At 40.2% G+C, this 288,358-nt stretch overlaps 2 protein-coding genes across 2 annotated transcripts; both read right to left on the bottom strand.

Annotated features, from left to right (window-relative positions):
• Positions 1-132,225: 132,225 nt before the first annotated feature.
• Positions 132,226-168,760, bottom strand: LOC132386122 (transmembrane protein 179-like). The gene is made up of 4 exons (XM_059958419.1): positions 168,390-168,760; positions 152,298-152,435; positions 152,012-152,090; positions 132,226-133,279 (listed from the first exon to the last, which is right to left on the bottom strand). Exons 1-4 carry the CDS (start codon positions 168,689-168,691, stop codon positions 133,100-133,102), a joined length of 699 nt encoding a protein of 232 aa, XP_059814402.1. The 5' UTR covers positions 168,692-168,760; the 3' UTR covers positions 132,226-133,099.
• A 3,316-nt stretch (positions 168,761-172,076) lies between these two features.
• On the bottom strand, positions 172,077-266,562 carry LOC132404011 (kinesin-like protein KIF28). Its single transcript, XM_059987955.1, has 22 exons — positions 266,509-266,562; positions 263,429-263,620; positions 254,556-254,762; positions 254,421-254,456; positions 251,884-252,105; positions 242,251-242,405; positions 234,623-234,734; positions 232,348-232,415; positions 227,539-227,681; positions 224,864-224,985; positions 224,133-224,223; positions 223,655-223,715; positions 222,563-222,686; positions 221,546-221,693; positions 220,266-220,378; positions 219,057-219,164; positions 205,724-205,869; positions 203,930-204,058; positions 199,300-199,434; positions 190,225-190,391; positions 183,461-183,615; positions 172,077-172,253 (listed from the first exon to the last, which is right to left on the bottom strand). The coding sequence occupies exons 1-22, from the start codon at positions 266,560-266,562 to the stop codon at positions 172,077-172,079; spliced, it is 2,865 nt and encodes a 954-aa protein (XP_059843938.1).
• Positions 266,563-288,358: the final 21,796 nt, after the last annotated feature.

The following is a 288,358-nucleotide window of genomic DNA, read 5'->3' as shown; positions in this document are numbered from 1 at the left end:
AAATTAACAACCCTCTGGCGAAAGAGGGTTTCTGTTTTAAATGGACATCCCACTACCCTGAGGCTGTGCCCTCTTGCCTTAGACTCCCCCACCATGGGAAATATCCTTTCCACATCTATCCTGTCTAGGCCTTTTAACATTTGAAAGGTTTCAGTGAGATCCCCCCTCATCCTTCTAAGTTCCAGTGTGTACAGACCCAGAACCATCCAACGTTTCTCTTATGATAACCCTTTCATTCCCAGAGTTATCCGTGTGAACCACGTCTGAACCCTCTCCAATGCCAGTATATTTTTTCTTAGTTTTTTCAAAACTGTTCACAATACTCAAGGTGAGGCCTCACCAGTGCCTTATAAAGCCTCAGCATCACATCCTTGTTTTTGTATTCTAGACCTCTTGAAATGAATGCTAACATGGTATGTGCCTTCCTCACCACCAACTCAACCGGCAAGTTAACCTTCAGGGTGTTCTGCATGAGGACTCCCAAGTCCCTTTGCATCTCAGATTTTTGGATTTTCTCCCCATTTAGAAAATAGACTGCACATATATTTATTCTACCAAAGTGCATGACCATGCATTTTCCAACATTGTATTTCATTTGCCAATTTCTTGCCCATTCTCTCAATCTGTCTAAGACTTTCTGCAGCATTTTTCTTTCCTCAGCAAGAGCTGCCCCTCCACCATTCTTCACATCATCTGCAAGCTTGTCAACAAAGCCATCTATTCCATCAGTTAGTTGTTGTCACTATATTGAAACCTGGATCAATCAGATCTCTCCAGTTTTTGACCTATTTTTCTGACTTCACATGTACTGTATGTAAGATAATGAAATGAATAATTATAGGAAGGCTTTCTTATTTTGTGGAGAGTAGTGGAACATTAGTTGTATACCAGTCTGGATTCCATAAAGGGAGAATGACCATGGACTCAGTGCTAAATCTCACAGAGGTTTTTACAGAAATCTATAACCTCTCTCTGTCCCTTGCAGTGGTCCCTGCATGCTTCAAAACATCAACCATCATACCATTCCTAAACCAGTCAGCGTTAACTGTGGCAACAGACCATTTGCACTCTCCCCCCATAGCTGCCAAGTAACTGGAGAGATTGGTTATGTCCCACATAGAGTGCCATCCTGCTACTCAGGACCATCAGTACTTTGTCCACAGGGTAAACAGATCAACCCAGGATGCCACCTCCATCGCTCTCCACATCGTACTGGAACACCTGCAGCATAAGGACACCTATGCCCGAATGCTTTCTAATCTACTACAGTTCTGCCTTCAACACCATACTGCCCTACGAGTTGACCATTAAATTACACAGTCTGGCACTCAATACATCAATTTGCAACTGGGTTCTGGACTTTCCACAAATCGCACCCAGACAGTCAGACTAGGCAAGTACACACCAACCTCCCTGACCCAGAACACCAATGCACCGCACGGATGTGTACTGAGCCCACTCCGTTACACTCCTTTCATGACTGTGCCCCGCCACATCACCAACTCCACCATCAAATTTGCAGATGCCGCCACTGCAGTAAGTGGATTAATTACAAATAACATACAGAAAAGAGGTGCAGAATCTGTCTGAATGGTGCAATAACCATAACCTTTCACTCAACATAAAAAAACCAATGAAATGATTATTGATGTCAGGAAGTCAAGAAGTTATGAATGAGCTCCATTACTCATAAACGGTGAAGCAGCGGAGAGGCTCTCCAGCTTTAAGTTCTTGGGAGTGAATATCACAGAGGAGCTCTCTTGGACCAGCAACACCTTTACTTATAGCATGATCAGGTGTGTTAATGTGTGGCTGAGAGACCGGTGTAAGAGGCAGGGCTTCAGGTTCCTGGATCAGTGGGGCCTTTTCTGGGGAGGTACAATCTGTACAAAAAGGGCAGGTTACACCTGAACCCAAAGGGGTCCAATATCCTAGTGGGCACATTTAATAGAGCTGTTAGGGAGGGTTTAAACTAAGCTGGCAGGGGGGATGGAAACCTGAATGATGAGGTTGAGGAAGGGGAAAACAGAAATAAATCAAAGATAATGTGCAACAGAGATTATAGAAAGAACAGGCAGGAGATTAGGCTTAATCACAGCCAGTGGCATGGGTTACAGGGCAATCGAGGCGTGGTGCAGTTAAAACAGAAAGCAACAAATACTGGACTGGAAGTGTTATATTTGAATGCACGCAGCATAAGAAATAAAATGGACAGTCTTGAAATTCCGCTACAGATTGGCAAATAGAACGTTGTGGCATCTCCGAAACTTGGCTAAAGGATGGCTGCCATTGGGGGCTGAACGTCCAAGGATATACAGTGTATTGGAAAGATAGGTTAGTAGGCAGAGGGGGTGGTGTGGCCTGTGTATAAGAAATAATATTAAATCATTAGAAAGGGATGACATAGGATCGGAAGGTGTAAAGTCTTTATGGATTGAGTTAAGAAATGGCAAGGGTAAAAGGACCCTAATGGCAGTTGTATACAGGCCTCCAAACAGCAGCCGGGATGTGGATTACAAATTACAGCAGGAGGTAGAAAAGGCATGTCAGAAAGACAATGTTATGATAATCGTTGAGGACTTTAACATGAAAGTGGATTGGGAAAACCAGGCCAGTACTGGACCTCAAGAGAGAATTTGTAGAATGTCTAAGGGATGGCTTTTCAGAACAGCTTGTTGTTGAACCCACTAGGCTGTGCTGTAAACTACAACTTTACAGCAAGCTCACAAAATTGTGATGGACTCATCCTGCTCTAGTAATCACCTGTTCAGTGTCCCACCGTTCGGATGGAGATATAGAAACACCTCTGCATGACTAAAAACAGCTTTTCCCCAGGGCCATGTAACTGAACAACGTCATCCCCCCACCCACCCAGAGTCCATAGGCTATCCCTCCTTGCAATATGTGGGCATTATTCTTGATACTATTTTCTATTTAATCACTGTATTTTATACCATGGGCAAGTGCAATACCTGAACAGGGCAGCCACAGTAGTCTTTTATTTTAGATTTGTTTGTTTTTAATTCAATTGTAACTTAGATGTCATTCTAAATAACTCAGACATTATTTTCAATTTAGACATTGTGCTTTTATTCATTGGATTGCACTGAACGGAGTAGCAGTACAACCTCATTGTCCTCGGAAATGACAATAAAGCTCGTCTGGAATCTGATACTCGTAAGGCCCAAGTTAATAAGAATCAGTGGTGGCAGTTCATAAAGCTTATGATATTTTATGGACACAATCGTTGCTGCTTAAATTGGAAAAATTGGAAATAGGTGGTAGAATGTTTAATTGAATTCAAGATTTTTTGTGTGATAGAGGTTCAAGATAGGGTGGGAACAACATTCTCTAAGGAGTTTGAGATAGAGAATGGGACCCCACAGGGGAGTGTGTGGAGCCCATTTCTTTTTGTTATTATGATTAATGATATTTTCTTAAGTGTTGGCTCAGACATTTCCAAATCGTTATATGCTGATGATCGTTCAGTGTTGAAGAAAGGCAGGAATATAAATTATGTAGATAGGAAAATGCAGACAGCTATTAATGAAGTAGAGAAATGGATCTGTCAGTGGAGGTTTAAATTTTCTGTTATAAATACTCAAGCTATTTGTTCTTTCTAAAAGGAACATTGCATTCACAATGGAATTCGAGTTATATGATGAAACTTTTAAACAAGTGTCAGTGGTAGAGTTTCTAGGTATGTGGACGGACACAAGGCTAACATGGAAGGTGCATGTGAATGAAGTTCTAGAGATGTGTAAAATAAAATCCCTGAATGTGCACAGGTGCTTAGGTGGGTGTGAATGAGGTGCAAGTAAGAGGTCACTTAAACTGATGTATGTTGTTTTTAATCAGATCGGTCTTTGATTATGAGTCAGCCTCAACAGCAGCTTTAAAGCCTCTAAATAAAGTTCAAGCATTCAGATTACGTAGTGGTGCAGTTAAAGCCCCCAATTTCAGTATTACTGGTAGAAATGGGTGACATATCTTTACATCTACACAGATTACAGTTAACAATGATTTATTGGGTTAACTTAAGAGGACATAACTTTGGTCATCCAACACTAGCAATACTAGAGTGCTGGAGACATTATATTAATAAGGTCAGTTCTGGGTAGATGGGAAATTAATTGGCACAAAATCTTTGGTTGTTTAATGTGGACTATGGTCCCAGTGTACCCGTTTCTGTCACTTCATATTTATTTCCTTTGCCTGTTATTGATGTGGGCCTTCAGGAAAATATCAAGATGATCAGTGATTGCTTATCAGTGGCACAGAAGGTTCAGCAATATATACAAGGCAGATATTGGATTCTTACATATCTGCTCAGATGATTCAAAAGATCCCGTCACAGGTTGTACAGGTATTTCTGTTTATGTTCCAAAGTTTCAGGAGTCTATTAAAATAAGATTATCAGACAAAGTATCAGTATTCACAACTGAGATAGTTGCTATGACTTTAGCCTTGGAATTACACCCTGATTAGGTACTTCTGAGCTCCTGTTCATACTCAGTCCTGACATTTATTAAATCAGGTATTTCAAATTGTAGGCGAAAACATTCTTCTTGAGAATGGACAACATTTGTTGAGGCAGCAGGGTCGAGGCTTGTGTATACATTTCTTATGGGTCCTAGCCCATGTTGGGATTGAAGGAAACAAGGTGGCAGACATTCTATCCAACCAATCACTTCAAATTAAGGATATAAATGTAGAAGTGTCTTTGTTAAGGGAGAGGTGAAAGCCATAATTTAAAAGTCTATTCAATCGCTGTGGCAACAAGGAAAAGAAAGGGTAGCATTGATATAAACAGAGGATGGTGAGAACTGGGAGATGGGTATAAAAGGAGGGAAGAAGCTATGTTTACATATTGGACATACTAAATTGAATAATTCCTTTTCAGAATTAATATGCATGATACAGGCATTTGTAGGGACAACATTTGTGAAGAAATGGTGCAGGATATATAGTTTGAATGCAATTCCTGTGAGGTGCAAAGGGAACATCTAATTGATAAATTGGGATCTTTGGGACAGAGACAGTTCAACATGGAAAGTTTGCTAGGATATCAGTGCCATCATAATAAGTGTGTATTTGATTTTCTGCAAAGTATTAGATTTTTTGATATTATTTGAGTATTTTGGGGGGGGGGGGGTGAATTCAGTGGGTATACTGCCTGACCCTTGGTTCCACCCTCTGACTCAGTAGGTAACAGTAATGCACCTTAGGTTGGTCTGCCAACCACCAGTAAACTTTACACGAAGAAGAGGAAGGTGCAAAGTCAGTTGCAGATTGAATACTGGAATCGTTGTTGAGTCTGAGGGTAGAAGTTGAAGCTGCCCTGATGTCTGTTGGACATTTGGACATTGACTACAACAGTGAACACTCCGGCTCAAAAATAAAACAAGGGGAAACTTTTAAATGTTATGGCCAAGAACTACTTGAGGAAATTCCAGACAACTATCCGAAATACTATATTTAGTCTGACAACACAGTAAAGGGAAAATCTAATCCTAGTGTCACCCTAGTGCTTGTTCGTTAAAATTAATACTTGCTCTGCGTTTCTAATATCACCATTCGGAAGGAAAGAAGAATATTGTAGGCAAAGATTAAAATTTTGAAGGCCTTGTACAGAAATATTTTTCACACATTCAAGCAAAAACATTAAAATGTTGCCACATGGAAAGCCAAAAGTGGCCAGCGTACACATTTTTCAGTAAGGACAGACTCATTCTTAGTTGCTATGGAGGTTAAAATTATTAAATGTGGAAAGACTAGTAAGATTGTAGCAAGACACGTTGACAAATAAAATGTGTCTCTGTGAATCATGACTCAGTGAATTTTACAATCAGATTTGAAGGTTAGTGATTTGAATTTCATACTTTATGTTTCAACACCATATAAATTCCAGTCAGCTTCCATTGTCATGTTAAAAATAAAACAGTGGTATTATTGCATGGGCCTGTGAGGCGGGTAGGACAACTTTTCTTCATTATAGGGATGATGCTTTGGACATTGCCCACATACATCAACGACACTTCAACTGTCAACTAGAGGGATAGCTTTTGATTACTGCTATCATCTTGCGCCAGTCCAAGCCTTGCTTGAAAAGCACTTTGAACATATTGCAGTGGCAACATACTGAAAGCTGGAGTTTACAACTGGGCAGTGATCCAACCAGCTTATATCGTTCTGTCGACTAATTAGTGTGGCCACGTTTAGATAACAAGGAGAATGGATCCCAGCTGCTATGCAGCCTTGGTCTGCTGCAAGCCGCCAGGTTAGTTGCAGAGTTCCTTAACTCGGGAATCCTATCTGCTTTTCTTCTTGCAACTCGAGATAAAATGGTTTGCCAGAATACTGAAACAACGGCAGTTCTTTGCATTCTGTTTTATCGACGATTAATTATTACACGTTATCCGGAAAATACCAATGAAAATCCATGTGGAGGTTTTATGCATTCAGTACTAAAGTTATATTTCCATTTAGCAACATGAGGAAACACATTAATGGACCTAGGTTATTGCTACCTGCAGAATCGTAAACATTTGGATTCACAGAGTCTAGATAAAGCAATCAGTTTTCCGATAAAATTTTATCATGCAAAGCACATGCACAACAGAATTTGTCAGCCTTAACCTTCCGGAATTGCAAGTAAGGAAGAGACGGTTAAAGCAACAATTTTTTTTCTCCATGATTTTATTTTGAGGACTTCTCTGGCCTTCAGTGGTTGATCTGATGGAACGGCACAGTAGCACAACAATTAGCACAACGAGCTGGGCTTGATTCCCAGTGCCGTCTGTAAGAAGTTAGTACATTCTCCCCATAACCGTACGGGTTTATTGATGGTGCATCAACAACACTAAACCAACGACCTGGACTTCATTCCCACTGCCATCTGTAAGAAGTTAGTACATTCTCTCCGTAACTGTATGGGTTTCCAGTTTCCTCTCACTTTCGAAAGACGTACGGGTTAGGAGGATAATTGGTCACGCTTGTAGTTGGGCTGTGAAAGCTCATTGGGCCAGAGGATCTGTGACAATGCTCTAAGTAAAAAAATACTGCAACTTAAAATAGTGAAGAATCATCAACCACATATTCATTTCCTGTTGCCTTGGAATTAAATTGCCCTTTTTTCTTAAAGCAGAACTGCAAACATCGGCTTCTTATTTCAATGATTGGAAATGTTCAAGCATTTTGAACTCCATCGGAATTCAGAGAGGTCAGTACGGACTCTGCAGGACCATATTGTTCAGGTATGTTAAGGTCATTTTCATGATCAGCTTCATGCCACTCAGTCAGTGTTGGTTATCTCAACTCTTTTAAACGACTTTCTGAATTCCAATACCATACTTTACCAAATATTTCCTCTTCAGATATTTATATCATTACCTCAGTTAAATTATAGATATTCTATATAGATTTCTCCTTACAGCACCTCTGGACAATTACATAAGTCCCTGTCGAGTGATTATTGACAACCCTACCAGAAGAAAGCCAACACAAACATAAGAAAATCTGCAGATGCTGGAAATCCAAAGCAACACATTTCAGTCCTGAAGAAGGGTCTCGGCCCAAATTGTGGACTGTTTACTCTCTTCCATAGATGCTGCCTGGCCTGCTGAGTTCCTCCAGCATTTTTGTGTGTGTTGCTACCAGTAGAAAGAATTGTTAATTTTCCCCGATCTAAGGAAACATTCACAACTTGCCTAGTCTTTCCAAGTAACTTCAATGCCTCATCTCAGCTTTGTTGTAAATGCCCTCTACAGAATCTCCTGACAGAACCCGTAAAGTACCTAGCATGAGGTAGAACAACTGATAGGTATGTTTACACTAACGTGGTAGGGCATGAATGCTGTCCAGCCCAACGGCTACAATCCTGATCTGCAGATGTTCTGCATCTCCTTCCCAAGGGTACTGTATAGACCATGACCTTCTGAAGGTTAAGTGAACTGCTTGATGTGGCAGAGGACAGGAGCTGGGCTAAGCTCCCTGGATCCCTTCTGTTTTGGTTGCAAACAACTGGCAGAATACTACTAAGTCCAGCTCTCTAGATGGGTGATTCTTCCCAGCAGGACCAACAACTATTCCCTTAACCAATATGCCAAAGCTGAATAGCTCTCGATTTCAACACATCTCTAGACACAATCAACATCACCTCCACATAAATTATGGAGGCGAGGGGAGGAAAATAATCATTATTACTTTCATTATCAAGAATGCATGCAATAAGAAATAGCTCATTTATCAGCCACAAAATAAGATCAGAAATAAAGATGTCATTCCATAGGTGGGGGGGGTGCTTATTTCTCTGTTGTGTGGACTTTGGATTAATGTCTGGGCACTCCACCCATTGTGCTGTGTGTCAGCGATTAATTTTCAGTGGTGCAGCAGTGAATGAGCATGCCTTTGATTAATGTGTAATTGTCAGTCTTCCACAATGTGAAAGATATGAATGTAGAGGAGATTTTTCAGAGTAAGATGGAGAAAAACAGGCAGTCACAGAATTGTAATCTCCATTGAACAAACACAGTGTGTAATAAGGTATGGGAGGTTGAAAGAAATGTGTGCCTGTTACTTATTAACTAAGAAAAAACAGACAAATTTTAAAATAATTTGTAAAAATTATTAATTTAAATAATTAAAAAACAATTATAAAGCAAATGCTGGTCCTAGAAAAGTAATGAGGAAAGCTATTACTTGTGTAATGACATTGAGAAATAAATGATATATTTATCCTAAAATTTGCCAAGAAGATGTCACTTCACAATTGAGTTGTTCCCAGCCATAACAGCAATCGCCTTCATTTAGGCCACCCAAGGGTTTCATGCTCAACTGTGTTAATCAGAGAATTAGGACATCCATAACATAATGATCTAGGTCACCGCCTACACTGGACCTTGTCACGTAATCTTACAAAATGAAAATGTACATGCTAATTCTGTACAAGCTAATTGGCACAAATTTATCACCTGTCCTTGGGATAGTCATGAATATTATGCATATAAAATGAACAGCGAGGCAGTCAGATAAATAACCTTGGGCTTATGATTGCTTTTGAACAGAGAGAAAAAGTAATTTTCTATTTCAAACAGTATCTAAACTCAGTATTCCAGAAGGTTTGCACTTTAAAAATCTAAACAGCATTGTATTACTAGGACTGTTAGATCACAACTGATAATTAGAACAGCTTCCCTCTCGATCATTGTCAGGGTGGCTGAGCTCATATTCTGCATAAAACACAAATGTGGAAGGAAATGCCTTAAGCAATAGTTCTTGCAATCTGTTCCTTTATTTTTAAAAAACATTCATTATTATTCTTTGTTTATTCATTTTTTTTTCAATTGTGAAGTTCTTGACACAGGAGATTTAGGCAGTGGGTGAAATGGACATCTGTGAAAAATCCTTGTTCCAGTTAGGGCAGTAAGAGTGCTGTTCTTGTGTGTAGCGCCACTGGGCTGGGTAAGAGGAAATTTCCAACATTCACACCACTGATTAGCATCCAACTCCCTCTTCCATCAGGGAGCAACTATGCCAGGACTATCAGAATCAAAAACAGTTACTTTTCCCAAGCAGGAAGGCTAATCAACACTTCCACCCACTAACCCACCCCTCCACACCCCACCACCACTATTTTCTCATTTCCTGTCAGACACTCCTGTGCCCAGCATCACTCTACGTACATACAATAAAACTATATATATATAAGCTATCTCATGTGTTTATTTTTATTGTGTTTTTTTTAATTATTGGTTTTTTTATCTTATTGTGTTTTGTTTTTCTGCATCGGATCCGGAGTAACAATTATTTTACTCTCATTAACATGAAATAATATTAAACCACCTTGAACAACCCCAGCCATTAATAGGTAAGCAATTGAGGACAATATCAGGTGGGTTCTGGGGTCTGCAGCTTTGTTCAGCCTATGGACACTAACTGTCCTGTCCATAGACAGTTGGGCAAATATACCAGACTGCTGAGATCCAAACCCAACAAGGTAGAAAACCTGATGGAAAAAATGGAAATAGAACAAGTAAGCAGAGTACTTTGGTATAAGAGGGCACTGGTGATGCTGATGGCAAAAAAACCCCAAAGAACTACTAAATACCTTAATAATAATACTTTATTAATAATGATTAAAGCTAGCTATCAAAGGCGAGCAATTGCAGAGGCAAAGGCACAGGCGAGAAATGGCCGGGGAAACCGATAAGATTAGTGGTGGAGGTGGAGAAGCAAGGTTGAGGCAAGCGAAGCTGGAGGCGGTGTCAAGGCAGAGTCGTGGTGTCCTCTAGAGCGAGGAAAGTCCTAACGTCTGATAGAATTAAGCGTTGGTCCGAATTGGAAAGGCCAGGTACGGGCCAGATCATGCAGCGGGGTTCAGGCCCCAGGACAGTCCAAGAGTGAGGAATGACCTGATTTTTGGACAATGTAATGTGATTGAAAGAGTCGGGTGTCAGGAATGGAGGCGAGGTAAGGGCTGGTTCTGCTCACTGCTCTGCAACATTTACTCAGATCCACACTGAACTGAGCCTGCAGTCTGCTCTGGCTGCAGCGATGCCAGGCTTCGCGTCTTTCCAAAATTTCAGTCCTGAAGTGATTTGCTTACTTTTATTGTTTGCGCTATTTGTTTTCTGCTCGTTCTCTACACATGTGGTGTTTGACAGTCTTTTTTTAATGGGTCCTTTTGAAGTTTCATTGCTTAGTGGCTGCCTGTAAGGAAGCAAATCTCAAAGTTGTATAACGTATACATATTTTGATAAGAAGCGTACTTTGAACTTGAAAAGATTTGGAACTATGAGAGTGCTAAATTAACGATAGTTAAAAGGTCTTTAGCCCATGGTCTTCAGAGGCATTGTCATTTGAACAGCCAGGCTTAATAATTGCTGTATGAATTAGTTTGTCTGATGATGCCATTAGGATATATTTTAGAACAAAGTTGTTAACAATGGGCAGAGGCAGTGTACAGTTTAGTGAAGCAAAGGGCTATTGGATTGAATCCTGGGTCTTTCTATCTCCCTGGAAACTATCAATGTGTATAATTTTACTCAGAATTACATACTGACTTCTTGAAGACTTTAGAGCATCATCACCTGGAAATTACTGCTGCTAATAAGAACAAATAGGTTAAAACCTCTACTGAAACCGATGTCTGAGGAAGTCCAGAAACTGTGAATAGATGCCCATGGGGTATTGCTGGCAGTGGTTCTAAGTCAGCCAATGGGAATACAATACTGAAATCAACACTTCTGAAGCAGGGTAATGAAGTTACTTGATGACTATAGGGAGAGACAGAGTAGTTTCCGTAAACACTGGACTCCACAATAAATAGCAGCAGGTCCCATCCTCTTCAGAGCAATTACAATTACAGATTGATGTTTCACATTAGCACGATGTAACAAGTGAATTCATTGGCTGATAAGATACCAATTTTAAAAAAAGCAAAATGCTCAAGAATTCAAACACAACATCCAGTGGAAATCCAATCCAGCCCACAAAATTGGAAATGAAATTGATCTTTACCTTGAGTAAAAGACAATAGGCATCGTTTTCAAATTGTTTCACATCACACAAGAAATTAGCCAGGCTTTTCCCATCATAACTTTGTCCTTACAAGGCAGAATGATTGATCCCCAAGTCACATATCTGAACCAGCTGCTGCATGGTCTTTTCACTAGATCTTCTCTGCATTAACTACGAGGAGAGGCCATACAAACTTGGATTGTTTCCTTGGGAGTGCTGGAGGCTGAGGGATGACCTGGCAGAAATATATAACAATTAGAGGGGGCATATATAGGGTAAGTAGTCTTTCTTCCCAGGGTAAATATATCAAATACCAGAATGCATAGATTTAGGTTGCAAGGAGGAAAATCAAAAGGAGATTTGCGGCTGGTCTATTTTTACACAGAGTGTGATAGGTGTCTGTACCACACTTTCAGGGGATGTGGTAGAAGCAGATGCAATGGCCTTTAAGAGACGTTCACAGGAACAGGGAAGGAATAGAGGGACAAAGGCTGATGGGATTAATTGGATTGACATCAAAATCAATGGAGATATACTGTTGAGGGCCAGAAGGTCTATTTCTGTACTGTACTATTTTATGTTTTAAATCCCCTTCTAGACCCCAATTCCAACACTCCTTGTTCCTCTAGATCCATGAGCTTGACCCCCCCAGCCTTTAAGTCAAGGACCAAATGGACTTTAGTGCCCTACTGATGCTCCAGAATTTCCACTCCATAGTAGCAGGTTGACTCCTCACCAAATCATATTCAACAGTTCCAAGACATTTTCTGCTGAGGCCAACTTTTAGTCTCTCCTAGTCTTAATTCCAACATGTTTGAGTGAGCAAACGAGAATCTTATCCCATGGAGAACAACTACAGCAGGGGGAAATACTTCTGTTATAGTCAGTTTGGTTACATAATTAATTGTTTGTTGCTAAGCTTTATGCCACACATCATGTTAAAATCATAGGATAATCAACATAAATGATACTCGGTGCAGCTTTGTTTAAATTTCATCAGTTTGTGGTTAATGCTACACATTTTCACTCTTCCTAAAATAACAATAGAAGGAATGTACATTTCTAGATAGGAAGCTCTCAAGGCAAAGCTAACAGCTTCATTGCATCTATGCATTCATTGAAAAAATATTTTCCCCCTACCTTTAGTATCATGTCCTCCTCCACTGCTAGTCCTCCCAATTCACTTATGGAGGTTGTTGACTCTTTAAGGAGATACAGCTGTATTCAATATATGCTCTTTGGAAACACATATTGATAAATAAACATATAAATTGATGAAGATGTATTGTTCTGGAAAATGTTGCAAGATGTATTATCAAAATTCCCTCTTACTCAAATCACTGAAACAGGGATTCCCAACCTGGGGTCCACAGACCCCTCAGTTAATGATAGGGAGGTAGGGATCCATGACATAAAACAGTTGGGAACCTTGACTTAAAAAACTATTGATTATCTTCCATACTTTGGTAAAAAAATAATTAACTAATGCAGAAAGGATAGATGTGGATTACAGAGTTAAATTATAAAATATACAATAAACTTCAAACACAGGCTAAATAAATTAGAGGGATTTTACATGAAACTTAATTAATAGTAAATGCCAAAGAGGTACAGAGAGGAAAGGTCAACGTTGTCAAAATTTCCTAAAGTGGGTGAACTTTTATCTACGTCAGTAGTGAATTCCTAAAGACACTTAACTAGATCGAACAGCACCATAGGGAACATGTTGAAGTCACCATACCCAGTACATATAAACAAAGGGAAATGCCAATTCTCCCACAAGTATTTCATGGTGGGGCATCTGTCAGCATAGCCTTTTTGAAACATTCTGACACAAGTACAAAAGGTTAAAAAGAGGACAATCACTCACATCCTACTAGGAATTGCATTTACCCATATTTAAATTTAAAAGGACTACCTTAGAGGGATTTGTTCTTATATATTTCAGAGGGGATTCTTGAAAAATTAATTGCTTTAAAAATCCAGTGCTTGCTATCCAGACAAATGTTGCAATCATTTTGCATTTAGTAATACCAATAAACAATGAACACATTAATAGAAATACTCGCACGTTAAACTTCCCCTTCTTCAATCTTACCACTATACCATTAAGACCTACCAGTCTGGGTCTCAATTTAACATCCTATCTAAAAGAAATAACCCTGTTTGTGCTTTACCTTCTTGGTACTAAATGGTATGACAACATACATGATGATCATGCGTTCCACATACATCTATGGTGTCACCTCTTACAACTTAATAAAAATACTCCAGGGATTTATTGAAGGCATTAATTTCTCAGTCATTGCAGCAATGACTTTGAAATAAACCTAATTTTATTTAGAATTCAGCTTCCATGCTCATACAAGGGTATTTCTAAATTTAGTGTTTACAACTCAATCCAAGTCTAAAAACAAGGAGGTAAATCTCCCTCAGATCCCTGACTAATTTAGTTCCTTTATTGAACTTATCGTCTAAATACATATGTACCTACCGCTTTTTACCAGTGTTAGGGTTATTCTGGAATTAGCATACATAGCAAAATATTAACTTCAGCAACTAATCCTTAGTCCTGAGTGTGGACTGTAGATTATTAAAGTTAAAGTGCAGCCCTGGACAATCCTTTCCTGGAGCCGTGGACACCAGTTAATTGAAAACCAGGCAACGCTGATTAACATTCATTTTGGGTGTCTGGAGTGTGGTTGCGGAGAAGGAGGTCATCATCCTAGCTTGCCACACCAGACAGTCAGCCACTCTAGTGTTGTCTGGTTGATGTTGAGCAGGTCAGTGTCAGCCAAATCAGGAGAGAGTGGGCAGTTGTGCAGAACGTGTTCAATGTTCTGCACCCTTTCGCCGCACTCACAGGATTCACTAGTCTTTAAACCCCACTTCACCCTATTGTCTTCCGTCCTACAAACTCCTGCTCTCGCTCTGTGGAGAGTGCACCACTTCTGTCGGTCAAGCAGTGGCCCCCGGGGTCTGGCAACATTTCTGTGGGGTCTTGCACTGTATTGTTTGGTGGGGTTCTGGCTTCTGCTTGTTACCAGAGGTCAATCCTGTGTGTTCGAGGGGATGTACCGTGCGGTAGTTCCTCCACTGTAGCAAAGCTTTTCCTTGGTTTTAGGCTTCTTAATCCTTAGGTAAAAGGATAAAGAAGGAAGTGTGAAAATTATATGTAATTCAATGGATACATTGTAACTACAGAATTGTCCTTTGATCTTCAGCATGTAAAATGTCATGTAAAATTGGGTCAAACAGACCTCTTCCTCGAAGTGTCTCACTGTGTTGAATAAAACTCTTCAGTATCCAGTAGCTTCAGTGACTCTCTGCTGACTTTCCTCACGTTAAAACAACCAAGCTTCAGGTTTAGACTAATCTCCTTTTCTTGAAAATATGATCAAACTACTATTATTAGTAAGTCCAAATGTGCTTAGTTCTTATAAATGAACACCTTATAAAGTTAACCTACTATCTGGCTGTTAAGATGAATTAAACAAATATAATTCAATGACCTATTTTTGCAAATGGACAATTAATATTGCTGGGGAATTTTTGTTTTTTTACTGCCAATCGTGAAGAAACTATGGTAGAAAAAAAGGATACTGAAAGAAAAAATAGATTTCACCTCTTTGTGAAAGAAACTATTTGTATTTGTCCAGAATTAGTGGTGAAGCAATCATGTACGTCCCTGACCTCCAAGAAAACTATGATGTACCAGCCACTATTGTGAGAATATTTTTACTAACAGGGTCCTATTCAAAAGGATCTCTGATGATAAGCTCTTATTAAGAAAGCATTCTCAAAATCAGCAGAGAAGGAAGCAAATTGCATTATTTTACAGAAGGGCATATAAAAACTATGGCATATTTTAAAAACTAAAATACATTTAAGATTCTATATGAACTATACTAATTTTAATAAACTCAAAATTTGACATACGTTTTGAAATATCATTCATTTTAAATATGGTATAAAGTGCATAGCATCATAGAAACATACAGCACAAAAATGGGTCTTTGCAGCCCACCTCATCCATGCCAAATGATGTCTATCAACACAAATCCCATTTTCCCATGTTAGGCCAATATCATTCTATCCCTTTCCTATCCAAGTAACTACTCAAACAAACATTTGAACGTTGCAGCTGTATCCTCCTCTACCGCCTCCTCTGCCAGTTCGATCCGAATATTCTCCGCACACTGTGTGAAATACTTACCTTTCAGATCTGCTTTAAATGTCTCCCCTCACACCTTAAAAGTGTGCCCTTTTGTTCAAGACTGCCCTGCCCGGGGAGAAAGATGATGATTTTCTTTCTTGTCTACACCTCTCACAATTTGGTGAAGTTCTGTAAGTAACTCCTCCGCCTTCTGTGTCCCAGTGAAAATACACCCAGCCTATCCATTCTCTCCTTAAAAATACAACCCTCCATCTCAGGCAACATGAAATTAATCTCCTGCATTCTCTCTACTGCTACCATATCCTTCTTGCAGCGTAGACACCCAATATTCACAAAATACTCCAGGGGCATAACAAGTGTCCCTTTCACTATCTTTTCTACCTGTGTTGCCATTTTCAGAAAGCTATGGATTCACACCTCAAGATTTCTTGGAAAAAAAGGTATATCAATACCATTTACTCTAAACGTCCTAACAGAATTTGACCTCCCAAAGTGCATTACTTCACACTTGTCTGGATTAAATTCCATCTGCCTCTGCTGAGACCAACTTTCCAGCTGACCCTTCTCCCATTGTATTCTCAAACAACTTTAATTGTTATTGCCAACTCCACCTCATGTCAATAACATGCTTACTATTCACATCCCTTATACTTCCATTTCGCTCATATTTATTACAAGCAACAAAGTTCCCAGCACCGAGTCCTGAGACGTTTGCATGTACTACAGATTTCCAGTCAGAGAAACATCCGTCCATCACTATCCTCTGCCTCCTATCATCCCGAACAAGCTTCAGATGCCTTGAATCTCAATCTTCTGGATTAGCCTACCGTGCAGCACCTTGTCAAAGGCCAACAGAAAATATTTACCACCCTACCCTCTTTAATTTCCTTGATTACCTCCTCAAAAATCTCAATTATATTCCCGTGAGGGAATTAGGTGTTTACGTGGAATTAGGTGAGGAAAACCAGGATGCAAAATAGATCATTTTAAAACATGTTAGTAAGTTCACATGACTACCCTTTTCCATTGCTGTGATGGAGAAGACTGAAGGCTCTGCAGGCCAGGAAATCACAACAGGATTTCTGCAGTGAACTTCCAAACAAAGGAATCCCAAAGTTTCACACTCTTAGTACCGAGATTGTTACACGGGTTCTGGGAGAATGTGTACTACAACATTTTAGTAGATTTTGTGAATGAATTTTACTTCAAATCTGAATAGTATGCATGATCAAGATGCCTGTGCAACCTTCAAGTGCATCCAGAAAATCAAACTAGCCCTCCATGTATTTGCCTGGCATTAACAGGGAGGCTGCTGAGTGCACACAGTAACATCAATGATAGGCATCTTTGTGTGGGCAATTCACAGCAAACTGGCCCTGCCTAGAGAAGCCGAGGAAGATGGACTTTACTTAATCAGTTAGTGGAGAGCCTGAGGCATTGACCCTCTTGTATTGAATCCTCTCCAAGTAATTTCCCTGCTCAGTGTTTCTAAGACTTTCCTTTAATTAGGATGTCTTTCAGGCCTATGATAACATGTTTAGTTCCCTATGCAACCCTTTCACTCCTAAGTCACATGTCTAATTCCCATTCTGCTTTGCTTTCACTTCCTGGACCCCAGGCATCTTCCCTCTGAAGCTGCCCTTTTCTTCAATGCTTCTTACCCCAATGTTTCTCACTTCCTAATGCTCTGGACTCCAAGCCCACGCACCATACTTCATTCCTGAACCCTACCAAGCCCCATGACCCAACTTCTCCAAGCCAATTGTGTTGCCTTATGATATGCATGCCACCTGCGTATCTCACACGAGACTTCGTTTCTCACAAGGGAAATAAATTTACCTGTCAGGAACCTCACTCAGTACAGGAGTGCCTCTCCTTCCCTTCCACAGTGCTTCTTTAACCTCTCCTTTCGAAATAAGAAATGGATCTGGAATCGGCTACAAGAACCCTTCAATAAGATCGCAGATGATCTGACCTTGACCTCAGCTCCAGTTTCCTGAGCATTCCCTATGGACCTGAAATCAGTGAAATCTATCCATGTGTTCAGTGACTCATTTTCCACAGGTCTCTAGGGGACAGAATTCCAATTATATCAATTCTATTATATTATGTTGCAAGCCTATACTGGTGGCCATCCTGCACTTTTCCTATACTACATCGACAACTAATTCTTGCACCTGTGTTGAACTTGTCAACTTCATCCACTTTGCCTCCAACTTCCACCCTGCCCTCAAATTTACCTGGTCCATTTTCCACACCTCCCTCCCCTTTCTGGATCTCGCTGTCTCTATCTCTGGAGAAAGCTTATCCACTGATGTCTGTTACAAACCCACGGACACTCACAGTCACCTGGGCTATATCTCCTTTCAAGCTGTTACTTGTAAAAACGCCATCCCCTTCTCTCAATTCCACCATCTCTGCCGCATCTGCTCTCAGGATGAGGCTTTTCATTCCAGAACAAAGGAGATGTCCTTTTCCTTCCAAGAAAGGGACTTCCCTTTCTTCACCATCAATGTTTCCCTCAACCGTATCTCTTCCATTTCACGTACATCTGCTCTCACCCCATCCTCCCGCCACCAAGTAGGGATAGGGTTCCCCTTGTCCTCACCTACCACCCCACCAGCCTTTGCATCCAGCACATAATTTTCTGCAATTTCCGCCATCTTCAACAGGATCCCACCACAAAGCACATCTTCCCCTTGCTTCCACTTTCTGCTTTCCACAGGGATCGCTCCCTATGCGACTCCCTTGTCCATTCATCACTCCCCACTGATCTCCCTCCTGGCACTTATCCTTACAAGCAGAACAAGTGCTACACTCGCCCCTACACCTCCTCCGTCCTCCCTCATGACCGCTCAGAGCCCCCAACAGTCCTTCCAGGTGAGGCGACACTTCACCTGTGAGTCTGTGGGGTCATATACTGTGTCTGGTACTCCTGCTTTGGCCTCCTGTATATTGATGAGACCTAACATAGATTGGGAGGTGGCTTCGCCAAGCACCTACAATCCATCCGCTAGAAAAAGCGGGATCTCCTAGTGGCTGCCCATTTTAATTCCATTTCCCAATCCAATATGTCTATCCATGGCCTCCTCTACTGTGGTGATGAGGCCATACTTAGGTTGGAGGAACAACACCTTATATTCTGTCTGGGTAGCCTCTAACCTGATGGCATGAACATTGATTTCTGGAACTTCCACTAATGCCCCCCAACCCCTCCCCCTCTTCACCATCCCCCATCCCCTTTTCCCTCTTTCACCTCATCTTCTCCTCCCCCCTTTTCTTTCTTCCATGGCCTTCTGTCCTCTCCTATCAGACTCCCTCTTCTCCATCCCTGTATCTCTTTCACCAATCAACTTCCCAGCTCTTCACTTCATCCCTTCCCTCTCAGGTTTCACCCATCACCTGGTGCTTCTGTCTCTCCTCCCCACCGCACCCCACCTTTAACTCTTAGCTTTTTTTTCCTCCAGTCCTGTCAAAGGATCTCAGCCTGAAACGCTGAATGCTTACTCTTTTCCATAGATTCTGCCTGGCCTACTGAGTTCCTCCAGAATATTGTGTGTGTTGCTTGGATTTCCAGCATCTACAGATTTTCTCTTGTTTGTGATGGGATCCAATTATACACCATCTCGGCTCCAGGAATATAGGCTCACTCAACTCAGTCTTTCCTAATGACGCAACTCCTTCAAGCCAGGAATTACTATTTTACACTACATTCAAGTCCATCCTTCCTTGAAAAGTAGGCCTGTCGTTTCAGTAACTCCAAGTGTAATATCTGTACAGTTTCAGGCACAAAGAATTTCTGGCTCAGGATTTGTGAAAGGAGCAGGCAGCATGATCTCACTCTCTTAAGATTAATAATGTTTCTATATAAAATAAGAAAATTTCAAGAGTAGAGACTTTCAATCACATTTTCTTATGTCATTAAACTTTATAGTACCTTTTAAGCCATGATGAAATGCGGTCTACGAATGGCAGAGAAAGTTATAGCAGAAGTCAGATCTTTTGTGATAAATTTACTTCAGGCAGACTTTGGTTTGCAGTATTCATTTTGCTGGTTTTCTCTTTGGAATCCTTAATTATTTTGCAAATCATAACAATTCCATTTGCTTTACTTCCTTCTGTGCAATTTGCCCAGTGGGTGAAAATGCTAATCACAGGCAAACCAAATTTTAATGCATCCCTGAATCTAATCATCATAATCCGTGCCTGACGAGGTTCTGTGACCTCAGTCCACTCTGGTGTGGAAACCATTGCCCATACTCATGGCCTTCTCCTCATTCGCCAGACATTGCAAAAAGAAAATGCCACAATGCAGCAGGAATATTACAACACATGCTAGACTGGTGTAGGATGATCAAACAATGAAAATCTAGAGCAGTTTGATCAACATCCAAACATGAGAGGCAGATTAGAAATTCTTCAGAGCACTCTGCTTCAGATCAAGGGTCACAATCAAATATAATAACCTGTTTTCCCTCTACTTTATTTGGGGTTTGAAATTCCCAGTTCTGTATGTCACTATCCTTCCCACAGACCCAAGAATCCCAGGGGAGAGATGGGCCCATTCTGCTAACCATACCTCACAGCAATGTCCTGGTCTTTCAATACAGTGGTTAATATTATTATATAATAATCATAATAATATTAATATTGTATCTGTAAAATAAAGTCATTATAGAAACAAATATGTGAATTACTTGCAGACCTTAATCATTCAGGATACAGGTTAACAACTTATCTATACGTAAGATGATGCTACAGTAGGTATTCATGGAAGTCCTTAGTTCTGTAGACCTAAAGAATTATATGACACTTTAAATAACAGAACCATAGAAGAATGCCAACTACAGTATAAATTGCTTTGTGAATTTCGTATTAATTGACAACATTGCCACCTAGTGGACGTATGGGGGCTACTGCCATGGTGCAAATTCGCTTACAGTCATCAACTTTGATTACTAAAACACACATTTCCTCAATGAAAACCTTTTTACTTATGTATTATCTACCTGACATGCTGTATTACCATACAAATATTAATAAGCTCCTAATTATGCCATAGCTAATGATCATCTCTTAGCTATTCTTAAGCATTTCTATCGGACAGAATCCTTCTTTATCTGTATGTAGAGCAAGCTCTGAGATTCCAATTGTCTAAAGATTAATTACACAAAGTAACATTGTAGACTGAATTCACTTGGAGCCAAAACCAAGTTGAAGAAAATTGTGGTTCTTTCCATTTTTCTGCTCAGCGTTCCTCGGTATACATGCAATTAACTTCCTAAGGTCCACATTAACATTTCTGCAAAGCAATGCAATATTTTTATAAACCACAATATGTGTCCCAAATTATTTTTCACTTCCTGCTAGTACCACTAATAGATTTCTTTTCAATACTGAGTCAATGTGATACTAAATATAGAACTTCAAATTAATCTGTCCCTATTATGTATCATGTCCTTGTTTCTCTGAATACTATTTCTTAACTTCTTCAGGATGGCTAAATTTATATCTGGCTTTGCATATTTGATTTCTTTTGAAACCAAATGTGTCCACAGTATCAGAAATCTTTTCTTAGCTTCCAGTGTTAAATATATACAACTGACAATGTCAGGAATACTTTGACATCCCTGAACATACTGTATTGAAGACACTCTTTAATAATTTGGCATTATCTTAATCAGTTATTTGATCCAGATGTTGAAATGCCACAGCTGCAAGTCGAATACAAGTCAAAATTTCAAAGTCATTGCAATGCATGAGCACATTTAAACTTTAATAGTGTGATGATATTGACTGTAATGGTATCCCTGCAGCGACAGTGTAAAGTTCCTCATATGTAGTTTCATAATATCTAGAAGAGGAATCTCACTGGGAGTCTGGAGCTCATTGCAAGGCATAAGAAATCATGTCCTTTAGCTCCAGCTGCTCTATGTATGTGCAAAAAAAATTGTCCTCGTTATTGCTGAAGTCTGAAATTCCTATTGCACGGCAAATGCCAACATCAGCTGAGAACCAAACTGAAGTTTTTGATCAGAAACAAGAAATACAAAATGCAGATGGCAAGCAAATTAAATGAATATTTTGTAAAAACCTGACTGACAAATCACAGGCAGTCATAAGAAAATAAAATCCCTCTGCAACCAGAGGTTTGTTAGATATTAGACCAAGAATTAGATATCACAGCCAGGATTCGCTGGTGGCATTGAGTGAAACAAAATGCATAAGCTGGCCTTTAAAAGAAGTGCTGAAATGGAGATTATTACATTTTAAAAGGGTTGTGCTAATTCCTTCTGAGATCCTCATGTAATGATAACATTTATTTAAAACATTGAACATTTATCCTGGCGCACCGTGCATATGTAAAATGACAGCAAAGCTAATCCCTGACAATAATGTTCATGCATTGTAATTATCTCTTCTGCGCCTTTCGATGCACAAATCAGTCCAGCTGCTCTGTGAAGCTTACCATCAGGGTTAGTATTCAATTCCCAGGGTCTGTCATACATTTCTGATACTCTGAGACATCAATTCATCTTCCTGTCATTTTGTGCTGTCACCTACGAAGCTATTCTACAATAAGGTTTATCTTAAAAGCACAACATAATCATCATCTTCCTTACCATCGGAAAATATGAATGCTTTATGGTTCACTAATAAATCCACGCAAGCGTTATTGGTTATTTTTTCGATCTGTAGTCTCGTTTCATGGAATATTTATGAATTGGCTTTTGTGATGATAATGATTTTCCTAATTGTGTGTTTCATATTGGTTTGCAAATATGTAGCATGAAATGGTGGTTAAATGTCCCAGTGCAGTGTCTAAATATTTGTTGCTATATTTGTCATTAACGTGCTTCCTAGTTCCTTGTCTCATAGTCAAAATTGTTTTAATGTTTTCATTTCTGAGCTAGAATAAATAGAATACACAGCCAATAATAGATCAATCAAAAATATCTCCTATCTGAAATAAACACTGTAATAGTTTTGCAGCACCAAATCTTGTGATGAGTGGGTTTCCTTTTCATGAGGAGAAATAGTGGGTTTGGTTAATAATCAGCCTCCACGGGCACCATCAAGAGATAACAGTACATGTTTTGATTTCTGTAAGTTTATGTAGATATTAGAAAACAAGACATCATTTATTTAATTAATTAATAGGGATATAGCAGGAAATAGGCCCTTTCAGCCCTTCAAGCTGTGACGCCCAGCAACCACTGATTTAACCCTAGTGTAATCATGGGACAATTTAAAATGACAACTAACTGGTATGTCTTTGGGCCGTGGGAGTAAACCAGGGCCCCCAGAGGAATCCTATGTGGTAACTGGGAGAGTGTACCAACCCCTTACAGAGAGTGGTGAGAACTGAACCCGGGTCACTTGGTACTGTAAAGAATAATGCTAACCACTACACTACCATGCCGCCGTATATCAAATACTAGCTATCCAGGGTGTTCAAAATTCTTAAAAACTCCAAAATAGGGAATTTTAATCAACCATCTTAACATGGAGAAATAAACAATGAGGAAAGAAACAAACTTACTACCTCTTAATCTTTATTTCTTCTTTTGAAGAGACTAAATTTGTCTCAGGACCTGCGTCAGAGTAATTGGAGCAGTGTAGGTGACTGGCCATTACTCAGGCTACATATTTTCTGGAAAACTTCCCTTTACACTGATCAAAACAGAAAGGAATGACCTTATTTCTTCTCTGTTCAAAACAACGGCAACATCCATTTTCTCAAAATTGAAGCTGCCATTTCGTGACACTACAGTTGAGACCTAAACATATAGGTCCCAGCAACCTGGTAACTCGATGTACAGGTCCGTGATTGGAATGAAAACTGAAGGCCTCAAAATCAAACTGTACTCTGTGGTATTGTTGACTCTACCTTGAAGTGTGCTGGGCCATTTTGTGATGCTAATTCTACTGGGAAGGCTTCATCAGTTTCAAATCAATGAAGGATTTTAATCATTTGTTTATTGGGCCAAACCTTGCTAGGAAAATATCTGAGTAAATGATGCGTATTGTCATTAAAGTGTAGATTCACTAGCAAATTCAGTGAGTGAAGAGATAAAGTCTGGCTTAGAAACCATCAGCGCATCAACTCATGTTGCTCTGTTTAAATGGCTTCTCACCCTGAGCTCTCCTGTGAGTCTTCTTTTTAAATTGATGGATTTACAGATGACTAGCACATTGTAGTTGTGGCAGAATGTTAGGATTCATGATTAATAAAATATATTTTAACAGCATGATAATTGCTAATGTAATTCTAACTAGTTTCTCCGGCCCAGAAAAAGAACATTTTAATTTTCTCTTAAACACAAGAGATTTTGCAGATGCTGGAAATCTCGAGGACACACACAAAGTGCTGGAGGAACTCAACAAGTCAGGCAGCTTCCATGGAGAAAAATAAATAGTTGACTTTTGGCCAAGACCCTTCAGTGGGACCAAAATGTCAACTGTTTATCCTCTCCATAGATGCTGCCAAATCTGCCGAGTTCTGTCCACACATTGTGTGTGTTCTCTAGTCTTTTTTTCACTTATTTTAGTCTGCAGTAAGTTGTAGTTAAATAAAAAAACACCTATTTCTTTTACCAACCTCATCCATTTTTTAATCCAGTCAGATTGTGTATAATTGATTTGTCTCCAATTCATTTTCTTTCACTGTTGTTTCTCTTCATTCACAATAAGTCAGTCAAGGAGCTACACTAGATGTAGAGGTCATAGGTCAAGGGAGAAAGGTGAGATATTAAGGGAACCCTAGGGGGAACTTGATCATTCAGAGGTTGATGAGAGTCTGAAACGAGCTACCAGGAGAAGTGGCGGATGCAGGTTCAATTCCGATGTTTAAGAGAAGTGTGGATAGGTGTGTGGATGATAGCAGTATGGAGGGCTATGGTCCAGGTGCAGGTCAGATGGGACAAGGCAGAATAACAATTTGGCATAGACTAGTTGGGCCAAAGGGCCTGTTTCTGTGCCATAGTGTTCCACGACTATGACTATCAAGTCCATCACCTGTTAAGATCACAGATGCTCCACACTCTTCCAAACTAGTTCAGGTCCTGCTGATAAAATATAAATTATATCACAACTAGATGCAATAGATGACCAATACTGCATGTCATAAGACTGAAGATTTGATCCAATTAATTATCTAGTTAACTATCTTAAATAACATCCATAACTCTTCTATTTTAAAAAGACAAGTATTAAAAACAACGCTCAATCATCGATGAAAATGTACTTACATTGCAATTCGAACTACCCTGTGCTCCTAATGAAGGACCTGCTAAATCACTGGTTTGTGGCCAGAAACAGAAGTATTGATCTGCAGACATGAGCTCAAAGCCTAGCAGTCAGGTAATATAGGTATAAACGATCAAACAAACCAGGAATTAGTAAAATAAACACGAGGAAATCTGCAGATGCTGGAAATTCAAACAACAACACACACAAAATGCTAGTGGAACACAGCAGGCCAGGCTGCATCTGTAGGGAGAAGCGCTGTCGACGTTTCGGGCCGAGACCCTTCGTCAGGACTAACCGAAAGGAAAGATAGTAAGAGATTTGAAAGTAATGGGGGGAGGGGGAAATGCCAAATGACAGGAGAAGACCGGAGGGGGTGGGATGAAGCTAAGAGCTGGAAAGGTGATTGGCGAAAGTGATACTGAGCTGGAGAAGGGAAAGGATCATGGGACAGGAGGCCTCAGGAGAAAGAAAGGAGGGGGGGGGGGAAACACCAGGAGGAGATGGAGAACAGGCAAACAACTAAATATGTCAGGGATGGGGTAAGAAGGGGAGGAGGGGCATTAACGGAAGTTAGAAAAGTCAATGTTCATGCCATCAGGTTGGAGACTACCCAGCCAGTATATAAGGTGTTGTTCCTCCAACCTGAGTGTGGCTTCATCTTGACAGTAGAGGAGACCATGGATAGACATATCAGAATGGAAATGGGACATGGAATTAAAATGTGTGGCCACTGGGAGATCCTGCTTTCTCTTGCAGACCAAGTGTAGGTGTTCAGCGAAATGGTCTCCCAGTCTGTGTTGGGTCTCACCAATATATAAAAGGCCACACCGGGAGCACCGGACACAGTATACCACACCAGTCAACTCACAGGTGAAGTGTCGCCTCACCTGGAAGGACTGTCTGGGGGCCCTGAATGGTGGTGAGGGAGTAAGTGTATGGGCAGGTGTAGCACTTGTTCCGTTTACAAGGATAAGTGCCAGGAGGGAAATTGGTGGGAAGGGATGGGGGGGGGGGGGAACGAGTGGACAAGGGAGTCGTGTAGGGAGCGATCCCTGCGAAAAGCAGAAGGGGGGGAGGGAAAAATGTGTTTGGTAGTGGGATCCCGTTGGAGGTGGCGGAAGTTACGGAGAATTATATGTTGGACCAGGAGGCTGGTGGGGTGGTAGGTGAGGACAAGGGGAACCCTATCTCGAGTGGGGTGGCGGGTAGATGGGGTGAGGGCAGATGTGTGGGAAATGGAAGAGATGCGTTTGAGAGCAGAGTTGATGGTGGACAAAGGGAAGCCCCTTTGTTTAAAAAAGTAAGACATCTCTTTCATCCTGGAATGAAAAGCCTCATCTTAAAAGGTTAATTAGCAGTCTTGAAACAAAAGAAAATCTTATCAATGTTATCCATGAAGCTACCGGCTCACATTTCTGATGTCCTTCAAGCACCAACATCTGCCAATCTCATCCAGTTTGGCCTATGTGTGACTTGCAACCCAATGCAGTGAACAACTGTATCAAAATGAGAGTGGGGATAAATGCTGGGGATAAAACCAGTTTCAGTGCAACCTGTGAATAAAATAATCAGAAATGTAATTTCTTAGATTTACAATGATTGCATAGGAACACTAAGAAGCATTCCAATTAGGAAATCAAGAAAAATTAGCCATGGTAGGCAGTGCAAACATCACCAATCTGGAAAGATACAATCAAATTATTTAGTTCAGATCAAAATGCTAATGATTATTACATTTATTCAGTTTCAAAAGCTTTTGACAATCGTAATACCCTTTTAATTCCTGTCTCAATGTTACTCACCGGACGTGGAACGTTTAGTGGTAAGGTGTTGTCCATTTTTATCAGCTGAGTGGGTTTTCTGCCGTCATCCTGGTAGGAGTGTACTATACATTCCACCTCAGGCCAACGTCTGGAGGAGCTGAGCACTGGGATCAGCTTTCATGAAACAGCACACCCTGATTCCTTCCCTATCATTGTGGGGACCTCAACCAGGCTAACTCGAAGAAGTCTCGGAACAACAACCACCAACATATCACCTGTGGAACCAGAGGCGCCAACACACTTGACCACGGTCTTACCATCATCAAGAATGCATACCGTGCCATCCCACGTCGACACTTTGGCAAGTCTGATCACACACCTGGCAGACAGCAGAGACTAAAGACCACAGCACCAGTGGTGAGAATCAGGAGGATATGGTCAAGGAAGGTGGAGGAGTGCTCACAGGACTGCTTTGAGTCAATGGACTGGACAATATTCAGGGTTCATCTTGGAATCTCAATGAAACTGTCACTGACTTCATCAAGGTCTGTGTGGATGAGTGTGTGCCTTCAAGAACATACCAGACATATCCAAACCAGAAGTGTGGACGAACCAGGAGATTAGCAGTCTGCTGAATCAGTGGAGCAAAAAACAGTGATACAGAACTAAATAAGTCCAGATATGACCTTCAGAAGTCTATTTTAAGAGCAAAATAAAAACAATTCCAATTGAAGTTAGAGATGGAATCAAATGCATTTCAACTCTGGCAGGGTTTGCAGGCCATTACTTCTTACAAGTTAAAACCTAACATCATCAATTGCTGTGATGCTTCACTCCCAGATGAGCTCAACACCTTTTATGCAATCAACTTTAGCCTAAGCCAGGATCTGAACCCACTGCAATCTCTCTCTACTCGACCTTGGATACCCAACTCAGACTGCTGTTTATTGATTAGAACTGAGGGTATGGTGGTGTTGTAATCAACAAGCTCCAAAACCTGGGTCTCGACCTCCCTCTGCAACTTCCTCATTGGGAGACGACAGTCAGCGTGAATCAGAAATAACATCTCCTCCTCACTGAAAATCAACACTGGTGCACCTCTAGGATGGGTGCTTAGCCCACTGCTCTACTCTCTGTACACCCACAATTGTGGGGCCAGGCACAGCTCAAATTCGGTCTATAAATTTGCCGATGACACAACTACTGTTGGCAGAATTTTAGTTGGTGATAAGGAGACGTACAAAAGTGGAACCACCGGTTGAGTGGTCTCATTACAACAACCTTGTCAAAGTCAGTAAGACTAAAGAATTAATTGTAGACTTGAGGAAGGGGAAGTCGAGGGAAAACACACCAACCCTCAAAGGTTCAGCAGTGAGCAGTTTCAACTCCCTTGGTCTCAACATCCCGGGCTCAACAGCTTGATGCAATTACAAAGAAGGCACAACAGTGGCTATATTTCCATCAGGAGTTTGAGGAGACTTGGTATGATGCCAAAGACTCTCTTAAATTTCTACGGATGTACCGCAGAAATCATTCTAAATAGTTGCACCACTGTCTGGTATGGAGGGGCAACTGCACAGGATTGGAAAAAGCTGCACGGAGTTGTAAACTCAGCACTGGCATCGAGGACATCTTCAAAACGCGATGCCTCAAAAAGGCGGCATCCGTCATTAAGGGCCCCTATCACCAACAGCGTGCCCTCTTCTCATTGCAACCATCAAGGAGGAAAAGGAACCTGAAGACACAAATTCTCCATTTTAGAAACAACTTTTGCCATCAGATTTCTGAATGGTCATTGAATCCATGCACACTACCTCAATATTTTTGCTTTTTTGCACTATTTATTTAATTTATTTTTTAAAATACACTTCTTATAACTTATAGCTTTTATTATTATGTATTGCTGCCATAAACAATAAATTTTATGACATATGGCAGTGATATTAAACCTGATTGTGATTCTATCATAACATTAAAGAGATTCTGCTGAAACTTTAATAGGATCACTGCATTTTTTTCTGGCAAAATTATTTAGTATGAACTTTAGCTCTCCGTGGCCTGTTTACCATGGAACAGTCAGAAGGCTTTTTTTTGGCAAAGTTGCACTGAATTTCAAGAGGGATAACAGCACAGCACGAGAATTGGGTGCTGATTTATCTGTAAGAGATGGATAGCAGGGCTGGGATGCCGATTGCACTATGAAAACTGCTCTATTTGTCTGTTTTCACAGTTTAAAGACCATGTCATGTCAGCAGTCCCATAGTGAAGATAATCTGCAACCCACAACCCAAAACGACAAAGGGGTCCTGAATTGATCATTATTTTTCCACCTCGCCTGACTAACATGAAAATCACCAACTGTTCATTTCAAAGAAAACACAGCTGCAAATGACACAAATACCATTAGGGAGAATTTTTTTAAAAAAAGATGATCATATTACAAAACTAGACTGCAGTTGCAAGTTGTTAATTTTGCAACTCATGATTGAAGCTTGGGAGAAGAGGCCTTGCTAGCACTTAGCTCTGAATCGCATCATTGTTCAACCACTATTAAACATGACAGTCTAAGACTTGATTAAATGCAATTTGGTGCTATTGGTTTAGAACAAGCATGAGAAAGTAGTCAGGATACAAAGGACTTGACATCAATTATTGAAGCCAATTCAGTATTATGTGAAGGAAATGGAGAAAGTGGAAATCAATAGGATTGTGTTTTGGGTCTGTTCTGTCTAATTCCTCCAGCTGCCAGTGAAAATCCAGACCAAACAGAACTTTAAATAGCGACTTGATCTGTTTTATGCATAGCAATGTCTTAGTTATGGAATTGCCATTTGTATAATGGAGCTGCCATACCATCTCCATGGTCTACAGTACCCTGCAAAAGACTTAAGCACATTTTTAAAATCTGAGCGAAGATGTTTTCAAAAATAATGAAATTAAAATATTCTAAATATCAAAAAATGACTACAGAGCAGTAAACAGTGAAAAACAGCTAATCAAACCAATATTTGGTGAGATCATCCTTTACCTTTCAAACCGCATCAATTCATAAGTATAGTGCTGTGCAGGTTTAGAAGGAAATTGGCTGGTAGTTTGTTCCAAGCGCCTTGGAGAGCTTGCCGCAGTTCTTCTGCAGACCTTGGCTGTCTCACTTGCTTTCTGTCTCTCCAGGTAATCCCAGATAACCTCGATGACGTTGAGATCAGGGCTCTGTGGAGGCCTCACCAACTGAAACCGTATAAAAATCGAGGGTGCTTAAGTCTTTTGCACAGGACTGTATTCCATTGCACACTATTTAACTTGCCCATTTTTGCTGACTTCAAGCCAACTGAAGAACAAAAGCCACAGCAGAGCAAGCTACTACCCAAATGACCTGAATCTATCAGATATGATTGGAATATATGCTGAACTGTTTGTGCTGCCCCTTGTTCATACGCAAAGGACCATTGAGAATGACTGCACAACATCCTTTATGGATTTGCCCTAGCCGAATGGTCTATTGAACTGCTTAATTATGTTTTCCTGAACGGCTGCAAAAGGACACCTGTGGTGTGTTTCTCGGGCCAGCTCTCCGATTTAACCAGGTCAATGGCAAGTTATCTATCATGGCTGTTTAGTGTAAACAAGCTGCGAAAAGAAAACAAAATTAAGCAAAAACGCTGTGGCAACTTAATTGAAAAATACATGATGGACTCATTTAACTAGCAATCAGGTGTGCTTCCATAGAACTATTATAAAGGACTGATTGCTTAGTATAAATAAACTGCAAGAAGAAATAAAGCAAAATTAAACAAAAGATGCTGCAGCAACTTAATTAAAAATACATGATGGACCCAATTAACCAGCAACCAGATGCTGGTCACAGAACTATTATGTATTACTGCTGGACTGATTGTTCCTTGTTTAAATATGCAAAGTGGCCCAATTAGTAGAAAATGCACCACCTGCAGATTTTTCAAATGCTAAATCTATCTATAACCAACATTTTCCAAGGTACAATAGTGCAAGAATAAAAAGTTTAAATTTATTTATCTGGGTATTGCAGTTCTTGAAAATACATCTTAAAGAAACAGAAGCTTAGACATAAATAATCGAACGTATATTGTATTAAAGCCGCACTTTAAATTTGCATCTAATTGAACAAGAATTACATATTGACCAATTTGTATTTAATTAAACAAAATTAGCTATGACAAAACCAATAAAGGTACAAAACATTATGAAGAATGAATTTTTTGCAGATTTGCAGGCTGTGTAAGTTGAGTGTTTATCCTGTTTCTGCACACAGATGAATATAATTCACCAGCAAGGTTACAAATGCTGTATCTGAAGTGCATAATAAATAAAACAGAGATAAAAACCTTCCTTTATATCTGGTTTTATCTGTGTTTTATTTATGCACTAAATTAAAGTTACGCTTGTTTATATCAGGTAATTGAAATTAAATTGCATGCTAACAATTGTAGATGATTTTCTGGTACAGTAAAGCTAAAAATAAATCAGGCAAAACTACCATTACAACTCTCACGAATCTACAAAACTGAACAGCAACTGTGGGATTTTTAAGGATGCAAATTTAAACATGTATATTTTGAAGTTGTTCTTATTGAGCAGGTCCACTAGTTCAGTCTGTGCTGCTTAAAAAATTACTGCCATCCAACTATAAAACACAATGAAAAGCTTCCCTAACTACCTTAGGGCAAAGTTAAGCCTTAATGCCATACCAAACCTGAATTACTGTTTAGCAAAATATCTAACCCATAAAAATTTGGTGTAGGTGTGCTGGAATCTCCTTATACATGTTTTATTGAATCATATAACTTAATATAGTTCTCCTCTTCCTTTAAAAAAGTGTGCATTCTAATCTTGATTTACCACTCTACGCAATACTGAAAAGGTCCATTAACGATAATTTCCTGCCTTGAACTCCTTGACCTGATTGGTTCTTTAGCTAGCATGATGACAACACAACTGCCAGATATGAAGCAATGATTGCCACATAAGCACGTCTTAAAGCTGCTAGCATCATAAAGGGAGGCAGTCCACAACACACAGACTGCTAGGTTATTGTGGCACCTTTTTGTCTGCACACCTTTGCTTTTCTGTTGTCAATATATTCTGCCTGTGTTTCTCCATCATCCATCACCTCTGATACAATCAGCCCTTCATTCTTCAGCATGGCATACCCATGTCCAGTTTCGTTTTTTTCACATTATTATATGTGGACCTCCCACAACCACATAAACTCTTAAAATTATAGCAGAGACATTTTCCAGTTAGTGTTTATTCTCTGGCTCATGAAGGGAGCAGTTATTTGGAAAGCACATATTTTTTTCTGGGAGTCAGCAAATGTTAAACACATTCATTTTGAAAAGTCAGAGTTGCTATTTATTCAGAGTTTCTGTTACTTCGCATTATCTATTAAGTGTGAATTTAATTTTGTGATTTAAATTGTTCTATGAAGAAAATGCCACAACTGAACTGGCAATTGTTAGCAACACACACAAAATGCTGGAGGAACTCAGCAGGCCCGGCTATGGAAAAGAGTAGTCAACGTTTCAGGCCGAGACCCTTCGGCAGGACAGGCAATTGTTATCCATTCTGCACATTTTCAATATTGTCCGTAAGACCATAAGAAATTGGAACAGAATTAGGCCATTCAGCCCATTGAGTTTTAAATTTTCTCCCCATTTAGAAAATAGTCTTTGCTTTTTTTTTCTACCAAAGTGCATAATCAGAGACTTCCCAACACCTTTGGGAAAACCTGTTTGCCACTTCTTTGCCCATTCTCCTAGTCTGTTTAAGACTTTCTGCAGCTTCCCTGCTGCCTCAGCCCTACCTACCCCTCTACCTATCATCATATTGTTCACAAACTTGGACATAAAGCCATCAATTCCATCATCCAAATCATGGTCCCAACACTGCCCCCTGCAGAGCACCAGTAGACACCGACAGCCAACCATTAAAGGCTCCCTTAATTCTCACTCTTTGCCTCCAGCTAATCAGCTAATCCTTTATTCATACAGGTACCTTTCCTGTAATACCATGGGCTTTTATCTTGTTAAGCAGCCTCATGTACTGCACCTTGTCAAAGGCCTTCTGAAAATCCACGTACACGACGTCCACCCATTCTCCTTTGTCTATCCTGTTTCTTATTTCTTCAAAGAATTCCAACAGATTTTCCAGACAGGATTTTCCCATGTTGACTTTTGCCTGTTTTGTCATGGCCCTCCAAGTACCCTAAGACTTCATCCTTAACCATCAACTCCTACACCTTCCCAACCATTGAGGTCTGGCTAACTGGCCTATCATTTCCTTTCTTTTGCCTCTCTCCCTTCTTGAAGAGTGCAGTGGCACTTCCAATTTCTGTCCTTCAAAACTGCAGCAGAATCTAGTGATTTGTGAAAAATCATTACTAATGCCTCCACAATCTTCCCAGCTACCCTCTTTCAGAATCCTGGGGTATAGTCTATCTGGTCCAGGTGACATCCCTCTTCAGACCTTTCAGTTTCACATGCACCTTCTCTCTAAAAGTAGTAATTACACTCACTTCTACCCTGACACTCTTGAACTTCCAGCATACTGCTAGTGTCTTCCACAGTAACATATAACCATATAACAATCACAGCACGGAAACAGGCCACCTCGGCCCTCCTAGTCCGTGCCGAACTCTTAATCTCACCTAGTCCCACCTACTCGCACTCAGCCCATAACCCTCCACTCCTTTCCTGTCCATATACCTATCCAATTTTACCTTAAATGACACAACTGAACTGGCCTCTACTACTTCTACAGGAAGCTCATTCCACACAGCTATCACTCTCTGAGTAAAGAAATACCCCCTCGTGTTTCCCTTAAACTTCTGCCCCCTAACTCTCAAATCATGTCCTCTCGTTTGAATCTCCCCTACTCTCAATGGAAACAGCCTATTCACATCAACTCTATCTATCCCTCTCAAAATTTTAAATACCTCGATCAAATCCCCCCTCAACCTTCTATGCTCCAATGAATAGAGACCTAACTTGTTCAACCTTTCTCTGTAACTTAAGTGCTGAAACCCAGGTAACATCCTAGTAAATCGTCTCTGCACTCTCTCTAATTTATTGATATCTTTCCTATAATTCGGTGACCAGAACTGCACACAATATTCTAAATTTGGCCTTATCAATGCCTTGTACAATTTTAACATTACATCCCAACTTCTGTACTCAATGCTTTGATTTATAAAGGACGGCATTCCAAAAGCTTTCTTCACCACCCTATCTACATGAGACTCCACCTTCAGGGAACTATGCACTGTTATTCCTAGATCTCTCTGTTCCTCTGCATTCCTCAATGCCCTACCATTTACCCTGTATGTTCTATTTGGATTATTCCTGCCAAAATGTAGAACCTCACACTTCTCAGCATTAAACTCCATCTGCCGACATTCAGCCCATTCTTCTAATTGGCATAAATCTCCCTGCAAGCTTTGAAAACCCACCTCATTATCCACAACACCTCCTACCTTAGTATTATTGGCATACTTACTAATCCAATTTACCACCCCATCATCCAGATACTTACTTAGTTTCTCTGCCATTTCTTTGTCCCCTATCATGACCTCTCCAGCATCATTTTCTAGCAGTCCAGTATCTACTCGCCTCTTTTACACTTCATATATCCAAAAAATCTTTTGGCATCCTCTTTAATGTTATTAGCTGTTGATATGAATAGCTTTGATTGTAAATGTTAAATTAAGTTATCTAAATTGCAAAGTGCAAGCAAGAATTGCAGGAATAATTTATTTTTCTTGTGGGAAGTTTTTAACAAATGCCAATGTTGAAGTAATTGAAAAAAATCCACATGTAAAATGGATTTTGTGATGTGTCAAAAATCAACTATACTCTAATAAATCGTCTGAGTAGTGCCCTGAAAAACATTGATTAATCTATGACTGTATTTCACTTTGCTAATAGTGACCTGGTTTAAAAATTTAAAAATGAAGCAGCAGAATTGTGGTGAACTACATATACTTGCCTGGACACGCCCCCCCCCCCGCTGGCCGCTCCTGTGGCTCCTCCCACTGACCCCGGTTTAAAGGCGATTGAGGCCTGAGCCCTGCCCTCAGTCTCCAGGAGGTAGTATGGTGGTCAACTACTGCTTGTTCTTTCTTCCAATCAATAAAAGCCAATATTTTGTCTCACATCTCAGAGATTTATTGATGGTGCATCAAGAATAAAGAAGAAAGTTAATTGATTGTGAGTGCTGGATGTTTAGGAAGTCGAATGAGACGCAAAGCTCACCTTTGTCAGGTCTGTGTTTTCACTGAAGATTGCTCAATATTGTATCCAGGTAGTGATATTACTGAAGAGGCCACCTGAACAAAGGCCAGACTCTGACCTCCTCTGTCACTTTTGCCCGCGTGGTGCCCCTTGACATCATCCTGAACCCACTGGATATAAGGAGTCCATCTCTCCTCCACCAGCAACTGCAAAGCAGGGGCAGATGAACATGGGTCATCTGTTGTTTCTTCTCTGCATCTACCAATAATAATTTTCAGTGATAGTCACCTGCATTTACAGAGGATGTTCCCATTCAGATCTGCAAGCTGCTTTTAAGTACATTGCACAATATAATTGCCCCTTTTTCTTGCAATTGAACAGTACAAGTAGCAGGGTAATGCTGGTAGCCATCTGCATTATTTAAGCAGGGTGCCCAGTGTCACCTCCGCTGCACATGTTTTGGGCAGGTCATCCCATTCTGTGCGTGATTTAATAAAACACGATGAGATGGATGCAAAGGCAACACCAGTGAATCTGCAGATGCTGGAAATAAATAAAAACACAAAATGCTGGCAGAACTCAGCAGGCCAGACAGCATCTATGGGAGGAGGTAGTGACGATGTTTCGGGCCGAAACCCTTCATCAGGAAGGCGACGTTTCGGGCTGAAACCTTTCAATTTCAACCCGAAACATCGTCACTACCTCCTCCCGTAGATGCTGTCTGGCCTGCTGAGTTCTGCCAGCATTTTGTGTTTTTATTTGATATGGATGCAAGTTGTATCCGGAAACAAAGACCATTTATTCCTCTCCTTAGATGCTGCCTGACCTGCTGAGTTCCTCCAGCATTTGTAGGTTTGATACCAAACTTTTCAATAGTTTGCCTAAAATTATCGTAATATTGTTAATCACATCGAGCATCATGTTCGATTAGTTGGAAGACCTTTTCAATTGATTATTTTATGAAGGTGTTGCCTTGTGATAATGAAAATACGACACTGTCACTTTCTTCACTTAAGGTATGACAGTTGGATACTCAGACTCCAGAAGATCTTATCATTAAAGTTGTTCCTTGTTAGTATAATTGCTCGTATACCCATCTGGTGTGTGGGAGACAGGTTCAATTCACCAGCGGGGGAAATGGTTTTGCTTCCATATTAAATGGAATTGCAAGTCGTATTTTGCAGAGCAGACTCAATGGGCTGAATGGTATCATTCTGCTCCTATGTCTTATTGTCTTATATACTTAATTGTCAGCAAACAATTGATAGTAATCATCACAGCAATATTTGATTCTGCACTTTGCGCTCCCTGGAGTACAAATTGAAGTAAATATAAACATTTAAATTATAAATCATAATTAGAAAATAGAAAAGGGAAAGTATGGTAGTGCAAGTCAGGTCCAGATATTTGGAAGGTACGGCCCAGATCCGGGTCAAGATCTATTCAGCAGTCTTATCGCAGTTGGAAAGAAGCTGTTCCCAAATCTGGCCTTATGAATCTTGAAGTTCCTGAATCTTCTCCCGGAGGGAAGAGGGACAAAAAGTGTGTTGGCTGGGTGGGTCGTGTCCTTGATTATCCTGGCAGCACTGCTCCGACAGCGTGCGGTGTAAAGTGAGTCCAAGGATGGAAGATTGGTTTGTGTGATGTGCTGGACTATGTTCACGATCTTCTGCAGCTTCTTCCGGTCTTGGACAGGACAACTTCCGTACCAGGTTGTGAGGCACCCTAGAAGAATGCTTTCTATGGTGCATCTATAAAAATTAGTGAGGTTTATGGGACAGGCCAAATTTCTTCAGCTTTCTCAGGAAGTAAAGGTGCTGGTGGGCTTTCTTGGCAGTGGACTCTGCTTGGTTAGACCAAGTCAGGTCATTTGTGATATTCACCCCGAGGAACTTAAAGCTTTTGACCTGTTCCACCTATGCACCACAGATGTAGACGGGATCGTGCGGTCCGCTACTCCTTCTGAAGTCAACAACCAATTCCTTCGTCTTGCTGATGTTGAGGGATAGGTTATTGGCTTCGCACCATGCCACCAGGTTCTTAATTTCCTCTCTCTACTCAGACTCATCATTACTCAAGATATGGCCTACAATTGTAGTGTCATCAGCAAACTTATATATTGAGTTCAATGGAAACTTGGCTACACAATCATGGGAGTACAGTGAGTACAGCAGGGGGCTGAGTACACAGTCTTGTGGGCACCGGTGCTCAGAGTGATTGTAGAGGAGAGCTTGTCCCCTATTTTTACCGCCTGGATCCTGTCTGTGAGGAAGTTGAAGATCCAGCTGCAGATTCGAGTGCTGAGACCCAGGTTCCAGAGCTGTTGAAGGAATAATGGAAGAACAAGGATTAGTGTCTTGACCCACAGGAAGGTTCATTAAGAATAAGAACAAAGTCCACTCCATTTTGAAAGATTCCAAACAACAGATCAAAAATGTCTTTTTACTGTCTTAAATGGATAAGATTCAGGTTCAAATTCATCTATTTATCACTTGTGATTGAAACATACAGTGAAATGTGTTAACAACAAATACAAACTGGAAGCAGTCCAAAAATGTTGCCACACATTCCAGTGCCAACACTGCATGCCCCCAATGTAACACACACAAAATGCTATCACCTATCACTCTCCCCACCCCCCCCCCCACCTTTTAAATTTACTTCTCAGCTTTTTCTCTCCAGTCCTGCCGAAAGCTTTCGGCCCAAATTGTCAACTGTACTTTTTCCCCATAGATGCTGCCTGGCCTGCTGAGCTCCTCCAGCATTTTGTGTGGTTTGCTTTGATTTCCAGTATCTGCAGATTTTCTCTTGTTTGTGTTCAGCAGTCAACACAAGCAACATGATGACAGCAAACAAAATAAGCCCCTTCCTCCATCCCATTCACTCACAGACCCCAGGACACGCTTCCCATGGGCCTCCAGCCTCCAGGGGACTCAAGGACTTGCAGACATCAGGTTTCTGACTCATTGCGCTCGAGTCTCACAGACCCTGGGCTTCAGTCATCAGGCATCGACTTCCTGACCCACCGACTTCTGGCTTCACCTTTGACCTTTGACATTGACAGAACCCTGAATTCCTAGAGTTCCAGATTCACCAACTCTTCAACTGGAGGGTCACCAGCCATCTTGCCTCCTGCTCATATATAATGAAACAGTGTTACTCCAAGGCCAAGATGCAAAATACACTACCAATGGCCAGAGAAAGCACAAAGCACATACAGCACATAAAATAGCAGGTAAACATACAGTCACACAAAAAACAATATATAGAGCTCAAGTCCCTGAGTGACATGTCCTGTAAATTGGTGGTGTATGGGTGTTATCAGCAAGAACAAGCGGTTCTCAGCAGCCCGCAGATGAACGTGTGCACATTATCCAGCTTGTCATTTCACTAATCAGACACTGGAGGGCAGCACTAACAGGAGGACTAGTCCACAACCCTGCATGGACACCACGCTAGACTGCCTCTGGCTTCTCCTCTCCTAAACTGCTGCCACTGGCAAGCCCTCATGAGGCCTAGTCCTTGCTACAACTGAGGCCACGCAGCTCCCCTGCCATCTGTCTCACAATAAACAAGAGGAACTGATTTGCAGCAATTTACAATATCAATGTCCAACAGGGTCTTGTGAACACCCACAGTTAGACTGCACACTGCCGTCCCGCATTGACTCTGAAGCCTTCCTGTTACAGGCAGTAATATAATCCACACCGAACCCAGTTCCTTCACCAAAGAGCAGCTCACTGATGGAGTAGACCTGCAGTACCTGAAGCGCTTGTCCAGCACTGTCCTACAATCATAAAAATGTTTAAAAAAGACAAAAACATCTTTAGCTGATAATTGAGAGGCTGCTGTTTCCAGACGTGCTGCCATCTTACCGGAAACTCTTCTAAACTCAGCAGCCCAGCCTGTCCAATCTCTCCTCAAAAACCAACCATCCCATTCCAGGGATATCAGTCTCACCCTGAAGCGTGACTGGTTATTCCCCTCTATAAATGCTGTCTGACTTGCCAAGTTTCTCCAGCCTTTTTTCTGTGTGCTTATCAAGATCTACGGCATCGGCAGAATCTCCTGTGCCTCTGTATAGTTGGTCAACCTCCTCTGAATTGGATCAGCATGTAAACGCACTTCCCAAACAGGAAGTGTGTTAACGTATTATGAAAGCATGTGAAACCAGACACGGTTTCACCAGTACCTTGTATGAGTGAACCAAGTCCTCCCATGAAAGTTTTCTAATTAATTACCATGCCTGCCTATTAAGAATCATTTTCTAGATCCCTCTGCATCGTGAAGTTCTACATTTTCTCAATATTTAAATAATATGCTTGAAAATCAAAACTACAGATGCTGGAAATGTGTAATAAAGGCAGAAAAAGCTGGAAAACTCAGCAGCTTAGGCAGCTTCTGAGGGGAAGAGGAAACATCTCTCCTGACCTACTAAAGCATTTCCAGCATTTTTTTGATTCTTGTGCAAAACTGGATATTTTTGCATTTACTCACATCTTACCTGCATTTGTCAGATTGTTGCCTACATTCTTAATCTATCGATAGCCCTTTGTAAGCTCTTCATCTACTTCACACAAACTTACTTTCCTATTTAATTGTTAGATGTAACAATATCTAAGTTTGTAATTGTGACACCGCCAAGCATAGCATGCAAACCTCCATATTGTAACAAAAAAAACAGCTAAAGACGTTTTACTCAAACTCAATACAAAGAGACACGTTACCAAATATATTCGTTGTTCCCTTCTTGACATTCATCTCCATTGATCAGGAAAACGTAATCATTATGCTTAAATTTATTTATTTATTTTTTTAAATACTCCATGGCATTTGCCTCTTGAAAATTTCCACAGCAGAAGGTAATTTCGAATCACAGTTATACTGACAATCTCCAACATTTTGTGTGTGTTGCATCGGAAAACTTTGAATTGCTTCAGTATATATACTGTACCTCAACTATTATTGTAGTCTGATTTATGCTTTCAAATATTCCTCAAGATCGCAGATTATTTTAGTTCCTCTAAACTTATGACGGCTTTGGCCGAGATCAGAGAAATGATGTTATGCGTGAACGTAACAGATTGGTTTTAACAGAGTTTAATTGCATAAACATTTGTCAAAATCGTGTACACTTTGGATTTTTCCCCTCGTTGCTCATGTGAACTGATGGCTCCATTGGATCAGAAGCTCTTGACACACGTTGTCCTTTGAAGTCCTGGGAAGTGAGCACAGGCAGGGCTTCAGCAGAGCGCAAGCAGGAAAGAAGCATTTGCCAAGTAAAAAAAACCGTACACAACAGTAGTCCTTATGAAAAATATATTTTAAAAGCTTCCTTTTGTATTCTATCCTTCTGATATTCCTTAAGATATTCCTGTTTGTTAACATAGATTGTAACAGCACAACACAATCCCTTAAGCCCATAAAGTTTTGCCGACTTTTCAACCGACTCAAAGATCATTCTAACCTTTCACTCCTACATAGCCCTCCCTTTTTCTATCACCCATATACCTATACAAGAGTTCCTTAAATGTCTCTAATATATCTGCATCTACCAATACCCCAGCAGTGCATTGCACATATGCAACACTTATTGTAGAAACCTCTAGCCTCGGACATTCTCTCTATACGCTCCTTAAACTTAAGCCCCCTTGTATTAGTCATCTCTGTCCTGGGAAAAAGGTCTCTGGCTAACTACTGGTTACACCCCTATCGAGCCACTCCTTGTCTTCCTTCGCTCCAAAGAGAAAAGCCCTAGCTCACTTAACCTATCCTCCCTTGTTCTCAAGGTTTCAATCATACTTCTCACTTTGTTGGACTCCAAGGAACCTGTTTCTGTGATGCAATGCTCAATGTCCTAATTTGTTTTAGGAGTCACTGATGTTAAAAGTCTAGTTCTCTCTCAACACCCCTCCCCCAAACTTCAACTTCTTTTCTTTTGTTAGGTTATGGACATTATCACAAAGGTGGGTGACTGGCTTGTCCACCCATGCCATCTGACAAAGCATTCAGTGAAACACAGCCAGTTCGTACTCTTCGGTATTTTTGTAGCCTTTGTTACTGTAATGACATCATCAATATGGTGAAAATATCTTTTCCAAGAAGGTCTCCAGCTTGTGAATTCTCCTTTGAACCTTTTCACTCGCATTACCTTTATGTCTGTGTCACAAGCAGACATGGAATGGACCCAAATGCAGGACACAGGCACTGAAGTACTGGGATAGGACACGATGGGGATGCCATGGCATGCAAGGGGTAGTGCAGGCAGGGCTGGATCCCAGAGCTCACAGGGCAGGAGAATAATTCCTGGGCAGGGCCACCTCCCAGGCAGGAACACAGAAGCCCAGGCAAGACACAGGTCACCTGGGCAGGTGCGGGCACAACCTGTAGGGAGCAATGGGTGGAAAGGGTCAGAGTCCTCAGGGCAGGCCATGTGGATCCCAGGCAGGGCCACCTCCCTGCCAGAGACAGAGGCCTGGGCAAGGCACCAACACCTGGGCAGGTGCAGGGCACAACCCATCTGAGGTGAGGGGTAAGAAGGGGACCAAGTCCCCCCACCAGGCAACAGCAGACACCCTGGCTCCCCCAACAGAGGAAAGGGACAGGAAGGGACAGAACCACCCAAGGGGTAATGGCAACAGCCTGGCTTACCCATCAGAGGTAAGGGAACAGAAGGGAGCTGGGTAAAGGGTAAGCAGCAAGACAGCCAGGATACACCAGTAAATAGGGAGAAGCAAGCAGACAGTGCAGGCAAGGCAAATACAGCAGAACAGCAGGACTGGCACACACAAGAGAAGCAGGAAAACAAGACAAACCTGGACAGAACCAATACAGAGTAGGGCAGAACAGGATTCAGAGCAGCCAACTGTGGTGAACTACATATACCTGTCTGGACACCCCCCCCCCCCCACTGACTGCTCCCATGGCCCCTCCCACAGACCCCTGTATAAAGGCAATTGAGGCCTGAGCCCAGCCCCTCTGTCCCAGGATGTAGTGTGGTGGTCAACCACTGCTTGTTCCTTCTTCCAGTCAATAAAAGCCAATATCTCACCTTTACATCTCAGATAGCATTATTGATGGTGCATCACCAGCAACCTGGACAGAGCAAGACAACCGAGCAAGACAGACAACCAACCAACCAACCAACCAACCAACCAACCAACCAAACCAACCAACCAACCAACCAACCAACCAACCAACCAACCAACCAACCAACCAACCAACCAACCAACCAACCAACCAACCAACCAACCAACCAACCAACCAACCAACCAACCAACCAACCAACCAACCCGGCTCAGTCCCCGAGCCCCTTATAAACACCTGCCCCCTAATAGGCAACAGGTGTACCTCCTTAAGGCAAGATGATCCAATGGCTCCGGGTGAGAGGAGGGCTGGCTGCAAGGCTCGGAGTCTGGAGTCTGCGGACCGGAGCAAGACCTGGAAGGCGGGCTCCGGACTGGACCCTAACAGTCTGCTGGAGTGGTGAGTGCATCAGTAGGATGCCCCAGGTCATATGACCTCTCCAAGGTCATAAATGCAGAAGCTGGAAATCTTGAGCAACGCAAGATGCTGGAGGAACGCAGCAAATCAGGCAGCATCAATGGAGGGAATAAACAGTCAACCTTTCAGGCTGAGACACTTCATCACGACTGGAAAGGGAGGGATCAGAAGCCAGCGTAAGAAGATGGTCCATTATCGTCTCCTGTTAGATCTCTTCTTCAGCCCTTTACCTCTGCTGCCTACCCCTTCCCAACTTCTTATTTCATCCCTTCTGCCCCACCTCCCTTCCTCCTCACCTGGCCTCAACTATCACCTGCAGCTTGGTCTCCTTCCCGTCCCCCGTCTTTTACTCTGGCTTCTGATTTCCTCCAGCACTTTTTGTATATTTCTTCCTTTTGCCTATTTGGAGTACCAGGACACCTACAATTCTCCAGAGTGCACGAACCCCTGACTTACAGTATGACCAGCCCATACGTATGAACAAGCATTTGAGAAACCAACGGAATGGATTTGCCAGCTACTTCTGTGGGTGGCAATTTGATACATGGTCACATTTCCACCTTGTAACCACTCAAGTTACGGGCACAGGAGTGGAACCTGTGGAGGACCTGGAGTGGGAAATCTATGGCTTGGGATTTGAAGGGGGATGGTGGGGAGAGTTGGCCTGGGGGCTAGGACAATTTCAGAGTGTAAACAAATTGCCAGATGACAATCACAGAGGAAAATGAAATTAAATATAATAAAATCACCCTCTCTGTAGGATCACCTGCCTCTTTATGTAAATAGCACAGGCTGGGAGCATCTTTTTAAGCAGGTTACACGTACTTCTGTTGTTAATGTCGTTTTAAGTACTCATTTCGTCTGTATGTTGTATGAAAATGTAAACGTAACATAAATTTAGTCAATGAAATTAACTTGGAAGCTGATTGTCGCTGTCATTCTGTTAGCAATGTTTGATAAATTCATTGAACTAGGAAAGTGGTCTGGTTGCTTTCAGTAAATTAATGTTTGTGTTTTTGCTCGTGTTCACTGAATGAAGGTTAATGCTTGCAGTCCCTGCTGCAACCACTGCTGATCATGTAAGTCAAGTGAGTTTGCCAATTTTGTCAGATGTGTTTAATTTGCTACACTCACAGCTCTCCGTACCGTGTCAACACTGTCATATGAATCATTCCGACAGAGAGATATGCCAACCATGCTTCAGGTACTTTTTTGTGATATTTATTAATCTAAAATTTAAGCCCATAGATGAACAGATTAAGTACTTCCCTGATTTTGTTTCTGTTTCAGCAGATAATGGATAAAAAATCCTTTTGTCCTTTACTTTTCATTTCCATTTCACTATTTGAAATGTGAATGAGAGCCACAATAGCTTTCCTAATAAGGAACTATTTTGTTAGGAATGAAGAAAGGGCAGAAATCTTGAATTTTAATGCCACCTTTAAAGGCATCCTAAAATATCTTAACTGCCAAGGAATTGTCCTAAGTTGTGTTTGGGACTTGACAGCCAATTTGCACATTTTAGACATGCGGGGTGTGGGATATGTATTGTCAAGGACAGGCAATCTACTATCTACTGGTAGAGATTTTAAAAGAGAGAACAGCTTTATTTTGGATTCAGACAGTATGATGGTGGCTGTTTATTTTAAAGAAAAATAATAGATTTAGATTTTTTAAACTTTCTTTAGGATTAACAATTATAAAATCATCAAAAATGTGTGTAAATTTATATATTATATTTTAAGGAAATAATCCATATGAAAATAGTATGATATAAATGCTTACCTCCTGAAAGAGCTGCCAGTTAGTTTCTCACCCTTGCTTTTTACTCAGTCAGGTATTTTACTTTGAAACCTAAATCTGATCTCCTTTATTTAAAACTGCTATTGGATCTGCTTGTAACTTTTTAACAGCCAGGTAACACTTTTAAGAAATTGACAGAGGAAAGGAGGTTAACAGGTTAGTGGATGAAATTAGAGGCCTGAAGTCTTAGTGGGTGGAAGACATGGAGTGGGTTTGGTGGGAGTTCGATTGGACATAGCAGCCAGTGAAAAGCTGTAGGAAAAAGGTTTACAAAGGATTAAAACAAACAAAAATAAATGCAAACAGGGCACTGAGTAGTTCAACCCTGACCTGAACCTAGATGATCAACAAGATGCTGATCGTGATGATCATTAAGAGAATGGAGGACAGCAAGGACTGGCCTTGGATTTAAACATTCGTGGTAGGAAGTGGAATCAGCTAGAAACAGAGAGAGGGATTCTCCCACACAGAATATGATTGTTTTTAAGAAAGATGCAACAGAAAAATGGATCAGGTTGTGCAGGAGGGAACCATTCCATGCTCATGATTGAAATGGAGGTGAGGAACCTTTGGCAGTGGCATCCTGCTGGAAATGGAAGACAAACCCATTGAATGTAAAGACTGCTGGAGTAGACGACAGAAATAAAGGAAGCATTGTGGTCCTGGGATTAACTGAGAAGTAGTGCTCTGGAAAGTAGGGCAGAATCAGCTAAAGATATGCTTAACAGAGGAAAGGAATCTTTGTCTCAATAAAAATTGAGAGAATGATCTGCGAAGTGGAACTATTGGAAAGGATGGGGAACCTGCGGGATAGAAGTGAGGACCTCAAAGGAGGAAGGCTATAGGAAATAATATTCAGATATAGTAGCTATGGGAGTTGAAGAGTTTGAATTAGATATCGCACAGTTTTTCTATGGAAATAGTATAATGTTAGTTGGGTTTGGGAAAGGAGAAATGGGAGGTAAACCAAATGACTATCGGCAGATGTTGAAAGCGAAGTTTACATTTTCAAGACCACGGAGAAAGGACAAGCTGCACTCTCAGATTACTGATGTACAACAGTGTGTAACAGAATATGAGGTGCAACGTGGAGGCTGGTGGCTGGCCCAGAGGTAAGATCGCATTGGATCCAGGGTGAGCTATCCAAATGGATGTGATTGGCTTGATGATAGGAGGTGAATGGTGGTAGTGGGGTTGGGGAGTAATTTTTCAGTGACCAGTGACTAGTGATCATTGATGTGCTGCAAGGATCTGTGCTGGATCCACTGCTGTTTGCATTCTATACTAACAATTTGGAAAGTATGTGGTATGTGTTGTGTATTTAATATTGAGTAATATTGTAACTATATTGGTTGATTAATCATTCTTTGTTTTTACATAATATTATGGATTATATGCAATAGTGTGTGAATGGCATATGTGATTTTGTCATATGTGCCAGTCTCACTGAAGTAAAACTAAACGTACATATTCTCCTGCACTCCTGTGCTTTCCTCTTGAATAGTTTTTGGAGTTACAAAACATAGCAGTGGCAATGAGTAAGTTTTAAAACAAACCTGGGACGACTTGCTGCCTGTTGAGAAGCAGCAAGATGTTAGAGTTTTTAAAAACCACAGCGCGTCTTTTCTTTGAAAGGGAGTTAGAGAGACAGAAGGAGACAGAAAGAGACGTTAGAGTTAAAAAAGAAGAGCAGCAAGTTTTTTTTTCTTTCTTCACAAGGGGAGAAAGATGGTTGAGGTTTTAAAAAAAAGGCAAAAAACAGATGAAATTCATGAGTCCATAAACCCTGAGAACTGAGTGATAATAATAATAAATTTGAAAAAGCAGAAATGACTGGCTACATGGGAAAGATAGATACTTTTGTTTACACGTGACAACTGGGTAATATATACTGAATGAATTAAGCAGTACATTATAGCAAATGAAATAGGCAATGAGAAACAAGTGCCAGATTTGCTGAATGTGATAGGTGGAAGAGCATATAGTTGGCTTAGAAGTTTGACTGATCCAACCAAACCAGCCGAAATGAACTTTGCTGATTCCATGAACATAATGCAGGAACATTTAGATCTGAAGCCATTGTTAATTGAAGAATGTTTTAAATTTCATAAATGGAATCAAAAGGAAGGGGAGTCAATCGCAGCATGCATGGCTGAATGGAAGAAATTATTGTGAATTCAATGATGCACAAACAGATCATTTTGATGTGGAATCTTACAAGAAAACATACAAAAATGGCTCCTAACTGAAACACAGATCACATTTAAAAAAGCTGTTGAAGTCACTGTATCAATGGAAATAGCAGAGGAGACACAAATGATTTGCAGTCAGAAATGAAAGTGAGATTGAACAAAATTGCAACATCTAAACAGAAAGCTGCTTGGCTGAACAAATTGTGTTAAAGTTGTGGCAGATGCTCACATACATCAGAACAATGCAGGTCTGAAGGCCAAACTCGCTGAAAATGCAACAAAGTAGGACATATACAAAGAGCACCAAAATCAGGTTTAATGTCATCAGCGTATGTCATGAAATTTGTTGTCTTTGCAGCAGCAGTATAATGCAAAACATAATCATAGAAAAAACTGTGAATTACAGTAAACATATAAAAAGTATTCACTCCCCTTTATTTCTCCACTCACATGAATTTTCATGTTTTTTTTACATTGAATCACAATGGATTTCATTTGACTTTTCTTGACACTGATCAACAGAAGAAGACTCTCTTGTGTCAAAGTGAAAACTGACAGCTACAAAGTGATCTGAATTAATTACAAGTATAAAACACAAAATAATATTGCATAGGTATTCACCCCTTTCAAGTCAGTATTTAGTAGATGCACCTTTGGCAGCAATTACAGCCTTGAGTCTGTGTGGATAGGTCTCTATTAGCTTTGCACATTTGGACACTGCAATTTTTCCTTGTTCTTCTTTACAAAACTGCTTAAGCTCTGGCAGATTGCATGGGAATCGTTAGTGATCAGACTTTTTCAAGTTTGGTCACAAATTCTCAATTAGATTGAGGTCTGGGCTCTGGCTTGGTCACTCCAGGACATTAACTTTATAGTTTTTAAGCCATTTCTGTGTAGCTTTGGCTTTATGCTAGGGGTCATGTCTTGCTGGAAAACAAGTCTTCTCCCAAGTCTCAGATCCCTTGCAGATTGCATCAGGTTTTCCTTCAGGGTTTCCCTGTATTTTGCTGCATTAGTTTTACCCTCAACCTTCACAATCCTTCCGGGGCCTGTTGCAGTGAAGCATCCCCACAGCATGATACAGCTACCATATGCTTCATGGTAGGGATGGTGTGTTTTGATAATATGCTAAGTTTTGCTTACGCCAAACATTGTGTTTAGTCTGATGGCCAAAAAGCTCAATTTTGATTTCATCAGACCATAGAATGATCTTCCAGCTGATTTCAGAGTTCCACAGAAACTCTAGCCAAGATTTCTTGTGGGTTTTGTTTTCAGCAGCGGCTTTCTCTTTGCCACTCTCCCATAAAGCTGCAACTGAATTACCCCAGCAACAGCTGTTGTATCTGCAGTCTCTCCCATCTCAGCCACTGAAGCTTATAACTCCTCCAAAATTGTCGTAGGTCTCTTGGTGGCCTCCCTCACTAGTTCCTTAGTTACTCAGATTTTGAGGACGGCCTGCTCTAGGCAGATTTTACAGCTGTGCAATGTTCTTTCCACTTCTTGATTATTGATGACTGTATTCCAAGGGATAGTCAGTGACATGCCGGACATCCAGGCATGGTCAAAATGAAAGTGCTGGCTTGAAGCTTTGTCTGGTGGCCTGAGGTAAATCAGCAAATCGAGCAGCTTGCCATGCACTGTTCAGGATGCCAATACATCCAGCAGAAAGGCATCCAGATCTGTCAGAACCACTTCCTGCAGTCCCAGAGTCAACTCCTATAACCATTACAAAGGAGTACCCAGAATGTGAGATTGTTTCACAGCCACAATTCTCTCCTACCAAGCAGAGTGATGCCCCTTGTCAGGAAAGACGTTATCCCACAAGGGTAAGAATTCCTTAAACCAAGCGTCATTACTGTGGTCGCACTATGAGCACATTAAATCTTTAGGCCTGAATTGGACAATTTAAAATTTATTATGATGTGGATGTTTATATAGTGGTTATATTGTATTATTATATACATGCCCAGAGAACAATATGTTACATATTTGAGTTGAGACGCATGCTTAATTAAGTTGGAGTTTATAGCTAAGCAGGAAGTAGTGTTGTATATTTAATATTTCAGTAATATTTGAGTAATATTGTAAACATTTTGTTTGATTAAGCATTCTTGTTGTTTATGTAATTCATTACAGGTTATATGTAAAAGTACATGAATGGCATACGTCATTATGTCACCACATCAAATGTGCGCACCTCACTAAAGGAAAACTAAGCATACACGACTCCCAGGCTCCGATGTTTTACTTTTGAGTAGTTTTTAGAGTTACAAAACGTAACAGCATGGTTAGTAGGCTTGTGGGTGACACCAAAATTGGGAGTATAGTGGACATTAAAGGAGGTTACCTACTATCCAGATCAACTGGGAACTTAGCCAAGGAATGGTAGATGAAATTTAACTTGGACAAGTGTGGTGTTGTATTTTGGGAAATTAAATCAGAGCAGATTGTAGAATGTGGTGTAGAACAGAGGTTTATATGGGTACAAGTGCATTATTCCCTGAAAGAGGTGACACACTTAGGCAGGATAGTAAAGAAGGCATGTGGTCAGGGCAGAGAGTACAGGAGTTGGGATGTCATGTTTTAGTTGAGCACACCGTTATTGAGACTGTATGCAGAGTATTGTGTGAAGTTCTGATTACCTCACTGTCGTTATGATGTCATTAAATTGAAAAGGGCACAGCAAAGAGTCTCCAGGATTTTGCCAAGACTGGGCGGTTTGAATTAGATAGGGAGAGCGGATAGGCTGGGCATAAACGGAAGGATGATCTAATAGAGATTTAGAAAATCATGAGCGCCATAGACAAGGAGAATGGTCACAGTCATTTTTCCTGCTGTAAGAATTCTAAAACTGGAGAGGGAATTTAGAGAAATTTGTACTTTAAAATGGAGGCTCATTCAGTCGCAGTGGCTTCTAAGGGGTCAACCAAAGATATTATTGTCTTTTTAAACATATTTTATACAATCGCAAGACCTTGCTGGACATTAAGAACTTAAAGTACTGTAGGTCTATCTCATCAGTGAGCTACTCTTTGGCAGAGAAACTGAAAGAGTTAGGGTCTCGGCCCAAAACGTCGACTGTACTCTTTTCCACAGATGCTGCCAGGCCTGCTGAGTTCCTCCAGCATTTTGTGTGTGTTGCTTGAATTTCCAGCATCTACAGATCTCTTGTTTCTGAACGAGTTAGACTTGGTGTGGATTGTGCTACTGCCTGCATCAGAGAGGCATTGGAGGAGTCAGTGTGCGAAGGTGGAGTGCAACCTAACAGCGAGTGATCGTCTTAGCTGCATTTCTTGTGATCGCAAATCCCCGTTGGATATCGTTAATGTGGAACGCTGCAAGTCCGATTTCACTGATTCGTCGGTGGACAGCATGGGCAGACATCAGAGGAGCTGCGTGAGTTCAGCAGCAGCGAAGACAAGAACTCAAGCCATGGTGTAGCATGTTTACACCCGCCCAGGACAGTGGCATCAAGATCGGTGTGCTCCACGAGGCGATGCAGTGCAGCGTCCAATGCTGCAGAAGACAAGCTGTATTGTGGTCAGCTGCAGACTGCTGCAACATTCAGGGGCTCTGGGTCGTGGACCATTTTGTTTTGTGTGACCGTATCTACTGATACCTTATATGTGCTGTACGTGCCTTGTCCTGTGCGTGACTGTTCGAACTCTGTTCTGCACCTTGTCCCCAAAGTAATGCTGTTTGTTTAGCTAGATTTATGGACATTCATGTATAGTTGAATGACAATTAAACTTGAACTTAAACCTTACAGGGTATCTGAGGGGCAACCTCTTCACACAAAGGGTGGTGGTTATGAGGAACAAGCTGCAGAAGACTGTGGCATTCTCTGCACCCCAGTTCCCGAGGAGATATTGGATTGTGTAGCAGGAGAGAGTTCAAAAGAAATGAGCGGGGGCAGTCGAGCCATTCTGCATGCCACAGTTCCCAAGGAGAAGCTGGGCTGCGTAGCAGGAGAGGGAGGTCAAAAGAAGCGAGTGGGAGCAATTAGGATATTCTGACTGTCATATTTCCTGAGGAGATGTTGGATTGTGCATAATTAGGCACTTGGCAAAGTCCAATGAAAATAAGTTAAATTTAAGTGGTGTGGCCTGTTTTAGAGTGGAGAATCCAGGATTTGGTGAAGAGAGGTGAAGGCTGTAGGTACATATTTTTTTTCTTTTTATTTTTCTTTCTTTTTGCACAGTTACGGCAGGGAAGATGACGGGAAAGAAAGTGGAATGCTGCTTTTGCAGGATGTGGGAAGGCAGGGAGACCTCCAGAGTCCCTGACAACTACACCTGCAAGAAGTGCATCCTTCCAGACTGTTAAGGAAGGACTGTGTTAAGGAATTGGAGTTGGAACTGGATGAACTCCGGATCATTCAGGAGACAGGGATTGATCAACAGGACAAAGCAGGGAGCAGGCTGTTACACCCAAGGTGCAGGACACAAGTAACTGGGTGACTGTCAGAGGCAGCCAGTGTAGAGTATCACTGTGGCCATTCCCCTCAACAGCACTTTGCATACTGTTTAGGGGGTGGGGATATTGACAGCAGAGGAAAGCCACAGCGGTCAGGCCTCTGGCTCTGTGCTCAGAAGGGAAGGTGTGTAAAGAGGCAAGCTGTAATAAAAGGGGATTCAATGGTTAGGGGAACAGACAGGAAGTCCTGTGAATGAGAATGAGATTCCCGGATGGTATGTTGCCTCCCAGGTGACAGGGTCAGGGATATCTCAGATCGGGTCCACCGCATTCTTATGTGGAAGAGTGCGGAGCCAGAGGTTGTGGTCCATGTTGGTACCGATGACAAGGGTAGGGAGAGTGATGAGCTCCTCCAAAATTAGTTTAGGGAGTTTGGAGTTAAAAGACAGGACCTCCAGGGTTGTGATCACAGGATTGCTACCCATGCCATGTGCTAGTGAGGCCAGAAGTGGGAAGATCATACAGTTTAACACATTGCTAAGGAGATGGTGCAGGAGGAAGGCCTTCAGATTTTTGGATCAATGACCTTTCTTCCAAGGAAGGTGGAATCTGCAGAGAAGGGATGCTCTGCTTCTGAACTGGAGAATGGCTAACATCCCTGGGGGAGAGCTTGCTAATGCTGCACAGGAGAGTTTAAACTAGCGATGCAAGGGGATGGGAAACAGAGCAGATAGTGGAGTTAGTGTGGGAAAGATGTTGTTAAGCCTATTTACAGAGTCAGGAATTGAAAGATTGAACATGGTAGTACTAATGTTCCGAGTTGTGTAAATTTCAGTGCACGGTGTATTATAAGAAAGATGAATGAGTTTAGGGAATGGAAGCACATAGAATTATGACCTAGTAGCTATTCCTGAGACTTGGCTACAGGAAGGGCAGGACTGGCAGGTCAGTCTTGTTTTAGATGTGATAGAGTGGGAGGATTAAAGGAGGAGGAGTGGCATTATTAGTCAGGCAAGATGTTATGGCAGTGTCCAGACAGGACAGTCTGGAGAACTTGTCTACTGAGGTTACATGGGTGGAGCTGAGTAAGATAGAAGGGATGACCACATTAATCTGATTATAATATAGACCACCCAACAGTTCACAAGGTTTAGAGAAGCAACTTTGCAGAGAGATTGCAGACTATTTTAAGAAACATAAGATTGTGAACGTAGGTGATTTCAACTCTCCACATATTGACTGGAACTACCATACTGTAAAAGGCTGGATGGGATAGAGTTTGTGTTCAGGAAAGATTCCTTAATCACTACATAGAGGTCCCATCTAGAGAAGGTGTGATACCAGATCTCCTACACGAGGATGAGGCAGGCCATGTGACAGGAGATTTTGTGGTGGAACACTTTTCATCTAGTGATTATATGCCATTAGAAGGATAGATCTGCTCCTAGGACTGAGATTCTAAAATGGAAAAAGGCCAATTTTGATGGCATCAGAAACGATCTGGCAAGTGTGGATTGGAAGAGATTTTCAGGTAAGTGAGTACTTGGTAATGCGAAGCCATCAAAATCAAAATTTTGAGAGTACAAACTTTATACACTATATTCCTGTCAGAATAAAAGACAAGGATAACAGGATTAGGGAGCCTTGGTTTTCGAGAGATATTGAGGCCTTGATTAAGAGAAAGGAGGTGAATAGCAGGTATAGGCAGGCAAGAACAAGCAGATGAATAATAGAAGTGCATGAGAACACTTAAGGAAATGACGAAGGCTAAAAGAAGGCATGCGTTGCTCCAGCAGACATGATGAAAGAGAATCCCAAGGGGTTCTAAAGATATATGAAGGGCAAAAGGACAGAAAAGGGACAAAGTTGGTCCTCTGGAAAGATCAGTGTGGTCACCTGTGCATGGTTTTGAAAGATGTGGGATATCTTAAATGGATTTTTTGCATCTGTATTTACTCAGAAGACGGGCACAGAATCTATAGAAGTGAGGCAAAGTAGCAGTGAGGTCACGGACCATATACAGATGACAGGGGAAGTGGTATATGCTGTATTAAGGAATGCTAGATTGGATATATGCCCGGGGACTATCAAGTTGTTCTCTCAGACCCTCTGGGAGGGTAGTGGAGCAATTGCAGGAGCCTAGCAGAGATAATTAAAATGTTTTTAGCCATTTAGCCAATCTGAATAGGTAGATGAATGGGAGAGGTATGGAGGGCTCTGGTCCGAGTCCAGGTTGATGGGACTAGGCAGACAAATAGTTGGGCATGGACTAAATGGGCCAAAAGGCTTTTTCTCTTCTGTAGTGCTCTAATTGAGCACTTTATACTGTTCAGCTGTTTTAGTAGACGTTATTCAATTTAGTGGCAGAGGTGAGTAGAACTGCAATGCTTATTAGATATTAAGACAGGTTCATGGATAGTAATTGTCGACAAGAATATGGGCAACATGCAGGCAAATGTGTCTAGTTCACACAGGCACCTTACTCATCATGGATATATTATGCAGGAGGACATTTCCATTCTGTCTAACTCTATGCCTCTTTGACCCTGGATTCTGATTCATATTTCATCCCTTGGAATCCTCTAACCAAAACTTTTTATTGACCTGCAAACTGCACTTCATGCACTTTTCTGTGTCATATTGACATTAAGCCGTATATCCTTCCTCACATTCAATGCTTCTACAGGCATTGAGATCCTCGGTTGATGATTCCACTCATCCTTTAGTTCTATGCCTTAGTGCACACATTTACACAACACTCTTACCGCATTATTTATTCTCCCTACTGACTGCTGCTTTTCCATTTCCAGTACTCCAGTCTCACAGCTGTGTCTAGTCTACCAATGAATAATACCAGGGAAAATGAACTAGTACAAGACAAAATGCAAAATCTACAGAAGTAATTCATGACAGTGACTTGCTTTCTCATTAGATTTTACCATACATTAATATTTAAAACCAAGAATGATTGCACGTTAATCAGGGTACGATGTCATCCTGAGGTACTGTGGGTAGTTAAGTAACTTTCAATGTAGATATGTATAATTTTACAGTTGATAGACTGAAAATTTACTCCTATAATAATACAAGATTTTTGTAGAATAAAAGCACTATTTATAACGTTCCAGAGACATTTCTCCAAAAAATTGTTGAATCATAATTTTTATTTTCTGCAAGCAATATATGCAAAACTAATCACTAATATTATGATTAATAACCAAGTTCTTTATTCACTGTTTTAAATGTGCCAGTTGGTAGATCAGGAGTGCAATTAATTTTAATCGACAGCCTTTTGTGGTCATAATGTCTAATCTAAGTTAAGGATGACTTTAAATTTGTATAGTAATTGAAACAGTTCATGAAGGATGATTATTATGTCTCATTATTCTTAAGCATTTAAGACTGATTAACCACTTTGAGTCAAAGGATTCAAGGCTTTAGAGCTATTCTCTTGTTCAGTCATACAAATTATACCAATCAGTGCAGCACAGTTGGGAAACACGAACAATCAGGGCATTAATCAAACACAAAACGATAAATTGATTTTCACTCTGCTGTTTAAACAGTTGCTATTTTATATTGTATCTGCAAAGCATTAAATTCATCCGAAATAGTGTCAAATTAAAATATATACAATAAGTAATGCTTCTAGTATTAAGTATTTTTCATCGTATATTAATGGAGAAGTTCCAAGTAAAGCTTTTTTAAAAAAAAAATAAACCTTTGCTTCTCTTGAAGGCAGCAACTGACGCTGAAATATTTTTCAATCCATAAGTGCTATTTTTGAAAAAAATAGTTGTGTATTAAGTAGTACTTGGAATCAGGGTTATTATCACTGTCATATGTTGTAAAATTTGTTGTTTTATTATAAATTACATACGTATAAAATAAAGAAATTGTGCAAAAAGAGAAGAAAATAGTGAGGTAGTGTATTCATATGGGTTTGTAGACCATTCATAAATCAAATTGCAGAGGCACAGAAGCTGTCCCTAAACCATTGAGTGTGAGCCTTCAGGTGCCTGTAACTCCTCCCTGATGGTAGTTAAGATAAAAGGGCATGTCCTGGATAGAGGGGTTTCTTAATGACAGATGCCACCTTTTTGAGGCATCACCTTTTGAAGACGTCCTTGATGGTGGGGTGACTTGTGTCCATGATGGAGCTGGCTGAGTTTACAAACCTCTGCACCTCTTCTGTTCCATGACACCTACTTTACGTACCAAGCAAACGGAGATACAACCATTCCAGATGCTCTCCACGGTACCTCTGGAGAAATTTACTAGAGTTTTTGATTACAAACCAAATCTCAAACTCCTAATGAAAAATAGTAGCTGGTGTGCCTTCATAATTGCATCAATATACCGGGCCTCAGTATAGATCTTTGGAGAAGTTGACAACCAGGAAATTGAAGCTCCTCACCCTTTCCACAGCCAATCCCCTCGACGAGAAGTGCTGTGCATTCTACCAATTTTCCACCAGTCAATTCCTTGGTCTTACTGACATCGAGTGCAAAGTTGTTGTTGTGACACTACACCATCAGCTCATCCATATCACTCCTGTAGACCTCTTCATCACCATTCTGACAACAGTTGAATTTATGGATCGTGTTTGAGCTGTGCCTAGCCACACAGTCACAATTGTAGAGAGAGAGAGAGTGAGAGTAGAGCAGCGGTTTAGATATGTGTCCTTGAGGTATGCCTGTGTTAACTGTCAGCGAAGAGGAGTTTGTTAGAAGGATTACCCCTCCATAATGATGACCAGTTAGGCACAGGGAGAATTTCTATTTACTAACAAGTATCTTTATTGGCTCAGCCGAGAAACAAGTGGTTCTACACTACCAAATACCTATATCACACCTACTAGGTTTTTTCTGACCCTCCACGAACAGTCAAAGGAGAGGAAAGGTAATACCCGTGAAAAGGAGTCAGGTATTCCTCACAGTCCCAATGTAAACCCCACATGCTGACACAAGGTCCTCCACATCCACACTTGTTGGTCTCCAGAGAGTTGATGCTGTCTGTGATCCCAAAGTCCTCCATTCTTATTCTTGTCCGTATCACCTGATTGACCTTCGTCAGATTCTTATTGGATGTAGCTCAGGGCTACAAGTAGTATTGCTTTTTGGCCTTTCCTCTAAACTCATGACTTAGGTAATTTGTTTTGTCCTCAACTCAGACCTGTCTAACAGGTCATGTAAATACTAGGCCCAGAAAACCAGATCAAAGGCTGTTCCTTCTGTGAGCCTTATTTTATATAATAAATAGCTTATTTTTGAGAATTATTTCAAGTTTTGTACATCATTAGTAAAAACTCCTTGTGTCTATGTTGAATTGCTCTGATTAAGTTATTCCGGTGCAAGAATCAAGCAGTTCGCAAAATGGCAACTGCAAGGACTGCCTCAGAAAATGGCTGCCTCTGTTCCTGCAGCTGCGAGGCAAGAGCAAAGACTTTTGTTTTGTCTGCTTCCTCCAGCCTTGCCTCATCCCTCTTCACTGATTTGTAGATTATAGTCTTTTCCTGACCAACGGGAGGTTATTTCCGATCCGCACTGACTGTGGTCTCCCGCTGAAGAAGTCAAGGATCCAGTTGCAGAGGGAATTACAGAGGTCTGGTTTTGAAGCATTAATTAGTACTGAGGGGATGATAGTGTTGAATGCTAAACTGTAATCAATAAACAGCAGCCAGACATAGATATTGCTGTTGTCCAGGTGGTTGAAGACCAAATGGAGATCTGGTGAGATTGTATCCACTGTAAACCTGTTGGGTGGTAGGCAGCTGTTCAGGTACTTGCTCAGGCAAGAGTTAATCTCTGAAAGTACTTCATTATTGTAGATGTGTTTTGCTACTGGGCAATAGTTGTTGACACAGCTTCTTACTCTTCTTGGGCTGCAGTATGATTAATGCCCTTTAGAAGCACTGAAAGCATTGATGTTATACTTCCATTATCTTACAATCAGCACACTATCACTTAGAAACGGAATCTGAGAGATGAAAGTAACCATACTTGGTTTTTTTGTTTTTCCTCATTCTCTAACACGTGAGATGCCATTAAGAAACGTGGCTGTGGATATCCCAAAGGTAGTGATAGCAGATGTTCTTACCTGTGTATGTGACTCTATAGACATAAGGAAATGAAGGTTTATCCATGGGGATTACTTAAAGGGGGTCTATATGTCTAAGTGTAGATTTCCAAGAATGATGCTAAAGGCCATCATTTAAAGGGCACTCACAACACAATAAATGGATTACTTTCTCGTTTAAATTTTATAACAGATCAACAATTAAGATCTGAACTATTAGAACTGAAATGTATGTGTTTTAAGATGGAAGAGAAATAAGAATGTTTCTGGGGAAGACTGTCATTTTGTGTATTTCATTTGGATAAATTGAATTTGCATTTGCCTCTTCAATTATGTTGCTCTAATAATACTGTGTAATAATTTTTAAAATGGTAAATATCTGATATCTACCATTAGTGATTAATACATTAGAACACATTTCAGGACTTAAGGAACAGCAAATACTGTATATTTGTCACACTGCTGTTCAATACACACTTTGAAAACAAGCCCATTTACAATAATGCAAAAGAAAAAATGTGATATATAATTAACTTCACCATCCCTCATACTTTTAACAGAACACTTCAATGAAAATCATATTTGCATTAGACGCTATTACAAAATTATTTGCATTGCTGAGAGAGGTGATTGTCAGAGGCAGGAAGAGTGGATGGATAAGACAACTGATTATACTGCTGTTATTATTTCCTGTTTCAGCCTATCAATGTTGGGGGGAATAAGTACACATAAGTATCTCTGATCCAGCAGAAAATCTTCACAAAATTTTCCTAAAATTTGCATTGAGAAGGAACATAATTATTGCCTAACTACTTTTTGTTTGTTCATCATCTGATAGCAAAAATGTAATTGTATTCTTTCATTACACTAGCTTCCTGCAGCTAGGCACTATTCACTGTATTGCCAATTTACATTAAATTGGTTAAAGCAGTATATAAAATGAGAGTTTTCACAATGTGCATTTTCCCCCTCCCAGAAACTCATATTCTACAGAGTTTAGGTGCCTGTGCACTGTCAAAATGATGCAATAACCATTTACTTTAAAAGATTCTCTTTATATCTTTTATTCTGTTCCACACCAATACTCAGCCATAACTCTATAACATTCAGTCAAGAGTGGACAGACAGCAGAAGGTCATGGGATTCTATTGGAAATGTAGCCCTATTGGAAGATGCATGGGTCATTTAGAAAACTGGAGTGATTTCATTAGTATGTTTTGAGGATTGGTTTAAGTCAAAACAGATTTAGAATAAAAGAACCATTGTACTTTTGCAAATTGTGTGGTTGTCATGTGGATGTCACAGGGATCAGTACTGGATTCTCAACTATGCACAAGTTATGTTATTGATTTGCATGAAAAGACAGTGTAAGCTTAACAAATGAGTTGTGAGAAGGACATGGGAAACTGTATTTAACCTTCAAGGCTTAAGCAAACAGGGGGGAAGATGGAATAAGATTCCAGGTTACAGCCACTTAACCTTTGACTTCTTATCCTTTTGCAATCTAGATTTATACACCTGTACATTGAACAAAGGTTTCCTATTACCTGCCCACTCTTTTTCACAATTTTATATATGCCAATCAGGTGCCCTCTTAGCCTCCTTACTTCAAAGGTAACAAACCTAATCTGTCTGGATTTCCTTCACAGCTGAATTGTTCCACTCCAGACAACATCCTGGTGAATTTCCTCTTCACCTTCTCCAGCACAATCACATCCTAGAGTCTAGTGACAAGAAAAGCGCACAGTAATCCAGTGTTAATCCCAATAGATCCGCAACTTACCCACAATTATATTCCACATCTAGTAGTAGTCTCTCGAAGTCGGAGGAAGACGACTGTGTTGCGCAGTCAATGTCTGTGGGTATACATATGATTTCTGAGGCCAAAGTCCGAAGCACAGATATGGTTGCAGATGGGGGAAGGAGCACTGCCTGTTGGGGCAGGAGCGGACGCCTTCCTGTGTCTTTCTTGACTCACCTTGAGTGCTGCATGCGCCAGTTGGCTTGGAAATTGTTTGTTGCCTTGGAGCATAGATTGCGCCACTTGGACCGATCAACAGCAGTGTGTTCGAGATCACGGAGTTTGGCCCATTTAAGGTTTGACTTGAGGTTGTCCTTGAACCTCTTCCTTGGGCACGGTTGCCCTGCTCCAGTTCTCCGGAGAACAACTGACGCGGCATTCTGGACTCATCCATGCGGATCACATGGCCGATCCATCTGAGCTGAGCCTTCAAAACCTTGGCTTCAATGCTTGTGGAATTGGCTCGGTCCAGGACTGTCAGGTTGGAGATACGGTCTTGCCAGTGGATTTGCATGATTGATCGCAGAGCGCGATTGTGGAATTGTTCAAGCTGTTTGACATGTCTGTGATACAGTGTCCGGGTTTCACACCCATACAGAAGTGATGAGACCACAACAGCATTGCAAACCTTTAGTTTAGTGGAGAGGCGAATGTCTTTGTGCTGCAAAACTTTGACCCGGAGCCTTCCGAGTGCCTGGCTTGCTTTCTGGATCCTTGACGTGATTTCTTTATCAAGGGCACCGTTGCTGGAGATGGTACTCCCCACGTATTTGAAGTTGTCAATGTTCCGTAGTCGTGTGTCATCGATGGTGATGCATGGCTGTGGCGGGGCACTGTTAGGTGCAGGCTGCAGCAGGACCTCTGATTTACCGAGGCTGATTGTCAAGCTGAACAGTTTAGATGCGGCGGAGAATCTGCTGACCATTGTTTGTATGTGGCCCTCTTGGTGCGTCATGAGTGCGCAGTCATCTGCAAAGAGCGCTTCTATGAACAGTTTTTGGAGGGTCGTTGTGTGTGCTGCAAGGCGACGTAGGTCAAAGAGTGACCCGTCCAGGCGGTATTTGATATAAATGCCCAGGTTTAGGACTTTGACGGCAGGCATTAGTACTTGAGTGAAGAAAAGGTTGAAAAGTACTGGTGCAAGCATACAGCCCTGTTCAACGCCGTTGGAGATGTCAAATTTCTCGCTAGGTTCGTCAGCTGAGAGAATCCCTCCAGTCATGTTGTCATGGAAGAGGCGTGGGAGGTTGAACATTGGAGGGCAGCCAAGTTTCCCGAGGATGATCCACAAGGCTTCTCTGTTGACAGTATCAAACGCTTTAGTCAGATCAATGAAGACAAAGTTCAAGTTCATGTTCTGCTCCAGGAATTCCTCCTACATTTGTCTAACAGTGAAGATCATACCCACAGTACTGCGTTTAGGCCAAAAGCCGCATTGCGATTCTGGGAGGTTTCCTTCAGATACTGTTGAAATAATTCTATTGAGGATGATGTGAGCCAGGATTTTGCCGGCGATGGAAAGTAGGAAGATGCCCTGGTAGTTCCCACAGTCTGTGCGCGAGCCTTTGTTTTTGTACAGGGCGACTATTGCAGCATCCCGAAGGTCGGGTGGCATTACTTCCTCTTCCCAGATACTGACCAGGATGTCCTGGAATGCTTCGAGTGACTCCTGGTTGAGGGCTTTGAACAGTTCTGCAGGAATGCCATCCTTGGCTGGTGCTTTGCCACAGCTCATCTGTTTGATGGCTGTGCTGACCTCGGTCAGGGAGGGGAGGGGTTGTTGAGGTGCTCATGGACTGGGCTCTGGGGAATCTGGTTGAGTACTGACTGGTCGACAGTGGAGGGGTGTTTCAGGAGCTGACTGAAGTGCTCCTTCCATCTGGTGTTGATGCCCTTTTTGTCCTTGATAAGCGAGGATCCATCTGCAGAAAGCAGAGGAGCTATGCTTGGCTTCGAGGGACCAAAGACAGACCTGATGACATTGAAGAACTGCTTGGTGCTGTTTGTGTCAGCATAGTGCTGAACCTCATCCGCTTTCTTATTCCACCATGTGTCGTGCATTATACGGATTTCCCTTTGAGCGAGTGCCTGATAGGACTTGAATCTGTCCTTTTTGCAGGTGGAGTTCGGGTCATCCTGCCATTCTTCGAATGCCTTGTTCTTCTTGGTGAGTAGGTAATCGATGATGGTGCTATTCTCATTGAACCAATCTTGGTGGGTGCGCTTTCTGTGGCCTAGTGTTGATTTTTCTGTTTCAGTTATAGCATTTTGAAGTGGCTCCATTTCTGGATTGGGTTATCCGTGAGTGGCTGGTTTGTTGATAGTTTCTGTTTAAAAGTATTTTGAAAGTTGCGTAGACACGGAGGGTGCTGAAGTTTGGAGGTGTTAAAGGATGGCCGTACTGCCTTTGGACGCTGTGTACGATGTGTAGCTTGAGGGTGGTGCGGAGGAGTCTGTGGTCCGTCCAACACTCTGCTCCTCGCATGGCTCGTGTGATGACTACGTCTCGGATGTCACGTTGACGGACAATGACATAATCAATCAGAGTTTGGATCTAGGGTGCATCCATGTTGTCGTGAATTTGTTGGCCATTCTGAACACTGTTCGTGATAGTGAGGTCATACTCTTTACATTTGCTGAGAAGCAGAAGGCCATTGCTGTTCATCTTCCCGGCTCCGTGTCTGCCGAGCACTCCACTCCACTGATCATGGTCTTGGCCAACTCGGGCATTAAAATCTCCCAGCAAGATCAGTTTATCACTGGCTGGCACTGAGCGCAGGATTGAGTCAAGGTTGGCGTAAAACTGCTCTATGGTTTCAATAGGGCTGGTCAGGGTGGGGTCATAGGCACTAATAATAGTTGCATGTCGATTTTGGCTGAGGGGCAGACGTAGCTTCATCAACCTTTCGCTGATGCCAACAGGCAGGTCAGGGAGCTGCTTCATCAGGGTACTCCTTATGGCGAAGCCCAATCCGTGGATCCTGTCTTCGTTCTGCGCCCTTCCTCTCCAGAAGAAGTCGTAGCCGCTGGCAAGCTCAGTGATGGATCCCTCATCTGCAACCCTGGTTTCGCTCAGCGCTGCGATGTCAATGTTGTAGCAAGCAAGTTCTTTACCATTGAGAGCTGTCCTCCTTTCAGGTCTTGCAGTGTTTTCCTTATCCATTAAGGTGCGAATGTTCCATGCTCCTAGATGGAGAATCTTTTTCTTTTGATTTTGATTTCGACCGCAATGACTGGGTGATCCATCAGTCACGGTTAACTGGCCAGATCATCTAGGGCAGGCGATGTTTAGGACACCTTTTCTAGGCCCCTCTCTGATTACAGGGTGGGCAACGCTGTCCTGAAAAGAGCTGCCCAGTCACCCCGGATGCTGCTGGACTCCCGTACTGCCCTGGGTTCAGAGGAGAACGACCATCCGTCCAAGGGCCGCCTACGTGCAGGTTTGCAATTGCAACTCAGTGGTCACCTCCTGGCTGCTCTCCCATCGCCGTAGGGCTTTTGAAGACAGAAAGAAGACGAGGATACACAACACAAGGACCTGTGCGTGAAAGATATTATAGTGAAAACGCCTTAGCACGGAGACAGTCTCACTTTCTAGGCCTCGGAGGTCAAGACCCACTGGCACGAAGATCGTTACACATGGTGGCCTCTTCGGCTGCAGGACTTGCCGGACAATAGATTGATGAAGTCCTCTCTATTGGCCGCCTACGGGACTCCGGCTCCGGATTTCTTCTCAGGGTTTACGCCCATAGCCTTTCCTATGGTTGGGTGTGGCCGCAAGGCAGCGAAGGTTCTAAAATCAGAGTTTTTCTTCTCCTAGGTGGGCAGTTGACCAGGACTAACGAGCCCCACCTGCCTGAAGCATCTGGTTTTGAGGCGCCAGAGACCCACCTTTGCCCCTTCTCCCGTTGGTAGGAACAGTTCCGCCACATGAAGGCCGGGAGCTGGACTTGGTTGACAGAGGCTATTTGAGATGCAAGCCATGTGGAAGCACTTTATAGGTAGTGAGAGCTTGTCCTCATTCCACATCTACTAATGAAGTAAAGTATCTTGTTTGCCTTCTGCACCGCCTAATCTACCCATGCTGCCATTTTCAGTGATTTTTGCATTTACACACTGAGGTCCCCCTATATCTCAGCACTCCCAGGGCCCTGTGTTCATTGTCTATGATCTACAATTATTAGTCCTTGGACGTACCTGCAGTTTGTTTAATTAAAAATGTTATGAAGCAGCTTTGATTTTTCTTGTTAGACTGATGGAGGAATCAGGCAAATTCCTCAATTGCCCCTTTTTATCATGTGGGGCATTCTGAATTTATCATTGGTAGATGGCAAGAAATGTATTTTGCTTACGTTAGTACATTTTAAAAGTAAATCCCAGTATTATTCAACTATGATAGCTTCTGTTTAAATTGCAAGTGTTGTAATTTGCCACTAATGTATTTTTTTATTTCATCTTTCCTAGATTTCCAATATTAACATGAAGTAAGCATTTATTATTTGTGCTAACATTCATTGTAATTAAATGGTACTTTGCATTAACTACATAAAAATAGAATTTTCTATTGTGAAATGCTATAATGCAAATTTCCCATTCTAAGTTTGCCATAGGACATAACATTTCCTGTCTCTCCTTTTCCATCTCATACTTGTTTGTGTCTGTGAATAAGAGAAGTTACCTCACATTGGGAATGCTGAAACAAAATCAGAGAAAACTGTAAACACTCAACATACCAGCCAGCTCCTATGACAAGAGAAATAAGGTTCATGTTTCTGGGTGACAATCTTTCATCATGTTGGCAGAGCTGACATTTACTCAGAGACAGGTTCACCCTATATTTTAAGGATGACCCATCTGAACTTCAACTCATTAAATCTATCATCATGCATTTCAAGTAAAATTGAAGAAATTCCTCCGGCAAAAAGTGCTAGCAACTTAAAAAATCTCATCAGCCTAACTAGTTCAACAGCATTAAATCATCTTGGGAAATTAAACATGTTATACATCGTCAGACTCCATGTCCAAATTCAATTACAGCTCCAATTCTTTAAATAAGACTGAAGTTTTCGGGGGAAAAAAACTTTGATGAAGGCATTAAAAATGAATCTGATGGGTAAATTATATCATTCTGAAATATGCCATTTTTGATTTACAAACATAAACTATTTAAACATGCTGTTATTAAATCCACCCCTACTCTTCCTACAACTAACATCCTCCTGGTTTAGTTTAAAAGTCACTTTAGTTTATTGCTGCTTCTCTTATTCACAGCAGGAAGACCTTGAGGGAAAGACTCTTAAAAGTTTACTTAAAAGTTCAATTAAAAGCATGTGGATTATACCTACAAAAATAAATCAAAATCCCTAGTTGAATTTCTATACTGGCCCTGCTTCATATTGAGATAAAATGAGATTTTAGCATTAGCATAATCTTGCATAATTAAAATAATCATGGTAATATACCTACGCTCTTTTCACGGCCTTCTTTGTCTTTGAGTAGGTGAATGGAGCAGCCATTTAAAGACACGAGCACAGGCTTCTTTAGATATGGAGAAATTCCAAACCAAGGCCTAATCTGCAAAGGCCTTCTCCAAAATGGAGATCCTGTTCCGGAAGTGTCTCACAGTGATAAGCCATTTCAAATGTTTTCATGTTTCTTTGTAGATCAGAGGAAGCAGCAGTGTCTCTTTGGGCTAGCACAGGACTTTGAGCTTTCCTTGCCTTGGCATCTCCTGGCTATCTCGTGATGGTGCCTAGATCACCTTCAAGGGAAAGCTTTTGGTGGGACTGGTGGGTCACTGATGCTAAGTGACTGAGGTTTGGAATGAAAATCTCCCAATCCTCACACTGGAATTGGAATTGGTTTATCATTGTCACATACAGTCAGCCCTCCTTATCCACGAGGGATTGGTTCCGGGACCTCTCGCGGATACCAAAATCACAGATGCTCAAGTTTCTTATTCAACCTGTCTCAATGCGGTGGACCTTAGGACCCAGTGGAACCCTGGACCTTATTTAACCTGTCTCAATGCAGTGGACATTAAGACCCAGTGGAACCCTGGACCTTATTTAACCTATCTCAATGCGGTGGACCTTAGGACCCAGTGGAACCCTGGACCTTATTTAACCTGGCTCAATGCGGTGCACCTTAGGACCCAGTGGAACCCTGGACCTTATTTAACCTGTCTCAATGCGGTGGACCTTAGGACCCAGTGGAACCCTGGATCTTATTTAACCTGTCTCAATGCAGTGGACATTAGGACCCAGTGGAACCCTGGACCTTATTTAACCTGTCTCAATGCGGTGGACCTTAGGACCCAGTGGAACCCTGGACCTTATTTAACCTGTCTCAATGCAGTGGACATTAAGACCCAATGGAATCCTGGACCTTATTTAACCCGTCTCAATGCGGTGGACCTTAGGACCCAGTGGAACCCTGGACCTTATTTAACCTGTCTCAATGCAGTGGACATTAGGACCCAGCGGCGAAGCTCTGACTCCACAGTGTTTCTGTTCACGAAGATAATCATGATCACGATTGAAAATGAAGTGGAAATAATAAAGCGATCGGAAAGAGGTGAAACACCATCGGTCATTGGAAAAGCGTTAGGCTGCAGTTGGTCAACGATCAGAACAATTTTAAAGGATAAAGTGAGCAAGGCTCTGCCCCGATGAAAGCTACAATTATTACTAAGCAACGCAGTGGTTTAATTATTGGATTTTGGGGCTTTGGGTTTTTGATCCTCCACATCAACCCGGCACAGATGGACAGCGCACTCGGGAGCGATCTGTCACTGGATCGTCCGGCGCTGAAACATACATTTCTTAAGTGTTTAATATGCATAGAAAGGTAAAATATATACTAAGACAAATGTTTGACTAACTGATGCTAAATAATACTGGATGTACCTGTTCTGACTTACTTAGTAAGAGAACTTCCAGTTTTTTTTCGATCCCGATCCACTATAACCTATGCAGATCCTCCCGTATACTTTAAATCATCTCTAGATTACTTATAATACCTTATACAATGTAAATGCTGTGTAAAATAGTTGTTATACCGCATTGTTTAGGGAATAATGACAAGAAAAAATGTCTGTACGTGCTCGAACAAGTGCTGGAAGAGCACTTCCGGATTTTTCGATTCGTGGTTGGTTGAATTTGCACATGAGGAACTTTGGATAAGGAGGGCCGACTGTATGTGGAGATGTATTGGATAAACTTTATTTTGGATGCTATCCAGACAGATCATTCCAAATACACGTACATTGAAGTTGTGGAAAGGAAAAAGCAATAACAGAATGCAGAATCTAGTGTTCAAGTTACAGAGAAAATATAGTGCGGTAGACAAAACCTGCAATTGCAATGGCAAGGTGGATCGAGACATCAAGAGTTCACATTTATCGGACAAGACGTTTGTTCAGAAGTCTCATAACAGTGGGGTGGAAGCTGTCCTTGAGGCTGGTGGCATGAGTGTCTTCAGCTTGGTGTTTTCTTTTTCAGGCCTCATCTGTGTGATTTGCATCAGAAATTACAATTCAGACCGTGGAGCTCAAACTTTTGTGAAGTGATACATTTAAATGGAGTGAAGCAGAGCATCAACCTAAAACACCAACCATTCCTTTCCTTCCACAAATGCTGCTTAGAGCGTCAGGTCATAAGACATGAACAAGATTAGGCTATTTCATCGTTCAATCATGACTGATTTACTCTCAACCTTATTCTTCTGTCTTCTCCCTGTAACCTTTGTTGCCCTTTATAATCAAGAACCTATCAAACTCCACTTTAAATGTACCCAATGACTTGGCCTCCACAGCCTTCTGTGGTACTGAATTCCACAGATTCACACCCTACGGCTGAAAGAAATTCCTCCTTATCCGTTCCAAAGGGCTGTCTTGTATTTTCAGGCTGTTCCCTCTGGTCCAAGACTCTCCCACTATAGGAAGCATACTCACCATGTCAGTACTATCTAGGCTTTTCAATATTCAATAAGTTTCAATGCAATTCCTCCTTATTCTTGAAAACTGCAGCAAGTACAAGCCTGGAGCCTCTCAAATGTTAACCCTTTCATTCCTGGGATCACACTCGTGAACATCCTCCAGAGCCTCTCCAACACCAGCACACCCTTTAAGGGTTCCAAAGCTGCTCACACTACTCTAGTTGTGGTCTGATCAATACCTTATAAAGTCTCAGCATTGCGTCCTTGCTTTGTTACTCTTAGTTTCTCCAGCTGTTTGTAGTCGCTTGTGTCCCAGCTGGTTTTCTTTGATTACTCACAGCTCATTAGTCCGACAGTTTGGAAAATAAATAAACCAAGACTGCATTTCCTGGAATGTGCTAAATCATTAAGTTTATCTACCACTGCCCAGCAGTAGAATGTGCTTGTCCAGTTACTAAATTAAAGAACGCCTCTTTAGTTGTTTTTCCTTTGAATGTTTCATTCTGACTGCGTCATTATTGATGGAGTACAGAGCCCTTTACTGGCAGTTCTAGCTTGACCCTCAGTGTTTATCTAAAGTGGCACAGTGCCAATCTTTGGCATCTACTTTTCCTATCAGCTGAGAACGGAGCTTAATGACGTCTTGGCTAATGGTATTTTGCAATTGCTGCAGATGAAGGAGGAAGTTGGAACTCCAGTTTAAACTTTCCGATTCTGGCCCAACTTAGCAGGGAAAATTAACTGATACAACTCTATTATGATTAACAGGTAGGACTTGAAAATGCAATGTGATTATGTGAGGACTGCTTTAAACTTTGACATGTTTTTGTTTTGACTGTATCGGATATCAGTTTTAGCAGAATAAGTAATCACACAAACTTTGGACTGCCAGTTGAACTGCAGTTTGTGCGTTGAGATCTTGCAAGAAATGCAGGCATTACGCTATATAGAGGCTATCAGTTTAAGTGCAGCTAACATCTCCAGAGCCAGTGAGTAAGTATCAATAACCTCATCCTGTTGAGGTTTCTTTGCAAGTTGCAGTTTAATTCTAATGTCTGCAACTTGCATTATTTTAACATCTTACAGTGAATGCCTATATATGGATTAGTGTGGTTACAATAACCTGCGTTATTGCTTAATCTAGTAAGAAAAATAACAACTTCACATTTATACATACTTTCTGTTCAGAATTCTTCTTTATTCACACACAGAGCAGCGATATCCCTGAGTGTCTCCAAATTTTGTCTCCAATCCTGAACTTTAACCTTTACAAAACTCTATCTCGTCAATAGATCACGTTCATTCTTTCTGTCACAAAATGCCCACAATATCATCAACTTCTTTCCTTTCTTTGAGAATGGTCTCCAATCTTCAGCTTTACCTTAAATGACTTTATACCTCCCTGTGTGGGCATCATATCCAGTTGTGGGTACTTTTATAATTATATACTTCACTGATACCAGATTACTCAATGCTGGCTTTGGGCATCTGTCTCTTTAGCAGCCATGTCTTGTGCTCCTGAATTTTACTTTTACTCATTGTTCAATCATTGTCAACTGTAATAGAAATATTTTGTTAAATTCTTGCAAATGGTAAATTGGCCAAGATTCACCAACCAACCCCCCTCCAACACACACACACACACACACACACCCCTCCACCCCCCCCCACCCTATATAAATAGTCAATGGATTATTGCTGGACTTATCGAAGTTGAAGTGCTCAAAAAATAATTAGTCTGATGGACTTTCTCACATATTTGATCCCACCTAGCAGAAATTTCAGTTGACCCCACCTTACTCATCTTTATTGGAGCCATGATCCACTAGTAAACACAGAATAGTTTCAACAACGTCTTGAATATTTATCATGTGTATATGGAAATAATTCCGAAATTGGAGGTGCAAAGGAACTTAGGAGTCCTAGTTCTTGATTCCTTTAAGGTTAACTTGGAGCTTGAACTGGCAGTAAACTAGGCCATTGGCATTGCACTAATTTTGATAAGTCTAGTACCAAAAAACAAGGATGCACTGCTGAGGCCTTTTAAAAATTGGTGAGCTGCGTTTGGAAAGTTGTGAACAATTTTCGGCCCCACTTCAAATGGAGAATGAGCTGGTCCTGAAGGAGTTCCTGAGAAGATTCACGAGAATGATCCCTGGAATTAAAAGCTTAATGTATGAAGAGAATTTGATGCCTCAGGCCTGTACACGATGGCGTTCTGAACAATAAGGGTGGTCTCACTGAAGTCTACTGGATAGCAAAAGGCCTGGAGAGAGTGGACACGCTGTGGCGTATGCTTCCATTAGGATGAGAGTGCAGGATCCAAGGGCATCAGAATAAAAGGCTGTTGAGACCAAGCCATTGTAGAATGTAGAACATAGAAAACCTACAGCACAATACAGCCCCTTCTGCCCACAATGCTGTGCCAAACATGTACTTACTTTAGAAATCTATTTTTCTAAGCTCCATGCACCTATCCAGGAGTCTCTTAAAAGACCCTATCGTATCTGCCTCCACCACCATCGCCGGCAGCCCATTCCACGGACTGACCACTCTGTGCGTAAAAAACTTACCTCTGACATCTCCTGTATATCTTCTTCCAAGCACTTTAAAACTGTGCCCTCTTGTGTTAGTCCTTTCAGCCCTGGGAAAAAGCTCCTGACTATCCACACAATCAATGCCTCTATCTCAATGCCTTTATGCATCCTATACACCTTTATCAGGTCACTCCTCATCCTCTACCACTCCAAGGAGAAAAGGCCGAGTTTATACAACGTATTCAACCTAGTGGCTAAAGAAAAACATCCATGATTGATCAACGGAGCAGGTTCAATAGGTGAAATGGCCCAAACCTGCTTGGGTCATTTTGTCCATTTTATAGACAGAATAGGAAAAGGAGATTAAACCTTTACTTTTATGGTCATATACTTTTCTGTCCTCAAAATACGAAATTGGATTATTTCAATATCTGTATAGATTTTCTTTCCCATCTTCCCCTCCAAAAGAATTGCATTATGCTTTTGAGGGCAAGATTGGAGAATATACAGCAAACAAAATTGACAACACGAGTGAATCTGCAGATGCTGGAAATAAATAAAAAACACAAAATGCTGGCAGAACTCAGCAGGCCAGACAGCATCTATGGGAGGAGGAAGTGACGAGGTTTCGGCCCGATACATCGTCACTACCTCCTCCCATAGATGCTGTCTGGCCTGCTGAGTTCTGCCAGCATTTTGTGTTCTTATTTAAACAAAATTGACAACAAGGAAGATGGATGTTATGTTAATATAAGCTCCGAGGAAACCTGGGAAAACCCTCGGCAGCTTTGTAAAAGCGAGGTGACAAAGGAAATATTTTTCCCCGTTCTGAATACAACATTAGTCAATTTCAATCAGGCTGTCAATGGGCAGGCCAAAAAAAAACCTTCAGTTTTAAACTGGGGAGAGTAAAACTTCGACATGGCTTTCTTCTCTGACAACTATCCAGTAGGGCTTGTTGGAAGTGTGCAGTTGTTACTCCTTACAAATCGGCTCGCAGTTTTTGGATGATGATGAATAGGTTGTACACATATTTGTACTTTTGATGTTGAATGCATAAATAATTTTAAGAATTTGCACAAATTTGTGCAAAACTGCAGGTTGCATGAGGAAGTGATGCATACTTCACTAAGAGGGAAAACTGAAGGAGAAGAGCTACTGAATGAATGGGAAAAGGCAAAAGGCTTAAATCAAAATTGAAATGTTTTATTACTGTTGCTTAATTGTGAACCGTCTGTACTGCAGAAACTACACTAAAATTGTTTTAATTCTATTCAGGAGTACTCAATATTTTATAGAGCACAGTCAGTGTTAACTTGATAAAATACCAAAGGTCAAGTGTAGGAAAGAATGTTCTCAGTTTCTAAATAATTTATCAAGCAATATCACATTAAATCCTGCTGGCTTTAACTATGGGAATATTAGAGAAAATCAGGATGCTATGTTTATCCAGGAACGATCTTGAGCTGTATTATTGAAAAGGATTGTGTGTGTGCAAAATGTTGACAAAATGCCAATAAAGTTTATGCAAGACCTGTTGATCAACTGGCCATTGTGATTCCTAACTGGACTTTTTAACAAAGTAGCACTAGCCCCCCAATTCAAAATAGTGTCCAATGAAATATCAGTCCAGGGTTAGATTGAGCACAGTCTGGATGGTGCTCCATTGTTTTGTTCAGATCAATATAAAACATGCTATAGCATTAAAGAGTATAGATTTTTCCTAATGTCCCAATGAACACTTAATACTTGAACAACACTAAGCCAATTACCTTTCTCATTTTCTATAAATAGAATTCGGAATCTATAAAATTACACTTGCGTACAAAGATTGGCTTCATAGCAAAGTTCACAGGAATAATGGCCAGTTAAGGAGGTTACAGGCAGAAGCCGAGGTATTCCATTTTGGCCAGGTGCTAATATTGGCTGAACCGGAGAAGATCCAAGCGGAACCAAAAAATCAAAACAAGTACGTGTTATTGATATTGTTAATAATAGATTCATTTAGTAGTGGAAGAAGCCTGTATTATACGAATCAGTTATTAATAATTCCACCTATGTTGTGCCTCCTCAATAACAAAAAGAATCATAATTTAAAAGTTTATAACCAACTTTACAATCCTCTCCGTTCCAGTGCAAGTGACCTCACTTTGTAACATCAAATAATCAGATCTTCATCACTGGAACTTTAGAGCCAGAACAAACAGCCACATCAGTTTTTCAGTAAATCATAAATCTGAATTTTGCACAGCATTGGTGGTTAAAAATATCCTTTTCATTAGTGCCTTGTTGATGCACCATCAATAACTCTCAGAGACGGGAGGCGAACGATAGGCTTTTATTAGCTGCAAGAGACCACGATTAGCAGAAAGAGACCACCACACAACATCCTGGAGACTGAGGGAGGAGCAATGCTTCCAATGGCCTTTATACAGGGGTCTATGGGAGGAGCCACAGGAGCAGTCAGCAGAGAGGCGTGTCCAGACAGGTATATGTAGTTCACCACACTTGTTACCACTGTTAACTCTTATATTTTCCAAGAGAACAGTAGACCTAAGCACATTTAAGTTCAGTAAAGAGTTTACTATACTATGCAGGGGATCACAGTATCACAAAGCGATATGGTGTGCAAGATATTTGGAACTTGAAACCATGAAGGCTACCGCATAGAAGGAAACCATCTTGCCTGGTGAATGTGTGCTAGCTCTTTGACAGTTGTGTTTTATCCTGTTCCTTGGTTTTGCTTGTAACCCCATTGGTTCATCATAATTTTTAGGTAACATGTTTCATATCTTAAAACACTTTCATAAGTGCTTTAAAGATTGTTCTATTTCTTTTAAATTTATGTTTCCTTGTTAATAATCCACTAGCTAAAGGCAAGAGTTACTCCTCTGTTCAGTTGAAACTGCTCGTCCTCTTGAAAACACATTTTGTGTAACCAATTAGCCTGCTTGATTAAGGAATAGCTCTTTAATCTTTTCAACACTCTCGAGTGATACAGGCCTCTCATACTCTGTACCCTTTCAGAAGTTTAACAATCCTGTTTGCAATATGGTTCCAGAAATTATGCATAACATTCCAAAGGAGATATAAGATATACTTGCAGTAAAGTTCTGATGAATGATTTGTTTTTCCTATGTTCTTTGTCACTCCTTAGAAACTAAAATAAGTCAGGCTTACTTAAGCAAACAATCAGTTTATTGCACTACCTTATTATAAATGACATGATTTTAAACACAGTCTGACGTACGGTATTCAGTAACCTTGTGGGTACACAGTTAAACAGACTCCGAGCTCAGCAAGCATGCACCTACCTTCACCATCACGTAAGTAGTTTTTGGAAGGGTGGTCTGAGTAAATGCTGAACTGTCCTTTTCTACCTTTGCCACATCCAGCTCAGTAACCACCTGGTCTCATATTGTACTTTGGTGAAAGCACAAACTTGTTTCATATTCGTGGGTTTCTGATTCTTCCATCATTATTGTTACTAGTTTTGTAGATTGTTCAGATACAAAGTCCGGGGATAAAGACATGCAATTTTCTGACATTTTCATCTGTGTCATTTCCAGTGCCCTGGTCTCAAACACTTCCCTTTTAGAACTTTTACCTCTTTTATAGAAAAATTAGAATACAGTATAATGAAGTTGAATAGTTGCCTGGATGACAATAACATGCTTCTCAGCCAAGACCAGCTCTTCTGGACAAGTGACCTCGCCCGGTGAGGAAGACCGCACACAAATCAATCTCATTGTGTATAGTTTGGAAACATATTGAAACCGTAGAGTCACAACAACTTTCAGCAATTCAACAAGGAAAGCATAGATTGCTTCCCCAAGCTTCCCCCTGCGGGCCTCAAATTGTAACTTGAAACAGCTTCTGAACACGTAATATTGCAGCTTAATTGAAATGGGCATCAGCCAGACGACAAGATGCTTGTAGACCAATGCAACAAAAGTACATTTGCCCTACAAGGAATGGCTATTCCATGCTGATACCCCAAAAGCTGTACTATCATACCCTCTAGTCAAATCTGCAACACAGTTGGCACAGTAGCCTTCTGAGTAGGTAGTGAATATTTCCCAGGAAGTACTTAAACCTTCAAAAAGTGGTGGATACAGCCTAGTCCATCACAGGAAGAGCCCTCCCCACCATTCAACACATCTCCAAGGAGCGCTGCCACAACAAAGCTGCATCCATCATCAAGGATCCCACCATCCAGGCCATGTTGCCTTTTTGCTGTTACCATCAGGAATGAGCCTTATGTCCCATACCATCAGGTTCAGGAAAGGTTTGTACACTTCGACCATCAGCCTGCTGAACCAGCATGGATAACTTCACTCACCTCAATATTCAATTGATTCCACAATCTATGGATGTACTTACAACTCACATTCTCAATGTCAATTATTTTATTCTTTATTTATTATTTTTATTTTTTTGCATTTACACTGTAAATTCTTGAATTTGCTCAGTCTCTCTTTCGGTAACATGCACATTCCATAACTTTATGTCCTTTTTACTGGGCTCCTTTATGTGACCCTGCGTGTGAGGATCTGAACGGGCCAGGAGATCTGGTCATCATGCCTGTCATGCCAAGGTTCTGCTCAAGCACATTCAGAAAGCCCCTACAGATAACTGTAAAAGCCAGACAGCAGATCAATCATGTCGTCCTGTACATAATGAAGTTACAGGCTTAACGTCATAGTCGCCCTTTAACACCCAATGCTAAATACATTATACATTCTTTCCCTATGCCCTGCCAAGTGCTTCACATCACACTTGTCCTCAGTAAACTCCATCTGCCGTATGTCTGCCCACTTCAATAACCTAATATCCAAAGCCCATCTTTTTAGCCATCTACTCTTTGTCAGCTTTTGCTATTATATGCAATACTTGCTATAGTTTATTCATTATAGATCGTGGTGATTATCAGAATTATTGCTGGGAGCCTTTCCTCATCATTCATGATTGCTTTGATGTGGTTTAGTAATTTCTGGCTGGTGTAACACTATGAATGTTTAATATCTTTGACCCTCTAAAGCATGAGTTTTTAATAGACGTTAACTGCATTCTTTCCTGAGTTTTGTGATGTAGGTATTTAAATAAAGCACACATTAAACATTCTTACAATACAGCAGTTTATAACTCTCCCCACTCTGTGAAATGACAAGCTCTGAATTATCACTATAGCCTACAGTTTAATTTTTTAAAAAGGCATAAACGTGATGAATAGAGAAAGGGGATTATAGTTATGTCTGTATTAGAATGCTGAACCAAAATATAATTGAAGAGGAAAATCACCCTTTTCTCTTTAAATTTTGAAAGCTAGTTCAACTAAAGAGAATTATTAATGTGAATGTACAAATCAATTTTCAGTAGTAAAAATAGTTGCTTTCCCAACTACTTTTTAGATTATTTCTCAGAAGTGGATGGCCTTTTTAAAACATATCATGATAATCACATAACCAAGATACAAAGTGAACAAGCCTACCAATGTTGAGCACACCTTCACTTCTAAATAATTAATCTACCGTACGATAATCTACTCATCATTGTAAAGAGATCAAGTACCCTGTTGCAGTGTTGAACAGGAAACATTAGGCATGGTATTTACTTATTTATCATGCTTTTGCTAGTTGGCTTGACCAATTTGAAACAGATGCTTATAAAATGTATAGTGCAGAAGGAGGCCACTCAGCCCATCAGGTGCATGCCAGTTACAAAAAAAATGATCCAACCTGATTTCATATTTCAGCATTAAGTCTGCAGATCACTGCTCTTCAAGTCTGCATTACACATGTTGAGGCTTTCTCCCTTTACCATTTTTCAGTCGAGAGAGAAAATAGAACAGGAGCTATAGAAGATATCATAATTAGGCAAATAGACACTGGTCTCTGCAGCTCAGACCCTGAGTCCCAAAGGCTGTGTTGTCTGCCTGCTGTTAGAGTTATTAACATACCTTCTGAGATCAACTTGAGGTTGGTGAGGAGGACCCAGTTGTCATGGTCCACATTTGCACAATTGACAGTTAGGACTAGGAAGGGGTTTCTACTAAGAGATTATGAGGAGAGCTTAGAGCAAAATTGAAAAACAGAACTACAAGGGAGATAACTTTTTCATTATTCCCTGAAAGACATGCAAATTGGCAAAGAATAAATAAGGTAAGAGAGATAAAAGGGATGTAAATAAAAAACACAAAATGCTGGCAGAACTCAGCAGGCCAGACAGCATCTATGGGAGGAGGTAATAACGATGTTTCGGGCCGAAACCCTTCATCAGGAATGAAGTAACATGGGATGGTCGAGGGGGCATAAGAAGTGGGGGGAGGGATAAAGTAGAGAGCTGGGAAGTGATAGGCTGGAGGGAAATGGGCTGGGGGAAGGTGGAGAATTATGGGAAATAAAAGAGAAAGAAAGCTGGGGCTGGGGGGAGATTATAGTGAGAGGGGGAAAAAGAGTGAGAAAGAGAACCAGACTAAAATTATAGATAGGGATAAGGTAAGGGGGGACAGGGGTATCAACGGAGGTCAGTGAGTTGGATATTCATGCCGGCAGGAAGGAGGCTACCTAGGTGGGAGATAAGGTATTGCTCCAGTGACCTGCGTGTGGCCTCATCTTGACGGTAGAGGAGGCCATGGACAGACATGTTGGAGTGGGAATGGTCTGTGGAATTGAAGTGTGTGGCCACAGGGAGATCCCGCCACTGCTGGAAGACTGAGCGCCAGTGTTCGGCGAAACGGTCTCCCAGTCTGCAGCGGGTCTCCCCAATGTATAAATGGCCACATCGGGAGCACTGGATACAGTATATCATCCCAGTTGACTCACAGGTGAAGTGTTGCCTCACCTGAAAGGACTGTCTAGGGCCTGGGATGGCGGTGAGGGAAGAAGTGTGGGGGTAGGTGTAGCACTTCTTCCGTTTGCAGGGATGAGTGTCTGGAGGGAGGTCCGTGGGAAGGGATTGGGGGGGATGTATGGACAAGGGAGTCGCGTAGGGAGCGATCCCTGCAGAAAGCCGAGAGTGGTGGGGAGGTTGGTGGTTGGTGGTTGGTGGTTGGATCATGTAGGAGATGGCGGAAGTTACAGAGGATTATGCATTGGATCTGTAGGCTGGTAGGGTGATAGGTGAGGACCAGGGGGACTCTATCCCTGGTGGGCTGACGGGGTGATGGTGCGAAGGCAGAGGTGCGTGAAATACGGGGAACGTGATGGAGGGCAGAGTTGATAGTGGACGAAGGGAAGCCCCTTTCTTTAATAAAGGAAGACATCTCCTTTGTCCTAGAATGAAAGGCCTCATCCTGAGAGCAGATGCAGTGGAGGAATTGAGAGAAAGGGATAGCGTTTTTGCAGGAGACAGGGTGGGAGGAGGAATAGTCTAGGTAGCTGTGAGAGTCTGTAGGTTTGTAGTAGACATCGGTGGATAGGCTGTCTCCAGAGATAGAAACAGAAAGATCTAGAAAGGGGAGGGAGGTGTCTGAAATAGTCCAGGTGAATTTGAGGGTGGGAAGAAAGTTGGAGGCGAAGTCAATGAAGTCAATGAGCTCAGCATGTGTGCAGGAAGCAGCACCGATGCAGTCGTTGATATAACGCAAGAAAAGAGGAGGGCAGATACCAGTGTAAAACCGGTGAGGCCACACGCAGGACAATGGAGCGATACTTTATCTCCTGCCTAGCTAGCCTCCTTCCTGCCAGCATGAACATCCAACTCACTGCCCTCCGTTGATACCCCTGCCCCCCACCCTTACCCCCATCCCTATCTGATATTTTAGTCTGGTTCTCTTTCTCTCTCTTTTCCCCCCTCACTATAATCTCCCCCCAGCCGTACCTTTCTTTCTCTTTTATTTCCCATAATTCTCCACCTTCCCCCAGCCCATTTCCCTCCAGTCTATCACTTCCCAGCTCTCTACTTCATCCCTCCCCCCACTTCTTATCCCCCCTCGACCATCCCATGTTACTTCACTCCTGATGAAGGGTTTCGGCCCAAAACGTCGTCACTACCTCCTCCCATAGATGCTGTCTGGCCTGCTGAGTTCTGCCAGCATTTTGTGTTTTTTATTTATTTCCAGCATCTGCAGATTCACTCGTGCTGCCTTTAAACGGGATGTAAATTGGTTTATTTTTGTCATTATTACTGTTATCAGGGTATCGTGAAAAACTTGTCTTGACTACCAACCATAGTAACCATGATAACAGTGCATTGAGGCAGTACAAGGGAAACCAATAACAAAATGCAGAATAAAGTGTCATAGTTACAGAGAAGGTGCAGCTCGGCTAGACAATAATGTACAAGGCCATAACAAGGTAAATTGTGAGGTCAGGAGTCCATCTTATTGCATTAGTGGTTCACTCAAAAGAACAGTGGAATAGAAGCTGTTCTTCAACCTGTCGGTACATGCTTTCGAGCTTATGTATCCTCAGCTGATGGGAGAGGGATTTGTTACAGAGATAAATTCCTATTCATGGGCACTGGTATGAGACCGAGGGAAGGAGAAAGCTGTTCATTGGAGATAAACTTCATCTGAGTCATCCTAGAATCAGTGTCCTGGTAATTCATACAAATAGTGTTGGACAAACGATACTTGTGGCATAGTATATTGAGGTGAAAATTGGCAAATAAAGTGAATACCCTGGAACAAAAAATAAAGTATATAAAAGTATGTAGCAGAAGGTAAATCCAGGGTTAGTACAATCTGCAAAAAAATAAGTTTAATATTCATTATTTGAACGCAGTTGCAATAAGGTAGACAAGTTGACCCAACAGAGGGCAAAATGTGTGATTGATCTAAAAGCTTTGATGAAGAACTGATGCAGGATAACTGAGACTGGGTCTTCAATATTCTGTGTTTCATACAAAGTTTCAGAAGAAGAAGCCAAAAGGGAAAGGAGACTGGATAGTATTTTAATGAAAGAGAGTATTGAAGCAATGTCGAGTCATGGTGTAGAGGCAGTGGACAGGAAAATATAAACAGTTTAGATTGAAATTATCAACACCGTAGAGAGAAGACTTTAGTAGGAGTAGCCTACAACCCACAAATGTGACCTCTTAATAAAGCAAAGCATAAATGGGGAACTTTTCAAGTCATGTCTGAAGGGATATGCAGTCATGGGCTTTTTCAATCTACTCATTGATTGGACAAACTAAATTGGCAAGGTACTGTAAAAAAGAACTTGTGAAATGCATCATGGGTTGCTTCTAAGAGCAATATGTTGTAGAACCACCTTAGAACAGGTTGAGTAAGATTTGGTCATGTGACCACGATGCTGCTTGAAGGTGAACACCTCAGGAATGAAACCACATTCTAGTGCAAAAGTCACAACATTTTAGCAGACAGGTCCAATAAGTAGGTACGGAGACAAGTGACAAGTTGGCTATTATTGTGAATGGGCTGGAGATTAAGAATATGGAGATGTAGTGGCAGTTCTATGGACATTGTAATGCAGTGGGCTATTAGTTTCCCTTGCCAACAAAACTATAAAATTGCATTGGAAGCAATCCAAAGATATTCACCAAGCTAATTCCATGGATGAGAGGATTCGGTAGAGATCGTAAAGAGCAGCACATTTCTTGGTGTTCACCTGGCGGAGAATCTCACCTGGTCCCTCAACACCAGCTCCATAGCAAAGAAAGCCCAGCAGCGTCTCTACTTTCTGCGAAGGCTGAGGAAAGTCCATCTCCCACCCCTCATCCTCATCACATTCTACAGGGGTTGTATTGAGAGCATCCTGAGCAGCTGCATCACTGCCTGGTTCAGAAATTGCACCCATCTCGGATCGCAAGACCCTGCAGCAGATAGTGAGGTCAGCTGAGAAGATCATCGGGGTCTCTCTTCCTGCCATCACAGACATTTACACTACACGCTGCACCCGCAAAGGAAACAGCATTATGAAGGACTCCATGCACCCCTCATACAATCTCTTCTCCCTCCTGCCCTCTGGGAAAAGGCTCCGAAGCATTCGGGCTCTCACGACCAGACTATGTAACAGTTTCTTCCCCCAAGCTATCAAACTCCTCAATACCCGAAGCCTGGACTGACACCTTACTACCCCATTGTCCTGTTTATTATTTATTGTATTGCCTGCACTGTTTTTGTGCACTTTATGCAGTCCAGTGTAGGTCTGTAGTCTAGTATAGCTTTCTCTGTGTTTTTTTTTAATTACGTAGTTTCAATCTAGTTTTTTGTATTGTGTCATGTAAACCATGGTCTTGAAAAACATTGTCTCATTTTTCTATGCACTATAGCAGCATTTATGGTTGAAATGACAATAAAAGTTGACTTGACTTGATTCCCTTACCAAAAGGAGCTAGAGCCTTTGGATCTGTATTTCTTCCAATTTAGAAGAATGAAGAAGAACTTTCTTCAAACATATAAGATCCTAAGGGAAGTTGACAGAGAGCACAGCCTCAGAATAAAAGGCCACCATTCTAAAATGGAATTGAGGAGGAATTTCTTTAGCCAGAGGGTAGTGAGTCTGCAGAATTCATTGCCACAGATGGCTGTTGATGCAAAATCATTGGGTAGATTTAAAATGGAGTCTGATGGGTTCCTGGTTAATAAGGGTCACAGGGAGATCAGAAGAGAAAGTGGTTGAGAGGGATAAACCAGCCATGATGGACTGGTAGAGTGGAGTCAGTGGGCTGGATGGCCTAATTCTGCTCCTATGTCTTGTGGTCTTATGGACAGTGTAGATGCAGAGACGTTTTCACGTGTAGGAGAGACACAAACTGGGACGTAGCCATAAAGTTAAAGGCCTGTCACTTAAAACAGGTGTGTAGAAATCTAATCTCTCAACTGGTGGTGAATCACTATTCTCTGGACCTGAGTGAGGTGAAGGCCAGATCATTAATATATTTAAAGTGGAGAGAGATAAATATTTTAAAGATTGAGGAACTGTGGATTATGGGCGTAGAAGAACCGTGACCAGTATGATCATATAGAAAGGTAGGATATGTTTGAGGGATCTGGTGATATTCTTCTGCCATTCGGATATTTATCTGCATATTCTTTTACCTTGATGCACCTCTTCAAATGCATTAAATCTCTCTTTTCTGCTCAACTGACTTGACCATCTATATCTTCCTACAACATGACATTTTTCTTTCCCACTCTTAGCTGATATTTGTATTATTGCAAATACCTTTACCATGCCCCCTCCTCCTCCCTAAATTTTAGTTTAAGTCATTGGTATATGTTACAGAAAAAAAGAGATTAAGTGCTTGGCTGTGTGGAACACCATTGCAAAAGCCATCGATACACTAAATCAAGTTTTGCTCCCTGTATGAGCCAATAGTACTTAATTAGTCACTCTCCCTCAAACCTCCTGGGATTTTATCATCCTAACCACTTTGCATGAGGAACATTGACAAAAGTTGCTAAAATCAAAGTGATCTAATTCAAACCCACAGTCTTTATTGATCAGTTCAGAAAATTCAGTCAGGTTGATAACACCATGGTATTTTCTTAGCAAGTATATGCTGATTATCATTGACTAAAACACGCCTTTCTAAATGAAGGTCAGAATGCAATTGAATAATTTTCCCACCACAAAAGTGAAACTGTGATTATTTGGTTTATTCCCCTTTAAACTATGGAACAACAGCACTTCTGCAATCCTCTGTCAAGGCTAACAGTTTCAGGGGTATCGAGGCACTTTTTAAAAAGAAGAAAGAGGTGCGTAGTAGGTGAAGGCAGCTGGGAGTGAATGAGGTGCTTGAGGAATATTAGAAATGCAAGAGAGTACTTAAGAAAGAAATCAAGAGGGCTAAAAGAAGGTATGAGGTTGCTCTGGCAGACAAGGTGAAGGAGAATTCCAAAGGCCTCTACAAACATGTACATTAAGAGCAAAAGGATAGGAAAGGACAAAATTGGTCCACTGGGAGGTCTGAGTGGTCATCTACGCATGGAGCTGGAAAAGATGGGTGAACTTAGAGTTTTTGTAACTGTATTTTCTTGGAAGACAGATATGGAAGGTAAAAATCGAATGTTGAAGGATGTATTTTAGTGCTTGTGAGGTCACTCCAATATTGAACCAGTAGTTTAATTCCTATCTTTCTGAAGGATTAGCAGGTTTTGTCAGTCTTCTTGAATGTCAAGAATTCCCATCAATGTTACAACTGAGATAGACCTGTAACATGTAGCTCATGACATTAGAATATTGCCTCCCTATAGTCCAGTAGCTTCCGAGGCCAAATGCAAATGTAATATTGTTGGGTTCATCTAGCCCAGTGTACCAGGTCGACTTATTAAATATTCATGGATGATTCAAATTCAGGAAACACATGTCAAAATAAAAAAAACAATAAAACTATTAAGTGCAGAAGAAAGTGATGCAAGTAAGGATCAAAAATAAACTGATAAAGAGTCAACTGAAGTATATGAAATTATTTGAGGAATCATCTGCTGGTCATTTATGGAAAGATAATTGTTTATTGCATCTGATGGTTGCTTTATATAGAAGTATTGCATATATTTTGATTTAGATTAGATTTTCCCTGGAAGTTAAGTGATGTAATGTAACACTAATAGTACTGAAGCTATCTCAGTGGTGTTACTGCCGTGTAAAGAGAGTTTTACAGGATCTCAATGCAAAAGATAAAATGTCACAAGGAATCTAGAAATGGTGAGTGCTGATAGCAATCTGAAGTTTAACACATACACTTCAGAAAATTATTCCTTTGGTAAGTCTACTTCTTGGAATTAAGCAGCAGTAATATTTCTAAATCAATGTAAAGATAAATGTATGATCTTGTACCAATGTACATACCAACTTTTAAATTGCAATAATATTGCCATTTCAGTTTATACATTAATTTTCTTAACAATGGTGCACAAATGTATCCATTTAAATGACATTTTTCATTTTAAAATTATGATTGTTTTCTAGGTCAAATCTTGCATTGGTGAGGAATGTATTCCATCATTTGAAAACATCTGACAACAGCTCTACAAACTAATCATAAGAGTGAGGCTTGTTCTATATCCAACAATAACAGGTAATTTAGATTTGAGTGTTACTTGTGACAGTTAAATGAAAGTAAAGAGATGATGTTCTGGGAAATGTCCCAAAGCTATTTTTCTGTAGGATATATTTTAGAGCAAGGTCTCACAATATTAACCTGTGCAAGTCAAAACAAGTTTTTCTGTTTTTGTAAAGACCATGAGTAATGCATTTGGAATTTGCCTGCATCTTTAAGCATGCTGCTTTCTAAAGAACATTAGTAGCCATTGGAGACCACAAGACCATATGCCATAGGAGCAGTATTAGGCCACACACCCCATTGAATCTGCTACACATTCCATCATGGCTAATCCATTATCCCTCTCATTCCCATTCTCCTGCCTCCTCCCCGTTACCTTTGACATCCTGACTAACCAAGAACCTATCAACCCCTGCTTTAAATATGAATCAATCAGCCTCCACTTTAAATATATTCAATGATTTGGCCTCCACAGATTCACCACACTTTGACTGAAGAAATTTCTTCTCATCCCTGATACAACTGGAAACTCCTCTATTTTGAGGCTATGCCCTCTGGTTCGAATCTCACCCACTATAGGAACCATCTTCTCCACACCAATTCTGTCTAGGCCTTTCAATATTCAATAGGTTTCAATGAGATCCTCCTCTCATTCTTCTAAACTCCAGCAAGTGCAGGCCCAGAGCAATCAAATGTTCCTCATATGTTAACCCCTTCACTCCCATGATCATTCTTATGAACCTTCTCTGGGTCCTCTCCAATGCCAGCTGTTCACAACACTCTAAGTGTGGTCTGACTAATGCTTTATACAACCTCAGCATTACATCCTTGCTGTTGTATTCTAGTCCCCTCAAAATGAATGCTAACATTGCAGTTGCCTTCCTCACACTGACTCAACCTCCAAGTTAACCTTCAGGGAATCTTGCACGAAGGCCCCCCCCCCCCGTACCTTTTCACCTCTGATTTTTGAATTTTCTCCAAGTTCACAAAATACTCTATGCTGTTATTCCTTCCAGCAAGGCCTCCCTATTTCCTCAATAGTAACTGTCCTTCCACCAATCTTTGTATCATCTGCAAACTTGGCCACAAAGCCATCATCCAAATCATTGTCATATAATGTTAAAAGTAGCCGTCTCAATACTGACCCTTGCAGAATACCACTTGTCACTGCCTGCCAACCAGAACAGGCCCCTTTACTCTGACACTTTGCTTCCTGCCAATCAGCCAATCCTCTATCCACGCGTGTATCTTTCATGGGCTCTTATCTTTTTAAGCAGCCTCATGTGTGGTACCTTATCGAAGGTCATCTTAGAATCCAACATCCACAGTTTCTCATTTTGTCTATCCTGCCTGAATTCCAACAGATTAATCAAGCAAGATTTCCCCATAAGAAACCATGCTTATTTTAGCTTACTTTATCTAATGCTTCCAAGTGCCCTGAAATCTCATCTTTAATAATGGATTCCAACATCTTCCCAACCAATGAAGTCAGGCTAAATGGCCTATAATTTCCTTTCCTCTGCCTGCCTCCCTTCTTAAAGACTGGAGTGACATTTGCAATTTTCCAATCCTATGAAAACATTACAGAATCTAGTAATCCCTGAAAGATCATTACTAATCCCTCCACAAACTCTTCAGCTATCTCTTTCAGGAGAACTGGAACGTAGTCTATCTGACTTAGCGACCTTCAGACTTTTCCCAGGCACCCTCTCCTTAGTAATAGCAACTACACTCACTTCTGCCCCCTGACACTCTGGAATTCTGGTAGGGTTTTCCACAGTTAAAACTGATGGAGAATACTTCCAATTTCAAAGTTCAAATTCAAAATAAATTTATCATTAGAGTACATACCACAAAACCCCTGAGGTTCTTTTCCTGTGGGTGTGCTTAGCAAATGTATAGAACAGTAACTGTATACAGGATCTGTAAACTGCATACATCAGGAACTGAAAACAAACAGTGCAAAAGCAGGTAATAAATAAATACCAATAAATAACAAACTTGAAATAACAGCATAACAGAGTCCTTAAATGAATGCAGTTATCCTCTTTTGTTCAAGAGCCTGATGGTTGAATGATAGCAACTATTCTTGAACCTGGAGATGTAAGTCCTGAGGCACCAACAGGTACCAACAGGTACCTTCTACCTGTTGGCAGCAGTGAGAAAAGAGCATGGCCTGGGTAGTGAGGAATTTTGATGATTGATGCGGCTTTTCTGCAGCAACATTTCATGTAGATGTGCTCAATGGTTGAGGGCTTTACCGGTGAGGTACTGGCCTGATTCCACTACCTTTTATAGGATTTTCCGCTAAAAGTCATTGGTGTTCCCACACCAGGCCATAATACAGTCTAGTATTTCCTTGTCCCCCATTACTAGCTCTCCAACATCATTTTCCAGCAGTCCAATATCTACTCTTGCCTCTCCTCTACTCTTCATATATCTCAAAAATGTTTGGTGTCCTCTGATATTTTTGGCTAGCCTACCTTCATATTTCATCTTTTCTCTCCTTATGGTTTTTTTAGTAGCCTTCTGTTGGTTTTTAAAAACTCCCCAATCCTCCAATTTCCCATTAAGTTTTGTTATATTATATGCTGTCTTTGATTTCCATTGTCAGTCATGGTTGCCTCATCCTTCCATTATATTATTTCTTTATCTTTAGGATGCATCTATCCTGCACCTTCCAAGTTGCCCCCAGGAACTCCAGCCATTGCTGTTGTGCTATCATCCCTGCTAGTAGTGTTCCTTTCCAATCACTTAGGCCAGTTCATCTCTCATGCCTCTGTAATTCCCTTTACTCCACTATAATAGTGATACATCTGACTTTATCTTCTCCCTCTCAAACAACATTATGATCGCTACCTCCCAGGGGTTCATTGATCAAATCTGGTTCAGTACACAACATCCAATCCAGAATTCCCTTTCTGCTAGTGGGCTCAACCACAAGCTGCTCCCAAAGCCATGTTGTAGGCATTCTACAAACTCCCTCTCCTGAGACTCCACACCAATCAGATTTTCCCAATCTACCTGCATATTGAAATCCCTGATGACTATTGTAGCACTGCCCTTATTACATGCATTTTCTATTAGCCATTGAAGTTCATATCCCACATCCTGGCTACTGTTTGGAGACCTGCATATAACACCTATAGGATTTCTTTACCCTTGCCGTCTCTTAACTCTATCCACAAAGATTCTATACCTTCTGATCCTATGTCACCTCTTGCTAAGGATTATAATTTCATTTATTTTTACCAACAGGCTCACCATACCTCCTCTGCCTACCTCCCTGTCCTTTCAATCTTTCAATACAAGTTGTATCCTTTGTGGGTGGAGTTAAGAAATTACAGGGGTAAAAAAATTATGGGAATCATATATAGGCCTCTAAACAGTCGCCAAGATGTGGGTTTGAAATTGCAAAGGGAGCTAGAAAAGGCGTATAGTAATGGTAATGATACAATTGTAATGAGGGACTTCAATATGCAAGGGGACTGGGAAAATCTGGTTGCATCAGATCACAAGAGAGGGAATTGATTGAATGCCTAAGAGATGCCTTTTTAGAGCAGCTTGTGCTTGAGCCTATCTTAGATTGGGTGTTGTGTAATAACCCAGATATTATTCGGGAGCTTAATGTAAAGGAACCCTGAGGAGGCAGTGTTTATAATATGATTGAATTCACACTGCAGTTTGAGAGGGAGAAGCATAACTCACATGTATCAGTATTGCAGTGGAATAAAGGGAATTCCAGACGCATGAGAGAGGAGCTTGCCCAAGTGGATTGGAGGGGGATACTGACAGGGATGATGGCAGAGCAGAGATGGCTGAAGTTTTTGGGAATAGTTCACAAGATGCAGGATGGCTATCTCCCACAAAGGAAAACGTTCTCAAATGGCAAGGGTAGGCAACTATGGCTGACAAAGAAAGTCAAAGACTGCATAAAAGCCAAGGAAAGGATAGCAAAAAATAGCAAAAAGATAACAAAAGTGAGTGGGAAGTTGGAAGATTGGGAAGCTTTTAGAATCCAACAAAAGGCAACTGAAAAAAACTATAAGAAGGGAAAAGATTAAATGTGAGAGCAGACTAGCCAATAGTATAAAGCAGGATACCAAAAGTTTTTTCAGTTATATAAAGGGTAAAAGGAGGTGAGAGTTGATAATGGAAAATTATGCTGGTGAGATAGTAATGGGGGGACAAAGAAATGGCAAATGAACTTAGTGGGTGCTTTGCATCAGTCTTCACTGCGGAAGACACTAGCAGTGTGCCAGAGGTCCATGAGTGTCAGAAAGTAGGAGTGAATGCCATTGCTATTATGAAGAAGAAAATGCCAGGCAAACTCAAAGGTTTTAAGATGGTTAAGTCACCTGAGCCAGAAAGACTACATCTCAGAATCCTGAGAAAGGTTGAGAAAGGATGCATTGGTCATAATATTTCAAGAATCACTTGATTCTGGCATGGTGCTAGAGGACTGGAAAATTGCAAATGTCACTCCACTCTTTAAGAAAGGAGAGAAACAAAAGAAAGAAAATTATAGGCCAGTTAGCCTAACCTCAGTGGTCAGAACAGTGTGGAAGTCTATTATTAAGGAAGAGGTTTTGAGGTACTTGGAGACTAATGATAAAATAAATCAAAGTCAGCATCATTTCTGTAAAAAGAAATCTTGCTTGACTAATCTGTTAAGAGTTCCTTGAGGAAGTAACAAGCAGGGTGGACAAAGGAGAGACAGTGGATGTCATTTATTTGGATTTTCAGAAGGCATTTGATAAGGTGCCACACATGAGGCTGCTTAACAAGATGAAATCCTATGGCATTACCGGAAAGATACTGGCATGTATAGCGGAATGGCTGACAGTCAGAAGGCAGCGTGTGGGAATAAAAGGGGCCTTTTCTGGTTGGCTGCTGGTGAATAATGGTTTTCCTCAAGGGTCAGGATTGGGACTGTTGCTTTTTACATTGTTTGACAATGATTTGGATAATGGAATTGATGGCTTTATGATGAAGTTTGCGGATGATGCAAAGATAAGTGGAGGGGTAGGTAGCGTTGAGGAAGCAATGTGATGACAGCAGGACTTAGATAAATTTGAAAAATGGGCAAGAAAGTGGCAGATGAAATACAGTATTGGGAAATGCATTTTGGTAAAAGGAACAATAATGCGGATAATTATTTAAATGTGGAGAAGGTTCAAACATCAGAACTGCAGAGGGACTTAGGAATCCTCGTGCAAGACTCTCAGAAGGTTAATTTACAGGTTGAGTCTTTGGTAAAAAAGGTAAATGCAATGTTTCAAAGGTTTCAAAGGCACATTTAATGTCAGAGAAATGTATACAATATACATCCTGAAATTATTTTTCTTCATAAACATCCATGAAAACAGAGGAGTGCCCCAAAGAATGAATGGCAGTTAAATGTTGGAACCCCCAAATCCCCCCCAGCTCCCCCCACTCACACATAAACAGCTGCAGAGCAACAACCACACCCCCCCCACCAGCAAAAAAGCATCGGCACCTCCCACCGAGCACTCAATATGCAGCAAAGCATCAATAAAGACACAGACTTGCAGTACTACTCATTCACCCGGTATTTCAACATAACACAGGCTCTCTCTCTCCCTAATAAGGCAAGACGAGGTGTCCCTGTTTCACAATGTTGGCATTTGGAATAGAATATGATAGCAAGGAGATAATGCTGAACCTTTATAAGACACTAGTCAGGCCCCACTTGAAGGATTGTCAACAGTTTTGGGCCCCATATCTCAGAAAGGATGTGTTGTCATTGGAGAGAGTCCAGAGGAGGCTCATGAGGATGATTCCAGGAATGAAGGGGTTAGCGTTGAAACCTATCAAATGTTGAAAGTACTAGTTATGTTGGATGTGGAGAGAATGTTTCCTATGATGGGGGTATCCAGATCTGGAGGGCACAGCCTCAAAATTGAGGGGCGACCCTTTAGAACAGAGGTAAAGAGGGATGTTTTTAGCCAGAGAGTAGTGAATCTGTGGAATGCTCTGCCACAGACTGCGGTGGAGGCCAAGTCCATGCGTATATATTCAAGGCAGAAGTTGATTGGTTCCTGATTAGTCAAGGCATCAAAGCATATGGCCAGAAGGCAGAAAGAGTGCAGGGGAGATTTAGAAGGACGTTGCCCGGATTGGAGAGCATGCCTAAAGAGAATAGGCTGAGTGATCGTGGCCTTTTCTCCTTGGCGTGATGGAGGATGAGAGGTAACCTGATAGAGGTGTATAAGAGAGGCATTCATCGTGTGGATAGCCAGGGCTGAAATAGCTAACATGAAGGCACATAATGTTAAGGTGCTTGAAAGTAGGTACAGAGGGGATGTCAGTGGTGAGTTTTTCACACACAGAGAGTGGTGGTGTGTGGAATGCACTGCCAGGAATGGTGGTGGAGGTGGGTACAATAGGGTCTTTTAAGAGACTCTTAGGTAGATACATGGAGCTTAGAAAAATAGAGGGCTATGCAGTAGGGAAATTCTAGGCAGTTTCTAGAATGGGTAACATGGTCGGCCAACATTGTAGGCCAAAGGGTCTGTATGTTCTGTAGATTTCTATGTTCTATATACTAAGGTAGGTGTATAGGGTTGGCGGGTTCCAGGATCAGCCATGATGGAATGATGGAGCAGACTTGATGGGCTGAATGGCCTGATTCTGCTCCCATGTCTTATAGTCTTATGAGTGTTAAGCTCCCAACAATGATATTAATTCAGCCAGGACTTACATCCACTGTGTAAAGTAAAACTGTGATAAGAAAAATGTTGGAGGTTCTTTTAGATTATCGTTGATGAAAAGAATAGGAATATTCTGTTGATATACTTCTGTTGCCATGCACTTTTGGTTCCTTCTTTAATTCCTTTGCCATTCTCCCTAGACCCCTTTACTGGCTGCACTTCCTAATCTCTTGGCAATTTACTTGGCGAATTAAACACTTTGCTAAATTTCCCTAATGCATTTCCTCTGAACTTTCTTAACTTTACTCAATATGTAAATACAGCATTACCTTCACCTTAGTTTCAACTCCCACGGCTCTGATTGAACAGACTTGAATATTCACATTGCCCTTTCTCCTATCCTTCTATCACTATGTTCCTGGAAGTACAAAATTGCTCAGTGCCTCGTTTTTTAATTTCTAGGCAACGAGGGGTGGTGTCAGGATGGCCAAGGGTAGAAACACATAGTAACATTATCCATAGCCACAATCAGCTTCCATTAATGTAACTAAGAATCTGGCAGATGGCCAATCCACACCCACTGGCTTAGTCACCTGTCGAAGTACTAACTAAACCAGATCTTACCAGGTTTATCTGATGGTTCTGACTGTTTGAAGAGCCTTAACCTCTGGAGAAGAAAGGAACATGTGAAAGTTCAGGACATGCTACAACAGATAGTTCTGTTCCCATCCAAATACATAAATTAGGAATGGAAGTAGAATGTTAACTGGGTTTCAGCACCTAAATTACAGGGAAAGGTTGAACAAGTTAGGTCTTTATTCTTTGGAGCGTAGAAGATTGAGGGGGGACTTGATAGAGGTATTTAAAATAATGAGGGGGATAGATTGAGTTGACGTGGATAGGCTTTTTTCCATAGACAGTAGGGGAGAGTCAAGCAAGAGGACATGATTTGAGAGTTAAGGGGCAAAAGTTTAAGAATAACACGAGGGGAAATTTCTTTACTCAGAGAGTGGTAGCTGTGTGGAATGAGCTTCCAGTAGAAGTGGTAGAGGCAGGTTCGGTATTGTCATTTAAAGAAAAATTGGATAGGTATATGGACAGGAAAGGAATGGAGGGTTATGGGCTGAGTGCGGGCCAGTGGGACTAGGTGAGTGTAAGCGTCAGCACGGACTAGAAGGCCAAGGTGTTTTTAATTATAAATTTCATTTTAAGCATTTCCAAATATCACACAATTCCAGAGATAGTTTAACAACTATTAGGGTGGTCTGAAGGATTTCATAACAGGACTTAAGGGTGTGGAGAGCAAGTGCATATTTGGGTGTGGCTCACAGCTTCCCGACTGTGGTTTCAGTCTAGTTTTACTCTGCCCAATATATCTAACCTCATCTGCAGATAAGTATTTGTAACCTAATAAAAGAATTGACCTGTTGAAGTAGAAAGCATTTATTCAAAAAGGAACAGAAAAGAAAAATCGTACAGATCAGCTCATTGAACAAATCTAAAAATGGTAGCAGCTACCTTGATCCTTTGCGATTCCCCTATACTGAAATGCTCCAAGGCAAATGACGAATGGAAGGATTAGTAGCTCAGTTTTCACGTATGTGAATCATGAACCTCCTGACACTGACAGTTCAGGAGAAGTAATGCAGACATTTCCCTGCAAAATCCATCACAATGTGGATGCATATAGTAAAGGTTTTCTTGCTTTTATGGATAAAAAACACTGCAAATCTCATAGCAACATTAAGTGGATTGAGCAAATTAGTTCATTAGACTTCATAAGGCCCATGTAAGTAATGAGCTAAGCTAATATTTTCAGTTCTGCAGTTTTTGTTTTATTGTATTAGGAAGTACTTGCCAGTAAATACTCGGCCACTATTGAAAGGAAGGTTTGAGCTCTTGACTTCTGAATGCAAAGTCATCAGCAAAACAGGTAATATTGTTTCCCTTACTGCATATCTGCAAATGTTATTAACTGCAGGATTAATTTAATGTATTACTTGGATTGTAATGAAAAGTTGTTGAATTCTAGCTAGAAAATGCTCTGACTTTGTACTTTTTATGTGTATTTTTGCACGATGTGTTTCTCAATTTAATTTTGCCTTATGTTTATCATGACTATTCATTTGTTTTTAAAATCATTTCATAGTTAAATCATTTTATGCTTTTGTTATTTCTGTGATATATACTTTTTCTTTAAAAATATGAAATACTAACAAGAAATTTAATGTTTTGCAAATTGACTTTTATCCCTGAGCACTAATTCTTTTGAATCTCATTCTCTTTCTTCCCTCCATTGAGTGTGTGGTTGTCTCAAAACATGAACCCATTATATCCCTAATTGTTAATGGTTTCATCTTCTCACCTGCCGCCCTGCCACTTCAAACAAAATCACCCAGTTATGCACAGGCTCTTTCTTTCTTCTATTGATCTGCAAAACCAGCTGTCCCTGTTGACCCATAAATTTAAATCTATTTTCCTCACTTCAAGTTTTCTTTTCATACTTTACTGAGTCTATTCTCAGCTTAACTGCCATCCTTTAATGCCTTCTGGTGCTAAGTTTTCCGTTTCCTGAAACAATCCTTGAAAACTATCTGCTCCAAGACCCGCTTGTATCATCTCTGTTCTAAGTAGTCTTTAGACACCATCCACATCCGCCAGGTTGAACTCACTCTCACCTGGAACAAGTTTGCCATTGACCTCACTCACAAAAATCATGACTGCGATGCCAATGCACAGCTTTCATATGATATTGGAACATCTTTGCTCCAGTCCTGTTCAGCTTCTATTTCTCACTCGTTCGAGCAAATATTATGGCAGGAAGCTACAGCCCAGATAGCTAAAAATACACACAACAATTGTAAAAGACAATTGGAAAATACCAACAGGATTAGACATAGTCAATGCAGATTTCCGGAAAGGAAATTGTGCTTGGCAATTACATTGAGTGTGTTGCTGAAAGAACAGGAAAATGAGAACCACTGACTGTAAGACTATAAGACTGGGGGTTGTCTATGTAGATTTTGCCTTTGTCAAAATTCCTCAGAAAAGGTTAGTGTGTAAAATTAAAGCACGTGGGAATATGGATAATGTATTGGTATGGATTGATAGGAAACCTTGTCACTACCTCCTCTGGCCTGCCAAGTTCTGCCAGCATTTTGTGTTTTTGGATATAAATCTATCCTTTTCAGGGTGACTGGTGGATAAGATAGTGGGGCTCTTTATATGGTTTGAATAAGGGAACTAAATAACATTTCTAAATTGGCTGTTTACACTAAACAGAAGGGATTGTAAATTGTGAGCAAGGTGCAAAGAATGAAGGTGGCTCAGAATGAGCAGGTAGACAAAATACGGGAAATGAGTTAAGTGTGGATAAATGTGATTTTTTTCATTGGTGAAAAACAGAAGCAATGAATTATTTAAATGCCAGTAGATTGAGAAGTGATGTACAAAGAGAACGAGGTGATTCTTGAATATTAGTTATGTGCTATTTGCGAGATTCTGCAGGTTTTGGGATTGACTTCATGGTAAGATAATTTGAGTGAAGGAACAAGAACCTCTTGCTACAAATATATAATTATAATATAACAGTGTTGCCCCAATTCTGCTTACCAGATCTGGAATATCTCACAGTTTAGTGCCTTCCATTTTACCTACGATGGGTGATTTCCCTGACCATTTTGGTAACGGTATACAATCCACCTCAAGCCAGTGTCAGTCAGGCTTTACATGATCTGAGCAATGGGGTCAACATGCATAAAACAGTGCACCCTAATGTCTTCACCATAATTTTGGGGGATTTTAACCAGGCCAGTCTGAAAAAAAAATCTCTAAACAATTACTATCAACAGATCACTTGCAACACCAGAGGAAACAACACACTGGACAATTGCTACATCACCATCAAGAATGCCTACACTGCTATTCCACGCCCTCACTTCGGGATGTCTGATCACCTGGCTGTACTTCTACCCCCTGAGACTGAAGCCTGCAGCACCAGCAGTGAGGACCAAGAAGGTATGGACAAGGGAAGCACAGGAGCACATACAGGACTGTATTCAGGGATTCATTTTTAAATCTGGATGAGTATGCTGCGATTGTTACTGACTTCATTAAAACCTGTGTGGGTGAGCGTATGCTAACAAAGACTTGCTGTACATTCGCAAGCCAAAAGCAGGAACCAGGAAGTACGTCATCTGCTGAAGGCTAGATGTGTGGCATTCAAGTGTGACCACCCAGGTCTGTACCAGAAAAACAGGTATGACTTGCAGGGGGCTATTTCAAGGGCAAAGAAACAATTTCGAATGAGGTTGGCGGCGACATCGGATGCACGGCAACTCTGGCAGGATCTGCAAGACATTACTTCCTACAAAGCGAAATCCAATAGCATGAGTGGCAGCGATGCTTCACTACCAGATGAACTCAACGCCTGCTATGCCCGATTTGAAAGGGAGAACACAACTACAGCTGTGAAGATCCCTGCTGCACCTGATGACCCTGAGATCTCTGTCTCAGAGGCCGATGTTAGACTGTCTTTAAAGAGGGTGAACCCTCGCAAGGTGGAAGGCCCAGAAAACTTGTGCCAACCAACTGGCGGGAGTATTCAAGGATATTTTCAACCTCTTCATGGTTACGGGCGGAACTTCCCACTTACTTCAAAAGGGCAACAATCATACCAGTGCCTAAAACGAATAATGTCAGCTGCATTAATGACTATCACCCAGTAGCACTCACATCTACAGTAATGAAATGCTTTGAGAGGTTGGTCATGACTAGACTGAACTCCTGCTTCTGAAGAGACTGGGACCAATTGCAATTTGCCTATCACCACAATAGGTCAACAGCAGATGCAATCTCAATGGCTCTTCACAAGGCCTTAGGCCACCTGGATGACACAAACACTTATGTCAGGATGCTGTTCATCAACTATAAATGATGGTGTTAATCAGCATTTAACACCATCATTCCCACAATCCTGATTGATATGTTACAGAACCTGGGCCTCTGTATCTCCCTCTGCAATTGGATTATCAACCTCCTAACCAGAAGACCACAATCTGTGCGCTCACAATCTCTCCCTCACTGACGATCAACACTGGTGCACCTCAGGGGTGTGTGCTTAGTCTACTCTCTCTATGTCCATGGCTGTGTTGCTAGGCACAGCTCAAATACCATCTATAAATTTGCTGATGATACAACCATTGTTGGTAGAAATCTCAGATGGAGCTGAGAGGGTGTGAGAGGGAGCAAGATATACCAACTAGTGGAGTGGTGTTGCAGCAACAACCTTGCACTCAATGTTAGTAGGATAAAAGAGCTGATTGTGGACTTCAGCGAGGACAAAATGAAGGAACACATACCAATCCTCAGAAGGATCAGAAGTGGAGAGAGTTCCTGGGTGTCAAGATCTCTGAGGATCTAACCTGGTCCCAACATATCGATGCAGCTATAAAGAAGGCAAGACAGCATCTATAATTCATTAGGAGTTCAAGAGATTTGATATATCAACAAAAATACTCAAGAACTTCTATAGATGTACTAGGGAGAGCATTCTGACAGGCTACATCACTTTCCGGTATTGGAGGGGGGGAGGGGGATTACTGCACAGGACCAAAAGAAGCTGCATAGGGTCATGAATTTGGTGGGCTCCATCTTGGGTACTAGCCTATAAGGTACCCAGACCACCTTCAAGTAACGGTGTCTTAAAAAAACCAGCGTCCATTATTAAGGACCTCCAGCACCCAGGGCATGCCCTTTTCTCACTGTTACCACCAGGTAGGAGGTACAGAAGCCTGAAGGCACACACTCAGCGATTCAGGAACAGCTTCTTTCCCTCTGCCATCTGATTCCTATATGGTCATTGAACCCATGAACACTACCTCACTTTTTTAATATTTCTGTTTTTTCACGATTTTTAATCTATTCAATATACGTATATAAGTAATTGATTTACTTATTTATTTTCTTGTATTTGTTATTTATTTTTCTTCTGTACTATGTATTGCATTGAACTGCTGCTGCTGAGTTAACAAATTTCACGACATGTGCCGGTGATGATAATCTGTTGCTGACTCAGGTACTACTTAGTGAGACAACTTTGAGTATTTAGTGCAGCTTTGGTCACCTGACAAGAGGGAATGCAGCAATGGTTCACAGATTGATTCCTGTGACAGCAGACCTGCCTTGTAGGGAGAGATCATTTCAACCAGGTTCGCTTTCATCAGAATGTAGAAGAGCAAGAAAGCGTCTCCCTGCTCTAAAATGGATCTTACAAAAACTGGCAGGGGATTGACAGACTGAGTGCTGGGGAGATGTACCTGGCCAGGGAGATTTAGAATGAGGGGGTCATCATCTTAGGTTACATGGTAAGAGATTTATGACTGAGATGAAGCCAAATATCTTTACACAGAGGATAGTGAACCTCTACAAGCTGCGATGACTGAGACGAAAGTGGCCAGGTCACATAATATATTTAAGAAAGGAATAGAGTCATAGATTCATAGAAAAGTACATCACAGAAACAGGCCCTATGGCCCATCTAGTCTGTGCCGAACTATTTAATCTGCCTACTCCCATTAACCCGCTCCAGGACCACAGCCCTCCTTACCCTACTAATCCTGTACCTATCCAAAATTGTTAAACGTTGAAGTTGAAGTGGCAGCACTACTTATGCTGGCAGCATGTTCCACATTCTCATAACCCTCTGGGTGAAGAAGTTTCACCCCATGTTCCCCTTAAACTTTTCAGCTTTCACATTTAACCCATGACCTCGGGTTGCAGCTGGTGGCGTAGTGGCATAGGTGCTGGACTTTGGGGCAAGAGATCCCAAAGCTCCCTTGCACGCTCTCTATCCGTGCCTGGGTTGAGTGTCAAGCTAGCAACTCGACCTTAGAAAACAAAACCTGGAGAGGGATGGGCTCTGCCAGGTTTCAGATGCCCAAGGTGAGCAATCACCAAAAAGATCGGTGCAAAAAGCTTGTCACGACGGTGCCCCGACGCCTCCACACACACACACACACTCTGGTTGCAGTCTCACCCAACCTCAGTGGAACAAGCTTGCTTGTGTTTACCCTATCTATATCCCTCATAATTTTGTATACCTCTATCAAACCTCCTCTCAGACTTTTATGTTACAAGGAATAAAGTCAATAGACAATAGACAATAGGTGCAGAAGTAGACCATTCAGCCCTTCAAGCCTGCACCGCCATTTTGAGATCATGGCTGATCAATTACTATCAATGCCTGGTTTCTGCCTTGTCCCCATATCCCTTGATTCCCCTATCCATAAGATACCTATCTAGCTCCTTCTTGAAAACATCCAGAGAATTGGCCTCCACTACCTTCAGAGGCAGTGCATTCCAGACCCCCACAACTCTCTAGGAGAAGATGTTTTTCCCTAACTCTGTCCTAAATGACCTACCCCTTATTCTCAAACCATGCCCTCCGGTACTGGACTCTCCTAGCATCTGGAACATATTTCCTGCCTCTATCTTGTCCAATCCCTTAATAATCTTATGTTTCAATCAGATCCCCTCTCAATCTCCTTAATTCCAGCGTGTACAAGCCCAGTCTCTCTAACCTCTCTGCGTAAGACAGTCCAGACATCCCAGGAATTAACCTCGTGAATCTACGCTGCACTTCCTCTACAGCCAGGATGTCCTTCCTTAACCCTGGAGAACAAAACTGTACACAATACTCCAGGTGTGGTCTCACTAGGTCTCTGTACAAATGCAAGAGGATTTCCTTGTTCTTGTACTCAATTCCCTTTGTAATAAAGGCCAACATTCCATTAGCCTTCTTCTCTGCCTGTTGCACTTGCTCATTCACCTATTGAATAGTCCTAACCTATTCAATCTTAAATTATAACTCAGGTCCTCCAGACCCAACAAAATCCTTTTAAAATTTCTCTGTACTCTTTCAACCTCATTTATATCTTTTCTGTAGGTAGATGACCAAAACCACACACAATACTCCAAATTGGACCTCAACAGTGTCTTATACAACTTCAGCATAACATCTCAACTGCTGCATTTGATACTTTGATTTCTGAAGGCCAATGTGCCAAAAGCTTTCTTTACGACATTATCTAATCTGTGAATTATGGACCTGCATTCCCAGATCTCCTTGTTCTATTGCACTCCTCAGAGCTCTACTGTTCACTGTGTAAGACCAACACTAGCTGGTTCTGCTGAAGTGCAAAACCTCACACTTGTCTGCAATAGTTCAATCTGCCATTTTTTTCTGCCAGTTCAGATCCCACTGCAAGCCATGGTAGCTTTCCTTGTTGTCCATTACACCCCCAATCTTGGTGTCATCCACAAATTTGCTGATCCAGTTAACCACATTATCATCCAGATCATTGATACAGATGACAAACAACAACAGTCACAGCAACAATCCCTGCGGCACTCGACTAGTCATAGGCCTTCAGTCAGAGAGGCAACCATAGACTCTACTACCCCTCTCTGGCGTCTCCTACAAAGCCAGTTTGCTATCTCACCTTGAATGCCGAATGACTGAACCTTCTTGACTAACCTCCCATGTGGGACCTTGTTAAATAGCTCTCTAAAGTCCATGTAGACAATATCCACTGCCTTGTCTTCATCCACTTTCCTGGTAACTTCCTCATAAAACAGTATAAGATCAGTTAGACATGCCCTGTCATGCACAAAGCCATGTTGTCTATCCTTAATCAGGCCATGTCTGAACAAATACTTATATACCTGGTCTCTTAGAATACCTTCCAATGCCTTCCCCACTACTGATGTCAACCTATAATTTCCTACTTTATGTTTAGAGCCTGACTTAAATAGTAAAACAACATTGGCTGTCCTGGTACTTCACCTGTGCTAAGGATGATTTAAACATCTCTGCTGGGGCCCTGGCAATTTCTGCACTTGCATCCCACAGGGTCTGAGGAACATCTTGTCAGGCCCTGAGGATTTATCCACCCTAATTTTCCTCAGTACAGCAAACACCTCCTCCTCTGAAATCTGCACAGTGTCCATGAAGTTGATGCGCTTTGCCTCACTTCTAAAGACTCTACGTCCATCTCTGAGTAAATTCAGATGCAAAAAATTAATGCAAGATCTCCCCCATCTCTTTCGGCTCCACACATGGATTACCATTCTAATCTTCCAGTGGACCAATTTTAACCCTTGCAATTCCCTTGCTCTTAACATATCTGTAGAAGCCCTCAGGATTCTCCATCAGCTTGTCGGCTAGAGCAACGTCATGCCTGAGTCAGTGGTGGAAGCAGATACACTAGTGAAATTTAGGAGACTACTAGCCAGGTACATGGAGGAATATAAGCTGGGGGGGGGTTATATGGGAGGCAGGGTTTAAGGGTCGGCACAACATTGAGGGCCGAAGGGCCTGTACTGTGCTGTATTGTTCTATGTTCTGTGTTCTAACTGGAATATGAGGTGTTTCTTGTCCACCCTGAGAATGGCTTCATCATGGCAGAAGAGGAGGCCATGGATTGACATATCAGAATGGGAGTAGGAACAGGAATTAAAACGGTTGTCCACTGGGAAATTCCACTTTAGGCAGACTGAGCGGAGAAGCTCAAAAAAGTGATCCCCCAATTTATGTTGGTCCTCCCATGCATGTTTGTCTTCTGTTTGCTGACAATATAGTCTATTTGAACCAACACTGTACCTTATTTTCCCAACCTTGTCTAGGTACATTAAGACCGTACCATTCTACTGTTACTCAGGATTTCACTGCTCTTCATTTACAAGATATTTCCAGTGAAGATTTCCCACTAACATTTGAAAGCACTCTGCATGCAAAATGCATAACACAAATGTGTTGCCAACAAAAGTGAGTCACAAACAGGTAGTACAATGTCTTAATGTGTCAGTGTTAATTGCAGAGTGGCTTGTGTCTATTTTGGGATTTGCCAACAGGGGAGATTAAGTATGAAAGACACAGCTGATTGTTGTTTATTTTTATGGTCCATTAAGGAAAATCCAATCAGGCCAAATACTTCTTGATTATCTTTTCTAATAATCGAAGTTGCTTTACCTTTAATTATCTTCTGTCATTTCTTCACAAGAAAGGAATAAAGTATTTGAAATTGGCATAAATTTGGAAATTATAGCAGAATTAGGATATACACTTCTCGAAGTACATATCCAAGAATGTTTTAAATGTGATATAAGTTTCTGCTCTTAAGTTTGTAAGTTACGGAAGTCTGCCACTCGGTGGGTAAAAAAAAAACTTCTCCCTCATCTTCCTCTCTAATCTTTCCATTAAATTATTTTATATCTACTTAAGCTTCCTAGTTTTTATCTTAAGAGAAACAGATCCTTTCTATTTCCCCTGTCTAGTTCTCTTATGGTTCTATACAACTCTCCCCTTCTCTGTTCTAAAAAACTACACTGGAGTGCTCTCTTCAGTTACCTGATGAGGTAACTGTGGCATTTGACCAGGAGCAGATGTCATCAGGTGGTGTCTAACCTTTATAGAGTGTTTTGATCCTTAACCATTGCAATCTCCGGTTGGCAGGTTAGCAGTGGTGGCCAAATCACTGTCCATCTGCTCCTGACTTCCAGCAAGAGGCTCTTTCTGCTTCCTCCCCCATCCCGTGAGCTGCTTGGTTTTTGCTCTTTTCATCAAGCAATCTCCATGCCAACCTTGCCGGGAACCCTCTATCTCCGATGTCCACGGGGAATAGCCACGTCTGCCATCCTTTGTCCCTACTCAGGACTGGTACTTCAGGACCTTCCTCTCGTGAGCCTCCCATGGTACTGTAAGCTCCAGCAGCACGATTTACTTGTCTTTGGTGAACCACAGTACAATGTCTGGTTGAAGTGTGGTTTGCACCACCTCTGGGAACTGCAACTTCCTCCCCACATTGGCCCTCATCTCCCATGATTTGGCATTTTGCAGCAGATTGGATTTTGGCCTCTTTGATATGACTGGTGTGGCCCTCTCATTGATGAAAATGACTGCCTTGTTTGCCTCTCTGCCAGCTGGTCTCGTTTTACACCTCCTGCTCCAGTGCGTCAGCTAGAGACAGCAGGAACTTGTTGCGGCGCCACCTATACTGTCCTTGTGTTAAAGCTGTTTTGCATCCTGACTGTATCTGTGCCAGTGAACCCTGCTGACCACACAGCTTGCAGTTAGGGACTTCTTTCAGCCCCCGTGTGTAGTTGTGATGGTGTAGGGTTAATGTCATACACAGACCGCAGGAGGAAAGGGATGTTGAAGTCTCCAAAAGTCTGTACTTGGGAAGATCCTGTTTTGTCCAGGCGCCCTATGACCCCAACTCCACTTCCTTTGATACCCGCCCTTCGTGCTCATGGCTCCATACTTCTGCCTGGACCATGTCTCACCTTCGCACGCCCCCATCAGTGGAATGGTGCTGAGCTGAGGCCTCGCCATCCCAGGCATGGGTTGCCAATGATGCCTCTCAATTGCAGGGACCTCGCTGCCTGGTCTATGGCCAAGTTGGCGGACACTTCCGACCCAACCTTGTGACTCCTGCTTGGTCTATTAGCTTGTCATCGTAGCCCCTTAGTGTTAACACAACTCTACACTTTACCACCTTGAACTCCTCCACTACTGATGACAACAGGAGCAGTAGCTGGCCTGATCTTACGTAGAGCCCCACTGAAGAGAAACTTGTGGGGGATCCCCAGCCACCTCCGCAGGTGCTTGAAGACTTTCCTCTCAATGCCTTCTACAGCAGTCATGGGGAACTTGTACACCGTGAAAAGCAAGAGCAGCCTTGGTAGAAGACCATGTTGGTAGAGCCATGTTTTAAACTTACCAGGGAGTCTGACTTTGTGAATCTTCTTCAACCACTCTTCATTCTGCTTGATGGTGTTGGTGACGTTGGCGCTGTCCATTATTGTTTCATTAAACCACTTTCCAAGACATTTTGCTGGGTTGTCCTCTATAGATGGAATGACTTCTCCCTGTACTTGAAGACTGAACTGACTATTAATCTTGCCCTTTATGATCACCATGCTTCTGGACTTCTTGACCTTGAAGGCCATCCTAGTCCTGGTAGCTGCCATGTCCAGGTTTCCAATACCCATCTTGTTTGGACGTGGGTTAGAGTGGTTACCGTGATGTCATCCATGAACCCCCATATCACAGGTTGTCGGATGCCGGGCTCCAACACTGGCCCTCTGGTTCCGTCCACTGCTGCTGGTCTGAGAAGGTTCATACCCATGACAAACAAGATGGGGAGATGGTACAGCCCACTGGAACCCTTTTTGGAGGTCTTGCCACCTGGTTGTAAAGTGGGCTGAAGTGAAACGCAGCTGGAATCCTACTCAGTAGCTGATGATCATGTCTTACGTTACTGATGGCATAAGGTAGTGGTCCAGGCAAGCCTGGATGAGGACTTGTGGAATTGATTCATTGGTGTTGACTAGGTCTAACCAGACAACTAGTTGTTAGGTCTCCTTTCTTCTGCCTAGCCTCGCGGATCAATTGGCTGATTATTGTCGTGTTCCAGGCACCCAGAAACACCCGCGATGCCATCTTTCTGGATGGATACAGTGGTTCTCCATCAAGTAAGAGGTCAGCCTTTTCACAGGCGCCAAGAAGAATATCTTGCACTCTACGCTAAGGAGGAAGATTGTCCTAACAGGGTGATTGTAGACGAATCTTCATCCTTGTGAACAAAGCATCCTTCAGCCATTTTCCAGCTTTGTGGGATAGAGTATTTTCCTCATTATCTTCCACAACCTTGTAGGGTATAACACTAGGCTCTGAGGCGGCAGATGAGTTTGCTTGCTCTCTTGATGATATCCTGGGCCTCCTGCCACATGGGCTGTGCCACCTCCGGCTCAGCTGCTGGTATTCTTGATTGGGGGACTTTTGGATTGAATTCTAGTCCCTGATTCCTACAGGGATCACTGTGTGATTCCCACAGAAATTCTTCTGCCTCTTGCTTTGAGCTGGTTAGGGTGCCAAATTTCCATTGGCTGAGAAGAGTCCTGGTCAACTTGAGTAGGTTTTTAACAAACTGTGTTCTCCTCTCTTTCTCCCTCCGTCACTTTCGCAGCTGCTCCATGCTCCTGAGCTTGTGCAGCTGTTCCTGTAGTCTGCTAGTAAGATCTTTGACACATTTTTCATCAGGTGAACTAATTCCGAATTGTTTGTTCAGGTCCTTATCTCGTAACTCAAGTGGCAAATCTCCCTTTTCCTCCTGTTTGGTTGCCATCATGGTTTATGATCCCCTTTCTTCTCCATGGGGCCAAATCACTCTTTAGCAAAGTGAACACAATGACTGTGAGGGAGTTGATTTTCCTGTATACAGGTCCTGTCAATGTAGCTTCCAAGATGCAATCCAGGTTGTCAATGAACTGCTTCGAAGATACTCTGTCTGATGATCTAGGCTATCTGAACCTCTCTTTCCTTGATGAATGGATTAGGGTGTCAGAGGGGGCACTAACTTGGTCTCTTCTTTGGCACTGGGACAGCTCAGATGAGAAGTCTTCAGCTCTGTTGTGTGCTTCCTGGCTGAAGATCTCTTCGCACCTGAGCCGCCCCATGCCAAAGAAGAGCTCTCCATCGTCTCACCAGACGCTGAGTCTGTGCATCGTACTTGAGTCAGCTTTATTCCACAGCTGGATCTGCTTTGGTGTATCTTGAGGACTTTGATGTTTTTGCACATTTTGCCGCAATGACACTTTACAATGAATGCCTCCCTGGTCAGTACTGTTTGCTTGAGCATTCTCGTTATCATATTTCCAGTCCTGGCCATTGCTGTTATGTTCATCCCATTCAATACATGTCCGCCAAATATTCAAGTTCTGGCAACATCCTTGTATCCGCTTTAGGTTAATCACTTCTTTCTTGTAGTGTGCAGGTGAAATATATGTAACAGTTTAATATACATTTCTAATATAACTTGTCTTACACCCTTTGCCCTTCCTCATAAGAATGCCTTCCTAACCACCTTTTTATGTGCCTTACTGCCTTCAGCATTTTTGATGTATGTTCCAGGTATACCACTCACTTATTGTACATACCCTTATATGCTTTTACCATTTTTCTGCTGAAAAGACCAAATCATTTATACCTTACTGGAGTTGAAAGCTCGGCTTCTTGGTCCTACCCCAAGCATAGGTCCAAGTTGTATATTTTTGACAAATTTCCTGCATGTGGCCCCTACATTTCCAAGTCTAGATCATTACATTTTATAGAAATCAGTGAACCAAGAGCTTTGTGGATCTCCACTGGTAAGTCTTCCATTCTTAAAAGCACCCATAAATTACTACATTTGCTTCCTGCTATTGAACCTATTTTGGAGCTTATTAGCAGATCTCCAGGAATTCCATTACTTTTCTCTGCTTGATGCCCTGCCACATAGGAACTTAATAAAAGCCAAGCTAAGCTAACAAACTATATCAAAAACACGAGGAATGGAAACGCAAAGCAACACACGCAAAATGCTGGAGGAGCTCAGCAGTATCTATGGGAAAGAATAAACAGTCAACATTTCAGGCCAAGAGCCTTCATAAGTCGTGATGAAGGGTCTTGACCCTAAAAGTCAACTGTTTGCTCTTTCCCATAGAGACTGCACAGCCTGTTTAGCTCCTCCAGTATTTAGTGTGTATTGCTTTGGCTGTATCAAGCCCTCTGCCCTCACTAACCCATTGTTATCTCAGTTAAAAATTCAACTAACTTAGTCAACAATAACCTTCTCCTGACTAAATCCATCTTGATTACCCTATGTTCTTCTAAACGGTCATTTAACTTTCCTTCAGGGTTAATTTGTTGTTGATATCAAACTAACTGGCCTGTAATTGTTTGTTTATTCCTCGCTCCATCTTTAAGTAAAAGAAAACATTAGCAATCCTTCAAATATCTGGCACCGCTGGTGAGTCAGACCCAGGCTTATTATCACTGATATATGTACCTGTATATCTTGTGGCAGCTCTATAGTGCAAAAAGTATAAGGTACAAGAAAATAAATAATGCAAATGAGGAATAATGAGGTAGTATTCATGGGTCTATAAACCATCCAGAAATCTGATAGTAGAGGAGAAGAAGCAATTAATAAAACTCAGAGTGTGGGTCATTAGGCTCCTGTACCACCACTGCAATAGCCCTAATGTAAAGAGAGTGTGTCCCAGATGATAAAAGTCCTTAATGACAGATGCTGCCTTCCAGAAGCACCCCCTCATGAAGGTGTCCTTGATGGCAGGGCGGGTTGTGCCACGATGGAGATGGCTGAGGCTTCAACTCTCTGCAACCTCTCTCGACCCTGCACATTGGAGTCTCTATACCAGGCTCTGATGCAACCACGCACAACACACACAAAATGCTGGAGGGACTCAACAGGTCAGGCAGCATCTACAGTCGACATTTCGGGCCTCCAACCTGATGGCATGAACATCGATTTCTCAAACTTCCAGTAATGCCCCCAACCCACCCCCTCCTTCTCCATTTCCCATTCCCTTTTCCCTCTCTCACCTCATCTGCTTGCCTGTGTGTCACCTTCCTCTGGTGCTCCTTCTCCCCGTTTTGTATTTTCCATGGCCTTCAGTCTCTTTCACCAATCGACTTCCCAGCTCTTTACTTCATTCCTCCCCTTCCAGGTTTCACCTATCACCTCCCCCACCATTTAAATCTACTTCTCAGCTCTTCTTTCTCCAGTCCTGGCTAAACGTTTTGGCCCGAAACATCGACTGTACTTCTTTCCATAGATACGGCTTGGCCTGCTGAGTTCCTCCAGCATTTTGTGTGTATTGTTCTGATTTCCAGCATCTGCAGATCTTCTCTTGTTTGTGATCCGATGCACCCAGTCAGAATACTCTCCACTGTGCATCCGCAGAAATCTGCTGGAGTCTTCAGCAACATACTAAATCACCTCAATATTCTAAATGAAGTGGAACTGATAGTGTGCTTTCCTTGAGATTGCATCAAAGTGTTAGGCCCAAGATAGAGCCCCTGTGATGTTGATGCCCAGTAACTTGAAGCTACTGAAGTTCCCTCCTTGATTCTTTTGATAGAGAAGAATATATTTCATTGTGATGTTCATTCTCTATTGATTTTGGGGAAGAATATATGAAAATATATTATAATTTGAGAATATCCTGAAATAATTAATTTAACGTTGTTCCTTCTTAAATCAAATCAAACACATATAGAGAAGTAGGGAATTTGTGTATAGATTTTATGGGTTACAGTGTTGAAAATGTTGAAACCAACAGGTGGTTACTCTGAAATGCCCAACGTCCATATTGAGGAAGAGATCCAAGTTGACAAGATATCAAGATTCTGATACTCACAGAACAAAATCTGAAAAAAGAGTTCGCTTTCGAGAATCAGATGAGATAATTTTTCACAGTATGTTTGATTATAATTTAACTATTTCATATGTTATAAAAAGTGAAGCTAAGGGATTATTGTACCATTGAATTGTGAGCTGTATTAAAGACATAAGGTTTGAAAAGGTAAATAGCCTTATTCATCACCAATTTTCTGTATGCCAAGTTGTTCAGGTTTAATAATTCACAGCCTCATAAGATTTATTAGCCTGTTTCAAAATGGATTATTCCTTGGAATCTTTTGTTTCCGATTCAACTTGTATCATAAGTACTTTCTATATTCTTAATATTCAAAGGTATTGATCATGCAACTTTGTATTCTTTGTTAAAATAAGTATAAATGAAAGCAGTATGTGGGGAACATGCAGTAAATCTGACAGAACTTCATCCTACACGTTCACAATTTGTCATTCAAATGTTAGTCAGCCTTCAGATATCCAGAACATTTATCTTTATTTCAAGTTTATTCCAATGTTGTTATTTTAACATAAACAAAATGATGGTGTATTTCCAATCTAAAGTATGATTAAAGGATTAGCGTACTAGTTTTGAAGAATGTATATATCACAGGCATGAGAGAGTAATGTTACTGAATAACAAACAAGGAATATAATATTCTAGTTGACATGGTAGCCACGAGTCAACTGTGAAATGTACTGCATGAATCTCATTATCCTTTTGATTGGGTTTTCCCAAATGATTTTACCTCTGAATACATGTCAGCAGTTTTTCTATATTCATTTTTAAATTTCTCATTTAGTCTTCACCAAGCCTGAAGTGGTTGACATCCACAATTTAGATAATGCAAGGTGAACTTTAAGCTGTTCCCTTTTCTCTTTGCTATTCTCTCTTTATGTTAAAGAGGATATCTTGGACCGATACTCCAATAGTGAAGAAATTATTTCTGGACAAAACTGATGACATTTCAATAAGGCTGTACACTCTTCCATTGAATACGAGAACATGTATCTATAAATTCAACCGCTGCAGTTATTATGCAAACAATAAATCTCACTGAACTCCTAGTGGACACCCATTCAGCAGTTTTCTCACAGAAGTGGCACAGCAATCCTAAAACAACATTTGTGAGCAGATTTGGGCCCCTTATCTAAAATAGGATGTGCTGGTATCGGAGACGGTGTAAAGGAAGTTTACAAGAATGATCCCGGAAATGAGAGGTTAACATATGCATTTGATGTGTCTGGGTGCAGCAGACTTGATGGGTCAAACGGCTTAATTTTGCTCCAGTGTCTTATGGTCTTGTGGTTTGACATCATGGTTAACACCCTAGACCAATTGTATCAGGAGACCGTTCAAGATAAGCAATACTTGATGTAGCATGTGATTTGTGATTTCACCATTTGCCAGTTCTAGAAATTTAACACTTATTATAATAAAAAAAACTTCCTAGCACAACTATTTGCACAAAAAAATAATTCAAGATATATTTATTTATTATTGAAGTACTATGCAGTATACATCAAGTAAATTGGGTAGAAAAATCTCAAGAGAGCTCAATTTATTGAAGTTATTTTTGTTTTAAAAGGCCGTGATATGAAGTGTTAATTTGGGCTTATTTTGTTAAAATTAGCTTGTTTTAAAATAGATATAGTCCTGCCTGATTCTGGTATGCATCTAAAACAAGCTGCTGGAAGAACTCACTGTGTCAGGTAGCCTCTGTGGAATCAAAGAAATAGTAGAAGTTTGGGTCGAGACCGTGTCAGGGCCGTTGTAAAGCACCCCTCCTCATCCTTGATATTTGCTGCTTTTGACATACCATTCTTTCTAAGTTCCTTTTGACATCCAGATGGGTGAAGTGATCCTTGAGAGGTTTCATTCTTAGCTATCAGATTCAGAAATCTATCCTCTGCCTATTTTTCTTCTAATTGGTGTTTTCAGCCACGTCATCTGAAATACTTTAGATTTCAGATTTCATGTGTACAACAATGGCATCATGTCTCTTAGCTTACCACTGCCTTTGATGCCTCAGTTTGCTTTTCCAGCATATAGTATTAGAAAAACAAATTGTCTGTTGTTGAGGAAGTTATAATGTGGTCAACACAGAAGACATTTTAAGATGACTGAACTCGTTCTTCATTGAATACAGGAGAATCTATGTACAACTTTAACCACTGTGGTTATTGAGAACATAACAAATCTTGGAGAAATCCTACCAGGACACGCCCTTTGAGCAGTTTAAAGATGTGCCTCTGCAGTCTTAATACAACATCTAATTAAATATTTCAAAGACCATATTTATAGATATTGGTCCTAATCAATGGTTTAACGTTGATTCAATATCTTTCCCAAGCCGACCAACAATCTTGCTTCTCCCCCCTACCATAAAACAGAAGATGCATAAGCCTGAAGGCTCATATAAGATGGTCTCCTGGTATTATAAGATGGACTCTTAACCTTGTAATCTATCTCATTATGACCTTGCACCTTACTATCTGCATTGCACTTTCTCTACAACTGTAACACTTTATTCTACTGTTTTATTGTTTTACTTTGTACTACCTCAACGCGCTGTTAAAATGACTTGTATGGATGGTATGTAAGTCTTTGACTGTATCTCAGTGTATGTGCCAATAATAAATCCGTTTACTAATTTACCTTAGTTCTTATTAATTTTGATACGATTGCTTAAACCCATATCCTCTTAACCATCAAGGTTCCCTGTTTACACTTCTGGAAAATGTTTCACTTTTGCTGGTCAAACTCTGTTCTTTGCCTTTGTTGCCTCTAAACCTGACTATTCCTGAAATGTCTGCTTGGGCTTCCACATTTCACCCTCAAAAATTTGAGCTTACGCAAACCTTCAACTCTATTATTTATATCAAATTCAATTCCTGCACCACCCTGTGCTCACTGGACAACACTGGCTGCTGGTCTAGCTGTAAATAATGGAAGTTCTTCTGAAGTCCATTGAAATCTTAATGGATACGATTCCTGAGGCAGTCTGTCAATCTCCTAGAAGTGCTCTGCAGCAAACCACAGTTATAGCTCACAAAATAAACTCAGTTTTTAGTGCAATAGAAAAGACATCATAAAGATTAGAAGTGCTCAGAAAGCATTAGCTAAGACAATACAGTATGTTTTAACTTTAATTGCAATCTAGGAGCTGAAATTCATTTTATAACAACCATAATATGATCATTGCAAGCCAGTCTGCTTAGAAGAGTAAAGAAGGCTAAAATGTGTTTTTAAAATACTATTACATTATTTAATGCATAACAAACAGCAAGAGGCCATTTGGCCATCTGATCCATATTGACTCCCAAAGGAACAATCTCTTTAGTTCAATTCATGTTTTTATTTCCCTGTGGCCTTGCAACGTATTCCCTTTCACACCTGTCCATCAATCCCCCTTTGATTCTTCTTGCTGTTAGTGAACACAGAGGTGTAGTTTGCAGTAACCAATTAATTTACCAGCATGTCCTTGAGATGTGGGAAGAAACCAGATTACCCAGCAGAAACTCACACAATCATGGAAAGAATGTGTGAATCCACGTTGACAGTATTAAACCTGGGTCCTGGGAGCTATGACACAACAAAATTAAATGCTGCAGAGCTGAGCCTGTTGTAGCTGCTGAGCGATGGCAGTTCCGCTTTGAAAGAAATCATATCCCCCACCCCTCAGTGAAAGCAGAAGCTATCCTGATACATGATTTCATCCAAAAAGTAGATCATAGAAAATTTGCAGTAAAAACACTGGCTGCTAATAATACATGAACCTCACTGAAACTATTCTTGTAAGGCTAATCAAGCTTATAAGTGTGAAATTAAAAAGATTATTTTTTAATTTTTTAGTCAACCACTTGAAGCAGTACAACGCTTCAGGAATACCACTACTCAATTGAGCTCCCAGATACTGTGCAGTTTAAGCAATTTCTTGGTACAGTGTTTTAGCTACTATTGTTAGTCTGGTGTTTGTGATCTTTCCTGGTATGTCTGAAACTGGGTAAACAAAAGGAACTCAGAGGCATCTTCTCCTTGTCCTCTCATTACTTCAGTGCTTTTAAGGTGACGGAATTGTCTATTTGCACAAAAAATCATGAGAGTTGATAGAAATAAAATTGCACTAGTACAATGACTTTGAGAGTGGCAAAGCATTAGAGTATTGTAAAGAGTGACACAATGAGAAGCTCATTAGCATTTTGTTTAAATATGAAACAACCTCCCAGTATGCAATTCAAATATCTTTCAGAAATATAATATTCTGCTGACTTTAGATTTTTATTTGGCATCCAGTACTCTGTGGGACAGCTTTCCTCCAAGTCAATCTATTTTGTGCTCTCAGGGGCAGTATTACTCCTTCTTTGTCATTTTACTTAGTAGCCTTGGCTTTTTTCTTTCTTTTAAAGGCCCTCTGGTACTGCCACTCCAGATGTGTGAATCTGTCTTTCTTGTGCCTGGTCAATGCTGTCCTTCTCCAATTAATTTTTATCCTTAACTGTGCTCGTGCCTCTACACACATTTTTTTGAAGAAAACTACTTGCATTTATTATGGCCACCAGATGGCCGAGATCTAATATCCAAACCATTATCTCATAGTGCCTGCACTAAATTCTGTGTCATTATATATGCAAAATAAATTGCTAAGCATACATTTTTTTTGTGTTTCCATTAAAGCAACAGCTACCTGCTGTGTGTAGTATTAACTGTGATGATTTCTGTAGGATCTGAACTTTTTTCTGCAAGGCATCTTATGTTAATTTTTATTCATACATTCATGTACTTTCGGCAGACTGTCATTTTATGGGTTCTTGACGCATTGAATGCTATAGTTCAACATTATCAGAGTAGGCCATCATTCTAAAGAAATCTGGTGCTAGTGCTAGTATTCGTTATCCATAGGAAATTCTTCAGGTCACCCTGGGGTCTTGCCAGCAACAGAAGTTGGATTTTTTATTAAGATCTACAGAAGTAGTAATAGATAAAAAAAAACTTAAGTATCCCAGAAATGGTTTCTTGACGTGGGAGCATGTCTTAAAGGTTTAAAATATGAGGTCAGTTTCTTTCCATTTTATGGTCTTCAGTGTATGAGGACTTGTCAAACTCTTGCCATAGTCCCAACCTGGAATCTCAAACTTATTGTCACATTGCTAGGGTGTCATTGCGGAAAAAGAACTAACACTGGGACACAGAGGGAGATCGCTTCAGAATGCCTTTATTGTAGCATGATATCATGGGGAGCACAACCTCTTAAAAGCGGAGTTCGTGAGACTCTGTCTGACAATGGGTCACGCTCTTATTTATATCCCAAGCATATGAGAGAAAAACACAGAAGGAGGATCTTCAATGGCAGTTCTGCTGAGTGACAAAGTTGCAGGATATGTCCCTGAGTGGCTACACATTTACTTCAGTGTTAATTTCTCAAAAGAGTATATCAGACATGTGATGATTCCTTGAACAACAAAATACAAACATAGTTATTTTAATCAGCCTGACTGAAAGGCACATTGTCAGAAGCACAGAGTACATTAGTCACAGTAGACTTTGATTTTACATTTAAAAATCATTAACCTTCCTTGCTCAATACAGTGTCAGCTTTGGATATTTTCTTCCACATAGGGATTAGCTGCACTTCTGATGACACCACATAGTAGTCACTCTTTATATATAACCTAGAATTATCATCAATTTTTCTGTAAATGAGAGCCTCCTCTCAGCCTAAAGTTTATTACTATCCTTATACTGTAATAAGCACGAACAATTGTGGATTGATGAGTGAGCAGGTGTTAATCCTCCACCTTTTAGTTGTGGGTGATAATAGCCAAGTCCAAATTATATCTTCTTCCGGCATGTATATAAATGTGCATTGGAACACCAGCTTCCCCTGTGTAGTACATCGTACTGGCTCAAGTCAGACATTATTCCTAAACTCAACATGGCCCATGCAGCTGCTGTTGATGTTTATTTGGCTCACTGTGTTGTCTCTTGACTCTGTAATGAAATTTTAAACTGGTGTTTAATGGTGTTTACACCTAATGGATGTAAAGATTCCTTGAAAGATGCAGGCTGCCCACTCATTCTCCTGTGTGTTACTGTATCAACTGGTCTCACATCTGTGTGGAGGCATGTATCTCTTCAAAGAAAATATATTAAAAGTCTTGTGCAGAGCCTCAAATATCTCTGCTATAATAACAGGAAAATAAATTAGTAAACCAAATATAAAACAGTGGTATAGTAGCGTGGTGGTTAGCACAACACTTTACAGTACCAGCAGCCCGGGCCCACTTCCCCTTGCTGTCTGTAAGGCAGTTTGAGTGTTCTCCCCGTGACTGAGTGGGATTCCTCTGGGTGCTCCGGTTTCCTCCCTCAGCCCAAAGAAGTACTGGTTGGTAGGTTAAATAGTCATTGTAAGCTGTCCCGTGATTAGGCAAGGGTTAAATTGGGTGTTCCTTGGCAATGCAGCTCGAAGGACTGGAAGAGCCCATTCCACACTATATCTCAATAAATAAATTAGTGGCTGAATATGACACTGACTAGCTAGACGGGAGATGCATCGTTAGTTATTAACTGAAGATGTACGGTTTTTTGCATAACAGGAGATGTAATTTGGAGTCTCTTCAAGCTGCTCCATTGATCAAGTATTACCAATGAAACCTACTTTCTAAAGATGATTCAATTAAGTGTCTGTAAATATGTTAAGGCTGATTGCAATACTGGTCTTCAATCAATGGTGTTGACATTTTTAATTAGAGCATCAGGATAAATAGTAGCGATGTAGTTCCATATACTTAGTGTTATAAATACTGTATAGAATTTCACAGAAAGAATTATTTTGCTCAGATGCAATCAAAGGAAGAAATCATCAGAGATATAAGAATGAACAATATTGATGTTTTCAGTAAGTTTAAAGATTTGAAATAAGAAGCAATTGCATTAAATGGGCTGTTGTGAGTTTGTAATCACTGGTGTAAGATCAGTGTTTAAACTCAGTTTATCTGAATCAGTCATCATGCTCCACATTGCCCATTTACAAACAATTGATTTGTCCTTTGTATGAAGCGTATGAATATGCATTCTGAACATCAATCGCTTTTGTAGCTGTAACTTTCTTTAACCTTAATAATACTTCAATTGTACAAAAGAATTGAATGTTTTTATAACCCCTTTGTGTTTTTTTTTAAACCAGCAACTGAAGGTGATTCCCATTTGCCAGCAGTGTTTTGGAAATTATTGGTCATCATTTTGCTGAGTCTGGTGATCATTTTGCTTCATTATAATGAAAGAGCATCAAATATGTTTGAACAACTTCATTCAAAACTCATCAGTTATTGCCTGGAAATAAAACATACAACTTCCAGCTGGTTGAATCGGAATAGAAGACATTAGAAAATCCACAAATGTCGGTAGTGTCAGACAAACTAATTTCAGTAGAAGAACCTTCAACAGCGAACATGGAAACATCTGCCTTAAGCAAATTCTTAAGTGGAAGAAGATGAAGACTGGAACTGAAAGAAGAAAGAGCTATGAAAGTAATGTCCATCGATGGGAATTTGGTAATCTTTAAAACCACTGCTTTATTTTGTTTTGTTTTCTAATATTTTATAATTTATTCAAATCACAGATTATTTCACACCAACATCTAATGTAACTCCCGTACCAGAATCAAATCCATGTGAGATATATCATAGTTTGAATTGGACTAGTAAGAAATATCGCTTTATTTCATAAGGCTTGAAAATCATTGTTAAAATTAAATGATCTTTCTCAATCTAAATTAATAGCTTATAGCTACAAATCTAAGACTTATTTATTTTGCCCTTTGTTGTATTGGAAGTGTTCTGTGTATTCCAGTACGGAATATTGTACTTTTTAAGTGCCTTAAGGATTCAGATCATCATACAGCCTGAAAGTTCAAAACCAGATTATTGCTGACCATATATTGTATACTGAATGATGCCAGTTGTAGAAAACAAACACAGCATCATCACTGTCAGAAAAGTTATAACATACTGCAGATTCTGAAAAACTGAATTCAAATCAAAAATATTTGAAAATCATAAAACAACATCTAAAGCAAGATGAACAGTCAACATTTTAAGGTGATGTTCTTTTATCAGAATTCAGTCATATTCTGGAGGCAGTGTGAATTTTACTCTCTGGTCCTATTTTAAGCAATCAATGGGCCTAAGTGAACTAGTCAATTTTAGGAGCAGGGGTTGGGATGGAGGTGGGGGGGAGGGGGAATAAATAAAAAGAAAGAAAGGAGAGCGAAAAACATCATAAAACGTCCTTAAATGTGAAAAAGAAGCTGATAGGAATGGGTGGCAATGGGACAAATAACAGCATAAGGCGTGCCCAAGGAAATATATAGTTAATAGTTTTGAGGCAATCTCTCAATCTAATTAAAACTTATTTCTGATGTTTCGGGAATGTGTTCAGCATAGGTGGTGCCAATCATCCTGTTTCCGAATAGCACTGCAGCTGGGGCAGATGTGTGAACTTCAAGAAGGTTGAGATCTTCTCGACTTTTAACTATGCTTCTGGCTATTAATATCACTAGGAATTTTCTTTTTAAACTAGCTGATAACTTTAAAAGATATTACTACATGAAACTCATGGTTTTAGGGGAAAAGTTCCAAATAAATTTATTATCAAAGTACATTAAGGGTACCATATACTACATTGGGATTCAATTCTCTTGCAGACAGAAAAAATGAAATGCAACAAAATTTCAAGAAACAATGCATAAGCAAAGACTAACAACCAATGTGGAAAGCAGTTATTGTCATGATAAAAAACAAACACTTGAACAGAGGAAAAAACCAAAACACAATTAAGCTTAGAGCAGTTTATTATTACTAATGAACATTCAAAATATTGAACAATTGCTAAAAGGAAAATATTTTGCCCTAAATTTCTGCTGGATATTTGAGCTAAACACATAATATAAATATAGCTCTAAATTCTACATACTGATAAGGTAGTTAAAGTTTCAGCTATTGCCTCTATTTAAACAGTTTGAGAGTTTGTAGATAAGATTCATTTTCATATGCAATATTTTCAGGACTTGAGCAACCTTGCTACCAAAAGGTGGGCTGCAAATGAGGAATGAAAGGTATAAAAATAAAAACACTAGAAATAGTTTAATTTGACTATGCAGAAATGCAAAGGCATTTAATATTTTTAATACATTGTAACTTAGAATAAAATGTGGTTCCATTTTTCTGTTTTTAAATTATTAGTTCATGTGCTATCTCAAATCAGCAGACGCATTTAATTACCTTCATTTGGATTATTATGATTATTCAATCTGACAATTATTCATTTAAAAGTATACTGTATTACAGATCTGAAAAGAGCAGTATGCCACAACTCCTATTATTGATTCAATAATGAGCTAATATTACTAGAGACGTTATTACTAATGGACCTGTGTTATTTATTAACCATGATTGTACTTTCTTTGTTATGACTCAAAGTGAAATCTTGGAACTTGTGCCCTCACACAAGCATCTTTAGCTACATTTGGGAGCAGCCATCTTAACCGTCAAATGTCATACATTCTGTGTAGATAGCAGATATATTCCGATGAATTATTTTGGGTCTTGATTAAACTAGAAGCTGGGAAACACAGAGGTGAGAAAAACAGCCAATAGATGAAGGTTACATTTCAGACCAATGACTTCTCATCGTGATTAGTGCAAGCTCTTTGACTGGAAGCATTAGCTGCCCTTTACTCTGCAAACGTGCTGTCTGACCTGCTGGGTGTTTCCAGCGTTCTCTGTGCTAAGTTGGGTTTCCTGCATTCCAGAGTTTTGCGTTCTGTTCATTAAAACACTGCACTTAATGAATCTGGCAAAAGCTGAAACAAATTTCCTCCTTTCCTCATTATTCATTTGAATAACTTGTTGAAACAATGTAACCATAATCGTACAGGAACTCTTGTGCATCTCAGAGCCATAGAACACTACAGCACAGAAAATGGTTCCTTGGCCCATGTAGTCTGTGCTGAACTGTTAGTCTACCTAGTCCCATCGACCCACACATGGACCATAGCCGCTCATACCCCTCCCATTCAAGTACTTATGCACATTTATATTAAATGTTGAAATTAAAACCACATCCATCACTTCCACTGGCAGCTCATTCTACACTCTCATCACCCTCTGAGTGAAGAAGTTCTCCCTCAGGTACCCTTTAAACATTACAGCTTTGACCCTTAACCCATGACATCTCATTCTAGTCTCATCCAACCTTAGTAGAAAAAGCCTGCTTGCATTCACCCGGTCTATACCCCTCATAATTTTGTATACCTTTATCAAAACACTTCTCATTCTCCTATACTCCAGGGAATAAAGTCCTAACCTATTCAACCTTTCCCTATAACTCGGGTCCTGAAGTCCTGGCAACATCTTGTCAATTTTCAGAACCAGAATCAAATCAGGTTTATTATCACTGTCATGTGTCATGCAATTTGTTAACTTAGCAGAAGTAATTCAATGCAATACATAACATAGAAGAAAAAAAATTAAAATAAATAAATTATGGTATATATATATATTGAACAGATTGAGAATTGTGCAAAAAACATAAATTATATATATTAAAAAAGTGAGGTAGTGTTGACGGCTTCAAAGTCCATTTAGGAATCGGATGGCAGAGGGTAAGAAGCTGTTCTTGAATCGCTGAGTGTGTGCCCTCAGGCTTCTGTACCTCCTCCCTGGTGGTAACAGTGCTCTGGGTGCTGGGGGTCCTTAATAATGGATGCTGCCTTTCTGAGACACCACTCCTTAAAGATGTCCTGGGTACTTTGTAGGCTAGTACCCAAGATGGAGCCGACTAAATTTATGACCCTCTGCAGTTTATTTTGGTGCTGTGCGGTAGGCCCCCCACCCCTCCTCATGCCAGACAGTGATGCAGCCTGTCAGAATGCTCTCCATGGTACATCTATAGAAGCTTTTGAGTGTTCTTGTTGACATATCAACTCTCTTCAAGCTCTTAATGAAGTATAGTCACTGTCTTGCCTTCTTTAGAGCTGCATCAAAATGTTAAGACCAGGTTAAGTCCTCAGAGAGTTTGACACCCAGGAAGTTGAAACTGCTCACTCTCTCCACGTCTGATCCCTCTATGAGAGTGGGTATATGTTCCTTTGTCGCACCCTTCCTGAAGCCCACAATCAACTCTTTCGTCTTATCGACATTGAGTGCAAGGTTGTTGCCGCAACACCTCTCCACTCTTCTCCATCTGCGACTCTACCAACAATCTATCATCAGCAAATTTATAGATAACATTTGAGCTATGCCTAGCCACACAATCATGGGTATAGAGAGAGTAGAGCAGTGGGCTAAGCACTGAGGTGCACCAGTGTTGATCATCAATGAGGAGGAGATATTATCACCAATCTGTACAGATTACGGTCTTCTGGTTAGGAAGTCGAGGATTCAATTGAAGAGGGAGGTAAAGAGGCCCAGATTCTGTAACTTATCAATCAAGATTGTGGGAGTGATGGTATTAAATGCTGAGCTTTGGTTGATGAACAGCATCCTGATATAGGTGTTAGTATTTTTCTAGACTGTAGTTAGATGACCAGAACTGCATACAATACTCCAAATAAGGTCTTACCAATGTCTCATACAACATCCCGTAACATCCCAACTCCTGTATGCAAAATGTGATTTATAAAGACCAATGTCCAAAAGCTCTATTTACGATCCTATATACCTGTGTTGACACTTTCAAGGAATTATGGATCTGTATTCCCAGATCCCTCTGTTTTAGAGCACTGTGTAAGTCCTACCTTGGTTTGCCCTCCCAAAGTGCAACACCTCATGCTTATGTGCATTAAATTTCATCTACCATTTTTCAGACCAATTTTCCAGCTAGTCCAGTTTTTAAAGATTTTTTTCCCTGGTTATGCCTTTCTTTCAATAACTGACTGTGATAGCTAGTGTCTATGATCTTCAGTCTACAGCAAAGAAAAATGTACTTGGAGCATCTCTAGTCTTAATTCCATGCATTTTTTGTAACCAACTATATACTCATTATTCAGGATATCTCCCTGACAAGGTCTGCATAGAAAAAATAACCATAACCACTGACCCATGCCTTAATGCTTAATTTCACTGAATGGGACTAAAGTCATATTAGCATCCTATTAATTCAAGGAAAGTAAAGCGTAAGATATTTAACTAAAAGCTTCAGTGAAAACTGATTACTTCCATCTAGTTAGAAGTGCAGCTGATTGAAATTTCAATTTAAAATTTAAAAAAAAACTGAAGTGGTTTATTAGGCACAATTATGACACTGGCTTGAAGTCACTATATGTTCATTATTGTTACTTCGTGTTCATTTTAAAATCATCTGACTATCCTGGAGGAAAAGATGCCTTAATTTAATGTGTGTCCTATTGATACAAAACTAGCATACACGATGCTTCCATATCTCTTGATACCTGTATGTCATTTGTAGTCCACCGTATTTTCAATCTTATAACCATATAACAATTACAGCATGGAAACAGGCCCTTCTAGTCCATGCCGAACACTTACTCTCACCTAGTTCCACTGACCCGCACTCAGCCCATAACCCTCCATCCCTTTCCTGTCCATATACCTATCCAATTTTACTTTAAATGACAATACTGAACCTGCCTCTACCACTTCTACTGGAAGTTCGTTCCACACAGCTACCATCCTCTAAGTAAAGAAATTCCCCCTCGTGTTACCCTTAAACTTTTGCCCTGTAACTTTCAACTCATGTCCTTTTGTTTGAATCTTATCTTGGGTATCATCATAGATAAGCTGAAATTTGCAGAAATAAAAAATGAGATCTGATTTTAACTTTGTTCCAATGTTTAGAAATAATTAGCTATACTTGTTTAAAATATACCTGAATCTTGAAGTCCATAAGTTAAGGGCATCTTGATAAAGGAATGTGTCATCATAAATGAAGCAAATATTATGCTTATGTAACTGATTTTGTGAATTGTTTCCTTATATTGTGTTGAGTTCCAACTTTTGTTTTTACCATGATTAATCCAACTTGTTGTCCACATAGATCATTAAGTTTAGCTTAACTAATTACTTTATTGGTCATATATTGCAAAAATCTTAGCCTGAAAACAATACTAAAATGAACACCAATACAATGCCAAGTTATCAATTTTTATTTGCAGAATTAACATGGGACTATTTCTGAATTCTAGCATTGTGCAAGGTTCACAATTTGTTGTGGCATTTCCTGTGGGTCATTGTTTAAAAAGAAGGGGCCATCTGTCAAAGACAGCAAAGAGGTTAAAAAATTTTTTGAGTGGGTTGTGTACCTTTAGAACACTTTTTTATCCTTTGAGGAAGAATGTCTTTAAATATTTCTAAAGCAAAAGTGCATAATTTCTCACCCCATTGTTTGTTAAGACTTCATCAGAATAGGTGAGGTCACAATCAGATGAAATATAATCTCATTCAAAGCTGGAGCATGTTCAAAGAGCAGAGTGGCCCACCCTGTACAAATGAGTAGCCGTGTTCCTAGACCAAGAAATAATGAGTCAGCAAGAAACATGGGCTTTAAGTGTTTACTACTTGTAAAGCTACTTACACATAAAAATAATGGCAAAGTAACATAATCCAAACAGTCTTACATTTTTTAGAACTGTACTTACAGTATTTCTTAGACATTTCCTTTATGTTCTGAGTCCTAAAAAGTCATTGTTGGTCAACCTGCATTGAAACAGGTAGGAACTGTTTCATCTTTGGTCCAGAATCTGTCACTGGAATGAAATCACATTTTGGCCAAAATGGGCTGCCAACAATGAGCCACCAAACTCACTACTGCCCCTTGTGTTAAGTACGGACATAAACTCTTCCTTGGTCCAAATATGTAAGTATTTCAATAGACGTGGACTACTTAAGGATAGCCAGCATGGTTTTGTACATGCTAAATCATATCTAACCAATCTTACAGAGTTTTTTGAGGAAGTTGTTAGGAATGTAGATAAAGGCAAGGTGGATGTTGTCTACATGGACTTTAAGTAAGGCATTTGACAAGGTCCCGCATGAGAGTAATAGTACAGGGTTTCCTCACGGACCGGTGGCCTGTGACTAGTGGTGTGCCATGGGGATTGGTGCTGGGTCCATGATGTTTGTCATCTATATTGATACATTATAGGTTAACTGGATCAGCAAATTTGTGGATGACACCAAGATTGGTGGTGTAATGGGCAATGATGAAGGCTATCATAGCTTGCAGGGGGATCTGGAAAATTGCCTGAAAAATGACAGATGTAACTTAATGCAGACAAGGGTGAGGTTTGCACTTCAACAGGGCTAACCAGGGTAGGTCTTACACAGTGAATGGCAGGGCAATGAGGAGTGTGGTAGAACAAAGGAATCTGGGAATACAGGTATATAATTTGTTGAAAGTGACATCACAGGTAGATAGGGTCGTAAAGAAAGCTTTTGGCATACTGCATTGGCCTTCATAAATCAATCTTCTGAGAAGATGGGATGTTAAGCTGAATTTGTAGAAGGCATAGCTGAGGCCTAATGTGGAATACTGTGTACAGTAAGGGTCACCTAACTACAGGAAAATGTAAACAAGAATGAAAGCCTGCAGAGAAAATTAACAAGAACGTTAGCGAGTCTGGAGGACCTGAATTATAAGGTTAGGACTATATTCTTTAAAATGTAGAAGACTGAGAGGAGGTTTGATAGAGGTATGCAAAATTATGAGGGGTATAGATAGGGTAAATGCAAGCAGACTTTTTCCACTGACTTCGGGTGGGACTACAACCAGAGGTTACAGGTTAAGGGTGAAAGGTGAGAAATTTAAGGGTAACTTGATGGGAAACATATTTGCTCAGAGAGTCATGAGAGTGTGTAATGAACTGCCTGCACAGGTGGTCCATGCAAGCTCAATTTCAATGTTTAAAAGAAGTTTGGACAGGTACATTGATGGTAGGAGTTTGGAGGGCTATGGTCCCTGTGCAGGTAATTGGGTGTAGGCAGTTGAAATGGTTTCAGCATGGTCTAGATAGGCTGAAGGGCCTGATTCTCTGCTGTATTTCTCTATGACTTTATGGCTCTATAACTCTATGACCAACATGGAGAAATACCAGGAGCCTTGGTGCCAGCACATTGCACCTAAGTCCAGCCAATGGATTGAGTTTCCATCCACTGCCGTTTACCCATAGAGCAGCAACAGAACTGAGTGCAGAGCACAAAAAATGGGCATTTGACTTACACATGCAGATATATACACAAGAGCTGACTGATCTTCATTTTAAACCAAATTAATAAAAGAAGATCATACACGTTACTTCATGGATATGCGATGCCCCCTCCCTTCCTCCACAATTGTCCAAGCAATACCAAAAATACATTACAGGGAGCTAGCACCTGCTAACCCAATCTGTGATGTTTGTTCTCTTTGAAAACTATCTTCAATTTGGAGTGGTAGCCTTTGCACTAATTTATGTTTTGGTAGTCGGAAAGTAATTGCATTGTGAAAATTTCAAAATTTCGAGATTATTTTTGAGCTTTTAAATTAGAAGAAGAGTGATGACTGAAAGGCTGACAGTCAGTAAAATCCAGTCATGCCCATAGGAATGAATTTCAATAGTGCTGTATCTTTACCCATGTAGTTATTCAGCTGTTGATGAGGGAATGGGTTGTAAAAATTCCCCTTGTCATTCCATGTCTTTTGTAAAAACAAATCTCTTCACCAAAATGGCTAGATCTGGAGAGACAATACTGAAAAAATGTAGTCTTGAATATATAAAGATTTGTGTTAGACTATGCTGTAAAACTCTTAAATAAATCCTGAAAGATTTTAAATAAAGTTACAGATATCCTGTTTACTTTCAACAAATCGATAAAAAGAGTACTTAAACATGAAATGTGAGATGTGTCAGTGACTTCATTGTATTAATGGGCACACAGGCAAATTTCAAACAGCCATTAACTCACAGAAACAGAACAAATGCTTCTATTTGCACATAAAGTCTAAGCAAGCTAATCTGTTATGTATGTGCAAAGTTGATATTTTAAACTGAGCTAGGTAACTATCATTTATTTGAATTTGTAAATCCACTATTCCTAGCATGATGAATACTGTAATCATCAATGAATTTACAGAGCAAGTATTATTTAGCAACAGAGAAATCACAAAGGATTACATATCAATGAAAATGAATGTGCCCGACAAACAAAGGTTAGGAATTTGGTAAAGAATCAACCCTGTTAAGATGATGCATTTTATCTGAAGCAGCAGTAAGACAGTCTGCTGGTCCTACATTGGACATTTCATCCACAAAACTGCCTGTGAGACTGAAAGTGGAGTTCAGGCACAAACGTGTACTTGGACAGATGGAGGTCTATGAGTACTATTGCAACTAAGCAAATATTGTTGTTACTATTATCCCAGGCTCCTCATGGATGATTTTAACTAGCAATTTCAAAGTTAAGATGGTTTGTAAATTTTTAAAACAACAAATGAGGATTTTAGCTCGAGTACATTGCATTAATTTTTCATAATTTATTTAGGTTATCTATCCATTGCATAAATTAATTTGAGCTGATCCAATATTACATGCTACTGCTAATATTGTTTCCTAAAACCCAGTTATAAAAAAAAACACACCTGGCATCACAACAGTCTACCAATCATTATGTGAGGGAGTGTTAATACAGGTTATTTCGTAGGTTTTAGTTTTTATTGTGTAACTTTATAACACATGATGTGTGGAGTCATACTGATAGACATTGAGTTCCACACAAGAGTTAACTTTTAATGCCTTGAGCTGTAGAATTAGTATGTATATTTCAGGAGACTTTCATTGCAAGTTGTTCCTTCAAAGATTAGAAATGATTAAACTATCCATCAAACGTAATGTGTACTCTTAAAAATGACCAGATTGCAATAAAACATGTTCAAACCACCCAGCAGTGTGGAAGGATTTATTATGGAAGAATTGTATTTCGTGGGAGCTTATGCTTCTCAGAAGGCCATATTGAGGTTTTTGGGATCTCATTTTTAGTTATTAATCAAATTCTCGCCTGCAAAGAGAAAGAAGAAACCAGAGCAAGTTAATTAATCAATTATTTTTCATTTCCATATTTAAATTTAGATGTTATCGTATGACAAGCGGTGTGATAATTGTATGATTGTTATCTTTTCCAATAAACTGGTAATCTAAACAAGAAATTTTTAGCAGACATATTCTTATTTAACTTACTAGGATATAATGTTTTGCCATCTGGCCAATTATAGAAAAAAAGAACAGTTTCCCTCATTAAGTAGACTATCTTTCTTGAGTTTCTCTCCTTTGCTATTTTTATTACTGTTTTCATCATCTTTGTATCATGCACTCTTCTCATTTGAAAATTGCAGCCCTTAATTGAATTTTATCATGACGTAGCCACTTCAATTGCAGAGGAATGACAATTTGGCATTCATCAATCCCATTCCAGCTGTGCAATTTGCTGTCTCCATTGTTTACCTTCAATACCTTTGTCCTTCTCAACTATCTAAAATTCCCTGCTCCCATTGTAGTACTTTCCTCCACATGTACATACAATAGAATGATAGTGCTGTTCAAGGCAGAGGTTAGCCTTAAGGTGAGCACTATATTCAGTGCCCACTTTATTAGACACACCAGCACACCTGCTTGTAATGCAAATATACAATCAGCCAATCAGGTGGCAGTATTTGAATGCATAAAAGCATGCTGATATGGTCAAGGGGTTCTGTTGTTGTTCAGACCAAACATTAGAACAGGGCAGGGAAGAAATGTGATCTAAGTGACTTTGACCATGGAATGATTGTTGGTGCCAGATGGGGTGGTTTGCATATCTGAGAAATTCCTGATCTCCTGGGGTTTTCATGCACAACAATCTCTGGAGTTTACTTGGAATGGTGGAAAAAACATCTAGTGGGGGGTGTTTTTTGAGCAAAAATGCCTTCTCAATGAGAGAGGTCAGAGGAGAATGACCAGACTGGTTGAAGCTGACAGCAAGACAACAGTAACTCAAATAACTGATACAACAATGGTGTACAAAAAAGCATCTCTGAACGCACAACACGTCGAGCCTTGAAGTGAATGGGCTACAGCAGAGGAACACAAACAAACACACAGTGGCCACTTTGTTAGGGGAAGGAGGTACCTAATAAAGTGGCCACTGAGTGTAAATGACAACCTCATCCTGTCACCTTCACCATTTTGATAACAATTCACAATTCACCAGCAACATAATGAAACCGTGGAATGCTAATTGAAGAAGTCAGTTGTTACTGTACATTCTTGGGATAATAAAGTTATACCCACCCCACCCCACCCCAGACATCTTTGATAAATCATTCATTTCCTATACTCCCTCTGGTGCTCCCCTCCCCCTTTCTTTCTCCCTAGGCCTCCTGTCCCGTGATCCTCTTCCTTCTCCAGCTCTGTATCCCTTTTGCCAATGAACTTGCGCGCTCTTAGCTTCATCCCTCACCCTCCTGTCTTCTCCTATCATTTCGGATCTCCCTGTCCCCCTCCCACTTTCAAATTTCTTACTATCTCTTCTTTCAATTAGTCCTGACAAAGGGTCTCAGCCTGAAACATCGACTGTACTTCTTTCTATAGATGCTGCCTGGCCTGCTGCATTCCACCAGAATTTTGTGTGTGTTGCTTGAATTTCTTATCCTTCATCATTTAATCTGCTTTCCATCACACTTTCAAAATTGGAAAATCATTTTTGTAGTTAATTTCAACCTTTTTGTCATTTGTTTTACAGATGGTTCCCAGATAACATTAGAGATATTTAAAGTAATTGGTAGAATTAGAGGAGATAAGGAAAATATTTTCACCCAGAGAAGTCAGCAGAAACCTATAGTGCTTTTATGATGTGCTTAGTTTGGGTGTACACTTGGATATGGACTAAGTTTTGTGGAAATGTTCCAGGTTTCTATGGAAGTTTGGATTGCTGTTCCTAGTTTACCATTTGGTGTCCTGAGGATCCCCACATGGTGTTGATATGAAACAGTTGCTCAGTTATAAGCCGCAGTCTTGCTACACGTCTCCCATGACTCAGGTCTGATCCTGACATCCATTGCTAAGTGGAGTTTGCACAATCTTCCTGAGAATGTGTGGCTTTCTCACATGCTCTGGATTCCTCCCATTCCTCAAAAAAACATGCTGATAGGTTCAATGGCTTCTGCCGAAGAGTAAGTTGTGTAGCAGGAGAAAGGATATTGGCTATCAGGAAAGTCAATGAGCATGTGAGACTGTGCCATTTACAGGCAACTGTGGATAAATGCTATAGATGGGCTTTCTCTGAGAGCTGGCACAGAATATAATTATAATCAAAATCAGGTTTAATATCACTGACATATATCATGAAATTTGTAGTTTTGCGGCAGCAGTACATTGTACTACATAATAATAGAACTATGAATTACAAAATTACAATAAGACACATATAATAAATATGTAGTGCAACGGGGGGGGGGGGGGGGAAATTACTGAGGAAGTGTCCATGGGTTCATTATCCATTCAGAAATTTCATGGTAGAGCTGAAGAAACTGTAAAGGTGGGCATGAGAAGGGGGTATGTCCTGGGTGTTAAGGGTCCTTAATGATGGATGCTGCCTTTTTAAGACATTGCCTTTTGGAGATGTCCTGGATGTTGTGGAGGCTAGTGCCCATGATGGAGCTGGCTGAGTTTACAACTTTCTCCAGCTTTTTCCGATCCTGTGCAGTGGCCTCTCCAAACCAGATGGTGATGCAACCAGTTAAGACTACTTTCCATTGTACATCTGAGGAAATCTACGAGTTTCTTTGGTGACGTACAAAGTCTCCTCAAACTCCTAATGAAGTATAACTGCTGTCATGCCTTCTTTGCAATTACATCGATATATTCGACCAGGATAGATCCTAAGAGGTGTTGACGTTCAAGAACATGAAACTGCTCACCCCTTCCACTTCCACATCTGATCCCCTGATGAAGGCTGGTAGCTGTTTCCTTGACTTCCTCTTCCTGAAGTCCACAATAAATTCCTTGGGTTTACTGACATTGTGGGCAAGGTTGTTGCTGTGACACCACTCAACCAACTAATCTATCTGGCTCCTGTATGACTCCTCACCATCCAAAATTTCTGCTAACAATAGTTGTGTTGTCGGTGTTATGAATGTACCACAGCTCTGAGGGGCTGAGGGGTGCGGGGAAGCCCCCTCCTTTGTGAGAATCGCCAGATCACTATTGATTTGGCTCAGGAGACCCAGGAAATGAGAGAGAGACGTGCGGAATGTCTTGTCCCCCCCCCCGGCGATATAAAGCTACCGGAAAGGGCCATTGTCTCTTGGAGCCGAACTTGTGTATTACAATGCTGTGCTACATGGAAGCCCTCAGGCAAAGTGGGCTGGTTGAGGGAGGGATTGCATCACCCCCAACCTGATTGACATCTGAGACCCTGTGAGTCAGGATAAAAGAGGGTCTGTGGGAACAGCCCCTCAGACGCACCAGAAGAAACGCTAGCGATCCCATAATAGCGGAAGCCAGTGGGGAGGCCACGTGCGTTCGGTTCCATTTGCCCCAGAACCGGTGCCCTTTACCACGGAAAAACGGCTTTTAGCTAACAACGGGGAAACCAACTCCCAACGACTCGAAGGATTGACATCATAAAAGGACTGGGCAAATTTTAAATCCGTCTTTCTCTCAAACCAAAATGCTGCAGCTTGAACGAACTAACAGTGACTTTTATATTTCCATCGGTAAATACATTATCCCCTAGACAACGATAGAGCTATTTCTTATTGATTATTATTATACCTGCGCTTTTAGATTTAGTATTGATGATGTATATTATCTGTATGTTTGCATTGATATTATTTTGTGTACTTTTATCAATAAATACTGTTAAAAATAGTACCATCAGACTTCAACGGACCTCTCTATCTTTGCTGGTAAGTGACCCAGTTACGGGGTACGTAACATCGGCAAATTTATAGGTGGTGTTTGAGCTGTGACTAGCCATGCTGTCATGTGCGGAGAGAGAGTAGAACAGCGGGTAAGCATGCATCTTTGAGGTGTGTCAGTGTTGATAGTGAGTAGGAGATGTTATTTCCGATCTGCACAGATACTGGTCTCCACTGAGGAATTCAAGGATCCTGTTGCAAAGCCCCAGGTTTTGGAGGTTTTTTAATAGAACTGAGGGTATTATTGTGTTGAATGATGAGCTGCAGTTAATAAACAGCAGACTGACATAAGTATTGCTATTGTCCAGGTGATAAAGGCCAAGTAGAGAGCCAGTGAGATTGCATCCACTATAGACCCTTGGTGATGACAACAGATACAATCCCATTGACTATCACCCAGTGGCACTCATGTTGACTGTGATTAAATGCTTTAGAAGCTGATCATTGCTAGAATCAATTCCTGCCTAAGCAAGGACCCGGACCCACTCTATTTGCCTAACACCAAAATAGGTCCTTGCTTAGGTAGTTGTTTCTAGCCATGACCAACCTCTCAAAGCACTTCATCACCATAGATATGAGTGCTACTGGGCAATAATCGTTGAGGCAGCTCATTCTGCTCTTCTTGGGCACTGTTATGATTGTTGCCCTTTTGAAGCAGGTGGGACTGCAGCAGTGAAAGATTGAAGATGTCCTGTACAGGTTGAATGTTCTACTGTGTCATAAAGAAATATGAGAAGAGATGATTATAATATATGAAATGCTAAATACTAATTGAGTGATATTCCATGACTACAATAAACAGTAATTAATTTCTGGTCCATGACTGTAATTATAAAATAATGATGTGAGCCTGTTCTGGATGACATTCCTTTGAAAGAGATTGTGCAGCGCCACACCAGTGTCAGCAGAGTACTTTGCAACATTGATGTCTTTAAAAATAATATGGGTGTAAGCAAGTATCTATCGCCATAGCTTATTCCTTCAGAATTTCTATATCAGGAAAATGAATTGTTTGGAACTCAGATTTTCTAACCCACAAGTAGTGCCATTATTTAGCCTGACACATCTCAATGGCTGATTTTGAGCCAGGCACTGATTCTTGTCTCATATCCTATGGTGCAATTTCTTAAAGGATTATGAATTGTTCTCTTCTTGAATTTAAGGCAATAATTGATCTTTTGAAAATGATCGGGAACCCTGTTTGTTCTTAGTTGTACAACTTTTGACTAGTTAGTGATTAATGGATCTGTCCTATGTACCTTAAAGACAGTAGTAGATGTCTTAATAAAGTAGATGAGCTTGAGGCTCAGTTGGAAATTGGCAAGTACAATGTTGTGGGAATAACAGAGACATGGCTTCAAGCCGACAGGGCCTGGGAAATGAATATTCAAGGATATACATCTTATCGAAAGGACAGACTGACTGGCAGAGGGGGTGGGGTGGCTCTGTTGGTGAGGAATGATATTCAGTCCCTTGCAAGGGGGGGACATAGAAACAGGGGATGTAGAGTCAGTATGGATAGAACTGAGAAATTCTAAGGGCAGAAAGACCCTAATGGGAGTTATCTACAGGCCCCCAAACAGCAGTCTAGATGTAGGGTGTAAGTTGAATGAAGAGTTAAAATTGGCATGTCGCAAAGGTAATGATACAGTTGTCATGGGGGATTTCAACATGCAGGTAGACTGGGAGAATCAGAATGGTACTGAACCCCAAGAAAGGGAGTTTGTGGAGTGTCTCCGAGATGGATTCTTAGAACAGCTTGTACTGGAGCCTACCAGGGAGAAGGCAATTATAGATTTAGTGTTGTGCAATGAACCAGATTTGATCAGGGACTTCGAAGGTAAAGGAACCATTAGGAGGTAGTGACCATAATATGATATGTTTTAACCTACAATTTGAGAAGGAGAAGGGAAAATCGGATGTGTCAGTATTACAGTTGAACAAAGGGAACTATGGAGCTATGAGGGAGGGGCTGGCCAAAGTTCAATGGAACAATACCCTAGCAGGGAAGACAGTGGAACAACAATGGCAAGGAATAATGCAGAAGGTGCAGGATCAGTTCATTCCAAAGAGGAAGAAAGATCCTAAGGGGAGTAAGGGGCGGCTGTGGCTGATGAGGGAAGTAAAGGGCAGTATAAAAATAAAAGAGAAGAAGTATAACATAGCAAAGGTGAGCTGGAAACTGGAGGACTGGGAAACTTTTAAAGAGCAACGGAAGATAACAAAAAAGGCGATGCGCCAAGAAAAAATGAGGTAAGAAGATAAACTAGCCAAGAATATAAAGGAGGATAGTAAAAGCTTCTTTAGGTATGTGAATAGAAAAATAATAGTTAAGACCAAAATTGGGCCATTGAAGACAGAAACGGGTGAATTTATTATGGGGAACAAGGAAATGGCAAATGAGTTGAACAGGTACTTTGGATCTGTCTTCACTAGGGAAGACACAAACAATCTCCCAGATGTAATAGTGGCCAAAGGAACTAGAGTAAAGGATGAACTGAAGGAAATTTATATTAGGCAAGAAACGGTGTTGGATAGACTGTTGAGTCTGAAGGCTGTTAAGTCCCCGGGACCTGATGGTCTGCATCCCAGGGTACTTAAAGAGGTGGCTCTAGAAATTGTGCATGCATTGGTAATCATTTTCCAATGTTCTATAGATTCAGGAACAATTCCTGCTGATTGGAGGGTGGCTAATGTTGTCCCACTTTTCAAGAGAGAAAACAGGGAATTATAGACCGGTTAGGCTGACGTCAGTGGTGGGAAAGATACTGGAGTCAATTATAAAAGAGGTAATTACGACACATTTGGATAGCAGTAGATGGAGCAGTCCGAGTCAGCATGGATTTATGAAGGGAAAATCATACTTGACTAATCTTCTGGAGTTTTATGAGGATGTAACTATGAAAATGGACAAGGGAGAGCCAGTGGATGTAGTGTACCTGGACTTCCAGAAAGCTTTTGATAAAGTCCCATATAGGAGATTAGTGCGCAAAATTAGGGCACATGGTATTGGGGGCAGAGTACTGACATGGATTGAAAATTAGCTGGCTGACAGGAAACAAAGAGTAGCGATTAACGGGTCCCTTTCGGAATGGCAGGCTGTGCCCAGTGGGGTACCGCGAGGTTCAGTGCTGAGACCGCAGCTGTTTACAATATACATTAATGATTTAGATGAAGGGATTAAAAGTAACATTAGCAAATTTGCCGATGACACAAAGCTGGGTGGCAGTGTGAAATGTCAAGAGGATGTTATGAGAATGCAGGGCCACTTGGACAGGTTGGGTGAGTGGGCAAATGTATGGCAGATGCAGTTTAATGTGGATAAATGTGAGGTTATCCACTTTGGTGGCAAGAACAGAAAGGCAGATTACTATCTAAATGGAGTCAAGTTAGGAAAAGGGGAAGTACAACGAGATCTAGGTGTTCTTGTACATCAGTCAATGAAAGCAAGCATGCAGGTACAGCAGGCAATGAAGAAAGCTAATGGCATGCTGGCCTTTATAACAAGAGGAATTGAGTATAGGAGTAAAGAGGTCCTTCTGCAGCTGTACAGGGCCCTGGTGAGACCCCACCTGGAGTATTGTGTGCAGTTTTGGTCTCCAAATTTGAGGAAGGTCATTCTTGCTATTGAGGGAGTGCAGCGTAGGTTCACAAGGTTAATTCCCGGAATGGCGGGACTGTCATATGTTGAAAGATTGGAGCGACTGGGCTTGTATACACTGGAATTTAGAAGGATGAGAGGGGATCTGATTGAAACATATAAGATTATTAAGGGATTGGACACACTGGAGGAAGGAAGCATGTTCCTGCTGATGGGTGAGTCCAGAACTAGAGGCCACAGTTTAAGAATAAGGGGTAGGCCATTTAGAACAGAAATGCGGAAAAACTTTTTCACCCAGAGAGTGGTGGATATGTGGAATGCTCTGCCCCAGAAGGCAGTGGAGGCCAAGTCTCTGGATGCATTCAAGAGAGAGTTAGATAGAGCTCATATAGATAGCGGGGTCAAGGGATATGGGGAGAGGGCCGAAACAGGGTACTGATTGTGTATGATCAGCCATGAGCACAGTGAATGGTGGTGCTGGCTAGAAGAACTGAATGGCCTACTCCTGCACCTACTGTCTATTGTCTGTAGTAAGTTTCTGACTGGCACCAGCTTATCTTGAAGAGGTAAAAGTGCATTCAATCTTTTTTTATATATAACCTAAAAAGACCTGCATTATTTTAAGCCTTATCCGAATATTCAACCAATGCATCACCCTGGTTTTATTAGGATTTTACATTGAATGGAGAAATTAAAGGATGTGGATATACTGTATGGCCCCTGTAAACACTGCTCTATATAAATCTTTCCATTTAATGACCAGAATGGCTAAAAATAACTCTGATCTGCTGGTTAATATATGTGCACCATTTATGAAAGGTTTTTATGAGATTGCAATAAAATAATTTCATGTTAGATTACATACTTGATATTTTTACCCTTAAGGCTTTGGAGCAATTTTGTAATGCAAAAACATTTTTAAAATCTTGAGTGTGAAGTCCAGTATGTTTCTGGCTAATCTTTTTGTTAATATCTCTTTACTGGATTTCTACTTCTACAGAGAAAACCAAATACTTTATTGTGGTACTTAGATGCATTTATATAATGTCTTAAATATAAAGAAACAACTCATGTCTATACAAATTCAGTCATTCAAAGGTTCAAGGTGCAGAAGGGATGATGGCCACATGGCAAATGGGATAGGTTTTGAGGAACGTGCTAAAATTAAAAAGAAAAAGTAAAGAAATTAAAATAAAAGTTATGCCTCTAATACTATGTCCTCACCTATTAGTTTCTTTTTTAATTCAACCAGTTAGAAGTCGTTTAAATACATTCACTAAAATTGCTCATTATAGATTTGTGATATAGGTGGGTCCAAACTTTCTTTAGGATTCTGTCCTAAATCTGTGACACTCTACCTGATGTGCACTATATCTGTATTCTTATTATTGACTCTGCCACACTTTCTTTGTGCTGAACAAATTCTTAATCTCAAATTTTCTCAGATTATTAAGTCTTTGTTTTTGTTCTCACAAAAGTGGATACTACTGGTATGGATATGAACAAAAAGAGGTATGTAATTCATAATCCCTCACATATAATAGTGACATCTTTCTAGTTGTTGAACATAAGTGTTAAGCTAAGCCTCTCATTGCATGGCAGAGGAGAAATATAGCTTGCATTGATGCATCAAAGCATCTCATTATATTGCAGTTGAGAGTGGTAATCAATTACAATGCCATTATGAGTGCCATCTGGATGTTGATCTGTAGCTGCATGTCTTGCCCTGAAGCCGACAAAGGCCTGAGATTGAATTTTTGTTACGGCACTATCTTGCCGAAGGCCAGGTGACTGACACATCAGCAGTTCACACAATACCTCAAATCGTTATCTCCAAAGTTTGTAGGATTAATATCTGTACGATTCAGAAATTCCCATGGGTGGCTAATATGAACTATAAATAATAGCCTCCCAGAAACAAGTTTATGAATGAGGGTATTTTTATGCAATATTTCAAATGTTAACAACTAATTCTCCGATTACAATGCAGAAGAAATGTGCATGACGCAATTCAGATGCAATAAGCATATTAAGCTTCTGCTTGCTTCTCATTAAAGGATAAAACATTCTCTTCATTCTATTCAACTGTCACCCAGATTGGCTGTCTTTCACAGTTGACTAACAATTTTCAAAGATCAACACTAATTAATCGCTCACCTTGGATACAAATTGGCCTGGAACAATAGGTTCTAATGAAGCCTGTGATTAAGTTCCAGATCACATGTCTGAAAGGAAATTAAGCAAATTTATTTTTCCAGAAAATCTAGAAAATAGTAGAGTGGTATAATATACTGACACTTTGAGGAACCATGTCAGGCAAGCATAGATTACAGGCTTGCCCTTGTGGTCCCCATATGGCAGATATGTCATTTCTTCCGTCCTTTGAAGGTACAAGAAACATAAATGGCGTATGGTCACTCATATCCTGACTGCCGCAGTTAGAGAAGTAGTTTTTAAGGTGCAGCAGAAATCACTGTGTGTGTTTATTGTCAGAGGGGGAGAAAGAAACAAAAGCACAGATGTAAGCAAGTGCATGGATTAATTTAATAATTTTACACATTTTCTGAGCATTGTACACTGTAATCATGGTAAGGAATTAACATTAGTAACAAAAGATTTTTATGAGCAACATATGGCACAATAAAGTCTGTCACTTTATACTACTAACCCTCAAATTGCTGTTTTTCACTTTATTAGCTATAGAGAAGCTGTTGACTTAGGTACAAATTCAGTAGTGTGAGATAGCAGCTGTTCCATAAGAAACAACCATAATCATTTTCTAAGCACTGCAGATGAGCTTTTCAAGTGCAAAGACAATGGATTCTGCTGCTAGAAAGAATATTCAGGTGTATCAATTTGGCTTTAAGCAACTGTGATACAGTGAGTATGTTGAGCCTTGAGGGGAATGGACACAATTTATCAATTTATTCACTTGTTTTCAGAACATTTTATAGCGTTTGTCATGTTATGAAATGCATTGAATGAGCTGAAAGATTTTCCACATGGTTTTAATTCTTTTATATTCATTCTGAAGATTCAGTGTATGCTATATACAGTAGCTTGATACTGTAAAGCAGGATAAATTATTCAGATTAATACCTAGTGTTTTGATGTACAAATATTAACAGTGAGTTACCAATATAGCAGCTGTTACATTTCGTGTTGTGACATTTTAGTAAATCGTCATCTTTAGAGACAAATGTTTATCAGGCACTGAAAGAAGCATCTACTGAAAGACACACTTGTGATTAGCTTACCTACTATTTAGTTGGAAGATAAGGCTAGAGAGTGAGTATCCTGCTTTACAGTAATTTTTCAGCACTTTTACCTTTACAAAAAAACATGCAGCATTATTGTGTTTGAACATGTTGGCCAAATCTCACATTCTGTGGCATGGATTTAAATCAAGGCATTTTTCTCAACTTGCTCTGCTGCTCTCCTGGATGACCTCGCCAGCAGCAACTCCTTCTCGTGCACCAGGCTGTCGAGGAGATCTTCCTGCTTATAGTTGTCATAGACCTTCAGGAATGCAAGAATGGTAACTGCAGTCCACGCAACCCACCCAGCCCACAGGCCAAACTGTAGATGAAATTCAAAGGCATTAGACAAGGCTTAATAAACACCAACTTCAGAGCTTGTGATTCTCTTTACTTCCCAACAGAATAAGCAGGTTGCTTCTTTACACTATTAATAACAACTTATGATTACATGGTTTCTATATATTGTATGGGCTATCGTTATATATCCCACGGCCCACACAATATATGATGTTCTACAAAAAGCAATAGGTTTAAGTTCACATGAGGAAATCTGCAAGTGCTGGAAATTCAAGCAACACACACAAAATGATGGTGGAACACAGCAGGCCAGGCAGGATCTATAAGGAGAAGCACTGTAGACGTTTCAGGCCAAGACCCTTCATCAGGACTAACTGAAAGGAAAGATAGTAAGAGATTTGAAAGTAGTGGTGGGAGGGGGAAATGCAAAATGATAGAAGACCACAGGGGGTGGGATGAAGCTAGGAGCTGGAAAGGTGATTGGCGAAAGTGATACAGAGCTGGAGAAGGGAAAGGATCATGGGACAGGAGGCCTCGGGAGAAAGAAAGGGGGAGGGAGGAAGCACCAAAGGGAGATGGAGAACAGGCAAACAACTAATTATGTCAGGGATGGGGTAAGAAGGGGAGGAGGGGCATTAACGGAAGTTAGAGAAGTCAATGTTCATGCCATCAGGTTGGAGGCTACCCAACCGGTATATAAGGTGTTGTTCCTCCAACCTGAGTGTGGCTTCATCTTGACAGTAGAGGAGGCCATGGATAGACATATCAGAATGGGAATGGGACGTGGAATTAAAATGTGTGGCCACTGGGAGATCCTGCTTTCTCTGGCAGACAGATCATAGGTGTTCAGCGAAACGGTCTCCCAGTCTGTGTTGGGTCTCACCAATATATAAAAGGCCACACTGGGAGCACCGGCACACCAGCCGACTCGCAGGTGAAGTGTCGCCTCACCTGGAAGGACTGTCTGGGGCCCTGAATGGTGGTGAGGGAGGAAGTGTAAGGGCAGGTGTAGCACTTATTCCACTTACAAGGATAAGTGCCAGGAGGGAGATCGGTGGGAAGGGATGGGGGGATGAGTGGACAAGGGAGTCGCGTAGGGAGCAATCCCTGAGGAAAGCAGAAAGACGGGGGGGAGGGAAAGATGTGCTTGGTAGTGGGATCCCATTGGAGGTGGCGGAAGTTACGGAGAATTATACGTTGGACCTGGAGGCTGGTGGGGTGGTAGGGGCTTCCCTTCTTCCACCATTAACTCTGCTCTCAAACGCATCTCTCCCATTTCCCACAAATCTGCCCTCACCCCATCTGCCTGCCACCCCACTTCGGATTGGGTTCCCCTTGTCCTCAGCTATCACCCTACCAGCCTCCAGGAACAACACCTTATATACTGGCTGGGTAGCTTCCAACCTGATGGCATGAACATTGACTTCTCTAACTTCTGGTAAAAACCCTCCTCCCCTTCTTACCCCATCCCTGACATATTTAGTTGTTTGCCTGTTCTCCATCTCCCTTTGGTGCTTCCCTCCCTCCCCCTTTCTTTCTCCCAAGGCCTCCCGTCCCATGATCCTTTCCCTTCTCCAGCTCTGTATCACTTTCGCCAATCACCTTTCCAACTCCTAGCTTCATCCCACCCCCTCCGGTCTTCTCCTATCATTTTGCATTTCCCCCTCCCCCCACTACTTTCAAATCTCTTACTATCTTTCCTTTCAGTTAATCCTGATGAAGGGTCTTGGCCCGAAATGTCGACAGTACCTTCTCCTATAGATGCTGCCTGGCTTGCTGTGTTCAACACACACAAAATGCTGGTGGAACGCAGCAGGCCAGGCAGCATCTATAGGAAGAAGTACAGTTGACGTACAGTTATCAGGAATAATCCAGACGAAGGGTCTCGGCCTGAAACGTTGACTGTACTTCTTCCTATAGATGCTGCCTGGCCTGCTGTGTTCCACCAGTATTTTGTGTGTGTTGCTTGGAGGTTTAAGTTTACATTGTGGCCAATGAATAATCTTAATGAAATCAATATAATACTTAAGCAACTGTGCTATACTTATGCAATATTCAAAACATACACAAAATAACATTTAATGTAAAAAAACTGCAACTTCTAAAACAGGCTTTTAATATAAATCTGCTAGACAATTTTCATCAGCGTGCAAGTGATCTGCCTGCTCTCCTTGTGTAGCTTGTGAGCCAGAAATTATAAAACATTAAATTTTCTGAACAAAGAAAGACTGTTCACTTTTTGAAACCTTATAAATTCTCCACATAAAATAATTTCAGTGACTGAGGGTATTCAGAGCTGAGAACTGGTGTTTTGAACACTAAGGTAATCACAGAATGTAAGGACCAGGTAAGAAAATAGAGGAGGCAAAAGATCGGCAGGATCATTTTAGCTTTGGTGGAATGGGTTGAGAGATTGTTCTGCTCTCTAGAGGCACAGTTTATTTTGAATGAATATCACTTCCTAGAAGTAAGCTGCTTTTTGTGTAATTTCCTGCACGCCTGCATTTTGATTTGATTTGAAGCACACGGTTGGAAGGCATTCATCTCCATCCGTTGTTTGTTTGAACTTGAAATGACAATATCTGTGAGTCTTAAGTATTTGGTGATATTGGTAAACATTTAGAAGTTATATTTTGCAGGAAGCATTATGTTTGTTGTTATTAAGATATCATTGTGCCGTGAGTGTTTTTCTTGCTTACACAGCATAGTTTTGGAGTATTGTGCATGTGTATTACATTCTTAACACCAATTACGAGAATAGTCAGCAGTATTAGTATATTCAGGTGTTTCATGATGCTATAATAAATTTAATATTTATTTTACTTAACCCTCTCCAGTTTCACGAGTGAAAACCCTGAAGGAAAGCTTCCATCTTGGCTGATTTTTGGAAAGGTGTTTAACTTGCCGCATAGCTGTGTAGAGGCACACTGTGAGGGCAGTAGAGTGAGCAGATAACTATTCTCTAAAAGCAGCACCACAGACTGGAAACACGCCCAAACGCCGTGGATGATAATACCGGCTTTAAACCTGAGCAAGGCTGATTGCAAAGATCTGGAAGTGAGGTCAGAATGTGCACCTATCTTGGCTTTGCGACACTCGAACAAATGCTCGGCTAGCATTGCTGCAGCACGAGCCCATGCCAGATCTGGAGCGGGAAGAATGAGAACAGATTACGCTAAGTGCAAAGCTGAGATGTAAATGGAGAAAGCTGACTTAAACAGGGAGAAAGCAGACGTAGGCATGGGGAGAGCCACGTGTAGAAGCTACATTCAGTGCACTTAAGGAAGAGTGTGAAGCCGAGGCTGCCTCTGCAGTGGCAAAGGAGTATGAAGCAGCAGCTGTCTTAGACAGTGGTGAGTCTATAACCAGAATCAGTCAGGCTTTGCCATCACAACAGTCAATGCAGCTCACTGAAGAATATGTCCAAACCCATTTTCACTATAAAAATGACAGTGCTCCAGCTCTATAAGGGGTCCTCACCACTTTCATGTAATCCAGGTATTGACGTTAAAGATCTACTGCAGCAAAGAACCACAATGCCCCTTCTGATGTTCCACCACAGCCAAGACCTCATTCAAGAGTTGCTACTGATGCCAATCCTATTTGCATAAACATGGACAGACTGAACTTCCATCCACTGCAGCACAAACATTTGGCAAACCAGTCTCCACAATGCTGTCATTCAGCTACTGCAGTTGGCATCTGGCTCATCAAGACCTAGTCAAGGCTGGACTAAAAGTGCTCGACAACTAGTCTGCCAGTTACCTGTTCCAGAAGTCAAACTTTCACAAAGCCGTGGAAGGACTAAATCTCAAATCTAGTAAAGAGATAATCCTTCTCTTTAAGTGGTTTGGTGGTGAGTTAAAAACTCAAGAAGAGTTAAATGCAGTGCACATTAATAATCCAGCTAATAGTTTATAAATTCTGTGGCAAAGGCTGGACAAATGTTGTGCCTCTCCGGAGGCCATCAAAAAATCACTCTTCAGCAGACTTGATAACTTACCAAAGCTCTCACACAAAGAACCATGAAAGCTTCTGGAGCTTGCAGATCTGTTGTCGGAACTGCAGCCACAAAAAACAAGGGATATCTACTAGGGCTGTGTTTCTAGGACACAGCAGGAGGAATAAACCCTATAGTGGAGAAACGACTGAGCAATATCCAACTACAGTGACTAAGTGAAGGGTTCAAGTATAAAATGAAGCATTATGCCCCCTATCTGCCATTTTCATTCTTTGCGGAATTTGTCTACAACCATGCAGAAGCACGAAATGACCCCAGTTTTACGCTCTCAACTTCTAGTACCACGTCATTCAAAGAGAGGTCTCCAACAAAAGCAGTGGAACCCAGAACCCCTATCACGGTCAACAAAACTGAAGTAGAGCAGCTGAGCACAGTGGGGAGCCAGCTAAGCAGCCACCAGATACAGCTACTTCCTCATGCATGGAAATATGCGGGAAAGGCTACCAAGGAAAACCCTGCTCTAAAACACGTCTAGTCAACATCTACCTGAAAGGACATCCTGAGCAAAATAATAATGGCATATGTGATATGAAATGATCAGAGTGATGGGTCTTTGACTTATTTAGTACTCAAAGTTCTGTTTCCCTGTCCTGGAACATCAGAAGTTGCTGAAGGAAGGGTCAGTGGATTTGTTACAGGGTCAGTAAGAGTGAAGGTCTGCTTACCCTTGCCAACCCTCACTGAGTGCGACCACGTTCCCAATAACAGGGACGAAATCCCAACTCATGAAGCTGCATGCAGCCACTCACATCTTAAGGCTACACCTAGCAAGATCGATCCTACTTGACGCTTGCGCTGAGATTCTCCTGGTGCTTGGCAGAGACACCATCCATGCGCGCATGGTACATGAACAGCACAATATTCAGCACAGTGTACCTCATGACCAATAACTGGAATTGGGTTCGGTCATAGTGGGTGAAGTCTGCCTTGATAGTGCTCATCAGCCAAATGTTAGCACATTTAAGACTAATGTCCTGGAGAGTGAGTGCCCAAATTATTTCAGACTCTGTGGGAGTAGAATCTGTATGAAGGAGAAGATTGTAGCTAGACAAACCAATAATCCTCATCTACTCAACTCTGCTCAACCAGATTTAGCAAGCTGATCCTCTGTCACTCAGAAGGTGATTAAAAGCTGTCACCTTCCATCAAAGATGAGGTCTTCCTTCAAATTATGAACAAAGAGTTTCGCAAAGACGAGTCAAACAGTTGTGTAGCTCCTTTTCTTTTCTGCTCTCCATGACAATTCCTACCAAACAGAGAGAAAGCAGGCCCTTAGATGACCCATGTCCCTCAGTCACACATTGAGAAGCAAACCAGAAATGAAGGATCAGGTCATTACATGGGGTTCATGGAGAAACTCTTCAGGAATAATCATGGAGCTAGTGCCTCAACCAGATCCCATTAAAGATAGCTGATATTTGCCCAACTTTGATAACCTCAGAAATCTGCACAAATACAAATTGTCTGTGATTCAAGTATGCAGTTCAAAGGCGTATTGTTACGCAATGTGCTCTTGTGGGGTTGGCCTCAATAACAGTCTCTCAGAGTCCTCGTGCTCTTCAGAACTGAGTCTGTCACAGTGGTGGCAGACAACAAACAAGTGTTCCACAGCTTCCTGGGGAGAAAGGAACATCAAGACTATGGTAACTCAGATTCATGTGGTTTTACGACCACCGACTGGACAATGAGATTCTGGAGTACCGCATGGGAGTTCATGTATTTGGTAACTGTCGCTCACCAGCTGTGGCAATCTATGGCCTTTAAGAGGACAGCTATCCAGGAAGAGAAGGAATACAGGACTGAAGCACAGAAGTACAAAGTTTGTACACAGAAAGACACTTCAATGTTGGTGATGTTCTTAAATCATTTTCTAGTGCACAAGAAGCGTAAGACATGTTGTCAGTCTAATCCCAGGCTGCATATGATGGCATCCAACAGTGCTGAGATCATGCAACATCTGAAGATCTAGCCAAAGGTCTGCAGATCTTGATCTTGGACAGAACCTCCCTCCTATGCAATGCAGTCTGGACCTTGGATGGACCTCATTACCAACAGCTTTACTTTCTAGGTCACTGATACCAAAAAAGACTCTTTACGTGTTGTGGTATGCTATTGATAACCAACAGCCTATTTGACCCTCTTAGATTGGCTGCTCCAGTCAGTATCCAGGGACACTTCATGTTAACAAGGCTCACTCCGGACTCCTGTTGATGGGATGTCACACTCACTAAGGAGAAACGTGAGCAGCACCAGCAGTGATGTTCTTCCCTTCAGGATTTTACAACCTTGAAAATTCCAAAAACCCACACAACAATTCCACTATCTAAAAACAATGCCCAAAAGTAAGAGGCCTGCGTCTTCTGTGACGCATCGGGTAAAGCTATTGCTACTGTTGCACATCTGAATGTCCCAGGCGTTGCTGGATATAGTGAAGTTGGATTCATCCTGGGCAAGGCAAAGTTTGTTCCCAAACTAGATCTCAGCATACCAAGGTTTGAAATCAGTGCTGGTGTTGTAGCAGTTGAGAAAACAGAGATGATACCGAAGAGCTGAACACAGAACTAGATAATATCATGTTCTTTACCGACAGCAAGGCTGTGTTTGGTTATATATTTAATAAAACAAGTGGATTCTATCTTTATGCAAAAGCATAATATGATCCAATGCATCAGGCAATCAACTCAGGAACCAATGGAACTACGTTCGTACAGATCTCACTCCAGCTAATCATGCCAGAAGGCGGCAAGCACACCCTCCTCGCTGTTCCCTGGCACTGCACTTCTTGCTGATCTTCACCAGTATCATCATTAAGGCTGGTACATTCAAAATGAGAATGTTTAAAGACTGTGCAGTAAGACTGTTTTCAAGACCAGTCTCTGAGACGATCCAAAGGCTTAGTGAAGTGATGACTTGACTTTTAGTTTCGGTATTTCAGTTTGACGTCCTATGGATGCCAGCTGGAGAGTGTTCTGGCCTCCAGAGGCATAGTTTGTTTTGTATAAACATCACTCCCCATAGGTAAGTTGTTTTTTTTTAATCATTCCCTTGCAGATTAGTTTTGTTTCAATTTGAAGCACATGGTGAGGAGACATTCATCTCTGTCCATTCTTTACTTGCCCATCAAACAGCAGTATCTATGACTCTTATGTTCTTGGTAATATTGATAAACGTTTAATAGATATACTTTAAAGGAAGTATTACATTTCTCATTATCAAGATATTTATTTATTTATTGAGATACAGCACAGAACAGGCCCTTCTGGCCCTTGGAGCCACACTGCCCAGCAATCCCCCAACTTAATCCTAGCCTAATCACAGGTCAATATACAATAACCAATTAACCTAACAACCGGCAGATCTTTGGACTGTGGGAGGAAACTGAAGCACCTGGCAGAAAGCCACATGGTCACGGGGAGAACATACAAACTCCTCACAGGCAGCGGTGGGAATTGAACCTAGGTCACTGATACGGTTTACACAGAATAATTATAGAGTACTGCATAAATGTATTACCATGGTTAACACTGATTGTGCAAATAATTTAAATTATTAGTATATTCTGCCTTGATTCTGTATTGAATTTAATATGTACTTCACTTAACTATCTGTCCTTTCACAAGTAAGATCTCATTAAAAATCCTAAAGAAAGCTTCTGTCTCTGGTGATTTTTGAGAAGGTGCTTAACTCCCTGCATATCTATGTACAGATACACTGCAAGGGCAGTAGAAAGGTTAATCAACTTAACCTTGTTCCCATTTCTACACATTTTTCTCAAAAATATGGAGGCATTTCTGACTTTGTGCAATAACATGATCTGTCAGTGGAAAGGGGGAAAGGGGCTTGTTTAATTAGCCACATAAACACCGTGGCTATCAGAATAGTTCAAAGGCTAGGAATCCTGCAGAGTAACTCACCTCCTGACTCCCCAAAGCCTGTCCACCATCTGCAAGGCTCAGGTCAGGAGTGCAATGAATACTCACCAATCGCCTGGATGAGTGCAACTCCATCAACACTCAAAAAGCTTGACAACGTCCAGTACAAGGCAGCTCACTTGATTAGTACCCCTTCTACAAGCATCCAGTCCCTCCACCATCGATGAACAGTTGCAACAGTGTGTACCATCTATAGGATGCACTGCTACAACACACCAAAGTTCCTAATGCAGCACCTTCCAGACCCAAGATACTACCATCTAGAAAGACAAGTACAGCAGATACCTGGGAACACCACCACTTGGAAATCACCCTCCAAGTAACTCACTATCCTGACTAGGAAACATATCGCTGTTCCTTCACTGTTGTTAGGACAAAATCATGGAATTCCCTCCCTAACAGCACTGTGGGTGTACCTACATCTCAGGGATTGCAGCGGTTCAAGAAGGCAGCTCATCACCACCTTCTCAAGGGCAACTAGGGAATTGCAGTAAATGCTGGCTTAGCTGGCAACACCCACATCCCGTAAATGAATAAATAAAAAACACTTGTTGTTTTGTTTCTTTTGTATTTTTGTTGTTTGTGTTGTTCTGCTGAATACCATGGGCATGGTATGTTGGTGTAATGATGGAATAGCGGAGCACACTCAATGGGATGAATGGCCCAATTCTACTCCTATGTCTTATGGTGCTGGAATGTGTGGCAAAACTTGCAGGCAGCCCCATATGCTTATGTTGTGCTGGACACTAAAGCAAAAGGTGTACTTCACTGTATGTTTCGATGTACATGTCATAAGTAAATTAGTCTGAATCTGATTATTCTCTGGAAATTAAAGCTGGTGTACAACAGACAACTGACATTACCGGCAGTATCACCCAAAGTTAAAAATACTATAATGCAATGTAAATATAATTTTAGTTATTCATTTACCAGGAAATTCCACCAACTGGTCATATTCTTTGATATTTTAATTGGATGTCTGATGGAAATTCAGTTTGCATGGAAAAATAGGATTCCTGCTCCACTTTCAGAAGAATAACTCAAAAAAAGACTGAAGAATTTCCTGACTATAAGTTGCCCAACAAGATAAGTTTACATTTTGCCACAATGAGGCCACTCTCAGAGTGGCGGAACAACACTTCATATTCCGTCAAGCTAGTCTCTAACCCGATAACACAAGCATCAATTTCTCCTTCCAATAATTCTTTTCCCTACCCCTTCCCTCTTCTATTTCTCCACTGGCCTCTTACCTCTTCTCCTCACTTGTCTATCACCTTCCCCTGGTGCCTCTCCTTCCCTTTCTCCCATGGTCCATTTTCTTCTCCTATCAGATTCCTTCTTCTCCAGCCTTTAACGTTCCCATCCACTGCGTTTCACTTATCAACTCCTTTCCCTCCTCCCACCTTTTTATTCTGGCATTTTCCCCCTTTCTTTCCAGTCCTAAAAGGGGTTCGGCCTGAAACATCAACTATTTATTCATTTCCATTGATGCTGCCTGACCTGCATTTTATATGTGTTGCTCTGGATTTCCAGCTTCACAAAATAAATTGTAATTGTGCAAATTTTTTAAATACTTATTAAAACTGTAGGTTTTTAAATGAAGATTTTCTTTCCCAACACACGGTATCAAACTAATTGCTAGCCCAAAACTGCCAGAAACAATTCACAACTTCTACAATATATTTTTAATCACACCTTCTTAAGTATTTGTATCTCATCATTGTAACTATGGAAATCTGAAAGGACATAGAGAGAATTACTTTCATGGACAAAACCAATGTTTTTGAACTTTACATGCGATTTATTAAGATATAAAGAATGACTTTGATTCTGTACAGATGTCATGTACATCTTTGTGAAAGGAAAGTTGAGACGTAACCATCTGTTTGATTTTACTGCTTTACCCACTTTGAGCATAAAATCGAAATGACAGTTGTTTTGTAGTAAAAGCTCATTGTTATTAACCACCTGGCTATTCATGTAAACAGTGACTTATTTTATATTAGACATCAATTAAGGAACAGACATCTTTGCACCCAAGTCTTTTTGTATACCCAGCTGTCTATCACATTAGCTTTCTTTAAATTCCAAACTGATTTCCCATTCATCAACAAAGTATAAAGGAGTGTTAATTGGATTTTTTTGGCCTTAATTAAAAAGTGAGAGGTTACATGCTAGAATTATGAAATTTATTCATGCAAAGACCAACCAATTCTTCTATGGAAAAGCAAGGCAAAAGATGGCATTCTTCACAAACAATGTTGTATTGTGTTAGTCACAATAAGATGAAAAAGGTTACATGTTATACCACCATTTAATGAAAGCAGTACAAAAAAAACTTTTGACATTTCATATCTTTCAGCAATTTCAAGTAATAGTGTCAGGGCAAGCTTCCCAATTTCAGACTTCTATTCAAAATCTATTATTACTATTAGCCATTAGTGAGACTTAGTTGCAGAAGTGGCCGGATTGGCAGCTCAATGTTCCACTGTTTTAGACGTGATAGAGCAGGAGGGATTAGAGGAGCAGAGGTGGCATTACTAGTCAGGGAAAAAAACACAATAGTGCTCAGACAGAGACCAGAGAGCTCGTCTAGTGAGGCTTTATGTGCAGAAGTGAGGAATAAGAAAGGTATGACCATGTTATTGGAATAATATTATAGACCATCCAACAGTCCGTGGGATTTAGAGAATCAAAATTGTAGAGAGATTGCAGACTGATACAATAAACACAAGGCTGTGATAGTAAGTGATTTTAACTTTCCACTTATTGACTGGGACTCCCATATTGTAAAAGGGTTGGATGGGGAAGAGTTTATCAAATGTATCCAGGGAAGTTTCCTTAATTACTACATAGAAGTCCCAACTAGAGAGAGTATGGTACTTGATTTCCAATTAGGGATTGAGACAGGGCAGGTGATAGAAATTTGTGTAGGGGAACACCTGGCACCTAGTGATCATGATGCCATTAGTTTCAAGGTAATTGTGGAAAAGAATTAAGAATGGCCCTCAGGTTGAGATTCTAAATTGGAGAAAGGATCATTTTGATGGTATCAGAAAGGAACAGGCAAGTGTGGAATGGGACAAGTTGTACTTGGTAAATGGGAGGTCTTCAAAAGTGAAACTTTGAGAGTACAAAATTTGTATGTCCCTGCCAGAATGAAAGGCATGGATAACAGGTTTAAGGAACTCTGGTTTTCAAGAGATATTGAGGACCTGGTTAAGAAAAAGAAGGCAGTGCATAGCAGGTAAAGGCAGGGAGGAACAAATAAAGTACTAGAGGAATGTAAGAACTACTTAAGAAGGAAATCTGGAGGGCTAAAAGAAGGCATAAGATTGCTCTAGGTGAAGGAGAATTCTAAGGGCCACTACAGATAGATTAAGAGCAAAAGGATTTCAAGGGACAAAGTTTAAGATCAGAGTAGTAACCCATGCGCGGAGCTGAAAGAGATCAGGATGATCTCAAATGGATTATTTGCATCTGTATTTATTCAGGAGTTGGACACAGAGCCTATAGAATTAACACACCCTGAGCCACAGGAGAAGTGTTGGAGGATTGGAGGATAGCTAATGCTTAAGAAAGGCTCTAAGAATACGTCAGGACATTAGTGGCCAGTGAGCTTGACATCAGTAGTGGGAAAGTTATTGGAAGGAATTCTAAAGGACCGTATATATAAGTACTTGGATAGACTGGGAAATTAAGGGAACATCAACATAGCTTCATGTATGGGAAGTCATGTCTAACCAAATTTATAGTGTTTTTGAAGAAAATTACTGGGAAAGTCAATGAAGGCAAGTCAGTAGATGTTATCTACAAGGAGGTTAGCAAGTCATTTGAGAAGGTCCTGCATGGGAGGTCAGTCAAGAAGGTTCAGTCACTTGGCACTCAAGATGGGGTAGTAAATTGGATTAGACAATCGCTTCATGGGAGAAGCCAGAGTGTATTAGTAGATGGTAGCCTCCCATACTGGAGACGTAACTTGTGGTGTGCTGGAGGGTTTGGTGCTGGTCGCATTGTTGCTTGTCATCTATATTAGAATCTGAAAGATAATGTCGCAAACTGGATCAGCAAATTTGCAAATGAGTGTAGTGGACAGCAAGGAAGATTGTCAAAGCTTATAGCAGGATCCAGCTGGACAAATGGGCTGAAAAATAGCAGATGGAACTTAATGCAGGTAAGTGTGAGGTTTTGCAGTTTGGGAGGACCAACTAGGGTAGGTCTGACATGATAAGCGGTACAGCAATGAGGAGCTTGGTAGCACAGAGAAATCTGGGAATACAGATCCATAATTCCTTGAAAGTGATGCCACAGTTTGATTGGGTCATATAGAAAACTTTTGACCCATTAACCTTCATAAATCAATGTATTGAGTACAGGAGTTGGGATACAGTGAAATTGTGTAAGATGTTGATGAAGCCTAATTTGGAGTATCATGTGCAGATTTAGTCACCTACCTATAGGAAATATATAAATATGATTGAAAGAGTGCAGAGAAAATTTATGAGGATATTGCTGGGACTTGAGGACCTGAATTATAGGGAAAGGTTGAATAGGTTTTGGCTTCATTCCCTAGAACACAGAAGGTTGAGTGGAGATTTGATAGAGGTATAGATAGAGTAAATGCAAGCAGGTTTTTTCCTTTGACGTTGACTTGAGACGACAACTAGAGGTCGTAGGTTAAGGGTGAACACAGAAAAGTTTAAGGGGAATATTAGGGGAGCTTCTGCATTCAGAGGGTGGTGAGAGTTTTGAACAAGCTGCCAGCACAATTGGTGGGTGCAGGTTTGATTTCAACACACAAGAGAAAGGATGGGGGTGGTATAGGGAAGGCTACTGTCCAGGTGCAGGTCAATGAATCTAGGCAGATTAATGGCTATAGATGTGGATATGAGTAATAGAAGATAAATGAGATTAGAATGTCACCTTGAAGGTTGAATAGTATGATAGGGATGAGTATAGTCTGATTCAAAAAACGCTGTTAATTGGGCAGAGGGATGGAGTATGTTACAATGATATGGATCTTATTGTGGGGAATTAAAGATGCCTCAATATTTAAAAGGACAGCTTGTGGTTTGTTCAAGGCTGAAAATACACATACATAAATATTGGAGGTGACAGAAAAAGGCAGCAGAGATTGAGAGCTAGTTCCTGGGAAACTCCATTCCATAGTTTCTGGATATGCCGCCAAATAGATAAAAGCTGGTGAGGCCAAAGGTAGGGTGAAGGAGAGTTCCAGAGGGAACTGTCTGTAACTTTGCTGGAAGTCAATTGGTTAGGAAGGATAGAACATAAAAATAAAAAAGTACCACACAGGAATAGGCCATTCAGCCCATAATGTCTATGCTGAACATGACACCAATTTAAACTAATTACATCTACTTGCGCATGGTCAAATCCTCCATCTCCTGCCTGTTCATATGTCTGTCCAAATGCTTCTTAAATTTTGCTATTCTATTTGCTTCTGCCACTCTCCCACAGCACATAGGGAACTTGCCTCACAAGTCTCCTCTAAACTCCTCCCCCCCACCCCCACCTTTAACTTAGTCCCCAGAATATTTCACATATATGTCCTGGGAAAAATACTCTATCTACCTTATCAACCCCTTGAATGATTTCATTTACTTCTAAAGCCACATGGTAATGTAACAGTTAGCTTAAGGCTAATACAGTGCCTGTGACCTGGGTTCAATTCCTGCCGCTGTCTGTAAGGAGTTTGCAATTTCTCCCCTCGATGGCATGGGTGTTCTTCAGGTGCTGTAGTTTCCTCCCACATTCCAAACACGTATGTATAAGTATGTTAATTGATCACATGGTATAGCTGGGTGGCGTGGGCTCGCGGGCCTATTACATGCTCTAAATTAAAGCAAACAAAAAAATTCTGTCAGGTAACCCCTCAACATCCATCCAAGTTTGTTCAACTTCTCTTTAAATTGATACTCTAATCCAGGCTACTTCCTGGTGAAACTTTTTTGTACACTCCCAACAACTCCAGCTCCATCCTGTAACCTGGTCATCAGAATGATACAAAATACTCCAAGCATAGCCTAATCAAAGTTTTATACAGCTGTTAGACGACTTCTCAATACTCTAGTGATGAAGGAAAAATACATCATATGCCTTCTTAAGCATAATTCTCTGGAGTCACAACAGAGAGCTAAGGGCTTGAACCCCAAGATCCTTCAGTACATTTAACATTCCTGAGGTCCTGCTCCACTTAATCTCCCAAAGAGCAACATCTGCAACTTCTCTGGATTAAACCTCATCAGCCGTTTCTTTGCTCATCTGTCAAACTGATCTATATCCTGCTGTATCTTTTTATAACCTTCCTTACTATTCAAAATTCCACCAATATTTTGTGCCATCTGCAAACTTACTTACCAGACTATGTACAGTTTCATCCAAATAAAGGTCCTAGTACTGGCCCTTGCAAGATACTGCTGGTCACAGACCTCCAGTCAGAGTAAAAGCCCTCCACAAGTATATTCATTCTTTCATGGTCAAGTCTGTTTTGAACCTAATCTTCCAAGTTACCACGGAACTGACTTGGCTTAATTTTCTGGATCATCTTATCTTGAGATACCTAGTTGAATGCATTACTACAGTCTGGTTAGATAATATTCACTCTTCTACTCTCATTATTCATCTTCATTCAACCCAATTTCCCTCGGGATCAATAAAGTAAGTTTGTTCATCACCTCCTCAAAAAACTCAATCGTTTGCAAGATAAACTTGTTTCTTTTACATGTACACAGTTATTACCTCCCCACATTCAGCCATTATCTTTATTATCTTCACATATGATGCATCATTCTTTGCAGCTTCCACTACCTGCAATCAAACTTCACAATCAGACATATCTTCATTCACTTCCCTTTCAGCATTTCAAACAGACTGTTTCCATGTGACTTCCAAACATTTTAATTCCGATTCTCATTCCTGGTCTGGTGGGTTCGTCCATGGCCTCGTCTTGTGCCAAGATGATGCCACCCTCTGGGTGCAGGAGCAACACCTATATTCTGCCTGGGTAACCTCAAACCTGATGGCATGAATATTGATTTCACCGTCTGGGAGAGCAATTCCCCACTCCTCTCCTCCAATCCCCACACTGACCTTTTCTTCTTCTCACCTGCCTATCACTTCCTTCTGGGACCCCTCCTCCTCCCCTTTCCCTATGGTCCACCTTCCTCTCCTATCAGATTCCCCCATCTCCAGCCTTTGACTTTTCCCCACACACCTGGCCTCACCTATTACCTTCCAGCCAGCCATTTTCCTCTCTCCCCACCTTCCTTTTCAGTCCTGAAGAAGGGTCTCAGCCTGAAACGTTGACTGTTTATTCATTTCCCTAGATGCCACCTGTCCTGCTGAGTTCCTCCAGCATTTTGTGTATGTTGCTTTGGATTTTCAGCATCTGCAGAATTTATCATGTTTATGATAACTGCAGCAGCGTGTAATCAACCCAAACAAATGGGGCCTCTGACATGAGACCTTGCCGAGAAAGGTCCTTGAAGAGCATAGCCTCCCTTTAGAAAGTAAGTGGTGCAGAGACAGACAGGATAGGAATATAATGGAAGGATGTGACACACACCCAACAACTACGGGAAAATTGCTTTACTAATTTCAAAGTATATTGGTTGTCCGCTTGTAGTTTTTATTGACTTCTAGTACTTCTATTGTAAATAGCTATCAGCCTTACAAGTAAGGAATTCAAACATATACAGTTTATCAAATATCTGTAACTGATAAGCCAGATCTGTATTAAAAAATATCATTTTTCTGTCCTGGCTTCAGAGCAAGATGGTGACAGGGCCCATGCTGTTCTCCTTGTGCACAAGTAAAATAAAGTATGATTAAGAGATTTACTAGAATGTTACCTGGGTTTCAGCACCTAAGTTACAGAGAGAGGTTGAACAAGTTAGGTCTTTGTTCTTTGGAACGTAGAAGGTTGAAGGGGGACTTGATAGAGGTATTTTAAATTATGAGGGGGATAAATAGAGTTGACGTGGTTAGTTTTTTTCCATTGAGAGTAGAGGAAATTCAAACAAGATGACATGAGTTGAGAGTTAAGGGGCAAAAGTTTAGGGGTAACGGGGAATTTCTTTACTTAGAGAGTGGTAGCTGTGTGGAGCAAGCTTCCAGTAGAAGTGGTAGAGGCAGGTTCGATATTGTCATTTAAAAAGAAATTGGATAGGTATATGGACAGGAAAGGAATGGAGGGTTATGGGCTGAGTGCAGGTCGGTGGGACTAGGTGAGAGTAAGCATTCGGCACAGACTAGAAAGGCCGAGATGGCCTGTTTTTGTGCTGTAATTATTATATGGTTGTAAGAAGTAAATGTGCGAAGTGTATACTTATTCCGAGACCAGTAATTGCTGATGACACTAACGTGCACCAACAAATTCTACCCCAGCTTGCCATGAGGAACAATGGGACCTTACTAAAGCAATCTTTAAATGACAATAAGGCTATAAGTTTTAAAGTGTGTAATAAAAGTAGAAAACACAGGAAGTTAGACAAAATTGGTAGAAATAGGTTTCAGATCAATAACCCCTTGTCCAAATGGAGAATGAGAGAAACTAACTTAGATTAAAGTTGCAGAGAGGGTAGGAAGGGAAGAAGCACAAGGCTAGGTGTTGCATCACCTGAGCTTGCATAATAAAGTACTATTTGAAGGTGAATGGCTGGTAGAGATGGAATGCTAGTCTTGAGATGCATGAAACAGTCTCAGAAATGCTGAAAGGAAAGGGAAACAAAGATGTGTCTGATTGTTGAGTTTCATTGCAGGTAGTGGAAACTGTAAAGTGTGATGCATTATATGTAAAGGCTCATCCCAACAGGGATGAGAGCAATTGTAAGGAAAAGATAGTTTTATCTCAAAAATATGAGATTAAACAAAGAATTTCTGTACCCTACTTTCTCCTTGGAGCATTTGAAGTTTTCTGAGGAACTTCAGTATGAACTTTAGCAAATGCTGATAAGTTCTCCATCACAACAACCTTCTGAAGACATTGACCTTGGAAACTTACAAGCAAACTGCAGACAGGTCCCCTCAACTTGTACAGACAGGAACCAATTTCTTATCTGATCCAGGATCTGAGTTAGAGCTAATTACATTTTAGTGAAAGTTACAATTAAGAGTTAAGAAAGCCGTGTAACATAATTAGCAGTGGTAACCAGTAGGATACTATAGTTAATGGTACTTCATCATGGCTTGTAACATTTCTTATAGTCTTATATGTCTCCATTGTAGGTCATTAGTGTTGCCGCGTGGCCAAGTGGTTAAGGCGTTTGTCTAGTGATCTGAAGGTAGCTAGTTCGAACCTTGGCTGAGGCTGTGTGTGTGTCCTTGAGCAAGGCACTTAACCACACATTGCTTTGCGATGACACTGGTGCCATGCTGTATGGGTCCTAATGCCCTTCCCTTGCACAACATCGGTGGCGTGGAGAGGAGAGACTTGCAGCTTAGGCAACTGCCATTTTCCATATAAAAAAAACTTGCCCAGGCTTGTGCCCTGGAAACTTTCCAAGGTACAAATCCATGGTCTTTCGAGACTAACGGAGGCCTACTACTGAGGTTTAAAAACTTTGACAATTCCTGATGACAGGCTATCTTTTAGGATAGCATAAAAATGCCAGACTCTTCTCTCAATATGGTGGCAATCTCAGTAGTTATTGGATTTTGTCCACCATGTGCCTAGAATTAGATCTTCAGTTTATCTGTAATCTGTTCAATTGTTATTTGGAGTAACAACTTTCTCCATCATTTATGTTTGAAACCTACACCAGAAATTCTATTCAGGTTCCAGCAAAACCTTCTCCACATATTTTCCAAATAATAAATGTAAATACTGTAACTTTGCTGAATTGTTTCTGTTAGCTATGGAGTTTGTTAACGCTTAGCTGGAGAACAGGTCATCTGCAAAAAGCTGTTACAACTGAAGTTAGCAAAACAGAGGAGTTATGCTTTGTGGATTATATAGATGGTATATAGCAGGTACATGAAAACAGACTTATCAGCAGATGGTAGACATTAAATTGTTGCTAAAAAAAATCTCACTCTCCTTAAGGAATACTTCAGATGTTGCTATTTTTTCTTGATCCTAGGTTTAACTAAATGAGAGTGCCAATTCAGAGTAAGGTCACTCAACTAACATCTGTGTTTTGCTGTCACTGATCACAGCTGGAAAGCCAGTATCCCATAGGTCCCAAGTCCTCTGCTTTGTGACATATGTTAACTCTCAGTTCAGGAATAACTCTATTTTAAAATAGCCTTCCTTTTTTTCAGATCCCTCTTCTCTCAGTAACCATAGAAGATAATCTTCCTTTGTACTTGTCTGACTGTGTTTGGGTAGAACCTCTTTAATTGGTTAAAATTGCCAAGACTCAAGAGAGCAGGAGAACACAAAACTCTTTATAAAAGTTTCTTGAAATTGACACTACATCTAATGTATAAAACACTGCAAATAATATAAGGATATTATTAGAAAGAGCAAAGGAATTAAATTATATAGGACTATAAGACATCTGATATATGGCCTACAATGGAATGTCTCCCAGCAACAAACCTGGAGTTCAAGAGCTAACTTTAGGAGCTTACAACTAATTACATTCTGGAATGGGCAGTTATCAAGCTAACTGATCTTTACTGAAATATTTATGTCAGCATAATTTACATTAAAATGTCAAAGAAAGAAATTAGATTACAAACTGTCTGAGTCACTTATTAAAGTTTCAATTTAACTGGATCTAATTTGGTAATTATGCCTTTCACTGTGTCTAAAAATGAAATATTTCCAAAGATTTACCTGGATAATTGAAAATTGGTTGTAGAAAGAAGAATTATCCAAATGCAGTTCCAGATCAATATCCTGCAATTCCTCACAACTGTAGACAAAAACACTGCGGTCATTTACATAGCTCAACCAGTCATGCAAATAGTTACTACTTTGTAGTTAGAAAGATAATTTTGGTACTAAATGTCTTCACTATATCTTATAATGTATCTCTTATAATGTAGGCAAGTACCACTAGTAATTAAATGGTTTTCAGATTAAATTCAAAAAACAGTGGCAATTTCCTATAATTGCATACCTGTTGGGCATTCTTCCATTCTCTGTAATTGCATCACACCACATGTTGAAGCCAACAGTGACAAGAGTGCTTGCCACAAAGATGAGGAAAACCACAAAGGTACTGACCAATAGATTCAGGAATGTTGCAAAGAAAGTGCTGTAACAGTGGTGAAAAACAAGTACATCAGTAACCACTCAGTTAATGAGTTGTCTAATAAGTGCTATTATCAATGGTTCCTCACAATGTCACACCAGAGTTGCATCTAATATGATGGTAGGCTATTGATATAAAGTAACCTCCATTCTGCAATAAAGTATCAATCTCAAAGCAGTGTTTTTGATTTTGAGTACAGGCAGTCCCCGGGTTACGAACGAGTTCCGTTCCTGAGTCCATCTTTAAGTTGGATTTGTATGTAAGTACACCCGGTATTATTTAGCATCAGTTAGTTAAACGTTTGGTTTAGTATATATTTCACCTTAAGAAACATATGTATTCCAATAATTAAACCACTGCGTTGCTTAGTAATAATTGTAGCCTTCATTGGGGCAGAGCCTTTCACATGCTCCATTATTCTCACTTTATCCTTTAAAATTGTTCTGATCATAGACCGACTGTAGCCTAATGCTTTTCTGATGACCGATGGCGTTTCACCTCTTTCCAAACACTTTATTATTTCCACTTTATTTTCAATCGCAATCGCTTCCAGTCAATCGAACAGAAACACTGCGGGTGGCGGGTCCCGAGCTCCGCCGGCTCTGGAAGTCCGCTGGGTCCTAAGGACCACCGCACTGATTTCCCCAGGTCCTAAAGTCCACTGTACTGAGACAGGTTAAATGGGACAAGTGGGGGCTGTGCTGGGTTTGGGTATTTGATCCTCCACAATATTCTGCGTGGGAATTTAAACTGGAAGTGGGAGTGGTTTTTTTACGAGGTCAAGTTACGAGCTCGACATCAACCCGGCACGAATGGTACGGGAGTCACTGGATCGACATCAACCAGGCACAGGAGCGGTCTATCAATGGATCGAACTTGGGAACCTCCGTTTTCGTACCCTGTGCTGATCTCACTGTGCCACCAGCCGAATGGAATGAGGGTGGGGGGGGCAGGGGCAGGGTGAATCTTGCTAAGAAAAATTTAAGCCAAATACAAAGTTATACACCAAACACACTGTCAACAGCAACGACTTAAAATGGACGGCATTCTCCTTCCTCGGTTCGTAAGTACAAGTTGTCCGTAAGTCAGACATTCGTAATTTGGGGACTACATGTACATGGATTGGGGCAAGGTAGTAGAGAAGATACTGCAGATCAGAAAAGTAAACAGTTGTGGGATCAGAAGGAAACAAAAGATGGATTTAAAATCGATGTCAGAAAATTAAGGACAGAAGTTGATGGGGATTTTTGTGACTACAAGACATTGGTAGTGGAGTTCTTGGCCCCTTACTCCACACACCATACACCAATCAGTTAGACGTAATTTAGGGGCCATGGTTGTGAAGTTTGAAGCTGACAGAAAACTTAGAGTGAAGTAGGAAGTAGAGATAGCGCTGCAGGAAGGTATCAATAGTTACAATAGCAAGAATGTGACAAAAGGAATTCATTCTAGAGAAGTGTCATTTGGGAAAGGGAAACAAGACAAGGAATAAGTGCTGAGGTACTGAAAATCACTGGGGAGACACAGAGTGCACATTTGTTAACTTTAGAATGTAACAGGGCAGATAAATGCAGGTCCACCCCAGCTTACGAACTCTCAGCTTACGTACAGCTTGTGCATATGAACAAATGGATGGGAGCCCAGCAATATGCCTGGCTCCTGCAGGGCTATAGGCATCATCTGCAGTCTGGGGATTCAGAACATGGCTGCACTTCTGTTTAGGTCGTGCGACAGAACACTAGAATTACTAGCATAACCTGGGGTCCACCTCCAAAGTGATTAATCAGGCAAATGGCTAATTACCTTTATTGGGCAAGGCCTAGCATGTGCAAAAAGGAACCAGGCTAAAATGCATCCATCTTACACTAAAGTTATCCAAAGTTCAAAATTAGTTTATTATCAAAGTACATATATCACCATATACAACCCTGAGATTCATTTTCATGCAGACACACTCAATATATCCATAGAATAATAACCATTATGGAATCAATCAAAGACCACACCAACTTTGGTGTTCAACCAGTGTAGTAAAAACAATAATCTGTGCAAATACATAAAGAAAGAAATAATAATAAATAATTAAGGACTAAGTATCAAGAACATGAGATGAAGAGTCCTTGAAAGTGAGCCCATTGGTTGTGGGAACATTTTAAGTGAAGTTGAGTGATATTATATCTTTTGGTTCAACAGCCCGATGGTTGAGGGGTAATAACTGTTCCTGAACCTGCTGGTTTGAGTTCTGAGGCTCCTGTACCTTCTTCCTGATGGCAGCAGTGAGAAGAGAGCATGTCCTGAGTGCTGGGGGATCCTAGGTGATGGATGCTGCTTTCCCATGACAGCATTTCACGTAGTTGTGTTCAATGGTGGAGAGGTCTTTATCTTTGATGGACTGAGACATATCCACTACCTTCTGTAGGATTTTCCATTTTCACACCAGGCTGTGATGCAGCCAGTCCATATACTTTCCACTACACAATTACAGAGGTTTATCAAAGTTTTAGATGTCATGTCGCACCTTCACAAATTCCTAAGAAAGTAGATGCACTGCCTTGCTTTCTTTGTAATTGCACTTACTTGTTGAGCCCAGGACAGTCCTCTGAATTAATAATATTTAGAAGTCAGCTGACCCTCCCCACCTCTGATCCTCTGATGAGGACAGGCTCCAGGACCAGAGGTTTCCTTCTCCTGAATCAATAATCAGCTCCCTGGACTTGCTGACATTGAGTAAATAGTTGTTGCTATGGCACCACTCAGCCAGATTTTCAATCTCCCTCTATATGCTGATTAATTGCCATTTGGCTTACAACAGTGCTTCATCAGCAAACTTGACTATGGCATTAGAGCTGTGCTGAGCCACAAAGTAAAGAGAGTAGAGCAGGCGGCTAAGACACAGCCTCGTGGTGCACCTGTGCTGATGGAGGTTTTGAAGATGTTGTTGCCAATCCAAAATGATTAGGGTCTACAAAAAAGGAAATCAAGGATTCAATTGCACAAGGAGGTATTGAGGCTAAGGTCTAGGAACTTATTGACTAGTTTTGAGGGGATAATGGTATTGAAAGCTGAGCTGCATTCAATAAAGAACATCTAGATGTATGCAACTTTGCTGCCCAAATGTGCCAGGGTTGAGTGAGGAGCCAATCACATGGCATCTACTATGGACCTTTACTCCAGCAGGCAAATTGGAGTGGATCTAAAGCACTCTGTCAGGCTGAAGTTGATATGTTTCATCACAAACCTCCCAAAATCCTAAGTCATTGTGGACTTAGGTGCTACTGGACGAGGGCCATTGACACATTCTTGGGGACCTGCTTGAATTCCAGGTTGACAACTGAGTCCACAGTTGGATTAGGTGGTTCTTGGCAGTTCAGAGGGCGGATTGTTTGTAGTTTGCATCCAACTATAGCTGTACTCCTGGGGTACTTATTTCAAGTCAGAGTTAAATAACTGTGTTACTGTTCTGTCACTGCATTACAAGTTCGATATGCCAGCACCAGTGAAGGGCATAAGAGATTTACAGAGATGTTGCCACACCTGGAGAAGTTTATTTAAGAGTACAAAACATTGGTGAGGCCACACTTGGAATACCATGTACAGCTTTGGTTACTCTGTTATTAGGAAAGATATCACTGAATTGAATTGAATTGAATTGACTTAACTTCTTATATCCTTCACATACATAAAGAGTAAAAATCTTTATGTCTCCATCAATATGCAATTTATAGTAATTTGTAATAAATAGTACGTACAACAGAACAGTCGATATAGCTTAGAAATACAACTGCGTCAGCATGAATTAATCAGTCTGATGGATCATTAAGCTGGAAAGAGTGCAAAGAAGATTTCTGAGAATGTTGGCAGAACTAAAGAGCCTGAGTTGGCCAAGCTAGGACTTTATCTTTTGAAGACTACAAGGCCGAGGTGTGACTGTATAGAGATATATGCAGTGTCATAAGAAAGTACTCAGCTCCCACAAATATTTTCACATTTTACTGTGTCATTTTCTAAATTTAAAAAATATTGAATAGGATTTTTGAGTTATTCTACAAAACACTATGCATCATGTCAAATCAAAAGAGAAATTCCAAAATCTGTTGACAATTAACTAAAAATTAAAACCAAAATTGTAATGCTGAAAAGGCATCGATCCCCTTTGTAATTACAACACTAACTTTCCTCACATGTAATACTTTATACTACCTTACCAACTCACTCAATTTGTTAATGTAGAAAATTGGTGGATCATCTATTTTCAATAAATTCATAAGAACAAATACCCCATCCTTCTGTAAGGACTGACAGTATGGTAGATTTTCAGCAGACCTTCCAAAGTGAAGACAAGCGCATTCGAGACAAGTCAGGGAAATGATAATAGAGAAGCACAAATCTGGGGAAAGGTACAAGACTATCTTAAAGGCACTGAACATACCTTGGAGCTCAGTGCAGTTCATTGTGGAAAAAGTGGAGGAAAGGCACTCTACATACCTCAGAGTTCAGAGCAGTACACTGTTTAAAAGTGGAAAAAATATGAAACCACAGGCACACAGCCGAGGTTGGGCTGCCCCTTTAAAATTAGTAGCTGGAGAGGAATGTTAGAAGTGCTTGTTGGAGAGAATACTGAGACACCAACAATCACTCTGAGTGAGCTGCTGAAGTCAGCAGCTGCAACTGGAAATAAAGTTCATAGCTCTACAAACTCTAAGGCCTTGCATAAAAAAGAGTATTTATTGAAAATTGGCAAGGAAGAAGTCCGGACTAAAAAGAAAATAGCCTTGCCCATAAACTATGCAAAGCATCACTTAGAAGATACTGTAAAGATGTGGATGAAGGTCTTATGGTCAGATGAGACTAAAGTGGAACTTTTTGGCCTCAACACTAAGCGGTACGTGTGGCATAAATCTAATACTGTACATCAGCCAGGCAACACCGTCCCTACTGTGAAGTATGGTGGCGGTAGCATCGTGCTATGGGGACCTTCTTCAGTAGCAGGAAATGGAAATCTGATCAGGATTGATGGGAAGTAGAATGGCGTTAAATACAGAGAGACCTTGGATAAAAACCTGCTAGTCTCTGCCAGCAATCTTCAAACGAGGAGGAACTTCATCTTTCAGTAGGATAACGACCCAGAGCACATTGCCAGAGCAATCATGCCGTGGCTTCAAATGGAGAAAATTGATGACATTGAATGGCCCAGACAGACTCCTGACCTTAATCCACTTAAACATCTCTGGCAAGTCTTCAAGGTTGCTGTCCACCACCGCTGCCCAACTAACCTGGCACAACTTGGACCAACTTTACAAGGAGTAATGGGCAAATCTTGCTCCATCACATTGTGCAAAGCTAATAGAGACTTACCAAAAAGACTATTGGCTGTAATAGCTGTGAGAGGTGGTTCAACTAAGTATTGTGCAAAAGAGGATGAATACTTTTGAACTGGTGACATTTCAATTTTTTAATATTTAATTTTTCATGCTTTACAATTTTACTTGATTTTTGGGCTCTACTGTGAAAAAAGGAGTACGTGATTCACAAATAAAAATTCTCAGTTAAGCGATCAACATCCCTGGTTGTAATACTCATTTATGTGAACAAACGGTTGGAGGCTGAATACTTTTACAAGCCCCTATAAAATCATAAGGGGCATTGATAGCCTGAATGCACACAGTTACTTTCCCAAGTAAAAGGAACCTAAAACTAAAGCGCATAGATTTAAGATGGGAAGAGAAAGATTTAAAAGAGACCTATGGGGTAACTTCCTTCTCACAGAGGATATGATGTACAGTATATGGAGCCAATTATCAGAGAATGTGGTTAAGACAGGAAGAGTAACAGCATTTAAAAGACATTTCGCCAAGTAGATGTTTAAGAAAGTTTTGGGGATATGAGACAAATGTAAACAGATTAGACTAGCTTAAATGGATACCTTGGTTAGTAAGACTGAGTTGAGCTGAAAGGCCTTTTTCCTTGTTGTAATAGTCTGATTCTATGAAATATTGGATTTTTCGACGCTGTTTTCTTGACAATAGAAGAGTTTGAGTTGGGATTTCATCAAGATGTATAAAATCAAAGGCCTAGAAGAAGGAATAGAGAGAACCTGCACTCCTCAGCAAAGGCCAAAAATCTAAGGGGCTTTGATATTGAGGATGTTAACATTTTTTTTTACTGAAGAAATGTTGGGTGTATTCACAGCCAGGAATGGTGTTGGAGGCAGAAATATCACAACATTTAAAATCAGAAATTGCATCACAGCTGCAGAAGGGGGAGAATGTATGGAGGGGTTATCTACTGGGTCAGTATGAGTGGAAGTTATAAACAGAAAGGGAGCAATCACCCTATTGAGCTGTCAATAGACCCACCAATCCAGACTCACCAATAGCAAAAGAGGCACTGAGGAACAGATTAGTTTGCAGATTTTGGAAAATAACACAGTTGTTGTCATGGGTGACTTCAACTTCCCCAATACTGACCGGAATGCAAAAGGTTTAAATAGAACAGAATTTGTAAAGTGTGCCCAGATGGATTATCATGCTACATTTTTTTCTTGGTTTCATGGCCACCCAGAAAAGAAGAATTTCAGAATTGTATACTTTGATAATAATAAATGAATTTTATGAACAGATGTAGTCAGGGAAATGTAAAGGATATTTAGGGATCACTTGCATGGGATTTGTTGTATGGAGGCAGGGAAAGGATGGCAGGTTGAGGGAACCATGGTTGACAAGAGAAGTCAAACATCTAAGAGGAGGAAGGACATGGAACATTACAGCATAGTACAAGCCTTTGACTCAGTTGTGCCAAATTTTTAACCCATACCAAGATCAATATAACCCTTCCCTCCTACACAGCTCTCCATATTTCTTTCGAGTATGTGCCTATCAAAGAGACTTTTCAATGTCCCTAATGTATCTGCCTCTACCATAACTCCAGCAGCACGTTCCACGACCTATCATTCCTGTGTAAAAAAACAGCCTCTGACATACTCCCTGTACAGTCATAGAACAGTAGAATGCAGACACAGCCAATTCGGTCCAACCAGTTCATGCAAATCTATTAACCTGCCTAGTCCCATTGACCTGCAATTGGACCATAGCCCTCCATATCGCACCCATCCAGGTACATATCCAAATTTCTTTTAAATATTGAAATTGAACCCACATTCACCACTTCCACTGGCTGCTTAATCCATAATCTCAAAACCCTCTGAGTTAAGAAGTTCCACATGTTCCGGTTAAACAATTCACCTTTCACCCTTAGCTCATAACCCTTCGTTCTGCTCTCACCCAACCTTAGTGGAAAAAGCCACTTACATTTACCCTGTCTTTACCCCTCATAGTTTTATATACCTCTATCAAATCTCCTGTCATCATCCTATGCTCTTGTGAATAAATTCCTAACCTTTTCAACATTTCCCTATCAAGTCCTGGCAACATCCTTGTACATCCTTGCACTCTTTTAATCTTATTGACATCCTTCCTGGAGGTAGGTGATTAAAACTGCACACAATGCTTAACATTAGGCCTCACCAATGTATTATACCACTTCAACATCTCAACTCCTATACTCAAAACTTTGATTTATAAAGGCCATTGTGCCAAATGCTTTCTTTACAACCCTATCTACCTGTAATAGTACTTTAAAGAAATTGTGGATCTGTAATCCCAGATCCCTCTGTTCCTCTGCACTCCTCAGTGTTCAACCATGAACAGTGTAAGTCGTAACCTGATTTGTCCTTCTGAAGTGCAACACCTCACACTTCTCCACATTAAATTCCATCCGCCATTTTCAGCCTATTTTTCCAGCTGGTCTAGATCCCAGTGCAAGCTTTGATGGTCATTCTTGCTGTCTACTACACCCCCAGTCTTGGTATCATCTGCAAATTTGCAGATCCAGTTTATCACACTATCACCCACATCATTGATATAGAAGACAAACAGCAACAAACCCACGACTGATCCCTGTGACACACCACTAGTTACAGACCTCCAGACAGAGGGGCAACCAGCTATTACCACTCTCTGGCTTTTCCCACAAAGCCAATGTCTAATCCAAGTTACTACCTCATCTCGAGTGCCAAGCAAATTAACCACCCTGATCAAACTCCCATTCGGGACCTTGTCAAAGGCCTTGCTAAAGTTCATACAGATAATGTCCTTGCTTCATCAGCTTTTCTGGTAACATCCTGAAAAAATTACAAGATTGGTTAGACACGATTTAACACACACAAAGCCATGCTGACTTTAGTCCATGTCTATCCAAATACTCATATCCAATCCCTTAGCATTTCCCACCACCAATGTCAGGCTCACCAGCCAGTAATTCCCTGTTCTCAGAGCAGGTCTTAAACAACAGAACAACATTTGTTATCCTCCAGTCCTCCCCGCACTTCACCTGTGGCTAAAGGCATTTTAAATATCTCTGCTAGGACCCCTGCAAATTTCTGCACTTGCATCTAAGAGGGTCATAAAGAATACCATTCCAGGCCCTGGGATTTATCCACCTTAATTTGCCTCAAGACAGCTAAATCACCCTCCTCTGTAAAGGGTCCATGACCTCATCATTATTTTGTCTCACTTCTAAAAGAAGTCGTGTTCATCTCCCAATTAAGTACGAATGCAAAACAAATATTTTGAACAACTGCAAAAAAAGCAATGACATCAAATAAGATCCTTGCTCTTGCCTTCAAAAAACCTTAAAGCTTTATCTCAGATTGCATTATACTTTCTTCCCAACACCTTAAAGTTATGTTCCCTTGAATTAGCCACGTTACCCATGGTAGAGTCATTCAGAAAGTCAGGAAGCATTCAATCCATCTAAGCCAGGGTTCGGCAACCCGCGGCTCCGGAGCCGCATGCGAGTCTTTCATCTCTGTGCTGCGGCTCCCTGAGGCTTTGGAAAATAAATGATGAGTATTTAATTAAAATGTATTTTATGTTAGTTCGTTAGTTTTTGAAATGTAATTCTAAATTTGAAGATTATGGTGATCTTGTACAATCTAAATAAAACGTTGTGGTGACCCATTTCCTGGCACATCTGAACCGGCTCACAATTAGCCAGCGTTCCGGCTAAGGGAGATAACCTCGGGGGTTTGTGAGTACGTGTCTTTTGGAGCATCCGCGCCCACGGGGGGGGGGGGGGGGGTGGTTGAGGGAGGCTTAAAAGCAAGGCTGTTTAGTTCGAATAAACTTATCTTTGACTGCAGTTTACCGACTCCGTGTCGTTATTTTAGCACTGCGTGTAGCACACCACTACGTGTTTTTTATCGCTATTAATATACGTCACCACTGCTAATGCCTGACACCCGCCAGTGCACGATTTCTTTTAATTTTTTGATCCAAGGTAGGCTAACTATGGAGTAACCTTCAACTCAACATCTTTTTTTCGGAGTTCAAAATGTTTTTGTTGCATGCAGAAATGTAGTTTTGTTTTCTCTGCAGGAGTTCATCGATTTCATAAATGCAACACATTATAGTTTGTTTATACATAGCATAAAGGCAAAAAAAAACGTTGTATGCAGTGTTACTTCATTTTAAATGTCAAACGGGTTTTGTGGCTCCCAGTGTTTTCTTTTCTGTGGGAAACGGGTCCAGATGGCTCTTTCAGTGGTAAAGGTTGCCGACCCCTGATCTAAGCATAAGTTAGTAAGTTTGTAGATGACACAAAGCTCAGTGGTGTTGTAAATGGTGAGAGGTTGTTGTAGGTTACAATGGGACATTGATTGGATACAGAGCTGAGCTAAGAAGAGGCAGATGGAGATCAATCTGGAGAAGTGTGAAATTATTTACTTTGGAAGTTCAAACTTGAAGGCAGAGTACATCCACAGATCCCTCAGAATTTCCACACAAGTTGAGAGCGTGGTTAAGAACGCATATGATGTGTTGCCCTTCATTAGTCGGAGCACTGAGTTCTAGAATCATGAAGTAATGTTACAGTCAGTAAACACTTGGAGTATTGTGTTCAGTTTTGGTCGCTTCCTGATAGGAAGGATGTAGAATCTTTGGGGGGTGGGGCAGAGGATATTTTCTATGACACTGCTAGATTAAAGAGCATGCTTTATGAGGAAATATTGAGTGAGCTAGGGTTTTTCTCTTTGAAACGAAGAAGGATGAGAGGTGACTTGATAGAGGTGTATAAGAGGCATAGACAATACAATAGACAATAGGTGCTGGAGTAGGCCATTCGGCCCTTCGAGCCAGCACCACCACTCAATGTGATCATGGCTGATCATCCACAATCAGTACCCCGTTCCTGCCTTCTCCCCATATCCCTTGACTCCGCTATCTTTAAGAGTTCTATCTAACTCTTTCTTGAAAGCATCCAGAGAATTGGTCTCTACCGCCTTCTGAGGCAGAGCATTCCATAGATCCACAACTCTCTGGGTGAAAAAGTTTTTCCTCTAATCTGTTCAAAATGGCCTACCCCTTATTCTTAATCTGTGGCCTCTGGTTCTGGACTCCCCCAACATCGGGAACATTTTTCCTGCCTCTAGCGTGTCTAATCCCTTAATAATCTTATATGTCTCAATCAGATCCCCTCTCATCCTTCTAAATTCCAGTGTATACAAGCCCAGTCACTCCAATCTTTCAATGTATGACAGTCCCGCCATCCCGGGAATTAACCTCGTGAACCTATGCTACACTCCCTCAATAGCAAGAACGTCCTTCCTCAAATTTGGAGACCAAAACTGAACACAATACTCCAGGTGTGGTCTCACCAGGGCCTTGCACAACTGCAGAAGGACCTCTTTGCTCCTATACTCAACTCCCCTTGTTATGAAGGCCAACATGCCATTAGATTTCTTCACTGCCTGCTGTACCTGCATGCTTACTTTCAGTGACTGATGAACAAGGACGTCAAGATCTCATTGTACTTCCCCTTTTCCTAACTTGACACCATTCAGATAATAATCTGCCTTCCTGGTCTTGCCACCAAACTGGATAACCTCACATTTATCTACATTAAACTGCATCTGCCATGCATCTGCCCACTCAACCAACCTGTCCAAGTCACCCTGCATTCTGCTAGCATCCTCCTCATATTTCACACTACTACCCAGCTTTGTGTCATCTGCAAATTTGCTAATGTTACTTTTAATCCCTTCATCTAAATCATTAATGTATATTGTAAACAGCTGCGGTTCAAGTACCGAACCTTGTGGTACCCCACTAGTCACAGCCTGACATTCTGAAAAGGACCTGTTAATCCCTACTCTTTGTTTCTTGTCTGCCAACCAATTTTCTAACCATGTGAGTACCCTACCCCCAATACCACGTGCTTTAATTTAGCCCACTAATCTCCTATGTGGGACCTTATCAAAGGCTTTCTGAAAGTCCAGGTACACTACATCCACTGGCTCTTCATTATCCATTTTCATAGTTACATCCTCAAAAAAATTCCATAAGATTAGTCAAGCATGATTTCCCCTTCATAAATCCATGCTGACTTGGACCGATCCTGTTACTGCTATCCAAATGTGCCGTTATTTCATCTTTTATAATTAACTCCAGAATCTTCCCCACCACTGATGTCAGGCTAACTGGTCTATAATTACCTGGTTTCTCTCTCCCTCCTTTCTTAAAAAGTGGGATAACATTAACTATCTTCCAGTCCTCAGGAACTGATCCTGAATCTATGGAACATTTGAAAATGATTACCAATGCTGCCACGATTTCTAGAGCCACCTCCTTATGTACCCTGGGATGCAGACCATCAGGCCTTAGGGATTATCAGCCTTCAGTCCCATCAGTCTACCCAACACCATTTTCTGCCTAATGTGAATTTCCTTCAGTCCCTCCGTTACCCTAGGTCCTCTGGCCACTATTACATCTGGGAGATTGTCTGTGTCCTCCCTATTGAAGGCAGATCCAAAGTACCTGTTCAAATCATCTTCTATTTCCTTGTTCCCCATAATAAATTCACCTGTTTCTTCTTTCAAGGGCCCAACTTTGGCCTTAACTAATTTTTTTCTCTTCATACCTAAAGAAGCTTTTACTATCCTCCTTTATATTCTTGGCTAGCTTACCTTCGTACCTCATCTTTTCTCCCCGTATTGCCTTTTTAGTAATCTTCTGTTGCTCTTTAAAAGTTTCCCAATCCTCTGGCTTCCCACTCATCTTTGCTATGTTATACTTCTTCTCTTTTATTTTTATACTGTCCTTGACTTCACTTGTCAGCCACGGTCTCCCCCTACTCCCCAGAATCTTTCTTCCTCTTTGGAATGAACTGATCCTGCACCTTCTGAATTATTCCCAGAAATACCTGCCATTGTTGTTCCACTGACATCCCTGCGAGGGTATCCTTCCAGTCAACTCTGGCCAGCTCCTCCCTCATGGCTCCATAGTCCGCTTTGTTCAACTGTAATACTGACATTTCAGATTTTCCCTTCTCCCTCTCAAATTGTAGATTAAAATTTATTATGGTCACTACCATAATATGATAATGGATCCTTTACCTTGAGTTCCTTTATCAAATCCGGTTCATTACACAATACTAGATCCAGAATTGCCTTCTCACTGGTAAGCTCCAGTACAAGCTGCTCTAAGAATCCATCTTGGAGGCACTCCTTTCTTGGGGTCCAGTACCAACCTGATTTTCCAAGTCTACCTTCATGTTGAAATCCCCCATTACAACTGTAGTATTACCTTTGCAACATGCTAATTTTAGCTCTTGATTCAACTTGCACCCTATATCCAGGCTACTATTTGGGGGCCTGTAGATATCTCCCATTAGGGTCTTTTTGCCCTTACAATTTTTCAGTTCTATCCATACTGACTCTACATCTCCTGATTCTATGTCACCCGTCGCAAGGGACTGAATTTCATTCCTCACCAGCAGAGCCACCTCACCCCCTCTGCCCACCTGTCTGTCCTTTCAATAGGATGTATACCCTTGAATATTCATTTCCCAGCTCTGGTCCTCTTGCAGCCATGTATCTGTTATTCCTACAACATCATACTTACCAACTTCCAACTGAGCTTCAAGCTCATCCACTTTATTTCTTATACTTCGTGCATTCATATATAATACTTTTAATCCATTACTCTCCTCGCTTCTCACATCGATCCCTATCGCACTTGGCCATACTCTCCAATCCCTTCCTGAGCTTTCTGCCCCATCAATTCTGTTGTCTTTCTTAACTTTTCTAATTCTCTCTTTCCCTTTAACTCCATCCTTATATTTCCAGTTTGTCTCCTCCCCCCCACTTATTAGTTTAAATACACCCACCTAGCAGTGGCAAACCTGCCTGCCAGAATGCTGGTACCCCACCTGTTAAGGTGCAACCTGTCCCTTTTGTACAATTCATCCTTACCCCAAAACAGATCCCAGTGGTCTAAGAATCTAAAACCCTTCTTGCCGCACCAGCTCCTCAGCCACACATTGAGATCCCATATCTCCCTGTTCCTGCCCTCACTAGCACGAGGAACTGGAAGCAAACCGGAGATAACCACCCTGGAGATCCTGCTTTTCAGCCTTCTTCAGAGTTCTCTGAAGTCACGCTGCAGAATTTCTTTCCTCTTCTTCCCGATGTCATTTGTGCCGACATGCACTACCACTTCCGGCTGTTCACCTTCACCCTTGAGGATGCTCTGCAATTGCTCCGTGACGTCCTGGATCCTGACACCAGGGAGGCAACACACCATCCTTAAAACCTGCCTGTTGCCGCAGAAACCCCTTTCTGTACCTCTCACTATGGAGTCCCCTTCTACCACGGCTCTGCCTGACGTCTGTCTCTTCGGCTTTGCTTCAGTACCAATTTTTGACTTGCAGACCTGTCCGCCTCTAAGACTGGCAGTGTCTTCTGTCCCGACAGCTTCCAAGAGGGTGAACCTGGTTTCAAGTGGCACATCCCCCGGGGTCTCCTGTACTTCAAGCATCCATCCCTTCCTCACTGTCGACCCCATTCTCTCCTCCGGTAACCTCAGTGTTACAATCTCGCTGTAGGTCCTGTCCAGTAATCTCTCGTTTTCTCGGATGAACATGAGGTCATCCAGTTGCCTCTCCAGTGCCCCAACACAGTCCTTCAAAAACTGAACCTGGACACACTTATCACAGTTGTAGCAGCCGGAGGCACCAGCAGTATCCCTGACCTCCCACATCAGGCAAGCATCACACTGAATCAGTTTACCTGTCATCTCTTCACCACCTCTCACCCTCTCCAACTGTGGCATAGTCTCCTCCCTCAGCCTCCTCGCCGAAGGCTCTCGAGCCAAAGACTCATACTTTTCTCACAAGGCACTTCCCTCGACAAGGCCACTCCCCGAGTCAAAGCTGCAAATGCTTTCCATGCATAGACAGAGTGGACAGCCTCCACTTTTCTCCCCAAAGCATCAACAGGTAACACAAGGGGGCATAATTTTAAGGTTCATTGGAGAAAAGTAGAGAAGGGATGTCAGAGAGTCTATCCACAGTGAGTGCATGGAACCAGGCAAATACATTAGGGCCATTTCAGAGACGTTTAGGTAGCCACATGGATGGAAGAAAAATGGATGGCTATGTGAGAAGGAATAGTTAGATTGGTACTGGAATAGGTTAAAATGTTGCCACAAATAATGGACTAAAGGGCCTGTGCTGTACTATATAACCTGGATGAGACCTGACTGGTTTTTAACATGCCAGCCTAGGAGCTGTGAAGTGAAGGATAGGATCAATCACACAAGCAAAATGGGCCAAATAGCTGAATGACTGCCTTGCTCTAATTGGGGAGGGCAATACAATTCTGAAATATGAATGTTTACATTTTGATTTTTATATTTTTTTTACTGTTTAAATGCAACCCATTGCATGCTACGTTTCACTGCAGATTCCAGAACTCTGCATGTCTGACTTTACAAAAAAGGTTTAAACTGAAAATTAGAGAAAAGGTCCAAAATTGCCTCAACACTCAACATGCCCAAAGATATATAGGAAGAAACTAGGGATTGGCTTCTTTAGATTTTTTTTTGGTTTGGGATGCAATGGGTATGGTGTGTAGGATGCCAGAGACTCTGTGAACATAAAGGTCAGTGGATAAATGATGGACGGAGTGGTGCTTGAAGGGTTTGACTCAATGATGGATGATGTTCAGTCAGCAGAGATTCACAGAACAGGATTTAGAGGGAAGACTCAATGTTTAATAGAGTTGAGTGGGGATAAAGATCAGCAGGGATGGAATTCAAAGGGAATATAGTTGGGAGGATAATGGAATTCACTGGGGCTGCTCAGAGGGAATGGGTCTATGGGTGTGAGGATCAGCAGGTGATGTGATCCATAGTGACAGGCTTCAATGGTCATGTGATTCAGTGAGGGGTGAGGTTTAATGAATGGATTAATTCAATGAACATGCAATTTATTCAGAATGGAGTTCAGGAGATGTGCATAGAATTTCAACAGCACATGGAGTTCAGTGGGGTTCACAAGATGAGCTGATACAGTGAAATGGAATTAACAAGTAAAGCTGGCTTATTGGCAATGAGTTTCATGGTGTGGTTGCATAAATAAGGTTATGGTGTTCAATAAGCATTGGTTCTACAGGTTGACAGAGTTCAGTGGGAATGAGGTTGCAGGGAAAAGGATACAGTTATTGATGGAATTCAATGCGATAGGTTCAGTGACTGATTGATTCTTTGTGATGTGTTCCGATAGTGAATGGAGGACACCATTAAGTAGATGAGATTTAGTAGGTGTTTTTGTTCAGGGCGATGGGACTCAGTGGGGTGTCGAGAGAGGTAGCTGGTCATAATCTAAGGGCAAGTGGATGTAGTGAGGAATGTTTAACTGGGGTTCCGCGGGAAAGCTGAATCCTGATGAGGTGCGGGATTTGGTGGAACGTGGGGATGTAGTCCATGAAGGTGGGCAACAGCAGCCGAGGATTTCAGTGGGCGCTGTGCTCAAATGGGAATGGGGATTCACAAGCTGGGAATGAGGTTGAACTGGAGGAGAGATTCAGTAAGGATCAGCATCAATTGGGGCTAAGTGACTTACTCGTCGTATCCTTTGCAAAGGTAGAAGAGGAGCCTCCATGCCTGGATGGCGGAGAAGAGGACGGTGAAGAGGCCGATGAAGGTGGTGAACTGACAGGCGGACTCCGGGCCCCATTCCTCCACCACGAAGCGTTGCTTTTCCACCGTCATGTTCTCATTCTGCCACATCCCGCGGGTGAAGAGCAGGCATTTCCCCCCGAAATCGCTGCCGTTCTCCGACAGCGGCACCAGCGCCGTGAAACCAAACAGAAAAGCAAGGAAGTACAGGATGCACTGACAGAATAAAAAATTATTCAGCCCCATTTCTCAGGACGAAGCAGCTTGCAGAGCAGCCGAGCGGCGCCTGCGCGAACCGGTTCTCTGACGTCTGGAGCCGTCCCGTCCCGGAGCATCGCTGGAAGGCAACGGGAGGCGAGCTGAGCGAAGCGGGAGCTTTCCTGTAATGGAGCTGGAGGCACCCTGGGGTGAAGCTGCAGCCACGCTGGAATGTAACCGAGAGCACCCTAAGGTGAAGCTGCGGCATCCCTAGAGTGAACTCAGGAGCAATGATGGAGCCGACCCGGAGAGCTACTATCTTGGAGTGAACCTATGATCGTGATAGCTTGGAGCAGGTTTCCGGAGTGAATTTGAGTGCTCCTGGAGCAAAGAGAATACTAGACTACACAGATTGCAGTCATCCTGGGGAAAGTTCGGACCAGGTTTAAACTAGAGACCATCTCACAGTGATCATGAACCATACATACACACAAGAAATAGAAGTAGGAGCGGGCATTTCAAGTCTGATCTCTTAGCGCAGCCCCATTTTCTGGCCTTAACCACATATTCCCGGTGTGCCTAACATCTAAACATGTATCAACCTTGAATATAGTCAGCCAATGAGCCGCCACAGCCCATATCCAATGATTCAACATCTTCCGGGTGAAGAAATTTCTTCTCAGCTAAACAACCATTTCGTTGTTTTAAGACAGTAATTCCTGGTTCCAGATACCCTAACACAAGGAAAATATCAATCTTGTAAAGCCCTATAAAAATGATGTACTTTTCAAAGACATCATCTCACTTCCTTCTAAGCTCAAGGGAGTGTAGACCTGGTCTGCACATTCTCATACGACAAGTCCTCCAACCCAAGAATCTTCCTGGAGTAGCGAGGACAGACCTGTACCAAATATTCTAGACATAGTCTTACCAGGTCAAAGTATGATTGGAGTAAATCACCTTACTCATCTAGCAATAAAAGCCAACATTCTATGTGCCTTAAAATTTGCTTGCTGAGCCTCAATATTAAGTTTGGTGATTACTATTCAAGGACAGCATATTCAGTAACAGTACATATTCATAAAAATGAAAACACTAACATTGAGAGTGACTGTCCTGTGCATCAAGACAGTTTTTGACTGTGTGACATCAGGTGGTCCTGAATCACCAACCATCCTGCAGAGCACATGTAGCCATCTAGACCATGGCTGCATTCTTCTTAGGGTTATTGTAGAGCCATGCTGAGATGATGCTAATGTGCCTGGGGGTGAGGGGCATATGAGAGACAATTCTAAAACAATTGGGACCAGCCAGAATTGAACCTGGGGCTAAACTAGAATAAATCTGAAACTGTCCTGAACCATTTGCTATTCCAGAGTAAACCATGAGCTAATCATGAGCCATAATCTATACAGATCACCAAACTGTACCAGGAACAAACACAATGCTTTCAAGCAGTGAAAACCCCATTTAAGATCATGTACAGAGAGATTTTGATGTGCTGATTGATTTAAAAAATGTAAACCCACCAGTAAAACCAATCAGGAAACCAAGTGATACATGAGCCTTCAATAGAAAGGGGTTGAGTACAGAAGTTAAGATTATAAAGGCTTTGATGACTTTAATTTAAATCTACATGCAGATATGATCCGACAAATGATCTGTCTTGGAACCTATTCAACTTGGGTTTACTAAATAGGCTAGCAACTAATATCCGTTAAAAACCCTTAGCGCCCCATAGCAATCTGGACTACAACTCATTCAGCCCTGTAAAGACTTCACTGTATCTCCCAATTTCTCCAGCTCTGTCATACCTGAGCTAATGACAGTACCTTCTATTCATTTTACATAATTTTTTTTTTCATTTTTCTTTAACTGTGGTAAGAAAGATGAGGGAGAAAACTGCAAACCACTGACCTGTAGGCCTGATATCTGTAGTTGAGAAAACATTGGAATCTGTTATAAAGGATGTTATCTCAGGACACTTAGAAAATAATTAATATATTTGACCAATTTAGTGAAATAGTTGAGCACATCTCCAGCGGAGAAAATGAGAAAGAACCAACAGAGGTGGTGTATATGGATTTTGATCAGGTTTTTGATAAGATCCCAAAGAGGAGGTTGGTGAACAAGGTGAGAGCACACTGAAGTGGGAGTAATTTACTAGCAAAGAGTTTGCTTATAGATCAAATACAAAAGTAGGATATTAAAAAAAATCTTCTTGGGTTGACAGGCTGTGACCTATGGGATAGGTGTGATGTTTAACAATCTATGTTGACTATTTGGCTGAATTTGGCCAAATATAAAGTTTCCAAATTTACTAAAGTCACAATAGTGATGGGGATGTAAAAAAATACTTCATGAGATTATAGTCAAGCTGAGTGGACAGCAAGAGGCAGATAGTGTACTGTGGAGAAAAAAAAGAATTTATCTATTTCTTTACAGAAAAACAAAAATGTTGAATATTTCTAAAATGGTAACTGGGAAATACTGATACTCAGAGACACCTGGGTGTCTTTGTATGCAGGTCACTGAAAGCTACCATGCAGATGAAACTAACAATTAAGAAGATAAGTGATATATTCTCTTTAAATGCAAGCAGATTTAAATACAAGGCATAAAATGAATTATTAAAATTATTTAAGTTCTTTGTAAGACTATTTCTGGAATATTGTGTACAGTTTTGGTCTCCTTATCTAAAAAGGTGCTTGCTCTAAGGCAATGCAGTGAAGATTTACCAGATTGATTCCTGGAATGGCAGGATATCATAAGGAAAGATCAGGACATTAGGCTTCTGTTCTCTACAAGTTAGTAGAATGAGAATATCTGTATAAAAATATAGGAAATGCCACCATACACGTGGAAATAGGATCACCAAAGCTGAGCTCCAAATCATAATCAAGAACTTAACTGGTACAACCAGATTGACACAATGGCAACAAGAGGATAAGAATGTAATCTATGACAAGAGGCTCCCTCATTTCTTCCCCCATATTCTTGTCAGGAATAATATGGTATGTTAAAGACACATACACATGGAAATTAGCCTAGAATAGAGGAGTCCAATTGAGTGGTGTACCTGACAATTAATATTCTATTTCCACCACCTCTACCATTGGAACATGGTGGATGTCTGGGTACTAGCTACAAGACATATCATCAATGCCATGTCCATAAGTCATTCTGAACTAAATATAGGCAACATTCTTTCATTATATGAATCAGAATCCTGTAATTGCCCATTTCAAAATATTACATAATGGTGTTTCTTGACTAGCAGGGATTGCTAGTATCTGTTGACTTGATCACCAACAAACCAGAAAAAAAAAATCTGTTATTACCAAATACAAATAAGGTAAGAGAGTTTTCAGCTATATTTTAATCACATGATTATTCATTTGTGGTAAGTAGATGAACACAACTTCAGATATAATTATTCAGCTTGGGCCATTGCTGTTGAATCCATCTGAAGTTCTTTCTTTTTTCTGATGATTTTTGCAACGTCATTTTTCAGTTTCCCAACACTGCCTTCCAATTCTTCTCCAAGCATTTGAATCATTTCACTCCGTTCATTCACAAAATACCTCAAGCAGTGAATATGCTCCTCATCCTAAAATAAAATGCACAAGGAATACTGATTAATTGGCAATATTAAAGGTATTTTATCTATTACATAGTGAGATTTAAGTGTTACTCAAAGGAACTAACAAAGTCTCCTTTAATTTAACAAATTATTAAATCGCAGAAAGCAATCAACCAGTGTTCCAGCACTGTTGTATCATTACAGCAGAACTTATCAATATGAAAATGCATACTGTGACAAATAATGGCAGAATAACGTCTTTACAGTCGGAAAGTGCAACATAAAGGCTGAAGTCATGATTAATATAATTTTTAGTGATTTGGGAGTATCTTTTCTCATCATTCCATTCAACTGTACTGTTGAGAAGATCCCTTCAGATACACCCAGACTGTCACTACTAAAGTACAGCACCGTAGAAAGCATTCTTCTAGGGTGCATCACAACCTGGTATGGAAGTTGTCCTGTCCAAGACCGGAAGAAGCTGCAGAAGATTCTGAACACAGCCCAGCACATCACACAAACCAATCTTCCATCCTTGGACTCACTTTACACCACACACTTCTTTCCCACTATGATAAGACTGCTGAACAGATCCTGACCCTGTATTTGGGCCGTACCATTCAAATATCTGGACCTGACTTGCACTACCTTACTTTCCCTTTTCTATTTTCTAATCATGATTTATACCAGTAATTTAAATTTTTATTATATTTACTTCGATTTGTACTTCAGGGAGCGCGAAGTGCAGAAACAAATATCACTGTGATGATTGTACGCTCTAGTATCAATTGTTTGGTGACAATAAAGTATAAAGTATAAACTGTCAAGATTTACTTTGTGTAAACACATGAAATTCTGTAGATGAAGGAAATATTGAACAGCACAGATAAAATGCTGGAAAACTTAATAAATCAAGCAGCATTTAAGGAGGGGAATGAATAATTGATGTTTCGGGCTAATACCCTTCATCAGGACTTGGCCTGAAACATAGATTATTTATTCCACTCCACAGATGCTGCCTGACTTGCTGAGCTCTTTTACTTTGTGTGACTGCTTACTTCAACTTACAATGGAAAAATAACTTATTTTCACAGTGTCTCTGCTCAGGATGGTCGCAACTAGCAGGAACATACATTCGCTGATGATTTTTGCAACGTCACTCTTCAGTTTCCCAATGTTGCCTTCCAATTCTTCTCCAAGTTTTGGAATCATAGAACTCCTTTCATTCACAAAATACTGAGTTCCTCCAGCATTTTGTGTGTGTTGCTTGGATTTCCAGCATCTGCAGATTTTCTCTTGTTTGTAAGAGAATACATTGAGTCTTTTTCCTGCTTCACAATGTAATGTTGTAAGAATAGCTGGTAGTTTTGTCTATCATTCATGCTGCTCTATTATTAGAGGAGACCCCCTATTGTATTTGCTCATCTCTGCAGCACACAAAATTATTGCCAGATAATAAATCAAAATCTTTCCTCTGGTGTTCCAACCTGGGAACATAAAAGCTAATTTAGGATTGTCACTACAGCCAAAGGTGTATCCAGAAAGACCGGAGAATGAACAGAGAACATTTTGATTGTGATGGCTCATTGTCTGCTCACAGGTTTACATAAAGAAAGCTATTCCCTGCATTTTAAAACCTATATGTGGAACATAAACTGGCGAAACCACACCAGACACATAAAAATCTTTCATAAATTAGCATAAGGTCTTCCAGAAATTCAAGGTAAATTTTATTATTAAAGTACAAATATGTCACTATATACAATCCTGGGATTCATTTTCCTGTGGGCAGACTCAGCAAATCCATAGAACAGTACCTATAAGAGGACCAATGAAAGATGAAGCCAGAGTGCAGAGGACCACAAACTGTGCAAATGCAAATATAAATAAATAGCAATAAATAATGAGTTCATGAGGTAATGAGATAAAGAGTCCTTCAAGTGAGATCATTGGTTGTGGGAAACACTCAATGATGGGGCAAGTGAGGATAGCTATCCTCTTTTATTCAAGTGTCTCATGGCTGAGGGGTAGTAACTGTTCCTTTTGCAGCCCACAGAAAGTCAACGATTATTGCTGGTGCCATCTTGTCTTCAGATACAAGATATAAGATTTAAAAAAATAAGGATCATGGAGTTTTACAGCACAGAAACAGAGCCCTTGGCCCACCATGCCTATGCTCATGCATGCCCGTGTATGCTAATCACCCTGGAACTCATGTGATCTAGCCTCCAGACCAGTCTACCATGCTGTATCTCATCAAAGGCCTTGATATATGTCTACTTCATGGCATATCAATCCTTTCAGTTACCTCTTCAAAAACCAAGCCAGGTTTGTGAAATGTCTTTCTACGCACAAGTCATGCTCACTATCTTTAATCTATCCTTCATTTCTAAATGCATATAAATACTATCTCTTAGAACCACTTCCAATAACAATCCCACCACTCAATGTCCTATAGTTCACTGGTTTGTACTTGCAGCCCTCCTTAAATAAAGGCACAACGTTATCGATCCACATAACACACACTAAATGCTGGAGGAATTCAGCAGGCTGGGCAACATATATGGAAAAAGTACAGTTGACATTTCAGTCCTGCCAAAGGGTTTCGGCCCAAAACATAAACTGTATTTTTTTCCATAGATGCTGCCTGGCCTGCGGAGTTCCTCCAGCATTTTGTGTGTGTTGCTCAGACTTCCAGCATCTGCAGATTTTCTCTTGTTTGTGATTAACTATCCACCAGACTTCCAGAACCTTGTCTGTGACTAACAAAGATATAAAAGTCTCCGCCAAGGCCCTAGGATTCTCTAACTGTTGCTCCCCATAACATTCTAGGATATACACAGTCAGGTTCCAAGGATGTATCCACCTTCATGCTTTACAACTCCTCCAACACCTCCAGCACCTCCATCTTTATTGTGTTGCTATGCTCTAGAACATCACTGCTCCTTTCCCTGAACTCATAGCTTCCATGTGCATCTCTATAATAAATATAGAACAGAAGTCTTCACCAGTCATTTCCTGTTATTTCACGTGAAGATTACCACTTATTATTAAATGTCCTAGCTTATTCTTAATACATTACGGAATCTTTTAGGATTCTCCATTATCTTATCCGCCAAGAATATCTCAAGACCTCTGATGGCCCTCCTCTTTTCCTTCTTAATTATACTGTTACTCCCTTTACATCCAAAAGACTTGCTTAATCCCAGCTGCCTCAACCTGACCTTCACCTTCTTTTTCCTGGCCAAGGTTAAAGTGAAGGACAAGACAGGGAAGATCAGGGAATGGACTGAGAGTTGCTGTGAAATGTTAACCTATCCCTTGAGGGAAAATGAACTGGAAAATAATTTCCTGGAAAAAGATGAAATCATTCTGCATTCTTATAACTGTTTTTGAACAGTAAATAATACCACTATTTTATGTGCCAGGACATAAATTTGTTCATTTGATTGATACTATCGCCGAGGAAAATGTTCAAAATTTTCCCATGTTATTCAACTCAAATTTTCATTTGAAGTTAAAAGTGTGGCTTGAAATTAGCTTATCTGTAAGCTTGTAACCTGTTTTCCTTGACAGGTAAAAAATGAATGGGTTTACAATACCTTCAATAGCCAGAACCTTTTATTGGCCTTTCCAAAGTTTGTTTGTTGAAATTAATATCTAGCATCAAATTTTCTAGGCTTACTCATGATAATAAAATTATAGAACTGCATTTCTTAAATAACTAAGTGAAAGTCAAGATGATGGCCAGTTCTTTAGTGTGAACGCCAGGACAGATAATAATGCCAGCAGGATATCTCATCAACAAAATCCTTGCAGTAACAAAGTTATACATTCTTAAACTGAAATGGAATAAAAGAAGACTAAAATGGTTACATGATGAATGAACTCCAGATCTAAGCATAATCCTGTGGATTAGTTATGGCCCAAGTAATTCCGCTGTATCTATTATATTTTGCATGAATACTGAGCAGCAATTTTTCTCTCTTTATTGTTCATCAGTTTTGTGGACTGGCAGGTGCAAGCTCCAAGAAAATCATGTTCTTGAGATGTGAATGCTCATATGAAAGATTAATGATGGTGGGATGCTTACAGCAGATTTAACAAGATATAGTCCATACCTATTGCAGGTTTAACAAGAAGCAGTCTGCAATTGATAGCTAGATGATTTTACATTCAGTTATGTTATAAAGGTGTATGTGAGGATCCAAATTAATTTCAGTTATGCAGCAGCTCTAATGTCTCATGAATGATGAAAGTCCAATGGTGATTTCAAATTCTTTCACTCAAATGCAATAAATTCTTTTAGATTATTATTAAAAAGGTGTTTTCAGAGTTATAGATTCGTAGAACACGGAAACACTCTTGGGCTCACTGAGGCTGTGCTTACCATTAAGCATCCATTTACACTAATCGCCAATCAGAATTTCTACACTCACACTCTCAGTTTTCCAATGAAATTTTCAATTGTTCTTGAAGCAATTTTCTGGGGTAAAATTCCATGAAGTAATGTCAGTAATAGAGCAACATCCAAAAATCACTCCTGTGTGATTTTCAACCAGTCTGGTCTGGAAAGGTGCAGATCCCATGTATTCATGAAACAATCAGCTTTTACTCTTAAAGTTTTCCATGAGACAGGGCAAATTAAATCGGTCAACACTCAAACTGCATTCTTTACCCTCACAGATCTTTGACCTCCTACACCTTCAAATATGGAATCACATTGCTGCCTGGACTGCTATCGTTCAACCTCAGGATCATTCGAGACTGGTGATGCTGATCTCTGCCGCATCGAGTCATAATGTCACAGAGCACTGAACACAAACACAGGCACTTTGGTCCACTCAGTCCATAGAGTTCACAACCCACCAACCAGAAATTTAAAATATGGAATAAAATTCCCTCTCATGGAATCTGCGATCTTTAAAAAAAGTAAATAAGTGTTCTATTTTTTTCACAACTCACATTTGTTGACTCGTATTCAAACGATGTGACTTCGTATTACAGAAAATCACAATGCATTCCATTTTCAAGCAGCGTAACCCACAGGATCACCAGAACATAAATGCAATTTGCTGCTATGCTTGCAACCTGACCTTGACTGTTGCTCTCTGCACAACTATGCTTAAAGAATATATTACATGTTTCAGTTGTAATCTTGCTAGAGCGAAATACTATAGATCTAACTCAAAAAAGTACTGCCAATTCTGTTTCTCTCTCCCACATCCTCTCTGTATATTTACAATATATTTTATGAAGCATATGAATTTGCACATATTGCAATGTATCTATTGAACCATTTTCTTGAACTGATGTGTTTCTCCAGCATTTGTTTTATTTCTCTTGTACTCTGGTCATCTGTAAAATGTCTTGATGCCACTTGCTGTGCTGTGTGATTTGAGATTCTATTTCTCACTTTAACATTTTGACTTGGCTTCCTCACCTCTGCGTTATTCCAGGTCCATTCCTATTATTTTCTTCAAGTATTTCTGTTTCTTCCTTTCTTTGGGTTCCTCTTACTAAACTTCCCCTGAGCCATGTTTTGCTGCATTTATTTGTTATAAATGGAAACCTCCTTTCAAAAAGCTGCATACATCATTGAATACATTTTCCAAGTTTCACTGAGTATTTGAAGTTAGCCACTTTTAGTTGGCCGACAATTATGTAATTAGCATATAATTAGTTAACAACCCTGAACAAAACTACTACATCCTGACATTATATGCTTTATTTGATTAGCCTGGGTAAATCCTTTTATATGTGTAATCATATCCCCATAGGTAAAGCATATTTAATTATTTCCAGCTCTTCAAAGATCAGTTTTGTGAGGATATGTATGGATTGATACAGTACTTTATGAAACAAATTTAAAAATCCCTTCTAAAGCTATTTTTTCTTATTTTTACAGTGGCATTGTTGTAATTCTATTATTTATTTTCCTCTAGCTGACTACTACACCTGCGTTTAGCAGATGTATGAATTTTAATGTCAAGATGTTCAATATGTATAAATTCATACATTTTATAGATATCTCACAGATACATGCTATATTTAACAATAATGTTATAGTTGTTTAATAAAAGCCTACACTGTCTGGGATTCCCATATTATGTTAACAAACGTAGAATACAGAAACATTCAAAGATCCACCTAACTGAGACCCCCTGAATCTGCTTCATTTTCTCTCCGTTATAAGCTCATCTGGTTTGAGGCTGATTATGGTTCCACTTTTCGTATTCAAAAGTATTAGTAGAAAACTTGCCATAAATCCATTCGACAGTGATTTGTCTCCCCTACAGAGAGTACTCCGGCACAGTTAATGCAGAAAATATTAACAGTGCTGTAAAAAGTACACTCCCTTGCTGGTGTTCAGCATTCATTGGGACAAGGCACTCTGCTTCCAATAACCGTTTTATGGAAGCAAATGGGAACCAATCTAATGGAAAAAAAGCTATTTCAGTTTTCCTTTCTGATTAATTGTATTGCAGATTAAGTCAGAATAAAGAAAACGTTTACTGCTCTGTTCTCTAATTTTAATTCTATAGTATGCAGAGCTTGCATTATTGTAAATTATCAATAGTTGTACAAAGTCTGATGGAATTAGCCTTCCTGGCACCAATCCTCCTATAAACGTCCAGTATCCATTTTAGTCAAAGTCATTATACTCAGTTTCAATAATCTACAATATATCCTTGTACCATATAAAAATAGAAAATAGCACGGAAAATGTCTGCACACCTGTCAACACAGAGAATTTAAAAGCACGTTATGACAGTAAGTTCTCATCAGTAAGATTTGTTTTTGTTATATATTTTTCAAGATACAAAGCCAACATTTATTGCCCATCAAACTAATTGCCCTTAAGGGGTTGAGGAACCATCTTCTTGAACTACTGAGCTCCAACTCCGACATAGCAGTTATAATAGAGCTGATTGGCTTGCTGTGCCATTGCAGAGGGCAATTAAGGGTCAATTATATTGCATGGTTTTAGATTCACATATAGGCCAGACTCAGTAAGGATGATAGAATTTCTTTCTCAAGGATATTAATGAATCAGGCAACTTTATACAATAATCTAGTACATTTAAGGTCACTATTATAAATACTACCAACACGTACAAACAGGCTGGAGGAACTCAGCAGGTCGGACAGCATCCATGGAAACGAACAGTCAACGTTTCAGGCTGAGACCCTTCATCAGGACTTATAAATACCAGTTTTTTAAAAGCATTGTAATTGTGTTTAAATTTCACGGCTAGCGTGGCGGACTTGAATTTTGGAGCAACTCACACAAAATACTGGGTATATAATAGGTGGTCAGCAGGTTAGGATACATCTCTAGTGGGGAATCAATTGTTAACAATTTGGGCCAAAACCCTTCCTCGACACTGGAGGGGGGGGGGGGGAAGAAGCCAGAATAAGAAGGCAGGAGAAGGAGAAGTACAAGCTGGTGAAACCAGCTGAGGGGGAAGGTGGGTAGATGATGGAAGGGGGATGGATTAAGAAGCTGTGAGGTGATAGGCAGAAGTGGTAGAGGGCTGAAGACAAAGGAGTCTGATAGGACAGGAGAGTGGACCATGGGAGAAAGGGAAGGAGGAGGGGCATCAGAGGGAGGTTATGGGCAGATGAGAAGAGAAGGGGTAGAGGGGAGAAATTACTGAAATTTAGAGAAATTGATGTTCATTCCATCAGATCGCTACCCAGATGGAATATGAAATGTTGCTCCTCCAACCTGAGAGTGGCCTCATCGTGGCAGCAGTGAAGCCATGGACCGACATGTCAGAATGGGAATAGGAAGTCGAATTGAACTGGGTGGCCACTGCAAAATCTCGCCTTTTGTGGTGCACAGAGTGATGGTGTTGTACTTGCAGTCTCATCTGCAAGGACTATTTGGGGCCCTAAATAGTGATAAGGAAGGAGGTATATGGGCAGGTGAAGCACCAGTCCAGTTTACAGAGATAAGTGCCAGGAGGGAGATCAATGGGGAGGGATGAGTGGACACAGCAGACATGTAGAGCCTTTCTAATCTATCACCTATCACATTATTTAGTGCATTTTTTGTGGTTGAACATGGTCCGTCCACAAGATAAATACTGTAGATCCCTCACCAACATGGGCTTTGATCATAACAGTCATTTAACCAGTGATACAGTACACATTCTAAAATTATGCATTTTTTCATCCAGATTGCATCAACCAGACTGACACAACTAGTGAGAATTCTGCCCAAAAGTAATGGCACATACACGCCTTTTTCATTAAACTCAATTTCACTAATCCCGAAGTACTGCTGATGCTGGAATCTGAAGTTAAAATAATAAATTCTAGCGATACGCAGAAGACCAAGCAACTACTGTGAAATAAAATAAACAGTTTGCTTTCAACTCCTCAATATAAATGTGTTTCAGCAGCTGTAAACCTGAGGTGGGACTACTTCATAGAACATGGAACATGGAACGGTACAGCACAGGAACAGGCCATTCAGCCCACAATGTTGTGCAGAACCAGCTAAAAAGCAAATCAAAAACACCCAAACACTAATTTCTCCTACTTACACCATGTCCATATTCCCTCTATCTTCCTTACATCCATGTGCCTGTCCAAATATCTCTTATAAGCCTCTAATGTATTTGCTTCTACCACCATACCAGACAGTGCATTCCAGGCATCCATGGCTCTTTGAGTAAAAAACTTACCCCTCATATCCCCCTTGAACCTACCCCTTCTCACTTTCAGTACTTGCTTTCTGGTATTTGACATTTCAATCCTGGGGAGCAGATACTTTCTGTGCACTCCGTCTATGCCTTGCATAATCTTATAAAACTGTCAGATCTCCCTTCAGCCTCCGGCGCTTCAGAGAAAACAATCCAAGTTTAACCAATGTCTTGTGATAGCATGTGCCCTCTAAACCAGACAGCATCCTGGTAAACTTCTTCTGCACCCTCTCCAAAGCTTCAACATCCTTCCTGTAGTGAAGCAACCAGAATTGTGTGCAATACTCCAGATGTGGTCTAATCAGAGCTTTAAAAAGTTGCAGCATAATACCCTGATTTTTGAGTTCAGTGCCTCAACTAATAAAAGCAAACATTTCATAAGCCTTCTTAACCACATTATTGACCTTTGTAGCCACTTTCAAGGAGCTAAAAACTTGGATCTCAAGATCTCCCTGCTCAGCAACACTGTTAAGGGTCTTATCCAGAACAGTTTACTGTCTCCTTGCATGTGCCCTACCAAGGTGCAACACCTCTCCTTTCTCTGTGTTAAATTCCATCTGTCATTTCTCAGCCCCTATCTGCAAATGATCTATATTGTGTTGCATTCTTTGACAGCCTTCTATACTATTCAAAACTTCACCAATCTTGGTGTTATCCACAAACTTGCTAACCCACCCACTTACACTTTTATCCAATCATTTAGATACATCACAGACAGCTGAGGTCCCGACACAGTTCCCTGTGGAACTCCACTAATTACAAACCTCCAGCTCGAGCAAAACCTTTCAACCACTACCTTCTGCGCAAGCCAGTTCTGAACTCAAACTGCCAATTTAGCATGTCCCCCATGCATCTTAATCTTCTGGATTAGACTGTCATGAGGGACTTCGTCAAACAAACCTTCAGGCAATATTACAAAACTGCAAATTCAATTTCACCCTTTCTTGTTGCTTTGAATCTGGGCTTTGTGAAGCACTAGCATCCAAGCAGATCTCTTGCATAAAATGGTGAATTGAGTGAAAGTACATTTGATGAAACTCTAATGCAATTTCTACCTTGAAAGATGCATTATAATGTTGAGCAAAACACACAAAAAACTGGAGGAACTCAGCAGGTCAGGCAACAGCTATGGAGAGGAATAAGTAGTTATTGTTTTGGACTGAGACCCATCATCAGGACCTGAGTTCCTCCAGCATTTTGTGCGTGTTCTAGATTTCTAGCATCTGCAGAATCTCCTGTGATTATGATAATACTTTATACTGTATGGTTCCTATTGCAGCAGTTTACTACAAAACTTTCGGAAAATATCCCCAGTCACACTCGCAATGGCAGTCTGATACAAGCAACATACCATGACTGTAAAGCAGGAATACTTCACTGCAAAGAACAGAAAGGGACTCCCAGACATACCGAAAGAGACATTAATTTAATTACATGAGGTAAGTGCCAAAATTGAAGTCCTGTTCTGCCAGAGGTGGAAGGTGGAGGATGGGGGAGGGGTGGAGAGGAAGGAAGGCAATACTCACTAGAACCTCACTCTGGAAGAACCCGGCAGGAGGTAGCTCCAGCTGCCTCTTCCAGAATCGAGGATCCTCAGTCATTTATGGCTCATTAATTGAACCATAAACCATAAACCTTAAACTATTACATATGTTCTCACAAGCAATGGTGGTAGAAAGAGTTTCATATCATTGGCAACAGTTGTAGAGAGCCATTTGAGTAGCACATTCATTCATGTGTTCATGTGCAGTGTCGCAAGTGGGTCTGATATGGGAGATTATTACACATCACCTGTGCTTTCATAGCCAAATAATGCAATTCCACATTGATGTTGTGGATTGGAATGTGTAGAGATTGATTTGTCCAGACTGGGTACAATAATTGGGCAGACTCTTTATGGAAAGTCTCACCCCCTCTGTGAGACTCTCATTGCCCAAGGTAAATGCTTTCCTTCTTGTTTTCTGCTGAGACATTCCCCTCTTCCTTTCCTTCCTAATGTCCTTTAGCTTGCACTCGAAATCTCTCAGGTTTTAGGCTTTAGGTCTGACTGCTGTTTTCCCTCTTGCTCCAGCTGCTCCGTTTCCCTAGATTGTTGGGCTGTGGTACATACAACACCAAAGTCCTGTTTACATTTGATGTCTGCTAACAGATCCAATTTCAAGCCAAGGTGGTCTTAGAAATGGCCTGGTAAGATGGTTTAAGTGCACAGTGTCAGATGTAGTAAGCTTGTAAACAGTTTGGTGCAACTGCAGACATTTGCCAGGTAAAGGGATGGAGTCACTGGCTAAAAACCAATTTTCTGAGAACTCAAAACATTAACAATATAATATTGTGCATCACTTACTGAATGCTAACTACTGGCAAACACCATGTATCACTCTAAAATTCTGTTTTGCAATGATATTTTATTACTGCTGAAAGTTAAACAAGGTCAAAGCCCTTTATCCATTACTTCAGTTCTTTACTGGTGTTTTATTCAATGTCACTGTAAAGCATATATAAAGATAACTCTTCTCTTACTAGTGGCCTGAGTTGTTTCAAGCGGATCAGTCGTCCTCTCACTCCAATCATGCTGAAGTAAAAGGTCTTGAGTGCTTTTGCAAACGCTGCATCCGCACTGGGAAATGGTGACCTTTGACGGGATTGATCATCAGTGAATTTCACTGGAACTCCATCTGCAAACAAACAAATGGAAAGTTGAGAGTTAAAACAATGAAGGTGATATTATCAGAAAAAAATACAGCTCATATTTATCAGTGCTACCAAGCTTTGAAGAAAACGTTCTCATTTTTTGTGTCTTCTTTTGCAGTTTGCTATTTTCACTTCTCAAAGCTTGATTTGCTTCTCGAAGATTTTTTGCTTCTTGTTCCATCATTCTTAGTTGCTTTGATAGATTGAATTTATGTTCTTCTTCATCCTGCATGACCAGATATCAAAATAAATTAAATACAAAAGGTTGCTGGAATTTTTTTCATTCTGTTTATCAGATTAAATTTGCAGAATATATTAAAGCATTGCTAGTTCATATTGCTAAACAAAGGTATCTGTAGTCTGTGTTGTAAAATTACAGCAAGCAAACATGAATTAACTGCAAGCTTGAAACTTTCTAATTCTGGTAATCTTATAAAGAATGGATTTATCATACCAGTGGCGCAGATGTCCATTGATTTCTGTAGCTTAGATCTAACAGCACACTACCATCACTTGACTGTGGGATATTAACAAGCACTGTTTTCCTTGCTTGGCAACCTTCTGAGAGAACATAGTTCGAAATAATGATAATGTTCCACTTCCAGTCAAACATATTCTTTCTCCAATTCTGAGTATTCAGGTAGATCCCCTTTTAACATTTAACACCAATATTGAACACATTTCAAAAAAACATAGAAAATGGAGATATGAAAAATCTGAATCAATATAGAAGACACAGGAATTATTAAGTTGGTCCAGCACTAGTAGAAATGATGAATAATTGTTTCTCTTCCCAAACTTGCTGCCTAACCTGCTGTGTAGGTCTAGCAATTTCTTATTTTGTTATTGAAACTGTATACTGCTTTGAAAATTGAGTTTTGGATATTGTACTTCACTTTGAGATGAAGAAACTGAAGAACATTTTTGTGGCCAAGTAGAATGAAGATAATCGATTTCTAAGGTGAAAGGACAAATTGAATTGAAGGGAATGGTGGAAGAGAAACAATGGCGGAGGACTGACAAGATGGAACAAGAGGACAGAGAGAGGGATAGGAGGAATAGGAGATGTGGTGGAAGAGGAAAACCTGAAAGGTTGGAATTTAAATCTGCTGCAGTCCCTTTCAGGCAGCAAGCTCCAAATACACTCCACTTCTCATGCAAACAAAGCTGCTACAATCATCTCTAATTTTTTTCTACCAATTGGTTTAAACCTATGCTTCTTGGCTAATGGTCAAGTTCCAAGGAAGATGAGTCCTCCTTTTCTACTTTATCAGAGTTCATTATATTGTTATACTCCTCAGCTGGATCTCTTTTATCTCATCTGTAGCAGGGATAATGATGTGGTCTTCTCTGGTCTTTCCCCATCCTGTCCTAGAAGTATCTACATGATCTTCCACAGCAGTCACTTTCTTTCTATATTGATAGAACAGGCTGCAGATGCTGGAAACTGGAGCCACAAATATTCTGCTTGAGGAACTCAGCAAGTTGAGCAGCATTTTTAGGAGAAAATGATCAGTTGACCTTTTGCAGACAAGCCTGTACTCTTTCTGTAATACACTGACCAAAAGTGAATAGAGTTCCTTGGCTGAGGCCCAGTTTGCATTTTATCCAATTCTCTGATAGTTCTGTCCCTGTATTCTTAGCCCTGGTTTATAAACTATTTCATATCTCTTCACATCCACTCTGTCTATTGCTCCTATTGCTGAAATCAAAGCAGCAGGAGAAAGGGAGAGACACCCACCAGTTAGACACTCAGTTAAGAAGATTTTCATTTGCTAAAATAAAGATTCTTTTGTGAGGGAAACAGTACAAAGTGTCCCCTAAGGGCAGTAGAGAAAAACTATAAGACCACAAGATATAGGAACAGAAACAGGCCATTTGGCCCATCGAGTCTGCTCCGCCATTTCATCATGGCTGATGCAGTTTTCTTAGCAGCCTCAATCTCCTATCTTCTCCTCATATTCCTTCGTGACATGATTTTTCAAGAATCTATCAAACTCTGCCTTGAACATACGTAAAGGCCTGGCCTCCATAGGTGCTTATGACAAAGGATTCCACAGATTCACCACTCTGGCTAAAGAAATTACTCCTCATCACCGTTCTAAAAGGACGCTCCTCTATTTTGAGGCTATGTCCTCTGGTCTTAGACTGTCCCACCAGAGGAAGTATCCTCACAACATCCACTCTATCAAGGCCTTTCACCATTTGACAGGTTTCGATTAGTTCACCCTTCATTCTTTGGAATTCTCATGAATAAAGGCCCAAAGCCATCTATTGCTCTTCATATGACAAGGCATTCAACCCTGGAATCATTTTTGTGACCCTTCTTTGAACCCTCTCCAGTTTCAGCACATCCTTTCTAAGATACGGACACCAAGCTGTTATGAACACGCAACCCTATCAGCAGCAATAGAACACACCTGGAATCTGGTTTTTCTGTTAACAATCACTATTTTATTAGTAATTACGTCATATAGTAACTTAAACCAGGAGTTAGCAGTATTATGCATATATAGAGGCATAAGTAAAGTTCCCAAACTCATTCAAGCTGAGGTGGCGAGAGTTACAGTCTTACGATGGTATGTAAGAAAGTTCAGTTCCATCCACAGAATTGTTATTGTTGGTAAGAGAGAGATATTTGTAATCCAAATAAACAGGTGTTGTTGATCTTCCCATTGTCCTTCGTCAGCCAAATATGACAACACTAAGGGTACCGTCTTCAAGTGGTAAAGCTACCAACGCAGGCGAGGGTTAGACACACTGGTAGTTCCCACAGGGTCACCCGTACATGCACTGTGACAGCCACTGATCCAGTTCCATGACATACAAAGTAACCTCAACAGTGATTTGCCACAGGGGTGCCTTCTTCAGTGAAATACCACACCCAGACAAGGGTAAACACACAAGTGGTATTCACAAAGGTTTCCCCCTTACCAGAGAACCCACTCCTGTGGATTAACTATGTGACAATCACACTTTCGTATTCGAATGGAATCAAACTCATCTTTACGGGCTACTTGGAGAGAGTTCAAACAGTGACCTCTTTGTCACTAGGTTTCTTCTGTTTCAAACCTTCCTCTCCTCTCCGCAAACTTCTTCTAGTTGTAGCACATGTGAGAGTAATTTATCAATACTCTAGATCAATCTCAATTCACTCCTTTGGCCTAATGAAATTTTAAACCAGAAACCCCACTCACTGGTGTCTTTCATTGACCGAAACCATCTGGACTCTGACTGTGTGTGTCTGTGTCCTTGTGTATTCAAAACAAGCCGCAGAAAAAAATGTAAACATTCATTGTCCATCAAATAACTCCATCTCTCTCGCCATAGTAACCAAGAAATTTTGTAGTCAGCAGAAATCCAACAGTGTCCAAAAGTCAGTCTCATTCTCTCGGCGTTTTAAAGTGACAGTCCACAGAAAAAAATTAACCCTAGGGGTATATAACAAAGCCTTCTTACAATACTCCAAGTGAGGTCCCACCAGTGCTTTATAAAGTTTCAACAATACATCCTTGCTTTTATATTTTAGTCCTCTTGAAATGAATGCTAACATTGCATTTGCCTTCCTCACCACAGACTCAACTTGCAAATTAACCTTTATAGAATCTTGCACAAGGACTCCCAAGTCCCTTTGAACCTCAGTTTTTTTTGTATTTTCTCTCCATTTAGAAAACAGTCAACCCTTTCATTTCTTCTGCCAAAGTGCATAACCATACATTTCCTGACACAGTAATCTATTTGCCATTTCTTTGCACATTCTCTTAATCTGTCTGTCTTTCTGTTACCTCTCTACTTCCTCAAAACTACCTGACCCTCCACCTATCTTCATGTTGTCTGCGTACTTTACAACAAAACCATCAATTCCATCATCTAATTCATTGACATATAATGTAATAAGAGTCAGTCTCAATGCAGACCCCAGTGAACACCACTATTTATGAGCAACTGGCCAGAAAAGGCTCCCTGTATTTCCATTCTTTGCTCCTGCTAATCAGCCACTGCTTTATCCATGTTAGCATCCTTTCTGTAATCCATGGGCTCATAGCTTGTTGAGCAGCCTCATGTGTGGCACCTTATCAAAGGCCTTCTGAAAATACAAATACACAACATCAACTGATTCTCCTTTGTCTATCCTGCTTGTTACTTCTTCAAGGAATTCCATAGGTTTCACGGGCTTAGAGGAAACAATGGCAGCTAACGGCAACTCCTTTGCTTGTATCGTCAGAAACAGCTCTATTTCCATCTTTAATGTCTCTATTTTTCCCTTTCAGGGTTCTTTTGAAAACCATTGAATATAAGAGGTGGGATTTCATATTATGTTTATACAAAATATTGCTTAGCCCACACTTAGAGCATTGTGTCATGTGTACCACCACATCACAGAGATAAGAGATGAGCAAGCCACAGTTTTTCTTTGAGCTTCAGAGGTGACTTGATAGAAGTGCACACTAAAAGATTATAAGAGGCTTAAATAGAGTGGACAGCTATCACCTTTTTTATAGAGTGGCTTAGGCTAATACCAGGGGACATCTGTTTTAGGGAAGTTTAGGGGAGATAACAGATGTAGGTTATTTTTTTAAACAGAGAGTACTAACTGCCCGACTACATTGCAGGGGATTGTGGTATAGGTTGATGCATTAGGGACATTTTAGAGACTCTTAGATAGGCATGTGGATGAAAGAAACATGGAGGGTTATGGGCTATTTGGGAAGGAAAGGTTGGATTGATCATGAAGTAGGTTGAAAGATCTGCACAACATTGTTAATCAAAAGGCACATACTGTGCTGGATTGTTCTATGTCCACAAGGATGTTGCTTGGAATGGGGTATTGTAGTTAAAAGAAAAAAATAGGATATCCATATAGATATATGGATATAAAAGGCCTAGAGGGATATAGGCCTTTTGTGGACAAAGAGGATTAGCATAGTTAGGCATCAGAGTCAGTAGGAACGCAGTAGGTCATAAAGGCCTACTTCTGTTCTGTACATTAGTAAGTTTCTAAAATATTGCAACCCATTCCAACTACAGATGCTTTTCACTTTTGTATCGAGTCTGAGTTCAGTTCTGTTACCTACTGTTCAGCCACACGCTTTGCCCGCTGATTACTAGAATACCTGCTCTTTAACTGATCCATAATGGTGTGCTCTGGAAAACCCCGTTGTTTGATTTCTTCCAATCTCCTTGAATTAAAACACCCTGTACTTAATAATTTGTCCTAAAAGATACTTTATAAATAGGAGTCTCCGGGTTATGCCAGGATTAAAGCTTGCTATTTAGAAACACAAAATGCAATTTCTTTAGTAGTTACAAATATATACTGTGAAGTTATGATTTTTGCTCTGGAAATTGTGCTTTATCTGAAGAAAGCTCATTACTATTCAATTTACTTATTAAAATAATACAAGTTGACAATAATTTGAATATTGCCAGGATGTAACTGTTACTACCCGTTATCCTAGCATACTCTTGGTACAATTGTCTGACAAAGATGGTAGCAGACTTGTGAGGCTGGTTGCATGGCAACAAATCAAACCCAGCCAGAGAATTGGCAAATATGGTGGATTAGAGAATGCTTGGAGAATTATTAGAGGGAGCAATAAATAAAGATAATATCTGATTCATCTTATTGAAAATGGCACAATTGAATCAGGGTTCATGTAACTTTGGCAGTGGAAGGTTTTTGTTTTATACAGAACAGAATTTCACCAGTAAGTGGAATGTGGCATAACAGTGGAGTTTAGCAATTTAGTGTACAATGGTACTGAGTGGTAGGAGTTGCACCAGACATCTACATATACTAAGTGCTTCACGAAGAACTACATGGTCTTCTGCTGCTGCTTGTAGCCCATCCACTTCAATGTTTCACGTGCTGTGCATCCAGAGAGGTTCTTCTGCACACCACTGTCGGAACACGTGTTTATTTGAGTTACTGTTGCCTTCTGGCCAATGGCCAATCTGGCCATTCTCCTCTGACCTCTTTCACTAACAAGACATTTTTGCCACAGATCTGCAGCTCACTATATTTACTTTGTTTTCTACACCAATCTCTATCAACACTTGAGACTGTTGTGTGTGAAAATCCCAGGTGTTTCTGAGATACCATTTTTGACACCTACAACCATTCCACAGACTAAGTCACTTAGGTCATATTTCTTGTCCACTCTGATGTTTGGACTGAACAACAAGTGAATCTATTGGCCATGTCTGCATGCTTTGATGCATTGAGTTGCTGCCACAGGATTGGCTGATGAGATAATTGCATTAACATGCAGGTGTACAGTAGTACCTAATAAAATAGCAACTGAGTGTAATCTTACAATGGAATTCTTAAAAATCAGTAATGGTGGAGCTACAGATGGTGACAATGGTGGAGGGAAAAAAAAGAGATGAAAGGGTATGGACTAAAATTTAAGGAAATGAAAAACAAGCAGTATGTTTACATCTCAGGCCAGTTTTGAAGAACAGTAAAATGCTAAAGGATATTATTCTCTACAAATATATTATTTTTCTAAACCCTGTTATTGGCTTCCAAACCCTGGTAGATAAAGTAACTTGTATGTGAATATTCACTGGCAGAATTTCATTTCACACACCTTGCAGACCCCACAGCTCCAGGACCACTGCATGTGCCTTCAGATAGTTGAGGAAATCTGGTGTAACATGTTGAATTGTGAAATGCATTGAGTAATCCAGGAGGGGATTAGTATTATTCCAGACAGCAGGGGTATAGAATGTTGTAGGGAGGCCGTACATTATAAATCTGCAACAAAAAAGACACATGTTTTATTGCAATTGGTTTTTGATGAATGACAATACGGAATAATTGAATTCAAAATTTATAGCAAACATTAATAAAGGTAATGCTCTGTGAGTTGGATAGTTTCATAATATTGTTGTGAATTAGTATTTAGTATCTTTCCTCCTTTAATGTAGATTCATGATACAAAGGTTTTGCAGACTCTAAAAGATTAAACATGTTTTTAGGACCCCGGTCAGACCCCACTTGGAGAACCCTGCTCAGTTCTGGTCACCTCACTACAGGAAGGATGTGGAAACTATAGAAAGGGTGCAGAGGAGATTTACAAAGATGTTGCCTGGATTGGGGAGCATGCCTTATAAGAATAGATTGGGTGAACTCAGCCTTTTCTCCTTGGAGCGACGGAGGATGAGAGGTGAAATGATAGAGGTGTATAAGATGATGGGAGGCATTGATCATGTGGATAGACAGGGGCTTTTTCCCAGGGCTGAAATGGCTAACACGAGAGGGCACAGTTTTAGGGCACTTCGAAGTAGGTACAGAGGAGATGTCAGGGATAAGTTTTTTTTATGCAGATTGAGTGCGTGGAATGGGCTGCTGGTGAGGGTAGTGGAGACAGATTTGATAGGGTCTTTTAACAGTCTCCTGGATAGGTACTTGGAACTTAGAAAAATACAGGGCTATGGGTAACTCTAGGTAATTTCTAAAGTAAGCTCAGGTTCGGCACAGCATTGTGGGCTGAAGGGCCTGAATTGTGCTGTAGGTTTTCTATGTTTCTATATTTAGATCTGGAGAAACAGCAAAGCCTGTTTAATAAACACATACATGACCACAGCATTGGCAGTATACTTTGTGTTTATGATTTTAACAATTTACTTAATATTCTTACTATTCTGATCATTGTTTCTGTTTCACAAGTCTACTATAAATGAAGAGATGTTTGTGTTATCATGTTGTGTGAATCTGATTCATATCAATACTTTCCTTTATCACTTTATCTTTGCAATTGAATGCTAGACTATGATCAGTTTAGTGCAGTCTTTTAAGTGCCAACTGTACAGCTAGATAAAGAGCACAGTGGGAATCAAGATTTGAAAATTTCATAATGCTTCAATGCAACACTTCCACAGCAGCAGAGACTAAGATGTGGGTCTCAGCCTGGATATCCCGAAGAGGAAAGTACCACTTGGAGGCATTATGCTTACAGTGAATTAGGGTTTCTTTCATCTTGCTGCTAGAACTGCAGTAGTTTAGACCAGACAGAACTAATAACAGAACATCCTTTAATACGGCAGCCATTCTTAAATCAGACTGCACAGTGTGGCACAATAACATGGCAAAGTCATGCATTGTGCACACAGTTACCAAGGCACATTCACATTCAAATACACTACACCCGTTCTCCGTTTGTGGTGAACTATGTGCCTGTCTGGACACGTCCCCTTCTGACTGCTCCTGTGGCTCCTCCCACGGGCCCCTGTATAAAGGCGATCGAGGTCTGATCCTCTGCCTCATTCTCCAGGATGTAGTATGATGGTCACTCACTGCTGGTTCCTTCTTCAGTCAATAAAAGCCGATATCTCGCCTTACGTCTCAGAGTGAGTTATTGATGGTGCATCACCGTTAAAATGTAATAAATCTACAAATGCCATCAATTATCTACTTTCATTAAACTAACTGTTTACAATTAATTACCAACATTAAAAGATGTACTTCTAAGTTTAACCAAAGACAATTCATTAAATTTCTTAATCCGCTAATCTACAAAACTCTTTGTTACAAACTGTACTTCATCTCTCTGAAGTGTCTACTTCATGCATTAGTGATTTCAGTAAATCACTTCAAGTGGGTCTCATACACATTTGGGCTGGCAGGGTTCTCCATAACTGATACATTAACATAATTATCTCCGTAACTTTGAAAGCAAATTCATAAAAACCTTAAAACAAACAATGATTAACTCTAATTAAAAACTGCACAAATATAATTATACATAGTATCTGGCGCATTACTGAATTTAATTAACTCAGTGTTAATAGTTGTGCTATTGGTTGCCTTTTAGTGCTTCATCATCTTGCCCTGCTCTCATTCCTGTCCTGAACTCTGTCCTTCCTTCTTCTCATCCAATTCCTAAACCCTTTCTCTTTGTAACTTGTTCAGCCTTTGCTTTGAGTCAATCCACTGCTTTCTTTTCCAGGATTTTTATTAGTTTCGACATAGAAGAATACAAAGTACAAGAAAATGTACATAAAAGGTCAAAAAAGATTTTTAAAAACTACCAATTACATTATATTTGTTCATAACAACAATCTCATTATCCTGTATTCATATAAGTTAATCAATAGTTATATTGAAATACACTAATTTATTACAAAAAAGAATCTAACCCTTACCAAGACCGAAGCTGTTTATTAAGGAGAAAAGAAGATAAAATACCTTCTCATATAATAAAAATTAATAATAGCCAACATCTGAATTTAACCAACGAACTGAAGGTTTTGAAAATAATTCAGAAAAGGTCCCCACAATGTTTGAAAGTCTTGACGAGATTCAGAAATTGAACAGCGAATCTTCTCTAAATCTAAACATGACATAATGTTGCATAACCATTGAGCATGATTAGGAAGAAAAACATCTTTCTGTTTAAACAAAAGAGTCCTCCTAGCTATAAGAGAACTAAAGGCCAAAATATGTAAATCAGATGCCTTCAGCTTAATTTCTTGACCTGCAACAATACCGAATAGGGCCATCAGAGGGTTAGGCTTAAAATTGACTTGATAAAGTAAGGAAAAAGTTTGAAAAACTTTCTTCCAATATTTTTCAAGTTTCAGACAAGTCCAAAACATATGAATTCATGAAGCTTGTCCATTATTACATCTGTCACAGTAGGGAAATATACCCGAATAAAAACAAAATAGCTTATCCTTAGTCATATGAGCTCTATGTACTACCTTAAATTGTATGAGTGAATGACAAGCACATAACGATGAAGTGTTAACCAGTTTAAAAAATTCATTCCAAGTTTCCTCAGATATTGATGTCTGTAAATCTTGTTCCCAGAGATTCTTAATTTTGTCTAAAGGAACATTCCTCATCACCAGTAACATACCATAAATATTAGATATTAAACCATTATGAAAAGGTATCAAACTAAAAGTTATGTCTAGTAAATTCTTATCTGAACTTATAGGAAATATACATAAATGAGATCTGAAAAAGTCTCTGATTTGTAAATATCTAAGTAAGTGAGTTTTGGGTAAGCTGTATTTAGCTGACAATTGCTCAAATGAAAAAAGGTTTCCTCCAACAAACAAATCCCAAAAACATTTAATACACAACCTGTCCCATTCTTTAAAAAGTAAATCAATCATGCAGGGTTTAAAAAAATTAGAATAAATGGGACTCGAAAGGGAAAATCTCAATAAACCAAAGTGTTTTCTAAATTGTATCCAGATCCTCAGAGTATGTTTAACTATTAAATTATCAGTCAGTTTACTTACAGATAAAGGATGTGAGGATCCAAGAAGGGAAATAATAGAGTTTATTAACAGAGTTAGCTTCTAAAGAAACCCATACTGGACAATCTATACAATTAATGTAATATAGACAAAACTTAAGATATCATATATTAATTGCCCAGTAATAAAACCTAAAATTAGGTAAGGCTAGACCTCCAGACTTTTTAGATTTTTGAAGATGAACTTCATTTAAATGAGGACATTTATTTTTCCATATATAAGAGGACAATATAGAATCAAGAGAGTCAAAACAGGATTGAGGAATAAAAATGGATAAAGCCTGAAAAAGATATCTACATTTAGGTAGAATATTCATTTTAATAGAATTAGTTCATCCAATCAATGAAATTGAAAGAGGTGACTAATTTAATGACATCCTTTTTACATGACTCAATAAAGTAAGAAAGTTTTCTTTAAATGGGTGTTTGTAATTCTAAGTGACTGTTACACCCAAATAAGTAAATTGATTCCTTGCAACTTTAAAAGGGAGATTGATATTAACTGATACCAAATTATTTAAAGGAAATAATTCACTTTTAGGTAGGTTCAACTTATATCCTGAAAACTGGCTAAAATGGGAGAGTAAAGAAAGTATACAAGGTAATGAGGTCTCAACATTAGAGATAAACAGCAATATATCATCAGTGTAAAGTGAAATTTTGTGAGTAATACCTCTCCTTAAAATACCACAGATATGATTAGATTCTCGAAAAGCAAGAGGTTCTAAAGCTAGATCAAATAGCAAAGGGTTCAACGGACAGCCTTGTCTAGTTCCACGGTGAAGTTTAAATGGTTTGAAATTTTGAAAATTAGTAACAACCCAGGCAGAAGGAGATAGATAAAGTAATTTAATCCATTGAATAAGATCTGGTCCAAAATGAAAATTTTCCAAGGTTTTAAATAAATAATTCCATTCAACCCGATTGAAGGCCTTCTCAGCATCTAAGGATATCACACATATGCTTATCTCCTGGGAGAGAGAGTAAATAACAGTTAATACACAGCGTATATTCAAATAGGAACGTCGGTTTTTTACTAAATCCAGTCAGGTCATCATAAATAATAGAAGGTAGAATATTTTCAATCCTACAAGCCAGGAAGGATTTTAGTATCACCATCGAGTAATGTAATTGGCCTATATGAAGAGTTGGGTCCCTGTTCTTCTTCAGGATAAGCGAAATAGAGGCTTCATAGAAAGATTGAGGCAAGCTACCCAATTTGAAAGAATCCAAAAAGACTAAGTGCAACTGTGGTATAATTAAAAATCCTTATAAAATTTTCCAGAAAATCCATCTGGTCCCGGAGCCTTCCCTGAGTGTAATGAATAGCCTCGGCAATTTCCTCATAAGAAATGGGTTGATCCGTCTGTTTACAATTATCTGCAGAAAGTGCAGGGATATTTAATTGATCTAGAAAATTATTCATTACAGTATTATTTTTAGGGGAATCAGAACTATAAAGTTTAGAATAGAATTCTCTAAATGTGTCATTTATTTCAGAGTGATCAGTTGTCCTATCACCATTAGTTTTGCAAATTTCTTTAATTTGTCATTTAACTACGGAAGTTTTTAATTGGTCGGCCAATACTTTGCCTGATTTATCTCCATGAATGTAAAATTGAGCTTTATTTTTAAGAAGTTGAGTTTCAATTGGATATGTTAACAGAAGATCGTATTTAGTTTTAACTTCAACACATCTTTTATATAAAACAGGATCTGGAGGTATAGAATATTTTTGATCTAATTATTTCAATTGGTTGTCTAATTCAATTCTTTCTTTATTAGCTTTATTCTTAACACTCGCAGCATAAGAAATAATTTGTTGTCTAATATAGGCCTTGAAAGTATCCCATACAATAAGATTAGATGTCTCTTCTTTTTTATTCTCTTCAAAAAACAAAATAATATGCCTCGTTAGAAATTTTAAAAATTCCTTATCAGATAACAAAGTTGAATTAAAATGCCAAATTCTGTTTGTTTGAGGAAGACCAGGGAGATTTAAAGTTAGGAATATAGGAGCATGATTTGAAACAGCATTCTCTTTATATTCACAGGAACAAACTGATGAAATCATTTGACTATTAATAAAAAAAATCAGTCCTGGAATATGTATGATGATGATGGGGAGAAAAACGAGTACCCCCTATCTAAAGGATGTAACAAATGCCAAACATCAACAATACCACATTTCAATAAAAAAAGATTGAATAAACAAAGCTGATTTATTAAGAGAAGCTGGATTAAAAGATGATTGGTCTAAAATTGGGTCTAGCCAGCCATTAAAATCTCCTCCCATCACCAAAGAATAAAGACTCAGATCTGGCAAAAACAAAAAAAAACGCTCAAAGAATCCTAGATCATCTACATTTGTGGCATACACATTGGCAAATACTATTAATTTATTATCTAGTTTTCCTGAAACTATAACAAAGTGCCCATTAGTATCAGACGCAACTTTATGTTGGACAAAGGAAAATGTATTATCTATGAGAATCAAAGCTCCTCTAGATTTGGCCTGGAAAAACGAATGAAAACAAGGTCCGTTCCAACGGCTAAAAAAATGTAGGTTATTACATTTGCCAATGTGAGTTTCATGTAAAAAAATAATAGGGACCTTAAATTTCTTAATATAAGCAAAAATCTTATTACGTTTAACAGGGTGATTTAACCCTTTCATGTTAAAACTGAGTAAGTTAATAGTTTGGTCCATTTTTAGTATTATTTAAAGGAACAGTTAAAATGTAAGTTAAAACCAATCCATAAACCTTGAGAAATGGTAACCAAGCAACAAGCTGGCTAATAAAAATTTGAAAATAGCTTCTGAGGAAAAAAACTCATCCCCCCCCCCCCACCCACCTCCCAAAGAAAGAAAACCAACCAATAGAGAGCCGACATCTAAAACTACAGACAACCTCCCCAAAAAACCTGGTGAACGCTCCAATTAGTTTCAAGGTTATTTATATTCCAACCTAGACTAAGCAATATCCAGACAAGAAATTCAATTCTTGTATATTAAAAATACATTATTAAAAAAATTCAAAAGGAAATTAGTTAAATGTTTACCAAAAGTAATTATTAATAAGTATTATTCATAAAGTAAGTATTATTTATACAGAAAGACATTAACTATTTAATCTTATACCTTCATGAAAAAAACAGGCTAAGCAGTTAGCTTTCAAATTTATAAAAATCTTTATGCTTCAGCATTCAAACAAAACTATTCAAAGGGTCCATCTTTAATGAGATTCTCAGTCAAACTGGGTAGCCAAGGGACATGTTAAAACCCTTGTTAAAAAAATTCCAACAAAGCTTGTTTAAACTTAACACATTCCTGCATAACCTCAGCGGATAGTCTTTGAGAATCTAATATTCCACCCTGTAACGAATCATGCCCCTTCGACAGGATTTGCGAATTAGAAGTTTCTCATTTAATCTTGTGTCTTCATGTAAGGACAAACTAAACAGCTAGCCTTCGGATTTTAAAAACCTTTGTGCTCCAGCAGTCGAGTGAAACCACTCGAAAGAACCGTTTTTTAGTGTGATTCTGAGACGAGCTGGATAGCGAAGGGAGGATTTAAAATCCTTGTTAAAAAACTCGAACATAACTTCTTTGAACTTAGCACGTTCCTGCATAACCTCACGTGAGTAATCTTCAACAATTCTAATCCTGCCGCCTCAAAAATCAATCATGCCTCTTCGACGAGATTCGCGTATTAACAGTTCCTTTGTTTTAAACTCATGAAAACAAATTATTACCAATCTTGGACTACTTCTGTTAGGAAGTCTAAACACGGGAGACCTGTGAACTTGATCAATCATAGGCAAAGGTGCCAACGTTTCTGAAAATAATTCTTGCAGAAATTCTGCAAAGAGTTCCATAGGGTGATTACCTTCGATTAATTCTTGAGACCCAGAACCCATAGGTTGTTCCTTCTGCTTCTATCTTCTATGTTGATAATCTTCTGTCTTAACTTTTCATTGGAGTTCGATTGCTTTTCACAAAGCTTTTGCAGTTCATCCACTTCCATTTCCAGAGACGACAACATTGCTTCATTATACTTTATATGTTTATCATGTTCATTATGAGTTTGCTGAATAGAATCCAATTTACCATCTATTTGTTTAAATTCAGAGCTGAATTTTTGAAACTTCTCAGAGGCTTCTCGTGTATGACTTTGCAACAAATCCATAATAGAATCCAAAGAAGCAGGGGGGTCATCCTTTTCAGTACCTCTGCCACCCCTTAATGTAGCCATAATGAAAAAAAAATCACGCTTAAAAAGCAAGTTTCAAGACAGGTTGGAAATAGTAAGACAATTAGAGTTGGAGCAATGGGAGATTGCTGCTTCTCCATCAGCCACCACCAGGAAATCTGAATCCACTGCTTTCACACTTTCCCAAGCAAAAGAGCAAGCAATCGACATTTCAGAAGAGTCTCAGCCCGAAAAGTTTATTCTTTTCCATAGATGCTGCTTGGCCTGCTGAACTCCTCCAGCATTTTGTGTGTGCTGCTCATTGATGGCCAGTATAGATTTTACCAGGGTTATTCAGCTCCAAACCTTACCTTAACTTTAATCTAAAGTAACCTTAGATAATTTCCAGGTAATCGAGCATAGTCGACATGGCTTGTGAAAGGGAAATCATGCTTGATAAATTTACCAGGGCTCTTTGTAAATGTAACGTGTGGTGGAAGAAGGAGAGATTAGTGGATATACATTACAGAGATTTCTGAGCTGAAAGATGCAGGAGCATCTGATTTCCTAGTGTTTAATCGCAAAAAGGCTAGCACAAAGGTACAGAGAATGTTTAAAAATAATCACAAAATATCACTGTTTATTGTTAGGGAAATTTCCCCTTCCCACCTCACTCACTCTCTGGTCCTGTTCCATCAGCTCAGTCAAGAGACTGCTTGAAAATGAAATAAAACATTATCAAAAATGATGAAATTTTGAAATAATCCAACAAATTTTAGATTTTCAAGTTGAAGTACAGGTAACTATGAACTGAACACAGCTTTATCGATTACTAATGGCAAATAACACAAATAGAAAATTGTAATGGGATAAAGCTAACAAGACATTAGAAATAAAAATGTAATTATGCTCTCTGTGGCATTCATTAATTCAGGTGATTGTAGTCATTCTATTTGCTATTTACTATGTCTATTCATGTACAGATTTTAATCTTTTTTACACAAAACCAGATGGAAACAATGACAGGGTTCCACAAAATCAGGAACACCCCATCAGTTTTATAATTTTATCACTGTTTTAGGAGACCAAGGGAAAACATACAAAGAGGAAACATTTCCAGCTATTAATTGGATTGAAACCTCAGGTGTTTAGCACCCTCGTGCACCCTTTGTGTATGTAGATGAAAACTGGGATTTCTCACCCTACTTGAACTCCTCTGTTGCTGTTTTCTCGGATCCATTTCACTCCTAAACACTGACTAATCTCCACTTGAAAGTCCATGCGTTTTCCCAGCAGATTATCCGGATTCATGACGACAGTTTCCTCTCCCAGTGGACTAAGCAGAAAGTGTACACATCAAATTAGTTGCATTTACCATCGAAAAATCAGTCTCTCCCACGTGCTCGCATTTCAAGTGTCTCCAGCAGAAATGAATGGGGTGACTGCCCTTTTGCTTCCATTACAAATTCGGCTTTAAAATCTTGGTTGTAGGAGAATGGTTACAAAGGCTGCATACTTAAAGAAAGTTCAAGGCAATTTATGTATAATGTATGAATAGATCTTTCCAAGAATAAATGTTAATATTATACCCAAACTAAAAGTGTTCAAAATTGCGGGAGACTAGCCTATAATGAAAGAGTCACAGGATGTATTATTACATTTGTTTTTGACATGGATTAGTTTCTTTCACTCGCTATATTACTCATTGTATTCAGTAAGTCTCTAATTGTGCTGCTGCCCTATTCCTTTGTCAAGACAATGGCTGGGTATATGGGGGCTGCTCAGTGGCATAGTGGTTAACATAATGCTTTACAGTGCAATTCCCATCACTGCCTTTAAGGAGTTTGTACATTCTCCCCATGACCACGTGGGTTTCCTTCAGATGCTCCAGTTTCCTCCCACAGTCCAAAATGTACCAGCTGGTAGGTTTATTGGTCATTGTAAATTGTTCCATGTTTAGGTTATGGTTAAATCGGGGGATTGCTGGGCGGCACGGAAGGGCAGGAAGAGCCTATCCCATGGTGCATCTCAATCAATCAATCAATCAATCAATCAATAAATAAATAAATGAGATCTAAAATGCTAGAAATTATCAGCAGATCAGCCAGCATTAACAGAGAGAGAGAGACACTTAACATTTCAGGTCACTGAACTACCATCAGAATTAAGCAACATGGGTTAATTTTCAGAGATAGGTGCAGAAGAACAAAGTGAGTGTGTATGTCAGATAGAGACGGAAAGAAACCGAGCAACAGAAACGTCGGTGTGCGGGCCAAGAAGAAATGTTGAAAGTCTGTTAATCACACACGATTTGCCTGGAGATGAAAATAGGGAGAAAAGGGGGAAATAAAAAAAAAGGTTTTGGAATTGTGAGGTGCAAACTGCAGATATCAGAAATCTGAAATAAAACTGAGAACGCTGGAGAAAGTGGGAGGGCAGTCTGGATAAATTATGTAAGCCTCTATTCTTTCTGTAGCCTTGCACATAGCCAGCCTGAACACAATATGCTCACATCCTGCTGGTCTCACTAGGTCCTGGTATCATTTATCACGTGTATCCAATAACAAGTAGGCTTTCGTTCATTTTAAACACTAATCTCATTTGAAAGTCAAGATAACAAACACACACTGTCAAAGCATCATTTTATTAGGTTACTAAGGGTGACTCATTATCCTCAATATAGTCTATCAGAGCAAATTTATGGCATATTATTGAATAGAAATATCTAAATTAAATTCTTGAGTCATTTTTGATGAATTATTTCATAGTTTGGTATCAAAAACAATTACTGAAGGTAAGCATGAGAGCACAAGATCAAACAATAAAGTTCAAAAGTAAAATTAATCTTCCAGTTATGACTACAGAGCTTGTGCACAACTGTGAAAACTTTAGTGGCAATGGATTCTCATCAAGTGATTGGTTATTTTACAAGGTGTACAATCTTACAGACTTGGGAAAATGACCAAGTTATCCATCATGCCTGACACAGTTACAGTAATAAACATACTCTATGTATTAATATTAGTCTTAGCTAATACTATTCTCTAACTAATTTTGAAGAGAAAGTCAGATGTTAAGACGATCAGGACCAGGAAAAAAATCAGGCTCTTAAGGTCATTGAGGAAACAAATGAGACTTTGACAAAATTCAGAACTATTGTATGTGGGTTTAGTTCAGATGGTCCAGCTTTTAGAAACCAAATTGGAAGAAAATACTTTAACATAATAAGTTTGTTATATACACAATGCTATTCCTTTTTTTAACACAGTATTAGGTACCAGTGAGTTGGACAGTGATTGCTTTAGCTTTTCTTAACTGTTAAGCAACTGCATGTTGTCTCCATGGAAATAAATCCAAGCTCAAGCTTTTTTATTAATGTGCATACATCATTTGTAACTAGAACAACAGATTCTGGCTATTTAACAGCATGCCAGAAATTCGAGTGTCATGGGACAAAAGTGAGTGTAGCTGCTGTCACTAAGGGGAAAGGTCTGAAAGTAGACAAGTCACCTGGACCAGATGGACTACAATGCAGGGTTATGAAAGAGGTAGCTGGTGGGAATGTAGAGATTTTTGCAGTGATCTTTCAAGAATCACTACTTTCTGGAATGGTTCTGGAGGACTGGAACTTTGCAAATGTCACTCCACTCTTTGAGAAGAGAGGGAGGCAGAAAAAAGAAAATTATAGGTTAATTAGCCTGTCTTCAGTGGTTGGGAAGCAGTTGGTATCCATTATTAAGGATGTGATTTTGGGGTACCTGGAGGCACATGATAAAATAGGCTGAAGTCAGTATGATTTCCTTAAGGGCTAGTCTTGCCTGACTAATCTGTTTGAATTCTGGAGAGTCAGTGGATGTTGTTTACTCAGATTTTCAGAAGGCACTGGACAAGGTGCCACACATGAGGCTACAAAACAAGATAGTGTAAGAGCCCAGGGTATTACAGGAAACGTAATAACTTCAATAGAAGATTGTCTGACTAGCAGAAAGCAAAGAGCGAGAATAAAAGTGACCTATTCTGGTTGGCTGCCAGTAATGGGTCTGCTACGTTTCATGTTATACGTTAATGGTGATGAAACTGATGGCATTGTGGTCAAGTTTGCAGGTGATACTAAGATAGGTGGAGAAGCAAGTCGGGCTGAGGAAGCAGGGAGTCTGCAGAGGAACTTGGGCAGATTAGGAGAATGGATAAAGGGTTCCTCCCACAGTACAAAGACATACTGGGTAGGTGAATTCTTTATTATAAATGGTCATGTGATTAGGTTAGGGTTTATTGGGTAAGTGAGGTTGCTGGGGTGGTGTGACTCAAAGGGCGGGAAGGGCTTATTCCCTGCTGTTTCACAAAATAAATAAATAAATAGATAGATAAATAAAAGCAAGATTTAATGCTGAGGTTTTATAAGGCATCGATCAGACCACATTTGGAGTATTGTGAGCAGCTTTGAGCCCAATATCTAAGCAATGATGTGCAGGCATTGGAGAGGGTCCCAAGGAGAATAACGAGAATGATCTTGGGAATGAAAAGGTTAATGTTTGAGGAGCATTTGATGACTCTGAGCCTGTACTCGCTGGAATTTAGGAGAATGAGGTGGGATTTCATTGAAACCTACCAAATATCAAAAGGCCTGTGTGGAATGGACATGGAAAAGATGCTTCCAATAATGGGAGAATCTATGACCAGAGGGCACTGTCTCAGAATACAAGAATGTCCCTTTAGAACAGATATGAGGAAAAATTTCTTTTAGGTAGACGGTGGTGAATCTGTGGAATTCATTGCCACAAATGGCAGAGGATGATGGGTTCTTGATTAGTTGCAGGAAGAAGGCAAGAGAATGGGTCTGATCAGAAAAACTGAATCAGCCAGGATGGAATGGCAGACTGGATGGGCTGAATGGCCTAAATCTGCTACTATGTCTTATGGTCTAATGAAGGAGGTGAAAAGGAAGGCTTGTGTCTAATAGTCATTGGGGACAGAGAGGCCAATGGCCAATGGCCTACAATGCAACAGCAACATGTATCCATTTGATCCCTGCAGTACAGAATACATTTCAGTCCTGACATTCCAGTGAAAGCTACCACCTCACAATTGAATGTTGTTTTAATATTCTTTATGGATTTTTTTCTACAATAGATCAAGTCTCCATTTTCCTCATGTATCTGTTATTCTGAAATCATCTTAAACACTTGCACCTGTGTCTTAAGGCCCTTCCATTCTTCACAAAACAGAATGATTTTGGAAATACTCAGGCTGTTAGGCACCATCCGTGAAGCTAGAGATAACTAATATTTTGATCAATGAGCATTAAAGGTCATCGAGCCAAAACACAAACTTAGACATATTTCTTTGAGATGGCATTTGATCTGCTCTGCTTTTGCCTGTGTTTTCTGTTTTATTGCAGATCTCCAGCTAGCACTTAGTTATATGTTCATTATTAATCTGTGCTGACAGAGCTGCACATCTTGATTTTAAAAATTCTTTTCCTTATTTGCAAATCTCTATATAGTCCCTTTCTCCCTGCCTCAAGAATTTGCTCCTGCTCCATATCAGTTCAAGAAATCTGGGCTATTTTACTTTTGGTTCGAAATGCTATTGGTGCTTGCTTCTATTGTTTGCATGATTTGTATTTATTGTCTTTCTCTTTCTCTGCTGGCGCTGGGGGCTGGTCTTAGCTTTCTTTCAATAGGGTCCTTTTGGGTTCCTTGCTTTTCGACTGTCTGTAAGCAAACAAATCTCGAGTTGTATAATTTGTCCATTCTTTGATAATAAATGCACTTTGGAGGTTTCATTCATGTTACTAGTGTTAGCATTTGGAAGTAGAGTTTTGAACTTACTCTCCGCTTGGCGTGCAGGGAAGCAGTCTGACCTGTAAAACTGCTTCTTCTTTTCCATGATGATTATTGACATCCACTTGGTCGTCATGGGTTATGCAATATGCCAACGTCTCCAACCACACATGGGCTCTGCAAAATATTTACATTGGCTCATCTTGGTAAAACTGGCACAAGTAGCCATTTTACTGATGGCCTGCTTTTACCTTTTTTATACACAAACACCTGAAGATTAGATACATCATGTTTTTATGCATTTCTGGATCTAATCCCTATGCAACAATAAAAAGTACTTCAAACTCAAGGGTTTGCTATTTGCATGACAGTGTATGCAATTTTTCTTCTAGATCAGGAGTTGCCAACCCAGCATCCATGGATCTCTTGCTTAATGATATTAGTCTATTGCAAAAAAAAAAGATTGGGAACCCCTGTTCTAGATTATCCTCATGTTTGCCTGGCTAATACTGGAAGAAATACACATATGTGGTGTTCTGTGCTCCAGTGACTCATGGTAAAACAAGCCCTCACTGTGTTAGCGAAGGCCAGCTCATCTTAACTTAAAGTGTTCCTGCATGACCAGATAAAGATAAAATTACTGCAAATGCTGGGAACTGAAAACAAAAGAAGAAATCTCAGCAAACACCCAGCTGTGGAAAGAGAAGCAAACTTAACATTTGAGGTCTGAGACAAAGGATTCTGAAGAAGATTTTTCAATCTGAAAAATTAGTTTTCTTCTTTCCACAGATGCTGCTGGGTGTCATCAACACGTTCTGTTAGTGCTTCTGCCCTGCAGATCTCGGTGTGTTGTTGGGAACCCAAGGTGGACTCCTTTTGAGTGAATCACCTCTCTGTATCTTATCTCCCTTCACCACCTCAGTTCCCCAGCAGTAGTAACAATTACCAAACAATCTTCCATTTCTGCCCCCTGCCTGTTCCAACTATAAATCTGCCTCCCAATCAATCACAGGCACAATCCCACCAAACCTAAGAGGCCAAACTTGCACCAAGACTATACAGTTTGGGCTGAGACAGCCCTACTCACTTTGGCATGGTTACCAGCAATCCAAGCTGGCTGATCTGCTGCAGCAAAATCACTGCTGAAGGGCCATGGATCCTTCAGGACACGTGCAGCCGATTTGTGTTTCATGGAAACTACTGGTCAGAGGGAGGTGCTTCAGCAGTGTAGTGATATGTTTTGTAGCAGGCCAGTGCCACCTTGTAAATATCTTTAAAGACAGGAGGTATCTGTCGTTGTATCGGCAGATGTTTCACCTCTCACTCACATTTGCACGTTTCCACGCTGTATGACTCTAAATAAAGGCCACTTAGACAGTGAAGTTTCATATAACTCTGCAACACCGCCATTTATTATTAACAAGAGAAAATCTGCAGGTGCTTACCCGATGCACAAGGGAAACCACTTCCAAGATGATGCAATTACCCAATTTTAAGCTGCTTTATTACTGGCAGTAGTGCTATCAACTACCTAGTCTCTAAGCTTTGTCGACTCCTTTCTAATCTTCCGTGACCCTTTCCTTTTGGGGCAATCTACATTTGAGTTTGTACATGCAAGTTGGTATTGGCCTTCTTACAAACACGGCCTAAGAACAGCACAGATATCCTACATGTATCTTAGAGTTCAGCTTTTTATAAAAAGTCTAACATTATAGTAACATAATAATATAAACTAAAAACACTTCTGGACCAAAATAAAATTTACCTCAAGATGCTACATTGGCAATAATCAATCATAAGTTTAATAAGAACACTCTATTGTAAATACTCTTTGAAACTTACCTCCCAAGATGCAAGGTCTCAACAGGATCCCAAAATGGATCTTGTTCCATCTTGTTGTGTACTGTTCCATTCTCTAGAAAATTCTGGTAAATGTCTTCAATTAGAAGCTTTCGATCAGTGAATTTGTCCTGTGTCCATATGACCACCTTGAATAATAAACAACAGCCATTCCATTTTTCAGTTGCATTCTGTTTTATAGACCTCCCTACACAAAAAAAAATTCCTGGGAAAGTTGTTGGTTTGACCAAGTCTAGCACGTGAACGATGTACAGGTTTAGGAAACCAAGCACTAAACAAATAGGTTCAAATCCAAGCATCAGATCCCCTCCACTGAAGGATATTAATGAATCAGCAGCAATGATGAGATGTCATAGTTTCCAGTGTTAGCCACAAATGAGTGAAGTCATTGATTATATTACCGAAGAATGTGATATTACAATTTCTGGAGATTAAACCAGTATCTAAATCAGTATCTGAACTCACACATATGTAAGCACTACCCAGTAAGAGTGTGAGATCACGTGGCAAAACGCTGACCCAAGCCTCAGAGGAGCATTGTTGCAAGGAGTCACTAATACTTTTTAACCAGCATTTGGAAAAGATATATTGTCCAACATGAACTGGAAAGCAAATTTATGAAGTGGTTAGAAAGAAAGATGGGAAGACCTTTAGGTTAAGTTATTGAGTAGATAAACTATTGGCAGATGGCGTGCTATTCCAGGAATTATGAGTTAATTCATGTAAGTAGAAGCAACAAAAGCAAGACCAAGAATATCCATCAAAGAGGAAAGAATGCAGAATGCTGCATTACAGACAGTTCCCAGTGTCTTTGTACAGTATGCAAACATTTATAGCAGTCGTTAGACAAATTGAATGCTTGTTTCAAGGGCATGAATTACAGAAATATGGGAAATAAACAACACTACCGAAAATATTTAAAGCATAACAGAAAAATTTTAGAAATATTAAGGTTCTGAATATGATAAAATGGTTGTAGACCTGAAATGCTAAAATCTATTTCTCTTCCCACAGAAACTGCTGACCTACTTAAAAACACAAATCGTGGTTAAGAGCATACAGTTTCATGCTTTAGAAGGTGGCTTACTCTGTATATTTGTGTCTCCTTATTGAATGAGGGATACACTTGGACTGAACGCGTGAGGTAAAGGCACCAAGGAACAGTTGCACAATTAGACCCATATTGACTGAAGTTTGGAAAAATTTTAGAGATTTTATTGAAACTGGCAAGGCAATTGTCAAGGTAGACACTAAAAGCATGCTTGGTGAAATCCAATACCTTCAAAGCTGAGACTGATAAATTCTTGAGAACAGGCAGGGAGATTGTGGGACCAGATCAGATTAGCCACTGGATCAAGTCAAGTCAAGTCACTTTTATTGTCATTTCGACCATAACTGCTGGTACAGTGCATAGTAAAAATGAGACAACATTTTTTCAGGACCATGATGTTACATTACAAAAATTAGGCTGAACTACGTAAAAAAACAACACAGTGAAAAAAAACATGCACCAACTACACTAGATTACAGACCTACCCAGGACTGCATAAAGTGCACAAAACAGTACAGGCATTACAATAAATAATAAACAGGACAAAGGGGCAAGGTGACAGTCCAGGCGCTGGGTATTGAGGAGTCTGATAGCTTGGGGGAAGAAACTGTTACATTGTCTGGTCGTGAGAGCCTGAATGCTTTGGTGCCTTTTCCCAGACAGCAGGAGGGAGAAGAGATTGTATGAGGGGTGCATGGGGTCCTTTATAATGCTGTTTGCTTTGCGGATGCAGCGTGTAGTGTAAATGTCCGTGATGGCGGGAAGAGAGACCCCAATGATCTTCTCAGCTGACTTCACTATCTGCTGCAGGGTCTTGCGATCCGAGATGGTGCAATTTCTGAACTGGGCAGTGATGCAGCTGCTCAGGATGTTCTCAATCCAACCCCTATAAAACATGATGAGGATGGGGGGTGGGAGATGGACTTTCCTCGGCCTTCGCAGAAAGTAGAGACCCTGCTGGGCTTTCTTGCTATGGAGCTCATGTTGAGGGACCAGGTGAGATTCTCCGTCAGGTGAACACAAAGAAATTTGGTGCTCTTAACGATCTCTACCGAGGAGCTGTTGATGTTCAGCTGGGAGAGGTTGCTCCATGCCCTCCTAAAGTCAACAACCATCTCTTTTGTTTTGCTCACATTCAGAGACAGGTTGTTGGCTCTGCACCAGCCCATTAGCCGCTGCACCTCCTCTCTGTAAGCTGTCTCATCGTTCTTGCTGATGAGACCCGCCACGGTCATGTCATCAACGAACTTGATGATGTGGTTCGAGCTGTGTGTTGCAGCACAGTTGTGGGTCAGCAGAGTGAACAGCAGTGGGCTGAGCACACAGCCCTGGGGGGCCCCCGTGCTCAGTGTGATGGTGTTGGAGAAGCTGCCTCCGATCCAGACTGACTGAGGTCTCCCAGTCAGGAAGTCTAGGATCCAGTTGCAGAGGGAGGTGTTCAGGCCCAGTAGGCTCAGCTTTCCAATCAGTTTCTGAGGGATGATTGTGTTGAATGCTGAACTGAAGTCTATAAACAGCATCCAAACACATACGAACATATGGCAGAATACGTCCAAGGGGCCGTGTGATTCTTCAGTTACTATATCTTACATCATTATCTACTTCTAGATGGAATAGACAGAATTCTCACTGACCAGATAATGAATTTAATTCACACCAGGAGGACTTCCATAGAGAAGAAACGGCAACATATTGTCTTTGGATGGAATCTCTGCCCATCTTTCCAATCCAAAGTAGTTAATTACTCAACAGCATGTTTAATGTAGGAGCAAGGAGGTGTTAAATAGGCACAATATGGATGATGTTGGCAAAATCACTTCCCTCATTTTTCAGGGCTGCCACTCCTGAGCAGTGCAGCAGCTTGTACCATGTTGCCACGTCCCTCACATCCTGTCATAATATGGATATTTCCCACGTGTCTCCTGTTAAAATTAGGAGAAGACTCGGGTTCTATGATTCGTGACTTTGAGGTCATGTTTTAAATTTAAATTATTTAAGTTTGCATTAATTCGATGGTTTATTTTTAATTCATGTCCTTTCAAACATCTGTTTTTTAAAAATTTACATAATCATTGCACTATTCATAGCTTAGGAAAGACTGCAAATGGTGCCCATCTTTAATTTATCTGAAAATTAGTTGTTAGTCATTCACACTGCTGCCTGCTTGGGGGTGCATTGTATGAGGCTAGAAGCTTGTGAAACACAGACCAAATCTTCTACCAGCAGATCTAAGTATGTTAGATAACCTATTGCACAATACTTCATGAGGGATATAATTTTAGAAAGTAAGTACCTTTGTTTGATAGTACTGAGTTCATTCGTCTGGAAAATATATTAACAGATTAGAAATTAAATTTGTATTAGCATAAGGGTTGCATGAGATGGAAGTGAATTGATTTTATTTTTTACATCCTTCACATACATGATGAGTAAAAATTTTTACATTATGTCTCTGTCTAAATGTGCAATGTGCAATTTATAGCAATTTATAATAAATAGTATGTATAGCAGGACAGCCAGTATAACATAGAAATACAATTGCATCAGCATGAATTAATCATTCTGATGGTCTGGTGGAAGAAGCTGTCCCGGAGCCTGTTGGTCCTGGCTTTTATGTTGTAGTAGTGTCCCAGATGGTAGCAGCTGGAACAGTTTGTGATTGGGATAACTTGGGTCTCCAGTGATCTTTCTGGCCCTTTTTACGCACCTGTCTCTGTAAATGTCCTGAATAGTGGGAAGTTCACACCTACAGATGCACTGGGTTGTCCACACCACTCTCTGCAGAGCCCTGTGATTGAGGGAAGTACAGTTCCCACACCAGGCAGTGATGCAGCCAGTCAGGATGTTCTCAATTGTGCCCCTGTAGAAAGTCCTTAGGATTTGGGGACTCATGTCAAAGTTCTTCAGCCGTCTGAGGTGAAAGAAGAATTGTGCTTTTTTTCACCAGACAGCTGGTATGTACAGACCACATGAGATCCTTGATGATGAAAATAAATAGAGGGTTACCTCAAGCAGAGCGGCCTGTGGAAAGTGGCCAGTGAGTGAGTGGGCCAGTGAAGGAGTGGAGATTTGAGGCTTTGACTCGAGAGGCTTTGGCGAGCAGAGGCTGAGGACGAGCTTCACTCCAAGTGAGGTAAGGCCGGGTAAGTTCCTTTCAAAGGAGAAAGTTTCAAAAGTTGAGTCAAGTATTAGGTAGGTTATGGTAGCTGAGATCGGCCCCGTGGTTTGTTCATCCTGCAGCACGTGGGAAATCAGGGATACTTCCAGTGTCCCTGACGACTATGTGTGCAGGAAGTGTGTCCAACTGCAGCTTCTGGCAGACCGCATTGAGCGTCTGGAACTGTGATTGGATTCATACTGGAGCATCCACGATGCTGAGAAAGTCGTGAATAGCACGTTCAGTGAGTTGGCCAGACCGCAGGTAAAGGCTACACAGGCAGAAAGGGAAGGGGTGGCCATAGACAGCGTAGCAGTAGGCAGGTAGTGCAGGGATCCCCTGAGGTCATCTCCCTCCTAAACAGATGTACTGTTTTGGAGACAGTTGGGGAAGATGTCTCATCAGGGGAAGGCAGCAGCAGCTGAGTTCATTGCACCATGGGTGGCTCTGCGGCACAAGAGGGAAGGAAAAGGAGTGGGAGAGCTATAGTGATAGGGGATTAGATTGTAAGGGGAATAGATAGGCATTTCTGCAGCCACAAACGAGACCCCAGGATGGTATGTTGCCTCCCTGGTGCAAGGGTCAAGGATGTCTCTGAGCGGCTGTAGGACATTCTGGAATGGGAGGGTGAACAGCCAGTGGTCGTGGTGCACATAGGTATCAACGATATAGGTAAAAAACGGGATGAGGTCCTACAAGGGGAATTTAGGGAGTTAGGAGATAAACTAAAAAGTAGGACCACAAAGATAATAATCTCTGGATTACTACCAGTGCCATGTGCTAGGCAGAGTAGAAATAGGAGGATATTTCAAATGAATATGTGGCTTGAAAAATGGTGCAAGAGGGAGGGATTCAAATTTTTGGGGCATTGGAACCAGTTCTGGGGTGAGGTGGGACCGGTATAAACAGGTCGGTCTGCACCTGGGCTGGACTGGAACCAATGTCCTAGGGGGAGCATTTGCTACTGTTGTTCAGGAGACTTTAAACTAATGTGGCAGGGAGATGGGAACAAGTGCAGAGAGACAGAGGGGTGTAAAATGAGGGTAGAAGCAAAAAGTAGTAAGGTGAAAAGTAAAAGTGGCAGGCAGGCAAATCCAGGGCAAAAAGCAAAAAGAGCCACTTTTCAACATAATTGTATAAGAGCTAAGAGTGTTGTAAAAACAAGCCTGAAGGCTTTGTGTGTCAATGCGAGGAGCATTCGTAACAAGGTGGATGAATTGAATGTGCAGATAGTTATAATGAACATGATATAGTTGGGATCACAAAGACATGGCTCCAGGGTGACCAAGGATGGGAGCTCAATATCCAGGGATATTCAATATTCAGGAGGGATAGACAGGAAAGAAAAGGAGGTGGGGTAGCATTGCTGGTTAGAGAGGAGATTAACGCAATAGAAAGGAAGGACATTAGCCTGGAGGATGTGGAATTGATATGGGTAGAGCTGCATAACTAAGGGGCAGAAAACCCTGGTGGGAGTTGTGTACAGGCCACCTAACAGTAGTAGTGAGGTTGGGGATGGAGTTAAACAAGGAATTAGAAATGCGTGCAATAAAGGAACAGTAGTTATAATGGGTGAATTCAATCTACATATAGATTGGGTGAACCAAATTGGTAAGGTTGGTAAGGGTGCTGAGGAAGAGGATTTCTTGGAATGTATGCGGGATGGTTTTCTGAACCAGCATGTCAAAGAACCAACTAGAGAGCAGGCCATTCTAGATTGGGTATTGAGCAATGAGGAAGGGTTAGTTAGCAATCTTGTCGTGTGAAGCCCCTTGGGTAAGAGTGACCAAAATATGGTGGAATTCTTCATTAAGATGGAGAGTGACATAGTTAATTCAGAAACAAAGGTTCTGAACTTAAAGAAGGGTAACTTTGAAGGTATGAGATGTGAGTTAGCTAAGATAGACTGGCAAATGATACTTAAAGGGTTGACGGTGGATATGTAATGGCAAGCATTTAAAGATTGCATGGATGAACTACAACAATTGTTCATCCCAGTTTGGCAAAAGAATAAACCAGGGAAGGTAGTGCACCCATGGCTGACAAGGGAAATTAGGGATAGTATCAAGTCCAAAGAAGAAACATATAAATTAGCAAAAAAAAGTGGCACACCTGAGGACTGGGAGAAATTCAGAGACCAGCAGAGGAGGACAAAGGGCTTAATTAGGAAAGGGAAAAAAGATTATGAGAGAAAGCTGGCAGGGAACATAAAAACTGACTGTAAAAGCTTTTATAGATACGTGAAAAATAAAAGATTGGGCAAGACAAATGTAGGTCCTTTACGGTCAGAAACAGGTGAATTGATCATAGGGAACAAAGACATGGCAGACCAATTGAATAACTACTTTGGTTCTGTCTTCACTAAGGAGGACATAAATAATCTTCCAGAAATAGTAAGGGACCGAGGGTCTAGTAAGATGGAGGAACTGAGGGAAATACATGTTAGTAGGGAAGTGGTGTAAGGTCAATTGAAGGGATTAAAGGCAGATAAATCCCCAGGGCCAGATGGTCTGCATCCCAGAGTGCTTAAGGAAGTAGCCCAAGAAATAGAGGATGCATTAGTGATAATTTTTCAAAACTCCTTAGAGTCTGGATTAGTTCCTGAGGATTGGAGGGAGGCTAATGTAACCCCACTTTTTAAAAAACGGAGGGAGAGAGAAACCGGGGAACTATAGACTGGTTAGTCTGACATCGGTGGTGGGGAAAATGCTAGAGTCGGTTATCAAAGATGTGATAACAGCACATTTGGAAAGAGGTGAAATCATCAGACAAAGTCAGCATGGATTTGTGAAAGGAAAATCATGTCTGACGAATCTTATAGAATTTTTTGAAGATGTAACTAGTAGAGTGGATAAGGGACAGCCAGTGGATGTGGTATATTTAGATTTTCAAAAGGCTTTTGACAAGGTCCCACACAGGAGATTAGTGTGCAAACTTAAAGCACACAGTATTGGGGGTATGGTATTGATGTGGATAGAGAATTGGTTGGCAGACAGGAAGCAAAGAGTGGGAGTAAACGGGACCTTTTCAGAATGGCAGGCAGTGACTAGTGGGGTACCACAAGGCTCAGTGCTGGGACCCCAGTTATTTACAATATATATTAATGATTTAGATGAGGGAATTAAATGCTGCATCTCCAAGTTTGCGGATGACACAAAGCTGGGCGGCAGTGTTAGCTGTGAGGAGGATGCTAAGAGGATGCAGGGTGACTTGGATAGGTTAGGTGAGTGGGCAAATTCATGGCAGATGCAATTTAATGTGGATAAATGTGAGGTTATCCACTTTGTTTGCAAGAACAGGAAACAGATTATTATCCGAATGGTGGCCAATTAGGAAAAGGGGAGATGCAACGAGACCTGGGGGTCATTGTACACCAGTTATTGAAGGTGGGCATGCAGGTACAGCAGGCGGTGAAAAAGGCAAGTGGTATGTTGGCATTCATAGCAAAAGGATTTGAGTACAGGAGCAGGGAGGTTCTACTGCAGTTGTACAAGGCCTTGGTGAGACTGCACCTAGAATATTGTGTGCAGTTTTGGTGCCCTAATTTGAGGAAAGACATTCTTGCCATAGAGGGAGTACAGAGAAGGTTCACCAGATTGATTCCTGGGATAGTAGGACTTTCATATGAAGAAAGACTGGATCAACTAGGCCGGGGGTCGGCAACCCGCAGCCCTGGAGCCGCATGCGACTCCTTCATCTCTGTGCTGCAGCTCCCTGTGGCTTTGGAAAATCAATGGTCAGTATTTAATTAAAATGTATTTTATGTTAGTTTGTTAGTTTTTGAAATGTAATTCTAAATTTGAAGATTATGGTGATCTTGTACAATCTAAATAAAATGTTGTGGCGACCCATTTCCTGGCACATCCGAACCGGCTCACAATTAGCCAGCGATCAGGCTAAGGGAGATAGCCTACGGGGGTTTGTGAGTATGTGTCTTTTGGAGCATCCGCGCCCATGGGGGGTGGGTTGAGGGAGGCTTAAAAGCAAGGCTGTTTAGTTCGAATAAAGTTATCTTTGCAGTTTACTGACTGCGTGTAACACACCACTACAACGTGTTTTTATTGCTGGCTGTCCAGAGGCGAGGTGCTGAAACACTTTGTCGCATGTCTGGAAGAAGTGAAAACTTTCCTGGGCAGCAAAGGGCTCACCTTTCCTGAGCTGGAACAGCCAAAGTAGCTGGAAAAGCTACACTTCATGGTAGACATGACAGCGCACCTGAACACGCTGAACACAGCACTTCAGGGGTAAGGACGTACAGCCCTGCACATGTTGGAGGATGTTTTGGCATTCGAGCGCAAGTTGCCAGTGCTTGCCAGAGATTTACAGAAAGGCACATTGTCTCACTTCCCCAATTTGAGACAGTTCAAACAAGGCCACGATATGATAAATTCGGAGTATTTACATTCTGCAATCATCGCAATGCAAACATCATTTGGGAAATGCTTCTGTGAGTTCAGAGAGGAAAAAAACACATTATCCTTCCCAGTCACTCCCCTAAGCATCGATCCATCCCTACTGAATACGACTGCATTGGCAGGTATGAATCAACCTGATCTTGAGATGGAACTGGCCGACATAGCCGACAAAGACATATGGGTGTCCAAGTTTAGACGCTTGACAGCAGACCTTGAAGATGTTGCCCGACAGAAGGCCGTTCTTGCTCAGAATCACAAATGGAGTGATATAGAAAACCTCCCCAGACCGGACAAACTTGTATTCGAAACATGGAATGCTATCCCTGACATTTATGTAAACATTAAAAAGTATGCGCTTGGAGTCCTGTCGATCTTTGGATCCACATATGTATGTGAGCAGGTGTTCTCCAACATGAACTTTATTAAAAACAAACATCGCGCACGCCTCACAGATGACAGCTTGCGATCCTGTGTAAAGATGAAGGTGATGTCATACAGCCCTAATGTGCAGACACTGTGTGCTGAGGTCCAGGAGCAGAAATCCCATTAACCAAGTATGATAAATATTTTAATTGCCTACTATTTTACGTATATTCATATTTTTTCATTGTTCAGTGAAATAGTCCTTTTATTTTTCAGGTTGACAGCTGGCTGACGTTATTTTTGGTTTGCTGCTGGCGGAAAATTTAAGTTTGGCATTTTTCATAAATACAAGAAGGACTCAAATAGACATTGAGTATTTTACTTAAAAGTAACCTTCAACCCAATGTCTTTTTTTCGGAGTTCAAAATGTTTTTGTTGCATGCAGAAATGTAATTTCGTTTTCTCTGCAGGAGTTCATCGATTTCATAAATGCAACACATCATAGTTTGTTTATACATAGCATAAAGGCAAAAAAAAATGTTGTATGCAGTGTTATTTCATTTTAAATGTCAAACGGGTTTTGTGGCTCCCAGTGTTTTCTTTTCTGTGGGAAACGGGTCCAAATGGCTCTTTCAGTGGTAAAGGTTGCTGACCCCTGAACTAGGCTTATACTCACTGGAATTTAGAAGATTGAGGGGGGATCTTATTGAAACGTATAAAATTCTGAAGGGATTGGACAGGCTAGATGCAGGAAGATTGTTTCCGATGTTGGGGAAGTCCAGAACAAGGGGTCACAGTTTAAGGATAAAGGGGAAGCCTTTTAGGACTGAGATGAGGAAAAACTTCACACAGACAGTGGTGAATCTGTGGAATTCTCTGCCACAGGAAACAGTTGAGGCCGGTTCATTGGCTATATTTAAGAGGAAGTTAGATATGGCCCTTGTGGCTAAAGGGACCAGGGGGTAGGGAGAGAAAGCAGGTACAGGGTTTTGAGTTGGATGATCACCCATGATCATACTGAATGGCAGTACAGGCTCGAAGGGCTGAATGGCCTACTCCTGCACCTATTTTCTATGTTTTCTATGATGTGTATGCCAAGGAATTTAAAGTTGTTCACCCTCTCAACCCCAGATCCATTGGTGTCAATAGGGGTTAGCCTGGCTCCATTCCTCTTGTAGTCCACTGGCTCTTTTGTTTTTTTAGATATTGAGGGAGAGATTGTTTTCCTGACACAACTGTGTCAGGGTGATGACTTCTTCTCTGTAGGCTGCCTTGTTATATTTGAGATAAGGCCAATCAATGTAGTGGTGTCAGCAAATTCAATTAGCAGATTGGAGTTGTGGGTTGCAACACAGTCATGAGTATACAGAGAGTAAAGGAGGGGGGCTTAGGACACAGCCCTGAGGAGAACCTCTGTTGAGGGTCAGAGGAGCAGAGGTGAGGGAGCCCACTCTTATCACCAGCAGGCAATCTGACAGGAAGTCCAGGATCCAGCTACACAAGGCAGGGTGAAGGCCAAGGTCTCTGAGCTTCTTGTCAAGCCTGGAGGGAATTATGTGGTTGAATGCTGAACTGTAGTCCAAGAGCAGCGTTCTCACAAAGTATCCTTCTTCTCCAGATGTGTAAGGACAATTTGTAGAGCTGTGACTATTGCATCATCTGGTGATCGGTTGTGTCGGCATGCAAATTGTAAGGAGTCCAGTGTGGGTGGTAGCACGCTGCAGACATAGTTGTTGACCAGCCTCTTAAAGCATTTACTTATTATTGAGCTGAATGCAACAGGATGCCAGTCGTTCAGACATGTTACCTTGATCTTTCTAGGTACAGGAACAATGGTGGATGTTTTGAAGCGGGAGGGCACTCTACACTAGGAGAGGAAGAGATCAAAAATGTCAGTAAACACACCTGCCAGCTGTGCCATGTACATCCTGAATACCTGCTCTGGGATGCTGTCCAGTCCCACAGTTTTGCAACTGTCCTCCCTTTAGTGTAGAAATAGCAGGGGCTCTGACAGAAATATTTCAAATGTCATTAGAAACGGGGATGGTGCCGGAGGATTGATGTATTGCTCATGTGGTTCTATTGTTTAAAAAGGGTTCTAAGAGTAAACCTAGCAATTATAGGCCTGTCAGTTTGATGTCAGTGGTGGGTAAATTAATGGAAAGTATTCTTAGAGATGGTATATATAATTATCTGGATAGACAGGGTCTGATTAGGAACAGTCAGCATGGATTTATGCATGGAAGGTCATGTTTGACAAATCTTATTGAATTCTTTGAAGAGGTTACGAGGAAAGTTGATGAGGGTAAAGCAGTGGATGTTGTCTATATGGACTTCAGTAAGGCCTTTGACAAGGTTCTGCATGGAAGGTTAATTAGGAAGGTTCAATCATTAGGTATTAATATTGAAGTAGTAAAATGGATTCAACAGTGGCTGGATGGGAGATGCCAGAGAGTAGTGGTGGATAACTATTTGTCAGGTTGGAGGCGGGTGACTAGTGGTATGCCTCAGGGATCTGTACTGGGTCCAGTGTTGTTGGTCATTTATATTAATGATCTGGATGATGGGGTGGTAAATTGGATTAGTAAGTATGCAGATGATACTAAGATAGGTGGTGTTGTGGATAATGAAGTAGGTTTTCAAAGCTTGCAGAGAGATTTAGGCCAGTTAGAAGAGTGGGCTGAATGATGGCAGATGGAGTTTAGTGCTGATAAGTGTGAGGGGACTATATTTTAGTAGGAAAAATCCAAATAGGACATACATGGTAAATAGTAGGGCATTGAAGAATGCAGTAGAACAGAGTGATCTAGGAATAATGGTGCAGAGTTCCCTGAAGGTGGAATCTCATGTGGATAGGGTGGTGAAGAAAGCTTTTGGTATACTGGCCTTTATAAGTCAGAGCATTGAGTATAGGAGTTGGAATGTAATGTTGAAATTGTACAAGGCATTGGTAAGGCCAAATTTGGAGTATTGTGTACAGTTCTGGTCACCGAATTATAGGAAAGATGTCAACAAAATAGAGAGAGTACAAAGAAGATTTACTAGAGTGTTACCTGGGTTTCAGCACCTAAGTTACAGGGAAAGGTTGAACAAGTTAGGTTTTTATTCTTTGGAGCATAGAAGGTTGAGGGGGGACTTGATAAGGGTATTTAAAATTATAAGTGGGATAGATAGAGTTGACGTGAATAGGCTTTTTCCATTGAGAATAGGGGAGATTCAAACAAGAGGACATGAGTTGAGAGTTAGGGGGCAAAAGTTTGAGGGCAACACAAGAGAGAATTTCTTTACCCAGAGGATGGTAGCTGTGTGGAACAAGCTTCCAGTAGAAGTGGTACAGGCAGGTTTGGTATTGTCATTTAAAGTAAAATTGGATAGGCATATGGACAGGAAAGGAATGGAAGGTTATGGGCTGAGTGCAGGTCGGTGGGACTAGGTGAGAGTAAGTGTTCGGCACGGACTAGAAGGGCCGAGATGGCCTGTTTCCGTGCTGTAATTGTTATATGGAAACACCTGTGTACTTCAGGCTCAGAGATGACCAAGGCACTGGTTGCTTCAGCAGCTCTCCTCGGCGGTTCAGCGTTGGCGACATTGAACCGATCATAAAGAAGATTTAGCTCATCTGGGAGAGAGGCAGTGATGTTGGCAGCGCCGTTGTGCTTAGCTTTGATGTCTGCCTTGCTGTGCAGATCTTGCCATAAGCTGCAAATTTTGTTGGTGGAGAGTTGTGTCTGGATCTTGTGCCTGTATTGTCGTTTCACTTCCTTGATGACTTTGCGTAGATCATAGCCGCCTTTCTTAAGTTCCTGTTGGTTACCAGCTACATAAGCTCTGTCTCATGTGATAAGTGCCACTTCCATGGAACTGGATGGTCCAGGGTTTCTGGTTTGGATGGACCCTGACTAATTTTTGGGGGACAACATCCTCGAAGCACTTCCAGATGAAGCTCGTGACCTCATCCGTGAACTGTATGCACAGTAGTTAGCACAATCCTCAACTCAGGTGCTGTCTCTGTGAATTTTGCACACTCCTTACTGGCTGCTCCAATTTTCTCCCGCATTCCAAAGGCATGCTGCCAGGTTAGCTGGCTGCTATAAAATATATCTTGGTGGAGGTAGTGGAAAAAAGAATCAAATTGGAGTAGAAGGCCATGTAAGAAAGAATAAGCTGCAGAGAAACATACAGAAGTTGGCACAGTCCTGGCGGGTTTGTTCTTCTGGGACGTGCTACGACTTAATAAGTCAAACTTCTTTGGAGTTGCAATAAATAAATAAGTGGAAATGAAATCCTGTGTGAACGGCAATAAACTATATTGGCACCAATGTGACTCACCTGCTTGTTTAGTTTGTTTGTCACCTTTATTGTAATTTCTTTTTCTAACTCTTCGCCCTTTGCATCTGTTGATGTCAAATTCTTCACCTGAAGTTCAAAGGTAACAGGCTATGGAAAAACAAATATATGCTATTAATTTATTATTAAAAGCAAACATTTCACGTTTCATGTACAAGATGTCACCCAGCGACCTAAGGATTGTTTGTTGTCTCAAGGATGCAAGCTAAGAAAATCCAGTGTTTCTACGAAAATGTCGCTATAATTAACTGAGATGGCATTGACTAGCTTTCACTCTTCTGGGATTTCCCCTGATGGGAAATAATAGAGTTAGGTTTTGTTTAATTTTTATTTTATTTAAGAATACTAGCAGAGATGTCACCAGGAGATCTCCCCTGCTTTTCTTTGAGTGGTAATATAAGGTAGGTTAAACTAATTTTGCTTCATGAAGTGCAAAATATTTGTCTGGAGATTCATGCCCAGTCAGAATTGCTTAAACTATTATGTACTAGTATTGTAGGAAAATAAAATAAAACCGCAATGTTGGAAGTATTGAATAAAAGCAGAAAAGACTGTACATACTCATCAGACCAGAAAGAATTTGTGTGAAAGCATTTGAGTTCAAAGATCCCTCATTGGAATTGGGAAGGAGAGGTTTTACTTTTCTTTGAAGTTCTGATGAAGGTCTTCGGTCTGATACAATAATTCTGTTTCTCTTTTCACCAATGCTGCCAGAGCTGCTAGAGTTACAGCATTTTCTTCCACATATTACTGTTATATTCTGCCTCCAAGGTCCATTTCATCAAAGCCAGTAGAAACATATAACATGCTGATGGGCCTAAATGCCACATGCAGTGCCAATGATCAGGGATTCATTTCCAGGTACTGATCTGAAAGATGGGCTAGTGGCCATACAATTTTTGCTTGTTTTCTGTTGGAAATGCATCTTAAATTTTCAAGTTTCTGACTCAATAGGTATGGATATTAATACTGAACCAAGTTGATCACCTAAATTGCACAGAATGACAATCACTTGTAGGGGAACAAACATCCCTGTGTCCATTTCATAGTGCAGGTCACATAAGCTATGACAGTAATTTTGTATCTTTACGTTAGGAATCTCTGTTTTGAGGCAGGATTAAAAAGAGAAAGTCAGAACGATGAAGACAGGATGTTTTTATTTGACTTCTTAAAGAAAAAGGGCAAATGTACCTTGTTAAGTTCTTCACTTATTTGGTTCACTTGGGCTACCACAGGCATGATAGCAATGAAATCATGAAAGATATGAGTCAAGTTAGGATTCATAATTTCTTCTTGTTTCCCATCTGCAATTAAAACAAGCATAAGATACAAATTAAATGTCGATGGTAAAAACAATTGTTCAATATCTAGTGAAATATAAAAGGGCAGACACAGGCTCCTTGTGAGATTATACAGAGAGGAACACAGGGGAAAAGAGCAAGGATAAATTTAATTGAATTATTTTTAATTAAATGAATGCATTCATTTAAAAAAAGAATTTTAGTGTTTTACTTTGTTTTTTTCACAGAAGTTAATAATTTTAAAATTTGTTTTAATGATTTTAATAGACAATTTTAAATTGTGTGTTTAAGCTTCTGAATCTCTGGAACATTCACCAGTGCTCAAGGCTCCTGAGTGCTGACAAAAGCTTAAGCTTAGTTGTTCCAGCTGATTCATGGGGAGGGCTTTTTTTGTGCACAAGGGTCTCAATATTCCTCGTATTTGCAGCAAGCTGCTGAAAGTTGAATTGAAAACAGTGATATCCTCTTTATAATTGTTAATGGCAGACTCCAAGGAAAAGGAGAGATCTTTGAGAAGTTGTGGACTGTACCCACTCATAGCTCTCCCCCCCGCCCCCACCTTTTCTTCATCTAGCTCTGACAAGCCTGCTCACCTCCGTGAATATATGTTACAGATGAGAAGTCAAGTGCATGTGCCACGGAGTTTTCCAGACAGCTGATATTAGTCTGCTCCATGATTCATCTGACAAAAGTGAGATGCTGATAGAAAGGGCTGATCAGTAGTGTGAGGGCAATTTTCCCTGGTCGGCAGATTCATGTGTCAGCCATCACTAGTGTTGTCACCTGTGGCCACAGAGCTGTGACGTTGACACTTGTTCTCCTTCAACAATTCAGAGTGGCATCTGCACCAGCACCAGCTTTTTCTCAGAAACCGTAATTTCAGTCTCTTATCTGCAGCTGTCAGAGACTCAATCCATGGATAAGTGGATGCTAATTGATTTTGAGTGAATCTTAAGTCACAAGTAATGAAAACGAGAATGAACCAAGATTGTTGAAAGAAACATGTACAGGCAGATTGTAAATAACAAAATATTGTTTGTTTCTATTTTTCCCCAAAATGAATGAGAGATTTAATCACAAACTTAACTCTGACTCAAAGATTTGGTAAAACATTTCTACAGAAAGGGTGGATATTATATTCATATTCATTATACATATAATGGAACATACCCAATTTCACCTGGCTGAAGCCTTCAGTAGACACCAGTTCAGAAGTAAAAAATTCATAATTGTATTTATGTATTTTATCCCTATCACTTTGTTCATGTGGAAAGCCCACATATAGGAAGAAAGAACTGGATCCAATTATAATTCTGTCCTGCCAAAAGAGCAAAAAAAAATGTTAAGTGTGTGATACAAAAGAAAAAAACATCCAATTTATATGAGTTTAAGTGCAAAACATAATACATTTTTGAAAACTTAAATATCTGAAAACAACTGCATCTCCATCTTTGCTGGCTGTCAAGCACATTTAATCATTTCTTTTACAATACTGAGATCTGCACATGATCATGTAATGTCAATGAAGATTTAAACTATAACTATTAGTGACATTTCTTGATTTCTATTTATAACGATCTTGAGCTTTGAATGCACCAAGCTGCTAACATTTAGAATCCTTCCAGCCACAGTCATTAAAGAAGCTTTCTCGTGTGGTGTTGAAGCATCCAAGTTTATACACCCTATGTATCCAAGTCACCTGGTTAGCTTTTTTTCAAGTCAGAAGCTCGTGAGCTTGGATTCCATGACAGAAGCACTGTCTGAATTTGGTTCTATAGTGAAGTTGTTAAGGTGTCTTGATATTATAGATGTGGAAAAGATATCTCCTCTTGTGGGAGAATCTAGTATCACAGGGTCACTGATTTAAAGTAATGCCAAATTTGAAACACAGATGAGCCAAAAGATTTTCTTGCAGAGGACTGAAAGTCTTTGGAGCTTTCACCAAAACTGAGTCTTTGAATAATCTTAATTTAGATACATTTTTGATAAGAAAAAATGTGAAAGCCATGAAAGGAGAACAGGAATGCCGAGTTGAACTTACGGTCAAATCAACAATATTTTTTACTGAATAATGAAGCACCTCTTCCTGCTTTTAATTCACATGTTTGTGTGTGCAAACATATTACAAATGGGGAAATATATGATGTGCCCCAAAGAAACAGACATACTATATGTTTGAATGCCTACCAGATGTTTCAGCTGATGTTTATTGAAAAGGATTCCTCCATTGACTCTAACCCTAGCCTGGTTTATAGGCTCAATTATCACTTGGTGCTCACAAACTGTTATCACTGCATGCTTGTCCAGAATCCTGAGAAGACAAACACAGTCAATGTTCAGCACACTTTTTTAATAGCTATTTTCAATAACCTTTACCATTTGGTAGATCAGTTACCAGTTTTCCATCCAATTACTTGTCTGTTATCTTTCAAAGGCTTGCACTTTAGCCTTATCTTCAGATAATTCCCCCCTTTCTTCACGGTTAAGTCACCCTTTGCTGTACCTGCACACTCCCATGTATTTTGGTAAAGCAGATTAGCGATCTTGCTCCAAAGCAAGCTTGTGTGGTGAGGTCTCTTTCCAATGAAAATAGGCATAATTTTTTGCACTTTGTAATAATATTATACAGCAAATCTAATAATCAAATTATGAAGAAAAATTGCATTGTAATCTAGGCTTTCTTCTCATCTGCCTGTTTCTCTATCCATCTGTGATGATGATCAAGAGGACCTGCAAGAGCCAGGCAGATGACTCTTTATCCATACAAATGAAATATCCTATAATATCATTAGGATTCTGACTCCAGTCTTGTGTAATGTATATGTAGAAATGTGCTCTGCCCATGTGAACCCTAAAGGGCCTGTTGTTGGCCATGCAGAAATGGCCACATACACTATTTTATATTTCTGGCACTAAAAATGTTCTGCAGGATATGCCTGGCCCAAATTGCTTGACTTAACCTCCAATCACTCAGCTGGAGCTGTCGCTGTTAGCCCAGTTAGACAACATTACTGTATGATGGAATACATATTACACATTCATAAGCATGCAAGCTACCTTGGAGCTTTCATTTGGCATTTGCAACTCATCTGTCAAATGAGACCTACGTGAGAAACTAGTGGCCACCTCGTCACTGAACAGGCTGGCAGTCCATACACTCTGCAAGTAAAAAAATCTAACCATCTGAATCTTCCTATAAACTTCTAAACTGCTCTAAGCCTACCTGTTATAATGGCAATCAAACAGTGGAAGATAATTCAAAATATACTTTTTACTTACCCAGGTCCTCTCAAGACAATGTCATGCTCTGAATTAACAGTGCGTCCTATTGCAGATGTGCCTAAAACATTAAAAGAAATTTCTGGTTTCATCATTCTGTAGTTGTAATTATAGAGCACTTATTCATATTAGGCTCCTGCTCAGTATACAGAAAGAAATCAGCATATTCATTTGTAAAGAGGAGTTTGGTTTTCATCCAGTGACAGCAGAATTCCTTCTAAATACTAAGTACAGTGTCAGGTTAAAATGGATGCAGTTCTATTTTCTTTGCTTTAACTCTTTGAAGCCTGAACCATCACAAATGCTTGAGAATTGTTAAATATCTCAGCAGTCAAATGAAACAGATTTGATCCTTTCAAACCGTAACAAGCTTGTTTTACTGCCGCAGCCACAATATAAGTGCATAAGATTAAAAGACTTGAAGACTGATTGGACCATTAGTTTTAGATAATGGAGTCTTTTTTAAAGCTTCACCTACCGTTATGAATAAAGTGTCGAATCACCCTGGACAATTGGGGATCTTCATTAATGTTCAACAAATATGGAAATGCTGCCATCATCATCTCCTCCTGAAAATAAAATTGGTCATTTACAGTTCTATACTCCAATTTTTGCTGTGTCAAAAAGCAAATTTAATTGCTGTTAAAACAGAGATCCATTTAAATGAGTATTCATTGATCCAAAACAGTTTTAGTTATAGCTTTATGGCCTTTCCACAAAAAGCACAACTCTTTTATCAGAATCAGGTTTAATATCACTGGCATATGTCGTGAAATTTGTTAACTTTACTTCAGCAGCACAATGAAATACTTCATAAATAAATATAGAGAAATAAACTGTCTTACAGCAAGTATATATATTCTACTAAATAATTAAGTTAAAGTAAGTTTTATAAAATAAAATTTATCTTGGTGTTCACTCTAGGAGAGAAGACTTGAAGTTGAAATTCATTTTGCTTTGAAGCTATAGTAAATCTATAGGACTTTTAAATAAGTCAATTCTATATCATTTTTCAGTTTAGAAATCCTTACGAGTGTGTTCTTATCTGTGTTACAAAAATGAAGTACAGTATTGGATGATAACATTGTGTTGGAGATGACAGACCATCACGAGTTTGGAATCCCAGTTGCAACAACGCTATAGAAAACTGACCATGATATTTGATTGTTTTTGTAAAATAGATAGGTTATTAAATATTTGAATTATTACCTTTGTAATAATGCTATATTGCTGTTCCCATTCCTTCCTTGCCTCTTCTAGCTTCTGTTGCCATGATTTCTGTATTCCTTTCACTTGTTGCTCATTTTCTAAAATTCGTTGTTTAAGCATTTCTGGATTGTTGGTAAAGTAACATATATTCTCAATCAATGGGCCAAAACACAAATGCAACTTATGTCAAGTGTTAAAATTAATAAACAATAAGTCATAGTAAGGAACTTGGCCCTTCATGCACTGAGTGCACGCTGACCATAAAGACCACTAGGCCTATTCTAATCTCATCTTTGTTCTCCCCAAATTGCCATCAACTCTCTTTCAGATTCTATCACACTGACCCACTTTCATGCCTTAGGGATGTGAGAAAAAAACGTGAAGAACAAGCAATCTCTGTGCAAATAACACTGGAGAACATAGTTGGAGCCAGAATCAGAATCGGAGTCAAAATCAGATATAATATCACTGACAAATGTTGCTTTCTAGCAGCAGTACAATGCAAGATATAAACATTTCTGAAGTTGCAATAAAAAAAAGAATGTTGTGGAAAGAGGAATAGCAGGCTAACGTTCATGGGCTCATGGGGAAGAAGCTGTTCCTAAAACGAGCTGCGGTAACTGATCTTTTAGCTGTAGCACTGTAGTGTTCCATCCACACATATCTTACAATTTACAACAGATTATGGATCAGAACGCCAAAGGCAGAACCAAGCAATCTCAGAAAACAATCAATCAGGACAAAGCTCTGTATTCCAGTGCATTCTTACCCTTCTCTGTTTACCATTGCTGAGGGAGGGGGTGGCAATGCAAAGAAACTCCAAGACCATTCCCATTTTCAATGATGGCAAAATCAGCTCATGGGAGCTACATGCTAGACATTTGAAAGAATATTTCCATCTCAATCCCCATCATCATAAGGGCTAGAGTTTAGTTCACATCATATATATCAACAAGCACATAAGACCACGAGATATAGCAAAGGCTAAAGGACCAGACAAGATCCCAAATCTGAAGAACTGCATTCCAGAGCCAGCTACATCTCAAGCCTTGCTCTTCTAGTACATTTAAAATACTGTCAGGTACCTGACAATATAGAAAATTGTCCAAGTACATCCTGTTTACAAAGGACAAGATAAATTTAGTCTAGCCAATTATTTCTCTATCAGAAAGAAGGTGTTGGAAGGCATCATCAACAGCACTGTTATGCAACATTTCATTTCCAATACCTAGTTTTGGTTTTACACACACTAGGTGGGTTCAAACCTAATCACAACCTTCATCCAAACATTAATGTCTGAGCAATTTTGGGCCTCATATTTAATGAGAAATACGGTGTCCATGGAAAGTCTCCAGAGGAGGTTCTCAAGAATAATCCCAGAAATAAAAGGCCCCATATGAAGGACATTTCATGTCTCTAAGGCTGTACTCAATGGAATTCAGATGGATGAGGGGTTGGGATCTCATTCTAACACACTGGATAATGAAAGGCCTGGATAGAATGGTACAGAGAGATGTTATTTCTATTAGGATGAGAGTCAAGGATATGAGATTACACTCTAAAATAAAAGAATGTTCCTTTAAAACTGAGACGAGGGGGAATTTCGTCATATAGAAGGTGGTAAGTCAGTGGAATTTGTTGCCATAGAGGAATGAGGGTATATTTAAGACAGAGGTTGAAAAGTGTTTGATTGGAAAAATGGTTAAAACACTTACATGGGTTGAAAAACAAACAACCAGGATTGAATGATGAGAAACTCGATGAGCCAAATGGCCTAACTGTGCTCTGATATTTTATGGTCTTAAAAACACGGGGATAAAAGAGTTGAATATTAAAAATAAAGTGAAATTATTCTCCATTGACAACAATTTGTATTAGTGTAGCATCAGGGTTAAAGTGAAGTCCGCAGACCACATAGAGGGAAACACTTCAGTGGTTGGAGTTATAACTTCTCAAACATTCATTCTCTCCACAACTACCAGATCATGGCCATAGTTCCTCTTTCCTCTGTGGCAACAACGCATGGCATCTGGAAAATACATTGTAGTTATTCTCTTGACACTGCTACCATCAAGCATGAGGACTTCAGGCATAACTAAAAGCACTATCAGCAGGACCCGTTTCAAGTCCTACACTATTCTGAATGCTCGTGGTCTTTAATCAGAGCTGGGTCAATATCCTACAACACTCTACCAAGTAGCATTTTGGAAATTACTTCACCAGAGTGAATGCAACAATTCAAGAAGATGACTCACTGCAAACTCTTCAAAGGCACTTTAGGGGTGGATAATAAATGCTGGCCTTCCCCACAACAACCATCTCCTGGAAGTATAGATGCACTGAAGTATCTTAGCTTGTTTGAAAGCTTAGAAATAAATTAGATTGTTAGTAATAACATGCAATCATTACTCAGGAGTGGTAGAATATTCCCAAATTAAGTCCTGAATGCTGATGGGTTTATATTTGAATTATTGGCAAAATGCGAGTGTAAAACTGAATGAGAAAATGGCAGAATTTTGGTGCAACAAATGAATAAAGTAACAGTGAAATCATTCTTAATGTCAAAGATGTAACAGCAATTACTTGTATTTCTCCTCTCACCCACATATCTACTGATTCCATTTTTAATAAACTAAAATGCTTCCAATCTTCCAGTGACAAAGTAATAAACCAACCTCGCTCATCATTGTAGCTATCACCAGCCTTCTCCAGATCAATAATTCTTGCTTGCAATCTAGTATTATCTGCTTTCAGATCCACAAAAAGTTGTTCAGTTAGGCGTTCATTAATCACTGCTGTGTTCTGGATACTCTTAGCTCTTTAAAGACAGGAAATATGCAAATATTAAGTAAGCCATTTGACATTTTCTTGTATTATTTTAATGTATAACTTTCCATTTTTTCAAAAGGTCAGGTCATTTTGGTGTCCTTTTTTAACAGGTAATATTGTCATCTGGAAGGTGGGTGTAGAAAAGGATTCTGCAGCATTCCACGTACTAATAACTTCGGTGGCTCAATATGGAGTATAACATTTATATGTTAGAAACATAGAAAAACTACAGCATAATACAGGCCCTTCAGCCCCCTGTGCTGTGCCGAACATGTACTTATTTTAGAAATTACCGAGGGTTACCCATAGCCCTCCATTTTTCTTAGCTCCATGTGCCTATCCAGGCACTTAAAAGACCCTATCGTATCCACCTCCACCACCGTCCCCGGCAGCCCATTCCACACACTCACCGCTTACTGTGTTAAAAAAAAACCTACCCCTGACATCTCCTCTGTACCTACTTCCAAGCACCTTAAAACTGTACTCTCTCGTGTTAGCCATTTTAGCCCTGGCAAAAAGCCTCTGACTAACCACACAATCAATGCCTCTCAATGTTGATGATCTTTGTATTTTTAGTAAGTAATAACTTGTATCAAAATAGAGTTAAATATACTTTGTTATTTCCTTTCATAGATCTCTTTCTCATCAACACTTGTAATTGTTGGCCTTCGCAGTTTTATCCACGGATTTCTATAATGGAGTGATTTGCGAGCTAATGGGAAAGTGCCCACATGCAACCTGAGCTTGACGTTTTCAACATCCCATCACAGCATACAAGAATGTTATTCCACTTGAGACCATCAGATTAAAGTGACCATCTTATGTTATGTGAAATTGGCTATGTGAAAAAGACTAAGTGAACAGTATTTTTCAGCTCACATTCCTTGATCTGTGTAGATGAAACGGCTTCATGCTGGGGAAAAGCACAATATGGATCGTTTACTGGGAACCCTCCTCATAATGTTGGAGGTGGGGTCACCTATACAAAAATAATAGTATACAGCATGTGAGTGTGTCTTTAAGACCTACAAGTATTGTGTAGTATGACCTATGACTGTTGTGTGAGGAGCTACAATCTATAAATCATACTTGTTTCATAGCTCTTTCCTTGCTACTTGCCTTTCTGAATAGCAAATCATAAAAAGTCTAAGGATCCTAAAATAACAGGATGAACAATGTAATAATCCCCATAATGGCATCAATCTATTTGCTGAAAATAATAGTAAATACAATTATGTGCAAGAACATAGCTGCTTATAAAACCCGGAATGTGTAGACAAAAAAATTACTAATCACTGTCATTGACACAAGAGATTCTGCAAATGCTGACTATCCTGAGCAACACATACAATATGCTGAAGGAATTCAGCCTGCCAGGCAGTATCTTTGGAACTTAGTAAGTCAGACAGGAACTGTGCAATCATTGTTCAAGCCAACAATTTACTCCAAGAAGCTGATTACATTCTTTCGACTATGCTGCAACATTTGATCTTAAATCTCAATCAAAGGCACTCCTCTAAAATTTGCCCAAACATCTGTAACTGTCCATTGTGCAAAGAGACCAACATTGGATGATATATTTCACACAAAGAAAGGAAAGTACTTTTGCCCTCATGTTTCATTGTGTCTACTAACTCCGACAATCATTTTCTAACTGTGTGAGGAACTTCAGTTCTTCATGTGCTCTAACTCCCAGTACATTCTCCTTCACAGTAAGCTTGAGTACACAACTCTGTTAACGGTATAGATGCTTGGAGGTGCTTTTTCCCCAATGCGTTAGGCTCCACTTGAGTTTAAACCAAACTTTAGCCCATTTTCCTGCAGCACCTTTCCAGTACGGGTGAATATAAAAATTAGGAGGAGAATATTCTGCCCCTAGTAGCTGCTTACACTTTAATAAGAACGTGGATGAACTGCTACTGAATTCCTCATTCCTATCCACTCTCAGCCACGTTTCAATCCCTTGCTTGTTCAATTTGTATCAACGTCAGCCTCAACAACATTACAGACTTTTCTGCCTTGCACTGAGGAGATCCAGACTCTCAACCATAAGAAAGAAAAAGAACACCATTTCACTTCTGGTTTTAATAGTCAATCGCTTAATTATAAACAGTGATCCCTAGAAAAATCTCCACATTTACATTTTCAGGACCCCTCAGGATCTTATGTTTAAAGTCCAATATATTTTTTTAAATTTTTTTTATTGAATTTTCAAATAGGTTACAGAAAGGAAAAAAAAATTATCAACCTTTCCCCCCTCCCCTTAACCGCTCCCCCCAACATATCCCTATAGAAAAAAAAGAGAAGAAAAAAGTAAGGAAGAAAAAAGAAAGAAAGAAAGAATGCCTGGATATCGGAAGATCCCCACATGCTCCATGGAGTTCATAATAGCTTTAATATGTATATTTAATTTCTTTCCCCAGATAACCAATAATTTTATCTTCGGAGCACCTATATATTTAATACTATTTTTTGTAAATAAGGGCACCAAATTTTCAGAAATATTTCATATTTATCTCTTAAATTATAAGTAATTTTTTCAAGTGGAATGCAGCTAAAAATTTCATTCTTCCAACAATCTATACTTAAGTATGAATCCGATTTCCAAGTAACTGCAATAGCCTTTTTGGCTACTGCCAATGCAATTTTTATGAATTCTTTCTGATATTTATTCAATTTGGATTTCGATTTTATCCCTTCAATATCACCTAGTAAAAATAATGTTGGATTATGTGGAAGTTGTATTCCAATAATTTGTTCCAGTAAAACTCTTAAATTTGTCCAAAATGGTTGAATTTTAAAACAAGACCAAGTAGAGTGTAAAAAAGTACCAATTTCTTGATTACATCGAAAACATTGATCAGATAAATTTGAGTTTAATCTATTTATTTTTTGTGGTGTAATATATATTTGATGTAAAAAGTTATATTGTACTAATCTTAGTCGAACATTTATTGTATTTGTCATACTGTCAAGACATAATCTTGACCAACTTGTTTCATCAATTTTAATATTCAAATCAGTTTCCCATTTTTGTCTTGACTTATGAATTCCTTGTTTAATTGCCTGTTTTTGAATCAAATTATACATACCAGAAATAATTTTTTTAATTTTTCCTTTATGAATTAAAGTTTCTATTTCATTAGGTTTCGGCAATATCATCGTTTGACCCAGTTTATCTCTTAAATAAGCCCTTAATTGGAAATAACAGTAAAGAGTGTTATTTGATATTTTATATTTATTCTTTAATTGGTCAAATGACATTAATATACCTCCTTCAAAACAGTCTCCTATATATCTAATCCCTTTGTGAAACCAGTTATATAAAAGTTGATTATCCATTGTAAAAGGGATAAGTATATTTTGAATTAAGTGTCTCCTTGCTAATAAAGATTTCCTTATCTCATCATCAACATTTATCTTATTCCATAAATCAATCAAATGTTTTAGTATAGGATATTCTTTCTTTTCCTGTATCCATTTAGATTCCCATTTATATATAAAATCTTAAATATAAAATGGATTTAAAATGGATTAAAACCTTAAATACTAAACTCAAGGCTGAAGTGGTGATGAATGGCCAAATTTCAACATCATTTCAGTTAACAAGGTCAACTAGACAAGGTTGTCCATTATCACCTGCTTTATTTGTGTTGGCGATAGAACCATTAGCTGAATTAATACAGATATCATGGGTGTCAGAGTTAATCAGGAGGAATATAAGATTAACTTATTTGCTGATGATGTTCTGATTTACCTAACTAACCCATTGCATTCGTTGCGTAAATTATCTTCTAGATTGGAAGAATATGGGAAAATATCAGGGTACAAAATAAATTGGGATAAAAGTGAAATTCTACCCCTTACTAAAGGAGATTATAGCCAATGTCAATTAATAGCTCAATTTAGATGGCCGATAAATGGTATAAAGTATTTAGGTATAAGAGTTGATCATGATATAAAGAATTTATATAAATTAAATTATTTGTCATTATTGAAAAAAATTCAAGAGGATCTTGATAAATGGATGATGTTACCAATAACATTAATAGGTAGAGTCAACGCTGTAAAAATGAATATATTCCCTAGATTACAATATTTATTCCAAGCATTACCAATACAATTACCGCAGAAATTTTTTCAAGAGTTAAATAAATGTGTGAGGAAATTCCTTTGGAAAGGTAAGATGTCAAGAATATCGTTGGAAAAATTGACATGGAAATTTGACCTAGGAGGGTTACAATTACCAAATTTTAAGAATTATTACAAAGCAAATCAACTTAGATTTATTGCATCTCTTTTGATGAAGATAAACCAGCATGGATTAGAATAGAATTAGACAAAATAGGAGAAAATATACCAGAAGATTTTATATGTCCAATATTTTTCAAGTAATCTTCAACCCCACAAAATGCTCTATATTATTTCTAGCTGTGTATATTTCTCGCAGTTTCTTCATCCAGTGGATTGGTATAGATCGTGAAGAGAAAATGTCCTCACACTAACTCACACTGAATCCAATTATGATTAGGACTCAGCAGAACAATTAACCAATGTCTACAATGAAGCTGGGATTTGGAAGGTAATGTGACACAGACACCATTAAATTTGGGTTTCATTGCCACTTTAGATGTAAAATTAACAACCCTCTTTACCTTTCTGCAAACCGTAATGTTGACATTGTTTCATCATAACAGATATCTGTGGGGCTTATTGTAGCAATCTGAAAATAATAATTTAAAAGCAAATGATCAGTATAGCAAAGCAAAGGTTTCAATTAGACAATCTGATTTGAAATATAACAGGGAATGCTTGCAGATATTTTGTAGCAAATAACATGGCCTCTATCTGTGCAATATATGTCAGCTTTGATTGGACCTAGTCCCCACCTGGATTTTCCTTTCAAGGTTCCCACTCACTTGAACTTGCCTGGACTATTTCTGGAAGCAATTGCATGCCAGCGAGCAGCTTCACAGATGGGCAGAGAGTAATGTGCATAGGCCCTGCTCCCATCCTGATAGGAGGCAAAGCTGAGGATGAAGGATTAAAGCCAGGACTATAAATAGAAAAAAAATTACGAGGCCACTGATATTCAGAGACATTTAAAAGCTATTAACATAATGTAAATTTTAAAAATTACATTTCAATACAAAGATAACAGAACTCTAAGAAAGAATCAGTAGTATTGAAGTAAGACAAAACGTCCATCCTTTCCTCTTAATCGCTAGATCAAGAATCCCCAGTGGTTTGAAAGGGTTTTCAAATCTGACACTAGGTCTGACAGGCATGGGACCAACAGCCAGCAGTCGGCACTCACTCTGTCCTAACAGTATAGTATGACAGTTTTCCACAGGACCAAGGCTTTCTTGCCTGGGAGCAGCTAAAGACCAGTGCCTCCCCTCAGGACCACAGGCTTCAGCAGGCAGGATTTGGCCCAGCACGTTTTCAAAGAAGTGTGGTGGGTTTGTCAATCACTTTTCAAGAAAATTGTAAACATTTAAAGGATAGTGAAACAGAAAGCGAGTGCATGACTACCAAGAGGAAAGAGAACCATTAAGACCAGCTATGTGAAATTGTATCCTATTTAAAATCATTGCCCTTGAAATAACACAGTGTATATAAAATGCAGTTGTAATTCCTTTCCTTCTATCGTTAATCCATTGATTTTAGAGAATAATGCCAAACTTGCTATAAAATACATTTGAAATGAAAGCATTACCAGTTCATACCTAATAATCTATATTACAATTTCAAGGCCATAACTTTTTAGAATTAAAATTTCAATTCATCGTCATTGACATGTAGAATGACTGTCCCCTTTCCAGCCTATAATGAATTATGAGACATTTCACTTGCTTATTCATTTACAGAAATATGCTGGAAGCATATAATTTGCACCCATCTTGCACTTTTCAACGTTCCCTTTCTTTCCTATAATTAGTGATTCATCCTGTGGTACAGTTTTCCAGAAGCTACTAATCCTCTGGTATTATCACACGTAGTATTCTTAATAAATAAATCTAAAGAACCAGACCAAATCCTTGGAGTTTTCCTGTTTTCCCTCAGTAATTTTAGTAGCTGAGATGCTGGAAAACACTGTAATGTTTAGATAAATATTAATTGCATCTTCATTCATATTCTCAAATGAGCTTTCATTGTAGAGGCTTGGGGCTTTCCTGCAGAACTTCAGGAGCCGGTTGCCTTAAAGTTATGGGAGACCAACAACCAGAATATAATGTGCATGATTGTTCTTTCCAATTCCGAAGCCGAACATGCTTGCTTTATGTAGACACTAACTTTAGTAATCAAAGCTGGAAACGCAAGTTCTTTTCCAATCCATAATCTAGGGAACAGAGTAGAAATCGAGTGCATCTCAATACTACTGCAACACAGAACTGACAATAGACTTGAACTTGATCTAAGCCCAGTGCATTAACAGTCGGTCAGTTGCTGGTGGGCCTTCAGTGGCTCATTGAAATCGTTTGGTGACCTGCACTGCATCTCTTTCAGATTTTCAAACTTGCAGAATCCAGACGTGATGCAATGTGTCATACTTTACAAATACTTGAGTTCGAGAATGTGACTTTCTCACTTGCTCCACAGATAGATTCTGAATAGACAGAAGATGCATAGAGCACTAGAACATTTTGTAAATGAGATATGCTTGCAAATGGACAGATACTTTAGTCTAACACATTTATGATTAGGTGAGAAGTTGACAGAGGTTTTTCTTTCATGGACAGACAGCAGTAGTTAGGTTGCTGAGATGTATTTGTCACTCAGAGAGGATGAAAATTTGCCTATTTGAGCCAAGTATACTCTTATTCATGCAGTTAAAGATAAATATTCTTTAAATAGCTTGAGTTCATTTCTGCCATTTCTCAGTTGTTAAAAATTAATGGATACTGGTAAATATCATGAAAAACTCACCATAAACATCTTGCTGTTCCCTCCCAGGGCCGAGCTGAGTAATCTGGTAAGCACCGAGTTCCGATAGGGAATGTACTGAACTCTCTTGCCCAGAGCCTTGTCCGATAAGGAACTGTATAACGTTTGCAGTTTTTCATTTTAATGATGGGTACATCCGAATCAGAATCACTTTGTTGCCAGTATGTGAAACATACCAGAATTGATTATGGTTTGGTGCCAATCATAAAACACAGGACAACACCACAACAGGCAACACAACAGTAGTCCAAACAGGCAAAAGTAACCAACAATTAGCAGAAAAGTGACATGTCCAATTATCAAACGTAAATAAATGTGAACATATGAGCAGACTCAATAATTATCAATAGAACAAGAAAAGCAGGAAATGCCATTTGCAGATGTTGTGCAGGGACAGTCAGGATATTATACCTGAGTGAGTTTTGTTGCGAAGCTGGATAGCTACAGGAAAGATGCTCTGCAAAAGATGTTTAGTCCTGGTGATGACGGGGTAATGGACTCCCAGATGGCAATTTGATAAAAAGGTGACTGTGAGGTGGGTGGAGTCAGCAGTAATCTTTTTTCAGATCTTTCCTTCGCTTTAGCAATGAAAAGGTCTTTTAATGTCAGTATCTGGCAATCATTTCTCTTTTTTGCTGGGTGGAGCACTCACTGCAACGGGAAGTTGGAGAGGGAGGAGGTGGCAGGAACCGAACGGTGAGAGAGGTGGTCACAACACTCTCAGTGACAGCTGAATAAAAATTCAGCAGGATTCCCTCTGAGATACTAAGCTGCCTAAGTTGGAGTAGGAGGTACAACCTCAGAATCAGAATCAAGTTTATTATCACTGGCATGTGTGGTAATAAATTACACGATACATATACTGTATTGAATAGGTTAAAAATCGTGCAAAAAAGCAGAAATAATATATATTAAAAAAGTGAGGTAGTGTTCACGGCTTCAATGTCCATTTAGGAATCGGATGGCAGAGGGGAAGAAGCTGTTCCAGAGTTGCTGAGTGTGTGCCTTCAGGCTTCTGTACCTCCTACCTAATGGTAACAGTGAGTAAAGGGTATGTCCTGGGTGCTGGGGGTCCTTAATAATGGACGCTGCCTGTCTGAGACATCGCCCCCTGAAAATGTCCTGAGTTCTTTGTAGGCTAGTGCCCAAAATGGAGCTGACTAAATTTACAACACTCTGCAGCCTCTTTCAGTCCTGTCAGTAGCCCCTCCGTACCAGACAGAGATGCAGCCTGTCAGAATGCTCTCCATAGTACATCTATAGAAGTTTTTGAGTGTATTTGTTGACATACTAAATCTCTTCAAACTCTCAAAGAAGTATAGATGCTGTCTTACCTTCTTTATAACTGCATCGATATATTGGGACCACGTTAGGTCCTCAGAGATCTTGACACCCAGGAACTTGAAGCTGCTTGCTCTCTCCACTCCCTCTATGAGGATTGGTATGTACTCCTTCATCTTACCCTTCCTGAAGTCCACTATCATCTCTTTTGTCTTACTGACATTGAGTGCCAGGTTGTTGCTGTGTCACCACTCCACTAGTTGGCATATCTCACTCCAGTATGTCCTCTCAACACCACCTGAGATTCTACCAACAATGTTTGTATTGTCAGCAAATTTGGTATTTGAGCTACGCCTAGCCACACAGTCATGGGTATGGAGAGAGTAGAGCAGTGGGCTAAGCACACACTCCTGAGGTGAACTAGTTTTGATCATCAGCAAGAAGGAGATACTATCATCAATCCACATAAATTGTGGTCTTCTGGTTAGGAAGTTGAGGATCCAATTGCAGAGGGAGTTACAGAGGCCCAGGTTCGTTAACTTCTCAGTTAAGATTGTGCGAATGATGGAGTTAAATGCTGAGCTATAGTCAATGAACAGCATCCTGACACAAGAGTTTGTGTTGTCCAGGTGATCTAAAGTGGTGTGGTCAGCCATTGAGCTTGCATCTGCCGTTGACCTATTGCGGCGATAGGTAAATTGCAGTGGGTCCAGGTCCTTGCTGAGGCAGGAGTTCAGTCTAGTCATGACCAACCTCTCAAGGCATTTCATCGCTGTTCATGTGAGTGCTACTGGGCAATAGTCATTAAGGCAGCTCACTTATTCTTCTTAGGCACTGGTATAAATAGCAGAGAGGGGTCAAAAATGTCCTTGAATATTCCCGCCAGCTGTTTGGCACAAGTTTTCAGAGCCATACTAGACAATCCTACTGATGACTGTAATGTAGTTATCCCACTTCAATGCCTTAGTAATGGTAGTCCCCAGGCACTTGAATAACTTGACCACAGACACAGCCTGACCATTAATTTCCAAGGGGGGGGTTAGTGGAAAACAAAATTTGTTTCCAGTGTTTTGATAGCATTAGGCTACAAGTTGTTACAAGCACATCATGCTGCAAGACAGTCTACCTCTCTTTGAAAGCAGGTCACATCATTATTAGAGATGAGACCAACTACAGTCGAGTCACACATGAACTTCAGGATGTTTATGGATTTGTCTGTGGAGTCACTTGTATAAAGCAAGGGGGGGGGGGTGAAAGAACGCAACCCTAGAGAGAACCTGTGATTATAAACATTCAATCAGATTGGCAGGAGTCCAGCTATACATACTGCTTCCTTCCTGTCAGGAAGTACATAATCCACTGACAGCGAGCTGGGTTAGATTGCTCTGGAGCAATAGTGTTGAAGGTGGAGCTAACTCCACAAACAAGATCCTCACATAGGTGTTGGGGGAAGTCCTAATGCTGTAGAATGCAATGAAGGCACAAATTAACTGCATCCTCACCTGAGCAATTTCATAGTTCAAAGGTCAAAGTAAGATTATTATCAAAGTACATATATGTCACCATATACAACCCTGAGATTCATTTTCTTGCGGGCATATTCAATAAATTTATAATAAAATAATAAACATAATAGAATCAACTAGTGTGTAAAAGACACAAACTCTGCAAATACAAAATGAAAGAAATAATAATAATAATAACTAAATAAGCAATAAGAACATGATGAAGAGTCCTTGAAAGGGAGTCCATGAGTTGTAAGAACATTTCAGTGATGGGACAAGTGGAGTTATCCCCTTTAGGTTCAAACGCTTGATAGTCGAGGGGTAATAACTGTTCCTCAACCTGGTGATGTGAGTCCTGAGGCCTGGTGTGAGAACCTTCTTCCTGATGGCAGCATTGAGAAGAAAGCATAAGTTGGGTGGTGGGGGTCCCTAACGATGGATGCTGCTTTCTTGCGACAACACTCCATGTAGATGTGCTCAATGGTGGGGAGGTCTTTACCCGTGATGGACTGGGCCGTGTTCATTACTTTTTGTAGGAAGTTCCATTCCAGTGCTCTGGAGTTTCCATACCAGACTGTTATGCAACCACACATCTGTGGAAGTTTATCAGAGTTTTAGATGTCATGCAAATCTTCGCAAACTCCTTGGGAAATAGAGGTGTAGCCATGCCTCCTTTGTAATTTTTTTTTATGTGCTGGGCCCAGGACAGGTCCCCTGAAAGGATAACACTGAAGAATTTAAAGTTGCTGACCCTCTTCATCTTTGATCCTTTGATTTGGCCAATGACAGTGGTATCATTAGCAAACTTGAAAATTGCACTGCAGTCATAAGTGTAAGGCAAGTAGAGCAGGGAGCTAAGCACACAGCCTTGTGGTGCACCTGTGCTGAGATTGTAGAGGAGATGTTGTTGCCAATCTAAACTGATGAGGGTCTGCAAGTGAAGAAATCAAAGATCCAATTGCACAAGGAGATATTGAGTCCAAGGTCTTGAAGCTTATTGATTAGTTTTGAGACAATGATGGTTTCTTTTTTTAAAAAATTTTTTATTAGTTTTTCAAAACATTTTACAAATTAAAAACCCCAAATCCCAATGAGGAACATTAGTGCAAAATTAAGCATACAATAACAATATGTTACAAAAGAAGAGAATTTAGCCAAAAAAAAGCACCTAAATTAAAGACAAGTAAGCTTAGTGTCCTCCCCAAGCCCCACAACACAAGAAAATACAACAGCAACTCCAGACCAACCATAACACAATATAGAGAGTATAAGTCAGGACAGCCAAGCTCCCAGACTGTTAATACACTCAGCAACAGAGGATAATAATGCCTTCTACCAGAAAAAAAAAGGAGCTGAAAGCAAGGGACCGAAGAGAAAAAAAAACCTTAGTCAAGAGGAAGGTTATGAAAGTACTCGATAAAAGGTCCCCAGACCTTATGGAACTTTAGATCCGAATTGAGAACTGAATAATGAATTTTTTCGAGGTCCAAACAGGCCATGATGTCGTTAAGCCATTGAGCATGTGGGTGGGGCAGCATCTCTCCATCTGAGGAGAATCCAGCGTCTAGCCAGGAGAGAGGCAAAGGATAATATTCGGCATTTGGTCGGACCCAGACATAAATCTGTCTCGCCCCAAAAACCGAACAGAGCAATTAAGGGGTTTGGTTCTAGGTGCTGATTCAGAATACACGATAACGTAGTGAAGACATCTTTCCAGAATTTCTCCAAGCTAGGACAGAACCAGTACATATGGATGAGAGAGGCCACGCCCCTCTTGCATTTATCACAGAGCGGACTAACGCTGGGGTAGAATCGAGATAGTTTAGATTTAGACATATGGGCTCTATGAACAATCTTAAACTGTAAAAGGCAGTGGCGAGCACAAAGAAACAATAATGGTTTCAATGAAGAGCATCCTGATATATGGCCCCTTTGCTGTCCACATGTTCCAAGGTTGAATGAGGAGTCAATGAGAGGGCATCTGCTGGGGACCTGTTGTGCTAGTAGGCAAATTGAAGTAGATTCTAGTTGCTTCTCAGTCAGGATTTGACATGTTTCATCACCAAGCTCTCAAAACACTTCATCACTGTAGAAGTAAGTGCTACTGGACAATTGTTGTTGAGGCAGGTTACCATGTTCTTCTTAGGCACCAGTATAAGTGAAGCTTGCTTGAAGCATGTGGGTGCCTCATGCTACTGAAGCAAGAGGGAAAAGATTTCAGTGAACACTTCAACCAGTTGATCAGCACGGGTCTTTAGTACTTGGCCAGGTACACTGTTGGACTGGATGCCCTTTGTGGATTCACACTCCTGGAGGATGCTCGCATGTCGGCGTCAGAGACTGTAACCACTGTAGGATTTTGTAATGGTCCCTCCTTGTTTTGATGGTCTAAGCGAGTATAGAAGGCATTGAGCTTGTCTGGAAGCAATGCCCTGTTATCAGCTATGTCACCTGATTTTACTCTATAATAGGTGATGGCATTCGAACCCTGCCATGACTGTCAAGCAACCTTTGTTGATTCAAGTTTAGTCCAGAATTGCAACTTGCCCAGAGAGATGGCTTTCCAGAGATCGTGCCTTTTGGAACTGCTTGGTCACCAGACTTGAACTCCTTTGTTCTGGCCCTCATCAGGTTGTGTATCTCATGATTTATCCAGGGTTTCTGGTTGGGGAAGGTTGAATGATTTTGTGGGGACACACCCATCTACAACTGTTTTTATAAGGCTCTACAAGCAAACTGTAGCAGGTCAAGGCCAATATTAGATGCTCAACGGTTTTCATTTCTACCAAAGTCAGAGCAACTGACCTACAATCATTTAGTCCAATGATTTTGTCTTTCTTGGGAACTGGAACAATTATAGCAACTTTAAAGCAATGAAGAACCCTACGTAATTGCAGGGAGGTGTTAAATATCATAGTAAAGGCAAGCACAGTGTCTTAGAGTACCAGGTTAGACACCATCAGGGCCTGCAGCGATCCTAGTATCAGCAATCCCAGTATCAAAAGAAGTGAGAATCCAAGACATCCATAGTATCCAAGACATCTTCAAGGAGTGGTGCATCAGAAAAGAGGCTTCCTTCATCAAGGATCACCACCCTTTAATCATTGTCACCATCAGGTAGGAGGTACAGAAGCCTGAAGGTACACAATCAGCCACTGGGGGACAGTTTCTTCCCCTCTGCCATCTGATTTCTGAATGGCTATTGAACCCATGAACACTACCTCATACTTTTTTAAAATTTCTGTTGTTGTAGTACTTACCTTAATTTAACTATTTTATATTAATGTACAGATATATACTGTAACTACTGTGGTTCTTTTTTTTTATAGAACATAGAACCATAGAACATTACAGCACAGAAACAGGCCTTTTGGCCCTTCTTGGCTGTGCTGAACCATTTTTCTGCCTAGTCCCACCGACCTGTACCTGGACCATATCCCTCCAAACCCCTTTCATCCATATATCTGTCCAAGTTTTTCTTAAATGTCAAAAGTGAGCCCGCATTCACCATTTCATCTGGCAGCTCATTCCACACTCCCACCACTCTCTGCGTGAAGAAGCCCCCCATAATGTTCCCTTTCAACTTATCCCCCTTCACCCTTAACCCATGACCTCTGTTTTTTTTCTCCCCTGGACTCAGTGGAAAAAGCCTGCTTGCATTCACTCTATCTATACCCATCATAATTTTATACACCTCTATCAAATCACCCCTCATTCTTCTACGCTCCAGGGAATAAAGTCCTAAGCTATTCAACCTTTCTCTGTAACTCAGTTTCTCAAGTCCCAGCAACATCCTTGTAAACCTTCTCTGCACTCTTTCAACCTTATTAATATCCTTCCTGTAATTAGGTGACCAAAACTGCACATAATACTCCAAATTCGGTCTCACCAATGTCTTATACAACCTCACCATTACATTCCAACTCTTATACTCAATACTTTGATTTATAAAGGCCAATGTACCAAAAGCTCTCTTTACTACCCTATCTACTTGTGACGCCACTTTTAGGGAACTATGTATCTGTACTCCCAGATCCCTCTGTTTCACTGCACTCCTCAGTGTCCTACCATTTACCTTGTATGTTCTACCTTGGTTTGACCTTCCAAAGTGCAATACCGCACAATTGTCCGCATTAAACTCCATCTGCCATTTGTCAGCCCATTCCTCCAACTGGTCCAAATCCCTCTGCAAGCTTTGAAAACGGTCCTCACTGTCCACTACACCTCCAATCTTGGTATCATCAGCTGATCCAATTTGCCACATGTATTGCATTGCACTGCAGCGGGAAGGTCAACAGATTTCACAACATATTCCGGTGATATTAAATCTGATTCTGAATCTGAGATGAGAAAAATGCTGATTGTCCTTATCAAACTGGCAATAAAACTTGTAGATTTGATTGGCCAAGGTTGAGGAGAGAGACACTTGGGAGCACTTCTGTTTGAAATTGGTAAGACCTTGCAGGGAGCTCCAGACTGTCCAGCTGTTGGTGTTGAAGTCTCTGTCTGGCTAATCCTTTCACCACTTTCAGAGCTTTATTAAACTGCTGTTTTGCAGAGCTATATTCCTCTCGTTTCCAGACCTGTAGGCATGATCCTTTGCAGATGTGAGAGTCCTGAACTCCTTGGTGAACCGCGGGCTCACATAAAGAAATCAAGATAAAGACATCAAGACTCACTCACACTGATTTTGTTTACTGTGCACAGTATAAAGAATTGCCAGGGCAGGGATTAGACATAAATATTAAAACTGCAAGCTGGACTCAAGATGCAATATCGGTTTCATTTACTTTTTGAAGAAAGGTCTGGTAGGGTTAAGCTCACCTAATAACATTTCCAAGTGTTGTTAGACTGAGATTGATTGCTCGTGCTTCATTGAATCTGTCAGAAGTGACTCCTGCACTTTGCTGCCTTTCACTGCCAGCCAAATCCACCAGGTCAATTTCCGAATGCTTCATACTATGCTGGTCTGCGAACACCTGCTATGAATATGAAGCAGTTATTTATTTGCCTATCAAGCTGCAACCAGAGTACCTACTGAACTGAATGAAATGCAGCGGCCAAGTTAAGAAATAAGGACATAAAATGTGCAGAAAAATTAAATGCTTGATATAAAACAGGAAAATATGGACATGGTGGTGAGCAACCTTTCGCATTGGTCATCATGTCCTGGAGAGAACATATGGCTCATTTAGCTAAAAACATTTAGACAACTATTTTAATAGACCTGTTGAGATGAGGGGTCTGTTTCCACACTCTACAACTAAGCAATCCCTCAACAAGTGTGAGATGTGAAGAGATTAAGACCATAAATCAAGGCGCAGAATGAGGCATTTGGCCCATTATTGTTGATTTATTATACCTCTGAAACCCACTCACCTACCTTCTCCTCGTAGCCTTTGACACCCTGATAAATCAAGGTTCTATCAAACTCTACCCAGTGACTTGGCCTCCACAGCTGTTTGTGCCAATGATTTCCACAGATTTACCTCCCTCTGACTAAAGACATTTTTCCCCATCTCTGTTCAAAATGGATGTTCCTCTATTCTGAGGTTCTGCCCTCAGGTCCTAGATTCCCCCACCATAGGAAACATCGTCTCCACATCCACTTTATCTAAGCCTATCAATATTGGATAGGTTTCAATGAGTTTTCACACCCCCGGCCCCACACCAGCCCCATTCTTCTAAGCTCCAGTGAGTACAGGCCCAGAGCCACCAAAGACTCCTCATACGTTAACCCTTATAGTCCTGGGATCATTCTCAAGAAGCTCCTCTGGGCTCTCTGCAATGCCAGCATATCTTTCCTTAGATAAGGGGCCCAGACCTGCTCACAATACTGCAAGTGCAGTGCGGCTAATGCATTATAAAGCCTTAGCATTACATACTGGTTTTTGTATTCTAGACTTCTTGAAATGAATGCTAACATTGCATTTGCCTTTCTTACCACAAAAGCAGTTGGCAAGATAACCTTCAGAAAAGCCTGTACATGGACTCCCATGTCCCTTTGCACTTCTGATTTTAGAATTTTCTCACCAAAATAGTCCACACCTTTATTCCTTCTACCAAAGTGCATGACCATACACTTCCCTACACTATATTCTATCTGCCCCTTCTTTGCCCATTCTCCCAATCTAAATCCTTCTCCAGACACCCGGATTCCTCAACACTACCTGCACTTCCACCTTTCTTCGTATCATCCCTAAACTTAGCCACAAAGCCAACAATTCCTTCATTAGCATACTGTATAATGTGAAAAAATGGTCCCAACGTTGACCCCTGCAGAAGATCACTAGTCACAGGCAGCCAACTAGAAAAGTCCACTATTATTCCCACTCTTTGTCAATATCCATGCTAGTATCTTTTCTTTAATAGCTTGGTGTCTTATGTTGTTAAGCAGCCTTATGTGTGGCAACTTGTCAAAGGCGTTTTGAAAATCCAAGTAAACAACATCTACTGACTCTCCACTGTCTATTCTGCTTGTTATTTAGAAACATAGAAAACTTACAGCACAATACAGGTCCTTCGGCCCTCAAAGTTGTGCTGAACACGTCCCTACCTTAGAACTTACTAAGCTTACCTATAGCCCTCTATTTTACTAAGCTCCATGTACCTATCTAAAAGCCTCTTAAAAGACCCTATCGTATCCATAGAATTTCCTCAAAGACTTCCAATAGATTTGTCAGGCACAATTTCCCCTTAAGAACACCCTGCTGACTTCGGCCTATTTTGTCATGTGCCTCTAGGACTGAAACCTCATCAACTTCTGCCTTAAATATACCCTTGGACATGACCTCTCCAGCAGACCGTGACAGAGCATTCCACAAATACACTACTCCCTGACTCAAAAAGTTCCTCCTTACCTCTGTTCTATAAGATCACCCCTCAATTCTGTGGTTGTGCCCTCTAGATCTGGATACCCCCACCACAGGAAACATCCTCTCCACATCCACCCTATCTAGTCCTTTCAACATTCGGTAGGTTTCAGTGAAATCCCCCTGCATTCTGTCCCTTTTGTACAGGTCACGCCTTCCCCAGAAAGCATCCCAAAGGTCCAGAAATCTGAAACCCTCCCCCCTGCACCAATTCTTCAGCTACACATTCATCTGCCAAATCATCCAATTCTTACCCGCACCCACACTGGCAACAACCCAGTGATGACTATCCTGGAGGAAAAGCTTTTCAGCTTTCTACCTACCTCCCAATATTCTCTCTTCAGGCCCATTTACCTTTTCCTTCCTGTGTTGTTGGTGCCTATACATACCATGATTTCCGGCTGTTAACCCTCCCCACTTAGAATACTGGGGTATTCAATCCGAGATGTCCCTGACCCTGGCACCTGGGAGGCAGCATACCGTCTGGGTGTCTCTTTCATGTTCACAAAATCTGCTTCCTAATTAAGGAATCTTCTTTCCCCTCTTCCTCTTTCCCCCCTTCTCTTCTGAGTCACAGAGACAGACTCATGTTGCGATTAGGTCACAGCTGCCTCCCCCTGGTTGGTCGTTCCCCCCTCCAGTGGTATCCAGAATGCATTACTTGTTGTTGAGGGGAAAGGCCACAGATGTACTCTGTACTGGCTGCCCTTCCCTTTCTTGACAGTCACCCAGTTCGACCACCAGTTCAATTTCATTCATTTAGATTATTTTGAAAAATCTTATAAGACCAAATGAATTTGAATAAGCAACAAGCAGTGTGTTCAACTGCAGCATCAAAGCTGTGTTAATGGTACTGTGCCTCTGTTATTCATTGATCCTGGAAAATATATTACTTTTCAATAATACCCCAGCATTGAATGACACGGTTCTAATTGAATGCACATGTGGAATAAATTATGAACAGGAAAAATCCTTGCAGTTGACAGTCAATACCACTAGGTATAAATAATGGAGTCAATAGTGGATAATTCATCTGCTTTGTGGGACTGGACAATAATGTCTTGGCTCTAGACAGGGAAGGCCACTAACCTGATGGACAACCAAGATGAGGTATAACTCAGTACTATTAACTATTGATGTGCTGTGGCAATGCCACTGTTCGTGCCCCATATTTGAGGACAGTGTTGTGGTAAATTGATTTAGGATGCCTTCCATGCAACAAGAGATGCAATCAACTTACATGGTTAAGATTTCTTGCATGTCTGTTGGGTAAACAATCACCATAAAAGCATTCAAAGTGAATTGGATTATTACGGTGTCCGAACACATCACCTACAAAGCCTACCCACACCAACCAGAGCCAGCTAAGCTGACAATGTCTGAGAGGTATTTCACAAGGCAGAGAATGCACTTCACCGGCTTCAGATGTCAGATCCTGAGAGCAACCTGCAAGAATACCCTGGATACCTTATTATGACTCATTGCTGTTCAATTACAAAGATCACAACCAGGAACTCCTTCAAAATATCTCTGATTTTCACATGTTCAGAAGGTGTAAATAATTTCAGTAAGTCTAGTAAGAAGTGTAAATTAAATTAAAATTTCCTTAACATAATACCAAATTATTTTTTTAAATCAAAAATTAAAATCAATAAATTTAAAGTATCCCTTTTCCCTAATTTAACTTGATCTTCAGCCACCATTACATTTCATAGAATAGGCCAATGGTCTCTGTGCCAGCTTACACTGGCAGATAAAGTGAAGGACTTAACTCAGTCCTTCAGTGCTCAGTCCAACAGGAAATAGCCAACAGTCTCCTACAACAAGGCCGGCAAAAATAAAACCATGATCCAATTCAATATTAACCTTTAACTAGACAGATAACAGTCATGGGAAAATACATTCATTATTAATAGATTAGGCCACTTTATTAGGTACAGGAGTGGAACCCAGTGTGATCTTCCATTGCTATAGCCCATCCACTTCAAGTTCACACACAAAATGCTGGAGGAACTCAGCAGGCCAGGCAACATCTATGGAAAGGAGTACAGTCAACGTTTCAGGACGAGACCCTTCAGCGGAACTAAGTTGATAATTTATGACATTCATGAAACTACTGATGCCTCTCTGAAGCTGCTCCCACTGACTGTTCCTGGGATTGAACTTCAATGTTTCCTAGAATGTTCAATTTTCACTCTCAGGCTGTTACTCAGCTTAGGGAGTGTCTGTATTCTCTGAAGCAGCAGTGACAATGGAAAGGTCGAGCACTTTCACCTGCAGGTCACATTTTCTCTGTGATCCAACCATGGCAACCATGAGAGATTAAAGTTAATATAAAGTTATACTTCGGGCAGATGGGACTCATCAATTGTGGTTGGCAGCTCATCTAGAAACATAGAAAACCTACAGCACAATACAGGCCCTTTGGCCCACAATGTGCTGAACATGTCCCTACCTTAGAAATTGCTAGGCTTACCTATAGCCCTCTATTTTTCTAAGCTCCATGTACCTATCCAAAAGTCTCTTAAAAAACCCCATCGTATCCGCCTCCACCACCATCGCAGGCAGTCCATTCCACACACTCACCACTCTCTGCATAAAAAACTTACCCCTGACATCTCCTCTGTACCTACTCCCCAGCAGCTTAAACCTGTGTCCTCTTGTGGCAACCATTTCAGCCCTGGGAAAAAGCCTCTGACTATCCACATGATCAAAGCCTCTCATCATCTTATACACCTCTATCAGGTCACCTGTCATCCTCCGTCGCTCCAAGGAGAAAAGGCCGAGTTCACTCAACCTGTTTTTATAAGGCATGCTCCCCAATCCAGGCAACATCCTTGTAAATCTCCTCTGCATCCTTTCTATGGTTTCTGCATCCTTCCTGTAGTGAGGTGACCAGAACTGAGCACAGTACTCCAAGTGGGGTCTGACCAGGGTCCTTTATAGCTGCAACATTACCTCTCGGCTCCTAAATTCAATTCCACGATTGACGAAGGCCAATACACTGTAGGCCTTCCTAAACATACAGTCAACCTGCACAGCAGCTTTGAGTGTCCTATGGAATTAGACCCAAAGATCCCACTGATCTTCCACACCGCCAAGAGTCTTACCATTAATACTATATTCTGCCATCTTATTTGACCTACCAAAATGATCCACTTCACACTTACCTGGGTTGAACTCCATCTGCCACTTTTCAGCCTAGTTTTGCATCCTATCAATATCTCGCTGCAACCTCTGATGGCCCTCTACACTATCCACAACCCCCCCCAAACTTTGTGTCATCAGCAAATTACTAACCCATCCATCCACTTCCTCATCCAGGTCATTTATAAAAATCACGAAGAGTAAGGGTCCCAGAACAGATCCCTGAGGCACACTGCTGGTCACCGACCTCCATGCAGAATATGACCCATCTACAACCATTCTTTGCCTTCTGTGGGCAAGCCAGTTCTGGATCAACAAAGCAATGTCCCCTTGGATCCCATGCCTCCTTACTTTCTCAATAAGCCTTTCATGAGGTACCTTATCAAATGCCTTGATGAAATCCATATGTACACTACATCCACAGCTCTTCCTTCATCAATGTGTTTAGTCACATTCTCAGAAAATTCAATCAGGCTCATAAGCCATAACTTGCCCTTAACAAAGCCATGCTGACTATTCCTAATCATATTATACCTCTTCAAATGTTCATAAATCCTTCCTCTCAGGATCTTTTCCGTCAACTTACCAACCACTGAATTAAGACTCACTGGTCTATAATTTCCTTGGCCATTTCTACTCTCTTTTTGAATAAGGGAACAACATCCCCAAACCTCCACACCTCCAGAATCTCTCCCGTCCCCATTGATGATGCAAAGATCATCACCAGAGGCTCAGCAATCTCCTTCCTCACCTCCCACAGTAGCCTGGAGTACATCTCATCCAATCCCAGTGACTTATCCAACTTGATGCATTCCAAAAGCTCCAGCACATCCTCTTTCTTAACATCTACATGCACAAGCTTTTCAGTCTGCTGCAAGTCATCACTACAAACACCAAGATCCTTTTCCATAGTGAATACTGAAGTAAAGTATTCATTAAGTACCTCTGCTATTTCCTCCATACATACTTTCCCACTGTCACACTTGATAGGTTCTATTCTTTCATGTCTCATCCTCTTGCTCTTCACATATTTGTAGAATGCCTTGGGGTTTTCCTTAATCCTGCCTGCCAAGGCCTTCTCATGGCCCTTTCTGGCTCTCCTAATTTCCTTCTTAAGCTCCTTCCAAGTAGCCTTATAATCTTCTAGATCTCTAACATTACCTAACTCTCTGAACCTTTCGTAAGCTTTTCTTTTCTTCTTGGCTAGATTTACTACAGCCTTTGTACACCACGGTTCCTGTACCCTACCATAACTTCCCTGTCTCATTAGAATGCTCCATTGCAGAACTCCACATAAATATCCCCTGAACATTTGCCACATTTCTTCCGTACTTTTCCCTGAGAACATGTGTTACCAATGTAAGCTTCCAAGTTCCTGCCTGATAGCCTCATCTAGGAGAAGGGAAACTCTGATCTCAAACCTCCACTGCCTTGCAGCTATACCCACTCATGGGGACAACCTTGGGAGCAAACCCTGAGGGAGAACTCTGGAACTGGAGCCCATAAGGCAATTGTATGTTGAGCTGAACAATGACTGGCAACTCCTGTGACGCTGCTGGTGCCAAACTGTATTGGTCTCTGCTGTTCCTTTGGGTTCCTCAGATGCATGGAGAAGGAGAGCTTGCTACCTGGGCAACAGCTAGCACTTCATATTATACGGCCTAGGCTTGCATATCTAGACAGCTAGGCCACAACATTCTTGATTGACCCTGACCAACGGAGGCCTCAGACTCAGATAAAGTTGTAGCAAGGTAATTATAAAGTTATGCAAAACAACAGTAGTCTCGGGAATTTGGAATATTATAGAACTCAGCAAAGGGGGACAAGAAAATAGATAAAATATTAAAGAGGAGTAAATTGGCAAGAAACATAACAATGGATTGTGACAGCTTTTATATATACATCAAAAGGAAAAGATTATCAAGAAAAATGCAGATCCCATATAGAGAGGGAAGAATTTATGATAAAGAACAGAGAAATGGCAGAGAAATTAATCAACTACTACATATTTGTCTTCACAGAAGATGTAAAATCCTGCCATAAATATCAGAAAACTGCTCTAAATGAGAAGAACAAAGGAAATTGCTTAGAAAAAAACTAAAGAGTGGGTAATGCTAAAATATGGTGAATCCCAAGAAATTGACTGTGTCAATTCCAGAACTTTGAAAGAGATTGTGAAATGCCTTGGATATAAAATTCTGTAATACCTTCTGACTGTAATACTGAAGGTCTACAGATTAGAGGGGGTTGGAAGGATATAGTTCAGGTGCAGGTAGGTGGGACTAGGCAGATGATCAGGTTGGCCTGGACTGAATGAGCTGTGGAGCTTGTTTCTCTGTTGTGGAACTCAATGACTATATAACCACTGAAATAGGCTCAGAGGTCCAAATGCCTCCTATGTCATATGTTGTAACATACTCTAAGTTGAATTCAAAATGAAAGATGAGGAGATTAGTGAGATTTGTGGCAGCATTCGCCATGGGAACCGTTGACTGTGAGGGGAGCCCTGAGGTGATTGTGGTGAAGTGAGGTGAGAAATCGTAAGAAAATAAAAAACAAGATTGTGTGGGATTAATCTTACAGAATTTGCTCTCAGCACTTGAGCAGCTTTAACACCATGTGGACTTAGTGAGAGATGTAAAATTATAAGAAAAAGCAATACGCCATTATTAATATTTGGAATTTGACCAGAAAAGGATTACAAATATTTGGAAGACATTCACAGCATTATTTTTCCATTATTATTGACGGTTACCGAGAGTTATGCAATAAAAATTGTTTCTCCATATTTCATTGTGCAGTCCTTACCACCCCTGATTAAATAATGTGTTATATGCGTTGCTGAATTAATAGATATTGATCATGTTTAAATTAAAGGCACACATATACATCACCAGGGAAATGCTGTTTAATAGAAAATCCAATAAATAATGATGGAATATCTAATAAAGATTTTTATCTTTTGTGAAATGAATATAAAATACTCAGGTGTAGAAATTTATTCTAAGAATATGTCTGCTTAGATGAAAGTATGAAATGGACCTATAGTAGCTTTATGTTACAGTCTGCTTCGATAATTTTGGAACCAAGAACATATAACAACTACCTTCGGACATGGTTAGTGCTACCAACCAAAAGATAAATTTCTACGTTCAACCTTGATAATTCTATGGTTTAATAGTCTACAAATAAAAATAAATAATGACTTGGGTGAAGAACTAGAGGGTCAATTGTATTCTCGAAGGGATTATGCCTTCAGGAAATGGGGTGAAAACGTAGCAGATTGTCCTTCACAGAGATAGAGATTCAGGCCAGGCACATAATGATATAACTGTACAAGTTCAATCATCCTTTTGATGAAAATATTGCTTTTGTTTGACTGACACTACTGCAGATTGAACTGCTCATGTTATCAAAATATTATCAGCATTTGATTAAGTGAATTATCCTTTAGTTAAATGATTTTAAAGAATAGCAACATATAAAAATACAGGATGCATTAAAATGTGGCAGTTTTGTGCCACATTTGTCATATGTTATGGAAACTGAGAATTCTCTTCTCACATTTTAGAAATTTTAATCATTGAGTATATTAGAAATAATGGAGGTAACTTGAAAGCAAAACAAAGCTCATAACTGTGATGGAATTTTACCCATGGTTACCTGTCAATAATGTTAATGTAAATCAGTAACTATACAAAAAAATAAAAACATTATGTATCTGTATAGTAATCACATACCCATTGTGACTTTCAGCTTCAGATTATGAACCTCCTTTTTTCAGCATTCTTTTCATCAGGTTTCAAATTTCATATTCTAAAGTTTGTGCCCAAACTAGCAATTGTACAATAAGAGCTAAACACTTTAAGTAACACTTTTCGCAGACCAAAAATAATCTAAGAATGTCAGCAAATAAATCAAAAATCTTAATAAATGTAATTCCATTTTAACATAATTTACACTTTGTCTGCTAAGTTTCACTAAAATGCAGGGAAATATATTCAAATTAAGTAGGATTCATATTGGTTTCAATACTTTTGTATATTTTCATAGTCATATCTTCTCTGAGTTGACGTTTCTTCTTTTCATTTCCAACTTTGCTTGCTTCCTCATTTGTGCTCAGTTTAATACACAGTAATTAACTCTTTAACTGTAACAGGAATAAATTCCACATGTTATTATCCTAAGTATTTCTTAACCACATAAGGTTCTACCCTTCAAACCTTACTCAGTTAAACAGGATCAAATAATGTCTTTGCTAAACCAGTTCTATAATGCTTAATTACGATGGTTTCACAATTATATATGAAAAGGTAATGCTACTAAAATGTATTTTGCTCACTGCTTCATATTTTTATTGGGAGCATTTCCAAAAGCCTAGATGCCGAAAAGATACCACACTATTAACAAACTTCCTTAATGGTCTTGTACTCAATACCTGCTGAAAGTAGATTCTGATAACCATGTGGGATCTGCTGCTACTAGTGTTCCAATTAGTTGAAGCAACACTTCTGTTCCGGATTCCTTGTTTCAGGAAAGCCTCAAGTTGACCAAAGCTGCTACAAAGTACTGACTTAAGGCTCTCAACGTAAAATCCATTTTTGCCTTCCCGGATCCGCAGACCAACAGGGTTTCGAATCTTTGACAGGAGGTCCTTAACCTTTAAAACCAAAATAAGTGACCACAACAGATAATGCAAGTCTCTGACTGGTAGCTAGCAACCAATGTCTGATCATTTTTTTTTAAATCTAATGCAAATCTATAAGCAAATATATTCATGAATAATAACAATGCTATTTTAAAATACTACAAAACATTTATTTTGCTCACGGCTTCATACCATCTCTCTAATATTACAGTTTATCAAATATCACATGATGTCCATTGGTTCCAACAGACTCAATATTGGAAAGCTTTGGCATAGTCTGTGAGCTCCACTTACGGTATTACAACCAGAAGCCGGAAAAATGGATTCTTATAATCATGTAAGTAAAATAAATAAACTCTTCTCAGGCTTCCAGCCAGGTACAGGTATCATTTATAACCAATGCATCATCCCTAATGAAGATGGCAGAGTTTGTCATCGAAACGTCAGTTATAATCAATATCTGTACCTGGCAGGAGAGCCTGAGAAGAGTTTATTCATCATATATGCCAGGAAAGCACTAGATACTTTTTCAAGTAAGTGAATTTTTTTAAAAACTGCAGACACTGGAAATCTTAAATAAAAACAAAAAATAATGAAATTCTCAGATCCGTTTCTCCCCCCATAGATGCAGTCAACCTGTTGAGTGTTTCCAGCACTTTCTGTTTTTAGTTATGATCACCATGTGGGATCTCCTTCTAATGGGGTTCCAGTTAGTTGTGGGAACACTTATGGACCAGTTTCTGAAACATGTTGCTTGGTAATGGCATAGAAGTGCTCAGATTAAAAGACAGTGACACAAGATAGATAATTTCCTTTGGCAGAGTTGCCAAGAGACAGATGCTGTGGCTGCAAGGTCAAATTAATGGGACAGAATGAAGTGCAGAAGCACTTCTATATGGAGGAAATTTTCCAGGGCTGGTGATTGAGGCAGAAACAATGCTAACATCCTTGATCAGAGACTAATTTGTTCTTGGGAATGGTTGGCAGGATGTGCAACTTACTGCAAGCACTGGCCCATGAAGAAATCAAACCCATTATCAGTGAGATCCCAATTGAATCATTTGAGCCAAATGATGTATTCTCATATTGTAATTATATACTTCTAGTAAGAGATCAGAATGTGCTGGGAATTGCTGCTGATCATCACTTGGCTGCTGTCATTTACTGTTTCTCCTGTAAATCCAACAAGTGTGGGTCGCCTCAGCAAATGTATAGGCACTAAACTTGCTGGACAAGTTACCCTTGCAAATTCCTTGAAACATTGATGGAATAATGCAAAAGCACAGCACTAACTTAAAGAATCTCCCAAAGACTTGAGGCAGAAACAGCAAATCCAATCAACTTCTTCACTACTCTACTGCAAAAAAAAAGATAAATATGTTTTCAAGAGAGAATGCACTGAAGATTCCTCTGAATGGTTCATTGGAGGGTAGGCCTGTCATGTGAGGAGAGATTGTATAGAGCAGGCCAGGCTATTGGTTAGAGTTTAGAAGTTTGAAAGGAGACTTCATCAACACAAACAAAGTTTGTTCAGCAGAAAAGATGCAAAGAAGGTGTTTTATTTGTCAAAGGAGTGTGGATCTTAGAGTCAAAATAAAGAGTAGGACATTCATGACAGAAATGACAAAACGTTTCTGCACACAGAGGACAGTGGACCTAGGGAGTTCTGTGCCCTAGAGGGCAATGGAGGCTGACTCACTTTCTACACTCAAAATGGAGCTTGATAGAATTTCAGATATTAGAGTCAACCACATGAGTGAGAATATGGAGTGACAATTAGGCCAATAATGAGGGCAACTTCCCTCCCTTGAAACAAATAAGTAAACCAGATGGGCTTATAATTAAAATTGCCAAATTTTAAGGACTGAATTTAAATTCCACACTTGACAGAATTCGAAGGTAGGTTATCAGTTAGGATTATTAGTCTGGGTTACTTGTGAGGTAATTTAATTGCAGTATCACCACCGCAACCAATTATTATATAGTAACATAAACCAAACTTCAATTCACAACCAATATAGACTCTTTATCCAAATGCTAATCATACCCTTCCTCCACAGCTGCTGCATAACCTGTTCTTTGAGCAGCTTGGTTTTGCTCCAGATTGCAGCATCTGCAGTCTCTTGTGTCTCCATCTTAGATTTACACCATATCCATCAGTATCTATGCCTTATAATCAACTTCAACATAATGGGTGCACATCCAAAGTTGAACTCTTTTCTTTAGCACTGATATTTACTGTCCACAAAAATTGGAAAACATCACTACATTTAGGTATACAATTACCATTTTGCTACCAGACAATACCATATCTGTACTGTACATACCTGTTCATTGTAGATCTCAAACATGCTAAAATAAACCTACAAAAAACAATTGATATCCAATAAAGTGGCAGGTATAGATGTTAAACCAATTTTAAACAAACTAAGAAATACTATAAAAATGATAGAGCTTCTTACGTAAAACTCTCTGTCATTCTTTTGATGCAACTTAATCTCCTTGAAGAGTTCTTCACAAATCATGGGAACAAGACCCCTGTTTCTTCCAAATCCTGTCATGGAGTGGCTCTTCCCTGATCCGGTCTGTCCATAGGAAAAAAGAGTTGCATTGTACCCCTGCCAGGCCTTCTCCAGCACCGCTCTCCCAAGGTCATTAAAGATTCTTTCCTTTCAATGTATGTCAGAAATGGATTCACAGTAATATAAAAATCACGATATTCAAAATTATTCTGCAAATCGAGATAGATTTTTAATGCTTTAAAATAATACTGCATGTCATTTGTTAATGTTTGCTATTCTTATTTTTTATTTATTTCTAGAGAGTTTCACTTAAGAGGAGCCAAGACTTGAAGCGTGCAGCACGATAACGTAAAAGAGGCAGATACTGGTTCTTTCTGGTGCAGAGGTACATTGTTAGTTAATGGTTGATTGTCTTATTAGCTCATTGATAGCAGCCAATAAAAAGAGCCAAGCAGAGTGGACATTCTGGAGGAGGGAAAGAAGGGATAGGACTAGTGAATTTTGTGTTGGGGTTGGATGGTGGATTTGGAGAAATGGATGGTTCTGAAGGGAGAAATGAAGGGAATGAGGAGATAGTGAGGGGATGGATGAATGAAAACTGAGACAAAGGGAGTAAAAGAATAAGAAATGATAGTGGAAAGAGCTCTGAAAGTGAGGAGATGAACAAGTTTGGAGAGAAGGTGGTGTCATAATAAGGTTTATTGAAAAGGCTCAAGGGTATATGAAGAAAATTAACCTGTTTGTGCTAACAACACTGGCAAATAAGATAGGGGAAATAGTATTTGCAAAAGTCCTTAATGATGGCAACCTATTGGTAAGATGTGCAAATGAGGAACAGCTTGAGAAAGCACTCAAATTAAGAGAGGTAGGAAAATGTAAGGTGGAATACAGAGGGAGGGTGGAAGCATGAAATGGTGGTGGATGTAAAGGAGTGATCATGGGGGTATCAACGAGTATAAAAATGGAGGAGTTAAAGAGGAATATCAAAGGAGGAAAAGTAATGTTCAAAGACTGAAAACAACAAAGGAGGAAGTGAAAAAGGAAAGTGAAACAGTTGTAGTGATCTACTTTCTACTCAGGCAAACCAGCTCACAAAATGGCACATGTGTCGGCAGAGAGGCCAGCCCCAAAATGGTGCTGGGTCTGCTTCTTCACCAGCAAGAGGAGAAAGCCCACACATGGGAAGGGACTTTTGTAATGAACCTCTGACGTCATTTCTGCCTGGAGAGGATGGGAATGGAACTGCGTAAAAGCCAGTGCTACAAAGTTTGAATAACCTAGTCTGGAGTGCAACTTACGGACTGTGTGCTGTTATTTCTAGCTCTGTAAGTAGTACATTGCTACATAGTATTGATTGAATTTGAAGAAGAAAGAGTGCCAGGGAAGGTGTTCCTGGGTTTCATGAATTACCCAGTAAGAGTGTATGTGCCAAAACCATTGAGGTGCTATATTTGTCAAAGGTTTGGACACATAGCTAAAAATTGTAATTGGCAGAGGAGATGTGCTAGATGTGGGGGTGATCATGAGTATAGAAAGTGTGGAACAGGAGTGCAACCAAAATGGTGTAATTGTGGAGCAGCTCATAATGTGGCACATAGTGGGTGTGAGGTTATGAGACATGAGAATAAAATTCAAGAAATAAAAGTGAAAAGAAAGATCACTTATGCAGAAGCTGTAAGAATGTCAAGAAAACAGAATAATGCTCCTATAGAACAGGGAGCAAGCGGGATGCAACAAAGAACAAATGACAGGATTTATGGAGACAAAAAGGCTCTAGTAACATTCACTGCAGAAATGATTAATAGTATGGCTGAGGTAAAGTCAAAAAGTGAAAAAATTCAGCTGGTTGTCAAAGCAGCAGTGAACCACTTAGGGTTAGTAGGATTGACATGGGAAGAAGCGAGGGCGAATCTCACTAATTAGTCAAACCAGGAAGTGTCATGGTTTGGTTAATACTAATTATGTTTATTCTTTTGCAATGGAATGCAAGGAGCTTACTGTCCAATACCCAGGAATTCAAGCAGTTTACTAAAGAAATGGTTGTAAAACTGGATGTAGTGTGTGTTCAGGAGACTTGGTTGAACCCAACCTTAGACTTTGTGGTATATGGATATACAATGATAAGGAAAGATGGCAATCTAGGGGGAGGGTGTTTTGCTATATTAATCAAACAAGGTATACCAAAAGGGAGATGATCAGGAATACATAGTGGTGGAAGTGTGGGAGAGAGGGGAGGAAGTGGTTATAATTAACTACTATAATCCATGTAAAAGGTTGGATTTTGACAGCCTACTAACGATACAAGGACAAAACAGATATAAAGTAGTGTTGTGCAGGTTTCAAAGCTCACAGTACAATATGGGGGGGGGACTTGTTTACAGATTCAAATGGAAAGATAATTGAAGATTTGATGGAGGAAAAGGATTTGGTGTGTACGAATGATGGTAGAGGAACAAGGATAAACATAACAGGAACTCAGTCAATATTAGATACTACGTTAGTGTCTAATACCTTAGCTGGAGTTAGTAACTGGGGAGTTTGAACTGCTTCAACAGTAGGCAGTGATCACTGTCTAGTGTCATGTTCAGTGGGTGAAAGAGTTGAAGTAAGATCAGGTGGTGGAATCCCAAAGTAGGTGTTTGGAAAAGCAGATTGGGGTAAGTTCCAGAAGTTGAGTGAAGCAGCTTTGACAAGGATTGACATTTCTGGAGAGATAGATGAATTAAACAGTCAGGTGACTTCAGCAATTATTATGGCAGCAGAAGGATCTATACCCAGGAGTAAAAATGGGATGAATAGAAAACTGGCACCATGGTGGACAGAGGAATGTTGTCAGTCTGTTTTTTTTTTAAAAAAAGTATTCAGACTAGTTAAAAGAACCCATAATATGCAGCATTTGATTCAATATAAGAAGGCTCAGGCAGTGGTGAGAAGAACTATACGTCAAGCTAAAAGGGCAAGTTGGAGGAGTTTTTGCAACAAAATAGGAAGAACAATGTCTGTGGGAGAGGTAAGGGGAATGATTAAGAGGATGGGAGGAGATAGAAGGGAATGAGAATATCTAGTAATGATATCTGAGGAGGAAACAGCAATCTCCAGGGATAAGACTGAGAACATGGCCAAGTTGTTTGTACAGATACATAGTTCAAAATTTGACTGAAGAATGGAGAAGGAAAAGAATAATGAGTCAGCACCAAGGTGTTTTAAATAGAAGGGAAAAAACTGATAATATAATTGATGAACCATTTATGTTGGCAGAGGTGGTGAGAGCAATAAAGAGATTGAGACCAACCTCCCCAGGGAAAGATCTGATATGCAATGTTATGCTAAAAAATCTAGGAGAAGGAGTGCTCTTGAAGTTGTTGCATCTTTACAACAGAGTGTGGGAGGAGGGAAGATTAGCAAGTGCATGGAAAGAAGCAGTAGTAATTCCAATAAGGAAACCTGGCAGGGATCTGTCAAAACCCACTAGCTACAGGCCAATGTCATTAACATCAAATATATGCAAGATAATGGAAAGGATGACAACAGAAAGGTTATCATATGAGCTTGAGAAGAGGGGAATGCTGGCAAGTTATAAGTGATTTTAGGAAGGAAAGGAATTCGATGGACTCAGTGATAAGGTTAGAGACTGAAATAAGAAAGGCCCAGGCAAATAAAGAGTCAGTAGTTGCAATGTTTTTTGACATAGAAAAGGTCTATGACATGAGGTGTAAGGAAGGATTGTTAATTAATATGCACAAGTTGGGGGTTGGTGGGAGAGTTTTTAATTGGATAAAAGATTTACATAGATTTACATACATAGCCGACCACTCTTATCTTCAAGAGGACCAATCTTATCCTTTACTAACCTTTTGCTCTTAATATACCTTTAGAAGCTCTTTGGATTATCCTTCATCTTGACTGCCAAAGCTACCTCATGTCTTCTTTTAGCACTCCTGATTTCTTTCTTAAGTATTTTTTTGCACTTTTTATACTCCTCAAGTACCTTATTTGCTCAGTTTCCTACTCATGTCATACATCTCTTTCTTCTTTATCAGAGTTCCAATATCCCTAGAAAACCAAGGTTCCTTATTCTTAATCACTTTGCCTTTAATCCTGACAGGAACATACAAACTCTGCACTCTCGAAGTTTCTCCTTTGTAGGCCTCCCACTTACCAATGACATCCTTGCCAGAGAACAACCTGTCCCAATCCACACTTTTTAGATCCTTCCTCATTTCTTCAAATTTGGCCCTTTTCCAGTTTGGAACCTCAACCCAAGGACCAGATCTAACTTTATCCATGATCAAGTTGAACAAGGCAGATTTTTTTTTTGTTGTTGATCCTTATTTTCCTCATTCAGTCTAGATAGGGTGATAGTCACGGCAGTGTAATGCTCCTCCTGCAAGATTTGGAAAGTCAGAGAATCTCATGGTCTCAGTGATGTCTACCTCTGTGGGAAATGCATCCAGCTATAGCTCATGACAGACTGGGTCATGGAACTGTAGATTCTCAGGATCATCTGAAAGCCTCACAGATGAGCATTTTAGAAAGATGGTCAAACCTAAAGTCCAGGTTTCAGGTAGATGGGTGTCTGCAAGGAGAAATGAGGGTGATAAGCAGTCAGTACAGGGTTCCTCTGTGACCATTTCCCTCACAAATGGATAAACTTCTTTGGAGCTATATCTACAGTGGTTTGAAAGAGGTGGCTGAAGAGATAGTGGAGGCATTAGTAATGATATTTCAACAATCATTAGATTATGGCATGGTTCCATAAAATTGTAAATGTCACTGCACTCTTCTAGAAAGGAGAGGGGCAGAAGAAAGGAAATTAAGGGCCAGTTAGTCTGACCTCAAGTAATTGAGAAGATGTTGGAGTCAATTGTTAAGGATGTAGTTTCAGGGTATTTGGTGGCATGTGATAAAACAAGCCAAAGTCAGCATGGTTTCCTTAAGGGAAAATCTTGCCTGACAGATCTGTTGGAATCTTTGAAGAAATAACAAACAGGGTAAACAAAGGAGAGTCAGTGGATGTTCTTTACTTGGATTTTCAGGAGGCCTTTGTGAAGGTGCTGCACATGAGGCTGCTTAACAAATTAAGAGCCCATGGTATTACAGGAAAGAGACTAGCACAGATAGAGAATTAGCTGACTGGCAGGAAACAGTGGGAATTAGGGAGCCTTTTATGGTTGGCTGATGGTGCCTGGTGCTGTTCAATATTAGTCTGTATAGGGGCCACTTATTTTTACATTATATGTCAATGACAATGACAGAATTAATGACTTTGTTGCAAAGTTTGCAGATGATATGAAGATGGGTGGAGGAGCAAGTCATTTTGAAGAAGTAGAGAGGCCATTGAAGGACAAATTAGGAGACTAGGCAAAGAAGAGGCAGATGGAAAAAATGTTGAAGCGTATGGTCACTTTAGTAAAAGAAACAAAAGTATAGACTATTTTCTAAATGGAGAGAAAATTCAAAAATCTGAACTGCAAAGGGACTTGGGAGTCCACATGCAAGATTCCCTAAAGGTTAATTTGAAGACTGAGTCAGTGAGGAAGGCAAATGCAATGTTAGCATTCATTTCAAAAGGACTAGAATACGAAAGCAAGGATGTGATGCTGAGAATTTAAAGGCACTGATGAGGCCTCACTTAGAGTATTGTGGGCAGTTTTGGGCCCCTTATATAAGAAAGGATATGCTAACATTGGAGAGAGTTCAAAGGTTGTTCATGAGAATGATTCTGGGAATGAAAGGGTTACTCTGATGTCTGTACTCATTTGGAACTCAGTAGAAAGACAGGGGATCTCACTGAAGACCTGAAAGGCCTAGATAGTGGATGTGGAGAGGGTGCTCCATATGGTGGGGGAGTCTAGAACGAGGGGGCACAATGGAGGATTGCAGAATAGAGGAATGTCTATTTAGAACTGATGAGGAGGAGTTTCTTTGGCCTGAGTGTGGTGAGTCTATGGAATTCAGTGCCACAGGCAGCTATGTAGGCCAAGACATTGTGTATATTTAAGGCAGAGGTAGACTTGATTAGTCAGGCAATTAAGGTAATAGGGAGAAGGCAGGAAACTGGTGCAAAGGGGGAAATAGATCGGCCATACTGAAATTGTGGAGCAGAATCAATGAGCTCCACTAGACCAGTCTCTGAAACTGACTGGCTCTGAGGCTCGGAAAGAAAGCGAACAGTTAGAAAGGGTGTTTGAGATAGGAGACATGATTGAGGGGCCACAGAAAAGATGCCAGGGTCAATGATGTCTCTAAGTGGCAGAAAGAAAATTCAAAGAGGAGATGGAACAGCTAGAGGTTGTTGCCCACATTCTGCCTACTTCATTAGTACCAGCAATAGGTGAGGTAATGAGTAGTGACGTCTTAGATTTTTTTTAATACAAGAAAGGAAGTGCTCCCCTGGATCTTGGGAGAAACCAGAGAATAAATTGTGGCAGCCCTTGTATGCTTCATCATTAGCAGCTGGTGAAGTTCCAGAATCGATGAGTGGCTAATGGGTACCAAAGACAGGCAGAGTTCCACAGGCTGATGAAGTTATAGAAGGGAACTCTGAGGGACTGTTAACCCTGTTACTCAGATCCATCATTTGGATAGTTAAGGTCTGATCAGGAGTAATGCATGGGAAGTCATGTCTAATTAACCTTTACGTTTTTTGAAGAGATCACGGAAGGTGATAGATAAAGGTTGGACAACAACAATCAGTTGTTTTCTATAATGGGCTTCAGTAAGGCTTTTGGCCAAGTCCAGTTCAGCAGGCTGATCTGGAAGATTAGGTCACGTGGGGTTCGGGGGGGTCTCAAGATGGAGTCAGAAATGGTTTGGTAATAGGAAGCAGAGTGTGATCATTGAAGATTAATTCTCCTCTGGACTAGTGTGACTAGTGCAGTGCCCCAGGGATCAGTATTGGGACCTCTGTTAAACATTATTTATGTAAACAATTTGGATATGAATGTACATGTCATGATTAACAAATTTGCTGATACTAAATCAGGCAGTCTTGTTGACAGTGAGCAGGTTTAAATGAATTACAGAATGTCCTTAATCATTGAAGAGATGGGCTGAGCGCTGGCAAATGGATTTCAACTTAAATAGAAAATAGGACTGAAAATCTACAGCACATTACAGGCCCTTCAGCCCACAATGTTGTGCCGACTATGTAACCTATTCTCGAAGCTGCCTAGAATTTCCCTACTGCATAGACTTCTATTTTTCTAAGCTCCATTTATCTATCTAAGAGTCTGTTAAAGGACCCTATTGTATCTGCCTCTGCCACCTTTGCTGGCAGTGCATTCCACACCCACCACTCTGTGTGTGGAAATACTTACCTCTGACATCCCCCTTGTAACTTCAAACTATGCCCCCTCTTGTTAGCCATTTCAGCCCTGGGAAAAAGCCTCTGGCTATCCACATGATCAATGCCTCTCATCATCTTATACACCTCTATCAGGTCACCTCACATCCTCCGTCGCTCCTAGAAGAAAAGGCCAAGTTCACTCAACCCATTCTCATAAGGCATGCTCCCCAAGCAACATCCTTGTAAATCTTCTCTGCGCTCTCTCTATAGCATCCACATCCTTCCTGTAATGAGGTGATCAGAACTGAACACAGTAATCCAAGTTGGGTCTAACTAAGGTCTTGTATAGCTATAACATTACCTCACTGCTCTTGAACTCAATCCCACGGTTGATGAAGACCATACGCCGCCTTAACTAGGTGATGCATGTGAAGTAATGCTATTTGGTCATTCAAACCAGGGAAGAACTTATACAGTGAATGGCAGGACTGACTGTTGTGGAACAGAGGGACCTGGGAGTACGAGTGCACAGTTCACTGAAAGTGGCCGCACAGATGAAGAAGGGGTTCAGCATGTTGGCCTTCATCAGTCAGGGCACTGAGTTAAGGAGTAGAGACATTGTGTTGCAGTTACAAGCTGCTGGTAAGGCTGCACTTGGAGCATTGTGTACAGTCTTGGTCACCAATCACAGGAAAGATGGTCCAGAGGAGATTTGCCTGGCCTAGAGGGTCTGGGTTATCAGGAGAGGTTAGCCAAGATGGAATTTTAATCCCTGGACCATAGCAGGATGAAGGATGGCCATAGCAGTTTATAAAATCATGACAGGTGTGGGTAAGGTGGATGGGCTTAATCTTTCTGCCCCAGAGCTGGAGAGTCCAAAACCAGAAGGAACAAATGCAAGATGAGGAAAGGAGAATTTTTAAGAGATCTGAGAGGCAACTTTACACAGAGGCAATGAGTACATGGAATGAGTTGCCAGAGGTAGTGGTTGAGTGGGTGCAATTGCAACATGAGCTATCCTGATGAGTACATGGAGGAGAAGGTCTTGGAGAGTTACGGGCCAGACACAGGCAACTGGGGCTAGCAGGGGGGCTGCTGAGTCCGCATGATCTGGTTCGGTTACTGAGCTTGTTTCTGTGCTGTGTTTATCACTGGAAAATCCATCTTTATTACATATCCCTTACCACCCCTGCAAGATCCAAACATTTTGGTGGGTTCTGGAATTGTATAATGGTCTGAATGTGTAAGGATGACAGCTTGTCTTCCCTGAAAGACATCTATGAATTAGATTTCATTTTAAACTCAATCCAATAGTATCCCTGAGTAGCTTTAAACATTGAAATTCCAGAATTATTTCATTTCAATTTGCATCGATTATGGTAAGAGATATCCAGGACTATGGCTGCTGAGTCATTAGCTTAACCAGTATGCTACAGGATTAGTATTGTATTTTATCACTCATAATTATAAAACCAAAAGCCAACAAATGAGATCAAGAATCTGAACAGATGTTCATCTGACTGACCTGATCGACATATCTGCTGTGGGGCCCATCAGGCAGAAACACACCCTGGTCATCTTCAATGTATCCATCCATCGACCAATAGCAATAGTCAAAGTTAAACGTTCTTTTGCTGCTGAGATCTTTGGGATTGACAATGGTAGTTCTGTTGCCAATCATAGAGATGATGCATTTTCTTCTTGTTGCCTTTTCTCTCTTTCAAAATCATATACGTGGAAAGAACAGCCATTCATTTACTTAAATACATTCACTCTGTAAATCTACAGGTTGCACAGGATCATGTCAGGAGTAAATCTATTAGGGCCCTAAGCAATACTGATTTGATCAGAAGTTGTACAGTCAATCCATCTGCTACATCCCATGTTTATCCAGAGTGTTCCAACACTTAATATTTTTGAGAAAGTTTTCAAATTCCCTCCACCCAATCCCAAACTCATTCGATCTTCCATTAACTTCTCTAACAAGTCTGTGGGAACCATCCATCTTGGTATCAATTCAGATAATTTCACTCACTGGCCTCCAATCTCTAATGAGATGGAAAAGGTGTTAAGTAATGAGGGGACCAATTCCACTCCAGCACACAGTCATTTTAACACCAATTCTACTTGTTGGTAATCAATCCACTCTATTCCCCTAATTCCTTGCAGAAGTACTTTATCTCTAACACTTTTCTTTAAAGACATGAGGATAATCCACCCCCAATAAAAAAATGTAAAGTTCCAGAAGGCCACCTCCTTGTGGGTCCTTGAGGTATTAAATAACCATCATTATTTGTTAATATAGTGACAAAACACCTAAAGGACAAACAGCAAACATTTTCATGTAAAATGGTTCATGCTCACAAAACTCTGTGTTCCATTCTGATTTGAAATTTCAAATACAACCTTTAAAATAAAACATTTGAACTCTGAATGCTTCTCACTATATCTTGTTTGTGGATAATATTGAGATAATATCTTACACTTTGAACAGAGATGCAATTTTCACTAAGTTGTTTATGATGTATTTGTATACACGCTTGCATGATTTCTCTTTTCAGAAAATCAGTGAGTCCATAGACATTAGGAATCAATTTCTACCTTTGTGTTGTCAGTGGGGAACCACAGCAATTGGCAACCCATGTCAAATAATTCAAGGCATTACACACAGTTTTTACCATTAGCTCTGATATAGAATGCTCTGGAATTTCCTCCAGACAGGCTTCCCCGCAGGAGGCATAAAATTGGAAACTGACCCCCGTCGTTGCAAGTATCAGGTTAGATCAACAACTTCAATCAAAAAGAGAATGATTGGTTGTTCACCTCATTGCAGTCTATGGGACCTTGCTACGCACAGAAACACAGCTCATTTGTTTCTGTAACGAGACTCACTGAACTTCCAGAAAATCAAGCTCCTTGAGATGTTTTTGAAAAACCTGATTGGGTATTATCCAAATGCAAAGAAATTATCATTCATGTCAATTCTAAACTTGCAGAATGTTAAAGAAATGCTTGTTCTGTTTAAATTTAGGAGAAGAAAAGACATTTGCTTTGAGCACTGCATTAAACTAGTCACATCACTTCATCTTTAGTAGCAATATTAGGCAATTGATCTCCTGTACACCTCAGGGCAAAAGTTCAGCTGTACTGTGTTCTCAAAAATGATAAGGTTTTTTTTTCCCCATCAAATAGCAAGATTAGACAAAATTCTTTTAACATCTAAAGCAAGCAAAGGAACCATTTCAAAACCGAAACAACCAACTTTCAGGGCCAGTTCTCCTTAGCACCCAATTTTCCATGCCAGGGGGCACCCCAATGCTACTTTTGACTCTGCTAATTGTCCAGGTTGTTGTTCATTGGCTTCAGCTCAGCATTTTACATGAACATCCCTCATAGGCTGGTGGGTAAAAGTCCCCACTGGAACTCAACACCCTTCTCTGTAAACGGATCTTGGGCTTCCTGACAGAAAGACCCCAGTCAGTCTGATTTAGCCACACCATCTTAAGCTCCATCATGCTAACCCGCCCAAGGTGTGTTTACTCTGCCAACTCACAACCGTACTACCAGATCCAGCTCAAACCACATCAGGTTCGCTGATGACATAACAGTGGCGGACCTCATCAACAACAATGATGAGTCGTTGTACAAAGAGAAGGTTGAAAGGTTTGCCAAATGGTGTGAGAACAGCCTGAGTTTCAACATGGACAAGACAAAAGAGAGTACTATGGACCTCAGGAAGGCACAGGTCAACCGCTCCCCATTGTACATCAGTGGCTGTACTGTGGAAAGAGCGAAGAGCACTAAGTTCCTCGGTGTGCTCACATAACGGACATAACCAACAACACCTCCTCATCAGTCAAAAAAGGCACATCTACACTTTCTGAGGAGATTAAAGCAGGCATGGTTCTCTTTCTCTACTCGAACAACTTTCTACAGGATCACCATCGGGAGTGTCCTGTCTGGCTGTATCACTGTGTAGTACAGAAGCTGTAAGGCAATGGACTATAAGACCCTACAGAGGATAGTAAAACCTGCTGAGAAGACCACCAGGGTCTCCCTCCCCTGTTTGTGATATTTACCAACAACATTGCATATGAAGGTCTCGAAGGATTGTTGAGGACTCCTATCCCACAATCTCTTTGACCTACTATTATCATGAAGGAGATACAGGAGCATCAGGACGAGAACTGCCAGACTGGGTAACAGCTTCTACTCTCAGGCTGTGAGACTAGTGAGTACCCTTCCTCCACTAAGGTTTCATCACTAGCACAGCAAGCTTTTACTGTTTATTGCTTACCATTTACCTGTACTGCACACTACATAACACTTTGAATTGTATTTTAAGTTTTATTAACTTTTTTGTGGTAATATTTTGTTTTATGTGCTGTCTGTAATATACGTATTGTGGGTGCACCATAGTCCACAGGAACGTTGTTTTGTTTGGTTGTAAATTTGTATAGTCAGGTCTCAATAAACTTAAACTTGATGATAATGACATTACTTTTCAATGTCTGTTAAATCGCTTATTTTAAACATGCAAAAAAGAGTATCACAGTTTGCACAGAAGGAAGTTGGTAACTGAAAGACTGAAATGGATTGTCTTACCTGATTGAAGGGCCTCACGCGGACCGCAACTTTTAAAGTATTTGCTTTAAGCATTACGGAAGTTCTGAAGAGATGCGATTCCATTATTAAAACAGTACAATGATAACAGTCAAGTGAAACTATACCATGAGTGAGTTCACCTGTTTCAGTGACTGAAGTGCACTTGGATTTTGACGGTTGCTTGTTACGGTTTTTTTGTCCGTGGTGGTGTGAGGTTGACGACCTTTGTACAGGAGCAGTCAAGTACATAAGATTCAATATCAAAAACATTCCTGAAAATGAAGGATGCCTAATCAAATCTTGGCACTTACCCCATTGGTAACTATAATAGTGCAACAGAGGGAGAAGTTACTGAATTATTCTGTGAAGGAATATTAATTTTTTATGTTTGTCTATCCATGCTACAAAAACTGAAATGCTTAAAGTCACTGGAATGTGGGAATGGCAGGTTATTTACAGAGATTCGATACAAAAAATAGCTACTTTGGGTTTTACCTTGTATCAAAGTTTTGAATTTTTTATGTAAGCAATTTATTACTGAGTTTCAAGTTTACAAAGTTCATAATTAATTTAATGAAGAGTCTCATACAAATGGTAATTGCAATTGAATCTGCTGCAGGTTTCATATAACATCATACCTAATGAGAAGAGAAATATACTTATCAAGGTTTGTAAATGCATACAAGAGTTTTTGCTCTATTACGTACAGACTGAATCTCATTTCTACATTAATATAATATCCAATCAATCAATTGTGGTGTATTAACCTCAGTTATCTTCAAAATTTCCCCTTGTTAGTCAACACAATTAAGTTTTCAGCACAAAAGGCTTTGGCAGTATGTGGTAATAAAATATTCACTGTAATGACCAAATATTTGAAAATCCCTTTCTCCTTGAGCTAGATTCATGTTTATGTAAAAGAAAATCCCACCAAAGTTCAGGAAAAGTATATAATTTTAAAATGACTAGAGTGACATTGGACACCTGTTTGAAAAAACAGGCAAGCAGCAGTTGAAAGTTTGGTAAGCAGCTTGGTAGATCACGTGAGAAACACATCTTTAAAGGGGCACTAATACCATGCTGTTTAGGTATGTCGTAGAACCCCAGTTGCAGATTTCATAAAGTGAAATGTTAACATCTTTTGCCAAACTTTAATCCCTTAGTGTTTGAAAGTTAAACTCTCTCATTGCTTTTTAAGAGGATTTAGAAAGTCACAGAAAAATCTGGCCTACAATAAACCCCATCTAGTAATGCCTCCTTGCCTCTTCCTGGCTACACCCTCACTATCCACAATTCGGTTGCCTTCTTTCGACTTGCAAAATGAAGTCATTGCAATGTGCCTTCTTGTACCTTAGGTGAAGCTGACTGCAGGTAATATGGCCACACAACTAATAATGCACCTAACAGGTGACCGAATCTGAAATACAAACTCAGTTTCATATTTGAGGAGCATTTAAAACGAATGTTTCAAATTGCTCCTTGTTACATCACGGAGTGATTATACTATGTTTTGAAATAAAATATATAATGCAAAAGGTGGGAATGCTGTAACAATGGCTACATTTCAGAAATATTCTCTGTAGCGTATGTAAAGGCACCGTTTAAATCTGAAGACAAATACAAGCTCAACTATATAATAAAGATAATGGTAGCTGGCTCTCCTCAGCTACTTTTCTCACAGAGTCTGCTTACCATTTTTATTGTCATTAAAAACAGCTCATTATCTGGTGGCAATCTTTAGATATACAGATTGGTTTTAAATTGTGTTGCAGAATCTAGAAACTATTTTAACTGAAATCTTTGCAAAGTAAAATCAGTTTGTGGCTTGTTTCACAGGCCACAATGTTACAAGGGAGCAAAAATTGTTGAGTAATTAATTTTTATTGGTGTCTTTGATATTGAAGAAGTGAAACATTAACATCTACAGCTCTCCAATTTTGGGCATCTTGCAAAGCAGTAAGGCACCCTGTCTCTCCATGAGAACACTTTTAAGTTGAACACTACCAGCGTCTGACACTTTGCCCCATCCTCCACAACCAATGCTTGCTTAGACAGTTCAGACAGAAAATTGCAAAATGACAATTTACAGTACAGAAGGAGCCCATTCAGCCTACCATCTGTGCTGGCCCTGTGCATCAGTTAACAGCCAGTTGTCTCCCCATTACCAGTTACTTCAACTACTTTGTGAATGCTGAAATTGAATCTGTTTCCTTAACTACCTATTCCAGACTCTAAACTCTTGCCTATGTAAGACAAATATTACTTTATGTCACTTCCATAGTCACCTCATTCTGTGTTCCCCAACTCTTGACTGCCATGAATTGGACAAGTTTCTTTCTATCTACTCTCTGAATACCCTTCATTATATTATACCCATTTTATAAGTTCAAATCTATTGAGCAATGTTGGGGAAGTGACCTATTCACATTTACTACTGCACCTGTAGGTCCAAACCAGTCTAAATTTGGCACCTGGTGTGTTGAAAAAGAGAGGAACATTAGCTAATATAAGCGTAAGAAACTCTTCAGCATCCACATTCTCCAAAGTTGAATGCATGTTCCAGGTTATTAGTAAAGTTCCCAAAATAAAACCTCATGATCTTCTTCCGCAATACCATGCCAGGCCTCCTTTCTCAGTCTCCATAGTCAGCCAGCCTCCCTTCTTCCCCACTTTCTCCTGCACAAATCTCCATCCAGTCACAGCTCTATTCTCCCGGCCTCCATGGCCTGCCAACAGTTTTTCCCTAGTACCACTACTCTGGCTTACCATTTCCCAATTTGGCCAGTGGTTGGTCTTCCAACTCTGTCGGCTGGAGAAGAGTACTGGGCATTTCAGCATCAAGTTGCAACTGAATTTTTCTATTACAGAGCCAAAATTACCAGTCCTGCATAGCATTAATATCTCTGTTTAGCATCATATAGAATACACTGGAATTTTGATCAAGAAGGTTAAAAATGTTAATGCAGCTAGCAACCAGGAAGGTTTATGGTACACTGGTGTTTAAAAGAAACATTTTTGTACCTGCCAGTATGAGTATACTTGTCATCTGAGAAGTGATTTCCTTGCCTGACTGATGTCGAGTATGTCCATTAGACCAATTTTTGTAATTGGCTGAGATGAGAACATGCATGTTCAAAATGGTTAGAGAAGATCATATTGAAGGGACTGAGAAAGTAAGTACTAAATGGTTTCTTTGTCAATCTAGAGTCTTGAAATAGGAGCAAATCTTAAGGATAAGTGATCAGCTATGTTGGATGAAGATAAGTTATTCTGTATACTGAGACTTTAAATCGATCACGTTTAGGGACCTAAGGAAAACAAGAGACTTAGGAACAGTCAGCAGTGTGGTCTGAGGAAAGGGGATTAGTTATAACCTTTGTTCAGGTTTAGGGGCAATTATTACCCCTCAATCATCAGGCTCCTGAACCAGAGTGGATACTGGCACTCACGCCAACACTCAACTAATTCACACACTATGGACTCACTTTTAAGGACTCTACAACTCATGTTCTCAATATTTATTGCAAATTATTTATTGTTATTGCTTTTCTTTTTCATGTTGCACAATTTGTTGTCTTTTGCACATTGTCTGTTTGTCTGTGCACAGTTTTTCATTGCTTCTGTTGTGTTTCTTTGTATATATTGTGAGTGCCTGCAAGAAAATGAATCTCAGGGTAGTATATGGTGACATATATATTCTTTGTTTTTTTAAGATTGCCATAGCTGGGAGTGGTAATGGGGATAAGCTCCCACGATCTATCAAACGCTCCCAATGGCAAGTGCCTCAGGTAGCTGCTGACAACCAAGTCCAGCCTGGAAGAACTATTTCTACTGACAGCAGAAGAGGCAAAGGTGGGTTACTGGCACCTTCAAACCTTAAAATGAGTGCTTTGGGCAGATGGAGCTCATCAAACACGTTTGGCAGGAGAAGGAAGTCTCCGATCGCAAACCTCCACTGCCTTATGCGGTACCCATTCATGGGGAAGGCTTTGGGAGTGAACCGGGAGGGAAAATCAGGAGCTGGAGTCCCTAAGGCAGTCCTACATTGAGTTCAATGCCTGTGATGCTGCTGGTGCCAAACTGTATCAGGAACTTCCATTCCTTTGAACTCATCAGAGAGGGAACAAGAGAGGGAGAGAGGGAGCCTGCTGAATGGGCAACAGTTTGCTCTCCACATCGTACTGCCCAGGCTTGGGTATCATGTAGACAGTTAGGACACACCATCCATGGTCAACCCTGACCAAAATATGGCCTCATCTGAACTTTGTTAATAAATTTACTTTGAGCTTTCTGAATAGTGAAATAGACTCAAGAATACTGCCACCTTTGTTTCTTATGTTGAAATGGTGTCTTTTGTTCTGATTTAGTTTGTTCTTCCTGTAACTCACTCATATTTAGCATTGGATGTTAATGATGAAACTGTACCATGTAAATAGGGTGTCAACGAGAGATGAAAGAAGGGAGTAACACATCAGATTTTACTTTACCTTGCTTCACACACCATTATCTACAGCATCTCAGGGCAAGATGTAGAAATACTGTGTTGATGAATTAACCATCACCGCTGTACCAATTGACAACTCATGTGGCCGAGACACCTGATACTTCAGCCTGGAATGATGTTACATGATCTGTCACAAACCAACACCGACAATGGGAAAGAAATAAGAAGGTAGATCCAGAAGAAGCCAGAATGGCATCATGAAGTTGCTCTTTAGCAGCATGGGCCTTGCTGCCAATAAGGCCAAAGTAAGGCAGCAATTTACTCTTGATTGAAAGAGTAAGAGTCATATTTTAATGTTTAGAATTTTTACCAAGCTTTATAAACCAATTACAATTCTTGGTGGTTGGGAGAGCTGGAGAGCCTGTTGCCATGCTGGATGACTCTACGACACTCTTGAATGAACTTCTGAAATGCAGGAAATGTAAACTCTTGGACCAGCACAGAGGATTGGTCACATGGAATCAATAATCCAATTAGCTACTATAAATGTTCATGGAATAAAACTTTCCAGGGTGGGGTAAACTTCTAAACTTAACAAGAATCTGTCACTAGAAACGTGAGATGTATATAATTTTATTATATTATGGGAAAACTCAATTGATATTGAAGCAGGGAATACTATGATACACGAAGAACCCTCAAGCAAACAGAAAATCAGCTTACAAAATTAGTTACTTTAGACATTCTATTATTTAACTGGGAGATTAATGTCTTATCTTTTATAAAATGTATTTTATTTCAAATAGTCTGAATCAAATGCCATCTCATGTATGTTGTATACATTTCTCTGACATTAAATTTGACCTTTGATATTATAAAATAATTTTTTTTAAACTTGCCCAGTACATCTCTTATTTTTATACAAGACTTAGGACAGCCATGTGTTTTGATTTCTTCTTTCTACTCTCTACCACACAGTAGGAAGTCAAAAAGTATGAAGCTACAGCAGAATTGCACATCCTATTTTAAACCCAGTAACAACATGCCACATGTTATTCTTTTTAAATATCCTGTCCAATTAATCATTCCTCATGTTCAGCTATTGAGCCTCTCTCCACTGGCATTGATTTAATGGCCATAATAGATGCTATTAATTTAAATGACAGATGAAAAATTGTCAGATTTAATAATGCTTTATTCATTTTTGTATTCTATTAAAATAAAATACATATAGATATTAAGGCCAGCCAGGTCAACTATTTTGCACTTCACTATGTGTCACATACATTAATCAAAGCCTACAATTAAATGAACATGTTTTCATATACAGTAGATCACAAATTTTCACTGTGGAACATATCCAAGAGTTCTAAATTATTAATTATATTATATGTAAAACAGTATGAATCCAACTGCATCCATACATTCTCCATCAAAAGTGCCTTCTGCTTTAATTTTGCTTCAGCTGTTAAAATTTCTTGGTTTGGATCAATTCAATTTGAACTATCTACAGCGCCAACTTGTGGTGACTGGGTCAAATGGCATGGAAAGTTTGACAAGGGCATGAATAATTTTACAGTGTAATGTTTGTCAAACTTATCCAGGGCTTGTACACATTGGAATATAAAATCTTTTAAAAGACTATCAGGTCAAGTAGTGAGGAATCATTTCAACTTGTATCCAATGTTACTTTGGTAGAAATGACACATGTTCTCCCTTGTTCTGATGCCACAGTAGCATAGTGGTTAGGACAATGCTTTAGAATCCAGGTGACCCAGGTTCAATTCCCGCCACTGTCTGTAAGGAGCTGCCTGTGACCACACTGAGGATTCCTCAGGTTTCCTTGGTTTCCTCCCACAGTCCACATGACACTTACCTTATCTTCCGGCAAGATAGCAGCCCTCTCGGGGGCCATTTTTACTTTATAAAATGTATTTGTTACGACCCTAAGACAATTCTACTCAAAGAACATTGGGTACTGCAGGGCCACTCCATCACTGAGCTGCTCATTCATCAGGTAGCTGGACTGGTGTCGGTGGCGGAGCCGGCTGAGATGTCGATAGTATCAGAGTATCAGTCGGGATATCAGAGTAGCCTGCCAGGATATCAGAGGAGCTGGCCGGGATGTCGGAGGAACTGGTTTGGATTCAGAGGGGCTGACCTGGTTGCAGACCCTGTTGCTGCCAGATACTCAGAAGCATCGGAGTTGGTGCAGTATGGTGCAGTGGGAGATTGTCTTGGGCATTTCACTTGCAATCGCTTGGACAGTGATAATGTAACTTGCCACAGGCCTGTTACCCCTATCTGGTGGAGGGACAGTCAACATGGGAGCTGTGTAGCCTCAGTTGTAGTGAGAACTAGGCCTTAAGCCTCAGGCTTGCCCGCTGCTGCAGACCAGCTGAGAAGACGTGGAAGATGTGGTTGAGCTGGGCTGGGGCCTGCCCTCTCCTGTCAGTGCTGCCCCCCTGAGTTTGAGCAGTGAAATGACAGGCATCTCGATTGCTGGACATCGTCGCCCAGTCTTGGACTCTCCATGTTTTATTTTCAAGTGAATATGATTCTTTCGATGATATTTTGAATTATGCTACTCACTATTTTTGAATGTTTTGCACCTTGGCTCCAGAGAAATGCTGTCTCGTTCAGCTGTATGGTTTGAATGATAATTAAACTTGATTTGCTTTGATTTGAAAGACAGACAGTTTGGTAGGTTAATTGGTCATTGAAAATTGTCCCGTGATTACGCTAAGATTGAATCGGGGGATTTCTGGATGATGTGGATGGAAGGGTCAGAAGAGCCTATTGCATACAGTTTAAGTATATTTTTAAATTTCTTTGGGAAGGTGGAAAACATTTCAGATTTCAGATTTCTTTTCAGAATTGTTTCTTTAGTATACATGAAGCTGAATTAGGGGAGAGAGAAAGCAGAACTAGATTAATGACAAATCAGTCTACAAGTGGTCTCCCTGGGTTATGTGAGGTTTCTGTTTCCGATAACTGCTGTAAGATGGTTTCTCCATGTCAGAAATGTTCCACTTAATAAAACTATCCACATTGAACTGCTCTTCTACAGTTGTTTCATTACATCGTTGAATATTGAATTGAATTGACTTTATTTCTTACATCCTTCACATACATGAGGAGTAAAAATCTTCATGTTACGTCTCCGTCTAAATGTGCAATCATAGTCATTTATAATAATGTATAATAAATAGAACAGTCAATGTAACATAGAGATACACTCAGATCAGCGTGAGTTGATCAGTCTGATGGCCTGGTGGAAGAAACTGTCCTGGAGACTGTTAATCCTGGCTTTTATGCTGCAGTACCATTTCCCAAATAGTAGCAGCTGAAATAGATTGTGGTTGGGTGACTCGGGTCCCCAAAGATCCTACAGGCTCTTTTCTCACACCTGTTTTTGTAAATGTCCTGAATCATAGGAAGTTCACAACTATAGATGCACTGGGCTGTCCACACCACTCTCTGCAGAATCCTGTGATTAAGGGAGGTACAGTTCCCATACCCGATAGTGATGCAGCCAATCAGGATGCTCTTAATTGTGCACTTGTAGAAAGTTCTTAGGATTTGGGGGCCCATATCAAACTTCCTCAACCATCGGAGGTGAAAGAGGCGCTGTTGTGCATTTTTCCCCACACAGCTGGTGTGTACAGACCACGTGAGGTCCTCAGTGATGTGGATGCTGAGGAACCTAAAGCAGTTTACCCTCTCAACCCCAGATCCATTAATGTCAATGGGGGTTAGCCTGTCTCCATTCCTCCTGTAATCCACAACCAGCTCCTTTGTTTTTGCGACGTTAAGGGAGAGGTTGTTTTCTTGACACCACTGTGTCAGAAAGATTACTCCTTCCCTGTAAGTCACCTCATTAATGTTTGAGATTAGGCCAATCAATGTAGTGTCATCGGTAAAATTTAACTAATGGGATATATACTGTATCCAGTCAATAATGAATATCATTAAACAATATCAGTATTACTAGCTTGAAACAAAAAAAAGAATTAATGTAAAGCCAGATTTCTGTAAGTAGTAATTTATAACCCAGAGAGACTGTGTATTCTTTAAAAAACATATTCAGTAAGAGCTAAGTTCTGTTAATTTGATCTCCATCAAAATTTAGAAGGTAGTTATGTTGTACATTTAGGAAATGTGAAAGGTGGTTTCAAATTTTCCAAATATTGGAAAAATATTATTCAGAGTCTTGAATGTAAATCATTTAGCAGAGAGAATTTAGTTAATTGGATAATAAGGAATTAAAAGATAGCATCAGTTGTGATGACTGAAACTAATGGATTTTTACAAAAACCCTTCTGTTCTTTAATGCTCATTTGCAAAGGAAATTGGTCATCATTATCAGGTCTGGCCTAATTTTGACCCCAGATCAACAGAAAATTGATTGAATGAGAAACAACAAAACCAAGCAGCAGAAACACGCAGCAGGCCGTGCTGCGTCTCTGGAAACATCGCCAACCCTTGTTACGGGCCCAAAATCTTCCTACTTATGAACCAATAGTACTTTCACCAGGAAAACTGCAACTTCCCATGGGTGATTAAGATTGGGCCAACAAATGTTGTAAATGAATAATTAGGAAATGAAATGTTTTCCTTGGCCGCAGAATAAGACCATCTTTGCTTTACTATACTATTGCTAAATGTAATAGTTTAAGTCCAGGCTTAGGGATGGTGATGCGAGTCAGGTGCTGAGCACTCGGGCAGGTTTTTAACTTTGGACACAGGCTATAGTTACAAAGGTAATGTGGATTTGCCATTATCACACCATTGAAGGTATTCTACTGGCAATATTGCAGCAGCAAGAGAAGATGAGGAACTGGAGTAGGTCTTTGAGCTCCTTAACCTCCATTCAATATTATTATAGTTAATATTTGTCCCCAGCTCAGTTCCATATTCTTTATTGACCTTGGATAGCTAAAATCTAGTGATTTCAGATTTAAAGTGATTAGTTGATCTAGCATTTACCGTTTGTTCAGTTTGTATGAATAAAAGATTTCTAATGAAGTCCTTAAAGTTCACATTTTAAGGTTCTTCCCATGATAAGCATTAACATAAAATGTCTCTTCTGCTCTGTCTACCATTTCTTATAAAGTTTAAAAGTCTTAACTTTCTGTATTCTGGGCAGTACCAGGTCTAGTACATGTAATATCAATATTGAGTAACCGTTGGAACCCAGGAAGGAGATGAGGAGATCTGTGCTACCCTCCTTCCAAAGTAAATGTCCTTTTTTTAAAGTCCAGGGGCCTGAATTGCACACACTACTCTGTATATGTTCTAACAGGACTTTGTCTTAGTGCAACAAAGCTATTTCTCTTTTAGTTGTAAGTGAAAGCATTACACTTGCCTTGTTGATTATTTTATTCCAGACACTTCATGTTAGTGATTTATATATGTGGACCCTTAACTCATTTATGATCTCCATCCCTTCACAATTAGTAAAATTCTTCATTGTTCCTTTGATCTAAAATTGTTGGACTTGCATTTTCCTGTGGTGAAATCCAGCAGGCACAGATTTACTTTATCTATCAATGTCCCTTTATAATTTAATACTCCTATGCACAATTCATAAAGACACACAGCACAGAAGTAGGCACTTTGGCCCATCCAGTCCGTGCCCACCATCAACCATCCATGAGCTCTAATCCTGCTTTAATCCCATTTTTATTTTCCACATGCTGTCAAGTCCCTCCAGATTCTACCATCCATACCTCTATACAAGGGACAATTTTACAGTGGCCAATTAACCTATCAACCTGTGCATCTTTGAGGTGTGGAAGGTAACTGGGACACAGGAGGAAATTCATACAATCATAAGGAGAATACGCAAGCACTATATAGATAGCACTTGGAGTTGGAGTGAAAGCAAGACACTGGCATTGTGAGGCAGTTACTCCACTAGTTGTGTCATTGTGCTGCCCGAAATCCAATCTTGACAACATTGTAACACTCTGTCATAATGATCAAAGTCCCTAAATTAAAATGAATGTCTGCAATTGTTGTGATGTTCTACTAGTGTCTTTGTTCCAGTTCCTTTCCTCCTCCTTTCTGTTTGCTACCACCTTGCCAGTCTCTTAACCAGATTAATTTTTGTCTTCAATCTATAAGTTTTGATTTTAGTTCAGACTCCACATGGATACCTGCTGAGTGCCATCGTAAACCATACATGAACTAAACACATTGTCTCTCTACTATTAGAGTTACTTCCTCAAAGAATTCAATTACATCCATTAGGCATGGCCTATTCTTTACAAATCCACATTTGTTCTCTCTAATCTGTTCAAATTTACCAAACAATAAGTGACTCTGTCCTTAATTAGAGATTTTGATAACTTTCCCACAACAGATGTTAAACTAAATAGTTCATAATCTCCTGCTTTTTTACCCCCAGTACCACGCCTTCATACATTGGCATTTTACTTGCAATTTTCCAATTTATCAGACAACTGAAGGGGGAAAAAAAAGCTTTGCAAGATGATGGCTGAAGATGCAGTGTTTTTAAAACTGTCATCTCCTAAAGGTGCCATTTTTTGCTGCAGCTTTGTAGTTCACATTTATTTACATGCATTCATAGGGAGCTTAGATTGTTCTTCAATGATAACTCAATTGGCTGACGTGCTAACCGAAAAGCAGAATGTAACCTGTCAGTTTTCCACAAGATGTGAAATTCCTGAAGACAGAAAATAACTGAGGTAGTAAAATTCTTTAATTTGGTGCAAGTACAAACTCCTGTGCTCCAAAATTATTTGAAAGATTTATTAAAAATTTGCTGATTAGACTAAATGTGACTAAATGCCTTGTGCAACAAAATCATCTCAGAAAAATACTAATAGCAAACTGTAGCACCCCAAGACTTAATTGGTTAGATATCCTATATTTGATTCCACTATGGCTTATGTAAAGGCATATATCCTATGGTCTGTTCTGCCATCGTAATAAAGCCATTCCTCTCTGTTCCGTCTCTCTGACTGACTTTATTCATCAATTGTACCTTTATTTAAGACACACAATAAGATATTCCAAAGTCTTATGCCTCTGAATTTACAGCCTTTTACCTGCTCGCACGAGGCATTACTCATTATTCCTAACCATAACAGTATATCAATGTCTAGGTCTTTCAAAAGGAAGCTGAGGCACTGATTTTGAACCCTTGTCACTTATGGTGTTTATGACAACTGTAAATACTCAGAAGTTCCTTTTCTGTATGTAAAGTATCCAAAACATGTGATTTTTTTTCTGAACAATATAATGACATCTGTATAGGTTTTGAGTTTGATTTGAAATGGTCTTTGAAACAGGTGGCCTCCTAATAAAGGATCAAACCAATTGATTCATTAGAGTATTGAAGTTAACTGGTGGCAGCTGGCATTTTATGCTCTTGGACCAGAACCTTGGCATCAGAATCCTGTTGTAGTGAGGGTGATATGTATATGGCAGGAAAAAATAAGACACGCACCAGGCATTCTGATTTTAACTAAAGTCTGGATCAAGCACATATAGCATGGTGCATGTGAGACAACATTGTTACGTATCACTTTATAGACTTGGAGCTGACTTTTAGCATAATACACTGCACTGGACAGTTCTATTGAAACAGTAATGCTCCTGCTCTGGGCTGTCAGAGACCACTAAGCTAACAACAGTATTGTTTTGAATAGATTTCTTAACTTTATACAAGCAGCAAACTCTTCTGTGATCATTTTGGCCATTATTTTGCATAAAGTTTCATTTTTATTAGAATTGAATTAATTCATTTTTGTCTGCCCACTCACTGGAAAGGTGTCAACATACACCACCACATACACAATCCGCAGTCTATTTGTGGATGGGTGAGAATTTTGGCGATGTATGTTCTGGCATAGGCCCCATCTTATTTTTTATGAGCAGAGTAAATAGTTATTTTCATGTATTCACTAAGGTGTGAAGTGAATGAGAAAAAGACCTGGTTTGCATTCCTGTTGTATGCAGAGCCACTATGCAGTCTGCTGTTTCCAAAACAGGTGAAAACCATCATGCTTACATACTACATGAGCTAAGCTAAAGTAAATTTTCAATTTATTAAGGGAAAGAAATCTAAGCAAAAGCAATGAATTACAAAACAAAATAATAATGGAATATTTAATATGTTAATTTAATCTATTTATGAATGAAAATAGCAAAGTTATCTTCTCAGTGCATTTTAAACTGAGGCATTCTGTTATCAGCATGTCATTGTCTCATTCTAATAAAATTAATGCTCATGTTAATGTCTTAACAAAAGGCTACACTTCTGTTTGATTCAGGTATCTTATAACACATAGAACAATTCATTTGCAAAAGCTAGGCATTTTTTTCATTGTAAGCAAATATTTAAATTGATTTTATATTCCAGACAAATAAAACCAAGATAGGTTTTGAATCTTCTGACTATCGATCTTAAGTGACCATTATGCATTAACTCACTTCAAAAGTATTAGAGGCACTCTCAGAATGTAGGAGGATTCATGCGAACGCGTCTCTTCTTTTAGAGATTTCTTTCATGTACAGTGAATTCCAATCGGGACCAGTACATTTTGGCCCAATTAGCTGAAGTTTCATGGAAGTAGTAAAAGAAGACAAACAAAATAACAAATTGTGTATTTAGATGAAATACCAAACAGGTTAGAACACTACCAATAATACTGTAGTACTATAAAACTGCATTACTTCCTAATACTTATCAAAGAAGGAGGGAATTCCTCCACATCACATTCTTTTGACTGTAATTGAATAAAATCAGCATAGACACCCAGTGCAGCCTTCAAACAATGCTGTCGAGATTGGATCTGTCAGGGCATATTCTGGAGTTAGTATATATAGCGAAATATTAACTTCAGTAACCAATCTTTAGACCTGAATGTGGATTGTAGATTAAATTTCAAATGCAACCCTGGACAGTTGTCTCCTGGAGCTGTGGACACCAGTTAACTGAGAACCAGGCAGTGCTGACTAACATTCATTTTCGGTGTGTGGAGTGTTGGTGTGAAGACAACAGTGTGAAAATTATATGTAATTCAACAGAAGCATCATAGGCACATTTTAACTGCAAAATTGTCCTGCCAGTCCCTTTGCTCTTTAGCATATAAAATGCCATGAAATATTGGGTCAAACAGGCCTCGTCCTCCAAATGTGTCTCATTCTGTTGAATAAAACACTCTTGTACCCACTAGGTTCAGTATCTCTCCGGTGATTTTGTTCATATTACAACATTTGGAGGCTCATCCGGGATAATTTTGTGACCCATCGTGCAGCTAACGATCTTAGCAGTCTAAACGGGTGAGTATTTTTAAAATTAGTACAACTCTCACTTGGATCTGTTCGGATCACTGACAAGGTATCATGAACATGGCAGAGAGCTGAACTAGTAGATATAAAGGTAGCGTGGTGTGTGTGTGAAACTAAACATTTGTGAGTTAGTTTGGTGAGACAGGGCAACCAGTTGCGAAGGGTGGTTACTGACAATTCAGGACGCCAGTGGGGTGCATATATACTTGATCTGAGAATTGTATTTTGGTAGACACGTTTGCACAAGTGTGCCTGTAACCTTGGTGTAACAGTTTTAGATGTAAAGGTATCATAAATTCAGACACACATAAGCGGCAGATTGCAGAGTACGTACTCTGCGGTTTTAAGTGTGTACTGTTTCTTTTTTATCCATCATTTACATTTCACGTAGTGTGGAGTTATTTGAGGGAGAGGTTATACCCAGATATTTCTGTTGGGATTGCACCTATTGAGGTTAGGCAACATCAGGTCAGGAAACCTGATTACCTGAGCCAGCCTTTGACATTGATTGTGATCATTCATAAGCTCTTCACGCTCACAAAGTAGCAAAGCATTTTGTCAGAGTTGCCCACACTTAAGGCTGCCTGCGGGAATGCAGATTTCTGGCAGAAGCTCTAGGAAGTGATTGAAGTCCACTAGATGCACCCTAAAGATATGCATGTGTTGGTAAAAGCCAAGTTGCCTGAGGAATATATCAGAAGTATAGCCCAGAGAGTGCAGGCTGGGACATGGCCAACTATCAGGAACTCCAGTAATAAAGAGAGATAACTCTTCTTTAAGGGGGGAGGTGAGAGTAACTGGGGAGAGCTGATGAGCCTGCCATGCGGAGTATTCAGAGTTGGATAATCCAGGGGGGATGACCTTGCTTCCTGAAAATGCTGAAGGAAGGCCTGGGGTCACCCCTCCAGGTAATTTTAGCAGTGTGAGCAACCTACTCCGGGATAGTATCGTGGGCCAGTGAGATAGACCAGAGAAGGGGGAAGAGAAGGGGTAAAACAGCTGTAACGATCACTGAGAACTTGCTTTGTGTGCCAGCAGTAGGGACACATAGCAAGGAACTGCTGGGATAGATGTGAGAGGGTAAAGGAGGTGGTGTGTTACAGCTGTGGCTTCTCAGACCATAGTTACAGGCAGTGTCCCAAAAAGAAACAAAAGCATGAAAATTACTCACCATGCAGGCAGAATGCACAGCAGCACCCTCTCTTTCTGATTTGACTGCTGACCGGATTATAGAGTTGGTGAGTTCAGACAAACAGCTGATGACAACCTCGATTGCAAGTGGTGGTACCAATGTACACAAGAGGTTTATTAGGGGGCCAGCAATGTGAAATGTTAGTGGACATAGGTCGTCAGTATCGATGACTAATCTACCCTTGTCCGTGACTGGAGAGGCGGTTTACAGTACCAGTGCAGGAGGTGAAACAATGAGGGTGGGGAGAAGTCAGCCCCATGTTCTTGAGATTGAGGGAATGCAGTTTCCTGTAGATTTTTGGACAAAGGTTCTATCCTGGGGATAGACACACTGAGTGAGGCGGGTGCTATCTGACTCAGGAAGATGAGAAATAACATGGACAAGACAGGAAAAGTGAATATGTGTGACCAACAAAGCAGCTAACACAGCCCATAGAGAGACAGCAGCCCCATCAGGGAGGGGAGATGGAGAGATACGTGGTAATCATGTCAGGAGGTCCCAAGGGTACGGGCCAAACACAGTCAAGGGCTGTTAGCAGTAGTGCAACTTCCTGAGGAGATAGCAGTGATTCAAGTAAAGGCTCAGCAGAAAAGGGACAGTAAGAAGCAGAAAGGGAAGAGGGCAGACGTCAGTGCAAGGAGGGAAGCAACAGGAAGAAACAGCAACTGTCAATTTCGCAAGATTACCTGGAGGACTACTGCAACTGGGGTAACACATTGAGAGAACGAATAAAGCAGCAGCAACATATTCTGGACCAGAGAAAGCTAGAGGGAGAAGAGATGGTTGTCCCACTCCCAGATGACTGAATCATGGTAATGAAGCTGATTGAAAAGGACAGGTTTCACTCCCAGCTGCATGGAACCACAAGTGATGCTCCGTTTAAATGCCCACTTTGTCGGTGCTCAGTCCTAGTGAGGCAGCCTGTAGAAACATTGCACTCGGGTTAAACCTCGTGACCCACCTTGTCTCCCTCAGAGACAGAGCAAGAGATCAAGTGTAATCGGTAACAGTGTCGTTGTAGAGAACCCAAGTGATGAACACTGGCTGCATCAGACCTGACCACAGCTGATGGAAGCAGACCCACAGCAAATGCAAAGGCAGGGGACAGCGGGAGGGTGCTAAAGAAAGCCGTGAACAGCATTTTGAAGTATAACAGTTCAGTACTCTGTAATGAAGGCTGGTTGCTGAAGGCAGGTGATTAGTTGTGTAGCTCAGTATAGAGAAACATTCGGGAAAAATAGATGGGAAGGAATCTAAGTTACAGCAGAGACATCAAGCTCCACGACTTTGATAGAGTGGCCAGTGATTGACTGGACAGTCCAGAAAGGGGTGCCACCAGTCTTTGTAGTCATCCAGATAGAGGCCACCCCAACCCCTCCTGTACATTGATAACAGAGTCTGAGAGACCAGTTGGCAAGATTATGACAATTTATTGTCATGAACCTGGAGTGTGAGATGTGACCTGTGTGCCTGATACATGAAGGAGTGAAGGTAAAGAATGTGATTAAACTGCTATCGGTAGCGTAGATGTAGATGCACATGATAGGTAATTTTGGGAAGGGTTCCGAAATACAGAGCATGTTTGCTGCACTATTTGATTTGGCCTTTCCTCCAAATCTTTTTCATTATAACATTCAAGATGATTGTCAATACCTTCAAATTTTCTATATTTTCTAATTTGTTGAAGTAGTGAAATCATTTCCTTCTCACTCCCAGCCATTTCTGGCATCTCCAAGCCTGAATGCTTGAAACCACAGTGAGTGAAACGGTTCAGAATTGTCTTACTGCCTCTTTCTCAGCAACTATCACTGACAAAAATTGCTGCTTTTTCAACAACTGACACTTATTTAAAAACCGTTTGCTCTATGCACAGTGTTGCGTCCAATGGCCAAGGAAGAGTAAGCGACAGATGCTTGATAGAAACTCCTCGGCAACAGCTTCCTACCCCAGTTATAGTATCCCAAACAAACAAGAGGTATCCCGGATACATTCCTGATTTGATTTTGTTTTTTAAGAGTGTCCCAAATAAGCAGGTGCCCAGATTAACTGATGTCCCAATTAACTGGAATCCACTGTATTAACATTTAGCAATGAGAACCTATCTACCCACAAGGAGAGAGAAACACTACTTCCCTTGTATGTTAAGCTCAAACATGGATTTGACAAATATATCAAGTACATATATAAAGTAAAAATAGTAAAGGATTCGTAACAGTATAGAATATTGTTTTAGGGTCAGTAATGTCATCAAACGGGTCACTGGTAAATTTCATTGCTATTCATTTTTGGTTTGGAGAATAATGAAGAACATTATAAAATTCTGAAAAATGATACAAATTAATCAATTCACTTTATCCCACCAGAAAATGTAATAGATTTTTATATGGTTGGCAATCATTAACAAAAAGTTCAAAAAAGTACAAAGTTAATTTATTATCAAAGTACACTTATTTCACCATATACAAGCCTGAGATCTGTTTTCTTGTGGGGATACACAGCAAATTCAAGACACACAACAGAATCAATGAAAGACTGCACCCAACAGGATTGACAGACAATCAATGTGCAAAAGACAATAAAATGCACCAATACAAAACTTAATAATAATACATAAGCAAGCAATAAGTATCCAGTCCGTGAGATAATCAGTCCTTGAAAGTGAATATATAGGTTGTGGGAACAGTTCAGTGATGGGGCAAGAGAAGTTATCCACTCTGGTTCAGGAGCCTGATGTTTGAGAGGTAATAACTATTCCTGAACCTGGTGGTGTGAATCCTGAGGCTCCTGTACCTTCTTCTTGATAACAGCATCAAGAAGAGAGCATGGCCTAGTGGGTGGGAGTCCTTGATGATGGATGTTGATTTCCTGCTAAAGCACTCCGTGCTCAGTAGTGAGGAGTGCTTTACCCTTGACTGGATCATATCCATTTGTTGCATGATTGTTCATTCAAGGGTAATGGTGTTTCCATACTAGGATGTAACGCAACCAGCCAATATACTCTCCACTTGTGACAGAACAGGCCTGCCATTGACAGCAATCTTGAATATGGCATTAGAATTGTACTGAACCACACAGTCATAAGTTTAAAGCAAGTACAGCAGGAGGGTAAGCCCACAGCCTTGTGATTCACCTATGCTGAGGAAGATTGTGGAGATGTTGTTGCCAATCCGAACTGACCGTGGTCAGCAAGTGATGAAATCAAAGATCCAGTTGCACAAGGAGGTAGTGAGGCCTAGAACCTGAAGTTTATTGATTAGTTTTAAGATAATGATAGAATTGTAGTCAATAAACAGCACCCTGATTATGCATCTTTGCCGTCCAAATATTCCAGGATTGAGTGCAGAGCCAATAAAATGGCATCTGTTGCAGATCTGTTGTGATGGTAGGCAAATTGGAGTGGCCTCTCAGGCAGGGCTTGATATGTTTCATCACCAACCTCTCAAAGCATTTCATCACTGTGGATGTAAGTGCCACTGGATGATTTAACAATCCCAAAAATCACCAATGTACATTTCCACTGATTGATAGGATTCAGCAACAAGCCATTAATCCCAGATATAAATCCCTGTTTTTCATTGGAGATATCTGGGTAAGACACTGAGTGGTAATTGGATGTGATTCTCACAGAAAAGGTGGGAAGATTGACTGGAGAGTCATGCCAGCATACTTAAACATCTTCCAACATATGACAGTGACTTACAACCAGGTTAAATTGGCATTGGTGCTGATTATTACTGTCACGTGTACCAAAAATCAGTGAACAGCTTGACTTGCATACAGTTTATACAGATCAAGTGATTACAAAGTGCTTTGAGTTTGAATAAGATTATACTATAACAATGCAGAGTAAAATGTAAAAGCTGCCAAAAGTGTGCAGTGCTGTTAAGCAATAAAAGTGCAAGATGGTAATGTGGTAGATTGTGAAGCCAAGAAACCATCTCATTGTACAAAAAGTGTGCTCCAGAATCTGGAACAGTGTGACAGAAGCTGTCCTTGAGCCTGGAGGCTCGTATTTTCAGGCTTTTGTATCTTCTGCCAGATGGGAGAGGGGAAAAGGAGGAATGTCCAGGGTGAGTGGGGAACGAGCTTACGCAGGCACTGCACAAAAGGTTAGTGGGCAGGATATGGTAAAAATATCTAGCCAAAAGAGATAGAAACACTTGTTCTCATAATACTGAGGGTAAATATTCTGAAAATAAAATCAATAAAATTGAGAAAAGATTAAAATTGAGGAAAGTGTCCCAGACTGGAAATAGGGCAGAGAGACAGGGTCACAAACACAAGTGATTCTGCAGATGCTGGAAATCTGGAGTTTCACACATGCACACACAATACTGGAGGAAATCAGCTGGTCAGGTACCATCTATGGAAAGGAATAATGAGTTGATTTTTTTTTTGCCAAGACTCTTCATTACTCTTCTTTATTCATTTCCATAGATGCTGCCTGAGCTGCTGACTTTTGTGTCAGTAAGTCTATATAGAGAGGGTTCAAACTTTACCAGTTTAAATGTGTTAGTTAAAGCAGAATGATATAACTCTGCTCAGTCTCCATTTTCCGTTCAGGAACATTCAATTTTAAAGGGCCTTTTTTTATTAAACTGAAGCTTAATATTTCATCAATAATTTTAAATATATTCATTATAATATTTAATTTCGCACATCAACATACTCTCTTTTAAAATCTTTACTAAAAAAATGAACACTTAACATCTATTGCAACCTTGTCAAACTGCTCGCTTACAGGAGAGGCAAACAGTAAGGATTATAATGTATATGGAAGACAAGTTTACACTTATTGTAAACAGTAGGTTGAAATAACATCCAATAGGGAATACATAATACTTATTAATCTTGTACAGAAGACATATTTGAACTTGTAAAAATATATTTGCCCTTACTTTCCTCTATACCTGATCAAAAAGCCTTATTTATGAGCTGCGTTATTGTGTTATTTTCTGATGTAAATTAGGGTCTCTCTGGGGATTGGTTGGTTTGCATCACTGGGCTGCACAATGCATATAACAGAGAAAAAAAATCAAAACTGCATATTTTGCATTCAAAGCAAAACAGTCCCTAAAACTGGGAACCAAAGATAGCATTTTACTGCATGGGCAGCATTTATTTCAAGTCAATCAACCATAAACATGTAAACCAACAACAGATGTGCCTAATTATTAGTCAATTATCTGACTGACTATTTACATGGCATGAAACAGATAGAAAGTGTTTTCAAGCTTTCTGTTACCTCTCAGTCATTAATTGTCATTGGTATAGATCTTGATTTTGATAAAGGAGCAGACCCTGCAAATGCCTGTGAGTAATTTCCATGAATATGAACTAGATGATGTGTTTTTTTCCAGTTATTTCTGCAATCTTCTTTCCAGCCATGAAACATATAAACCACATTGAAAATTTTAGTGATCCACTAAAAAGCAACAATAATCATGTGTAAGATAGCAAATGTTTTCAAAGTTATAATTTCCTTTTTCAGTATTTTTATTCAGAAGAAAAAACAAGATTTACAGAGTACAGCACATAGATACATCTCAGCATAAAGTATGTACATTCATATATTGTAATAAAATTGATCAAAATGTTATAGCATATCACATAAAGGTATAGCACTCCGTAATCAAAAATTTAAAGGTAGGTCATACATCATAAAAGAAATTTTTTATATAAAAAAGTCAACCCTCTACCAACTACCAAAGAAAAATGCTGATGGATGATAATAGGTAATTAGAAAAAAAAATTGTATACGCTTAAGAAGAGAAGATAGAAATATACAAAGTACATAAAAGTCTGTGCACTGTTAAGCTTTATAAATTGGAAAAGTAATTTAGGGAAGATCCCCAGATATCATAAAAAGATTGTTTCGAATTTAAGACTGAGCAGCGGATCTTTTCCAAATTTAAATAAGACATAATATCACGTAGCCATTGAAGATGTTATAATTTAACTATTTAACTATAATTTAACTAATATTATTTGAAAATGTGTTTAAAATCATTAACATGGCTGTAAATATTTGGTATTATTTGAGTTTTAATGTTATTTGTTGCTCTGTTCAGTTGATTTTTTTTGTTTATTGTTCACTTTTTCGAATCAGGGCAACACTGTCGTGGCCCGTGTTCATTGCCCATTCTGAATTGCTCTCAAAGAACCGCTGAGACACCTTGATGAATTGTTGCAGTCCATCCAACCTACTCCCATAGTTCTGTAGGGCAGTGACTTTGTAAGAGGAGATGATGAATGATTTGAAAAGTAAGTGCAGTATTATAACATCCCTGCCATCTACGCCCTTCTTGGTGGTATAAGTCATGGATTTAGGAGATACTCTTAAAGTAGATTAGATGGATAACTCCAATGTGTATCCTAGATAATACACTATATTTTTAATGTAGCTGTGGTGAAGGAAATAGATGTTTGGAGTGAAGTGGGGTGGCATTCAAGCATGATGTTTTGTCCTGGGTTTTTTTAAGCTTTATGTGTGTCATTGGACAGCACTCATATAGTTATCTGATAAGTTTTTGAATATGCTCCTGATTTGTGCCTTGTAGATAATTGAAAGGTCTTGGGGTATCAGAAGGTGAGTTGTTTGCCTCAGGATGCTCTGTCTCTCTCCTGGTTTTACATATCCCTGTTCTAGCTGAATTTCTGGCAATGGCAATCCCTAAAATAGTGGGGCATTTGAGAGTGGCAATGCCTTTTAATGCTAAAGGTAGATATTTAGGTTCATTTGTGTTCAAAATGATGATTGTTTACACTTGTGAGTTAGTGAGTAAATACCAGATGATTACACTGTCTATGATACCTTACAATCTTAGCACCATAACGTGGAACAGCTGAATTAGGTCTATTGAGTCTAGACTGATTTATTATCATTCCCA

This window comes from Hypanus sabinus, chromosome 2 (genome assembly GCF_030144855.1).
Source record: "Hypanus sabinus isolate sHypSab1 chromosome 2, sHypSab1.hap1, whole genome shotgun sequence".
Taxonomy (NCBI): domain Eukaryota; kingdom Metazoa; phylum Chordata; class Chondrichthyes; order Myliobatiformes; family Dasyatidae; genus Hypanus; species Hypanus sabinus.
The sequence above is the reverse complement of the archived record's forward strand: the minus strand, read 5'-3'. Positions and strand labels throughout refer to the sequence as shown.

Excerpts from the sequence above, each read along its gene's own strand:
- LOC132386122 (XM_059958419.1), bottom strand. The coding sequence starts at position 168,691 with ATGGGGCTGAATAATTTTTTATTCTGTCAGTGCATCCTGTACTTCCTT. Across the intron at positions 152,091-152,297 it reads AATGGAAGAATGCCCAACAG|TTGTGAGGAATTGCAGGATA; the intron begins GTATGCAATTAT and ends TTTTGTCTACAG. Across the intron at positions 133,280-152,011 it reads ACCAATTTTCAATTATCCAG|TTTGGCCTGTGGGCTGGGTG; the intron begins GTAAATCTTTGG and ends TTTCATCTACAG.
- LOC132404011 (XM_059987955.1), bottom strand. The coding sequence starts at position 266,562 with ATGCTTAAAGCAAATACTTTAAAAGTTGCGGTCCGCGTGAGGCCCTTC. Across the intron at positions 254,763-263,428 it reads ACAGCAGATATGTCGATCAG|GAAAGAATCTTTAATGACCT; the intron begins GTCAGTCAGATG and ends ATACATTGAAAG. Across the intron at positions 234,735-242,250 it reads ACACTTGGAAATGTTATTAG|TTCCTTATCGGACAAGGCTC; the intron begins GTGAGCTTAACC and ends AACGTTATACAG.